Below are 256,643 nucleotides of genomic sequence, written 5' to 3' on the forward strand. Positions count from 1 at the left end.
AACCTCAGATCCAGCAGGATTTGGCTCTAAATGGGGTCACCCCATTTCTGGTGGGGGCTGATTCTCCCCTCATATCCACCTTCAGCCCTTCCTCCCACCCCACAGGAGGAAACAGCAAGTTTTGGGTACTAATATTAATGTGGAACTTCAAATAAATGAAATTTAATGGGTTTTTTTCAAATTTGGAAAATTAAATCATTGTGTGGGGCACTAGCAATAACTTTTAGGAGTTGTGTTTGTGACATATGTTGATTTTAAGACAAAATAATCTCCTTTTCCTGGATAATTTGAATGTAACAGAGTAAGGAAAATAGAAGGGTAAAAGGGGAGGGAGAGGCAACCAGGGGAGCTCAAATGATGACAAAGCTGCTGAAAACTTTTAAGCAAAAATAATTTTAGCCTCAGATCCAGCAGGATTTGGCCCTAAATGGGGTCACCCCATTTCAGGTGAGTGCTGGTCCTGCCCTCATATCCACCTTCAGCCCTTCCTCCCACCCCACAGGAGGAAACAGCAAGTTTTGGGTGCTCATCCTAATGTGGAACTTAAAATAAATTTAACATTTTTTTCAAAGCTGGAAAATTATATAATTGTGTGGGGCACTGGCAATAATTTTTAGGAGCTGTGGGTGTGACAAACGCTGGATTTAATACAAAATACTCTGATTTTCCTGAGGATTTTAAATGTAACGCAGCAAGGAAAATGGAAGGGTAAAAGAGGAGGGAAAGGCAACCAGGGGAGCTCAGGGGGTGACAAGGCTGCTGAAAACTTTTAAGCAAAAAGAATTTCAGCCTCAGATCCAGCAGGATTTGGCCCTACACTGACATAGTCCTGGCTGAAGGGTTGGATATTCAGGGAGCAGCTTGCAGGGTTTTCCATGTACCCTTTCATCCTTAAACCTTTCCTGGGGACCACACCCGGTCACCCCAATTCAGGTGAGTGCTGGTCCTCCCCTCGTATCCATCTTTAACCCTTTTTGCCATCCCATGAGAGAAAACACCAAGTTCTGGGTGTTTGTCCGAATGTGGAACTTCAAATAAATGAAATTTAATGGGTTTTTTCGAACCTGGAAAATTCTATAATTTTGTGTGGCACTGACAATAATTTTTAGGATCTGCGTGTGTGAAATAATTTGGTTTTAATACAAAATACTGTTATTTTTCTGAGGATTTTGACTGTAATACAGCAATGAAAATATAAGTGTAAAATACGTGGCAGGGAGAGGCACCCAGGAGAACTCAGGAAGTCACAAGGATGCTGAAGCTTTTTAATCAAATATTTTGACTATCACAAGAATTTTAATCACCCAGTTAGGAAAATGTGGGGTTTTTTTGCTGCCTGGAGCCTGTGGGGCTGGAGCAGGGCTGGCGAGCTCCTTGCCCCTCCCAGGCTCATCCAGCAGCAGAGGGTGCTCATGCACTGCTGTGCAAATCCTCCTTCTCCCTCAGCCATCTTAGGGAAATGTTTCCCTTCCCTGCAGTCTCCATTTTATGTTCCTGACGCAGAAAATAAAAAGGTCAGCACGGGGGGGAGGGAGGATGGGCTGGGGGGGATGCGGGATGTGCTGAGGCAGAGCTTGGCTGTGGTTTTTGGGGTGCCAGGGCGGGATGTGGGGCTGGAGAGGGGGGCACTGAGGGACTGGTACCCAGGGGGGTGCAGGGAGAGGGGCTGCAGGGGAGGGAGGGCAGGATCGGCCAGGGGGGAGGTGGAATTCCAGCTGGAATGCTGCTTGGAGCCCCCCTGGCAGCCCCCAGGGCTGGGTGGTGCCCCCTCCCTCCCTCCCTGCATCCCTCCCTGCCCCAGGATGCTGCAGCTGGATGCTTTTTTTAACCCCTGTCTCCACAGGAGGCTGAGCAGATCCCCCAGGCTGCCTGGAAGCAGGATGGAGCTCAGGATGGAGTTCAGGATGGAGCTCAGGATGGAGCTCAGGATGGAGCTCAGGATGGAGCTCAGGATGGAGTTCAGGATGGAGCTCAGGATGGAGTTCAGGATGGAGCTCAGGATGGAGCTCAGGATGGAGCTCGGCTTTCAGCCCTTGCCAGGCTCCCCAGCCCAGAGGGACTTTCCTGTTTTCATTGTTCGGGACACCGAGATCTGTCCTTGTTCTTTCTTTCCTTCCTGCCCGCACACGTTCATGAGGGGGAGGAGGTTGCCCCAGCTCCATGACCAACAAACCCTGGCAGCAGCACCTTTCCCAGCTGTGTGGAGAGTCCCAGCAGAGCTGCCAGCGCTTATGGAGCAATTGTTGTCATCATCCCGATTTGTGGGAGCTTTTTTTTTGTTCCTCATCGCTGCCTCCTCCGTGCTGAGCAGTGCTGAGGGGTGAGCAGGCACCCCCCAGTCCGGGATATGAAGCAGCCCAGGGGTCCAAGCTGCTCCAGTTTCACCCACCCCACCAGCCAGGGATGCTCAGGGATGGGCTCGGGGCTGTGGTCCCCTCCTGGCCCCCGCCTCTCTGCGCCCCGTGATGAGCACAGCGCATCTGTCCCTTCCAAAGGCCTCCTGGGGCTGTCTGTGTGGTTTCCAGGCTAAGGAGTGCAGTTTAGGGTTTGGGGAGGGTTTTTTTGTGGCACCTCACAGCTGAGAACCGAAGTGCTGTGCCCTCAGCTTCACAGGAGTGTGCTCAGAGATAATCGCTGGTGTCGGTGCATCCAACAAACTTCCAACCAGCCGGAGCCGCCAGCTCCAAAACCTGCCCGAGGTGGGGATTAAACACTTCCAAATTTGAGCCAAGTCCTTCAGAAACTTGAGCACAAAGCCCCTGGGAGAGCTGACTTGTCTCCGGTGTGTTCAGCTGAGTCTGCTCAGGCAGCTCATCCATCAGAGCCAGGGAGGGGGAGGAATCCCTGTGGGACCATTCCCAAATCTGCTCCTTCCACATCCTGCTTGTCCCTGTGCTTATCCTACACCCAGTTTATTCCAAACTCTTTTATTCCTTTCCTAAAACCCTGATTTCACAGCCAGATGGATCTTTTTGGTCAGTTTTCACCCAGCTCCTCCATCCCCTTCCCGCAGCCCCGCACGAGGATGCTCCTGGGCAAGAAAACAAACGCCACAAGAGCCGCTGTGCTTTCTGCGGACACTCAGATCGCTCAGAACGACTTTTCCTTTAAATATCCCGAGCTAAAGCTCCCTTTGTCTGGACGAAAATAGGTCAGTGATTCCGTGCGGGGCTGGCGGAGCGAGCGCTGCCCCAGGCGCCGGGCGGGCTCGGGAGGCTGGCGGAGGCAGCCCGGCCATAGGCCAGCGCCGGGGGAGGGATGCTCGCCCTCCCCGCCTTGTTACCGGGCAGGAGCGGCTCCGGGGCTGCGAGGGGGAGCAGCACCCCCTGCCCACGGCTCGCCCGGCATAGCTGGGCTTCCAGGATGCTTTTCCGCCTTTTCGTGATGTCTTTTTGGGACTACCCAAAAATAGAGAGCAGACGGAATGAAGGGAATAAACCCGGGTATATTTATTGAAGGGCCTTCAGGTACATTTAGGGCAGATGAAGCCCATGCAGGGGTGTTGGAACCCTGGATGCTGAGAATTTTGAACTTTCTGTGCTGAAAGGCACAGACCAGCAAGAGAGCACTGCATCTGACCTGAGGCTGTGGAGAGGGCTTCCAAAATTGATTAATAGCACAGATTATGAGACAGGGGCTTCCAAAAATGGCTTCCAAAATTGATTGATAGCAGATGATGAGACAGGGGCTGCACCCAAAAATGGTCACAGGCTTTCACACTTTTGTAAGTTGGGTCCATTTGCATATTGGGGGTTAATCTTCCAATTACAGCTTCGGGTAATGAAGTCATTGACCCCAAGTTTGCTCCCCACAAGTCACTGTTGTTCACATCTCTGGGGTCTGAGGCAGTGAGGTGTCCTTGATTGCCAGGCCTGGAGAGGAATTGTTTCCCAAAATGGGAAAGCAGCAGCTCACACTGTACATGGGGTTTAGAGTTCTACACTAAAGAACTGCAGGGTTACACATAGATGGAAGATACAAAAGCTGAAATCCTAAGGCAGATCCGTGCTCAGGGTGCAGGTTTTGGCGTTTGTGGCCATCCCAGGATGGGCACAGCCCCCGTTCCTGCTTGCTCCAGCCCGGGGTGAGGCACTGAGAGTTCAGGCACCGAGCAGGGAGTGCCCTGTGGGAAACACAGTGAAGGTAAGAAAAGTTTTAGGAAGGTGTGAAAGCAGGCCTCAGAAACAGAAAGGAAAAAAAAAAAAAAAAAGAAAAACCAAAAAACTTAAGAAAACTTAGAGCTAGCTGCAGCTGCAAATCTGGAAGTAGGAAAGTTACAATAGTACAGCAAGCAAGGACATGAAACAATAGCTTGAGTTTTAGGCTTGGCCAAGATAGACTTTAAGACTGCAGAAAAATATGCTTAGCAAGGTAGTAGAGGGTTTTAAGCTTAATAATAGAGTATTGTGTATTGTCAATAGACAGACAAGCAAGCATTGTGTGAAGCAGGTGTACGTGTGCTTTTAGTAGTTGGCTAGAACAATTACCTTTATTATTTATTTCTTTATTTTTTTTAATTATTAGCTTTAGCAATGTGTTATTGGCTAGAAAGTTTTTAAAACTGCTCTGTAACAAAGAAATCTTGGGCTGCTGCTGGCTGTGAGCTTTGCCACCTTTCATTTGAGGCTGATGCCACAATCAAGCTCCCGGAACGTGTCCCAGCAGTCCCTCCCGTTCGTGCAAACCCCCGGCACAACGCCCTGACCCCCCTCCTGGGCTGTGCAGCGAGGCCGCCGCAGGAAGGGTGGGAATCCTTTCCATGGAAAGCTGCTGGGACCATCCTGGCTCCCAGGGAACGGAGTCTGTGCCAGCCTGACCCTCTGCCACGCACGGGGGGCACTAACTGGGCTGGGGGGGTTGGGGCTGTGCTGCTGTGGGGCATCTCTGGGTCGCTCTTCCAGCACCAAACCTGCGAACGCTTTCCTGAATGTGAGAAACACACCTCACTATTTTTATCATTAAAAAAAAAAAAATATTATAAATTATATAATATAAAATTTATAATATATAATAGAATAGCGTATAGTATAATATACATTATATATAATATATAATATATAATATATATAATATATATAATATGTCATAGAACATAATATATATAATATATTATATATATTGTATATATGTATATATACTATGCATATATATATTGTATATATGGTGTATATTGTATATATTGTATATATTGTATATATTGTATATATGTATATATGTATTATACACTATATATTATACACTATATTCTATATTCTATATTCTATATTCTATATTCTATATTATATTATACACATATTATATAATATATAATGATATACATTTTTTTCTATTATAGATATAATACAATATATTATACCTATAATCTACATTATATGAATATATTATATATATTATATATCTTGTTATTATATATATTTATAAATTATTATATATAATTTCTATAAAAGTTTATTAAGGGATAAAATCCAGCGCTGGGCTGGATGCATACATGCATATTCATAGGAGTTTATACATATTCAAACATCCCTTTGAGTTTAGATGTTCTTTTGCTTGGTTTTAACCTTTGACTTGTCTTCATGATATCTTGTCGATTAAACCACTATATTTTATTTCTTCTTGTGCTTCCATCCTGTTTTATTTTCACTCTCTGGTAACGAGGCTTCATAAATTCTTCCTTTTTTGGGTGCTCTGGTTTCTGTTTCAGTTACCTTATCTTTCAGATAAGATAATTCCCGAATGTAGGAAATCACCTAATTATTTTACACCGTTTTCTGAATTAGTTATACGAAAGAGCATTTCAATATTTCACAGTTTATTACGCTATGGTCTAAAATAGTAAATATTTACACCATATAATAGCATTACACTATACAATAGTATATATTACACTATATTATAAAATATTTATAAAAGCTATAGGGTGCATACAGAAACTGACAGATTATATACATCAAAACCAGTAATTACAAATTGTACTGCATCAGGATTTTTGTGATCAATAATAACTTACAAAACAAAAGGTAATACACAACTATAAAACTAAATATAATAAACAACTATATTCGTTATTTATAACACCGAAGCTTTCCCCCCCGTGCCGTTCCATAAATCCCTGGGTTTGCAGTGTCTCATGCCGAGCTGGGACGTGCAGGTGGATTTTGTGGATGTGTCATGGTGTATGTGGTGGGTATCACCTGTGCATTGATTTAAGGAGATCTCTTTTTTCTAACCTATAAATTTTTACAATATTTTTGTGGCTCTGGCAATAATTTTTAGGAGGTGTGTGAGTGAAATATTTTGGTTTTAATACAAAATATTGCTCTTTTGGGGGGGATTTTGAATGTAACACAGCAAGGAAAATATAAGTGTAAAATAGGTGACAGGGGGAGGCAACCAGGAGAACCAGGAGAACTCAGAGGCTGAAGCTTTTTAATCAAATATTTTGGCTATGACGAGAATTTTAATCAGCCAGTTAGGAAAATTTGGGGTTTTTACTCTCTTTAACGAGGTTATCTCACTGAAGACATCGATGCATAGAGCACTTCTCCTGTGAGGGAAGGCTGAGACAATTGGGATTGTTCAGCCTGCAGAAGAGAAGGGTTTGGGGACACTTCAGAGCCTAAAGGGGCTCCGGGAGAGCTGGGGAGGGACCGGGGACAAGGGATGGAGGGACAGGACAAGGGCTCGTGATTTTAGCTAAAATTGGGGGATTCAGATTGGATACAGGGGGAAAATCCTTCTGGGAGGGTGGGCAGGCCCTGGCACAGGGTGCCCAGAGCAGCTGGGGCTGCCCCTGGATCCCTGGCAGTGCCCAAGGCCAGGCTGGACAACCTTGGAGCAGCCTGGGGTGGTGGAAGGGGTGGAACGGGCCGGTCCCTTAAGGCCCCTTCCAGCCCAAATATTCTGTGACTCCGTGTGACTTTTCACACAAGCAAGGTGCTCTCAGCAGCTTCTCCTAAGAAAAAAATTCCATTTATTCCTGCTTTTTCCCCCACTCCACCTGCCGCTCTGTGCTCCTTGCAGCATCTCTGCGTTTCCCCTGGTGTTCAAGGTGCCCAGCCAGCCTCACACGCACAAATTTATCCTCAGCGTCTGCTGCTTGTGCTAAACATCAGCTACAGCAGGAAAAGTTCCTTTTTCAGATGCGGGGAGGAGGAATAAATAGGAGAAAAGAGAAAAAAAGGAGAAGGGAATTTCCCCAGTGGCCACCTGGGATGAGAAGCAGCAGGAGCCCCTCACTAATCCCTTTCTCCAGAGTCCCCCAGGTACTTCTCCCAGTCTCTGAACTTCCCCATTGGCACTCCCGAGGCTGGAAGTGTTGATTGGAGCAGGCTTTGATTAGGAGCAGCGCTAATTACCCGTTCAGCCCAGCCTGCTGAGCCCTGGCTGATGATTAGCGCTGCGTTTAATGACCCTTGTCCTCTTTTGTTGTCGCCTGAGGGTCCTGGGGTGAGGTCGGAGCGCAAAGAAAGGGCAGGAAAAGGGAGAGGAGCATTCCCAGCCGCTGTAATTAACTCTTCTAATCGCTCCCCACTGCCACACACAGCACGGGGCCGGGCTGATTTTAAGATAAGGGTTAGAGATCTGCAGCTTAGGGCACTGTGTGGGCTCAGGGTTACTCTTAGGCCTGGATTTGGCAGCTTTCCCAAGGAAAAAGCCGCTGGAAAATCTCTTCTGCCTGGTCTGCCTGCCCCACACCCTGTCTGGCAGCAGGGCCTTTATTTTCATAGTCTCCTTTCCTTTCCCATCCTGCTTCCTGGGAATGGTTTTTAGTTACGACAAGCCAGAGATTAATTTAAATCCTGAAAAAAAAAAAAAAAAATAAAAGACTACCAGCGACTTTCACCTCCTTGGACATCAATTATTCCCCTTGGACAGATGAATTCCAGCTTTTTCCCCTAAATTTCCAGATAAACTGACTGTCCCTGTAGGGAAGGCAGCTTTAGCATCACATTTCGATGTGGGGAGCATCTAGATGAGGGAATTTTGGACTTGATGGATTTTAAAGATCCAAGCAATATTTTTCTTTATATATATGTTCTAGAAAATCTATGTTCCCTGCCCTTGTTCCCATTCAGAACTGTGGTTGCTTGGCTTCACACCCCCATCCTGCTTTTTTTAAAGGCAGGAAAAAGGAGAGTTAAGAGCTCCCTATTTATCTTCCCAAAATATCCCGAGAGGATCTCAGTTGTCCTGGATTTTTCACAGAAATCCTGGGTTGTCCACATTGGAGAAATCTGGTCTTTGAAATGGGAAAAGTTTAGTGGAAAAAGTCATTTTCTTTGGATACATTTAATTTCAAACAGAAATAAAAAAATTTTGGCTGCGCAATGTCAGTAGGAAAATCTCATTGTGATTTTTTTCCCCCTTTCTGCAATGCAAGAAGTCAAATCGAAGCTGTCAAAACTAAAAAAAAGTCTCCTACAGAAGAATTTAAGTTTCCCCAGTCCTGTTTAGCCCTGCTGGGGGATAATGGGGGAGAAGGAAGTGGGGTGGGAATGGAGAGAGCAGAGTCCTGACCCGGGGATGGGGCTCCCAAAAACCAGGACCTCGAAGGAGAAACAGGACAGTGGAAAATAAACCCACAAGGTTTGAGAAGCACAGGGAGGGTGGAACACCTTGGAAATGGCTGCTCCTGTAATTTTTTTCCTTTAATTGATCAGAGCACTATTTTTACCCGTTCAGATGCACTCAGGGCTTAGAGGCTGCTCTCTGGGGAGGATGATGATCCTGTCCGTGCTGATTCATTCAGCCCCGGCTCAGGATCTTTCTGGAAGCATCTCCTGTGCCCAGGTGTCAGAGTTGAGATGGAGACAACACAAAGCAACAACACACTCCATTCTCAGAAGGCTTCAGACCTGTTTTGATCATAGCATGCATGATTTTTATACATTCTTACAAAACTCATAGGTTTACACTTCACTCATTGGTCACGAGAGACAAACAAAGTGCTCATTGGAACAGGCAGCTGCAGGTTTCTCTTATTTCTCCTTTCTTTCTTGGTTTCTGTGTCAACGACCTTGGTAGAAAAGTCTTTCAGAGGTAAACATGGAACCTCTTATCAAACATGGATCCTCTTACCAAACATGGATCCTCTTATCAAACTTCTCTCTGGCCCACTGAAGTCGCTGTAAAACCTCTTCCACACCCAGCTGTGTGTAACCTGTCTGGAGTTGGCACCCTGAAATTCTCCTTCCTGCTCCTCAGCTCCTGGATATCTCTATAAATCCATTTCTGGCCCCAATAATGGACACTCAGGTGAGATCTTGTAAAGAGGGCAGGGTTAGATTCGATTTCAGAAAGATTAGGTTAGACTTTAGGAAGCTTAGATTAGGTTTTAGGAAGGTTAGATTAGATTTGAGGAAGAAATTCCTCCCTGGCAGGGTGGGCAGGCCCTGGCACAGGGTGCCCAGAGCAGCTGTGGCTGCCCCTGGATCCCTGGCAGTGCCCAAGGCCGGGTTGGATGGGGCTTGGAGCAGCCTGGGACAATGGGAGGTGTCCCTGCCGTGGCAGGGCTGGGATGGGATGAGCTTTAAGGTCCTTCCAACCCAAAAGCTGGGCCAGGGATGGGGTCTGAGTCAGAACTGCTCTGAAGACAGAATCTGCCCGTTCAGACAATGCTCCTGCTGCTGTAACAAGCTGGGAAGCAGCACAAGAGCAGCTGTTTCTCATTAAGTGCCTGTTTCCAGTCCTGTGGGGCTCCAAAAAGCAGCAGGTCTCTCCGTGAGCTGCGCAGGGCCTGGGGCACAGCCGTGCTCAGAGAGGCTCAACTCGGGAAGCATCTCTTGATCTCTGCTGAAACACGTCTTTGCCTCATCCTCCTGCTGGTTCCTGTGCTTGTCACCGTGCTGGGCCGTGCCTCGGGCCAGCAGGACACAAATGTCTGACAGGCTGAGGCCTGCGGGGCTGCAGGAGTCCTTTAATGCTCCCTGCAGCTGATCCTGCAGGCGGGAGCTCAGCATGGCAAGGCAAAGCTCCATCCCTGGCAGGGCTGCTGCCTGCACAGCCCCTGCACCTGCCAGGGGGCACAGATGGGTTTGGGCTGGAGGGGACCTTTGAAGGCCTCTGGTCCCCCCCCTGCCATGGCAGGGACACTTTCCAACACCCCAGGCTGCTCCAAGCCCCATCCAACCTGGCCTTGGGCACTGCCAGGGATCCAGGGGCAGCCACAGCTTCCCTGTGCCAGGGCCTGCCCACCCTGCCAGGGAGGAATTTCTTCCTAAAATCTACGCTAAGCTTCCTAAAGCCTAACCTAACCTTTCTGAAATCAAATCTATCGCTGCCCTCTTTACAAGATCTCACCAGTGTCCATTATCGGGGCCAGAAATGGATTTATAGAGATATCCAGGAGCTGAGGAGCAGGAAGGAAAATCTCATGGTGCCACTGCAGACAGGTTACACACAGCTGTGCCAGGGCCTGCCCACCCTCCCAGGGAATAATTCCTAATTCCCAAAATCCCATCCATCCCTGCCCTCTGGCAGTAGAAGCCATTCCCTGTGTCCTGTCCCTCCATCCCTTGTCCCAAGTCCCTCTCCAGCTCTCCTGGAGCTTCTTTAGGCCCTGGAAGGGGCTCTGAGCTCTCCCTGAAGCTCTCTGAGCTTCTCCTCTCCAGGTGAGCACCCCCAGCTCTGCCAGGCTGGCTCCAGATCAGAGGGGCTTCAGCCCTGGGAGCAGCTCCGTGGCCTCTCTGGACTCACCCAGCAGCTCCAGCTCCTTCCTGTGCTGCCTTGTGCAGGCTGCCCTAGAGCAGAGGCTGGACAGAGCTAAAGAATAAAGTAGGAATTTATTAAAAGGCCTCCATGGATCCACCTTGGGCAGCACAAGAGCCCAGCCAGGGCTGCACCCAAGATGAACCAAAATGGTCCCAAAAATGGATTCAAGGTCTCTCACTGTGATCAGCTCTGCTCCATTTGCACCTTGCAGTTCATTGTCCCATTCCAGCTTTAGCCCAGGCACTCCCATCCTGCTTGTTTTTCTCTCTCCAGCCCACGCTGTTTGTGCTCCTGGGCCTGAGGTTTGGATCATTTGTCCTTGGTGCCCAGCTGGAGAAGGAATTGTTTTGTCTCCCTGCTCTGTGCACAGAGCTCACCATCCCATAATAGAATGACAGCCCAGACCCACACACTAAAGCAGCACAGAATGTGAAAATAGAAAAGCTGAAACCTGAGGCATCACCTGTGCTGTGCCCCCAGGGCTGGATGCTCCAGGTGGGGCTCCAGGAAGAACACCAGAGGATTTCCAGCTCCTGCAAGCCCCTGCTGCTGGCAAGGCTCCCAGTACCTCCTGCACGATCCTGTTTTCCTGATCAGATGTTTTCCTGACCAGACTTCCTCACATCCATCTCCAAAAAACACAGTCCTGGGATCCGAGTGATCCCAGGGCAGGCGAGGTGATTACTGGGGGTGGGGAACAGGGAGCTGGATCTTGGCAGCTCCGAGCAAAGACAATTTTAGCTCCTTGCTGAGTCTGCAAAGCCCGAGGCTGCATCCCAAAGATGCTTTACTTGAGTGGCTGCAGTGGAAACCTTTTTATTCTGAAAGCTGTGGCTGTGCTGGGCTGTGCAGGGAGGGAATTATTGATGGAATAACGGGATGTGATGCCTGGCAGGAAGGATACTGATTGTTCTGTCCGGGATGAAAGGCTGCTGCTGCTGCTGCTGAGTCAGTGGCGGGAGGAAGGAAAGCAGGAGCAGGATGTGGAGAGCAGATGCATCCGTCCCCGAGGGGCTGAAAACTCTCCTGAGCCCCCAGTGCTCTGCTCTGCCTTACCTGCTCTAACATTGGCATTCAGCTCCAAATCTTCTCCTCACCCCCCAGTAAATCCCAGCCCCTCCCTCGTGCCAGGCTGCACTGGAGCTGGGCACTCCTCAGAATCTCTTTACTGTTCAAACTCTCAGTCTTGAAACAGCTTCAAGCAAATCCAAAGGAATCCCCCTTTTTTCTCTCCTTGGAGACTGGTAAAATATTCAGATCTTCCCTGGTGAGTGTGACCCAGACCAAAGGACTGTAAAAGAAGCATGGGGAGAGCTTCAGTGCTGCCTTGGGGAGCATTTATGCTGCAGAGAGCTCAGATCTGCCTGGGAAATGCAGGGGAGCATCAGTGTGATGAGCTTTGCCCGTGCTCTGAGCACACACCCCCCATCCAGGGGCAGGAAGGATGAAGGATCACATTTCCCAGGAGATCTGCTGCTCAGAAACTGCCTGAAGCAATTCATTATCTTTTGGGGGGCTTGTTTGCCTGGATCTAAAGAGGGGGGATGAGTCCCACTCCTGGCAGGGAGGTCAGAGGGGTTCTCAGAGGGTACAGCTGGAGTCCTGATGACTCCAGGATAGAAACTGCTCCTGCTTAGAGCAAATATTTTAGGAATGTCCTTCTCTATTTTTATGACTTTTTTTTTTTCAGTGTCTGCTGAGAACTTGAAGAAAAGCTTGAACAGGACAAGAGGATGGATTTTGAATATGTAGTGGAATATTCTGAACTCCCCAGCTAACACAGATAAGATAAGAGTGACAAATCTGTGGGGGAAAATGGACAATATCCTTTGCTTTTGAGGAGAAAAACGTTTCAAAGAGGATGCGAGCTATGACAAAAGGAGGCCATTTCCCCTCGTCCACCCTTCCCACAGGAGGTGCAAATGTCACCCCAGCACTGAGCAGATTAGGCTGGGTTCATCTTTGAGTGCCCTTGAGCTTCTCTGTGCCAGGGCCTCACCACCCTCCCAGGGAAGAATTCCTCCCCAGTATCCATTTCCAGCTGCCCTGCCATCACCAGGGACATCCTTAACTGGAGCAGATTTCTCAGAGCCCCACTGCTCAGCTCTGCCATGCTCCTCACTCCCCTTTTAAAGAGGATTTAACCCCTTTTGTGTGGTTTTCCCCGCTCCCACCCATCACAGCAGCTGTTCCTCCTGTCCTCCAGGAGCTGCCGTGGACAGTCAGGAAATTCAATCTGCAGAGCAAAGCTGGGGAGGGAGGAGGCAGAGGAGAAGCAGCGGCAGTGAGAGCAGCAGGGAACAGCTGCTGGACATGGCTGGGATGCAGCTGGGTGCTCGGGGCAGCAGGAGCTGTGGGCTGCATGCAAAGAGAGCTACAGACGAGAGAGGGATGCTCTGGAGCTGGGTTCCCAAGGATGGAGACTTGGGGCACCACAAGGGGCAACTTGCTGAGAGGAGAAGCCTTGAAAGCAGCAATTTCAGGTTTGCCTGCAGAGCTCCACCTCCATCTGAGGGACACCTCACAGCAGCCCCATGGCTGTGCAAAGCCTGCTGAGCTCCAGAGAGCCTTCTCCCCGCCCAGAGGCTTTTTGGCCATAAAAAATGCAGCGATTTGCATCCCAGCCCAAAGGCTGAGCACCCCTGCAGTGCTGCACTCCTGCACTCCATCTCCTCCTGGATTTCCTGGGAAGCTCAGTGGGTGTCAGCACCAGAACTCTTTTCCCTTTTCCCAAGCTGTGATGCTGTGCCAGAATCCTCTATTCCAACCACACACGTTTCACATTTATTTCAAATGTGGTTTAAAAGGGAGGAGGGGGACAGGCCATAAATATTCTTTCCCAGTGCTGTTGCCTGAGCCTGGGAATACCCAAAGGAGTGGAATGGCCCCCGTGGGTTGGCTCTGTGGGACAGACCTGTGCAGCCCCAGGTGGCTCTTTCATCACCCCAAGTGTGTCTGTACCCCTGGGTGTGTAAATCCTCCCCTGGCAGGCAAAGTTTTGGGGAGCAGAGAGGACCTGGCCCCACTCCTAGCACTGCCCATATTTTCATATTTCCTCTTTCCTCCCTGGCTCTGTGCATGCTCAGGAACATGGGTGCAGAACAAACCCTGTCATTTTGTGATGAAGCAGCCATTTCCTTCACATTTTTCCTACATGACACGAAATTTGGATGTTACTGAGTGTAAGTTTGGAAACCTCCTGAGCCTGCAGCCGCTCCAGGCACAGACCTGGAATGGTGACCCCTCTCAGCAGTTGTGGTTGAATTCAACCTTCTGCTTGGCCCAGGAGGTGTATGTGGCTCTGCATGTCCCCTGCTGTCCCCACGGCGTGGGCTTGCTCCCTGCTACCAGATGCATTCTTTGCTTCCAACATATGGCCTCAATTACTGTCCCTCTGCCTTGATTTCCTGCCTCTCCGGCTTTCCTGAAACTCATCCCCTCCTCCTGGCAGCTGGAACTCCTGCAGTGAGATGCTTTGCAAGCTCTCACATTCCTCCCTCCCTGCCTGCCTCCCTCCTGCTGCTCTGCTGCCTCTGACGAGGGGGTCCTGATGCAGAGCAGGCACAGATGAGGCTCAGACCCCCCCAGGTGCTGTCACCGAGCCCAGGAGCCCCAAGGGCCTGGCTGGCCACAGCCAAACTGCCCAGCCCAGGGTCCAGCAGGGCTTTGTCCCAGCTCCTCTGGATAGAGATCCCTCCTCCCTCTGCACCCATCCCACACCACCCTGCAGTTTTCAGCCTTGCTTGATTTGCAAGGCTCAGGCTTCTTTTTATTGCCATCCCCTCCCGAGGCCGGGGGCTTTCCAAGCCTCTGCCCTTTGAAAGGAGCATCAAACCACTCCGGGTTTCCCCTGGGCACTGCTTGGCCTCTTTCCCGGGCATTTACCCCTGCAGAAAAGCCATGTGCCCGTGGCTTCTGCCTCTCCAAGCTTTGGAGGAGGGGAGAGGGCTCTGTCAGCGGCTCCTGGTGGGAAATGGATTTGTAGAAAACTCAGAACTTGACAGAAAGCTCACACAGTGTGTATCTGTATGCAAACCTTGAGATAAGAAATGCTTATCTTAGAAACGCCATGGAATAGGACAGACATTGTTCAGAGCTAGAAAAAAGTTTCAAAGGATGGCCTTGCAAATAAGACTGGATACTTTAGAGAGATAGAACTATGAAAGTGCATTGTAGTAGGACCCACGAGGGGTCATTTTAGATGATTGGCTTTAAGGCATTTACAGCGTGGCGTGGCAAAAGCTGATAAGCCAAGAAACTCTTATAATGTGTTGTAATTAAGAAATAATTGGCTTCTGATTGTGATGGTGTGAATTGTAACATCTGTATTGTCTCACCCTTCACATGAGACTGAAATTGGAATAAAAGTTTTTAAAACGCCTCTCAGTTGCCCCATCTTTGGGTCAGACAAATCCAGCAGCTCCTCAGCCCCTTCCTGCTGCTGGGGGGAGCCCCAGGCCCTGCAAATCTGAGGAATCTGAGCTTGTTCAGGGCTCAGGGGGAGCTGGGAACAGTTAAATCCCACAAATGAAGCAGTTAATGATTCCCATCCCCTTGCTGGCACGGTTCAGGTTTTGGAAGGGGGTCTGGCCAGCAGCTGTGCCAGCAATTGTAGCTCCAAAAGAGCATTTTCTTTCTGTGTCAGCTTTCATCCCTGGCCCCTCTGCATTCCCCTGGTGCCTGCAGATGCCAGAGTTTCCAGGACTCCTGCTGCTCCAGGCCCCTGCGACTCTCCCCTCCCACCCCACGATGCAGTTGTGTGATGGGGAGGGGGTGAAGAAGGCACTGCTGGCTCCGTGTTTGCTTCCTCTTCCTGTCCCATCCCTCCCTAAGTGTGGGAGAGCCTTTTTCCCGGGATAAAACTGGCTCGGCAGCATTTGGGAATGGCAGGAAAAGCCAAGAAACTGCACCTCTGAGTGCAGCTGTGCAGGGGAGCAGTTTGGGGATAATAACATCTACAGCTGAGCAGCCACAGCCACGTTCAGCTGCAGCAGCCCCATTGAATAATAAGGTTTATATATCGTATATATTAATTTTACCCATATTAAATTTTGCAAACTAAGTATTTTTATAATATACAAATAATATATTTTTACAATATAGAAATATTGTAAATAGAATATATTTTACATATAATATACATTTTCTATAATACAATATATATATTTTTACAATCTAGAAATATTGTAAATAGAATATATTTAACACATACTATATATTTAATAAATAAAATAAAACAAATAATATAATAAATATATTTTTACAATATAAAAATATTGTAAATATTTAAAAACTGTATTATAATAAGCCTGGACACTGGTTTCTGATTTTCTGGTTGAGCAATGCCAGCAGGAGCATCATTGATGGAGTCACCATCTCTGGGAGTGTCCAAAAAGTGTGGATGTGGCACTTAAGGACGTGGTTTCGAGGTTAACGCAGTGGTGCTGTGAATTTGATGATATTAAAGTTGTCTTTTCCAACCTTAACGATTCTGTGATCCCCTGAAATGTGTGGCACCTCCCTCAATTCCTCCTCACCTTCTCCTGATGCCTCTTCCTGTTGCAAGCAGAGGTGGAAGCACGGAGAAGGAAAAGTCCAAATTTCTGAAATCAAATACAAAGCGTTTTTAGAAATCCTGGAGTGCACAAAAGCTGGAGGGGCGTGGATGGAGCACAGAGGCGAGGATCCAGGTCACAGCACCCTTCCACACCTCTCGAGTGGTTTGGATGAGTTCATTCCGGAGTTCCCACAGGGCCACCACGCTGTCTCACCCTGTCTCACCCTTCCCAGCTCCCCAAACCCACCCCAAGGCGTGTCAGACCCCCAAAAGCCCCAGCAGGTGCCAGTGGCTCAAACCTGCCCCCAGAACTCTGAGGGGTGAATTTGGGCAGGATTGTCCCTGCCAAACCCCGGCGCTGGGGCTGCCTCCTCCCCGGCACACCCCAAAGCTTCAGGGCTGTGAACAGGCACCCCAAAGCTTCATGGGGCTCGGGGCTGTGAACCGGCAGCCTCAGCCCCTCCGCCTCCCCTCACTAGCCCCAGAGGCGGCTCTGGTAGCCAGGTTTCACGGCCCCACGCTGGTGCTGTGCCCGCGCTGTGGTTTTGGGGTGCCGGCAGGTGGCAGCCTGGGCAGGCGGCACGGGCAGCCTCTCGCAGATGTTTAATGGGATTTCAGAGCTCTGGGATTCATCGGGAGCTGTTGTCACGGAAACGGGATCTGCGAGAGCCCGGCCGCTCGGCGTTAACCCCCTCGGTGCCGGGGAGGATGCGCCAGAGTGGAGCGGTCGGTGCCGGGAGTTCCCAACCCCCGCTTGGCTTTGTAGGGTCAGCTGTTTTATTTAGGATTGCCGTTCTAATTGCCTTTTAAAATCTGCCTTAGTGCTGCTGGAGCCCCGGTGCTCCAGGAGGGATGTCCTGTCCCCTGCCTGCGTGTCCTGCTCCTCTCCTCTTCAAGTTTGGGAGGTTCCTACACCAAAAAATGCTGGACCTGTAGGTGAGGTTGAGTGCCCGTCTCCCATCTTGGGGGGAAATATCCTACTAATGCCTGCTCCCAGCACATCCCACCCTGCTGGGCAACTCCTCTGGGGCTGGGGCTGGACAGGAGAGGGCACCAGAGCTGCGCTGCCACGGGGGTGGTGGCCACGCATGTGTCACCCCCGCACGTGGCTCCCCCCGGGGTGACAGCCCTGCCGGTGGGGAGGACGAGCAGCTGTGGCCGGGGCTAATCTCCTTAGGGCTGAGCAGCAGCACGGGAGTGAAAGGGAGATTAGAGGGCAGGGGGGCTCTGGCAGCCCGGGATGCTCAGTGGAGAGGCACGAGGAGACAACTGGGCCGAGCACAGAGGGAGAAGAACCTGGGGGAGACGAGAGGAGCAGCCAGAGAGGCCTCAGTGGGCAGCAATTACCAGCTGGGGGCTCAGAGGAAGGGAAAGGCTTTAGGAACATGCCCAAAAATCCTTGTGGAGCATCCCCCACCTCCTTCTCCCCAGGAGGAAGGTGTTGCCAGGCAGGCTGGGCTCCAATCCATTCCCTCCCATCCAGAGGGAGGAATTAGATGCGTTTCCACCCCCCCACACACCCCATCACACTCAAGGGCATGAAAACATTCCCTGAAGCATATTCAGAATGGAAACCCACTGGATTTACCCTCCCCCAGAAGGACATGGGATATTTGCTGTCCTTTCCTAGGATAGGGACAAGATGGCATTTCCTGGAGCAGAGCAGGGTGTGAGGCTGCTGCTCACAGGGGCTCCCTGAGGGGTTCCAGGCCTGGGCTCCATTCCCTGCTCCTGCACGCTGGTGGCTGGTGTTTCCCTTGCCCGTGGCTAACGGGGCACAGTGATGGATGTTCCACGGGAAGTCCTGCAGTCCTGCCCTGTGGAAGAGGTTTTACAGCGACTTCAGTGGGCCAGAGAGAAGTTTGATAAGAGGATCCATGTTTGATAAGAGGTTCCATGTTTACCCCTGAAAGTATTTCCTACCAACACAGAAACCAAGAAAGAAAGAAGGAGAAATAAGAGAAACCTGCAGCTGCCTGTTCCAATGAGCACTTTGTTTGTCTCTCGTGACCAATGAGTGAAGTGTAAACTTATGAGTTTTGTAAGAATGTATAAAAGGCATGCATGCTAGAATAAAAACAGGTCTGAAGCCTTCTGAAAATGGAGTGTGTTGCTTTGTGTTGTTTCCATTTCTACCACGACACTGCTGGGGCAGGGGAGCGTGCCAGGGCAGGAGGTGCTCACCGAGCTGTGTCTCTGCTGTGCTCCGTCCCACAGGGAGCTCCAGGGCTGGAAGGGATGGAAAAAAGCAGTACCTGCTCTTATTTGTAGTGTTTGTTCCTTCCTCTCAGCTGTCAAGGAAACCATGGCATGGGCCACATACCCAGCTGGGGTTGCTGTGGTTGCTGACGTGTTCTGGCCTTTTAATCCGGATCCAAAATAGCTTCTCCACCCTCCGTTTGTGCTGGCTGACAGAGCACCTTCCACGGTGCCATCGTCTGTTCTCCTGCCTGGGAATGAGGCCTGGAATGCCAAAGTGTTTCTTAGAATCATAAAATCACTGAGTAGTTTGGACTGAAAGGGACATTTAAAGGTCATCTGGTTCCAGCCCCAACCACCTTCCACCAGGGTAGAAAAGTGGGGAGGAAGATCTCTCAACCAGGCATTTGGAAAAAGAAAACCAGAGTAGAGAGGTAGAAGTGGTGATGCTACAACTTTTCTATTTCTCACACAGGAGGAGGAGAAAGGTCAGGAGAAGCATGAAGAGAAATCTCCGAAGTTTCCACAGCCTAGGCTGGCAGTGGGATTTTTGTTCATCTTTTACAGGCAGAAAAGAGCAGGGATTTACAGTAACACTGAGGGGCTGGAGCGTGTCCAGGGCAGGGAACGGAGCTGGGAAGGGGCTGGAGCCCCAGGAGAGGCTGAGGGAGCTGGGAAGGGACTCAGCCTGGAGAAAAGGAGGCTCGGGGGGACCTTGTGGCTCTGCACAGCTCCTGACAGGAGGGGACAGCCGGGGGGGTCGGGCTCTGCTCCCAGGGAACAGGGACAGGAGGAGAGGGAACGGCCTCAGGCTGGGCCAGGGCAGGCTCAGGGTGGATTTGGGGAAAATTTCTTTACTGAAAGGGTGGTCAGATCCTGGAACAGACTGCCCAGGGCAGGGGTGGAGTCACTATCCCTGGAAGTGTCCAAAGGCCACATGGATGTGGCACTGGGGACACGGCTCAGTGGTGACCACAGCAGTGGTTGGACTCGATGATCTCAGAGGCTTTTCCAACCTAAACAATTCTGTGATTGTAACGGGCTCTTCTGCCTTTTGGCCTCACTGGGGCCCAGGGTTAATCTGTGCTTAGCACGGCCTTGCTGACCCATCAGCCACAGCAGCTTGGGCCCTGCGTGGCTGACGTGTCCTGGTGCTGTGACACGCGGGGTGTCCCCGTCCCTCCTCCCTGGCGGGATCAGCTGTAGGCACATACGGCCCCAGCACCACATGTGTGCCCAAATGCCACCTCAGCTGGTGGTGCCAGTGTTCCCTGTGTCCCACTGACATCTCCCTGAGCTGGTTTCACCCCTCCAGCTCTTTCCCAGAGGATCACTGTGTGCTCGGACCACAGGAATCTCTCCCACTGTAATCAAAACCCTGAGGGGACACTGACCGCTGTCTCAGCCGTTCCAGACCCAACTTCCCTTGGAGGGGGAGGATTTCCCCTTCCACAGCTGCAACAACAAGGGGCCCTGCCCCACTGTCTGCAGGGTGCAGGGGACACAAGGGCTCCACTCATGGCAGTAGGAGCCAGAGCAGGGAGTCCCAGGCCCATGAGCCTGAGCTCTGCCTATCCCCATGGGATTTCCTCCTCCCAACCCTTGGGTTTTCCCTTTTCCTGCTCTTTTCAGAAGGTGATTTCAGGGCAGGGTGGCATCTGCGTGGTCCTGTCGTGGCTGAACCCTGGTGAGGTGCTAAACACCAGCAGCTGCTCAGTGACTGAACACCTGCCAAGGGGAAGTGATGAATGAATTCCTTAATTTGCTTTGTTCAGGCTCAGCTCTTCCTTTATCTATTAAACCACCTTTATATCAACCCTCAGCCATCCAGCTCTGCCCCCATCCTGCTGTGGGCACTGAGGGAGGGCTGTGTGGGGCAGAGCTGCCCACTGGGGTTAACCCAGCCCAGCTGCCAGGCCTGTGCTGGGTCTGGCATTGCTCTGCGTGGGATCCTGCTGGAGCCAGTGCTTCCCTGAGCCCTCCTCCCCGTGGACCTCCTGTCTGATGCTCTCTGCAGCCCTCCCAGTGGGGTTCTCCTTCAGCTGTCAGGGCATTTCTCCACTCCCCGTCACGGCTGTGAGGAAGGCAGGAGGAGCTCAGCGTGGGAGCCGTGGCAGCTCTGATCTCCATTCCCACCCTGCCCAGGCAGCTGCAGCTCCATCCCCAGAGTGGGGAGGAAGGGGAAAAGCTGTGGGGCTGCTGCTTGAAGGAGCTGTTGTGGGGGAGTGAGGTCAGGGGGAGGGAAAAGCTGCAGCATCATCCATGGAGACGTGAGGACCAGGGCAGGGTGTAGCGATGGATCTGAACAACTCAGACTGCAGTGTGCACCAGCCATTCCGCTTGTAGCTGCTCTTATCAGAATCTTCTCAGGGCCCTCTGGAATTCATCAAGGTTATTAAGACATAAACTGTGCTAAAATAAGAAAGAAGAAGCTTAGAAACAGAATTCCAAGACCACAAGAACTGGCTAACAGGGAGCAGTGAAGCACCTGGACTGTGACCGGTCAGAGACTGAAACAAGAGATGTGGGACTCCAGGCAGCTCCTCAAAATGTTTATTGTACAGGAGATTTTACAGCACTCTTGGGTCCTGGGTGACAGAGCCTACAGCTGACAGCCACAGCCACAGGCAAGCCTGAAGCCCCTTTAGTCGTGGCTACAAAGGATTATATATTTGTCTTTGCTGAGCATCTTAACCCATAACAACCCATCAGCATCACACACAGCACCTTTGCTGTCACCTGCAGCCTATCATAACTGCCCTCATTGCCATATTGTGCCCATTACTATCCAATCACCTGAGTTAGAGAGTTACAGCTTCAGCTTAAAGTTGTTTTTCAGTTTTCTTGCAGTGGAAAAATCTTAGATCTTTTTTCTGCTTGCCACATTGGCATGTCTGTTTCTTGTGCTATCTTCTGCTTTTCCTAAGATCTATTTCTGTTTGGTAAAAACATCTTTTTTTGTTTGTGGTCAACATATCCTTTGCTCTAAGTCATAAAACCTCCTTCCAGCTTGACTTGACCTTTGCTTTCTTAGTTGTCCAGTAAGACTGGCTCAGCAATTGTCAATTTACACATCTGTTGTTCTTCTGTATCAAAACTTGCTTCCATCTCTATTCTGTTCTCAGAGATCTTGCTGCCAAGCATACACGAGTGTGAAACTTTCTTGTCAAACTTTCATCTTTCCCAACAGTGACCAATCCCAGACTCTGAGAGGTGCACGCAGAACACGTGGACAAGACAAAGGCACCGATAAGAAATGTGTGACCAGCATGTGCAGGAGAGTTAGAATGTATAAATAAGTGCATAATGGAAATTATAAACAGCTTCTGTTTAATCATTCTGGTTAGTTGTCCAGGAGTGCTGAATTTCCCACAGCAGGGCCCTCACACAAGGGCTCAGTGTCCTGGGCTGGCTCAGTGCTTGTCCTGCCCCCAGAGCTGCACCTGCACAGTTCAGAGCTGCTCTGTGGTTTCAGTGACTCAGCCAGTGTCCTTCTCTGTCACCTCGATGTCACAGCTCTGCCATCTGCTCCCCAGCACACGGGGAAGTGAAGGCAGAAAATCGATCCCAAATCCATCACTGCCAGCTCAGGCAGCCCAGGGAGAGCAGGGGCTGAACCGGGCTGGATGTGGGGGGACTCTGATTTCTCAAAGCAGGCACTGGTGCAGAGATCAGACATGTTATCCCAGTGCCCAGACCCTTCCCTGCTTTGTGGGAGAGAAGCTGGTGATGTTCATCTCTAACCCCCAGTGGAGCCAGGGGAGCAGGGCAGGTTGCAGCTTTGCCAGTGACAAAACCATGCTGGGACAAAAATCCGTGTGTTGTAGGTAGAGGCAGAAATTTCTGAGTCCTCCTAAAATGTTTTGTCAGTCCTGTCCAAAGCCACTGCAATCTCAAAGCAGATCTGCTGGGGATGAAAAAACAGCATCTTTGGGCAGGAGGCTCCAGCCCAGCAGTCCCTTGGCCAGGCCATAAATACTCGTTGCCCAAAATGCTATAAATGTTCAGTAACTCTGGGGTTTTCCTGTCCTGCTGCTGATGGCATGTTGATAAAACCCACCTGAATTTCCAAAGGGGTCTCTTGAAGAAGCTGAGTTCCTGTGGGAGGAGAGGGGAGGTTCCTAGGTGGCTTCAGCCAGGGATTGAACTGGCTAAAAGGCAGGAAACAAATGACATCAGGCAGGCTGGGAGTAGTAGGACTATTTCTGACAATGTTTCAGTAGGGAAAAAAATAAAAGACTGATTGTGAAGGGATGCACAGGGACCTCACCTGGATGCTTGGTGGCTTAGATGCTGTGGGGGCTGGGAGTGCTGGGGAAGAGAAGGGTCCAGGGAGATTTTAGAGCCCCTTCCAGGGCCTAAAGGAGCTCCAGGAGAGTTGGAGAAGGTCTTGGGACAATGGATGGAGGGACAGGACACAGGAAATGGCTTCTACTGCCAGAGGGCAGGGATGGATGGGATTTTGGGAATTAGGAATTGTTCCTGGCAGGGTGGGCAGGCCCTGGCACAGGGTGCCCAGAGCAGCTGTGGCTGCCCCTGGATCCCTGGCAGTGCCCAAGGCCAGGCTGGACAGGGCTTGGAGCAGCCTGGGACAGTGGGAGGTGTCCCTGCCATGGCAGGGGTGCAATGGGATGGTCCTTTAAGGCCCCCTCCAGCCCAAACTATTCTGTGACTCCGTGTGACTTTTCATACAGACAGAGATTGTTAAGTTCCCTTTCCCCATTCTGTGATTTTATGATCTCAGAAGGATTTTCCTGCCCTGGCTGCTTTTCCCATTTAACTCCATGAACAGAGGGATGCTCCAAGCTAACAATTCCCACTTGGAGCAAAACACGGATGTGTGGGGTGTCCGTGTCATATCTGCAGTAGTTAAAACCTCAAAGGCCCCTCTGAGATCGAGAAATCCCTGGGAAAGGAAAGAGAGGAAGGAAAAGCAAGCACAGCAGTCTCTTTTCCCATTTTTTCCCTTTGTTTTAATTTAGCTGTGCTTCCTGCAGCTTTGCCTCTGCTGCCTGAGGAGGGACCTCATGAGCCAGATCAGGTGCAGAGGGAGGCAGAAAAGGGAGTGGGATAGCCCTGGAGCTGCTTCATTCAGGAAAGGGGCATGGAGGAGGCATATGAAATGATAAACTGGAGGTGTTTGTGTCCCCGTCGTAAGTAAGAGCTGAATGAAGCTGGGAGGGGCAGCTTTAAATGCCAAACTGTCACTTCCCAGCCCTCCCCTGCACAGGATGTCGCAGATCCTTACGGTTTGTCCGGGTTAAAAAAAGCAATGGGATACATTTATGGAACAAAAAGGTGGGAGGATGTGAGAAAATTCACTGCTTGAGAAAGATGAGAGCGTCCGTGGGGGCGTGAGGGAGTAATCGGGAGCTGCAGGGAGCGGAGGCAAGGGAGGAGGGAAGGAGGGAAGGAGGGATGAGCAGTCTGCCGGGTTCATGCTGTGGTGGGAAGGGGGTTAGCTGCGGGGAGAGACGGGCTGTGGGAGGAGGATGGCTCTGCCCGGAGGAGCAAGAAGCTGTCGCTGAAATTTCGGGCTCAGGACAGGGATTGGGAGCGTGGGAGAGCAAGGTCCGGGGGGAGAAGGGGCTGCTGGCTCAGAGCGGGGTTTGCAGGGCAGGAGGACAAGCGGTGCATTGAGAGCAGGCTCCGGCTTCCTTTCAGCCCCGTCCAGCTCTGCCCCAGCCCAGCTGGCAGCTGGGGGCCACCCCGCACCCCCTCCTTCCCGCAGCCCCAGGGGCTCAGCGCACAAAGCCTGGCAGCTCTGAATGCTCCCTGTGTTGTCTGCGCTCACCAAATGCTTCATCCCTGCTGCTGCCAGAGCCCAGGGGCTGTGACCCAGCAGCAGCACCCACACAGAGCCCAGCGCCAAAATAATACCCCCGGCGAGCAGGGGACAGCTTGGAAGGGGGAGGGAGCGGGAGATGTCCAGGTTTGGGGGCTGTGGGTCCCCTCCCAGGGGGGCTCCGTGTGTGACCTGCGTGTGACAGCCCCGCCGTGCGCAGGGCACGAGTCCTGCCTGAGCCACCTCTGTGCACGCCCCGCGGGTCTGCGTTTTAGGGCTGAGGACAGACCCAGAGGTGACATCTCCTGCCCACTGTGCCACAGTTCCACCTTCCCGCTTTTGCAGAGGAGGTAAATGCACCAGGGAGGGACGAGGGGGATTGTCAGGCATGCTCCAGCGATGCCTTGTGACGGCTGACCTAGAACAGAGGCTGGACAGAGCTAAAGAACAAAGCAGGGATTTATTAAAAGGATCTCCTCCATGGATCCACCTTGGGCAGCACAAGAGCCCAGCCAGGGCTGCACCCAAGATGAACCAAAATGGTCCCAAAATGTATGACTGCTCACAGGGTCTCACTGTGATCAGTTCTGCTCCATTTGCACCTTGCAGTTCATTGTCCCATTCCAGCTTTAGCCCAGGCACTCCCATCCTGCTTGTTCTTCTCTCTCCAGCCCATGCTGTTTGTGCTCTTGGGCCTGAGATTTGGATCACTTGTCCTTGGTCCCCAGCTGGAGAAGGAATTGCTTTGTCTCCCTGCTTTGTGCAGAGAACTCACCATCCCATAATATGAACCCCAGACCCACACACTAAAGCAGCACAGAATGTGAAAAATAGAAAAGCTGAACCCTGAGGCATCAGAGGGCATGGAGATGGTGAGAGAGGGGTGCTCGGTTTGTGGTTGTTATTTAGCTGTCTCCAAAAGGATTTTAAATCCTACAGCTTCCTCCTGCACAGTCTCACGTGCCTGCCTCTGGAGGAGGGGATGCCTCAGGAGCTGCGGAGGACAGCACGGAAAGATTTTCAGCCCTGGAAGAGTTAAATGCTCCCGGCTGCAGCGCCTGGGCAGTAACTCAGCTGCTGCTATCCCTGAGCAGGTCCCCTCCCTTCTGCCACCTCCTCCCGATGGGAAAAATGCCCCTCCCGAGGAACTGCGGGCAGGAGCGGCGGTGCCGGTGCCAGCCCCGTGGCCGGTGCCACACTCACCCCGTGCCCTCGGCCACCCGGTGCCCCCAGCCGGCTGGCACCCGGCAGCTGCTCTAATTCGGGGCTCCTGCCTCGGGCGTGGCGTCATGAGCTGGATGAGCTCGGCCTTTAAGCTACGAAGGCTTCTTAAGGGGAGAAAGCCCTGTCTGGTCTGGTTATTGGGACAGCAGCCGGCAGCGATGCTGGCCTTAACGGGATAAGGCCGAGCTGTGGAACGGGGGGCGGGGTGGCTGTAATCCTCTGCCGGCACAGCCTGCGAGAGCCCGGGGACAGCCCTGTGAGAGCCCGGGGACAGCCCTGCGAGAGCCCGGGGACAGCCCTGCCAGAGCCCGGGGACAGCCCTGCCAGAGCCCAGGGACAGCCCTGCGAGAGCCCGGGGACAGCCCTGCGAGAGCCCGGGGACAGCCCTGCCAGAGCCCGGGGACAGCCCTGCCAGAGCCCGGGGACAGCCCTGTGAGAGCCCGGGGACAGCCCTGCGAGAGCGCGGGGACAGCCCTGCCAGAGCCCGGGGACAGCCCTGCCAGAGCCCGGGGACAGCATCCTCCGTCACAGCGCTGGCCTCTCCCTGGGAGGCACAGGGAACGCACGGGAGGCACAGGGAACGCACGGCAGGCACAGGGGATGCACGGGAGGCACACGGAATGCAGTGGGAATGCACGGGAGGCACACGGAATGCAGTGGGAATGCACGGGAGGCACACGGAATGCAGTGGGAATGCACGGGAGGTACAGGGAATGCACAGGGAATGCATGGGGTGCACAGGGAATGCACAGGGAATGCACAGGAGGCACAGGAAATGCATGGGATGCACAGGGGATGCACGGGGTGCTCAGGGGATGAATAGGAGGCATAGGGAATGCACAGGGGATGCACAGGAGGCACAGGAAATGCATGGGATGCACAGGGAATGTACAGGTGATGCACAGGAGGCACAGGAAATGCATGGAATGCACAGGGGATGCACAGGGAATGCACAGGATGCACAGGGAATGCACGAGGGGCACAGGGAATGCACAGGGGATGCACAGGGAATGCACGGGATGCACAGCCTGCTAAAGAGGTTGTGTCTGGAGCTCCGCAGTCCCATTTGGGTCACAGTGCTGCCCATCGAGAGCTCTGGGGTTCTCTGGCATTGGGGTGTGTCCTGGTTTAGGGCAAATTTGGGAGACAACCTCCAAAGGGGTTCCACTGGAAAGCAGATTCAAGCGGCCCCTCCCCCAGCCGGTTCGGGAAAATATTTCCTTGGAGAAACGTGGAAAAAAACCCTGTTTATTTAACAGGCAAAGCATTCACCAGCACAAAAAAATGAACAAAATAAACAATAAAACCTCTTGCCACTCCAAAAGAGGTGACAAACTCAGAAAGTCCCCTCCGTGGGCTGTAGCTCCACTTACTCAGTCTCTTATCAGTCTCTTATCAATCTCTTATCAGTCCCTCAGGCGCTGGAAATGCCGGGGCCCAGGCCTGGCCCGGTGGGCCACAGATTCGAGCTGTCGCTGGTCTTCTGGGTGTTCAGTCCAGAGCAGGTTTGAGCAGGTCCAAAGAAAAAGCAAAACCCCAGTCCAGGGAGCTTCTCTGCCTCAGCGAGCTAAAACTAACTAACAGCAAAGGAGAGCTCTGTCCCGCTGTCCGTCTGTCCACAGACAACGCAGTCCAGGAGCAGGAATGTGGAGGAGTGAGTGCCGCTTTTTCTTCCACCCCTGTCCTCTCAGAACCAGCCTTGAAGGTGCAAAATTTATTTCTGGGCTAAACAGACGAATGGGGATTCGAGCATCATAAATTCAGGCCAGGACAGGGTGAAAACAGGGGATGCCTGAAGCCTGACCATGGGCACGTGGCAGCCCTGACCCCGTGGGGCCATGTCTGGACTCCCCCGTGTTCCCAGGTCTGGTGGCCCCTGGGGAATATCTGTGCCAGAGCTGCCCTGGACGAGCTTCTCCCCCTGTTTTTACCACCACCTTGTTTTCAGAGCCAGCAAAGCCAGCCAGGTGACAAGAATTGGAGCATCCCTGAGACCAGCAGCTGCTCCAGCTGGACATTGATCCTGGAAAAAGGCAGAAAGCTGCTGGACCCTAATGAGCTTTCAGTAAGTAAAACAAAGATTCACTCTGGGACCTGTGCATGGCTGTGAAGGGTAGTTAATTCTGGCTCTTGGGGCTGTTTGTGGCAGGGTTTGTGCTGTTTTAGCTCTCCTGTCCCATCCTGGGGCTGTCCTTTCCAACAGCTGAAGGGCCAAAGGCTTCAGCCAAGGGGAGGAACATCGACTGTGGTCCTGGTGGAGGAGCAGGCTGGGCACAAAGGCAGGCACAGAGTAAAGCCACAGCCATCCCTACACATCACTCCATGCTGGGGTGACAGCCAGGGACCCCAGGTCTGGTCCTGCAGGGTACTGGCTCCTGGTGGAGTTATCAGTGGGAACAGCTCTGCCCCAGCTTGTGCCTTACATATTTTGAGATCTTTTATTTGCTCTAATTTAACATATTTATAACATTGAGGTAATGGAGGGATCCATAACAGCCCAGCATCACCTGGGGCTGGCACGGAGCCTGGCTGCTGTCACAGCCCTGCAGGAGGGGGCAGGCTGATCCCAGTCCAGGTAAGAGCTGGGGTCTTGGGAAGGTGGAGAAGGAAGCAGGGTGACTGGAATGCTCGTGGAGAGAAGACATCAGCACCCTCTGATCTGGGAGAGCCCCTCAGGGGGCTGAGCCAGCACAGGTGTGGCAGCAGGGTCTGGGGACATGGCTGGGGTCACCATTTCCTGCAGGAACCTCTGCACACCAGAGCGCTGCTGGGAGCACTGGTCCCTCCTGGGGTCACACAAAACCCTTGAAGCTTTAATTTTAATGCACTTTTCATGGAATCACAGAAAGGTTTGGGCTGGGGGGGACCTTAAAACTCCCCTTGTCCCAACACCCCACCATGGGCAGGGACACCTTCCACTGGAGCAGATCGCTCCAAGCTTTTATGCTCAATAACAGTAAGAGCTCAACAGTGATAATAATTCCATTCTTCCATAGAATTTGGGGCATTCCTGGGGCTGGTTATCACACCGTGGGTTGGAAGCTCTAACAAAAAGCTGAGCGAGCCGAGGACAGCGTGTCCCCAGGGCCAGGTCAGCCCCGCGGCCCCTCCCGGCAGCGCCGCGCTCGGAGCGCTCTCTGTGCAGGGCACAGCCCTGCTGCCCGCCCCCAGCGCGCCCGGGCTTCGTCATCTCGCTGCATCCCAGCGTGAAAAACACAGCCACTCTCCCGTGAACATGTAAAAAGTTTAATAAAGGACAAGGGGAGACAAGGACCCCAGAGCAAAGGCTGTTACAGCCAGGTGCATCCCTGCACTCAGCCAAGAGCACCCTGTTACCTTTGGGTACCCCTTCAACACCTTTTCCCTTCCATCAGCCTGTTGCATATTCATAGACCCTTATGCACAGTAAACTTTCCCCCAAATAATTTACATGTTCCAAGAATTGTTTAGCCTGGCTCCTCCTTGGATCTGCCTTTTCAGAGGATGCACATTCCTTGGTTGTGGTTTTAGTCCATTCTCATCACCTCCAGTTTGGGCCCTGGCCCACACTGCCCTCAGACAGTGAGTGCTGATGGTTGGCAGATCCGTACAGGTGTCCTCATCCCGTGTCCATTGGGTGCTATCCCATCCTGTGTCCATTGGTGTTATCCCATCCCATGTCCATTGGGTGTTATCCCATCCTGTGTCCATTGGTGTTATCCCATCCCGTGTCCATTGGGTGTTATCCCATCCCATGTCCATTGGGTGTTATCCCATCCCGTGTCCATTGGGTGTTATCCCATCCCGTGTCCATTGGTGTTATCCCATCCCGTGTCTGTTGGTCCATTGGGTGTTATCCCATCCTGTGTCCATTGGGTGTTATCCCATGTCCATTGGGTGTTATCCCATTCCGTGTCCATTGGGTGTTATCCCATCCCGTGTCCATTGGGTGTTATCCCATCCTGTGTCCATTGGGTGTTATCCCATCCTGTGTCCATTGGGTGTTATCCCATCCCATGTCCATTGGGTGCTATCCCATCCTGTGTCCGTTGGGTGTTATCCCATCCCGTGTCCGTTGGGTGTTATCCCATCCTGTGTCCATTGGTGTTATCCCATCCCGTGTCCATTGGGTGTTATCCCATCCCGTGTCCATTGGGTGTTATCCCATCCTGTGTCCATTGGGTGTTATCCCATCCCATGTCCATTGGGTGTTATCCCATCCCATGTCCATTGGTCCATTGGGTGTTATCCCATCCTGTGTCCATTGGGTGTTATCCCATCCCGTGTCCGTTGGCTGTTATCCCATCCCATGTCCATTGGGTGTTATCCCATCCCGTGTCCATTGGGTGCTATCCCATCCTGTGTCCGTTGGGTGTTATCCCATCCCGTGTCCGTTGGGTGTTATCCCATCCTGTGTCCATTGGTGTTATCCCATCCCGTGTCCATTGGTCCATTGGGTGCTATCCCATCCTGTGTCCATTGGGTGTTATCCCATCCCATGTCCATTGGGTGTTATCCCATCCTGTGTCCATTGGGTGTTATCCCATCCCATGTCCATTGGGTGTTATCCCATCCTGTGTCCATTGGGTGTTATCCCATCCCGTGTCCATTGGTCCATTGGGTGTTATCCCATCCTGTGTCCATTGGGTGTTATCCCATCCCGTGTCCATTGGGTGTTATCCCATCCCAGCAGGAATTTTAACACAAGCACACCGATATCAGCTATTGCACTGAGCTTAATTGCCAACAGGAATAAAAACTTTATCTTTAGAACAAAGTCACTTTAACACCACACATATAAAATCCACTTTAATACCTGTGAAAAGCCAATATTTTAATAGGCATCTACAACACCAGGAGCTGCAGATCCAGCGCAGCCTGCACGAGGATGAGCCCTCAGGAGGAGGTGGGGATGTTCCTGCACAGGAGCTCTGCGCTGGAAAGGGGAAAACGAGGGAAATGTTGGGTTTAGAGGGCAGGATTTGCTCTGGTTCAGCCTCTGGCCACAGTCCAGGGAGTCCCACTCAAACTTGGGTGAAGCACAGCTCCCCTGGTGCTGCAGGGGTGTGGGATGGAGCACTGGACACACGGTTCGACCCCTGCCCATCCCTTCAGGAAAGGGGTGAGAGAGTCAAGAAGGACGGGTAAGGACAATTAAGGCACTGGTCCCATATTGGAAATTAATTTGGAGAAAATTCTCAAAGTTTGACAGAAAGTTTATATGCATTGATTGTTATAATAACAATGTTAGTGATAGTGCCTTGTGTACTTCACTGTACTCCACAGTCGAAGGAAAAAGCCATCAAAGAAGTTTTTTTTCTGTATAAGAGAGAGTGGGAAATGTGGGAAATGAATTTGTAGAAAATTCTCAAAGCTTGACAGAAAGCTCACACAGTGTGTATCTGTATGCAAACCTTGAGATAAGAAATGCTGACTTAGAAATGCCATGGAATAGGGCAGACATTGCTGAGAGAGAAATGGAGCTAGAAACAAGTTTCAAAGGATGGCCTTGCAAGTAAGACTGGATACTTTAGAGAAATAGAACTATGAAAGTGCATTGTAGCAGGACCCACGAGGGGTCATTTTAGATGATTGGCTTTAAGGCATTTACAGCATGGTGTAGCTAAAGCTGACAGGCCAAGAAATGCTTATAATATATTGTAATTAGGAAATAGTTAACTTCTGATTGTAATGGCGTAAATGATTACATCTGTATTGTTTCACCCTTCACATGAGACTGAAAATAGAATAAAAGTTTTTAAAATGCCTCTCATTTGGCCCATCTCTAAGTCAAAAAAGAGCTTAATCCAACAGTCCCGCTGCCTCCCCAGCACCTGGGTGTGAGAGGGCTCCTTGTGGGGCCAAGAGCTGTGCCACCCTCCTGTCAGGCTGCCAGTGCTGGTCAGGGCAGGCAGGAGCTGCCAAATGCCCTGGAAAGCTTCAAAATGAGAGAGAAACTGGGACATGTGAGTTGAATCCAGGCCAGCCTGGAGCCCTGCCTGGGAGTTTGTATTTCTTTGTACCAGCTCCCTTTTTTTCATGGCTTTGCAGCTGTGAGAAAGGGATGCTCTGAGAGCACGGTGTTATCATGACAGCTTTTATGTACAGAAAAATGGAGAAATAAACAAGATTTTTGGTACAAAAATATGATTTTTATCTCCATATCCTAACTGCTGGTGCAGAGCTGAAGCCAGGGCCTTGTGGCACTGAGCTGCAGGAAGCTCATCCAAGCTGGAGGGGGCAGCTGAGGAGCTGGAGCAGCATCACAGCTGTGGTGGGCTGGGCACTGCCACCACATCCCCGGAGAAGGTTGGAAATCCTTTTCCCTGCCCCAAAAATCCACCTTGTCACACCAGGTGTGGTGTCTCAGAGCCCAGACACAGGCTGTGGGGGATGGAGGTGTCCCCCTGCCCAAATGTCCCCAGGGCTGAAAGCCAGGTGAGTGGGGAGGACAGGAGCCACCCTCCCTGTCATGATGGATATCCCCAGGGACAAGCCAGCAGCAGAGCTCTGGTCATTCCACTCGAGCCTTTTCGTCCCCGAGTGTGTGCACACCGTGTGACAGCTCAGTGACAGCAGTGTCCCTCCTGGTGACCCCCAGAGGGTCCCTGTGCCCCTGCAGTCACACAAGGAGCACCAGCCCAGCCACCAGCCGAGTTTAGAGGTCAAACCAGCCAGAATTGGGCCAGGCTGCAGCTCCCTGCTGCCCTGCTGGGATGAAGGACACCTTCTCCCAGATGGCCACTTTGGCAGGACAAATGTCCATCCACGTGGCCCTGGCTTGGTGGCACGGGGGGTTTGTCCTTGGGACCGGCTCGGTGTCAGGGCAGCACAGGGACAGCACAGGGACAGCCCAGCCCGGGCTGTGCTCCTGCCCTGGGGCCGAGGGCTCCCTGCAGCAGCTGCTTTGCTGCCCAAGCCCTGCTGGCACCTCCTGCTGGGTGCTCCAAGGGGTGCCCCATCCCTCCTTGTGGCCAACCCTGTTGGAGCTCTAAATGCTGAGAATTTTAGACTTTCTGTGCTGACAGACTCTGACCCCCAAGAGAACACTGCGTTTGACCTGAGGCCGTGGACAAAAATTCCAAAGTTGATTAATGGCACCGGGATTACGGGTGTGTGTTTTGATTAGAAGTGTGTGATGTCACAAAGTAGAAAACCAACACAGCCCCAACCCCTCCCGCCCAGGCAGGGCTCCTTTACCCCCTGCCTGAGGTGGGGAGCAGCCCTGTCCCCCCTCCCTGCCACCAGCGTGGCCACCAGCCAGGTCTGTGTCCCAAAGTGTCCCTGCCTGTTCCCCAGCCCCCTTTGCCACCCGAGGTGTCCCCGCTGCTGCAGAGTGTGGGTGGAGCCCGCTGAACAGCAGCTCCATGAGGCTTTTGGGAACGGGTCCCCACAGGCATGGACACACAGGGACTGCTGGGATAATTTAAAATCCAGGGCAGAGACCTGATTATTGCCCTAGTTTGCATCAAATCTCAGTTTGGGTTTTTTTAGCAGCCTTTTGATGAGCTTGTCAATGACAAGTTGCTAATTGAGGAGTGGGAGGCCCACAGTGTCCTGTGAAAATGGGGGAGAAAAAAAAGCCGGGATAAAAAAAAATCTGTTTAAACCTGGCACTGGGCCTGACTGCAGGGATGGAGGGAAGCCAGGCTGGGGTGGCCTCAGAGAGACCACGGGGGTGCTGCTCAGCCAGGGGGTGGGGACACCCCAAATCTCTGCAGGGGCTGAGCTTCAGCAGGGACACGCCCCATCACCCCGAGGTGCTGCAGCAGGGGGAGGACTCTTGGTCTCTAACATCATCAGGCACCCCCAGCACCGAGTAGACCTCCAGGCTCCACATTTTTTTATTCCACGTCCCCCCTCAATATATTCATTGATTTATAAATTCCCTACACGTACTGCTGGGCTAACAAGCACACTTCAAAGCACAAGCTAAAACACAAGGTAAAAAAGGATGGGGGAGAAATGAAAAAAACACTTTTTAACTATTTTTGAAGTTATTAATGGTACAAACCACATTTTCTTCCTGCACCCCTGTGGATTATCTCTTGCACCCCACTGCAGGGTTGAAGGGAGCCTGCCTGGCCCCTTCCCTGGCACCCACGAGCCCCTTCCCCATTCCCCTTTTCCCTGCACAAAGCAGCTTTGTCTCCCTCTTCCTGCCCCTCTGCTCCCGCCTGGCCGCTGTCCCTCCCTGGCACCCGTCCCATCTCACCCTGCAGCACAAGGACCCTCCTCCTCCTCCATTCATCTGGGAGGAGCCCCAGCCCCCCAATGCCCCTGGCAGCTCACAGGGGTGATGGGGAGGATGGCAGGGTCCCCACCCCCAGCCCTGGCAGCACCCACATGCTGGGACTAGCAGTGCAGGTGGCACTGAGCGAGGGGTGGGCACTGCTCCCCAAAGCCCTCTGGAGCTGGGCTGTCCTGGGGGGCTCTTTTCCTCCTGCATCCCTCGGCTTAAGTGGCTGCTCTCCCATCCCTGTGGCAGCCAGGCTGGAAGCTCAGCCAGGAGGGCTCCTGGCAAATCCCAAATCCAACCCCACCTGTCTGAGCCCTGTGGGTGCCAGGACGTGTCTCTGCTTCCCAGCCCAAAACTGGCAGTGGCTCCCGAAGTTTGGCCAGCAGGATGTGCTGGGCTCTGTGTCACCCACATCCCTGTCCCCACGAGAGGGGACACCCCAGCACACCCCAGCACAGCCAGATCTGTTCCCTTTCCTGCTCCCAGAGGCCCCAGAAAAGCTTGGGGTGGTTTGGCTCAGCATTGCTGCCCGTTCAAGGGGAGAGGGGCCCAAAAACCCCCTCCCCAAACTGGGCCTAGCTGCTTTTGTCCTGTGCCAAAGGGAGAAGGGGCAGGCAGGCAGCACTGGGCACGGGCAGCCCCTGCACCTTGCCAGAGGAGCATTTTAGCTTTTCTTGGCCTTTTTTTGGGTGGGGGTTTTGCAAAGCTCTGCCTTTGCCCCAGCTCCCCGTGGTTAATGGGGGCTGCAGGTGTCCCTGAGGGAATTAACATGCCTGGTTTGATGCTTCCAGGGACTCCCCAGGGATGGTTTGCGGGGGCCAGCCCTGGGTTCTGGGGGAGCAGAGGGATGCTCCTGCCTGCAGAGGCAGCAGCAGACCCTGGGACCAGGCACAAGGGCTGGCTCTGCCGCCAGCAGCTCGATGACAGCGACCCTGGCAAGCCCCACACAGCCCTGCAGGGGCCACAGCGAGTTCCAGCAGGGTGTGGGGGGCTCGGGAGAGGGGACACACACAGGGGCGTCCCCTTGGAGCTCAGCCCCGCCAGCCACTCTGTGTCCTGACTGCAGTGCCCGGAGTTTTTGTTCTGCCCTCATCCCTCTTGGCTCCTGCTCTCCTCCCTGCCCTCCCTTCTCCCAGCCCCATGACCTCAGGTTCTGGCTGCTTCCCTGGGTCTGATCTCCTCGGGCACCCGGCCACCAGCACGGCTGGGACAAGGGCTCTGTCCTGCAGGGAGGACAGACAGACAGACAGACTGTTCTCCCAGCAGCTCATGGCAGAGGCCACCCCAAGATCACACAGGCTGCAAAAGGGCAAAATCCCACCACATCCTATTTTATCCGGAGAGTGCCTGAGGGCTGGTCTTGCTCCTCCACGTGACGGATGAGCTTTTGGCAGCCCCCGAGTCCCAAAGGGGGCGGCCAAGGGCCAGCAGGGCCCCCTCCCTCCGCCCTCTCCTTCCCCGCGGTCACAAGGTTTCAGTCAGCAAAAGGAAAATTTTATTCCATCTACGCACGCTTTATTGTTGTTATAAATAATAATAAATCACAGTGGCGGGAAGTGGATTTAGGGAGCGGGAAGGGATGTGGAGGATGGTGAAACACCTCTCGCTTCCCCCGGGGATGTGAGGTGTGAGAGGAGCCAGCTGTGCCGGGGGCAATAAAATCCCAGGGGATTTCATGGGGGGCTGGAGGGGAGCAGGGCAGGGGGGCTTTCTCACCACAGCCTCTGCTATGGCTATCCCCTCTCCTCACGTGGCCTTTTGCACCCACTGCCCCTGCAGATCCCCTTTGGACATTTTTCATCCCAAATATTTGGATTCCCAAGTGCTTTTGGATGGCATTGGCTGCCCTCCCTTCGGAGGCATTTATGGGAGGAGAAGCCCCTGCTGCCACCAGCTCCCAGGGGTGTCTCCAGCTCCCAGTGTCTGTGTCACACCCAGGGTGACCTCCCCAGTGCCTCTGGGGTCACCAAAGGAAGGGGTGAGAGAGAGCTGTATGAAAACTTGGCTTTTTTGGTGATTTCTACCCCCCTGGTTTGCTGGGTGAAGTAATGACTGGAGGAGCTGCTGATGGGACTCAGCCCATGACCACAGCCCGATGGAGACTCCAGCTCCCTGCCCAGCCCTCTCTGGGGCCGAGTGACAGGTCAGCTGAGCTCAGATCCAATGGAAAACTGGCTTGGCTCAATTATTTTCTTTTCTTTCTCTTTTTTTTTTTTTTTTTTTAATTTACTGTTGTGTTTCAGTTTCAAGGTCAGTTGGAAAAAAAAAAAAGCACAAAACAAAACTGCTGCAAACGAGAGCTCTACGAGTTGGTGACATGAGACCTGCACTACCTGTGGCATCTGGATGCTCCAGCTCTGCCAGGAGCTGGGGACAATCCCCAGAGGGGGAACAAAGGGGTCTCCACCACTGTGGGACCTGTTCCTGTACCACTGAGAGCTTCCAGCCCTGCTGCCTGTGGGGTTTGAAGGTTCCCTGGTCCTCGCCATGGTTGTACCTGGAACAACGACAGGGAGGGGAGGGAGAGTGCTGAGCTAATCCCAGAGGTGGGGAAAGGAGATGGAGAAGGGGGAGAAGCAGCAGCAGGAGGGCTGAGCTAATCCCAGAGGTGGGGAAAGGAGATGGAGAAGGGGGAGAAGCAGCAGCAGGAGGGTACCAGAGTGGAGGAAGAAGGATGGTGAAGGATGCTCAGAGCAGCCCAGCACGGATACCCTGGCCCAGGGCCCCGTCTGGAACTGGCTGGGCACCTCAGAGTTTGCTGGTGAACCCCCCCTGGTCTGGGGGGGACACAGCCACTCACCCCCCACAGCCAGCACCGGGCACAGAGGCTGTGACCCACAGCCCCATCCAGGCAGAGCCCCTCGGTGCTCACCATGGCTGCAGTGAAAGAATTCCCCCATGCAGGAGCTGCTTTCCAAGGCCAGGTCGCCCTTCCCGGGAGCAGTGCCATGATCCCCGCGATGTCACTCGTCCCGAGCGCCTGCCGGGGGCTCTGTCTTGCCTCGCTCTTTGTGTCCCTTTTGTCAGGACTGTGATTCCAGCTGTTTCTGTTGCCTCCCCCGTGTCACCGCCTGAGCTCGGGAATTCCCCCAGCTCTCCACGCTGCACTGAGCACGTTCCCGCTCCCGCCTGTCCCCGGTAATTAGCGCGGCTGACCGGGTTTCCTTCATCAGTGCTAATTGGCCAGGTCTGTGTTTGCGGCTTCCCCTTCCTGGCTCTCGCCGTGCCCTGCGGTAATTTCAGTGCGAGAGAGAAGAGAAATGAAATGAAATTAAACTCGATGTGCCCCCTCTCGCTGCCCACATCCTGACACCAACACCCGCAGCTGGGACACGGGGACACCGTGGGGCTCAGGGCACGGGGGAGGCTCCTCAAGCCAAACCCACCCCTGGAGCTCTGCAAAGCCTCTTTGCTCTTCGTGGGTGACTGTCACCCACCTGAGGACCCCCTCGTTTGACCATCCCCGGTTCCTTCACCAGCAGCCCTCAGCACTCAGCTCCAGGCAGGCGGTGCCATCACCAGCCAAGCGGGCAGCGATGCCCGGTGCCCTGGGATGAAGCCGCCCAGCTAGGACAGGTGCTGGGGACAGCCCGTGGGTGGCACCTGGAAGTGCTCAGCCCTGCTTCCCATTGGCTGCGGGTCGATGGGATTGATCCCCACCATCCCCTGGAGCTGTCCCTGATGCACCCCAGGTGATCCAGCATGGGAGGGACAGCAGCTTGGGGCTGGGGGCAGAGGGCACGGTGTCACAGGGGCCCCAGAGCAGCAAATCCCTGCCCTGGCACTGCCCTGACCCCCGTGGCCTCCCCTGGGGTCTGGGACCACCTGTCTCAAAGGAGGATGCCCCTGACGTGTGTGCGTGTGACCAGGGCTGTCCCCGTGGGCACAAGGGAGGGAGGAGAACTGGATCTGTAGGATGCAAGGGAATTTGGGGAGAGGGATGTCCCTCTGAGAGGTTCATGGGGATTTTCAGGGGTCTGTGTGCAGCTGGATGGGGGTTTGGTGTCTCTGTGGGGCACTGGGGATTTGGGGAGTGTCTGTCAATCTGCAAGGGGGGCTCAGGGGGTGCTCCCTGTGTGTAAGGGCAGAACCCAGGGGGTTTTGGGGGGCAGAGCATGGAGGCCACAGAGCTGCAGCTGGACAGAGACACTGGGTGGGGAGGGATGGGAATACAGACATGGGGACAGTGCCCTGCATACCTGGAGCCTCCTGTGCTCTGCTAATAAGGGGGACCAGCCCCAACCCCCAATCCCAGACTCTGTCTGTTTGTCTGTCTATCTGTCTCCTGGGACTGCTCTGCCCCCACCTCCTCCACCCTCCCGCTCACATCTGGCCAGCAGCATCTTATTTTTTCCTCCAGGGTTGCGACATCCTGAGCCACGGGATGTTTTTCCTGAGCCTGTGTTGGAACCCCCCGCAGAGGGAGGGTGGGAGGATTGTCTTGGCCAGGGAGCTCCGGTCACAGTGTCCTCCCACCCATTGTCCCCAAGTGCAGAGAGGGGAGACCACAGAAAGCAAATCAGACAGGGCTGGAGAAGGAAGAGTGGATTCCTGCTGGTGATGGGAAGGGTGATGGAATCCCAACTGGATCTGGTTCTCCAGATCCTCCAGGACTGGGCAACAGTGACCACATCCCTGCCGGTGATGCAGAGGGGCAGCTTGGGGCTGTAGCTACCGACCCCATCATGTCCTCAGTCATGATCCACAGGCAGGTCACCCTCCACTCAAAGCCCTGGGCCAGAGGATGGGGGTGCCACCAGAGCAGGCCTGGGGGCACAAGACTGGGGGTGCTCCTAGAGCATCCCCACTGCTGGAGCCAGGCAGGGGCTGAACCAGCCCCTGTCAGCAGCACCGGGATGGCCAAATCCCACCTGTGCCTCCCTTTTCCCACCAGAATAAATGCCATTCATTCAGAAGAAACCATTTTATTATTTTTTTTTCCCAAAGAAAAAAAGCAATATAAATATTAGAGTATAAAACTTGCGTGTAACACATCGACATTGGTCTATATGGGTATAAGAAGGATATAAGCATATATATAATATATAAGTATAATTCAATATTAGACACATTGAAAGGGCAAACGTGTTTCATTTCACGCACACTCGGAGCACAGACCACATGGAAAGAAGATACAGAGAAAATTGAAAATACTGATGTCCACAAGTTAGTTACTGCAATTAAAAATAACACGCCACTAAATACACGACACTCACTACGCTACCTCAGATTGCAGATTAAAAAGAAAATATAAAGACTACGATTCAGCTACAGCATTTCTAGAGGGGGGGCAGGTGGCAGCTGCAGGGGACAGGGTGGGAACCGCTCCCAGTGCAGCCAGCGCCAGAGGTGGCTGGATCTGGATGAAAAACGGAGGATGATCCTGCTGCCCTGGTTTGGGGAGGGGGCACGGGTGGGGAGAGCCTGGCTGAAAGGGCTGGATCTGCTCAGGTGAGTTACGTGTTAGTGATTAAAAAAGGAAAAAAACAACACACACCCCCCTGGGAAACTCGGTGTGGCCCCCTCCGGGCCACCCCACAGCTCCTCTCCTGGCTCTGGCTACACAAAGCCCCCATCTGCCTCTCCCGGGGGCTCAGAGCTGCTTTGCTATGGGAAGCTGGCCTGGTGCTTTGGTGATGGGCACATGGAGAAATTCTAATCCTCATCCTTCAGTTCTGCCCGCAGGGTACAAAGCCCAAAGCCAGCAGGAGCGTCACCTCCTCCTCCAGGCTGGCCCCACATGGTCCCATGTGACACTCCCCCAGCCACTGCCCCCCATTTTGCAGCGTCACCCCCTGCTCTTGGGTCCCTTGTCTGGATCTGGTCCCCAAACGCCACCAAGACAACCATCACTTACTCAGCCACCAAGTCTGCACCAAAGCCATGCACGGCAGCTCCGCAGATCCCGCCCTTTGGGCGAGACCCCAAGAACCGCCTCGTAGAACCGCCCCACCACCCCAGACACCCTTTGGGGCCCGAACTAGAAGCAATAATGAGTTTCCCCACCCCGCCTGAGCCATCCCACCCCCTCCCACCCCTTCCCCAGGGCAGCCCGGGCGGCTGCCGGCGCGTTCACACCACGTGGGCATGCGAGGACTTCTGCGGGTCCGTGGAGCTACTGCGCTAGTGCAGGTGTGAGGTGAGGGACGTGCATGCAGACACCGTGTGCAGACAGTGAAGCGTCGTCCCCGTGTCCCCTGCGCGGGGACCTGGCCAGGCCTGGCCGCGGGGGAGCGAGGCTCTCTTAGCCTTAATTCCATAAGAACATTGACTGTACATATAAATATTTACTGCAAAGAAGGTTTGAGATGTGTCTGCTCTTCGGAGACCCCTAGAACCGCCGGGGCAGCTGCCGCACACCTCGGCATGCTCCTCATGGAATTCCCTGCCTCTCACACAGCAGGAGGGCTTTTTCCTTATCATTTTTCAGGCCATTAGTGGTTACAATTTAAAGAAAAAAAAAATTAAAAATGCTTAGGATGCAGCTTTGCCATATTCCCTTTGACTCATGCAATATAAACTTTTTTTTTTTTTTCAGATGACAGGTAAGCAGGAACTGAAGCACTCCCTACCAACTTCCAAATTCCAAAATCCATCACTATCATTGACTGGGGGTGAATTTTACGAATGGAAAATTTAACAGCAAAGAACTGGAGCATGGGCTCTAAGCTAAGAACTTCCTTTTCCTTTCCAAAAAATAGCTGAAGGGCTATAAATTAAAAGATCCACATTAAAATTATTTACACTGGGCAAAGCCGAGCACAAGCCTTGTGCCTTTCTTGGACTACCTGGGAGCAAACTGGATCCAAAGACGTGGCAAAAGACCTTCGGCCCTTGCATATTCTAATACCCGAGGGATTGTATAAAACATTATTCACAGGGCACTTGTTTGCGTTCGGTTTAGACTCCGGATTGGTTTTCATCACGAGACCTGAGAGCAGCGAGCCCCTGCTCTCAGCTCTGATGATGACGAGATACATTCGCAGCATTTCCTACTTTTGCACCACAAAAAAATTCACATTCGTCCTCCGGCCTGGGCTGTGGTTTTTGGGGGAGTGCTGGAGCCGGCTGCCCTGTAGCTCTAAGGTCTCCTTTTTCTTCTTCACTACTTCTTCTCCTTCTTCCCGGATTTCTTTTTGTTGCCTCCGGCGGGGGCGGCGTTCTTGGCGTCGCGCTTGCCGGCGGCGTTGGTGAGGGTGGCGTTGCTGCCCGGGATGTAGACGTTCTGCCGGTAGTCGGGGACGTGCTGCAGGGTGAACTGCGGGCCGTAGCGGGCGCTCAGCCCCATCGTGCCATTGCCGCCGCCCAGGGTCGAGTTACCGTCAGCAGCTTCTGCGGGGAACGCCGGGGAAGGGGAGAAAGAGAAGGGCAGGCTGTTAAAGGCAGCTGGAGACCCCAAGCCCCAGCAGCCCCACAGGGTGTCAAACCCAAATCAACATCACCCTTCAGCCCCCAACAGGGCAGCCTGGCACAGACCCCCCCACCAAAACTGCCCATTACAAACATATTGTGCAGCCATGCCATTACTGATGCATTAAAGGAAATCCAATATTTATTTATTTTTCCACCACATTTAAAACCCTGCCCGCGGTATTTTTCTCCAGCCAGGTTTATTCAGGGAGCAGGACAGGGGAGATGAGAAACAAAACCCCTCCCTTGCAATACCACAAAATGGCTCTAGGAAGCCGAGCACGAAGGAAATCAATGCCAGAGCGTGTCTGATGGTCCAGATCTGAGAGCAGGGGGAGGGGAAGGCAAATTCATTCCTGTCGCTATGCAAAGCTCCAGCACGGAGTGAGGAGTGGGGAGGGGCACAGGGCCCCCCTGGGATGCTGGAGAGCAGATGGAGACGGGGGGATGCACGGAGGCAGGGGGAGAATGAGCACGGGGGGATGGCAGGGCTCGAGTGATGCTGTTGCCATGAGCTGCTGCACGATCTGCTCCGGTGCAGCTGCCTGTGCACGGCTCAGGGTGGGATCCCTGCACAGCCCTGCTCAGAAATGGTTTGCTGAAATTCAGCCTTTGTCTGAGAGACTGTGGCTCCCATCTCAGCCTTTATCTGCCTCATGCTCATGGCTGGGGCCAGGCCCTCCTGAAGGATAGGGACACCCAGCAAGGGCACGAAGAGGGCCCAAGGCAGAGCCCAGGAGTGCTGCTCCCTCCTTTCAGAGGCAGAGAGATTGTGGGAACAATGAAAAACAACGAGCAGAGGTGGTGGGGCTGGGTCCCCTCGCATTTCTCCTCACTCCAGACCAGCTCTGTGCACGCCTCTGTGCTGCCTTTGCTTTCCCCTAAGCAGATGGAGGTGGCGAAGCCAGCCAGAAAGCTGGACAAAAAGCTGGACCACATCCCACCATCCCCCTGAAATACGGCTGTGTACACATTCCCTTTGCAGGGGTCGGAATGATGAAGCAACTGCAGTTTGAAAAGTTGCAGCTGCTCTGTTGGAGCGGACAGGGAGGAAAACACAGTGAGGCTGAAAACAGGCGTGATACTGTACACTGGGGCAGGGCCATGGGGTGCAAACACAGCGACCCAGAGCAGGGAAATGCCTTTCACTTCCTGCTCTGGAAGCATTCCCCGCAGAATTCTTCCAAAGTCCCCATGAAATGGGTTCCAGACCTAGCAGGACCTTGTGTGTCTATAATTAGTGATGTTTGTTGCTAATCCTCACTCGCCTGAGCAGCAGCTTGTTTCATTAGCAACCAACTCAAGCCCACAGCCATGGAGGTGTTAGAAATGATCCCCATGGGAGGGGATGACTGGAGATGTGCAGGGACCATCTCACAGGTGGACTACTGTGGAAGAGGTTTTACAGCTACTTCTGTGGGCCAGAGAGAAGTTGGATAAGAGGATCCATGTTTGATAAGAGGATCCACATTTGATAAGAGGTTCCATGTTTACCCCTGAAAGAATTTTCTACCAAGGTCGTTGACACAGAAACCAAGAAAGAAAGAAGGTGAAATAAGAGAAACCTGCAGCTGCCTGTTCCAATGAGCACTTTGTCTCTCGTGACCAATGAGTGAAGTGTAAACCTATGAGTTTTGTAAGAATGTATAAAGAGCAAGCATGCTAGAATAAAAACAGGTTTGAAGCCTTCTGAAAATGGAGTGTGCTGCTTTATATTGTCTCTGTCTCAATTAGGACAGACTACAGCTTCCAGCCATTGGAGAATTGTTTTTTCTGGGCTGTCCCAGCTGGAGTCAGCCCAGTGAGAGGCTGGGTGGACTTGGGCACCTTCTCTTCCCTGGGTATTGCTGCCTGTGTCCCTCTGGGGCCATCCCAGGGCTCTGAGCAATGAAGGGCTGGGGGTGCCAGCACCACCCAAGTCCCCATGAATTAATTTGCAGTCTCAGCACAGCTTCCACCAGGGAGAAAAAGGCACTGGTGAAGTTCCCAGCCTGCCAGTCGGTCCTGGGTAAGGGCGACCGGCTGTTTCTAGGTAACACTGACATTAAGGCTGAACAGAAGAGAGAACAGGAACAATAGAGGGTTATAAATGGGCACCGAGGTGCTCTTGCCAAGCAAAGCACTTGAGCTCTTCTTGCTGGAAAGGTCATGCTCAGCCTCCTCCAGCAGCCTGTCATTATCCCAAACGGTCCTGAGGAGGAAAACAAGAATTTGGGCTCTGGCAAAAATAACCAGCGAGTGGCTCCATTGCCCCCATGGCCGGGGCAGCCCCAGAGCAGGTGTTGCTGCAGCTGCTGGCGGGGCTTTCAGGGGACCCAATATAGCGTGTCTGCCCCTGCCTGGGGGAAAAGGACCTCCCCGGGCTGCCTTTCTGTCTGCTCTCCCACCATCCCGTGGCACCTCTCTAAATTCTCACTGGAGCCAGAGTATTTTAAGGACAGGATGTCTGTCCTTGAGAGTCTGGTGTCCTGGAGCATCTGTGCTCCTTGGGCTGTCCCAGCAGCTGCCTCTGCCCATTCAGATGGCCCAAAACACTGGGTTTTCATCTTGTTCCCAGCTGTAAGGCAGGAGGATCCAGAGGAAGGATGGCTGGGAAGGGAGACAGAACCCTACAGCAAGGTCACAGCCCTGGGGGGAAAATCAGGTCCCCAGATACTCTGGCTTGTGATGGTAATTTAACCACTGGGGAAGGGATTTAATCCTCAAAGGACTGGATGGTGCAGGCTTGGCCTGGCACGGCCAGCGCTGCCTCCTGCTGAAACCAAGGAAAACCCCTGGCCCAGGGTAAGGATGCATCCAAGGCATCACTGTGAGCCACTTGTCACCTCGGAGCTCAAACACAGCTCAGTGGGTGACAGTGAAAGATAAGGATTATTTAAACGGCCAGGAAATCACACCCAGGGATGGGTAGCACAAAGCTTAATGGGCAATTAGCGCTGCCCCTAATCAAAGCCTGCTCCAATCAACACTATTGGCTTAAAGAGAGAGCAGAAACGGGGGACAGAGAGCAAGGGTGACACGAAAACACTGTGCTGGAGGAAAAACTGCTGCTGGGTCCCCATCCACACATCCAGCACAGAGAGAGCCCGAAGAGGATGGATAAGGGAAAGCCATTATCTGCAGGAGGGATTTGATTTACATCAACCCCCTGGGCGGGCTGGAGCCGTGGGAGAGGTTAGGACTGTGGACTGGGGAGATTTGCTGCAATAGGGCCCGGGGCTCCGTGAAAGTCGGTGCTTAACCTGGAAGGGACCCGCTTAGCTCTGATGCTGGGGATTGCTGGAGCAGCAGCCAGAAAAACAGCTTTATTTACCAGCAAGGAAACCGGATCTGGAGACACTGGGTGATGATAACCACATGCAACCCCAAGGGCTGTTTTTCCATGATCGTTTTTCAGAGCAAAGACACATTTTCACATTGTTTCTCTCTCTTGAGTGTAAACAACTCCCTTGCCCCAGACCTTGTCCCCCTCCCCAGCCACGGCAGCTGTCTTCTGGTGTCTGCAGAGCAGCAAAGTTCAGCTGCAGCAGCTTTCCAAGAAAGCAACAGCAAAGCCATTCCTCCTCCCTCAGATTCCTTCCCTCCCAACAGCTCAAAGGAAACATCCTAAGCATTTTGCACAGGGTTTTATGGCTGTGCTTCTATTTTTAAATCAAGGGGGGAAAGACTTGGAGGTATTTATAAGTAAAGGCTCTATGAAAACCAGGCTCTTTATCCATAGTGCTGCACAGAGTGATAATTGTCCTTGTTTTATACAAAGCCATGGAGACTGTGGGTGTGTGAGAACATCCCTCGCTGCCCAAGGCTTCTGCACAGCCACAAACCAGAACAAACCAACCCAAAACGACCCCAAACCACCCTCCTGCGAAAACAACTGCAAGGAGGCAGAGCAGCAGCCAGTGGGGGAAACCTTGGTGAATCCATGGCTCAGCAGAGGGGCTCGGGAAGCTCCTCTGCACACAAGGTTTGTTGGGAATACTGAGTCAGGCATTCGCTGGTTCCCTGGTCCAGCCTCTAGGCACACACAAACTTCCAGCCTTCCTTCCTCCTCACCTTACAGCAAGCGTAATTTACTGTGACTTTCTGGAACCAAGTAGTTCATAAAACATCATCTCCAGACTGGCTCTTTCACATAACACAACCACAGCACAGCCAGATGATGTTGTTTCAGTACACAGCAAACAGAGTTTGGGTGGAAGAAGTGTCCCTGTGTACAGGAACCACATATCTCCTCTGCCTGGATCCTTCCTGACCCTTCCCTCTGCAGGGACATCATTGCTTTTCCCCTGGATCCTTCCTGACCCTTCCCTCTGCAGGGACATCATTGCTTTTCCCCTGGATCCTTCCTGACCCTTCCCTCTGCAGGGACATCATTGCTTTTCCCCTGGATCCTTCCTCACCCCTCTCTCTGCAGGGACATCATTGCTTTTCCCTCTGGATCCTTCCTCACCCCTCTCTCTGCAGGGACATCATTGCTTTTCCCTCTGGATCCTTCCTCACCCCTCTCTCTGCAGGGACATCATTGCTTTTCCCTCTGGATCCTTCCTGACCCCTCTCTCTACAGGACATCAGTGCTTTTCCACCAACTTTGGGATCTGTTGAAGCAGAACCTTTGCAGCCAGCCCAGCTAACCCAGATAAATCAGTCCCACAGCATCTTATCTATCAGCATGACCCCGAGATGCCCCCCCAGAGCAGGAGTCAGGGTTTTCCCAGGAGTGATGGAGACCAACCATTGGCTGAAGCCAGGATCATGGCTTGGAGCATCTCCGTGTCAAACTGGTTGTTGGGCCAGGCTCCAGCTTCCTCTCCATTCTGGGAGCTATGGGAAAAGAAAACAAACAGCAAGTTACTCCAGTTCAGTCAGGAGGAGTGGGCTGGACCAGTGCCTGCTTTAAATCCTCCCATAAATAGCACTCAGGAGCCAAGACTCTTTCAGAGGTGTCCATCCCTCACCAGGCTCTTGAAGAGTAACCACCAAAAGCACTTGGGGACTCAGTGGTGCTTCCAGCAACACCTTCCTAACTCCTGCTGCCTTCAGAGGCTACAGCCAAGCATCTCATCTCCTCAAAACCCCACCAAAAAGCAATCACAGAATGGTTTGGGTCAGAAGAGAACTTTAAGATCATCTATCTGCACCCCCCCTGCCATGGGATAGAATGTAATCCATTGCCAAAATTACAGTGTAATAATAACAACTGCAGTCCTAAAGCCCCAGAGGTGCATATGCACCCTTGTATGACCAGGTCCTCTGTCCTTTTGCAGGCTGTGAGTGGATGCACCTTTCAAGCTCTTTCAGGTTACAACTCCATTCTGCAGCTTCATTCATGTGATGGAGGGTGAGAAAACCCCACGCTGCGGTGGGAATTTGGGTCATCACAGAGCAGCTGCCTGGCACCACAGAATTTGCTCTGAAAAGAGTCCAAGATCAGTCCTGGGGAGGCTGGAGCAGCAGGGAGAAGAGAGCAGGCAGCATCTGGGCATCTCCCTTGGTTCCCCTTGGCTGCTGGGGGTGCTGAGCACCACAGATCCGCCTGGGAGAACTCGGGGGATGCTGACAGACTTTGGCTGAGGAGGTTTTGTGGCCAGGCCTACAATCAGCACTCTGTGTGCAGGCTAACAAGCCCGGCTTTCATGTCTGCCAGGTGTCAGCTGTGCTCAGCCACCGCTCACTGCTCAGGGCTGTGCTCCCAGAGCCCCTCCAGAGCCTCCACACTTCCTAAACATCTCACCAGCTTCCTGGGGTCCCCTCTGCTCTGTCCCAAAATGACCCCTCCACTCAGATCACCACTGTCTCCTCTCCCAGTCACTGCTCTGACCACCCACAGCCCTTTCCATCCACTGGAATGCCAGGATTTACCCCTTGGGTCCCTTGGGATGAGGGCTGCCCTGCTCTTGCAGCTGGGAGCTCTCCTGAAGTGAGAGAGGGGAGGATGGGGGGTTGGAAAGCCCTTCCCATGAAGAGACCTTACCCCATTTCCCAGGAAAGTGGTCAAACCACAAAGCTACAAGGCATGGAGGTGGCCTCCTCCACCACTGTAGTCCCAGCCCTTATACCCAGGAGCTGCCAGACCCCAACAGCCTGCTCAGACCCCAAAACCTTGCTCAGACCCCAAAACCTTGCTCAGACCCCAAAACCCTGCTCAGACCCCAACAGCCTGCTCAGACCCAAAACCCTGCTCAGACCCCAAAACCCTGCTCAGATCCCAACAGCCTGCTCAGACCCCAAAACCCTGCTCAGACCCCAACAGCCTGCTCAGATCCCAAAACCCTGCTCAGATCCCAACAGCCTGCTCAGATCCCAAAACCCTGCTCAGACCCCAACAGCCTGCTCAGATCCCAACAGCCTGCTCAGACCCCAAAACCCTGCTCAGACCCCAAAACCCTGCTCAGACCCCAAAACCCTGCTCAGATCCCAACAGCCTGCTCAGACCCCAAAACCCTGCTCAGACCCCAAAACCCTGCTCAGACCCCAAAACCCTGCTCAGACTCCAACAGCCTGCTCAGACCCCAAAACCCTGCTCAGACCCCAACAGCCTGCTCAGATCCCAAAACCCTGCTCAGATCCCAACAGCCTGCTCAGACCCCAAAACCCTGCTCAGACCCCAACAGCCTGCTCAGATCCCAAAACCCTGCTCAGACCCCAAAACCCTGCTCAGACCCCAACAGCCTGCTGAGATCCTAAAGCCCTGCTGGGATCTCAGCATCCGGTTCAGACACCAGATTCCTGCCCAGCCCCTGAATTCCTGCCCAGCCCCTGAATTCCTGCCCAGCCGTGCTCTGGGGTGTCCTGCTGGCAGCCCCGTGCCTGAGCACTCAGCACCCTGCACGCTGCAAATGCCAGCGCGGGCACGGCCGGTGCCAGCTCAGTGCCACGTGCTGGGCACCAGATGGGCTCCTCACGCCCTGCTGAGCATCCCCCTGCCTGAGTGCCCCCTCCACCTGCGCCCTCACACACGGAACAGGCTCAATATGGGCATTTTGGAATTGGGATGGACCCACAGGCGCTGTTCTTGAAGGTTGTACCTGCCACAGTGACCTCGTAGCTGCATCAAAGCAGAAAGGAGAGAAGCCTTGAATGCACATGAGCTTTCAGCATCCCTGTGAAATCCCTCCCCATGCACAGGGTGCCCAGAGAAGCTGGGGCTGCTCCTGGATCCCTGGCAGTGTCCAAGGCCAGGCTGGATGGGGCTTGGAGCAGCCTGGGAGGCAGTGGGAGGCATCCCTGCCTATGGCAGGGGGTGGAATGGGATGGTCTGTGAGGTCCTTTCCAACCCAAACCATTCTGGAATTTTGAAAATATGTTCAAGCTGCCTTTGAAACACAATATATGTAAGGATGTAAGGATGTTGTAAGGATGCTGTGCAGACACTCCCAGGTGCTCTGCACAAAATCTGGTCTTAAGCAACTTGTCCAAAGATGTGCAGGACCTGAACCAGGACCACAGGACCATCCCTCCCCTTCTGTATCCCGTGCCTGATCCATCCCCAGCCGGGCACAGGGCGCAGCTCTCACACCAGTAAATCTTTAGAGGATGCAAATAACCACTAATGGAGCAGAGGCTGCCCCAGCACGACCCTGCCGGCAGCATCCTGAAATCCCTGCTGCCTGTGCATCCCGGGGCATCCCGGGCACTATTTACAGCCCTCCTGGTGGTGGCACGGTTTCAAAAGGGCCAGAAGTGAGGCGCGCTCCCCTCCCAAACTGATTCCTCCGTGATGGTTGCGCCGAGACTCCTCGGCCGCGGGTCCCCAGCCCCGCGCTCGGTGCCGCGCCAGGACAAGGTGGAGACAGCCCTGGGGCTGCAGTGACCTGTTAATGTCACAAACAGGGCTGGGAATAGAGCCTCGGGCTAGATCCAATAAAGGACTTAGGAACCTAAACTCCATTGCAAACCACAGCCCATTCAGCCACCCGTTAACCCCAGCGGCTCCTGCCCTACCCCCAGCTGGAGGATGAGGTTCCCAGGTTTTTCAGGGCTTCAGGAAAGCTGCTCAGAAATATCCCTGAGCCTCCCAGCCACTGATCCTGCCTCTGGGAACTGCCCTGACATGATGGTAGTACCCAGAGATGGGGGGAGAGAAAGCACAAGAAAGTATCAAATACATTTTGGGTTTTTTTTTAAGTGCAGTATTCCAGTGGTTCAAACGCTGCTGTGAAATCGGAGGCTCAGGTTCAACTCCCTCTTTGATGTGACAGTGCCAGTATCACATTTTCCAGCTCCCAAAAGACTCTTCCCTCCTCTTCCACCCCTCTTTCAGGCTTCCCTGTACAGATATTCCTCCCGTCTCCTGTCACAGCCTCCATGTCCTACAGCAGTGGGAATGCACGGAAGGAAAGGCTCACCCTGTGGTCAGGAAATTCACCTGCACCAGGACTCCTGACCCCACTGAGCTCCCCACCCCATAGCCCGTGGTTCCAGGGCTGCATGAAGGCACAGGCAGGAGAGCTGGCACCACTGGGCACCAGACTTGGCCAGGAATGGGTTGGAAAGGGAGGGATGAGGGGTCTGGATAGTCCCTGCAGCCTGGGGAGTGGCACAGTGCAACCCTCCCAGTGCACAGCCCAAGGAGGGTGGCTGTACCAAGAAACGTGGATCTTGCTCAGGCTGTTCTGAGCTCTTGGTTTAGAGCTGTGTGTTCCAGGGAGGAGGACTGTGCATCACCAGCCAGCTCAGGATGGGCAACACTTCTGACCCTTTTCCTTCCTTGTGGTCTTAGTGAGGAATGAACATGTGAACTCTTGGCATGAGCCTCACCAGCCCCTCAACTCTGAGGGACACCCAAAGCCCTACCTCCCCTTAATTCCCTGTGAGATCACAAAATCAGAGTGGAAAAGGGGCATGAATCATAGAATCCTACAATGGTTTGGGTTGGAAGGGTCCTGAAGGATGCTGCAGTGCTCCTAGGTGCCACACTTCCAAGCAGAAGGAGCTCTCCCAGCCTCTCCCACCCTGCCCTGGGCTCCAGTGCTCACATAATTTTGGTGGTATGGTCCTGCTTTTATTGCAGTGAGGAGTCCAAAATTGGGCACAGTGCTCCAGGTGTGGATCTGTGGGTGTCACAGGGGAATTGAGGGCAACTTCTTGTCCTGCTGGCTACAAGCTGACCAGTAAAACCAGTCAGTCTCCATCACAGCAAGGGTGCACTGGTGATTCATGTTCAACCTGACACCCCCTATGTCCTTTTTTTCACCCTTACTGCAGCCAGTGTTCCTGAATTTTGCACAAAGAGCCCCAAAGCTGTGTGCCTGCTCCTCATGACGCCACGTAGAAAAGCTATTTTAGAAATGCCTTAGCATTGCAAAAAAAAAAAAAGAAAAAAAAAAAAAAAGAAAAAAGGTATTGAACTCACTTCTCTAAGCAGGAAATTCAAGTGTCTCAATTACTTGCAGTGCAATCATCCAGAATTCAGAGGCACAGAAAAAAACCCAAGGGCTGTAATCTAAAAACATCCAAAAATAACTTCTCGCAGTGGAGAATGCACACAGCTGATGGCCAGACCTGGCTGCCTTCCACGGCTATAGGATGGGGCTGTGAGTCACAGCTGTGAAACACTGACTCAACAATGAGCAGCCCGCCCTGCCCTGCTGCCCCTGCCCGGGGTGGGCACACCCCAGAACCCCCCTGCCACTGCCACCCACCCCTCCACAGCTTTGGATGCTGCTGCAGGGAGCCTGCCCGGAATGGGAGGGCTGGTTCCTATGGAAATACTCCAAGGACTGGCTGGTTTTAATACAAATGCTGTTGATTCAATAGGGTGTTTTTCTAAAAACCCATCCCCCATAGGATAGATTTTTTTTTTCTCTGTTTAGTTCTACTCCACACTTCAAAGCTCAGAAAAGAGCTGGCTTTCATTTTCAGGAATGCTTCCAGCGTAGCTAGAACTGAGAGAAGGAATCAAAGCCACATTTGAGACAAACCCGGGGGTGCAGCATCTGCAGGGGCTCAGGGCATGGTGGACACGGAGCACAGGCCAGGTGCTGTGTCAGGAGAGGCAGGTACAGCCTCTGCACGACCTGGAGCTGCCTTCAATAAACCTGGCTACATGGAAATCATGGAATAACCAGACAAAAGGCTTTTTCTGGCAGCTCTGCCACAGCCCCACTGCATCCATCTGCATCCCAACACTGCTCCCCTACCCAGAGCTTCCACAAGCACCCTCACCAGGGGGGCACTTGGGTGCTTTGCTCATCAGCTAATTTGCAGCACCCTCAGCCATTAGGCCCCTTTTTATCTTCCACTTCCAGCACAAAATTATTCCACTTCGAGCACAGAATTATTCATTTCCTTGCGGGGTTGCCATGGAGCTCATCACTATGGCAGCCAAAGGCCTCGCAAACATTTATTTGCACAATCGCCCGATGGATTCCTGAAAAATTGTTTTCCTTGCTCTGCAGCTGGAAACACGAGTCACAGCAGCGCCACAACAAACTGGGAAAGTGTATTCATGCCAGAGCAGTGCTGTCAGAGCCCCAGGGGATGGAGAGGGCAGCTCAGTGCCCCGAGGGCACTCCGAGGTGCCTGGCAGGGCTGTGGGCAGTGCTTGGGCTGGGGATTTTCCCGGGACACCCTCAGCATCCTCTCTCCTTTCTTTCTGGGGCTTTCTGGCTCCTATGGCAGTGCCCTCTCCTAGCCAGGACCTCTCCCAGCCCGTGCTCCCGGCTGCTCCCAGGCAAGGGGTTGTGACTGGGATTTACTTCTCCTCCCGGCCTCTTCTCCTTTCACTCCCATTTACACGCCAGCCCCGGATGCTGCTCCCACTTTCCCTCGGGCAGCACCCATCCCTCCCCTCCCCAGCCAGCTCCCGGAGCCAGGGGTATCCCCAAGCCCTTTCCTCCAGCCCCATTCCCGAGCAGCCCCTGCTCGCTGTCCCCTGTCCCATCCCCCTGCACTTCTCCCTCCTCTCTCCCAGCTTCCTCCCCATCCCCCCGCCGCCTCCCACACACGGCTCCAGCGGAGGCAGCAGCGGCAGTAAAATCTCAGCCTGAACATTCCCCGGCTGGCAAAGTGACAAGTGAGAGGGAGCAGGTCTGTCCCCGCCGGAGCTGGGCCTCCGCTGTGCTCCCGGCGTGTGGGGACACTGACACAGGCCTGGGGACACTGACACAGGCCTGGGGACACTGACACAGGCCTGGGGACACAGCACCGGGCCTGGGGACACTGACACAGGCCTGGGGACACTGACACAGGCCTGGGGACACAGCACCGGGCCTGGGGACACTGACACAGGCCTGGGGACACTGTCCCGAGCCTGGGGACACTGACACAGGCCTGGGGACACAGCACCGGGCCTGGGGACACTGCCTGTGCCTGGGGACACTGACACAGGCCTGGGGACACTGACACAGGCCTGGGGACACAGCACCGGGCCTGGGGACACTGCCTGTGCTTGGGGACACTGCCTGTGCCTGGGGACACTGACACAGGCCTGGTGACACAGCACCGAGCCCAAGGACACTGACGCAGGCCTGGGGACACTGCCCCAAGCCTGGGGACACTGCCTGAGCCTGGGGACACTGCTGCAGGCCTGAGGACACAGTCCCATGCCTGGGGACATTGCCCCATGCCCAGGGACACTGCCCATCTCTGGGGACAATGACAAAGGCCTAGGGACACTGCACCATGCCTGGGGACACTGCCTGTGCCTGTGCCTCAGGACACTGCCTGTGCCTGGGGACACTGACACAGGCCTGGGGACACTGCCTGTGCCTGGGGACACAGCCTGTGCCTGGGGACACTCCCGAGGCTTGGGGACACTCCGCGTCCCTGGGGACACAGACCAGGGCGAGCATCCCTCTATCCTACTTCCCACGCCACCATCCTGCAGCCCCCACCCTCCCCCAGCCCCCGAAAAAAGCCGGGGTCAGTTCCAGAATTGCCACCATTTCCCGTCCCTGACAGAGACGCTGCCGGCCCTTCCCCCACGTCCCCGCACATTCCCGGCCACTTCTGTAATGCAATTCCAAGGCCTGGAGGGAGCCTGGATGAAGCCGAGCTTTAAGATCATGACTTTGCAAAGATCCGATTGAAAATGTCAGCAAGAAGTGTGAGTGGGGGGAGCATTTCCAGCCTCCCAAAGCACTGGAGAGCCTTTACTTCCAGCCTGTGGAGCTGCTGGGATGCTGCTCTGCTGGATGAAGGCAGAACAAAAGCCCACAATGTTCCTAAAATGGGGCCAGGGCAGTGTCCCCTCTCCATGGAAGTCTTCTGTCTCTGAAGGAGACAGAGCCCAGAACAGTAATTACTTCCCCCGGGCCATCCTGCCACCACCCGTGTCCCAGACATGTCAGGAAGGGTATTTTGGGAAATTCTTTGGAAAGGTTGTTGTGCCTATTTTTCAGATCCATCTCTGCAGCCAGCCATGGCACGTGCTCAGCTGCGCAGGAAGCAGATGGAGGGAGAAAAATTAAACTAATACACATAGCACCTGTTAAATTACCTAAAATAGCTTTTCTATAGATAAAACTGATGATGAAACCCCTGATATTCTGGGGGGTCTCCACAGTGAGAGAGCCCATCACCTGGGTATTTCCTTTTCTCTACAAAAGACTTCACTTTTGTCCCACTTGGCAGGATCTGGAGGGTTCAGACTTTCAAGAGCCATGACAAATGCAGATAAAGGGAATATTGGCCCAGAATGGCCCATAAGGGAAGGAAATACTCATTTTAAAAGGGCTATGTGATGTAGAAAGAAGCCCAGATATTGAATCTGCTGAGATTTGGGCTGTTGGTAGCCAAAAGGGTGGCCCCTGCAAGCAGGAGTGCTCCAGGTGCTCCAGTGCTCCACAGCTCTGTGGTCTCCTGACTGTGGAAGGGGAGGTGGGGTGGGACAGGACACATCTCTACAAAACCCTTCAGCTTCCAATCCCAAGATCAGATCAGCTCTGCAGGAAGAGAGGGAGGGAGAGGAGCCATCCAGAGAAAAGTCCTGTTCCCAGCATCAAAACAGCTCCTGCCTGCCCCAGCAACCCAAATCCACTCCAAAATTGCACCCCAGGGCTGCAGCCCATGCCCAAAGCAAAGCCAGGCTCTGAGCAGCCTCACAGTCCTTTAAAAGCAGTGTTTTGTCTGTAGGGTTGATAGGAAACCCCAGTAATTAAATCACAGAATTGTTAGGTTGGAAAAGTCCTCTGAGATCATCGGGTCCAACCATGAACCCAGCAGTGAAAATTCCAGCACTAACCCAAGCCCCAGGTGCCACATCTGCACAACTTTTAAATCCCCTCAGGGACAGAGACTCCACCACTGCCCTGGTATCTGTTCCTACACCTGACCACCCTTTCGGAGAAGAAATTTTCCCTAATATCCAATCTTAACCTCCCCTGGTGCAAATTGAGGCCTTTTCCTCCTCCTGTCCCTGTTCCCTGGGAGCAGAGCCCGACCCCCCCGGCTGTCCCCTCCTGTCAGGAGCTGTGCAGAGCCACAAAGTCCCCCCTGAGCCTCCTTTTCTCCAGGCTGAGCCCCTTCCCAGCTCCCTCAGCCTCTCCTGGGGCTCCAGCCCCTTCCCAGCTCCGTTCCCTGCCCTGGACATGCTCCAGCCCCTCCAATCCATGAGGCTTTAAATTGTCTCCAATCTTTTCTGTGCCACAACCCACCAGGTCAAACCTGACAGATGAAACAGTCTGGCCCTTCTTGGGCCTCTATGGTTCCCTCCAAGGTGTTTGCTGAGCAAAAGCCACACAAAGAGGCTGGGAACTGGTGTGGGCTTCATCACTGGACACAATCAACCACCCCAAATACTCCCCAAAAAGACAACTTCTCTCCCAGACTCCCCAGGACATGGCAGAAGTTGGTGATTTGAGCTGTTCAGCCCCAAGGATTTGGCAGGGGGAAAACCCCTTCAGAGCAAAGCTCCTTCAGTGGCACAACTCCTCCTGCACTCAGAGATTCACAGCCCACATTAAGCACAGCAGCTCTCACTCTTAGGAGAACACTGTCACTTAGATTATGGCTGTTCCTTCAAAGCCATGCCCTCCAGTAGAATTCCAGAGGCTGCTGTGATTTTTCAGGCTCCAGGGCTCCACTCACACCTTCGCCAGGCCTTGGGGAGGCAGCTGAGAGCAGCTCCACACTCCACATGCTGCAGGAGTTGTGGAGGAATCACTGCTCAACACTGAACAGGCAAACAAATACAACCCAGTCAGAAAAAGCTGGAATTTTAGCCCAGAGACTTACAACTTTATCATTCACCTGCAAAATGTGTGGAACCACACCTGGCAGAGCAAATACTACTGCTGGCTTAACCCTGGGGCGTGTTTGGGATGGCAATGTGAGGACTGTAATTATTTCCTAAACTGCCCACAGTGGCACTTCCCTCTGCTGCTCCTCTTGCTCCTGTCAGTGAGAAGCTGCAGCCTGTCCAGCAGCCCTGCCTGGCATGTGCCCATTTCCACGTTTTCCATGAATGAGCAGAAGGCAAATCCATCTGTGTTTATCTGCACAGCCCCACTGGTGCCCTGTGCTTTGTAGCACCTGCTGTTGGATGCACTACACCAGACACAAACTCGCAGCGTAAATTCCTCAGTGTTTACAACGCCCCCAGACACCCCTGGGGCCCCTGGGTCTGCCTTTATTTATTTTTAGGGAGGATGTGGGCAAAGCCTGCAGCTGTGGCCAGTTGTCCTTCTGCTGGGTGTCCACTCCCATGCTGTGTAAGCCCAGGAACGTCTGTGGTTCCTTCTCTGGCCCCAGCTGCTCTGGGATGTTCCCCCCAGACACACACGTGGGGTCAGTGTCCTGGTACACTGTCATGCACCCCAAAAACACACCACAAGCCCCCCCCCCCCCCAGCAACATCTGCATGCTTTGAGCCACAAGAACACCCCTGAGAGCTTAAAGGACCATTTTTTATTCTTCTCCCCAGCCCCCAGCACACACAGGACTGTTGATAGTCCTGCAAGCCCAACTCTTGAAGTTCTTGCATTAAAAAAAACAGAGAATGAAAAAAAAAAATCCCTCTTTTCCTTCCTGGCTCTCTCTTGCTGCAGCATCTCCACTGTGAGCCCCAAGCCCCTCATTTCTGGGTGGGGGATGATGGCTGGGGCCAGACAGGGCAGCTGTGATGCTGTTTGATAAACAAGTGAAGCGAAGTGAACATCACCATTGGCTGTGCTCAGCCAGGGAGGGGAAGCCTGGCTAGCAACAGCTTTGGGAAGCATTAACAAGGGGGGATTTAGGATTGGAGAAAACAAATGGAAGGGGGCTGTGAAATGGCAACTCTGCATCTTCTCTACACGCTCTGCTCCTCCCTCCCCTGGAGTTGCCATGGATTCTCACACTGCTTCCCACCTCCCTGTGAGTCCCCTGCCGCTGTCTCTGGGTGTCTCCTGCCTGCAATCTCCTCCCAGCCTGCCCACACAGCCTAGCATTGTCCTCAGCCCTGCCACAAGATGCCTCCCAGACCTGTCTCACCCTCTCATGTCCACCTGTGAGCAACACAGAGCCCTCCCCATCCTCCAGGAAGGAAATCCTGACTCCAGCCTGGTGTTTTCCTGAACAAATCATCACACCCCAAAACAAAGAGCAGCCAGGGTCAGGCAGCACCATGAACAGGCAGGACACAACAATGGAAACAAACCAAAACAACAAGATGGGTCCTTTGTAGCAGCCCCAGTCCCTGCACTCTCCTCCCAGACACCACCAGCCTCCTCCCACAGGGAAACCCCACAGTGATGATCCCACAGGGATACCCTGCGATGCTGCTGGACATTCATTTACTGCACTTTGGCCAATTCATCACTGTAATCTCTGCTAGAGCCACTGATCTGATTTACCCAGGAATGGCATCTGCTGCTCGGAATCAGTCTGGATTCATTTCCATTTGCCCAGCGACAGCATGGGTGTGTTTTTTTTTAAGAAAAACAAAACACAAGCATCATTAAATTAATCATCCTATCCTCCTATTTCTCCCAAACAAGATTAATTCTGTTTTGCTCAGGTCTGCCTCGCTACCACATTTTCAGAGCATATTGTCTGAGCTCCTCTCTCCTGAGCATGTGCACCAGAGCTCTCCCGTGTTTCAGAACAAAGAGCAGATTCCCTTTGTTGTCCTGGAGCAGCAGCGAGTAGGAGATCAAGAGCTGGTCCCTCCTCATTGAGCTTCCCCTGTTCTGCCTGGTTCCAGGTGCCCAGAGACATGTGGGATTTGTTGTGATGGGCAGGGCTATGTGGAGAAGAGATAGGATTGTTTCTTCCCCAGCTCCCATGGAGACAGCAAGGCAGAAATCCCAACACAGGTTTGAGCATGTTTCTGGCTTAGGGTCAGTGCCAGGCTCCCCCCACGACCCATTCAAACCCCTGGCCTAAGCTGCTGTGTCTTTATTGCTATTTAATTTGGGTCAAATAGAGTTGAGAGCACATCCCTTTTTTTGATTTTCAGCTGAAAGGCGGGCTGTGCTCCCCTAGCACCAAGCAGAGCCCTGCAGTTCAGAGAACTCGTGGTGCTACAGAGCTTCACCTGTCAGCAGGAGACACATTTGTACAGGGTTTAACAGCCGAGAGAGAACAGCAAGCCGGGCTCAGGCAGCTGCACTTGCCCCTCTTTAATGCCTGTACTACCAAGCAGTGCCTGGGGAATTCACACACCAGGCATCAAAACTCTGGGAAGAGCACGGGAACAGCACAATGGGGAGTGGGCTGCTTTCCAGGATCTGCCTGTTTGATCACCAGGGAGATGTCAGGGCTGGGCACTGAACATATGAGAGCACTTTCTATTTCCATCCTTTTATAGCGTCACACAGGTTTGGATTAAAAACATCCCCCTTCATTTAACTTAAAACAGGATGAAAGAAACGGGGGGGGGGGGGAAATCTGCAAGAGCAGTTTTGCTGCAAATGTGGACACAGGCAAGTGGGGAAAACCAGCAGGAATTAAAATCCACTGAGTTTTTCCAGTTATTTCAACAGCAGCCTGTGCTTCAGCAAAATCTCCTTCCAAAGTCAGGGTTCAGGTTCATGATGTGGGACCCCCCTGTCACACCATGGGCCTCAGAGCAACCTGCTCCTGCAGAAGGTGTCCCTACCCATGGTAGGGGGTCAAAAAAGATGAGCTTGAAGGTCTCTTCCAACCCAAAACATTCTGTGATTGAAGAGCAGCTGTTCCAGAGGCTGTCCTGGGCACACAGGTCACAGATCCTCAGCAGTGACATCGTGGCTCATGCACCAGAAGTAACATGTCACGCTCGTTCAGCTCCCCACACACACTCTGAGGCTGCCTTCCCTCTTGCCCTCTCTCTTCCCACGCCACAGTTGCTGCTGTCTCTTAGGCACTGGGAAGGGGATGGAGCTTGTGAAGAGATCCAGGCAGGGGCTGGGAGCTGGGCTGAGTGCCACTGTCCCATGACCTGAGGAAAGTCCCTGTCACTGAGCTGAGGGGCTCTGGGCTGCATCAGCTCTGTGCCCTGAAGAGCCCCAGCATGATGCTAGAAGAGGGAGCAGCAGAGCCTGCTCTGATGGGGCTCATTTACTGCCTTCTCACAGCCAAACAATTACAGCAGCTGTGGAGCACTTCTTCATTAACAGGGCTTTGTTAATTGTCATTTGAACTAGAGCGGAAATGCTTAGAAAGATTTTCCTTGATTAAAATGTTGTCAGTGATGGGGAGCTTAACAGACCTCTGAGAAAACTATTCCAGCTATAGCTTTGTTTTAAAGTCCAAGGCCAGCTTCTACTATGAACACTTTATCTAATTACATCAAACCCTCACTCCATTTTAGCTTTATCAGCTGGAATAGCAAAGTTTAATCACTTCAACAAGTTGGCTATAGCAATCTCTTCATTTTCTGATAAGATTAATTACTGAGCCAGACCCAGGGAAAGAGTCAGGCACAAACAACTGCTGCAGATGTTTAATTGCAAGTTCTGACACCAAAATCCAGCATCCACTACTCCCATTTCACCATTTTAAACTCCACAGGAGCTGCCCAAGTGGCCACCAGGAGTGACAAAGCACAGAGATACAGGGCCTGAGCCAGCCAGATGAGGAAGCACATCACCCAGATTTACTCCTGATTATTCAGAGAGTATAACCCTCAGGTATGCCCCAAAAGATATTATCTTTTCACATATAAATTATCCTGGAGCCAGTCTCCTCATACACAGTAACCTCTGGTTGGGGTATTCACAGAGAAAGGTGGAATTCACTTAAAGCTCTCTCTTTCACCGTCTGAAGGGGATCCCTGTCCATGAACCAGAAGAGAAGATGGGAGAGGCAAAGAACAACATTTTGTTGTCAGTGGTCTCTTGCTGTGGACCAAGACAAGCAAATTTTGGTGGGCGAGAGGCAAGAGAGCCCCAGTCAGGAGCAGGGTACTCACTTGGGAGGTCTCTGCTCTGCTGCTGGGGCTTCTCTTCTGACATCACACACACCCCACAGAGAGGTGGTGGAATCTCCCTCACTGGGGATATTCCAGAACTGGCTGGACACAATCCTGTGCTGTGAGCTCTGGGATGACCCTGCTGAGCAGGGAGGTGGGACAAGGTGAAGCTCTGTGGTTCCCTCCATCTGACCCATCCTGAAGTGAGCACAGAGCTCAAGGTTCCATGAGAAACTCCAAGGGAGTGATTTCCAGTGGCCTCCATGAAGGGAGAGGAATTAAGACTTTTGACTCAGGAAGGAATTTACATGCTCAGAATCTGCTTTAGCAAAGAGGCCTTTTTCTGTGAAACCCATTGTCCAGTCCTCTATCTCCCAACTTCACCTGGAATTCCTTTCAGTTCCTGAGGTGCAGGAACCAAACCCAGACACACCAGTGCCAAGAGCAGCTGTCACACCCCCACCAAACACAGCTGACACAGGAGCAGCCCTATTTCTGACTCCATCAATGACAGGGACACTCGCTCTCAGAGCTGCCACTCATGGACTTTGCAGCACTGAAAGTGGCACACCAAGAAAACTTCATCCCACAGATAAATGAAGGAAGAGCCACTTACCCACTTGTTCCAGGTCTCTGGGTCTGAGAGAAGCGCCAATCTGTGTTAGGCTGAGCTTGCTGCAAAGAAAAAGAAGAGTTTTAATACCTCCATTCTTGCCTTTGAAAGTGAAAGTGAACTGATCCTGGATTATTTCAGTCTCGAATATCAGCATGTTCTGTCCAAGTGAAGCAAATCAATTAGAACAAAGAGAAAGCTCCCCCTCCCCCTTTCTTGAGTATTTCTGAAGCAGCATGAATACCAAAAAGCATGACAAAAACTGTTCAGAGAATAATCTTCCAAAGCAGCTCAGGAAACCAGGCTGTGAAAGAAATGAAGCATGAAATAAACTGATAAGGGCATGAATTCAGCAGGAGCAGTGGTACCACAGTAATGAGCTTGGAGGAGGAAGGGGAGGTGTGAGGGGGTGGCAGAGTTAATTGATACTCAGAAAGATGCTCTTAATACTCTAAGGTAAATTGGTAACAGACCTTCCTAATCTCTCCTTCTTCTGTCCTTAAAAAGGCCTGCCTGAGATCTTGTTTTTATGCATGGTATTTGAATGACTTTTCCTAGCTGTTGTGGCCCTGGAGCACTACAATATTTTTCTGTCCACAGAAAAATGAATAAACTTCCGACAGCAAGAGGAAAAAGCATTATTTGTTTAGGAAACACAATAACCTTCAGACACAACAGCACACTTTGTAACCTCATTAATAAGCCCCCATATCACTCTCTGCTCGTGTTATTTTACAGCCAGACAATGAACATTTTGTAAATAAGGAAGGACATGGAGCAAGCTTGTATTTTCCTGTTTGAATCATGCCTTTGTGGAAAGCACTAAATAGCACAACTGTTTCTGTCGGGAAAACACACACACTTCCGAAAATCACGATCATCCTGATGAACTCCAGACTGATGACATACTACCTGGAAAGGACAACACTTCCCTCAGCTATTTTAGGAACGAGCAGTTCATAGTCCCTACATAGTGGAAATCAGTTTTATAGGATTATTCTGCTTGTACATGCAATTACTAAAGAAAAGTGAAGACGAGTAGAGCTGACCTAGATTTTTATTTAGTACATGTGCTCTCACTAATTTCTCTGCAGCTTTGATGATACTCATGAAAGAAGATATTAGAATAAATTACTCCCCTAAAATAGATGCCCCACTGGTCCCCATGTTGAATGCAAATGAAGCTGTTTAAAGACTTGCCCTCCAGATTTCAGATACACATTTTTGCACACGCTGACACACAATACTGCACTAGATAAGCCCTTCCCAATATTTTGAATAGCCCTTCCATATTTTGAATTCCTGTTGTAATTACCATTTTCAAATTTAGGGCAGTCATTTTGTGTCACAAAATTGCTTTACTTTTTATATCCCAAAGTTATAAAAGCTCCAGCTAAACACAGTCACCTACATCTATATTTAGGCATCTGAGTACAAACAGCTCAAGTTTTCAAAGCTTGCCACTCCTCAGCCTCTGCAAGCCCAAGGGCACATAAGGTCACCAGGATCTTTGTGAATAATGTCACTCCTGACATTTCAGTATTTTAGTGCTGAATACTGAATTTAGCTCCTCGCTCAATATGACCAAGCTGGAAAACGATCCCTTGCCGAGGCACAGTCAGTAATTAATAACACTTGGGGTTTGAGAAATGAGAAATTTCTACAACACACCTCTAAAACTGAGCAAAAGAAACACAGGCAGACTTTCCTTTCAGATAGCCTCCTCCGCACCACAGCTCATGTGCCAGGTAGGAAAAATGGGTTAAACAGAACCAAGAAGTTAAACCCCCAGAAAACCTGTTCCTGACCACGCTAAGAATCACTTTAAATAGAAACAAGCACAAGCGGGGCCAAGGGGAAACTCTCCACTGCTACAAACACAGAGTCTTTGATTCTATAATGCTGCTCAGCCCCTTCCCCCACCTCCACCAAACCGAGCCAAAACTTTCACCTGCCACCTCCCAGGAGGTGACAGTGACACATGTTCCCTGAGGCCACTGTCTTAGGAGGAAGGACAGACAGAGAACAGCCAAGTGGCCTGGATATGACAAACTGTTGCACCCAGCAGAGAGCACAGTAAGAAACAGCCATCTCTTACCCCATCGCAGGGACTCGCTAAGGTGCTGGTCACCTGCTCATAGGCAGCCACGGTCTCCGCAGTGCTAGAATGGCTGAAGGGCTTTACAAAGAGGAAATCGCTCTGCTCGGACATGGGCGAGAAACAAGAGGTGTAATTCTGTGCCTGGGAGGTCAAGCCCGCTCCTCCCACATCCAGGTACTTGATGAAGCCATCTGGCTTCATGTGCCCTCGGAAATGGGAGGAGGGCTTGCGGCCAGTCCCCCGGCAGCAACCCGCAAAGGTCCAGCTGGCACTGCCGGCCTTGAGACACCGGGCAGCCACCAGCCCAAACATCACACAGGACACGAGCGAGATGGACACCAAGGAGATGATGAGGTAAAGAGTTAGGTTGGTATCCTCAGAAGAAGGCTGGGGGAGGTCCAAGGACTTGGAGAAGTCCTGCATGCCGTTTTCCTCCGGAGAAATGACTATTACCACGGAGGCCGAGAGGGACGGCGTGCCATTGTCCCTCACTTCGACCACCAGCCTGTGGGAATCTTCTGACTCCCTGAGAGCCTGTGCAACCCTTATCTCTCCAGAGCGGCGTTCCACTTGGAAAGGCAAAGCCTCAGCAGACTCCTGCAGCTGGTAGGACAGCCAGGCATTATGGCCACTGTCAGCATCAACTGCTACAATTTTAGTTACCAGATAGCCAGGCTCTGCCAAGGCCGGGATGGCTTGGTGGAAGGCAGAGCCCTTGGGGACAGACGGGTAGACAATGTTGGGAGCATTGTCATTCTCATCCAGGACAAACACATGGACCACAGCAGTGCTACTCAGAGCAGGAGACCCAGCATCCTTCACCTCCACAGGCACCTGGAATACCTTGTCCTGCTCGTAATCCAGAGCTCGCACAGTGTAGATGGTGCCATTGTCCTGATCTATTCGGAAGTAGGTTGAGATAGGTGCATCCTGCATCCCACTGTCCAGGATGGAGTAAGACAGCTTGGCATTGCTACCCTCATCAGGATCTGATGCTGACACTGAAAAGACAGAAGTTCCAGGGAGGGAGTTTTCCTGAACGTGAGCTGTATCAAAAGGGCTGGAGAAATTCGGTGCGTTATCATTCACGTCAGCAATACGGAGATAAAAGGTTTTTTGTGTGGCCCTCTGAGGCGACCCTGAATCCACAGCCCTCACTGTGATGTTGTATCCACTGGCCTTCTCCCGATCAAGGGGACCACTGGTGACCAGCGAGAAATGCTCTTTAAAAGATGACACTAGTTTAAATGGGAGCTCTTTTGCTATCTGCAGACGGACCTGCCCGTTGTCACCGGAATCGCTGTCCTTCACACCAATGAGGGCGATCACCGTGCCTGGGGCTGCATCCTCCTGCACTGGGCTGGAGACAGAGGTCAGCACGATCTCAGGGCTGTTATCGTTGATATCAATTAATTCCACTCGCAGGTGACAGTGGCCTTCCATGGCTGGGGATCCCTTGTCCCTGGCTCGAACTGCAATCTCATAAGCACTGGATTCCTCATAATCCAGCGGGGCTTTGGTTCTGATCTCCCCTGTACGGGCATCTAAGGAGAACAGTTTGGTGAATTTACCGGGTGCATTATTGCTGGTTTTGAAAGAATATTCCACATCCCCGTTGGGACCTTCATCCAGGTCGGTGACATTCAGCTTGGTGACCAGAGTGCCCACTGGCACATTCTCCTCCAGAAGTACCTTGGATATGGGTGGGTCACAGACGGGAGGGTTGTCATTTGCATCCAAAACATGGATGGTAACCCTGGCAGTGCCAGATTTCACGGGATTCCCTCCATCCAGGGCTGTCAGAGTCAGATGATGAACAGGCACTTTCTCTCTATCCAGTGCTTTTTCAAGTACAATCTCGGGCATTTTAACACCATCTCCTCTCACGTTGATGCTCAGGGCAAAATGCTTGCTGGGGCTGAGCTCGTAGGTGGAGATGGAGTTGGAGCCCATATCCGGGTCTTCTGCTACCTCCAAGGGCAGCCGAGTCCCAGGGTTGGCTACCTCAGTGATCTCCAACACCACCTCTGGCTTGGGGAACTGGGGCGCGTTGTCGTTCACGTCGAGGACATCCACCTCAACACGGTGGAGCTGGAGGGGATTCTCCATGACGAGTTGGAGGTGCAGAGAGCACGTGGGGTTCTGCCCACACAGTGCCTCCCGGTCCAGCCTGCTGTCCAGGAGCAACACACCTGCCGCCAGGTCCACCTGGAAGTGCCGCTGCCCACCCTCGCTCACCAGGCGCAGGTTGCGGGCGGCCAGGCTCCGCACCTCCACCCCTAAGTCCTTGGCCAGGTCGCCCACAGAGAAGCCCGGCTCGCGATCCTCGGGCACGGAGTAGTGGAGCTGGGCGCAGCTGGGAGCCGGCAGGCAGGAGAGGGCTGCGAGCAGCAGCGGGAGCTGCCATGGCAAACTCTGTCCCGCGAGCATCCCGTGCCGGGTGTGCGAACGGAGCAGCGCGGAGAGGAGCGGCGGCGGCTCCGCGCAGCCTCCCCCTCCTCCCCGCCCCCGCAGCCGGCCCCGGCAGCCGGAACCCCTGCGCCCCGGGGGGGTCCGAGCGGGTTGTGCAGGGAGGAAGCCGCCGCCGGAGCCGCCGGAGCCGGACAGGGAGGGATGGAGGAGGCGGGGGAGGGGGTGAGCGCAGCCCCGCCGGCTGAACCGCTTCTCGATACGCAAAGACACACAAAGTCGGCGAGCGGAGGGGATGGACCGAGTGACAGTTTTACGTCTCCTCACAGCCCCCTCCTCCTCCGCCTCCTCCTTTTTCTCTCCCTCCTCCTCCCCTTCTCCATCTCACCGCCTTCCCCAAAATACGCACGGCGTAGCCCTCCCCTTCCCCCGCTGCCGCCACTCCGCCCCCGCAGCGCCGGGAGGGCGCCGGGGACTCCCGGCAGTGGGAAACCCGCTCCGCCCCGCCCCGCCCGGCTGCTGGCACCGGGCACCGGCGGACACCCCCTCCCCAAAGCCGGTCGGTTCGGTGCCGAGCCCCGCGAACACCGGGGTTGTGTTCAGGCTGGAGACCACACCCCCGAGCTCACCTCGCCGCACAGGGTGGGATCCGCGGAGGGTTTCACAAACATGAACTCGCTGATATCCGAGACAGGCGAAAAGCAGGAGCGGTAACGAGGGGCGGGAGGTGCCGTTGCTGTCACCTGCACGCCCATCACAGTGTCCCCTTTCTTAGGCTCATAGTGCAAGTGCCCAAAGATGTGGCTGGGAGGAGGCTGAAGCGTGTTCACGCTCTCCACGCAGCAGCCCTGGTTGGCAGGTGCAGAGCCCCGCCGGAGGCACCGAATGCCCAGCGCTGCCAGTGCCACCAGCGAGACGGTGGAGATGAGCACCAGGGACACAATCAGATAAAGCGTAATAGTGGGCAAGCCCCCACCATCAGCAGCCTGAGCCTCGGAGCCCTGCAGGGCCTCGGGACCCTTCTCCTCCACCAGCACCACCAGTGTGACAGCTGTGGAGAGCGGGGGCTCCCCGGCATCCCGCACCACCACCAGCAGTTCGTGCTCAGAGGCGTCCGTCTCCTGCAGAGCCCGCATGATCCGGACCTCCCCGGAACGCAGGGCCACGCTGAAAAGCCCCAGGTCTGTGGCTTCCACGAGGTGGTAGGATAGCCAGGCATTGCGCCCCGAGTCCGCATCTATCGCCACCACCTTGGTGATGAGGGCAGGAGGGACGATGGAGGGGGAAATTCGGAACTGAGTAGCAGAGTCCTCCCCAGCCCTGGGGAAATGCACCCGTGGGGCGTTGTCGTTCTGGTCCACTACAAAAACATGAACCAGTGTTCTGTTCCTCAGGGCCGGGGAGCCACCATCAGAGACCTCCACGTGGAACTGGAGATAGGTGGTTTGCTCATAGTCAAAAGGGAATTTGGCAGTGACCTGCCCATTCGTGGGATGTATCGAGAGGTAGCGAGTAGGATCCAGGCCTGGATCTGTCCCACCAGCTCGCAGGATGGAGTAGGACAGGCGGGAATTCTGCTCCGAGTCAGGGTCGGCAGCAGAGACTGTAACCAGCACACTGCCCACTGGATTGTTTTCTGCCACCAGCACTTCATAGGACGCTTGCTCAAACTGGGGAACGTTGTCATTGACATCTATCAGGGTGATTGGCAAGATGGTATGGCGGGAGAGAGGGGGATTGCCCAGGTCCGAGGCAGAGACGGTGACATTGTAGTAGGCAACATGCTCCCGGTCCAAACGGGTGCTGGTGAGCAGCGAGTACTGGTGCTCGTAATCCTTACGCAGCTGGAAGGGAAGATCTGGAGACACGTGACACAGGACCTTGCCCTGCTCGCCAGAGTCCCTGTCTCTGACGTGTATCACGGCCACCACTGTGCCCGGCAGTGCATCCTCGCTCAGGGTGCTCGAGAAGGAGGTAAGAATGACCTCAGGGGCGTTGTCATTGACATCAGTGATTTCCACCACCACGCTGCAGTGCTCCTCCATCGTGGGCGACCCCATGTCCTTGGCCTCCACTTCGATCTCATACACTGTCGCCTCCTCAAAGTCCAGGTTGCCCTGGACACGAATCTCCCCAGTTTGCTCATCAATGGCAAAGATCTGGCGTAAGGCAGCCGAGTTGTGGCTACTGAGGGAGTAGCGGATGTCTCCGTTGGGTCCTTCATCCACATCCGTGGCATTTAACTTCACCACGAGGGTGCCCAGCGGCGAGTTCTCCACCAAGCGTGCTCCGTATGATGGTCTGTCAAAGACCGGGTGGTTGTCATTGGCATCCAGGACCTGAATGGTGATGCGTATCTTGCTGGACTGTGGGGGAGAGCCCCCATCTTCAGCAGTCAGGACCAGGTAGTGGAAAGCTCTGAATTCCCGGTCCAGGGCCCGCTCCAGCACCAGCTCAGGGAACTTCCCACCATCAGTGCGAGCCTTCACATTGAGGTTGAAGTTGTCATTGGCACTCAGGTGATAGGTCTGCAAGGTGTTGGTGCCCACGTCGGGGTCCTGGGCTGGCTGGATGGGGAAGCGGGCACCCAGAGACGCCAGCTCGTAGATGCGCAAGGAAACCTCATCGCTGGGGAACTCCGGGGGGTTGTCATTGATGTCCAGGATCTCCACCTCAATACGGTAAAACTCCACCGGGTTCTCGATGGCAAGTTTCAAGTGGAGGAAGCAGCGTGGGTTCTGCCCGCAGAGCTGCTCCCGGTCTATCCTCTCGCTGACCATAATAACACCGGTGTTCACATTGACAGAGAAGTACTGGGAATCCGAATCCGACAGTACCTGCAGATTAGCTGCCGCCAGTTTAGCCACATCGGTGCCCAGGTCCTTGGCGATATTGCCCACAAAGGCACCCCGTGTGAGCTCCTCCGGGATGCTGTATCGGATCTGAGCAGATGAGCTGTGCAAGAACAAACAGAAGGAGAATACACGCGGCAGCCCCAGGGACCGGCGCGCCTGCCCTGCCCTCGGCATCCTTGCCGGGTGGCCGGCCGGGGAGCGATGCCCTCGGCGCCGGGGGCCGCGCTCAGCGCTCGCCGCTCCCATTCATTGTTTGGGGCGGACGCGGCTCGACGGGGCGGGGGGAGCGCGGCCGCGCAGCCGCGGCGCCATTGGCTGCGGGCGCGGCGGCGCCGCTCCAATCGCCGCGCTCCTTCCCCAGGACAGCAACACCGGCGCCAATCACGGCCCGCGCGCCGCCGCCGCGCGCCGCGAACCGGCGCGGCCGCTCCGCGCCCCCCGCGGGGCCCGCGCCGTCGGACCCCGCCCGGCATTGCCGCTCACCTGGCCGCGGTCCCGCAGCGTGCCGGCGGCGGGCAGGAAAGCCCCGCTTTCCCTCGGCAGGGTGGCGGGGGTTGGGCAGGGCCGCAGGAAGGTGAAGTCGCTCCGCTCGGAGCCGGGGGAGAAGCAGGTGCTGTAGCACTGGGACGGGGAGTCGGTGGGTCGCAGCGTGACCTCCATGTACTTAAGGGTGCCGTCGGAGCTGAGCTGGAGCTTGGGGCTGGAGTGCTTGCAGAAGTCCCGGGACGGTGACTCGCTGAGCCAGCAGCAGCAGTAGGGTGAGACGGCGGCACGGCCCCTGCGCCGGAGGCACCGGGCGGCCAGGAGGGTGACAGTGGCCAGTGCCACCGTGCTAATGGCTGCCAGAGCGATGATCAGGTAGAAGGTCAGGTCTGGCTTCTCCTTGGCACCAGCCAGGAAATCCTGAGGCTTGAAGTTCTCCTCCAGGGCTGCCTCCTCTAGGGCCACAGTGATGGTGGCAGTGGTGGAGAGCGGAGGGTCACCATTGTCCGTCACCAGGACAACGAGCTGCTGCACTGCCATGTCGCTGTCCTGGAAGGCACGCGCCGTCCTCACCTCCCCGGTGTACAGCGACACATGGAACAAGGAGGGGTCGGTGGACTGCGGCAACAGTCGGTACGAGAGCCAGGCATTGTGCCCAGCATCTGCATCCACTGCTGTCACCTTGGCCACCAGGTAGCCCGGTGGGGCAGACAGCGGGACCCTCTGGGGTGCGGGCACATCACTGTCACTGGCAGGGTGCAGGATGGTGGGGGCATGGTCATTCTGGTCCAGCACAAAGATGTAGACGGTAACATTGGCATAGAGAGGGGGGGACCCCGAGTCCCTCACGACCACAGACACTGGCAGAACCTGCAGCAGCTCGAAGTCAAAGGTGCTCTGAGCATAGAGATTCCCATTGTCAGGATTGATGTGGACAAAGGAAGAGATGGGGGCATCCTGCACTTGGCCACTCTCTATGGAGTAAACAAGCCGGGAATTATCCCCGTCGTCAGGATCTGAGGCAGAGACAGTGCACAGCAGTGAGCCAGGCGGGTTGTTCTCCTGGAGAAAGGCTTCGTAGGAGGGCTGCGAGAAGCGTGGGGGGTTGTCATTCACATCAGATATATTGAGGAGCAGCGTGAGTGTGGTGGTGAGGGCAGGAGAACCACCATCCTGGGCGATCAGCTCCACTGCATACTGTGAGGTAGACTCTCGGTCCAGGTTCTTTTGGGTGACCAGGGAGAAGTGGTTCTGAAGTGACCTGATGGCAAAAGGCACATCGGGGGAGATCTCCAGACTCACATCCCCGTTGGCCCCCGAGTCTCGGTCCCGTACATTGAAGAGCCCCACGACAGTCTCCGGTGGGGTGTCTTCTGGCACCGGATTCAACAGGGAGGTGAGCAGCACCTCAGGGGAGTTGTCATTGGCATCCTCCACTTGTACCTGCAGCACGCAATTGCCCTCCATCTCCGGGACCCCTCCGTCGTGGGCTCGCACATAGATCTCATAGAAACGTGATTCCTCAAAGTCCAGGGCCCCGCTCACCCGGACCTCGCCGGAGCGGGGATCGAGGGCAAAGAGCCTCCGCACTGAGTCAGAGGTGTGAACCCCGAAGGAGTACTGTGTCTCCCCATTGGGACCCTCATCAGGGTCAGACGCATTGACCCGGAGGAGCACAGCCCCCACAGGTGTGTTCTCCGGGACTTTCACCCTGTATGTGGTGTGGTCAAAGGTGGGTGCGTTGTCATTGACATCCAGGACCTGGACCGTTATCTGCGCCGTGCCTGAGCGCGCTGGGCTTCCCCCATCCACGGCCGTCAGCACCAGCTGCACCTCTGGCTGCTCTTCCCGGTCCAGGGCACGCTCCAGCACTAGCTCCGGGAAGAGTTTGCCATCCGGCTGCTCCTTTACATCCAGGGAGAAGTGGGAGTTGGGGCTCAGCCGGTAGGAGCTCACAGCATTGGTGCCCACGTCGGGGTCCTGCGCACTCTCCAGGGGGAAGCGCGCAGCCACCGTGGCAGACTCGGCGATGCGCAGGGTGCGGTGAGCAGTGGGGAAGCTGGGGGAGTTGTCATTCAGATCCAGGATCTCCACTTCCAGGCGGAAGAGCTGCAGGGGGTTCTCTGTCACCACCTGCACCGACAGCACGCAGCTGGCAGCTGCTCCGCACAGACGCTCGCGGTCCAGCCGCTGGCTCACCACCAGCGCGCCGCTGTCCAGGCGCACGGCAAAGTAGCGCAAGCTCTCCTCTGAGCCCAGGCGCAGCCTGCGTCCCGGCAGCTCCTCCACCTTCAAGCCCAGGTCCCGGGCCACGTTCCCCACCACGGTTCCCAACTCTGACTCCTCAACCACCGAGTAGTGGATCTGCCCGGAGACCCAGCCCCAGCCGCAGAGCAAAAACAAACTCAGTACTTGCCATTTCCAGGCGGGTCGCTGGAGGCTGGCACGCTCCATGTCCGTGCGCATCCGGCCCGGGACACAGCAGGCACTGAGGAACTGCAAATAAATCCCTGGGTCTGTCTTGCAAGGCTTAGAAAACAGCTCCGGGGCTCCGGCAGGCTGCGGCTCCAACTGTCAGCCTCCAAGCAGAGGGGGTGGGCTGGGGGAGGGGAACTGAATCACAGCCCCAGCGCGGAGGTGGGAGGGGGGGTGGGGGAGAAGCAGATTTCCCCCCCTCGCTTCAGATCAGCGCCCAATTGGCCGAGAGCTCCATCCCCTCTCGGCCAGCAGTGGCTCCGGAGGTGCGGGAAGCAGGGGCCTGAGCCGGCAACAGCGGGGCTGCCACCCCCGGCCTCCCCTCTGCCAGCCTGACTCACTTGCTCCGACAGCTCGCTTTGCGTTCACAGGGAAACTGCACGTCCTGGCAGCCTGGAAGCAAGGTACAAGCCCTCCCTGTGTGCTCCCCCTCCACAATGGTGGCTTCACATCATGCCCACAGACAAAGGGCAGCTGTCATGAACGCAGGCCAAAGGACTTTTCATGCCCAATGAAAAGGTGCTTGTTAGAGCCCCGAGGTGCCAGGGGCTCTTCTCTCACCCCTCTTCTCCCCCTCAGCTACTGCTTTGGCTGCTGCCTGCACCCCATGATTGCCTCTCTGAGTGAGGCATCACTGCCACCGGTACCACCACCAGCCAGCAGACCTTGCACTTGGAGGGGGACACCCACCCCTGCCAGCCCACCGTGGGAGTGGCTGGCTGAAGGTGCAAAAGCAAAGGCAGGTGAGCCATTTAAAGCCAAAATACAATTGGTCCCAATGCACACCTGACTGCAAGCCACTTCCTCACCCTGGGGCACGGAAGGGCTCAGTCTTCACAGTACCCAAATCACTGCAAACACACAGAGCCAGACAATAAGGCCACCAATAAGGCCACTAGATCACCACAGGATCACAACACCAGGTCAGGATCTCAGACTGGGAAGGAAGCCCAAGCCTCCCACCTGGCAGACACACACACTGATACTCTGTGGCAGGTACAGCTTTGCAGTCAGTCTCCTGAGGGCAGAAGCAGGGGTCTTAGCCTCCCCAGGGGGGAGCACAGTAATTTCCTGCTCTTCCTGTCACAGGTGATATTGGCAAGCTGCAGACTTTTAGTTCCATTCACATCCCTGCAGAAGCCTTGTGCAGAGTCACAGAATGGCCTGGGTCGGAAAGGACCTTAAAGATCATCTCATTCTGACCTCCTGTCATGGACAGGGACACCTTCCACTAGACCAGGCTGCTCAGAGCTCAATCCAGCCCAGCCCTGAACACTTCAAGGGATGCGGCAGCCACAGCTTCTCTGGGCAGCCTGTACCAGTGCCTCAGCACCCTCACAAGGAAGAATTTTTATACCTGTTATCTAATCTAAACCTTCTGTCAGTTTAAAATCATTCCCTCTTGTCCTGTCACTATGTGATTTTGTAAGAAGTCCCTCTCTGTATTCTGTCCTTGGTGCACTGAAGGCCACCCTGACCCTCCCTTGTATGCACACAGACCCTGGGGGCTGGGGTCCGCAGCGGCGTGGCAAACAGGGGACCCAGCACCTGCCTGGGATCCTGCCTGTCCCCACCACCTGGGCACCAGAAGGACCTGAGGAATAGGTGAGAGAGGCTGAGGGAGGCACGGGAGGCAGTGACGGGGACAGCATCCTTCTGCCGAGAACAGAGACGGTGAAGGTGCTGCAGTCCAGGGTCCTCCCTCCCGTCTGCAGCACTTCCCTGCCTATTCTAAGAGCCGCGAGGCGGGACCACCCTGCTGCCAGTCAGGGAGAGACACAGGGAGGAACCTTATGAATGGTGAGAACACTGCCCGTGTCCCACCTACTGCCGGCTCCGGAGGAGGGGGGAAGGCGTCCTTAAAGAGACAATGCAGAAAAACACTGGACAAGGGATTCCCCAGCACACAGAGACCAATTCCTTCTCGTACATATTCATTCCCCCAGGGCTCTTGACGGTGCCACCAGCAGGAAGCTGTCACAGTAACCTTGGCTCTGGAATGTACCCTGTCCCTGGTCAGGCTGAGCCCCGGACAGTACAGCTGGGTGACAGACAGAGCTTTCCACTGGCAATACAGGGTGCTGCACCCCTAGGAATGGGTTTGGTGCTGCTGCAGTGCCTCAGCAGAAGAAGCCCCCTGCAAAGCCCACACAACCTGGGAGAAACCTCTCAGTGCCCTGACATGGCTCAGGCACCAAGGACTTGGAGCAAGGGCTTTACACGGGGGATCCTGCTGCTGTTTGGGCCTGTCAAAGCTTGGGATGGGGACAGTGGGACAAGGCAGGAAGGGTATGGGGTGTCTAGGATGGAGAAGGAGATGTTCCTTAAAGGCACCAAGCCAGACAACCCAGGGATCACTGGAGATCCTGCAGGGTAGGCTCCCTCATGGCAGGACACGCCACCTGCTAGAGACAGGGCCAGCACCCTTCCCCCTGCATCACTTTTGGGGGTGGGCTGTGCCCTGCAAAGCAAGGAGGTGTAAAGCCTTTGCAGGCTTGACACAGTTCGTTGTCACCACAAAGACTGAAAATCCAGGGCCCAGAGCCAACCCAGCTGATTTCTCATTGCCAGTGCCTTTCCAGTGCAGTACTGGGGAGTAGGAGGGAGTCATGGCTGGGGATCAGGCTTGCTGCCCTCCTTCCACCCCCACCCTCAAATCATTTATTGCCCTCATCCCCAAAGGCATCTTGCCAGGATGCTTTGGTGGAGAGGACATCCTTGTCCCCAGCCATAGCACAGCCCTCACAATGCAGAGGAACACTTGCTCCTGCAGCTGCTGCAGCCATTCTCACCTGCCACAAATCAGAAGTGCTGAGTCTGAGCAATGACGCAAGCAGGGGAAAAAATAAAAAGGCATAAAATAATTCTGACAGGTTTCTGCCTCCTTCTGTGATTTGGCCACACTGAGCAGGCAGCACACGCAGCCTCACACCCATGAGCAGCTTCCGCTGCACCTCACTTCCTTCTGCTCTAAGGAACCAGTCGCTCCTGCCCACTGCTCCCAGGAAGGACTAATTACCAGCACCAACGACCTTGGAAATCCACCAGATCCACACTCTACCTCCACTGGATCCACTACCTGGCCTCACCTCTGAGGACTGAAGCATTCCTGTAATTGAAAGCTTTCAAAATAAGCACAGTTCTCATCGGGGGAGAAGCACAGAAGCTGCTGCCATGCGCAAACGCCTTCCAGCCTGCAGTCAGGACATCAGACATCACCCAGAGACAGCATATTACAAATCATGCAGAGCTTGTAATAGGGTTTTTGAACAACATCTGAGTGGGGGACTCACCACCCTGCTCAGAGCCAAAATCCAGCTCAGCAGAACCCTGCAAGCAACTGGGGCAGTCTGCAATCCCACCCCCTCCCCCAAAGCAAACATCAGCACAGAACTTCCATGGAAATAAAACCGGAACCATTCAGGAGTCAAACATGAGGAATGGCACAGATGGAAGGGACTGCTCTATGACCACAGTCTGTCAGAGGAACCAGCATCATCCTTCAGCTCTGCGTGCTGCACTGTGAGAGGCGACACACCGATCCCCAGCTCCCAGCCCCATCTGCACCCCCAGCTCTCCAGCCCCCACCAAGTCACGACGCACAGAGATTACGTTCCCCCGCAGTGCAAGTGCTCCCCTTGGCTCTCCTTTTGCAAAGGGAAGGAAATACCAGTAACAACAAACTTCTGCCAAGGATTAACAAGTGGTTTCAAGCTGACCTCAGCCTCCACCGGTTACTCATGCAAGGCGTACCCAAAACAGCATCCAAAAGACGTATGACTGCCAAAATGAGCAAACTGACTCACTTGATCCTGCTCATCACAGTGCAAAAGTCATCAGCCCTCAGGATGGCTCATCTGACACCAAAGAACACCTGATCAGCTGTATGGGCATGACACAACTGGATGTCCCTCCCAACCCCAACACGCAACCACACGCGTATGGCACAAACGAACCGTGGCTCTGCCCAGCACTGGGACATGCCAAGGAAGGAGCTACATTACCTCGGCAGGTGTGGGGAGCCGGCTGGCAGTGCCCACAATCTGGTGGTACAGCCCTGGCTCACCATTCCTTATGGTGCCCTGGCGGCTCCCCAAGGGGCTGGAAGTGAAGGGCTTTTTACACAGGAGATCACTCTGGCGAGAGTCTGTGGTGAGATAGACCTGGTGGTAGAAGCTGGGTGGTGTGAAGCCACCCCTCACGGCATCAATGTGGTGGAAGGGCCCTGGTGTCCTGTACGTGGTGCTCCTGGAGCTGTTGTACAGCTCCCTTGACTGCCTCCACTTGTAGCACTTGAAGATGCCCACAGACAACATGGTGATGAAGAAGGCTGCTGACACCAAAATCACAGCCAGGATGAGATAGAAAGTCACATGTCTCCTGGGATCATTGGCAGGTGCCACATCAGTGAGGTCAGTGAGCACCTCCTTGACCATCTCAGCCACAGAGATGGAGATGGTGGCACTGGTGGACAGCACAGGCTCCCCATGGTCTTTCAGCAGGATGACTAAGGTGTGCTCAGGAGCGTCATCCTCGCGGAGCTGGCGGGCCGTGAAGATCTCCCCATTGTGCAGCCCAACCGAGAAGAGGCTGGGGTCAGTGGCCTGCAACAGGGTATAGGAGATCCAGGCATTGTACCCTGCATCCGCATCCACCGCCACCACCTTGGTGACCATGTGCCCGGCAGGAGTGCCTGGTGCCACCACATCGGTGTAGGTGGCGGTGGTGTTGGGGTGAGGGTACAGCACCGTTGGGGCATTGTCATTGAGGTCAGTGACAAACACACTGACTGAGACATTGGTGGCCAGAGGCGGAAAGCCACCATCCTGGACCTGCACCATCATGTTGAATTCCACCTGGTCCTCATGGTCCAGGGAGGTGAGCACATACAGGGTGCCATTCTCCCGGTTGATGGAGAAGAGGTGGCCAAAAGTGGTATCACCCTGCAAAAGGGTATAGGAGAGGTGGGCATTGCGCCCGAGGTCCGGATCCGTGGCGCTCACATTAAGGATGGGGATGCCAGGCATGTTGTTCTCCAGAACATAGACATCATAGGAGTCCTGGGACGACCTGGGAGCGTTGTCATTGACATCTGACACCTGCACCAGGATGTGTTTTACTGCAGACAAGGGTGGTGAGCCCGAGTCCTTGGCTGTGATAGTGATGTTATACTCTGCTGCCTTTTCCCGGTCCAGAGCTCCTTCTGTTTTCAATGTGTAGTAATTTTTGAGGGAGGAGCTGAGCATGAACGGGATCCCAGGGGAAATAAAACAGTTCACCAGGCCGTTGTCATGGGAGTCCAAGTCTGTTACACTCAGCAGAGCTACGACCGTCCCTGGGGCTGCATCTTCAGGCACAGGGCTGTAGACAGAAGTCACTGTCACCTCTGGAGCATTGTCATTCACATCCACGACTTCCACCAGCACTTTGCAATGAGCCACACCAGGAACGGCTCCCTTGTCTTTAGCCTGTAAGTAAATCTCGTACAACTTTGTTTCCTCATAGTCCAGCTGTCCCTTGACCCTCAACTCCCCTGTGGCTGAGTCCAGAGCAAAGAGTTCTCGTACCTTGGCAGGGGTGTGGCTGCTGAAGGAGTAGACGATGTCTCCATTGGGCCCATCATCCAGGTCGTATGCACTGATCTTGGCGACCAGGGTACCGCTGGGCGTGTTCTCCCTCACACTCGCCTTATAGGTGGACTGGTTGAAGACTGGGGCATTATCGTTGGCATCTACAACGTCAATGTGGATCTGCACGTGGGCCGACCGTGGCGGGCTGCCTCCATCCAGCGCCGTCAAGACCAAATTCAGCTCCCTTTGCTCCTCCCTGTCCAGCTCCTTCTCTAACACCAGTTCCGCATACTTGCTGCCATCCACCCTTGTCTGCACGTCGAGCGCAAAGTTCGGGTTGGCGCTGAGCTGGTAGGTCTGCAAAGAGTTAATTCCCACATCGGGGTCTTGCGCGCTCTCTAGCGGGAAGCGCGCTCCGGCAGCTACCGACTCACTGATTTCCAGCCTCGCCTGGCTGCTGGGAAAAACCGGATCGTTGTCATTGATGTCCTGGATCTCTACAGTGCCGCTGTACAGCTCGAGCGGGTTTTCCACCACGATCTCAAAGCTGAGGGAGCAGGGAGAGAGCACGCCGCAAAGCTCCTCCCGGTCTATCCTCTCGTTCACCAGCAGCGCCCCGCTCGTCAGATCTACCCCGAAGTACTTCTTGTTGCCGCCGGACACCACCCGCAATCGGCGCCCCGGCAGCCGCCCGAGGTCCAGCGCCAGGTCGGCTACCACGTTCCCCACCGCGGAGCCTCTCCGCGCCTCCTCGGGGATCGCATAGCGAATCGCGGCGGAAACCCAGTCGGAAACGCCGAACAAAAGCAAGAGGCTCAGTACCTGCCCCGTCGTCACCCCGCGGCTCCTCACAGCAACGCCGTTCATCGCACAGGACGGCCGCGCTCTCAGCTTCTCCCCCCCGCCCCGGCTAGAAACTCTCAGCTCGCCCCGTCATGCCGCTGCCCAGCGGCCCCGGGAAGCGGCGGCGGCGGCGGGGAGCCGGGCATTGCTCGGCGGGCTCGGCAGTGACTCACTCGCAGAGTCTCTCTGAGCCTGTCTGCGCCTCATCCCGGCTCCGAGCGGGGCCGGGCCGCCAGTTCCCCCCCGCTCCATCATTGGCCGACAGCGGCACACAGAGTCCCGTCCAATAACTGCACAGAGCGCAGGGCGCCGGAGCCGCGCCGCCGCCGAGCCCCGCCGGAGGGAGCGCGGCGACCGCGGCCCGAGGACAGCGGGGCTCAGGCGGGTAGAACCTGAAGGGAGAGCATAGCCCTGCAAGAAACCCCGCTATAGAAACAACCAGGCGGGGGGAGCGCTGGCAGAGGCAGGGTAGATGGGGCATAGGGACTGTTTGTGTGGGCAAGAAGCTGTAAAAGTCGGCAGAGTGACGCCAGAAGGTGCGACACGGAGACGCGGGGTGATTGGGGTATGTGTGTCCCAGGAACACCTCGCTGGAATGAGGCAGCGGGAGTAAGAAAGGGAAGTGGAGAGGGCGGGAGGATGAGTGGGGAGGATCCTCCGGGGTACGCAGGGTGCCAGGGAGAGCCAGCACAGGCACAACGCGCCAGCGCCCAGTGTTTCTCGGAACCTTCAGGATGCCGGTTCTCCCACCCAAATGCTTGGCCAGCCCCTTCCTGGGAGGAAGCCCCTTTCAAGGTGTCGGGACGTCGCAGCTCAGGATGCCACCAAAGCAGCTCAGCCGGCAAAGCGACATAGATTTTGTGCTGCCGTGTTATGAGCAGCTCCTCCGGCTGCAACACAGTCTCGCCGCGGGGCGGCTCCCGCCGCTGGATTTTCAGGAGCATCGCCCCTCCTGCGTGATCATCACTGCCACCACCATCCCAGCAGGCGTCTTCCCCGACAAACCGCAGAAATCTCGGTTTAATACGCCCTCCTACTCTCGCCATCTCCCGGGTTGCTCCCCGGTACTTTTTTTCCACCAGCCAGACTTAGGGAGATCACGCTCTGCGACCTGCGGTGCAGGTTCACCGGGGTGGGAATGGATCCCGTTCCCGCGTAGCAACAGCCTGGCAGGTCACAGCACCGGCAGTGCCTGGTGGAAAACCTGCCTTTGGGTTGTTGTTGCTATCATCAACAACTCGTGCTACGTCGGTTTTTCCGACTTTTCCGAATTTTTAAGCACACATAAGGATAAAATTACTGAAATTCCAGCATTCGTCGTCTATCACCCGCAGAACCGCTCGGCTCTCATGGGGTAATGAAAAGGGGACGAGGATGCTTGAAAAGGGAGGGTCAGGAACCCTGTGAAAACCCAGCTGTGACACAGCGCCCAGGTGTCATCCCACAGCCGACACTGATAAGGAAGGCAAAAACCGGACTGGAAATCAGCGCCCACGCGTTCATTCGCTTATGGAGGCTCTCAAAGCCTTGCAGAACTGGCTCGGAAATTTGCGGCGGGTTATTTGTTACCCCGCTAATTGTGGGGGCTAGGCTCGTAGGGGCTGCAAGCCACCCCACCAGCGCTGGACAGCGACATTCGCCAGAGCGAGAGGGATCTCGACTCTGCGTGTCCTCGCCCCGCACAATCCTAAAAGCTGCCGTGAGCACAGGGGATCCACCCAGAGACGCAGTAGTTTGGCCCTTACATGAAGAGTCGGCAATATCGAAAGAGTCGGCGCAATCTGTCCTATCTACATGCTCGGCTATTTCCTTTTCTCCTGATTAATCGTTGCCAAAAGATAAAGTTTATCAGCGTTATTTATCATTCTTATCACCTGTCCACAGAATGTGATAAAAGTTCACATAGCGTTCACATGTGATAGAGTTTCACACAAATAAAATCCAATATGAGTCATCTAACGTTCCCAAGCACTTCTTTTCTCACAGAAAACCAAATCTCAATTTCCTTTCTTTCTTACATATAATCTAAAACCAAAAAAATCCACAGCTCTCTTCGACCCAATCTTGAAATAGTCTTCAGTGACTTATTTCTCTGAAATAAACTCTGAATCCTTTTCCCAACCACTGTAAGTTCTAAATCCTTTTTCCAGTCACTGCCCATTTAGGTTTTTCCTACACGTGATTTCTCAACGTGGGGACCACAGTTCTCAAGTAATTTCCTTCCCTATGTATGAGTGCACACACCACCCGTACAACAGTACCTTCTCCGTTTAATGCCAGCAGTAGTGGGATGGCCAAGCAGCGGAGAGATGAGTAGAAAAGAGATTTTAGGAAAGGCATGAAAGACAGAACATTTCCATCTACCGTATTTCGATTAATCTGGAGACATTACATCTCCTCCACCTTGATGGGAAGCCTGAACATTGCAGACGACGCTTCAGAGCGCCTGAAAGCGCCGTTTTGAGGGAGAGGAGTGCAAAAGTACAACAGCTAAGGGGAAGACGCCTTCCTCTGCACCAGTCCTCCGGGGACTGCTTCAAGCCAAATCCCAGCCTGAGCCACTCACTTCGGCATTTTCCCCGACTCCACTGCAGGGAAGCCGGTGGCAGCGGGGAACAAAAAGCTCCTTCTGCTCGATGCCAGGCTTGGAGCTACACTGAAGCACCAGCTCCGACTCTACAGAAGGAGGGGAAAAGCTGAGTTACGGGTGTACACAACACCTTCTGTTAAAGGGGTTCGGAGCGCTAAAGAACCGAGCTTGCCAGAAAAGGAGAACCACAGCGTAGTTCCCCACTGAGTAAACAGGCCGGGACAGATCACACATCATTATCACATGAAAGAGCCCAAACGTGGCTGAGACAATTAGTGGTCACTAGACACAGACGAAAAAGTTGTCTCAGCTTCAGGCTCCACGACACTTTTGTTCCCGCTCCACCCCGAGTCCACCTCACCACTCCAGTTCGCTGAAACTCGCAGCTGTCTGTCCTTCTCCAGGACAGAAAGAAGTACTGACAACATTTGCGTCGCTCCTCGGAGAAAATCAGCAATTTGCAGATAAGATTTGGCAGGTCAAAAGGATGAGTCAAGATCTCAAGTACACCCCCAGTCACGCACATCCCCACGCCCTGAGCTATTGAGCAGTGCGCCGGCACGTTCAGATCTGTCGGTTCCCTACTGATCACCAACAGCAGAATAGAGGAAAAAAGATTCAGAAAAACTCACAGAGGGGGACCGTAGGACAGAAGCTCACCTGTGTCGAGCTCTCGGGGCAAGGAGGGTCCTTCCCAGAACGAGTGCCTGAGCCAGGATCAGCGGACAAGAGATTGGCAGATAAGGCTGCCGCCCCTGGTCTCAGGAACGTGAAGTCCTTCTGCCCCGACTCGGAGGCTAAACACACCTCGTAGGAATAGGGCAATGGCAGCGTGCTGCTGCAGTAGTTGTACGGTGCTTTTGAGCCCAAGGTGGAATACAGTTCCTTATCAGAAGTTATAAAAATGGGAGGGCTCCTCGACTGTCGACATTTAAAGAAAAAAACAAAAATTACCGTGGAAACGAATAATAAGGACACGAGGGAGAGCGACACAACAAGAATGAGGTTCAAATCAGACGACAGGTGGGACACAGAGTCTCTGTCGCTCAGCTCCGGCAGCGCCTCCTGCAAGCTCTCGGCCAGCACCACGTGCAGCGTGGCCGTGGCCGACAGCGCCGGCTGCCCGTGGTCCTTCACCACGGCCACCACCCGCTGCTTGGCCGCGTCCCGCTCGGACACGGCGCGCGCCGTGCGCACCTCGCCGCTGTGCAGCCCCACGCGGAACAGCGCCGGCTCCGACGCCTGCACCAGCTCGTACGACAGCCACGCGTTGCGCCCCGCGTCCGCGTCCACCGCCACCACCTTGGCCACCAGGTAGCCGGCCTCGGCAGAACGCGGCACCACCTCGAAAGGAGCCGCCGCCCCTCCCGCAGCCTCTCCCGCCGCCGCCGCCGCCGCCGCCGGCCACAGCACCCGCGGCGCGTTGTCGTTGCGGTCCAGCACGAAGACGCGCACCGTGGCCGTGGAGCTGCGCGCCGGCGAGCCGCCGTCCTGCGCCCGCACCGCCACCGTGAACTCGCGGCACTGCTCGTAGTCCAAGGAGCGCTGCGCGTACAGCGCGCCGCTCCGCGCCTCCACCGACACGAGCGGCGCCGCGCCCGCCGCGCCCGCGCTGCCGCCCGCCAGCCAGTAGCTCACGCGCCCGTTGGCGCCCGCGTCCGCGTCCCGCGCCTGCACGCGCAGCACCAGCGCGCCCGCCGCGTTGTTCTCCGCCACGTACGCGCTGTACGCCGCCTCCTCGAACACCGGCGCGTTGTCGTTCACGTCCGACACCTCCAGCACCAGCTCCCTGCTGCTCCACAGCGCCGGCCTGCCCCGGTCCCGGGCCACCACCGTCACGCGCTGCTCGGACGCCTGCTCTCGGTCCAGCGCGCCCGCCGTCACCACCTTGTACGAGCCGCCCGAGGACGCCACGATCGACAGCGGCGCCTCTCCCGACAGCTCGCACGACACCTGACCGTTCTCCCCAGAGTCCGGATCGTTCACGTACAGGAGAGCCACTACCGCTCCTACTGGCGCGTCCTCGGGCAGCGGGTTCGACACCGACACAACCGTGATCTCAGGAGCATTGTCATTCACGTCCAGCACCTCCACCTCCACCTTGCAGTGCGCTACCAAACCGCCACCGTCCCTCGCCTCCACAAGGAGCGTGTAGCCTCGCATGTCCTCGAAGTCTATTTCCTCCTGCAGTGTGATCGTCCCGCTCTCGGCATCCACCACGAACTTCTGAAGCATCTTGGTCGGCATTTTCCCGAAACCGTAGATGATGTGGGCGTTGTTGCCGGCGTCAGCATCGGAGGCAGAAACATTCAACACAATCAATCCCGGAGGCGTGTCCTCGCGCAGGCTGACGCGGTACCGGTCCTGCGCGAACACGGGTGGGTTGTCATTGGCGTCGGTGACGTTGATCCAGAGCTGGGCGGTGCCAGTCCGGGGCGGGTCCCCGCCATCCAGCGCAGTCAGCAGCAGGCGCAGGCTCGGCTCGCTCTCCCGGTCCAGTGCACGGCGCAGCACCAGCTCCGCGAACTTGCTGCCGTCTTGGCTCTCCTTCACCTCCACTGAGAAATACCCATTGGCCTCCAGCTCGTAGCCTTGGAGCGAGTTACTGGCCACGTCCGCATCCTCGGCTACTCCCACGGCAAATCGGGCTCCAGGAGGTGTAGATTCAATGATTTCGAAGTGGATGTTATCCTTAAGAAAGCGCGGCGCGTTGTCATTCACGTCCTGGATGTCCACTTGGGTGTGGAAGACATTGAACGGGTTCTGCACCAGCGCCTCGAAGCTGACAGAGCAGGTCGGCGACGCGCCGCACATCTGCTCCCGGTCCAGCCTCTCGTTCACGTACAGGTTCCCGTTCTCCTCATTCACCGTGAAGTATTTCAGCTGCTTCTTGCCGGCAGACGCCACCCGCAGCTTGCGCGCCGGCAGCTCGTCCGCGCTGAGCCCCAGGTCCCGCGCCAGCGGCCCCACGAGCGAGCCTCTGCCCAGCTCCTCGGGGATGGCGTAGCGGACCCGCTCGGCCGCCGCCCGGCACCACACGCACAGCAGCAGCGCGGCCAGCAGCGCTCGCCCGCCGCCCGGCCCGCGCCTCTGCCGCCGCCTCACCGCCATTCTCTGCCGCCTGCGCTCGCCGCGCTCCTGCCTCCCGCCGCTGCCCTGCCTCCCTTCCAGCCGCTCTCGCCGGAGAGAACAGAGACTGCTGAAAGGCAGCGCGCCGCCTGTCCCTCTGTTGGCGGTGCCGCTGCCGCTGTGGCCGGCGCCGGGCGAGCGAGCAGCCTGCGGGGGCAGGACGCTGCGGCGGCGGCGGCGGCGGCTCCAGCGCCGCTCGGCGGCGGCCAACAGCGGCACCCGGAGGCGCCGCCGCGCCACTGCAGCCGCCGGATGGCCGCGCTCAAGGGGTCTCGCCCCGGGCCGCACCGCTGGCTGCTCACTCCCATCAGCTACCGAAAACCGCGAGTAAGAGTTCAGTTTGGCGAGTTTTTCATACCCGCGGAAAGGGGAATGGAGACGCTCTGTTCAGAAGCAAAAATGCAGACCCTGGCTGTGGAACGTGTAGTGGAGCAGTGGAGGATCACGCAGACTTCGTTTAAGGGGGCACCGGTGAGTACAGGTAAGTACAAGCAGGTACACTGTGCATCAAATGCCTTGCGGATTTGCAGATTCCTATTCCTTCTATTACTGCTGTGGGCTCTCTTTACCCGGCTCTTTTATTTCATTTCTACCATCTCTGTGAACGAACACCTACAAAATACTTGGGAAGAGAAGCCTCTGTAGAAAAGAAGCACCAGAAGCAACATCTTCTTTCTGGAGATTCTTGTTTATATTCCTTTTATTTTATATCCCTCTCACAATAACTGTGACTGGGGGGAAATGGCAAGTCTTATTCTCTAGAACAGCATTATCCTTACATGTTCCCAGTTTTACAAATCATGGATATTACCACAACTTCTTGTCCTAGAACTGGGAAGAATGACCTGTTAAAGCACTTCTTCAAAAAGCTTTTTTAGTGAACACCTTAAGTAAGTAGATCTAAGAATGGGGACAGACTGAAAAAGGTATCCATGCTCCCAGGATACTTCAGTTAGCAGCGTGCTGAATTTTTTACTCTGAGAATTGTAAAAATGAGAGTTAATACTCCTCTGTGGTGATGCCTGAGGCATACATAACATGTGAGCTACCTTTCCCAGGACAGAGACTTCGAGACAAAAAGACAACAACAACAACAACAACAACAACAACAACAACAACAACAAAACTCAGAAAAAGGAGTCTCAGAAGGACACAACTAGAGAAGGTAGGTTGGTTTGCCCATGGCTCAAACACACTGATGTGTCCTTTGCCACAGTAAAACACTGAATGTTCCGGGAGTGGGATGGTCTCAAAACAGAAATTATAAAACACTGGATCCACCTCGGTGCCTGTTTGTGCTGACACCACCTCCCTGCAACAACCAAAGAAAATCATGAAATACAAGACTCTCCACAAATCAACAGCTCTTGTACCTTGTAGAGAGCAGGGCACATTATGATCAGCTGAACCATTCCAAATGCTACCCAAACCAAGTTTTGGGAAACTGTGGGTACAGCAGGTTTTCCCAACACTCCTGTTGCTCAAGAAATACGTCCATGAATTCTTACTGTGCCCATTCACAGAGTCCTGGTGATAACTTGGTTCCCACTTACACCACTCTTGCCACTGTCTAGAAAAAAAAACAAAGAATCTACAAGACACAGTTTTTATCTCTTCTGCCGTAACAGTTATTAGGAAATGATCAATCATCCTCAACATTGCTGTGAGAACAGGCTCTTCTTCCGCAACAAGAAGCAGTCACACTCTGGCTTCAGAGAGAGAATACTGAGAAAGTACTTAAGTAGAATCTTGCCCTTCCTCACCCTTTGTTGTATTACGTAAATTAGACACTGCTTTCAAGCTTTCAAATAATTAATGTTAATTGAAAACTCTGTGTTGTATGACAACTGTGATAAATACAAAAACAGACAACTGACTTTTGGAAAAACCTTCAATCAATAAACAGTTCACAATGAAAATACCAGTGTATGTCTAAGAGTCCAAACCTGTGAGCAACGCTGTGATCAAGAAATGAACATTGGCAAATGAACTTTGGCACATCAGGACCTACTGTCGCTACACTCTCAGCTACAGCACCATCTCTCTGAAAAAGGGACAATGGTGAAGAGTAAAAGAGGCAAAAATTGGCAATAGAACAGCAACAATCCTTTGGAAATCAACTTTTGTTTGGCACAAGAAGCTTCTCGTGGACAATCAGGTCATTCTCACAAAATCACTCCAGGTGCAGTAACTCTGGATTGTGCTCACCGGCTGGTAAGCAGCGCAGAAAGAAAAAAAACAAGATTTCTAACCAGTGATGCATTAACAATGTACATAACACTCTTCCTTCTACATTGCATCGATTTTAAACACTTGGCATGGAAAGATCGAGCGCTGCTACACAACAGAGAACAATACAAAACAAGATATAAGGCGTCGTAAAAAGCACAAACAAACAACTCTTTACACAAGCGTATCTCGACTTTCCTTGCAGTGCCGTGCTGCCTGTAACGCATCTCTGCAGAAATCTCGTCACCACGCTCTAATTTCTAGATGTTCACCCATAGTTTGAAGGCATAAAAAGAGGCATATGGTCTCTAATCTGAACCTTCTCTCTGACAACAACCTTCAACTCCATCTTTGCAGGAGCACAGTGCTGATGCACCACCAAGGTGACAAACCAGTGTTAACATATATAATTTAGAATTAACAACATTAGCAATAAGCAATTGTGCTGCTCTTCCACCATCTCTACTCACTCCCGAGTGTGAAGCTCACTTTTTACTCAACCAAAGAAATTCCCACAAGCAAACTTAAGAATGCCTAGGAATGGTCTCCTGGAAAAAACAGAATGCTACACGAAGTTGCCACTGCGGCAACTACTGGATGAGGACCTTTCAAAAGTGACAAATGTAACAAACCGAAAACAAAGCAGGCAAACACGGGTCCACGTTCAGTTTCAAACAATGGCTTACATTTATCCTAAATACTATTTAAAGAAAAGGAACACGGGGAGAGTGATAATTAAGTATATCAAAGACAGACTTGAGAAAAGTGCCGTGGTTAAAAAGCCAGACTACAGTGTAGTTCATACTGCTTTAAATGATACTAAATAATTTTAAAAATACAATGAGCAAATAATGATGCGGGGGGGCGGAGGCGAAAGAAAAACAAAAGCCATAAGATTGCGTACAAAACTAAAAATACTATCGCGAATTTAAAATTTCTAGACGGGAACACAAATGTTCTGTCACACTATTCAAGAACGTGTGCTGTCAAGAACACAGCTGATACTGACAACAATGCAAACTGCCACTTCTTTTCCATACAATACAATACAATAGCAGACCGAATACTGGCGAGATCACTGCAATTAAACAACCTGCACTCACAAAAACAAAAGGTCTGAACCACAGAATCTCCGGAAGAAGAGCTCGAATTCTCCTGAAAGGTACATCAACCGTAACACTGAGATCCGACTCCTACGTCCACCTCCCCGCAGCAAGAGGCGCCAGCACATCGCTCACCGGCGCTACGCCTTACTTGTCAGAATACTTCCCTACTCAGGAAAGAGACCAGAGGAGAAAAGGACAGGGAAGCAGAAGGAGGAAGAGTCACGGACAGAATTCGACCCGAAAACTCACCGGTGGAGGGGCGGGATCCGCGGGGAGGGCGCCGGCAAGATCGTCGTCCCCGAGCAGCGGCGCGGGCTCGTCGGGCGGCGGCCGGGCCGGGAGGGTGTCGCAGCAGCTGCCGGCCGAGAAGCGCAGCTGGCTCTTGCGCGAGTCGGCCGTGAGCGACACCTCGTGCGAGTAGGACTGCAGGAAGGCGCGCACGCCGTCGATGCCCACGAAGTGCGACACGGGCACGCCGCGCAGGGCGCCGCTGTCCGCCGGCAGCAGCTGCTGGCGGCGCCAGCGGCGCAGGCGCAGCGCCAGCAGCAGCAGCAGGAAGGCCACGAAGAGGCACGACACGGCGGCCACGGCCAGCACCAGCCAGCGCGTCAGGCCGGCGGCCGGCTCGCCCGGCGCCGCCGCCTCGTCGGCCGCGCTGCCCAGCTCGGCCAGCAGCTCGGCCACGCTCTCGGCCAGCACCACGCTCAGCGTGGCCGTGGCCGACAGCGCCGGCCGCCCGTGGTCCTTCACCAGCACCACCAGGCTCTGGCGCGCCGCGTCGCGGGCCAGCGGCGAGCGCGCCGTGCGCACCTCGCCGCTGTGCAGCCCCACGCGGAACAGCCCCGGCTCCGTGGCCTTGGCCAGCTCGTACGACAGCCACGCGTTCTGCCCCGCGTCCGCGTCCACCGCCACCACCTTGGCCACCAGCGCGCCGGCCTCCGACCAGCGCGGCGCCAGCTCCACGCCCGACCACACGGCGCCCGAGCCCGCCGCTGCCGCCGCCGCCGCCTGTGGCGGGTACAGCACCTGCGGCGCGTTGTCGTTCTCGTCCACGATCAGCAGCCGCACCGACACGTTGCTGCTCAGCGCCGGCGCGCCGCCGTCCTCCGCACGCACCCACAGCTGCAGCTCGCGCAGCTGCTCGTAGTCGAAGGAGCGCAGCGCGTACAGCGCGCCCGTCTCCGCCTGCACCGACACGTACGACGACAGCGGCGCGCCCCGCACCCGCCCCTCCGCCAGCCGGTAGCGCACGCGCGCGTTCTGCCCCCAGTCCGCGTCCGTGGCGCGCACCGTCAGCACCAGCGCGCCCGCCGCGTTGTTCTCCGCCAGCCGCGCGCTGTAGCGCTCCTCCGCGAACACCGGCGCGTTGTCGTTCACGTCCAGCACCCGCAGCGCCAGCACCGCGCTGCTCTGCAGCGGCGGCGACCCGCCGTCGGCCGCCCGCACCGTCACGTTGTACTCCGACACCTGCTCCCGGTCCAGCTCTCTCGCTGTCACCACACTGTAGTAGTTGCCCTGCGAGCTTTGAAGTCGGAACGGGACACTCTCGTCGAGCGTGCAGCGCACCTCTCCATTCATCCCCGAGTCTCGATCATATACGTGCAGTAGGGCGACCACCGTCCCCGGCGAGGCGTCCTCTGAGATCTCAGTCAATGCCGATGATACTGTCAGTTCTGGGGCATTGTCGTTGACATCTGTCACGGAGATCGTGACTTTGGCCGAATCGAATAGTGCTCCGTCGTCCCGTGCCTGCACCTCCATTTCAAATGAGGAAATGTCCTCGAAGTCTAAGTTCTTCTTAAGGGTTATTTTTCCTGTCTTAGATTCAAGGTGAAAAAGTTCGGATGCCCTTTCTGAAATTCTATGAAAACTGTATTTCAAGTGTCCGTTTGGCCCCTCATCCGCGTCCGTGGCCGTGACGGTTACGAGGACGGAGCCCACGGGCACGTCCTCGGGCACACGCACCGTGTACTCCGCCTGGCTGAACACGGGCGCGTTGTCGTTCGCGTCCAGCACCGTCACGCGGATCCGAGCCGTGCCCGTCCGTGCCGGATCGCCGCCGTCCATCGCCCTCAGCACCAGCTCGTGAAACGCCGCCTCCTCCCGGTCCAGCGCCTTCGCCAGCACCAGCTCGGGACGCTGATCGCCGCCGGGGCCCGCCTGCACGGCCAGCGAGAAGTGCTCGTCACCGCTCAGCTCGTAGCTCTGCAGGGAATTCCGGCCGAAGTCAGGATCATGAGCGTCTGGGAGGGGAAACCTCGACCCCGGGGCTGTCGTTTCGCTCATACTCTGTTCCAGTTCGATTTCTTTGAAGCTGGGTGAGTTGTCGTTAATGTCCATGATTTCCACTTCTATTTCATAGAATTTCATTTCCCCCTCCACTATCAGCTCACAGCGCAGCACGCATTGCTGCACACTCTCGCACAGCTGCTCTCTGTCGATCCTCTCTGCTGTCACTAAATGTCCCGTCTTCCCGTGCAAAGAGAAATACTGTGTCCGACCTCTTTCTATAATGCGAATGCCGCGGTCCCTGATCTCCGGTAGCTGCAGCCCCAGGTCCCTGGCCACGTCGCCCACGAACGAGCCCTTGGGCATCTCCTCGGGCACGGAGTAGCGCAGCTGCCCCCACGCCGCCTCCCACGCCGCCAGCAGGACGGCCCAGAGCAGAGCTCGCTGCCGCCGGCCCCAGCGCCTCCCCGGCGCGCACATCTCGGCCGCAGGGGTCCCCTCTGCCGCCTGCTGCTGTTGTATCCGCGCTTGCTGAGGTTTCCTACCGGGCTCTCCGCTCACCGGCCCCTTTCGTAGCCTCCTCCGCCTCTCCGCTGTACGGATCCGCACTGTCGCCGATCGCCGGGCTACCGAGCGAGGAATCCGGCGAGCGAGTGACCGAGCCGGTCCGCAGCGGGCGGGGCTGCAGCGCTCCGAGCTCCCTCTCGCTCCTCTCGGTCAACAGCGGCGCCCGCAGCCTCCTCCCGGCACTGCAGGCACCGAGCGCTGCCGAGCGCTGTGGTTCTTTGCTCACGGGCAGCTCGCGGGGAAGGGACGGTCGCCTCGGAGTCGTGGGGTCCCGTCCTGCCCCGGCTTTTCTACAGCCGATCTCTTATTCGATCACCTAGGTCATCTCTAGACACATTTAATACATCTTCTGGGGTTGTGTATTTCTGCCGCACCGAGAAACTTTTAATAAATGTGATCAAATTTATTCTCCGAATATGGCATTCAGAGTATTGCTAATATTATTTCCGTAGACCCCGAAGCTCAATATCCTTCCTGTAACTGCACAGCTTTTTAGACCAGTCCGTCTTCCAGGACTTTCTCCTCACCCACTCGGCAGGTTAAAACAGCACCATGTACCATCAGAAATAATTATGAACAGTCAAAATATTCTTTCCCCGCATTCAACAGTATTAGGACTACACTAAAATTTTGGACCGAGCTGAACATCCCAGGCGGCTCTGAAGCACCCCGACTTCACTCAATTCTCCAGACACCACTTTGGAATTGATCCTCACACCTTTACACACTACAGGCTGCAGTTACGCCTGGTTCTCCTTTGCAGAGTACCTCAGAAGAGAGCAGTGAGCCATAAAGCAATAGAATCATTAATGTCAAAAAAGTCCTCCCATGTGATCAAAGTCCATGCATTCTGGCTTGGGGGAAAAATTCAGAACAGTAAAAAAAACCCAAACCAAAACGAAATACTAAAACACACCTAAAATAAAATCTTCAGGTTATATGATAAGGAGAATAAAAACAAAAAACTACTTTGAAACATAGTAAACAAGGGTATGGAGTTGCTTTGAGTGATTTTGGGATTTTTTTGGTACTCTGTTTCCTTGTTTAAGTTTTTTGGTTCCTTTTCCTTTTTTTGTTAGTTTGCTTTATTTTCTCAAAACCTAAGTTACCCAGTCCGGCTGGTGTATCCTTCTCTGTGGCATTATTTTGTCAAAAGATATAAGGACACACGACAGATGCGTAAATTCTCTATTCCAGGAGCCACATGCAAACTTCCTTTGGCACTACAATATCAAAACTACATTTAGCAACGGCTTTTTGTTCCTAGCTTTTCTATCAGGCTCAAGTATACTGTGCAGAGAAACAACAATCAAAAAAGGAAAAGTAAAGATGTTTCTTAAATTTTAAAACATTGAAGACAACAGCAGAAAGCTAGGCAGAATTTGCCACAGAAACTAAACAGAAGCTACAAATGAAGAGAAATAAGAATTTCACCACATCTTAAGAGGCAGGAAGCGCCATATCACTTGGGCTGCAGCGAAAATAGACACGAGACATAATCATTTCACGCGTCATGAAAATACGAAACGGCAATAACCGCAGCAACAAAGAAGTAAACTAAAGAGCCTGCTGCCACCACGACGCTCATTCAAAAAAGGCTCACAGAAAAAGAGCGTGGGAAATTACACACCTGAGGTACATCGGGATTAGCGAGCGGCTCTCCCGCCGGGGCGCTGCTGCTGGGACTCGGCTTCTCGCAGCAATCCCCGCCCAGAAGCTCCTCCGCCGACAGGATGGGCACCGGCGGCGGCGGCCAAGCGGCCTCGGGCACGGCGCGGGCCGGCGCCGCCACGCACAGGTTGTAGGAGTAGGGCAAGGTGCCCTCGCAGAAGTCGGCCGGGAAGGCGGCGCCGGCCAGCGAGAAGCGCTGCGCGCCCAGGCAGCGCAGCACGGCGGGCGGCCCGGCCCGCCGCAGCCGCGCCAGCACGGCCAGCGCCACGCTCAGCACCAAGAGCGCCGACAGCAGCGCCAGCGCCAGCACCAGGTAGAACTGCAGCTCGGCCGCCGCCGCCGCCGCCTCGGCGCCCGCCGCCCGCTCGCTCAGCTCCGGCAGCGCCTCCTGCAAGCTCTCGGCCAGCACCACGTGCAGCGTGGCCGTGGCCGACAGCGCCGGCTGCCCGTGGTCCTTCACCACGGCCACCACCCGCTGCTTGGCCGCGTCCCGCTCGGACACGGCGCGCGCCGTGCGCACCTCGCCGCTGTGCAGCCCCACGCGGAACAGCGCCGGCTCCGACGCCTGCACCAGCTCGTACGACAGCCACGCGTTGCGCCCCGCGTCCGCGTCCACCGCCACCACCTTGGCCACCAGGTAGCCGGCCTCGGCAGAACGCGGCACCACCTCGAAAGGAGCCGCCGCCCCTCCCGCAGCCTCTCCCGCCGCCGCCGCCGCCGGCCACAGCACCCGCGGCGCGTTGTCGTTGCGGTCCAGCACGAAGACGCGCACCGTGGCCGTGGAGCTGCGCGCCGGCGAGCCGCCGTCCTGCGCCCGCACCGCCACCGTGAACTCGCGGCACTGCTCGTAGTCCAAGGAGCGCTGCGCGTACAGCGCGCCGCTCCGCGCCTCCACCGACACGAGCGGCGCCGCGCCCGCCGCGCCCGCGCTGCCGCCCGCCAGCCAGTAGCTCACGCGCCCGTTGGCGCCCGCGTCCGCGTCCCGCGCCTGCACGCGCAGCACCAGCGCGCCCGCCGCGTTGTTCTCCGCCACGTACGCGCTGTACGCCGCCTCCTCGAACACCGGCGCGTTGTCGTTCACGTCCGACACCTCCAGCACCAGCTCCCTGCTGCTCCACAGCGCCGGCCTGCCCCGGTCCCGGGCCACCACCGTCACGCGCTGCTCGGACGCCTGCTCTCGGTCCAGCGCGCCCGCCGTCACCACCTTGTACGAGCCGCCCGAGGACGCCACGATCGACAGCGGCGCCTCTCCCGACAGCTCGCACGACACCTGACCGTTCTCGCCGGAGTCTCTGTCCCGCACTTTCAGCACGGCCACCACGGTGCCAGTCGGGGCATCCTCGGGCACGGGATTCGACAGGGATAGAATCGTAATCTCGGGCGCGTTGTCATTCTCGTCGATGATGTCGATCTGCACTTCGCAGTGATCAGTGAGACCGCCGCCGTCCGTCGCCTCCAGACCAAAGATGTATTTATTCTTCTCCTCGAAATCGAGAGGACCCGATGTTCTAACTTCCCCGCTCTCGCTCTCGATAGTGAACAACGCCCTGACAACGTCCGGGACGCTGCCAAAGGAGTAGGACACTCGCCCGTTAGAGCCCGTGTCCGCATCCGTCGCCCGTACCCGCAGCACCAACGACGCCACTGGTAGATTCTCCGCCACCTTCGCCTCGTAGAGACTTCTGCTGAACACGGGCGGGTTGTCATTGGCATCTGTTACATTGATGCGAACCTGAACAGTCCCAGACCTCGCGGGATCCCCACCGTCTATCGCCATCAACACCAAATCAAAGGAGCTCTGGTTCTCCCGGTCCAACACTCTCTCCAGCACTAATTCTGGCTGCTTCTTTCCACCCGGCTTTTCCTTCATAGACAGTAGAAATGAGGGATTACTGGTTAACTGATAAGTCAGCAGTGAGTTGCTACCTAAATCTGCATCTCGCGCCATCTCCAGTGGAAACCGAGCACCGGGAGGGATTAATTCACCGATCTCGAGGTCCAGAACAGCCTTGCTGAAGGTTGGGGAATTGTCATTCACGTCCTCGATCGCCACCTCAATGTGGAAAACGTTCAGGGGGTTGTGCAAGAGCACCTCGAAGCTGACAGAGCAGGTCGCCGACTCGCCGCACATCTGCTCCCGGTCCAGCCTCTCATTCACGTACAGGTTCCCGTTCTCCTCATTCACCGTGAAGAATTGCTTCTCCTCGCTCAGCCGCAGCTTGCGCGCCGGCAGCTCGTCCGCGCTGAGCCCCAGGTCCCGCGCCAGCGGCCCCACGAGCGAGCCTCTGCCCAGCTCCTCGGGGATGGCGTAGCGGACCCGCTCGGCCGCCGCCCGCCACCACACGCACAGCAGCAGCGCGGCCAGCAGCGCTCGCCCGCCGCCCGGCCCGCGCCTCTGCCGCCGCCTCACCGCCATTCTCTGCCGCCTGCGCTCGCCGCGCTCCTGCCTCCCGCCGCTGCCCTGCCTCCCTTCCAGCCGCTCTCGCCACACAGCGCAGGGGCCGCCGCAGCGCAGCCAGCCCGCTCGGGACGCCTCTCGCCGCCGCTGCTGCTGCTGGTGGCGGAGCCGCTGCCGCTGCGGCCGGCGCCGGGCGAGCGAGCAGCCTGCGGGGGCAGGACGCTGCGGCGGCGGCGGCGGCGGCTCCAGCGCCGCTCGGCGGCGGCCAACAGCGGCACCCGGAGGCGCCGCCGCGCCACTGCAGCCGCCGGATGGCCGCGCTCAAGGGGGCCCGGCTTTGGGCGGGGCTCGGCGCCTGCACCGGCCCCGGGGGCTCTCCCCGATTGCAAACAGCAAGAGCAGAAACTCTTGCTTAATTCGTCTCCAAGGCCTTTCTATCTGAGATGCGATGTCGGATGCTTTTAGGGCATTCTTTTGAGTCACATTCAACAGTCAGAAGCAAATATTCATGGCAGGGCAGTAAAGAAGGGAATTCAGCTGCTCTTAATAATATCATGGCCCATTTATACCAGCAGTAAATTATAATACAGGGGAAAATTCAAAAGCTTTTTCGCACTGGTCTTGAATTGTGCTTTCATTACCTGGATTGAATTCGTTTGAGATATAGATCTGCCTAAAGCAATGTAAGCATCCCCTATGCCAAGATAGCAGAATAACCTTTACACTTTTGTCTCTGACTCCTCAAAGTTGCTTCATCTGAGTTGTTTCATTCATCCATATCTGAGCACCTGACTGTGGAAAATGCAAAGCAATACTCAGTCCTTCATAGAGCCAAACAATGTTCTCTGTTTCCAACATAAACTCATATTAACGGTAATTTAATCCACACATCTGCCATGACCAGGAACACTTTCTGCCAGACTTCAACTTTGGAGGCATGTCCAAAACTTCTCTGGGCAAACCTAACATTTTCTCACAACCCACACTGAAAAGCTTTCTCCTAATCACAACCTCCCTTCTTTTAGTGGAAAACAATGGCTGGCTGTCCTATGACTGTTGGCCCTCATAAAAAAACTCTGCACATCATTCCTATAAGTTTATTCATATATAGAAAGAGGAAAATATTTTCACAAGTCCACACAGAGCTATCATTTCCCCAGGCTTGAAGACCTCAACTCCTCCAGTCCTTCTGCATGACAGAGATGTTTCAATGCTCAGGCCACTTCCATGATCCTTCTGGGAACTCTAGCATGTCCATTTGGGATATTGCAAGATCTGCATGCAGTCTACGCTCCCATAAAAAGAGTTTAGAGGGGCCAAGGACCTCCCTCCACGTGCCGGGCAGAGTGCTTGTCATGCAGTGCAGGACACAATTTGAGCAGCAGGTGCCCATTGGCAGCTCATGTCCCATCTCATCACCCACCAATGACCCAAAGTACTTCTCTGCAAAGCTCTTCCCTATCCCTGACCCTCAATTTAAACTGGGGATTGCCCCACCCCAGCTGCAGGACCTTGCACTTTCTTCCACTTCATGATGGTTGCAAGGGGCCACTTCTCCAGCCTATCCCTCACTGGCATCTCTGCCCTCCCCTGGATCAACTCCAGTTGGAGTCAGCTGCACGGGGGCTGAAGGTGCACTCAATCCCATTGTCCATGAAGGCACTGAACAGAACTGGGCCCAGTCAGGGCCCTTGAGGGACAGCACAAGTCACTGCTTTCCACCGGGACATGGAGCCACTGTCTCTAACTCTTTGGAGGTGACTCTCCAGCCTGTTCCTCAGCCATTTCACAGCCTCCAGATGATTGCCCAGCAGGTTCCTCTGGGTGATGGCCTGGGGGACACTGCACACGTTCTCCCACTGGCCCCTGGTGTGATCATGGCAGTCTTGGCTGGGCTGGGTGGCTGCTCTGCACTTTGACAACTGCAGCCGAGATGCTTCTGCATTTTACAACACAGAGAAAATGTTCCTGAGTGAGCACAGCAGGAGTGCTTATGAAACCCTTCCTCTGGACAGCTGTAAAACTCACAGGTGTCTGTGGGCACTGCAGCTGCACTCGGGCACTTGGGACAGAGCAGACCTTCCACATAAGGTCAGACATGCTGAGGTTGAGCTCATGACAACAAACGCTGCAAGAGTTAGAAACACATGGAAATGTACAGATGCAATAACATTTTGTAGGTCTCCCTTGTTCTACAGATGCCACTCAAATCACACTGGACTCCATCAGGCACAGGCTGGTGTTTTCTGTGACTTGTGACAAGCAAGGGAATGACCGAGTTCTTCTCTAGCCTCACACACAGAGCTCCCCTGTCTGCTTTTTCCTCCACGCCATGCCACTGGAAGGTTTTGCTTGTGCCCATCTCCTCACTGCTCACATCTAGCATCAGATGATAATGCACTACAGCCACACCCAGAAGGGAGGTACAACTGTCTGCTCACCACCATTAGGATAAGGAACTGAAGGATTCTAGAGCACACAAATGATAAACCACCACACTAAAAGATCAGCAGTCAGCCAACAAAGAATGGCTCATCAAACCATTGGCTTCAAGGCAATCTCCTCCCCATCTTTATCACATGCTCTGCTCCACAGAGATGCAACATCTAATAATGTCATATTTACATCTATTTCTCCCAACAGGAACACAACACAAAGTCTCTCTCATATCTCCTGCCTTCCACTCCCACTGGAACAAGAGCAAGGGACATACACCACATGCTGCTCAAAAAGATAGCTTGTTGATAATTCAGTATATACCCACATACTGAGTAAATCAAGGAAAAACAAAACAAAACAACAAAAATCACAGAAAAACCCAAATCATGAATCAGATAAGGTAAGGAAGCATTAGAAGAGAACAAGTAGTCAGAGATGCTCACAGTGAAGTCTTCTAGGCCTTCATTGCAGGCCTTAAAATTCACCCCTGAGGGCACCTGGAAGCCACTCAGGTCTCAAGCTGCAAGCGTGGCCCTAAAGACTTACACAGAAGAGCAGGATAGGGGGGGTTCAGTCGAAGCATTAGTCCTCAGCTCAGCAACTTTTTCTACTGCATGGCCTGCTCACCTTGCACAGTAATGAAACCATCATTTTAAACAGCTTCTCATTGGCCTCTTTCTCAAGGTAAATCTTCTGACAAATTACAACAGATTCTCTTATTGCTTCCGGTTCCTATTCATTCATCACAGAGAAACCAGGAGCAGAACAGCAATGGCACTGCCTTTGGCACCAAGCATGAAACCAAACCATTTCTCTGCCAAACCCACACTGAGCCATTGATTTTCCTGGCACAGAACTGAGATCTCCCCCTCCTCACTCTGCATTCACAGCCTTTAGTTTCACCATCCACACAGACCAAAATGTTGGTTCCGTGTTGGCCACAGAGAAAAACAGCGCCTTGGGGAAACATCCATTTATGAAGTTGTGTTTCTTGAATGAAATATTCAAGGTCAGGCTGGGTGGGGCTCTGAGCACCCTGCCCTGGTGGAAGATGTCCCTGCCCACTGCAGAGGAGGGTGAACAAGAGGATCTTTAAGGTCCTTTGCACCACAAACCATTCTCTGGCTCTGTGTTTCTAGGATTCTATGAATCCATGTACAGCTGCAAGGGATGGATGACAGATACTCTCCATACTGGACAATTATGTTTTGGAGTTCACAGGACTGACAGGAACAACGAGGATCAGCTTTATACCTTGACAAAAATACAAGCAAGCAAACAAACAAACAACCCAAACCAAATCAAACCTATTAAAAATCTTAATCAACCCAGCCAAGAATGGGAAAACACCAGAAGATTATCAGTCATGGCCTCACACTGCAGATTGGGTCATTTGCAGTATATACAAAGCACAGCAAACTGGACAGTAACTAATCCACCAGAGGCCTCACACAGGAGGTCATGACATAGGCCCCAGACTGTCATTTCCTTGGACAGTAAGGGAAAGGAAAAGCTTGGAACCACAACTGTGGGCCTCAGCTGACTCCTAGGACAAGCAGAGCTGGACACAATTCATTCATTCATTTTGAACTTGATCACAGTGAACTCCAGCACCGGCCCTGTCTCTGGACAGACAGACTTCTCTCTGTCCAAACTAAACATGGAAGCAAATTTTGCATACAGACTTCATTAGAAGAGAAGTTGTGTGCACAGCTTCTCAGATCCCAGGCATCACAACTAAGATTATTGGGTACCTCCCAACTGTTTGAACAAGTGGAAAATGTTATATAGGCCATAAATTATTACCAGCTCTGTCCACACATCCAAGTATCCCCCCAAAGGCAACATCACCATTCTTCAGCACATGGACTCCTCACAAGATGCAAAGGATTATGGAACCCAAACTGGGCCATTTCAGTCCAAACCACACAGTTGAACAGCATAAGACTCCTCCTGACTCATTTCAGAAGGCCAGCAATAGCCCTGGAGATCTACAAAACACATGCCATGTCTCCACCAGGACCTCCTCACACACCACACCCCCAACACTCCTTCCTAACTCTTCACGGCTCCCATGGTTAGCACAGATCTGCGGAATTCAGAGAGACTCCACCAAGAGGAAAGTTGTTCAGGCAGTATCTCCTTACTATGGATAATATTTGACTTCTCACCCTAGGCATGGGACAAGAAAAAGCAGTTATTACAGAGATATTTCCAAGAAACATGTCTATGGAAATCCCTCTCCTTTCACCTAAAGACATGAAAGAATCATCTTCAGATCATCAGAAGAAGGAGACTGAAAATTTACACCTGCAGAATTGAAGAGCTCACAACACTGGTCTGTGTTATATAACTCAGAGTAACTTATTAACGGCATTGTTTGTAGCCACTGAGTACACAGCTTGCACTTCCCATGCAGCATCTGTCACAAGTACAAAATTAAATTTTGAAGTCACAAAATTATGATGCCAGACAAACATGGCAAGAAGCTCCCAGGGTTCTCCATTCAGCTGGAATACATATCTCCTAGACAAGTACTTTGGGAAGAAGAACCCCACATGGCTTCATCCCAGAGACAGGAACTGGACAGGGAATGGAGGAAAACATTCCCTTCAGTCTTTCAGCAGACATTCACGCACGGCTCACAGCACTCACATTTCCAACCCTTCACACCATCCATGGTGTCCTTTCAGCCATATATCTTTAAAACATGTGACAGCAGAGGCCCAGTTCCCCAGACCAGTCTTCTCCCCACCACCAATTCCACACAGCTATCTGTACATCCCTGTGCTGTGGAAGCTGCATTTGCCTGCTGACTGAAGTTCTGTGAAGAGACTTCATAGGTCTCAAAGGAAAAGCCGAGCAGTCTTCCAAGAGACACTGAGCCAGTGAATATCAGCTCACAGGGAATTATGCCCACCTTGTATCCCCCACTGCACCTTGAATTTCTCTCTTCCCATCCAGGCAATTCTCTTGCCATGCTAAATCTTTGCTAGCCAAGGCTCACCCAGCTGCATCTGACATCGCTCTACCTTAGAAAACAAGTACAAAGCAAGAAGTTCTGCCATTCCCTCCTGCATTTTCTCCTCCACATGCAGCCCCCCACAGGCTTCTCAAAGAATCACAATTTCAAGAGGATCCTTCATCTTCGTGACAAGCAGACATACATGATCAAGAACTACTTGTGGCCCAGTCCAATCCTTTGCTGAGGACAAAGATCAAAGCATGGATCACACAAACAACTTTCTGCTGACCTCTACTATCTATCATGGAGAGCAATAAAGGCTGAAAACAATGTGCACAGAGGTTCCATTAAAGCCATCACCATCTTCTTCAAGACACATTCAACCTATTCAAGCACACGTGCTCTTGGGAAGACACATGAGCCTCCTAAAAAGTTGTATTTCGTAATAACATGATCCATCCCTCCAGAAGATCTAATGCTAACGGGAACACAGATTCTACAGAGAACAGCTGATATAGGGGAACAACACCTGCAACCCGATCAACACCCAAACCTCCGACCTAACCAACAGCCTGCCAGCAGCAGCCTTCTCCCTCCTTCCTTCTTCACTTAATAGAAGGCTGAGGACCCACCCCATGTTCACATAACGACAGCAACGGGATCCTGCATTCAGAACGTCACTGAAGGAAACTTTACCGTGCTTTTAACCAAAATCTCCGATGCAAGACAGAGAAGAAGACGGGGCAAGGGCAGGGAGCATCAGGAGAAAGAGTCGTGGACAAAACCGGGACACAGAAACTCACCGAGGGAGGGGCGGAATCCACGGGACGAGCGCCGGCAGGATCCTCGTCCCCGAGCAGCGGCGCGGGCTCGTCGGGCGGCGGCCGGGCCGGGAGGGTGTCGCAGCAGCTGCCGGCCGAGAAGCGCAGCTGGCTCTTGCGCGAGTCGGCCGTGAGCGACACCTCGTGCGAGTAGGACTGCAGGAAGGCGCGCACGCCGTCGATGCCCACGAAGTGCGACACGGGCACGCCGCGCAGGGCGCCGCTGTCCGCCGGCAGCAGCTGCTGGCGGCGCCAGCGGCGCAGGCGCAGCGCCAGCAGCAGCAGCAGGAAGGCCACGAAGAGGCACGACACGGCGGCCACGGCCAGCACCAGCCAGCGCGTCAGGCCGGCGGCCGGCTCGCCCGGCGCCGCCGCCTCGTCGGCCGCGCTGCCCAGCTCGGCCAGCAGCTCGGCCACGCTCTCGGCCAGCACCACGCTCAGCGTGGCCGTGGCCGACAGCGCCGGCTGCCCGTGGTCCTTCACCAGCACCACCAGGCTCTGGCGCGCCGCGTCGCGGGCCAGCGGCGAGCGCGCCGTGCGCACCTCGCCGCTGTGCAGCCCCACGCGGAACAGCCCCGGCTCCGTGGCCTTGGCCAGCTCGTACGACAGCCACGCGTTCTGCCCCGCGTCCGCGTCCACCGCCACCACCTTGGCCACCAGCGCGCCGGCCTCCGACCAGCGCGGCGCCAGCTCCACGCCCGACCACACGGCGCCCGAGCCCGCCGCTGCCGCCGCCGCCGCCGCCTGTGGCGGGTACAGCACCTGCGGCGCGTTGTCGTTCTCGTCCACGATCAGCAGCCGCACCGACACGTTGCTGCTCAGCGCCGGCGCGCCGCCGTCCTCCGCACGCACCCACAGCTGCAGCTCGCGCAGCTGCTCGTAGTCGAAGGAGCGCAGCGCGTACAGCGCGCCCGTCTCCGCCTGCACCGACACGTACGACGACAGCGGCGCGCCCCGCACCCGCCCCTCCGCCAGCCGGTAGCGCACGCGCGCGTTCTGCCCCCAGTCCGCGTCCGTGGCGCGCACCGTCAGCACCAGCGCGCCCGCCGCGTTGTTCTCCGCCAGCCGCGCGCTGTAGCGCTCCTCCGCGAACACCGGCGCGTTGTCGTTCACGTCCAGCACCCGCAGCGCCAGCACCGCGCGGCTCTGCAGCGGCGGCGACCCGCCGTCGGCCGCCCGCACCGTCACGTTGTACTCCGACACCTGCTCCCGGTCCAGCTCTCTCGCGGTCACCACACGGTAGTAGTCCTCGAAGGATTTCTCCAATCGGAACGGAACGTCCTTGTCGAGCGAGCAGCGCACCTCACCATTCTCCCCCGAGTCCCGGTCCTGCACATGGATCAGGGCTATCACGGTCCCGGGCGGGGCTTCCTCAGAGATCTCATTTAGCCTCGATGAAACTGTGAGTTCGGGGGCGTTGTCGTTTACATCTGTCACGGTAATCACAACATTCGTCGAGTCAAAAAAGCCCCCACCATCATGCGCCTGCACCTCCAGTTTGTAGGAATTGCCTTCTTCGAAGTTCAGCCTCCGCAACAGAGTGATCGTTCCCGTGTCGCCGTCCAGCTGGAAAATCTGCGAGGCTTTCTCGGTGACTTTCTTGAACAGGAATTTCACGTGTCCATTCGGCCCCTCGTCGGCGTCCGTGGCCGTTACGGTGACGAGGACAGAGCCCACGGGCACGTCCTCGGGCACACGCACCGTGTACTCCGCCTGGCTGAACACGGGCGCGTTGTCGTTCGCATCCAGCACCGTCACGCGGATCCGAGCCGTGCCCGTCCGTGCCGGATCGCCGCCGTCCATCGCCCTCAGCACCAGCTCGTGAAACGCCGCCTCCTCTCGGTCCAGCGCCTTCGCCAGCACCAGCTCGGGACGCTGATCGCCGCCGGGGCCCGCCTGCACGGCCAGCGAGAAGTGCTCGTCACCGCTCAGCTCGTAGCTCTGCAGGGAATTCCGGCCCGAATCCGGATCATGAGCGTCTGGCAGGCGAAACCGCGACCCCAGGGCTGTCGTTTCGAGCATTTTCAGCGCTGTCTCTGCCTCTCCAAAGCTCGGCGCGTTGTCATTAATATCCGTGATTTCCACTTCGATTCCGTAGACCTCCATCTGTCCCTCCACTATGAGTTCACAGCGCAGCACGCATTGCTGCACACTCTCGCACAGATGCTCTCTGTCGATCCTCTCCGCCGTCACTAAATGTCCCATATTCCCGTGCAAAGCGAAATACTGCGTCCTACCTCTGTCCAAGATATGAACGCTTCGGTCCCTGATCGCCGGCAGCTGCAGCCCCAAGTCCTTGGCCACGTCGCCCACGAACGAGCCCTTGGGCATCTCCTCGGGCACGGAGTAGCGCAGCTGCCCCCACGCCGCCTCCCACGCTGCCAGCAGGACGGCCCAGAGCAGAGCTCGCTGCCGCCGGCCCCAGCGCCTCCCCACCGCGCACATCTCCACCGCGGCAGCGCCGGCACCGCAACACCGCCGATCCAATCCCGCTGCCACTCAGTGCTCTCAGCTTCTGCACCGTGCACCGCTGCCGGTCCCTCCGCCTGGCTGCAGAATGGACCTGCACCGCGGGGATGATCGCGGACCGCAGGATCGGACAGGGAGCGAGCAGCCCAACGAGCCGATCCGCAGCGGGCGGGGCTGCAGCGCTCCGAGCTCCCTCTCGCTCCTCTCGGTCAACAGCGGCGCCCGCAGCCTCCTCCCGGCACTGCAGGCACCGAGCGCTGCGGCTCTGCCTTGCTACACACAGGGGACAGTCGCCACCGAGATGTCACTTTCCCTCCACCGCCGATCTCCTGCCTCCGCATTTCTCCAGCCCATCTCTGCTTTCATCCACCAGGGTATCACCATCGGGAGGAAGGCAGAGGCATTCCGTGGGCGTGGTTCTTTAACCGCACGGGAAACGAATCACTTACTAATGTCATTAGATGTAAATTAAAACACAGGTTTCGAATTTTACTCAGCAGTTCATTGACACTCTTATCCTTTGTGTTCAAAACCATCTTGAACAACAGGCTTTCAGCAGGAAAACGGGAAACTAACAAATCTCGAAAAAACAGCTCTCAGGTTCATTAACACAGGTGGGACGAGAGGAAGTGCATGCTTCTTTAATTCAAAGACCTAATTGTTACAGGATTGAATTACGGCTACAAATAAAGATGCAGCTAAAACCCTCAAAGGAAGGATTCAGGACTTCAAATATTTGACATCCCTTCCTAAGATAAACCTAGAGTTTCTTTAGTTTATACAGATTTACCTGTAATGAAGTCATTCTAGGATTCCTTTTTTCTGAAATCAATGCGTAAAGCACTGCAGTTCGTTAGTAAACTGTTCACCTAAGTATTTCTTAATGACGTTGGTACGATATGTGTTCAAGAAAAGAATTATGGAACCCTAGAACACAAGTATAACTGTGCTCTCGAAACAGTGCTCACCACTAAGAATTTGCAAATGGGCTTGATTCAAGCGCCTAAACCTGCCTCTGCCCGATCCCCCTGATGTGTGATCCCTTCCTATCTCACATGTCTATCCTGCTAAACAGAACTGCAAAGATTTACCGTCCACCATATATGCGGGTTCTACTAAAACGCCTAATATTTTTGTGAAATGAGGATAGGAAAAAAAAAATTTCTGAAACAGAAATCTTTCAGCACTCTCATCACCAGTGTACGAAATAAAATCTTGAACAGTAAAACAGAGATAGCCAGCACATATAACTGAAATCAACGAAGTCCCATACTGCATTACCTCCCGGCCCAAAATGGGCGACAGTCTCTTTTTTCACTCAGGATGGAGAAAGGAATTTCCACGTTCCTTTCCTTTTTAAATATAATAGGGACAAACCAAAGCTTAACGAACGGGTTTGTGTAAAGTTCAAAGCACAGCCTTTCTGAACAAATCAGTCAGGAAGGAAAAAGCTCCAACACCAGATGTCAGTGCTTTCTTTTTATTTTTTCCTCGACTCCGTCATGCAGAATCGGCCGTTCTCCTCTCACAGAATACGAATCTGCTTTCAATGTTGCTAACACGAGTTTAAATTCATAGACCTCGTGTGTGGAAGACAAAAACTCGATTCTGAAGCTGAACCTGTGACCAAGGAAGAGCCAAGTGCTTCCTACCCTGCATGAACGGGGGAGAGCCCGTTCCTTAATTCAGTCCATCACGGACACAAGACTGCAACTCACATCAGCAGAACTCCGGGAACCATGGAGAAACACTGAGAAGCGCTGCTACTAGTCAAAAGGAGAGCTATAGTCAAAGCCTGTCAGCTGAGGCTGTTACCGAGAAAAATTTTAAAACTTCCGCCGCTACGTGGAAACACAAATGAAGAATTCCCACTAATACCACGCAGAGAACAGCCGGGGAAAAATGACGACGATTAGGAAACTTTTTAAAAAGGAAGAAGCTCACGCTTTACAGACCTGCGGTGCATCGGGATCGGAGGGCGGCTCTCCCAAGACGAGGTTACTGCTCGGGCTCGGCTTCTCGCAGGAATCCCCGCCCAGAAGCTCCTCCGCAGACAGGATGGGCACCGGCGGCGGCGGCCAAGCGGCCTCGGGCACGGCGCGGGCCGGCGCCGCCACGCACAGGTTGTAGGAGTAGGGCAAGGTGCCCTCGCAGAAGTCGGCCGGGAAGGCGGCGCCGGCCAGCGAGAAGCGCTGCGCGCCCAGGCAGCGCAGCACGGCGGGCGGCCCGGCCCGCCGCAGCCGCGCCAGCACGGCCAGCGCCACGCTCAGCACCAAGAGCGCCGACAGCAGCGCCAGCGCCAGCACCAGGTAGAACTGCAGCTCGGCCGCCGCCGCCTCGGCGCCCGCCGCCCGCTCGCTCAGCTCCGGCAGCGCCTCCTGCAAGCTCTCGGCCAGCACCACGTGCAGCGTGGCCGTGGCCGACAGCGCCGGCTGCCCGTGGTCCTTCACCACGGCCACCACCCGCTGCTTGGCCGCGTCCCGCTCGGACACGGCGCGCGCCGTGCGCACCTCGCCGCTGTGCAGCCCCACGCGGAACAGCGCCGGCTCCGACGCCTGCACCAGCTCGTACGACAGCCACGCGTTGCGCCCCGCGTCCGCGTCCACCGCCACCACCTTGGCCACCAGGTAGCCGGCCTCGGCAGAACGCGGCACCACCTCGAAAGGAGCCGCCGCCCCTCCCGCAGCCTCTCCCGCCGCCGCCGCCGCCGCCGCCGGCCACAGCACCCGCGGCGCGTTGTCGTTGCGGTCCAGCACGAAGACGCGCACCGTGGCCGTGGAGCTGCGCGCCGGCGAGCCGCCGTCCTGCGCCCGCACCGCCACCGTGAACTCGCGGCACTGCTCGTAGTCCAAGGAGCGCTGCGCGTACAGCGCGCCGCTCCGCGCCTCCACCGACACGAGCGGCGCCGCGCCCGCCGCGCCCGCGCTGCCGCCCGCCAGCCAGTAGCTCACGCGCCCGTTGGCGCCCGCGTCCGCGTCCCGCGCCTGCACGCGCAGCACCAGCGCGCCCGCCGCGTTGTTCTCCGCCACGTACGCGCTGTACGCCGCCTCCTCGAACACCGGCGCGTTGTCGTTCACGTCCGACACCTCCAGCACCAGCTCCCTGCTGCTCCACAGCGCCGGCCTGCCCCGGTCCCGGGCCACCACCGTCACGCGCTGCTCGGACGCCTGCTCTCGGTCCAGCGCGCCCGCCGTCACCACCTTGTACGAGCCGCCCGAGGACGCCACGATCGACAGCGGCGCCTCTCCCGACAGCTCGCACGACACCTGACCGTTCTCCCCAGAGTCCAGGTCCCGCACTTTCAGCAGGGCCACCACGGTGCCGGCAGGCGCGTCCTCGGGCACGGAGCTCGAGAGGGACAGAATCGTGATCTCCGGGGTGTTGTCATTCTCGTCGATGATGTCGATCTGCACTTCGCAGTGACTGGTAAGCCCGCCGCCGTCTCTTGCCTCCAGGGCGAAGATGTATTTACTTTTGTCCTCAAAATCGAGGGGACCCGACGTCCTGACCTCCCCGCTGTCGCTGTTGACAGTGAACAGCAAAGGGACGTCATCAGGGACATTTCCGAATGCGTAGGAGACTCGCCCGTTGGTGCCCGCGTCCGCATCCGTAGCCGCTACTTTCAGCACCACAGACCCCACTGGCAAATTCTCTGCCACTCGCGCCTCGTAGAGGCTTTTGCTGAACACGGGCGGGTTGTCATTTGCGTCTGTCACGTTGATGCGAACCTGGACAGTCCCAGACCTCGCAGGTTCCCCGCCATCCACAGCTATGAGCACCAATTCAAAGGAGCTCTGCTTCTCCCGGTCCAGTGCTCCCTCCAGTACTAATTCCGGCTGCTTTTTACCACCGGGGTTCTCTTTTAATGACAAACTGAATGACGGGTTGCTGGTGAGCTGATAAGTCAGCAGCGAGTTGCTTCCTAAGTCTGCATCTCGTGCCATTTCCAAGGGAAAACGAGCACCGGGAAGCGTCCATTCACCAATCTCGAGGTCCAGAACAGCCTTGCTGAAAACTGGGGAGTTGTCATTCACGTCCTCGATCGCAACCTCCACTTGGAAAATGTTCAGTGGGTTGTGCACCAGCGCCTCAAAGCTGACAGAGCAGGTCGGCGACTTGCCGCACATCTGCTCCCGGTCCAGCCTCTCGTTCACGTACAGGTTCCCGTTCTCCTCATTCACCGTGAAGAATTGCTTCTCCTCGCTCAGCCGCAGCTTCCGCGCCGGCAGCTCGTCCGCGCTGAGCCCCAGGTCCCGCGCCAGCGGCCCCACGAGCGAGCCTCTGCCCAGCTCCTCGGGGATGGCGTAGCGGACCCGCTCGGCCGCCGCCCGGCACCACACGCACAGCAGCAGCGCGGCCAGCAGCGCTCGCCCGCCGCCCGGCCCGCGCCTCTGCCGCCGCCTCACCGCCATTCTCTGCCGCCTGCGCTCGCCGCGCTCCTGCCTCCCGCCGCTGCCCTGCCTCCCTTCCAGCCGCTCTCGCCACACAGCGCAGGGGCCGCCGCAGCGCAGCCAGCCCGCTCGGGACGCCTCTCGCCGCCGCCGCCGCTGCTGCTGCTGCTGGTGGCGGAGCCGCTGCCGCTGTGGCCGGCGCCGGGCGAGCGAGCAGCCTGCGGGGGCAGGACGCTGCGGCGGCGGCGGCGGCGGCTCCAGCGCCGCTCGGCGGCGGCCAACAGCGGCACCCGGAGGCGCCGCCGCGCCACTGCAGCCGCCGGATGGCCGCGCTCAAGGGGGCCCGGCTTTGGGCGGGGCTCGGCGCCTGCACCGGCCCCGGGGGCTCTCCCCGATTGCAAACAGCCGGCGCAGAAACTCTTGCTTCATTCCAACGCAAGGCGTTTCTACCTGAGATGTAATGCCGGAGGATTTAAGGATATTCTTTTGAGTCACATTCAACAGTCAGAAGCAAATATTCATGGAAGGGCAGTAAAAAGTGAATTCAGCTCGTCTTAATAAAATCATGGCCCATTAACACCAGCAATAAATGATAATATAGGGAAGACTTCAAGAGAATTTTCGCACTTCTCTATAACTGTCCTTTCATTACCTGGGTTGAATTAATTGGGAATATAATTTAGCTTATAGTAATGTAAGCAGTCCCTATAACAAGACAGCAGAATAACCTTTACACTTTTGTCTCTGACTCATCAAAGTTGCTTCATCTCAGTTCTTTGATTCATCCATATCTGAGCACCAGACAATGGAAAATGTAAAGCAATATTCAGTTCTTCATACAGCCAAACAATGTTCTCTGTTTCCAATTCAAACATTTATTAACGGTAATTTAATACACGCCTCTGCCAAAAGCAGGAACACTTTCTGCTAGACTTCAACGTTGGAGGCATATGCAAAACTTCTCTGGGCAATATCTTCCATTTTCGCACAACCCACACTGAAAAGATTTCTCCTAATCAAAATCACCCTTTTAGTGGAAAACAATAGACTACTGTCCTATGACCACCAACCCTCATTAGAAAAAACACACCCCATCATTCCTATAAGTTTATTCATAAACTGAAAGAGCAAAATATTTTCACAAGTCTACACAGAGCTATCATTTCTCTATGCTTGAAAACCTCAACTCTTTCAGTCCTTCAGCATAACAGATGTTCCAACACTCAGGCCACTTCCAACATCCTTCTGGGAACTCTAGCATGTCCATTTGGGATATTGGCCCAAGATCTGCATGCAGTCTACCCTCTCATAAAAAGAGTTTAGAGGGGCCAAGGACCTCCCTCGACGTGCCGGGCAGAGTGCTTGTCATGCTGTGCAGGACACATTTTGAGCAGCAGGTGCCCATTGGCAGCTCATGTCCCATCTCATCACCCACCAATGACCCAAAGTACTTCCCAGCAAAGCTCTTCCCTATCCCTGACCCTCAATTTAAACTGGGGATTGCCCCACCCCAGCTGCAGGACCTTGCACTTTCTTCCACTTCATGATGGTTGCAAGGGGCCACTTCTCCAGCCTATCCCTCACTGGCATCTCTGCCCTCCCCTGGATCAACTCCAGTTGGAGTCAGCTGCACGGGGGCTGAAGGTGCACTCAATCCCATTGTCCATGAAGGCACTGAACAGAACTGGGCCCAGTCAGGGCCCTTGAGGGACAGCACAAGTCACTGCTTTCCACCTGGACATGGAGCCGCTGTCTGTAACTCTTTGGAGGTGACTCTCCAGCCTGTTCCTCAGCCATTTCACAGCCTCCAGATGATTGCCCAGCAGGTTCCTCTGGGTGATGGCCTGGGGGACACTGCACACGTTCTCCCACTGGCCCCTGGTGTGATCATGGCAGTCTTGGCTGGGCTGGGTGGCCGCTCTGCCCTTTGACAACTGCAGCCGAGATGCTTCTGCATTTTACAACACAGAGAAAATGTTCCTGGGTGAGCACAGCAGGAGTGCTTATGAAACCCTTCCTCTGGACAGCTGTAAAACTCACAGGTGTCTGTGGGCACTGCAGCTGCACTCGGGCACTTGGGACAGAGCAGACCTTCCACATGAGGTCAGACACGCTGAGGTTGAGCTCATGACAACAAACGCTGCAAGAGTTAGAAACACATGGAAATGTACAGATGCAATAACATTTTGTAGGTCTCCCTTGTTCTACAGATGCCACTCAAATCACACTGGACTCCATCAGGCACAGGCTGGTGTTTTCTGTGACTTGTGACAAGCAAGGGAATGACCGAGTTCTTCTCTAGCCTCACACACAGAGCTCCCCTGTCTGCTTTTTCCTCCACGCCATGCCACTGGAAGGTTTTGCTTGTGCCCATCTCCTCACTGCTCACATCCAGCATCAGATGATAATGCACTACAGCCACACCCAGAAGGGAGGTACAATTGTCTGCTCACCACCATTATGATAAGGAACTGAAGGATTCTAGAGCACACAAATGATAAACAACCACACTAAAAGATCAGCAGTCACCCAACAGAGAATGGCTCATCAAACCATTGGCTTCAAGGCAATCTCCTCCCCATCTTTATCACATGCTCTGCTCCACAGAGATGCAACATCTAATAATGTCATATTTACATCTATTTCTCCCAACAGGAACACAACACAAAGTCTCTCTCATATCTCCTGCCTTCCACTCCCACTGGAACAAGAGCAAGGGACACTAACACACCATATGTTGCTCATAAAAGACAGTTTGTTCATAATTCAAAATATACCCCCATACTGAGGAAATCAAGGAAAAACAAAACAAAATTAAAAACCCACAGAAAAACCCAAAACATGAATCAGATAAGGTAAGGAAGCATTAGAAGAGAACAAGTAGTCAGAGATGCTCACAGTGAAGTCTTCTAGGCCTTCATTGCAGCCCTTAAAATTCACCCCTGAGGGCACCTGGAAGCCACTCAGGTCTCAAGCTGCAAGTGTGGCCCTAAAGGCTTACACAGAAGAGCAGGATAGGGGGGTTCAGTCGAAGCATTAGTCCTCAGCTCAGCAACTTTTTCTACTGCATGGCCTGCTCACCTTGCACAGTAATGAAACCATCATTTTAAACAGCTTCTCATTGGCCTCTTTCTCAAGGTAAATCTTCTGACAAATTACAACAGATTCTCTTATTGCTTCTGCTTTCTATTCCCCACACACCGTTCAGTTCTGAGTGGCTGAAGTAAGGACGTGCTGAAAACATCAGTCACTGTTTCATATTTAAAAGTACTGATCAGAATTGTGACAAGGAGCTGCAACCTTCCTAGAAACAAAGGCTTGAATCAAAGGGTAATTACAACTCTGAGAAAACTCTATATGACATTGTGGCACAGAGATACAGATGGATAATGGAGGTTTCACCCAGGATTCATTAGCAGCTCTAGCCAAGAATTAAGGTTCTACATGAACAGTTACTGTGGAAAGTGTTATTGTTGGTGGACTCTCATTGTCTTTCATCACAGAGAAACCAGGCGCAGAACAGCAATGGCACTGCCTTTGGCACCAAGCATGAAACCAAAGCATTTCTCAACCAAACCCACACTGAGCCATTGATTTTCCTGGCACAGAACTGAGCTCTCCTCACTCTGCATTCACAGCCTTTAGTGTCACCATCCACACAGACCAAAATTTTGGTTCCATGCTGGCCACAGAGGAAAACAGCGCCTTGGGGAAACATCCATTTATGAAGTTGTGTTTCTTGAATGAAATATTCAAGGTCAGGCTGGGTGGGGCTCTGAGCAACCTGCCCTGGTGGAAGATGTCCCTGCCCACTGCAGAGGAGGGTGAACAAGAGGATCTTTAAGGTCCTTTGCACCACAAACCATTCTCTGGCTCTGTGTTTCTAGGATTCTATGAATCCATGTACAGCTGCAAGGGATGTATCAGAGATACTCTCCATACTGGACAATTATGTTTTGGAGTTCACAGGACTGACAGGAACAACGAGGATCAGCTTTATTCCTTGACAAAAATACAAGCAAACAAACAAACAAACAACCCAAACCAAATCAAACCTATTAAAAATCTTAATCAACCCAGCCAAGAATGGGAAAACACCAGAAGAGTATCAGTCATGGCCTCACACTGCAGATTGGGTCATTTGCAGTATATACAAAGCACAGCAAACTGGACAGTAACTAATCCACAGGAGGCCTCACACAGGAGCTCATGACATAGGCCCCAGACTGTCAATTCCTTGGACAGTAAGGGAAAGAAAAGGCTTGGAACCACAACTGTGGGCCTCAGCTGACTCCTAGGACAAGTAGAGCTGGACACAATTCATTCATTCATTTTGAACTAGATCACAGTGAACTCCAGCACTGGCCCTGTCTCTGGACAGACAGACTTCTTCTCTCTGTCCAAACTAAACATGGAAGCAAATTTTGCATACAGACATCATTAGAAGAGAAGTTGTGTGCACAGCTCCTCAGATCCCAGGCATCACAACTAAGATTATTGGGTTCCTCCCAATTATTTGAACAAGTGCAAAATGTTATATGTAACCATAAATTATTACCAGCTCTGTCAAAGACCCACACATCCAAGTATCCCCCCAAAGGCAACATCACCATTGTTCAGCACATGGACTCCTCACAAGATGCAAAGGATTATGGAACCCAAACTAGGCCATTTCAGTCCAAACCACACAGTTGAACAGCATAAGACTCCTCCTGACTCATTTCAGAAGGCCAGCAATAGCCCTGGAGATCTACAAAACACATGCCATGTCTCCACCAGGACCTCCTCACACACCACACCCCCAACACTCCCTCCTAACTCTTCACGGCTCCCATGGTTAGCACAGATCTGCAGAATTTAGAGAGACTCCACCAAGAGGAAAGTTGTTCAGGCAGTATCTCCTTACTATGGGTAATATTTGACTTCTCACCCTAGGCATGGGACAAGAAAAAGCAGTTATTACAGAGATATTTCCAAGAAACATGTCTATGGAAATCCCTCTCCTTTCACCTATAAACATGAAAGAACCATCTTCAGATCATCAGAAGAATGAGACAGAAAATTTACACCTGCAGTAAGAAGAGCTCACAACACTCTCCTGGGTTATCTAAGTCAGAGTAGATAATTAATGGTGTTGTATATAAGCACTGAGTACACAGCTTGCACTTCCCATGCAGCATCTGTCACAAGTACAAAATTAAACTTTCAAGTCACAAAATTATGATGCCAGACAATCAACATGGCAAGAAGCTCCCAGGGTTCTCCATTCAGCTGGAATACATATCTCCTAGACAAGTACTTTGGGAAGAAGAACCCCACATGGCTTCATCCCAGAGACAGGAACTGGACAGGGAATGGAGGAAAACATTCTCTTCAGTCTTTCAGCAGACATTCACGCGCGGCTCACAGCACTCACATTTCCAACCCTTCACACCATCCATGGTGTCCTTTCACCCATATATCTTTAAAACATGTGACAGCAGAGGCCCAGTTCCCCAGACCAGTCTTCTCCCCACCACCAATTCCACACAGCTATCTGTACATCCCTGTGCTGTGGAAGCTGCATTTGCCTGCTGACTGAAGTTCTGTGAAGAGACTTCATAGGTCTCAAAGGAAAAGCCGAACAGTCTTCCAAGAGACACTGAGTCAGTGAATATCCGCTCACAGGGAATTATGCCCACCTTGTATCCCCCACTGCACCTTGAATTTCTCTCTTCCCATCCAGGCAATTCTCTTGCCATGCTAAATCTTTGCTAGCCAAGGCTCACCCAGCTGCATCTGACATCGCTCTACCTTAGAAAACAAGTACAAAGCAAGCAGTTCTGCCATTCCCTCCTGCATTTCCTCCTCCACATGCAGCCCCCACAGGCTTCTCAAAGAATCACAATTTCAAGAGCATCCTTCATCTATGTGACAAGTACACATATGTGATCAAAAACTACTTGTGGCCCAGTCCAATCCTTTGCTGAGGACAAAGATCAAAGCATGGATCACACAAACACTTCCTGCTGACCTCTACTATGTATCATGGAGAGCAATAAAGGCTGAAAACAATGTGCACAGAGGTTCGACATAAAGCCATCAGCATCTTCTTCAAGACACATTCAACCTGTTCAAGCACACGTGCTCTTGGGAAGACACATTAACCTGCTATAAAGTTGTATTTCGTAATAACATGATCCATCCCTCCAGACACACTAATGCCAGCAGGAACACAGATTTTACAGAGCACAGCTGATATAGGGGAACAACATCTGGAACCTGATCAACACCGAAACCTCCGACCTAACCAACAGCCTGCCAGCAGCAGCCTTCTCCCTCCTTCCTTCTCCAGTAACGGGAAGGCGGAGGACTGACCTCATGTTCACATAACGACAGCAACTGGCTCCAGCATTCAGAACGTCACTGAAGGAAACTTTACCGTGATTTTAAGCAAAAACTCCGATGCAAGACAGAGAACAAGGCGGGGAAAGGCAGGGGGCATCAGGAGAAAGAGTCGTGGACAAAACCGGGACACAGAAACTCACCGAGGGAGGGGCGGGATCCGCGGGGAGGGCGCCAGCAAGATCCTCGTCCCCGAGCAGCGGCGCGGGCTCGTCGGGCGGCGGCCGGGCCGGGAGGGTGTCGCAGCAGCTGCCGGCCGAGAAGCGCAGCTGGCTCTTGCGCGAGTCGGCCGTGAGCGACACCTCGTGCGAGTAGGACTGCAGGAAGGCGCGCACGCCGTCGATGCCCACGAAGTGCGACACGGGCACGCCGCGCAGGGCGCCGCTGTCCGCCGGCAGCAGCTGCTGGCGGCGCCAGCGGCGCAGGCGCAGCGCCAGCAGCAGCAGCAGGAAGGCCACGAAGAGGCACGACACGGCGGCCACGGCCAGCACCAGCCAGCGCGTCAGGCCGGCGGCCGGCTCGCCCGGCGCCGCCGCCTCGTCGGCCGCGCTGCCCAGCTCGGCCAGCAGCTCGGCCACGCTCTCGGCCAGCACCACGCTCAGCGTGGCCGTGGCCGACAGCGCCGGCCGCCCGTGGTCCTTCACCAGCACCACCAGGCTCTGGCGCGCCGCGTCGCGGGCCAGCGGCGAGCGCGCCGTGCGCACCTCGCCGCTGTGCAGCCCCACGCGGAACAGCCCCGGCTCCGTGGCCTTGGCCAGCTCGTACGACAGCCACGCGTTCTGCCCCGCGTCCGCGTCCACCGCCACCACCTTGGCCACCAGCGCGCCGGCCTCCGACCAGCGCGGCGCCAGCTCCACGCCCGACCACACGGCGCCCGAGCCCGCCGCTGCCGCCGCCGCCGCCTGTGGCGGGTACAGCACCTGCGGCGCGTTGTCGTTCTCGTCCACGATCAGCAGCCGCACCGACACGTTGCTGCTCAGCGCCGGCGCGCCGCCGTCCTCCGCACGCACCCACAGCTGCAGCTCGCGCAGCTGCTCGTAGTCGAAGGAGCGCAGCGCGTACAGCGCGCCCGTCTCCGCCTGCACCGACACGTACGACGACAGCGGCGCGCCCCGCACCCGCCCCTCCGCCAGCCGGTAGCGCACGCGCGCGTTCTGCCCCCAGTCCGCGTCCGTGGCGCGCACCGTCAGCACCAGCGCGCCCGCCGCGTTGTTCTCCGCCAGCCGCGCGCTGTAGCGCTCCTCCGCGAACACCGGCGCGTTGTCGTTCACGTCCAGCACCCGCAGCGCCAGCACCGCGCTGCTCTGCAGCGGCGGCGACCCGCCGTCGGCCGCCCGCACCGTCACGTTGTACTCCGACACCTGCTCCCGGTCCAGCTCTCTCGCTGTCACCACACTGTAGTAGTTGCCCTGCGAGCTTTGAAGTCGGAACGGGACACTCTCGTCGAGCGTGCAGCGCACCTCTCCATTCATCCCCGAGTCTCGATCATATACGTGCAGTAGGGCGACCACCGTCCCCGGCGAGGCGTCCTCTGAGATCTCAGTCAATGCCGATGATACTGTCAGTTCTGGGGCATTGTCGTTGACATCTGTCACGGAGATCGTGACTTTGGCCGAATCGAATAGTGCTCCGTCGTCCCGTGCCTGCACCTCCATTTCAAATGAGGAAATGTCCTCGAAGTCTAAGTTCTTCTTAAGGGTTATTTTTCCTGTCTTAGATTCAAGGTGAAAAAGTTCGGATGCCCTTTCTGAAATTCTATGAAAACTGTATTTCAAGTGTCCGTTTGGCCCCTCATCCGCGTCCGTGGCCGTGACGGTTACGAGGACGGAGCCCACGGGCACGTCCTCGGGCACACGCACCGTGTACTCCGCCTGGCTGAACACGGGCGCGTTGTCGTTCGCGTCCAGCACCGTCACGCGGATCCGAGCCGTGCCCGTCCGTGCCGGATCGCCGCCGTCCATCGCCCTCAGCACCAGCTCGTGAAACGCCGCCTCCTCCCGGTCCAGCGCCTTCGCCAGCACCAGCTCGGGACGCTGATCGCCGCCGGGGCCCGCCTGCACGGCCAGCGAGAAGTGCTCGTCACCGCTCAGCTCGTAGCTCTGCAGGGAATTCCGGCCGAAGTCAGGATCATGAGCGTCTGGGAGGGGAAACCTCGACCCCGGGGCTGTCGTTTCGCTCATACTCTGTTCCAGTTCGATTTCTTTGAAGCTGGGTGAGTTGTCGTTAATGTCCATGATTTCCACTTCTATTTCATAGAATTTCATTTCCCCCTCCACTATCAGCTCACAGCGCAGCACGCATTGCTGCACACTCTCGCACAGCTGCTCTCTGTCGATCCTCTCTGCTGTCACTAAATGTCCCGTCTTCCCGTGCAAAGAGAAATACTGTGTCCGACCTCTTTCTATAATGCGAATGCCGCGGTCCCTGATCTCCGGTAGCTGCAGCCCCAGGTCCCTGGCCACGTCGCCCACGAACGAGCCCTTGGGCATCTCCTCGGGCACGGAGTAGCGCAGCTGCCCCCACGCCGCCTCCCACGCCGCCAGCAGGACGGCCCAGAGCAGAGCTCGCTGCCGCCGGCCCCAGCGCCTCCCCGGCGCGCACATCTCGGCCGCAGGGGTCCCCTCTGCCGCCTGCTGCTGTTGTATCCGCGCTTGCTGAGGTTTCCTACCGGGCTCTCCGCTCACCGGCCCCTTTCGTAGCCTCCTCCGCCTCTCCGCTGTACGGATCCGCACTGTCGCCGATCGCCGGGCTACCGAGCGAGGAATCCGGCGAGCGAGTGACCGAGCCGGTCCGCAGCGGGCGGGGCTGCAGCGCTCCGAGCTCCCTCTCGCTCCTCTCGGTCAACAGCGGCGCCCGCAGCCTCCTCCCGGCACTGCAAGCACCGAGCGCTGCCGAGCGCTGTGGTTCTTTGCTCACGGGCAGCTCGCGGGGAAGGGACGGTCGCCTCGGAGTCGTGGGGTCCCGTCCTGCCCCGGCTTTTCTACAGCCGATCTCTTATTCGATCACCTAGGTCATCTCTAGACACATTTAATACATCTTCTGGGGTTGTGTATTTCTGCCGCACCGAGAAACTTTTAATAAATGTGATCAAATTTATTCTCCGAATATGGCATTCAGAGTATTGCTAATATTATTTCCGTAGACCCCGAAGCTCAATATCCTTCCTGTAACTGCACAGCTTTTTAGACCAGTCCGTCTTCCAGGACTTTCTCCTCACCCACTCGGCAGGTTAAAACAGCACCATGTACCATCAGAAATAATTATGAACAGTCAAAATATTCTTTCCCCGCATTCAACAGTATTAGGACTACACTAAAATTTTGGACCGAGCTGAACATCCCAGGCGGCTCTGAAGCACCCCGACTTCACTCAATTCTCCAGACACCACTTTGGAATTGATCCTCACACCTTTACACACTACAGGCTGCAGTTACGCCTGGTTCTCCTTTGCAGAGTACCTCAGAAGAGAGCAGTGAGCCATAAAGCAATAGAATCATTAATGTCAAAAAAGTCCTCCCATGTGATCAAAGTCCATGCATTCTGGCTTGGGGGAAAAATTCAGAACAGTAAAAAAAACCCAAACCAAAACGAAATACTAAAACACGCCTAAAATAAAATCTTCAGGTTATATGATAAGGAGAATAAAAACAAAAAACTACTTTGAAACATAGTAAACAAGGGTATGGAGTTGCTTTGAGTGATTTTGGGATTTTTTTGGTACTCTGTTTCCTTGTTTAAGTTTTTTGGTTCCTTTTCCTTTTTTTGTTAGTTTGCTTTATTTTCTCAAAACCTAAGTTACCCAGTCCGGCTGGTGTATCCTTCTCTGTGGCATTATTTTGTCAAAAGATATAAGGACACACGACAGATGCGTAAATTCTCTATTCCAGGAGCCACATGCAAACTTCCTTTGGCACTACAATATCAAAACTACATTTAGCAACGGCTTTTTGTTCCTAGCTTTTCTATCAGGCTCAAGTATACTGTGCAGAGAAACAACAATCAAAAAAGGAAAAGTAAAGATGTTTCTTAAATTTTAAAACATTGAAGACAACAGCAGAAAGCTAGGCAGAATTTGCCACAGAAACTAAACAGAAGCTACAAATGAAGAGAAATAAGAATTTCACCACATCTTAAGAGGCAGGAAGCGCCATATCACTTGGGCTGCAGCGAAAATAGACACGAGACATAATCATTTCACGCGTCATGAAAATACGAAACGGCAATAACCGCAGCAACAAAGAAGTAAACTAAAGAGCCTGCTGCCACCACGACGCTCATTCAAAAAAGGCTCACAGAAAAAGAGCGTGGGAAATTACACACCTGAGGTACATCGGGATTAGCGAGCGGCTCTCCCGCCGGGGCGCTGCTGCTGGGACTCGGCTTCTCGCAGGAATCCCCGCCCAGAAGCTCCTCCGCAGACAGGATGGGCACCGGCGGCGGCGGCCAAGCGGCCTCGGGCACGGCGCGGGCCGGCGCCGCCACGCACAGGTTGTAGGAGTAGGGCAAGGTGCCCTCGCAGAAGTCGGCCGGGAAGGCGGCGCCGGCCAGCGAGAAGCGCTGCGCGCCCAGGCAGCGCAGCACGGCGGGCGGCCCGGCCCGCCGCAGCCGCGCCAGCACGGCCAGCGCCACGCTCAGCACCAAGAGCGCCGACAGCAGCGCCAGCGCCAGCACCAGGTAGAACTGCAGCTCGGCCGCCGCCGCCGCCTCGGCGCCCGCCGCCCGCTCGCTCAGCTCCGGCAGCGCCTCCTGCAAGCTCTCGGCCAGCACCACGTGCAGCGTGGCCGTGGCCGACAGCGCCGGCTGCCCGTGGTCCTTCACCACGGCCACCACCCGCTGCTTGGCCGCGTCCCGCTCGGACACGGCGCGCGCCGTGCGCACCTCGCCGCTGTGCAGCCCCACGCGGAACAGCGCCGGCTCCGACGCCTGCACCAGCTCGTACGACAGCCACGCGTTGCGCCCCGCGTCCGCGTCCACCGCCACCACCTTGGCCACCAGGTAGCCGGCCTCGGCAGAACGCGGCACCACCTCGAAAGGAGCCGCCGCCCCTCCCGCAGCCTCTCCCGCCGCCGCTGCCGCCGCCGCCGGCCACAGCACCCGCGGCGCGTTGTCGTTGCGGTCCAGCACGAAGACGCGCACCGTGGCCGTGGAGCTGCGCGCCGGCGAGCCGCCGTCCTGCGCCCGCACCGCCACCGTGAACTCGCGGCACTGCTCGTAGTCCAAGGAGCGCTGCGCGTACAGCGCGCCGCTCCGCGCCTCCACCGACACGAGCGGCGCCGCGCCCGCCGCGCCCGCGCTGCCGCCCGCCAGCCAGTAGCTCACGCGCCCGTTGGCGCCCGCGTCCGCGTCCCGCGCCTGCACGCGCAGCACCAGCGCGCCCGCCGCGTTGTTCTCCGCCACGTACGCGCTGTACGCCGCCTCCTCGAACACCGGCGCGTTGTCGTTCACGTCCGACACCTCCAGCACCAGCTCCCTGCTGCTCCACAGCGCCGGCCTGCCCCGGTCCCGGGCCACCACCGTCACGCGATGCTCGGACGCCTGCTCTCGGTCCAGCGCGCCCGCTGTCACCACCTTGTACGAGCCGCCCGAGGACGCCACGATCGACAGCGGCGCCTCTCCCGACAGCTCGCACGACACCTGACCGTTCTCCCCAGAGTCCCGGTCCCGCACTTTCAGCAGGGAAACCACGGTGCCACTCGGGGCATCCTCGGGCACGGGATTCGACAGGGACAGAATCGTGATCTCCGGGGTGTTGTCATTCTCGTCGGTGACGTCGATCTGCACTTCGCAGTGATCAGTGAGACCGCCGCCGTCAGTCGCCTCTATGCCAAAGATGTATTTATTCTTCTCCTCGAAATCGAGAGGACCCGCTGTTCTAACTTCCCCGCTCTCACTCTCGATAGTGAACAACGCTCTGACAACGTCCGGGACGCTTCCAAAAGAGTAAGAGACCTGCCCGTTAGAGCCCGTGTCCGCATCCGTCGCCCGTACCCGCAGCACCAACGACCCCACCGGCAAATTCTCTGCCACTTTCGCCTCGTAGAGACTTTTGCTGAACACGGGCGAGTTGTCATTGGCATCTGTCACATTGATGCGAACCTGAACAGTCCCAGACCTCGCGGGATCCCCGCCGTCTACCGCCATCAACAGCAAATCAAAGGAGCTCTGCTTCTCCCGGTCCAGTACTCTCTCCAGTATTAATTCTGGCTGCTTCTTTCCACCCGGCTTTTCCTTCATAGACAGTAGAAATGAGGGATTGCTGGTTAACTGATAAGTCAGCAGTGAGTTGCTACCTAAGTCTGCATCTCGCGCCATCTCCAGGGGAAACCGAGCACCGGGAGGGATTAATTCACCGATCTCGAGGTCCAGAACAGCCTTGCTGAAGGCCGGGGAATTGTCATTCACGTCCTCGATCGCCACCTCCACGTGGAAAATGTTCAGCGGGTTGTGCAAGAGCACCTCGAAGCTGACAGAGCAGGTCGCCGACTCGCCGCACATCTGCTCCCGGTCCAGCCTCTCGTTCACGTACAGGTTCCCGTTCTCCTCATTCACCGTGAAGAATTGCTTCTCCTCGCTCAGCCGCAGCTTGCGCGCCGGCAGCTCGTCCGCGCTGAGCCCCAGGTCCCGCGCCAGCGGCCCCACGAGCGAGCCTCTGCCCAGCTCCTCGGGGATGGCGTAGCGGACCCGCTCGGCCGCCGCCCGGCACCACACGCACAGCAGCAGCGCGGCCAGCAGCGCTCGCCCGCCGCCCGGCCCGCGCCTCTGCCGCCGCCTCACCGCCATTCTCTGCCGCCTGCGCTCGCCGCGCTCCTGCCTCCCGCCGCTGCCCTGCCTCCCTTCCAGCCGCTCTCGCCACACAGCGCAGGGGCCGCCGCAGCGCAGCCAGCCCGCTCGGGACGCCTCTCGCCGCCGCCGCGGCTGCTGCTGCTGCTGGTGGCGGAGCCGCTGCCGCTGTGGCCGGCGCCGGGCGAGCGAGCAGCCTGCGGGGGCAGGACGCTGCGGCGGCGGCGGCGGCGGCTCCAGCGCCGCTCGGCGGCGGCCAACAGCGGCACCCGGAGGCGCCGCCGCGCCACTGCAGCCGCCGGATGGCCGCGCTCAAGGGGGCCCGGCTTTGGGCGGGGCTCGGCGCCTGCACCGGCCCCGGGGGCTCTCCCCGATTGCAAACAGCAAGAGCAGAAACTCTTGCTTAATTCGGCTCCAAGGCCTTTCTATCTGAGATGCGATGTCGGGTGATTTTAGGGCATTCTTTTGAGTCACATTCAACAGTCAGAAGGAAATATTCATGGAAGGGCAGTAAAGAAGGGAATTCGGCTGCTCTTAATAATATAATGGCCCACTTATACCGGCAGTAAATTATAATACAGGGGAAAATTCAAAACCTTTTTCGCACTGGTCTTGAATTGTGCTTTCATTACCTGGATTGAATTTGTTTGATATATAGATCTGCCTAAAGCAATGTAAGCATCCCCTATGCCAAGATAGCAGAATCATATTTCCTCTTTTGTTTCTGACTCATCAAAGTTGCTTCATCTGAGTTGTTTCATTCATCCATATCTGAGCACCTGACAATGGAAAATGCAAAGCAATACTCAGTCCTTCATAGAGCCAAACAATGTTCTCTGTTTTCAACATAAACTCTTATTAATGGTAATTTAATCCACACATCTGCCATGAGCAGGAACACTTTCTGCTAGACTTCAACGTTGGAGGCATGTCCAAAACATCTCTGGGCAAACCTAACATTTTCTCACAACCCACACTGAAAAGCTTTCTCCTAATCACAACCTCCCTTCTTTTAGTGGAAAACAATGGCTGGCTGTCCTATGACTGCTGGCCCTCATAAAAATAACTCTCCACATCATTCCTATAAGTTTATTCATATATAGAAAGAGCAAAATATTTTCAAAAGTCCACACAGAGCTATCATTTCTCCAGGCTTGAAGACTTCAACTCCTCCAGTCATTCTGCTCAACAGAGATGTTCCAACACTCAGGCCACTTCCATGATCCTTCTGGGAACTCTAGCATGTCCATTTGGGATATTGGCCCAAGATCTGCATGCAGTCTACGCTCCCATAAAAAGAGTTTAGAGGGGCCAAGGACCTCCCTCGACGTGCCGGGCAGAGTGCTTGTCATGCAGTGCAGGACACAATTTGAGCAGCAGGTGCCCATTGGCAGCTCCTGTCCCATCTCATCACCCACCAATGACCCAAAGTACTTCCCAGCAAAGCTCTTCCCTATCCCTGACCCTCGGTTTAAACTGGGGATTGCCCCACCCCAGCTGCAGGACCTTGCACTTTCTTCCACTTCATGATGGTTGCAAGGGGCCACTTCTCCAGCCTATCCCTCACTGGCATCTCTGCCCTCCCCTGGATCAACTCCAGTTGGAGTCAGCTGCACGGGGGCTGAAGGTGCACTCAATCCCATTGTCCATGAAGGCACTGAACAGAACTGGGCCCAGTCAGGGCCCTTGAGGGACAGCACAAGTCACTGCTTTCCACCTGGACATGGAGCCACTGTCTCTAACTCTTTGGAGGTGACTCTCCAGCCTGTTCCTCAGCCATTTCACAGCCTCCAGATGATTGCCCAGCAGGTTCCTCTGGGTGATGGCCTGGGGGACACTGCACACGTTCTCCCACTGGCCCCTGGTGTGATCATGGCAGTCTTGGCTGGGCTGGGTGGCCACTCTGCACTTTGACAACTGCAGCCAAGATGCTTCTGCATTTTACAACACAGAGAAAATGTTCCTGGGTGAGCACAGCAGGAGTGCTTATGAAACCCTTCCTCTGGACAGCTGTAAAACTCACAGGTGTCTGTGGGCACTGCAGCTGCACTCGGGCACTTGGGACAGAGGAGACCTTCCACATAAGGTCAGACACGCTGAGGTTGAGCTCATGACAACAAACGCTGCAAGAGTTAGAAACACATGGAAATGTACAGATGCAATAACATTTTGTAGGTCTCCCTTGTTCTACAGATGCCACTCAAATCACACTGGACTCCATCAGGCACAGGCTGGTGTTTTCTGTGACATGTGACAAGCAAGGGAATGACCGAGTTCTTCTCTAGCCTCACACACAGAGCTCCCCTGTCTGCTTTTTCCTCCACGCCATGCCACTGGAAGGTTTTGCTTGTGCCCATCTCCTCACTGCTCACATCTAGCATCAGATGATAATGCACTACAGCCACACCCAGAAGGGAGGTACAATTGTCTGCTCACCACCATTAGGATAAGGAACTGAAGGATTCTAGAGCACACAAATGATAAACAACCACACTAAAAGATCAGCAGTCACCCAACAAAGAATGGCTCATCAAACCATTGGCTTCAAGGCAATCTCCTCCCCATCTTTATCACATGCTCTGCTCCACAGAGATGCAACATCTAATAATGTCATATTTACATCTGTTTCTCCCAACAGGAACACAACACAAAGTCTCTCTCATATCTCCTGCCTTCCACTCCCACTGGAACAAGAGCAAGGGACACTAACACACCATATGTTGCTCATAAAAGACAGTTGGTTCATAATTCAAAATATACCCCCATACTGAGGAAATCAAGGAAAAACAAAACAAAATTTAAAAACCCACAGAAAAACCCAAATCATGAATCAGATAAGGTAAGGAAGCATTAGAAGAGAACAATTAGTCAGAGATGCTCACAGTGAAGTCTTCTAGGCCTTCAATTGCAGGCCTTAAAATTCACCCCTGAGGCCACCTGGAAGCCACTCAGGTCTCAAGCTGCAAGTGAGGCCCTAAAGGCTTACACAGAAGAGCAGGATAGGGGGGTTCAGTCAAAGCATTAGTCCTCAGCTCAGCAACTTTTTCTACTGCATGGCCTGCTCACCTTGCACAGTAATGAAACCATCATTTTAAACAGCTTCTCATTGGCCTCTTTCTCAAGGTAAATCTTCTGACAAATTACAACAGATTCTCTTATTGCTTCTGCTTCCTATTCCCCACACACCGTTCAATTCTGAGTGGCTGAAGTAAGGATGTGCTGAAAACATCAGTCACTGTTTCATATTTAAAAGTACTGATCAGAATTGTGACAAGGAGCTGCAACCTTCCTGGAAACAAAGGCTTGAATCAAAGGGTAATTACAACTCTGAGAAAACTCTATATGACATTGTGGCACAGAGATACAGATGGATAATGGAGGTTTCACCCAGGATTCATTAGCAGTTCTAGCCAAGAATTAAGGTTCTACATGAACAGTTACTGTGGAAAGTGTTATTGTTGGAGGACTCTCATTGTCTTTCATCACAGAGAAACCAGGAGCAGAACAGCAATGGCACTGCCTTTGGCACCAAGCATGAAACCAAAGCATTTCTCTGCCAAACCCACACTGAGCCATTGATATTCCTGGCACAGAACTGAGCTCTCCTCACTCTGCATTCACAGCCTTTAGTTTCACCATCCACACAGACCAAAATTTTGGTTCCATGCTGGCCACAGAGGAAAACAGCGCCTTGGGGAAACATCCATTTATGAAGTTGTGTTTCTTGAATGAAATATTCAAGGTCGGGCTGAGTGGGGCTCTGAGCACCCTGCCCTGGTGAAAGATGTCCCTGCCCACTGCAGAGGAGGGTGAACAAGAGGATCTTTAAGGTCCTGTGCACCACAAACCATTCTCTGGCTCTGTGAATTCTGTGAATCCATGTACAGCTGCAAGGGATGGATAAGAGACACTCTCCATACTGGACAATTATGTTTTGGAGTTCACAGGACTGACAGGAACAACGAGGATCAGCTTTATTCATTGACAAAAATACAAGCAAACAAACATACAGACAACCCAAAACTAATCCAACATAGTAAAAATCTTAATCAACTCAGCCAAGAATGGGAAAACACCAGAAGATTATCAGTCATGGCCTCACACTGCAGATTGGGTCATTTGCAGTATATACAAAGCACAGCAAACTGGACAGTAACTAATCCACAGGAGGCCTCACACAGGAGCTAATGACATAGGCCCCAGACTGTCAATTCCTTGGACAGTAAGGGAAAGAAAAAGCTTGGAACCACAACTGTGGGCCTCAGCTGACTCCTAGGACAAGCAGAGCTGGACACAATTCATTCATTCATTTTGAACTAGATCACAGTGAACTCCAGCACTGGCCCTGTCTCTGGACAGACAGACTTCTTCTCTCTGTCCAAACTAAACATGGAAGCAAATTTTGCAGACAGGCTTCATTAGAAGAGAAGTTGTGTGCACAGCTTCTCAGATCCCAGGCATCACATTTAGGATTATCGGGTTCCTCCCAATTACTTGAACAAGTGCAAAATGTTATATAGGCCATAAATTATTACCAGCTCTGTCAAAGACCCACACATCCAAGTATGCCCTCCAAGGCAACATCACCATTGTTCAGCACATGGACTCCTCACAAGATGCAAAGGAATATGGAACCCAAACTAGGCCATTTCAGTCCAAACCACACAGTTGAACAGCATAAGACTCCTCCTGACTCATTTCAGAAGGCCAGCAATAGCCCTGGAGATCTACAAAACACATGCCATGTCTCCACCAGGACCTCCTCACACACCACACCCCCAACACTCCCTCCTAACCCTTCACGGCTCCCATGGTTAGCACAGATCTGCGGAATTCAGAGAGACTCCACCAAGAGGAAAGTTGTTCAGGCAGTATCTCCTTACTATGGGTAATATTTGACTTCTCACCCTAGGCATGGGACAAGAAAAAGCAGTTATTACAGAGATATTTCCAAGAAACATGTCTATGGAAATCCCTCTCCTTTCACCTATAAACATGAAAGAACCATCTTCAGATGATCAGAAGAAGGAGACAGAAACTTTACACCTGCAGTAAGAAGAGCTCACAACACTGGTCTGCATTATATAACTCAGAGTAGATAATTAATGGTGTTGTTTATAAGCACTGAGTACACAGCTTGCACTTCCCATGCAGCATCTGTCACAAGTACAAAATTAAACTTTGAAGTCACAAAATTATGATGCCAGACAAACAACATGGCAAGAAGCTCCCAGGGTTCTCAATTCAGCTGGAATTCTTACCTTGTAGACAAGTACATTGGGAAGAAGAACCCCACATGGCTTCATCCCAGAGACAGGAACTGGACAGGGAATGGAGGAAAACATTCCCTTCAGTCTTTCAGCAGACATTCACGCGCGGCTCACAGCACTCACATTTCCAACCCTTCACACCATCCATGGTGTCCTTTCATCCATATATCTTTAAAACATGTGACAGCAGAGGCCCAGTTCCCCAGACCAGTCTTCTCCCCACCACCAATTCCACACAGCTATCTGTACATCCCTGTGCTGTGGAAGCTGCATTTGCCTGCTGACTGAAGTTCTGTGAAGAGACTTCATAAGTCTCAAAGGAAAAGCTGAGCAGTCTTCCAAGAGACACTGAGTCAATGAATATCTGCATAGGGGCAGTTATGCCCACCTTGTCTGTCCCACTGCACCTTGAGTCTCTCCTTCCCATCCAGGCAATTCTCTTGCCATGATAAATAAAATTTATAGCCAAGGCTCATCCAGCTCCATCTGATATAGCTCTATCTTGAAAAATAAGAAAAAACCAAAGCAGTTCTGCCTTTTCTTCCTCCACATGGAGCCCCCCAAAGGCTTTTCAAAGAATCACAATTTCAAGAGGATCCTTCATCTTTGTAACAAAGAAAGACACAACATCAAGGACCATTTGTTGCCTGACCCAATCCTTTGCTGAAGAGAAAGAACAAAGCATGGATGACACAAACAATCCCTGCTGACCTCTACTATGTATCATGGACAGCAATAATGCTGAGAACAATGTGTAGAGAGGATCCACGCAAAGCCATCAGCATCTTGTTCAAGACACATTCAACCTATTCAAGCACATGTGCTCTGGGGAAAACACATCGGCCTGCCATAAAGTTGTACTTCGTAATAACATGATCCATCCCTTCAGAAGATCTAATGATAACAGGAACACAGATTCTACAGAGCACAGCTGATATAGGGGAACAACAGCTGGGACCTGATCGACACCCAAACCTCCGACCTAACCAACAGCCTGCCAGCAGCAGCCTTCTCCCTCCTTCCTTCTTCACTTAATAGAAGGCTGAGGACCCACCCCATGTTCACATAACGACAGCAACTGGCTCCAGCATTCAGAACGTCACTGAAGGAAACTTTACCGTGCTTTTAAGCAAAATCTCCGATGCAAGACAGAGAAGAAGGCGGGGCAAGGGCAGGGAGCATCAGGAGAAAGAGTCGTGGACAAAACCGGGACACAGAAACTCACCGGAGGAGGGGCGGGATCCGCGGGGAGGGCGCCGGCAAGATCCTCGTCCCCGAGCAGCGGCGCGGGCTCGTCGGGCGGCGGCCGGGCCGGGAGGGTGTCGCAGCAGCTGCCGGCCGAGAAGCGCAGCTGGCTCTTGCGCGAGTCGGCCGTGAGCGACACCTCGTGCGAGTAGGACTGCAGGAAGGCGCGCACGCCGTCGATGCCCACGAAGTGCGACACGGGCACGCCGCGCAGGGCGCCGCTGTCCGCCGGCAGCAGCTGCTGGCGGCGCCAGCGGCGCAGGCGCAGCGCCAGCAGCAGCAGCAGGAAGGCCACGAAGAGGCACGACACGGCGGCCACGGCCAGCACCAGCCAGCGCGTCAGGCCGGCGGCCGGCTCGCCCGGCGCCGCCGCCTCGTCGGCCGCGCTGCCCAGCTCGGCCAGCAGCTCGGCCACGCTCTCGGCCAGCACCACGCTCAGCGTGGCCGTGGCCGACAGCGCCGGCCGCCCGTGGTCCTTCACCAGCACCACCAGGCTCTGGCGCGCCGCGTCGCGGGCCAGCGGCGAGCGCGCCGTGCGCACCTCGCCGCTGTGCAGCCCCACGCGGAACAGCCCCGGCTCCGTGGCCTTGGCCAGCTCGTACGACAGCCACGCGTTCTGCCCCGCGTCCGCGTCCACCGCCACCACCTTGGCCACCAGCGCGCCGGCCTCCGACCAGCGCGGCGCCAGCTCCACGCCCGACCACACGGCGCCCGAGCCCGCCGCTGCCGCCGCCGCCGCCTGTGGCGGGTACAGCACCTGCGGCGCGTTGTCGTTCTCGTCCACGATCAGCAGCCGCACCGACACGTTGCTGCTCAGCGCCGGCGCGCCGCCGTCCTCCGCACGCACCCACAGCTGCAGCTCGCGCAGCTGCTCGTAGTCGAAGGAGCGCAGCGCGTACAGCGCGCCCGTCTCCGCCTGCACCGACACGTACGACGACAGCGGCGCGCCCCGCACCCGCCCCTCCGCCAGCCGGTAGCGCACGCGCGCGTTCTGCCCCCAGTCCGCGTCCGTGGCGCGCACCGTCAGCACCAGCGCGCCCGCCGCGTTGTTCTCCGCCAGCCGCGCGCTGTAGCGCTCCTCCGCGAACACCGGCGCGTTGTCGTTCACGTCCAGCACCCGCAGCGCCAGCACCGCGCTGCTCTGCAGCGGCGGCGACCCGCCGTCGGCCGCCCGCACCGTCACGTTGTACTCCGACACCTGCTCCCGGTCCAGCTCTCTCGCGGTCACCACACGGTAGTAGTCCTCGAAGGATTTCTCCAATCGGAACGGGATGTCCTTGTCGAGCGAGCAGCGCACCTCACCATTCTCCCCCGAGTCCCGGTCCTGCACATGGATCAGGGCTACCACGGTCCCCGGCGGGGCATCCTCAGAGATCTCATTTAGCCTCGATGAAACTGTGAGTTCAGGGGCGTTGTCGTTTACATCTGTCACGGTAATCACAACATTCGTCGAGTCAAAAAAGCCCCCAGCATCATGCGCCTGCACTTCCATTTTGTAGGAATTGCCTTCTTCGAAGTCCAGCCTCCGCAACATAGTGATCGCTCCCGTGTCGCCGTCCAGCTGGAAAATCTGCGAGGCTTTCTCGGTGACTTTCTTGAACAGGAATTTCACATGTCCATTCGGCCCCTCGTCGGCGTCCGTGGCCGTGACAGTGACGAGGACAGAGCCCACGGGCACGTCCTCGGGCACACGCACCGTGTACTCCGCCTGGCTGAACACGGGCGCGTTGTCGTTCGCGTCCACCACGGTCACGCGGATCCGAGCCGTGCCCGTCCGTGCCGGATCGCCGCCGTCCATCGCCCTCAGCACCAGCTCGTGAAACGCCGCCTCCTCCCGGTCCAGCGCCTTCGCCAGCACCAGCTCGGGACGCTGATCGCCGCCGGGGCCCGCCTGCACGGCCAGCGAGAAGTGCTCGTCACCGCTCAGCTCGTAGCTCTGCAGGGAATTCCGGCCCGAATCCGGATCATGAGCGTCTGGGAGGGGAAACCGCGACCCCGCGGCTGTCGTTTCGAGCATTTTCAGCGCTGTCTCTGCCTCTCGAAAGCTCGGCGCGTTGTCATTAATATCTGTGATTTCCACTTCGATTCCGTAAACCTGCATCTGTCCCTCCACTATCAGCTCACAGCGCAGCACGCATTGCTGCACACTCTCGCACAGCTGCTCTCTGTCGATCCTCTCCGCCGTCACTAAATGTCCCGTTTTCCCGTGCAGACCGAAATACTGCGTCCTACCTTTGTCCAAGATATAAACGCCACGATCTCGGATCGCCTGCAGCTGCAGCCCCAGGTCCTTGGCCACGTCGCCCACGAACGAGCCCTTGGGCATCTCCTCGGGCACGGAGTAGCGCAGCTGCCCCCACGCCGCCTCCCACGCCGCCAGCAGGACGGCCCAGAGCAGAGCTCGCTGCCGCCGGCCCCAGCGCCTCCCCGCCGCGCACATCTCCACCGCGGCAGCGCCGGCACTGCAACACCGCCGATCCAATCCCGCTGCCACTCAGTGCTCTCAGCTTCTGCACCGTGCACCGCTGCCGGTCCCTCCGCCTGGCTGCAGAATGGACCTGCACCGCGGGGATGATCGCGGACCGCAGGATCGGACAGGGAGCGAGCAGCCGAACGAGCCGATCCGCAGCGGGCGGGGCTGCAGCGCTCCGAGCTCCCTCTCGCTCCTCTCGGTCAACAGCGGCGCCCGCAGCCTCCTCCCGGCACTGCAGGCACCGAGCGCTGCCGAGCGCTGCGGCTCTGCCTTGCTACACACAGGGGACAGTCGCCACCGAGATGTCACTTTCCCTCCACCGCCGATCTCCTGCCTCCGCATTTCTCCAGCCCATCTCTGCTTTCATCCACCAGGGTATCACCATCGGGAGGAAGGCTGAGGCATTCCGTGGGCGTGGTTCTTTAACCGCACGGGAAACGAATCACTTACTAATCTCATTAGATGTAAATTAAAACACAGGTTTCGAATTTTACTCAGCAGCTTATTGACACTCTTATCCTTTGTGTTCAAAACCATCTTGAACAACAGGCTTTCAGCAGGAAAACGGGAAACTAACAAATCTCGAAAAAACAGCTCTCAGGTTCATTAACACAGGTGGGACGAGAGGAAGTGCATGCTTCTTTAATTCAAAGACCTAATTGTTACAGGATTGAATTACGGCTACAAATAAAGATGCAGCTAAAACCCTCAAAGGAAGGATTCAGGACTTCAAATATTTGACATCCCTTCCTAAGATAACCCTAGAGTTTCTTTAGTTTATACAGATTTACCTGTAATGAAGTTATTCTAGGATTCCTTTTTTCTGAAATCAACGCATAAAGCACTGCAGTTCGTTAGTAAACTGTTCACCTAAGTATTTCTTAATGACGTTGGTACGATATGTGTTCAAGAAAAGAATTATGGAACCCTAGAACACAAGTATAACTGTGCTCTCGAAACAGTGCTCACCACTAAGAATTTGCAAATGGGCTTGATTCAAGCGCCTAAACCTGCCTCTGCCCGATCCCCCTGATGGGTGATCCCTTCCTATCTCACATGTCTATCCTGCTAAACAGAACTGCAAAGATTTACCGTCCACCATATATGCGGGTCCTACTAAAACGCCTAATATTTTTGTGAAATGAGGATAGGAAAAAAAAAAATTCTGAAACAGAAATCTTTCAGCACTCTCATCACCAGTGTACGAAATAAAATCTTGAACAGTAAAATAGAGATAGCCAGCACATATAACTGAAACCAACGAAGTCCCATACTGCATTACCTCCCGGCCCAAAATGGGCGACAGTCTCTTTTTTCACTCAGGATGGAGAAAGGAATTTCCACGTTCCTTTCCTTTTTAAATATAATAGGGACAAACCAAAGCTTAACGAACGGGTTTGTGTAAAGTTCAAAGCACAGCCTTTCTGAACAAATCAGTCAGGAAGGAAAAAGCTCCAACAGCAGATGTCAGTGCTTTCTTTTTATTTTTTCCTCGACTCCGTCATGCAGAATCGGCCGTTCTCCTTTCACAGAATACGAATCTGCTTTCAATGTTGCTAACACGAGTTTAAATTCATAGAACTCGTGTGTGGAAGACAAAAACTCGATTCTGAAGCTGAACCTGTGACCAAGGAAGAGCCAAGTGCTTCCTACCCTGCATGAACGGGGGAGAGCCCGTTCCTTAATTCAGTCCATCACGGACACAAGACTGCAACTCACATCAGCAGAACTCGGGGAACCATGGAGAAACACTGAGAAGCGCTGCTACTAGTCAAAAGGAGAGCTATAGTCAAAGCCTGTCAGCTGAGGCTGTTACCGAGAAAAATTTTAAAACTTCCGCCGCTACGTGGAAACACAAATGACGAATTCCCACTAATACCACGCAGAGAACAACCGGGGAAAAATGACGACGATTAGGAAACTTTTTAAAAAGGAAGAAGCTCACGCTTTACAGACCTGCGGTGCATACGGATCGGAGGGTGGCTCTCCCAAGACGAGGTTACTGCTCGGGCTCGGCTTCTCGCAGGAATCCCCGCCCAGAAGCTCCTCCGCAGACAGGATGGGCACCGGCGGCGGCGGCCAAGCGGCCTCGGGCACGGCGCGGGCCGGCGCCGCCACGCACAGGTTGTAGGAGTAGGGCAAGGTGCCCTCGCAGAAGTCGGCCGGGAAGGCGGCGCCGGCCACCGAGAAGCGCTGCGCGCCCAGGCAGCGCAGCACGGCGGGCGGCCCGGCCCGCCGCAGCCGCGCCAGCACGGCCAGCGCCACGCTCAGCACCAAGAGCGCCGACAGCAGCGCCAGCGCCAGCACCAGGTAGAACTGCAGCTCGGCCGCCGCCGCCGCCGCCTCGGCGCCCGCCGCCCGCTCGCTCAGCTCCGGCAGCGCCTCCTGCAAGCTCTCGGCCAGCACCACGTGCAGCGTGGCCGTGGCCGACAGCGCCGGCTGCCCGTGGTCCTTCACCACGGCCACCACCCGCTGCTTGGCCGCGTCCCGCTCGGACACGGCGCGCGCCGTGCGCACCTCGCCGCTGTGCAGCCCCACGCGGAACAGCGCCGGCTCCGACGCCTGCACCAGCTCGTACGACAGCCACGCGTTGCGCCCCGCGTCCGCGTCCACCGCCACCACCTTGGCCACCAGGTAGCCGGCCTCGGCAGAACGCGGCACCACCTCGAAAGGAGCCGCCGCCCCTCCCGCAGCCTCTCCCGCCGCCGCCGCCGCCGCCGCCGGCCACAGCACCCGCGGCGCGTTGTCGTTGCGGTCCAGCACGAAGACGCGCACCGTGGCCGTGGAGCTGCGCGCCGGCGAGCCGCCGTCCTGCGCCCGCACCGCCACCGTGAACTCGCGGCACTGCTCGTAGTCCAAGGAGCGCTGCGCGTACAGCGCGCCGCTCCGCGCCTCCACCGACACGAGCGGCGCCGCGCCCGCCGCGCCCGCGCTGCCGCCCGCCAGCCAGTAGCTCACGCGCCCGTTGGCGCCCGCGTCCGCGTCCCGCGCCTGCACGCGCAGCACCAGCGCGCCCGCCGCGTTGTTCTCCGCCACGTACGCGCTGTACGCCGCCTCCTCGAACACCGGCGCGTTGTCGTTCACGTCCGACACCTCCAGCACCAGCTCCCTGCTGCTCCACAGCGCCGGCCTGCCCCGGTCCCGGGCCACCACCGTCACGCGATGCTCGGACGCCTGCTCTCGGTCCAGCGCGCCCGCCGTCACCACCTTGTACGAGCCGCCCGAGGACGCCACGATCGACAGCGGCGCCTCTCCCGACAGCTCGCACGACACCTGACCGTTCTCCCCAGAGTCCAGGTCCCGGACTTTCAGCAGGGCCACCACGGTGCCGGCAGGCGCGTCCTCGGGCACGGAGCTCGAGAGGGACAGAATCGTGATCTCCGGGGTGTTGTCATTCTCGTCGATGATGTCGATCTGCACTTCGCAGTGACTGGTAAGCCCGCCGCCGTCTCTTGCCTCCAGGGCGAAGATGTATTTACTTTTGTCCTCAAAATCGAGGGGACCCGACGTCCTGACCTCCCCGCTGTCGCTGTTGACAGTGAACAACAAAGGGACGTCATCAGGGACATTGCCGAATGCGTAGGAGACTCGCCCGTTGGTGCCCGCGTCCGCATCCGTAGCCGCTACTTTCAGCACCACAGACCCCACTGGCAAATTCTCTGCCACTCGCGCCTCGTAGAGGCTTTTGCTGAACACGGGCGGGTTGTCATTTGCGTCTGTCACGTTGATGCGAACCTGGACAGTCCCAGACCTCGCAGGTTCCCCGCCATCCACAGCTATGAGCACCAATTCAAAGGAGCTCTGCTTCTCCCGATCCAGTGCTCCCTCCAGTACTAATTCCGGCTGCTTTTTACCACCGGGGTTCTCTTTTAATGACAAACTGAATGACGGGTTGCTGGTGAGCTGATAAGTCAGCAGCGAGTTGCTTCCTAAGTCTGCATCTCGTGCCATTTCCAAGGGAAAACGAGCACCGGGAAGCGTCCATTCACCGATCTCGAGGTCCAGAGCAGCCTTGCTGAAAACTGGGGAGTTGTCATTCACGTCCTCGATCGCAACCTCCACTTGGAAAATATTCAGCGGGTTGTGCACCAGCGCCTCGAAGCTGACAGAGCAGGTCGCCGACTCGCCGCACATCTGCTCCCGGTCCAGCCTCTCGTTCACGTACAGGTTCCCGTTCTCCTCATTCACCGTGAAGAATTGCTTCTCCTCGCTCAGCCGCAGCTTGCGCGCCGGCAGCTCGTCCGCGCTGAGCCCCAGGTCCCGCGCCAGCGGCCCCACGAGCGAGCCTCTGCCCAGCTCCTCGGGGATGGCGTAGCGGACCCGCTCGGCCGCCGCCCGGCACCACACGCACAGCAGCAGCGCGGCCAGCAGCGCTCGCCCGCCGCCCGGCCCGCGCCTCTGCCGCCGCCTCACCGCCATTCTCCGCCGCCTGCGCTCGCCGCGCTCCTGCCTCCCGCCGCTGCCCTGCCTCCCTTCCAGCCGCTCTCGCCACACAGCGCAGGGGCCGCCGCAGCGCAGCCAGCCCGCTCGGGACGCCTCTCGCCGCCTCCGCTGCTGCTGCTGGTGGCGGAGCCGCTGCCGCTGTGGCCGGCGCCGGGCGAGCGAGCAGCCTGCGGGGGCAGGACGCTGCGGCGGCGGCGGCGGCGGCTCCAGCGCCGCTCGGCGGCGGCCAACAGCGGCACCCGGAGGCGCCGCCGCGCCACTGCAGCCGCCGGATGGCCGCGCTCAAGGGGGCCCGGCTTTGGGCGGGGCTCGGCGCCTGCACCGGCCCCGGGGGCTCTCCCCGATTGCAAACACCGGCGCAGAAACTCTTGCTTCATTCCAACGCAAGGCGTTTCTACCTGAGATGTAATGCCGGAGGATTTAAGGATATTCTTTTGAGTCACATTCAACAGTCAGAAGCAAATATTCATGGAAGGGCAGTAAAAAGTGAATTCAGCTCGTCTTAATAAAATCATGGCCCATTAACACCAGCAATAAATGATAATATAGGGAAGACTTCAAGAGAATTTTCGCACTTCTCTATAACTGTCCTTTCATTACCTGGGTTGTATTAATTGGGAATATAATTTAGCTTGTAGTAATGTAAGCAGTCCCTATAACAAGACAGCAGAATAACCTTTACACTTTTGTCTCTGACTCATCAAAGTTGCTTCATCTCAGTTCTTTGATTCATCCATATCTGAGCACCAGACAATGGAAAATGTAAAGCAATATTCAGTTCTTCATACAGCCAAACAATGTTCTCTGTTTCCAATTCAAACATTTATTAACGGTAATTTAATACACGCCTCTGCCAAAAGCAGGAACACTTTCTGCTAGACTTCAACGTTGGAGGCATATGCAAAACTTCTCTGGGCAATATCTTCCATTTTCGCACAACCCACACTGAAAAGCTTTCTCCTAATCAAAACCACCCTTCTTTTAGTGGAAAACAGTGGCTGGCTGTCCTATGACCACCAACCCTCATTAGAAAAAACACACCCCATCATTCCTATAAGTTTATTCATAAACTGAAAGAGCAAAATATTTTCACAAGTCTACACAGAGCTATCATTTCTCTATGCTTGAAAACCTCAACTCTTTCAGTCCTTCAGCATAACAGATGTTCCAACACTCAGGCCACTTCCAACATCCTTCTGGGAACTCTAGCATGTCCATTTGGGATATTGGCCCAAGATCTGCATGCAGTCTACACTCCCATAAAAAGAGCTTAGAGGGAGCAAGGACCTCCCTCGACGTGCCGGGCAGAGTGCTTGTCATGCAGTGCAGGACACAATTTGAGCAGCAGGTGCCCATTGGCAGCTCATGTCCCATCTCATCACCCACCAATGACCCAAAGTACTTCCCAGCAAAGCTCTTCCCTATCCCTGACCCTCGGTTTAAACTGGGGATTGCCCCACCCCAGCTGCAGGACCTCGCACTTTCTTCCACTTCATGATGGTTACAAGGGGCCACTTCTCCAGCCTATCCCTCACTGGCATCTCTGCCCTCCCCTGGATCAACTCCAGTTGGAGTCAGCTGCACGGGGGCTGAAGGTGCACTCAATCCCATTGTCCATGAAGGCACTGAACAGAACTGGGCCCAGGCAGGGCCCTTGAGGGACAGCACAAGTCACTGCTTTCCACCGGGACATGGAGCCACTGTCTGTAACTCTTTGGAGGTGACTCTCCAGCCTGTTCCTCAGCCATTTCACAGCCTCCAGATGATTGCCCAGCAGGTTCCTCTGGGTGATGGCCTGGGGGACACTGCACACGTTCTCCCACTGGCCCCTGGTGTGATCATGGCAGTCTTGGCTGGGCTGGGTGGCCACTCTGCACTTTGACAACTGCAGCCAAGATGCTTCTGCATTTTACAACACAGAGAAAATGTTCCTGGGTGAGCACAGCAGGAGTGCTTATGAAACCCTTCCTCTGGACAGCTGTAAAACTCACAGGTGTCTGTGGGCACTGCAGCTGCACTCGGGCACTTGGGACAGAGGAGACCTTCCACATAAGGTCAGACACGCTGAGGTTGAGCTCATGACAAGAAATGCTGCAAGAGTTAGAAACACATGGAAATGTACAGATGCAATAACATTTTGTAGGTCTCCCTTGTTCTACAGAAGCCACTCAAATCACACTGGACTCCATCAGGCACAGGCTGGTGTTTTCTGTGACTTGTGACAAGCAAGGGAATGACCGAGTTCTTCTCTAGCCTCACACACAGAGCTCCCCTGTCTGCTTTTTCCTCCACGCCATGCCACTGGAAGGTTTTGCTTGTGCCCATCTCCTCACTGCTCACATCCAGCATCAGATGATAATGCACTACAGCCACACCCAGAAGGGAGGTACAATTGTCTGCTCACCACCATTAGGATAAGGAACTGAAGGATTCTAGAGCACACAAATGATAAACAACCACACTAAAAGATCAGCAGTCAGCCAACAAAGAATGGCTCATCAAACCATTGGCTTCAAGGCAATCTCCTCCCCATCTTTATCACATGCTCTGCTCCACAGAGATGCAACATCTAATAATGTCATATTTACATCTATTTCTCCCAACAGGAACACAACACAAAGTCTCTCTCATATCTCCTGCCTTCCACTCCCACTGGAACAAGAGCAAGGGACACTAACACACCATATGTTGCTCATAAAAGACAGTTTGTTCATAATTCAAAATATACCCCCATACTGAGGAAATCAAGGAAAAACAAAACAAAACAACAAAAATCACAGAAAAACCCAAAACATGAATCAGATAAGGCAAGGAAGCATTAGAAGAGAACAAGTAGTCAGAGATGCTCACAGTGAAGTCTTCTAGGCTTTCATTGCAGGCCTTAAAATTCACCCCTGAGGGCACCTGGAAGCTACTCAGGTCTCAAGCTGCAAGTGTGGCCCTAAAGACTTACACAGAAGAGCAGGATAGGGGGGTTCAGTTGAAGCATTAGTCCTCAGCTCAGCATCTTTTTCTACTGCATGGCCTGCTCACCTTGCACAGTAATGAAACCATCATTTTAAACAGCTTCTCATTGGCCTCTTTCTCAAGGTAAATCTTCTGACAAATTACAACAGATTCTCTTATTGCTTCTGGTTCCTATTCATTCATCACAGAGAAACCAGGAGCAGAACAGCAATGGCACTGCCTTTGGCACCAAGTATGAAACCAAACCATTTCTCTGCCAAACCCACACTGAGCCGTTGATTTTCCTGGCACAGAACTGAGCTCTCCCCCTCCTCACTCTGCATTCACAGCCTTTAGTTTCACCATCCACACAGACCAAAATTTTGGTTTCATGTTGGCCACAGAGAAAAACAGCACCTTGGGGAAACATCCATTTATGAAGTTGTGTTTCTTGAATGAAATATTCAAGGTCAGGCTGGGTGGGGCTCTGAGCACCCTGCCCTGGTGGAAGATGTCCCTGCCCACTGCAGAGGAGGGTGAACAAGAGGATCTTTAAGGTCCTTTGCACCACAAACCATTCTCTGTCTCTGTGTTTCTAGGATTCTATGAATCCATGTACAGCTGCAAGGGATGGATGAGAGATACTCTCCATACTGGACAATTATGTTTTGGGGTTTGCAGGACTGACAGGAACAATGAGGATCAGCTTTATTCCTGTAAGAGCCCATCTGAAGCCCCTCGTTCTCCATTCTGCCTTCTGATTGCCACGAGAAAGGATCTCTTCCCCCACTCCAGTTCCGGCTTAGAACAGGACACAGCACAGGTGGAACCACTGAACCGTCATGCTGGCTGTTCCGAACAAGGCCTGCAAAGAAATTGGCAAGGAGTTGGCAAGGACTTGGCAAAGACCTGACATGGACCCAGCACGGGACAGCCTGATGCGCGGCCTGCTTCTCTTCTAATCTCCGTTCTTAAGCCGAATGAACTTTTGGGGTGACTCTCGCGGTCCTTCATTGAAGACCCCTCATCTGCCTCGTTACCACTGTGACAAAAAAAGAATGAGAACCCTCCTCCCAAGGACTGAGACTGAGACCCCTACTATAGGGAGGAGGGGAAATTGGTGGTCTGACCACTAATGACATGACCTGTTTCCCTTCAGTAATTTCAATGGACTTATTCTTCATTGTATTCGTCTTGCTTTGGTGGTTTCTGTGGACTCACCTGTTCCTGCGTGGCGATTACAATGGACTTTCATTGTTACACTTGTTCCCCCCTCTTTCCTCTGTGGACTATAATTGGACCCCCGAGTTGACCAGAACTTCGAAGACTCCCCCGACACGACAGACGGATCCCCATCGTCCGGACCACTGAGGATCTCGCCTGTGTTGGTAGCTATTCCCATACCCCTCTTCTCTCTCTCTCTCTATCCTTTTATCTCCTTTCTGATCCCCACTATCGCATTTACTGTTTTGGACCCTAATAAAGGTGCATTTGTTGTGATTAACTGATAGTTCCTTGTTGTTTGCCTTTTTTGCACTTTTGGGATCAGTGAAAAGAACCATCACGACACCCCGCAAGAAACGGATCGTGACAATTCCTTGACAAAAATACAAGCAAACAAACAAACAGACAACCCAAACCAAATCCAACATAGTAAAAATCTTAATCAACCCAGCCAAGAATGGGAAAACACCAGAAGAGTATCAATCATGGCCTCACACTGCAGATTGGGTCATTTGCAGTATATACAAAGCACAGCAAACTGGACAGTAACTAATCCACAGGAGGCCTCACACAGGAGCTCATGACATAGGCCCCAGACTGTCATTTCCTTGGACAGTAAGGGAAAGGAAAAGCTTGGAACCACAACTGTGGGCCTCAGCTGACTCCTAGGACAAGCAGAGCTGGACACAATTCATTCATTCATTTTGAACTAGATCACAGTGAACTCCAGCACTGGCCCCGTCTCTGGACAAACAGATTTCTTCTCTCTGTCCAAAATAAACATGGAAGCAAATTTTGCATACAGACATCATTAGAAGAGAAGTTGTGTGCACAGCTTCTCAGATCCCAGGCATCACAACTAAGATTATTGGGTTCCTCCCAATTACTTGAACAAGTGCAAAATGTTATATGGACCATAAATTATTACCAGCTCTGTCAAAGACCCACACATCCAAGTATCCCCCCAAAGGCAACATCACCATTGTTCAGCACATGGACTCCTCACAAGATGCAAAGGAATATGGAACCCAAACTAGGCCATTTCAGTCCAAACCACACAGTTGAACAGCATAAGACTCCTCCTGACTCATTTCAGAAGGCCAGCAATAGCCCTGGAGATCTACAAAACACATGCCATGTCTCCACCAGGACCTCCTCATACACCACACCCCCAACACTCCCTCCTAACCCTTCACGGCTCCCATGGTTAGCACAGATCTGCGGAATTCAGAGAGACTCCACCAAGAGGAAAGTTGTTCAGGCAGTATCTCCTTACTATGGGTAATATTTGACTTCTCACCCTAGGCATGGGACAAGAAAAAGCAGTTATTACAGAGATATTTCCAAGAAACATGTCTATGGAAATCCCTCTCCTTTCACCTATAAACATGAAAGAACCATCTTCAGATCATCAGAAGAATGAGACAGAAAATTTACACCTGCAGAATTGAAGAGCTCACAACACTGGTCTGCATTATATAACTCAGATTAGATAATTAATGGTGTTGTTTGTAGCCACTGAGTACACAGCTTGCACTTCCTATACGGCATCTGTCACAAGTACAAAATTAAACTTTGAAGTGACAAAATTATGATGCCAGACAAACAACATGGCAAGAAGCTCCCAGGGTTCTCAATTCAGCTGGAATACATATCTCCTAGACAAGTACTTTGGGAAGAAGAACCCCACATGGCTTCATCCCAGAGACAGGAACTGGACAGGGAATGGAGGAAAACATTCTCTTCAGTCTTTCAGCAGACATTCACGCGCGGCTCACAGCACTCACATTTCCAACCCTTCACACCATCCATGGTGTCCTTTCACCCATATATCTTTAAAACATGTGACAGCAGAGGCCCAGTTCCCCAGACCAGTCTTCTCCCCACCACCAATTCCACACAGCTATCTGTACATCCCTGTGCTGTGGAAGCTGCATTTGCCTGCTGACTGAAGTTCTGTGAAGAGACTTCATAGGTCTCAAAGGAAAAGCCGAGCAGTCTTCCAAGAGACACTGAGCCAGTGAATATCCGCTCACAGGGAATTATGCCCACCTTGTATCCCCCACTGCACCTTGAATTTCTCTCTTCCCATCCAGGCAATTCTCTTGCCATGCTAAATCTTTGCTAGCCAAGGCTCATCCAGCTGCATCTGACATCGCTCTACCTTAGAAAACAAGTACAAAGCAAGCAGTTCTGCCATTCCCTCCTGCATTTCCTCCTCCACATGCAGCCCCCACAGGCTTCTCAAAGAATCACAATTTCAAGAGGATCCTTCATCTCCGTGACAAGCAGACATACATGATCAAGAACTACTTGTGGCCCTGTCCAATCCTTTGCTGAGGACAAAGATCAAAGCATGGATCACACAAACAACTTTCTGCTGATCTCCACAATGTATCATGGAGAGTGATAAAGGCTGAAAACAATGTGCACGAAGGTTCGAGGTTAGGCCATCACCATCTTCTTCAAGACACATTCAACCTATTCAAGCACACGTGCTCTTGGGAAGACACATGAGCCTCCTAAAAAGTTGTATTTCGTAATAACATGACCCATCCCTCCAGAAGATCTAATGCTAACGGGAACACAGATTCTACAGAGCACAGCTGATATAGGGGAACAACATCTGGAACCTGATCAACACCCAAACCTCCGACCTAACCAACAGCCTGCCAGCAGCAGCCTTCTCCCTCCTTCCTTCTTCACTTAATAGAAGGCTGAGGACCCACCCCATGTTCACATAACTACAGCAACTGGCTCCAGCATTCAGAACGTCACTGAAGGAAACTTTACCGTGCTTTTAAGCAAAATGTACTATGCAAGACAGAGAACAAGGCGGGGCAAGGGCAGGGAGCATCAGGAGAAAGAGTCGTGGACAAAACCGGGACACAGAAACTCACCGAGGGAGGGGCGGGATCCGCGGGGAGGGCGCCGGCAAGATCCTCGTCCCCGATCAGCGGCGCGGGCTCGTCGGGCGGCGGCCGGGCCGGGAGGGTGTCGCAGCAGCTGCCGGCCGAGAAGCGCAGCTGGCTCTTGCGCGAGTCGGCCGTGAGCGACACCTCGTGCGAGTAGGACTGCAGGAAGGCGCGCACGCCGTCGATGCCCACGAAGTGCGACACGGGCACGCCGCGCAGGGCGCCGCTGTCCGCCGGCAGCAGCTGCTGGCGGCGCCAGCGGCGCAGGCGCAGCGCCAGCAGCAGCAGCAGGAAGGCCACGAAGAGGCACGACACGGCGGCCACGGCCAGCACCAGCCAGCGCGTCAGGCCGGCGGCCGGCTCGCCCGGCGCCGCCGCCTCGTCGGCCGCGCTGCCCAGCTCGGCCAGCAGCTCGGCCACGCTCTCGGCCAGCACCACGCTCAGCGTGGCCGTGGCCGACAGCGCCGGCCGCCCGTGGTCCTTCACCAGCACCACCAGGCTCTGGCGCGCCGCGTCGCGGGCCAGCGGCGAGCGCGCCGTGCGCACCTCGCCGCTGTGCAGCCCCACGCGGAACAGCCCCGGCTCCGTGGCCTTGGCCAGCTCGTACGACAGCCACGCGTTCTGCCCCGCGTCCGCGTCCACCGCCACCACCTTGGCCACCAGCGCGCCGGCCTCCGACCAGCGCGGCGCCAGCTCCACGCCCGACCACACGGCGCCCGAGCCCGCCGCTGCCGCCGCCGCCGCCTGTGGCGGGTACAGCACCTGCGGCGCGTTGTCGTTCTCGTCCACGATCAGCAGCCGCACCGACACGTTGCTGCTCAGCGCCGGCGCGCCGCCGTCCTCCGCACGCACCCACAGCTGCAGCTCGCGCAGCTGCTCGTAGTCGAAGGAGCGCAGCGCGTACAGCGCGCCCGTCTCCGCCTGCACCGACACGTACGACGACAGCGGCGCGCCCCGCACCCGCCCCTCCGCCAGCCGGTAGCGCACGCGCGCGTTCTGCCCCCAGTCCGCGTCCGTGGCGCGCACCGTCAGCACCAGCGCGCCCGCCGCGTTGTTCTCCGCCAGCCGCGCGCTGTAGCGCTCCTCCGCGAACACCGGCGCGTTGTCGTTCACGTCCAGCACCCGCAGCGCCAGCACCGCGCTGCTCTGCAGCGGCGGCGACCCGCCGTCGGCCGCCCGCGCCGTCACGTTGTACTCCGACACCTGCTCCCGGTCCAGCTCTCTCGCTGTCACCACGCGGTAGTAGCTGCCGTGAGAGCTCTGCAGCCGGAACGGGACATCCCTGTCCAGCCAGCACCGCACTTCTCCGTTGGCCCCCGAGTCGCGATCATGCACATGCAGCAGGGCGACCACGGTCCCAGACGGGGAATCCTCAGAAATCTCACTTAGCGCTGACCGTACAGAAATCACTGGTGCGTTATCGTTTATGTCTGTGACGGTGATCACGACTTTGGCAGTGTCGAAAAGCTGTCCTCCGTCCCGTGCCTGCACCTCCAGGTCGTACGAATCGCCTTCCTCGAAGTCCAGGCTTCTCAGCAGAGTGATCGCACCAGTCTCAGAGTCCAGATTGAATATCTTTGAAGCTCTTTCTGTTATTTTCTTTAACGAGTATTTCAGGTGTCCATTCAGACCCTCATCCGCGTCCGTGGCCGTTACAGTGAGAAGTGTGGAGCCCACGGGCACGTCCTCGGGCACACGCACCGTGTACTCCGCCTGGCTGAACACGGGCGCGTTGTCGTTCGCGTCCAGCACCGTCACGCGGATCCGAGCCGTGCCCGTCCGTGCCGGATCGCCGCCGTCCATCGCCCTCAGCACCAGCTCGTGAAACGCCGCCTCCTCCCGGTCCAGCGCCTTCGCCAGCACCAGCTCGGGACGCTGATCGCCGCCGGGGCCCGCCTGCACGGCCAGCGAGAAGTGCTCGTCACCGCTCAGCTCGTAGCTCTGCAGGGAATTCCGGCCCGCATCAGGGTCGTGAGCCTCGGCCAGGGGAAACCGCGACCCCGGGGCTGTCATCTCGCTTATTCTCTCTTCCTGTTCAGCCTCCTTGAAGCTAGGCGCATTATCGTTAATGTCTGTGATTTCCACTTCAATTTCATAAAACTTCATTTCCCCCTCCACTATCAGCTCACAGCGCAGCACGCATTGCTGCACACGCTCGCACAGCTGCTCTCTGTCAATCCTCTCTGCTGTCACTAAATGTCCCGTCTTTCCCTTCGCAGTGAAATACTGCATATTACCTTCAGAGACAACACGGATGCCCCGGTCTCGAAACTCCGGCAGCTGCAGCCCCAGGTCTTTGGCCACGTCGCCCACGAACGAGCCCTTGGGCATCTCCTCGGGCACGGAGTAGCGCAGCTGCCCCCACGCCGCCTCCCACGCCGCCAGCAGGACGGCCCAGAGCAGAGCTCGCTGCCGCCGGCCCCAGCGCCTCCCCGCCGCGCACATCTCCACCGCGGCAGCGCCGGCACCGCAACACCGCCGATCCAATCCCGCTGCCACTCAGTGCTCTCAGCTTCTGCACCGTGCACCGCTGCCGGTCCCTCCGCCTGGCTGCAGAATGGACCTGCACCGCGGGGATGATCGCGGACCGCAGGATCGGACAGGGAGCGAGCAGCCGAGCCGATCCGCAGCGGGCGGGGCTGCAGCGCTCCGAGCTCCCTCTCGCTCCTCTCGGTCAACAGCGGCGCCCGCAGCCTCCTCCCGGCACTGCAGGCGCCGAGCGCTGCCCGCCCTGCCTTGCACACGGGCAGCTAGCGGGGAGGGGACAGTCGGCACCGAAAAGTTGTGGCCATATGAGCGATACTAAAGCTCTTATTTCTGCAGCTGCCTTCCAGGAAAGTATGGAATGGAACTGATTGAACTTCCTTTAGAGAGACACACGTATGTTCATTTTGGAATATAACACAAAACGCCAATAAACCTACGGGATAGCGCCCAGCAGCCATAAAAGTTTCCGTACTTCGCTTCAGGAAATAAAGATAACGAAGGAGAAAACATCCACTCTAATTTCCTAATCCCGTCATGTAGAATTAGCAGTTCTTATTGTATGGTGTAAGATCCGCCTGGAACTTTGGTAACTCCTAACGTTTCAGACAAACCTAGCTTTTTAGACAAAATTTTCCAAGTGAACCTGAACCTATGATAAACCAAAACAAGAACTACAGTGGATCCAGATCATTTTGGAAAACACAAGTTGAACGGCGAAAATCTCCCCTACACGTGTGAACACTGATAAGCAGGAATTGATACGGAACATGCTTATTATAGGTGTGCATTAAAACCTGGCATTTATGCAGATGCCTTCCCTCAAAAGATGTAAGGGGGAGGGGGGATGGAAAAGGGGAGAAGCATTCATTATGAAGGAATGACCCATCTCTTCCACGCTCCGTAAAGAATATTCACCATTTGTAAGTGGCATACCAAAAGAGCAGTAAATAAAGAGGGTTATTTCTACAGTTGTTACTCAGGGTCGGACCAAGAAAGAGAGCTGAGAAAAATAAATCTGAAATATCAGGCGTCAATAAACGAATCTCGTTCTACACGCTAAAAATTTGCCTTCATCATCAGTAACTTTCAGCATTTCAGGCAACAAATTTCGACAACGAACCCTGGTAAGTGGATGAAAGAAAAGCTGTCGTATCTGCCTGCGTGTTCTAAGTAGAAAATGAAGGAAAGAAAAACGTAAAGCACAGCATCAACAATCCTGAAAGATTTACTCAGTATAAGCTGAAAGGTAAGAGCCATCAATTGAGCCTAAATCTCACCATCAGCTGATGAGACAAAAAGAGCCCGCTCGTCAACCTGCCTGCTGAGAAATTCGGTATAGAATGCCTATAGTAATGGATTGAAACACAGTACAAGTAATCTCAAAAGCGAAACGAAGACCAAGAATAGACGACCTCACTCTCTTAGGAGGAAGAGATTCGGAGAGAATGGGCATACGAGGTTACAAACCTGCGGTAGAGCAGATTCGGCGGGCGGCTCCCCCAAAAAGCTGTTCTTCATCGGGCTCGGCTTCTCGCAGGAATCCCCGCCCAGAAGCTCCTCCGCCGACAGGATGGGCACCGGCGGTGGCGGCCAAGCGGCCTCGGGCACGGCGCGGGCCGGCGCCGCCACGCACAGGTTGTAGGAGTAGGGCAAGGTGCCCTCGCAGAAGTCGGCCGGGAAGGCGGCGCCGGCCAGCGAGAAGCGCTGCGCGCCCAGGCAGCGCAGCACGGCGGGCGGCCCGGCCCGCCGCAGCCGCGCCAGCACGGCCAGCGCCACGCTCAGCACCAAGAGCGCCGACAGCAGCGCCAGCGCCAGCACCAGGTAGAACTGCAGCTCGGCCGCCGCCGCCGCCGCCTCGGCGCCCGCCGCCCGCTCGCTCAGCTCCGGCAGCGCCTCCTGCAAGCTCTCGGCCAGCACCACGTGCAGCGTGGCCGTGGCCGACAGCGCCGGCTGCCCGTGGTCCTTCACCACGGCCACCACCCGCTGCTTGGCCGCGTCCCGCTCGGACACGGCGCGCGCCGTGCGCACCTCGCCGCTGTGCAGCCCCACGCGGAACAGCGCCGGCTCCGACGCCTGCACCAGCTCGTACGACAGCCACGCGTTGCGCCCCGCGTCCGCGTCCACCGCCACCACCTTGGCCACCAGGTAGCCGGCCTCGGCAGAACGCGGCACCACCTCGAAAGGAGCCGCCGCCCCTCCCGCAGCCTCTCCCGCCGCCGCCGCCGCCGCCGCCGGCCACAGCACCCGCGGCGCGTTGTCGTTGCGGTCCAGCACGAAGACGCGCACCGTGGCCGTGGAGCTGCGCGCCGGCGAGCCGCCGTCCTGCGCCCGCACCGCCACCGTGAACTCGCGGCACTGCTCGTAGTCCAAGGAGCGCTGCGCGTACAGCGCGCCGCTCCGCGCCTCCACCGACACGAGCGGCGCCGCGCCCGCCGCGCCCGCGCTGCCGCCCGCCAGCCAGTAGCTCACGCGCCCGTTGGCGCCCGCGTCCGCGTCCCGCGCCTGCACGCGCAGCACCAGCGCGCCCGCCGCGTTGTTCTCCGCCACGTACGCGCTGTACGCCGCCTCCTCGAACACCGGCGCGTTGTCGTTCACGTCCGACACCTCCAGCACCAGCTCCCTGCTGCTCCACAGCGCCGGCCTGCCCCGGTCCCGGGCCACCACCGTCACGCGATGCTCGGACGCCTGCTCTCGGTCCAGCGCGCCCGCCGTCACCACCTTGTACGAGCCGCCCGAGGACGCCACGATCGACAGCGGCGCCTCTCCCGACAGCTCGCACGACACCTGACCGTTCTCACCGGAGTCTCTGTCCCGCACTTTCAGCACGGCCACCACGGTGCCACTCGGGGCATCCTCGGGCACGGGACTCGACAGGGATAGAATCGTAATCTCGGGCGCGTTGTCATTCTCGTCGGTGATGTCAATCTGCACTTCGCAGTGACTGGTAAGCCCGCCGCCGTCTCTTGCCTCTACGCCAAAGATGTATTTATTCTTCTCCTCGAAATCGAGAGGACCCGCTGTTCTAACTTCCCCGCTCTCACTGTCGATAGTGAACAACACCCGGACGGCGTCTGGGACGCTGCCAAAGGAGTAGGATACCTGCCCGTTAGAGCCTGCGTCAGCATCCGTCGCCCGTACCCGCAGCACTACTGACTCCACTGGCAAATTCTCTTCCACTCTCGCCTCGTAGAGGCTTTTGCTGAACACGGGCGAGTTGTCATTGGCATCTGTCACGTTGATAAGAACCTGGACAGTTCCGGACCTAGCGGGATCCCCACCATCCACTGCCGTCAGTACCAAGTCAAAGGAGCTCTGCTTCTCCCGGTCCAACACTCTCTCCAGCACTAATTCTGGCTGCTTCTTTCCACCTGGCTTTTCGTGCAAAGATAGCGAGAACGACGGGTTGCTGGTGAGCTGATAAGTCAGCAGCGAGTTGCTTCCTAAGTCTGCATCTCGCGCCATCTCCAGGGGAAACCGAGCACCGGGAGGGATTAATTCACCGATCTCGAGGTCCAGAACAGCCTTGCTAAAGACTGGGGAGTTGTCATTCACATCCTCGATCGCCACCTCGACATGGAAAACATTCAGCGGGTTGTGCACCAGCGCCTCGAAGCTGACGGAGCAGGTCGCCGACTCGCCGCACATCTCCTCCCGGTCCAGCCTCTCGTTCACGTACAGGTTCCCGTTCTCCTCATTCACCGTGAAGAATTGCTTCTCCTCGCTCAGCCGCAGCTTGCGCGCCGGCAGCTCGTCCGCGCTGAGCCCCAGGTCCCGCGCCAGCGGCCCCACGAGCGAGCCTCTGCCCAGCTCCTCGGGGATGGCGTAGCGGACCCGCTCGGCCGCCGCCCGGCACCACACGCACAGCAGCAGCGCGGCCAGCAGCGCTCGCCCGCCGCCCGGCCCGCGCCTCTGCCGCCGCCTCACCGCCATTCTCCGCCGCCTGCGCTCGCCGCGCTCCTGCCTCCCGCCGCTGCCCTGCCTCCCTTCCAGCCGCTCTCGCCACACAGCGCAGGGGCCGCCGCAGCGCAGCCAGCCCGCTCGGGACGCCTCTCGCCGCCGCCGCTGCTGCTGCTGCTGCTGGTGGCGGAGCCGCTGCCGCTGTGGCCGGCGCCGGGCGAGCGAGCAGCCTGCGGGGGCAGGACGCTGCGGCGGCGGCGGCGGCGGCTCCAGCGCCGCTCGGCGGCGGCCAACAGCGGCACCCGGAGGCGCCGCCGCGCCACTGCAGCCGCCGGATGGCCGCGCTCAAGGGGGCCCGGCTTTGGGCGGGGCTCGGCGCCTTAACGTGATTTCAAATACGTTTAAAACTTAGATGAGCTCTTTAATGCTTTTAAGTAATCTTTTTGAGTCGCAGTGAATTAGAGAAACATATGTTTATGGCAAAGCAATAAATAAAGGAACTCAGTTTGTCTTAACAATATCAATGTGCAACCAAGGAAACAGGAAACTGTATATATGTCTATAGCCAGGGAAATCTATAAGTACCCTATCGTCTGTCTTCAGTTCTGCTTTCCTGTCTTGGGTCGAATTAAGTTGAGATATTGTTTAGCCTAAAGCAATGTTTTTATCTTTTTGCTAAGCATAAAATTTCTCCTTTCTTTCTGAGATTCAGAAAATTACTTTCTTTGCATCTCCCTATTTTGAGGACCTGATTACAAAAATGCAAAGCCACCATGAGTCTTTTATAGACCCGAAGAATTCTCTGGGTTGAACAGATAATTTAAAATAATTTAATCCAATCATTAGTCACAGGCAGGGTCATCCTTCACTCAACCAGGTTACTGAAAGGCCCATCCAATCTGTCCTTGAAGCCTTCCAATGGTAGCACAACTACAATATTTGTGGGCGACTCATTCCAGTGTCTCACTATCCTCATCATAAAACATTTGGTGTAATCTAAACCTAAAATATCTCTTTCAAACCTTCCTTTAAGTGTTTTTTATAAATTGAAAAGACACAATGAATTCTACTCAAAGCTTTATTTTCTCAGGCTTAAGGACCTGTGTTTTGTCAGAGCTTCTTCATGGCAAAGATGTTGCAGTTCTTTGACAATCTGTGTGGTCAAAGAAGTGTAGAGGGAGAGGACCAACTTCCTCTTCTTGCTGGTCATCCTGCTTGTTATGCAACCCTAGATACAATCTGGGCAGCAAGTGGACATCACCAGCCCATGTCCCATTCATCAACCAGCAGTGACCAAATGCACTTCTCTGCAAGGCTGCTTTCAATCCCCTACTCTCTGTTTAAACTGGGGATGGCCCTGACCCACGTGCAGGACCTTGCACTTGGCCTTCTTGAAGTTCATGACGTTTGCACAGGTCTGCTCCACCAGCTCATCCATAAACATCATCCCTGACCTCTCACTAATGATCTCAGCTTGATGTCAGCTGCAAATTTGCTGAGGGTGTGCCTGATCCCATTGTCTCTGAAGATACCGAATAGCATTGATTCCAGTACGGACATCACACACTACTGATTTCCACTTGGATTTCTACTGTCTGTAACTCTTTGGAGGTGACTCTCCAGCCTGCTCCTCAGCCATTTCACAGTCTCCAGGTGTGTGCCCAGCATGGTCTGGGTGATTGGGTGGGAGACACTCTGTCCACATTCTCCCACTGGCTCCTGATCTGTTCATGGAAGTCTTGGCTGGGCTGGGTGGCCACTCTGCACTTCGACAACTTGCAGCTGAGACGCTTCTGCATTTTTATTACATTACAGGCAAAGTGTTCCTGGGTGAGCACAGCAGGAGTGTTTATGAAACCCTTCCTCTGTACAGCTGTAAACATCACAGGTGTGTGTGGGAACTGCAGCTGCGCTCGGGCATTTGGGACAGAGGAGACTTTCCACATAAGGTCAGACACCCTGAGGATGAGCTCATGACATCTTACAAGAGTTACAAACATATGGAAATGTACAGACCAGGTGCAACAACATTTTGCTGGCCACATTTACTGAGCAGCAGCAATTCCTATTACATGGCACTCCATCAGGCACAAGCATGTGTTATGTATGACATACAACAGCAAGGGGAATTATCATCTGTTCTTCTATACTCTCACGTACAGAGGTCTCCTGTCTTCTTTCCAATGCTGCACAGCTGTTGGTTTGCTACTGCTCTTTAACATCACTTGGAAAATTTATTATGAGGGAATAAAGCACCATGATCACATCAGGAAGGGAGGTAAATTTATCTGCTCGCCAGCATTCTGAGAGGAAATGGAAGGATTCTAAACTACATGAATAATAAACAACCAAACTAAAAGATTAGCAGTCATCCAACAGAGAATGGCTTACCTAACTAATGGCTCAGAGGAAATCTTCTGCCCTCTTTTATCACACACAGTGTTCCACAGAGATACTGCCAAGGTGATGTTTACCTCCCTTCCCCCTGTCAGTAACAGAACTCAAAGGTACCCTCACCTCTCCTGCCTTTCATACCTGCTGTAGCATGAACAAGAGGCACTAATACAGGATTCATTGCTGAATGAAGCAAGGCTGATAATTGCAAGGAAACCTTCACAGAAAGAAAGCCAAGAACGAAAAAAAAAAAAAAAAAAAAAAAAAAAAAAAAAAAAAAAAAAAATCATCAAACAAGCAAGGCAAGGAAACATTAGAAGACAAAGGCCAGTTAGAGAAATTCATCTGGAAATCTCCTTGGTCTTCACTGTGGGCATTGGAATTCATCTCTGTGAACACCTGGAAGTCACTGAGGCCTAAAGGTGCAAGTGCAGCCCTAAAGTCTTACACTGGACTCTGTAGTAGTGAGGTTCATTACAAAAAACAGTCATCAGCTCTCAGCAATTCTGTTACGTGACCTCCCAAAGATATGAAATATCTGAGGCCTCTTTCTCAATTTCACCCTTCTAAGAAATTCCAAGAGTCACTTTTTCTTTTTCCTTCACATTCCTCACACACAAAAATCTGTCCTTGGTGGTTGAAATAGGTATTTGATGCCAAGCCAGAGTCATAATTCCAAAAGAAGAAGCACTGACCAGAAATGGGTAAAAAGACCAAGACCTTACAGGAACCTGATAGTCTAATTCCAACTGTGAAGACATCTCTATGTTCCTGTGAGTTACAAATGAAAGATGAAATTTTCATGCAGATATTATAAGCCATTCTACACAAGCATCACCTGGACAGTATTTCAGGAAATACTTTACTGCTGGAGGAGTGGCATTGCCTTTCAGGACAAGGATACTAGGATCAAAGTAAACAGCACAGACCTCAGCAAGGACCTTAGCACGGGGCCTGAAATCAAACCATTTTCCAGCCAAAGCCGCACTGACCCATCAATTTTCCACATTCAAATCCAATTTCTTGGTCTCTTGGCTCTGCATTCACAGTCTTTTTTGCATCATGGTCAATACCCAGATTCTAACCATGTATCAACCACAGGGAAAAGAGCATTTAATTCAGTCCCATTTGAAGGAAACATAAATTTAGCTATATCCACCTTCAAGGTATGGATGAGAACTGGTCTCCCACCCTGATAATTATAAGATAGCTTTTGGTGTTTCACACAATCACAAAATCATCAAAGCTGGAAGAGACCTTCAAAATCATCTAGTCCAGACCAGCACCACCATAATCAGCCTTGAACAATATCTCCAAGCGTCACATCCAGAGGCCTCTCAAATACCTTCAGAGATTGTGACTCCACCACCTCCTCCGGGTAAATTATTCCAGTGGTTGACCATTCTTTCAGAGAAGAATATTCAAATAGCTGATCTGAACCTCCCCTGGCACAAATTAAGGTCATTTCCTCTCGGCCTTTCACTTGAACACAAGAGATCAACCCCCACCTCACTACTACCTCATTTCAAGTGATTAGAGAGAGCAATAAGTTCCTCCCTGAGTTTCCTCTTTTTCAAGAGTAAACAACTCCTGTTCTCCTCATAAGCTTCACCAGATTTTATTTGTTTGCAGGATTGCCAGGCACAATGAGGTCCAGCTTTACTCCTTAACAAGAAACAAACAAACAAATATGACACAAAAAGACTGAGAAACCATCAGAAGTCCATGAACCATAGATTCACATTTCAGAATGTGTCAGCTGTCATAGATACACAAAGGGAATTAGTTTGTGAGAAGTATTCTGGATGCTCACACAGGAGCTCACACCATAAACCCCAGATACAGTCACATCTTAGACCTTGAAAACAAAACACTTACAACCACAGCTGTGGGCCTTGTCTAAAATCCAGGTCAAACTGGAGCTTTACACCTTCCTTTTAGCCACTTCACTCTCCTGCACAGGCCCTGGCTCTGGACAGATGAAACTCTTTCCCCATTTCAAACACCACACAAATGGAAAGTTAAATCTGCAGACAAATTCTGTTGAAAGAAAAGCTGCACACACAAATTCTCAGATCCCAAGCACCACAAAAAAAGATAATTCTGTTCCTCCCAGTACCTTGAAGAAATACAAAATGCTTTAAAGACCCTATGTTATTACCAGTTCTATTAAAGACTCAGTCATCAGAGTATCAGCTCAAAGGAAACATCACACATGACCTCTCTGAAGGCTGGGTGACTTCATCACTCTTAAAGCAAAAGAATGCTGAACCAAAAACTATGCCATTTGAGTCCAAAACACTCAATGTTAAAAAAAAAAAAATCTCTTTCAGAGTTATTTTCAGAAAGCCAGGCTTAAATCCTAGGAATCAACAGAACACATGCCATGTTTCCACCAGTATCTCCTCATACAGTGCACACCCAACAATCCCCTCAAACTCTGCATGACTCACATGGTTACCACGATCTTCAAAACTGGCAGAGAGACTCCACCAAGAGAAAAGCTGCTCAGATGTCTCCTTACCATGGCTAATATTTGACTTTTCAGTATGTGCATGCATAAGCAAGAGTATTTATTGCAGAGACATGTTAAAGAAACATCTAAGAAAGTCTTTTTATAGCTGTAAACATGAAAGGCATGTAGAGAACAGCCAGGCAAATACAACAGAACCCATCTTCCACACACTTGCAGAGAGAAAGAACCATCTTCAGATCATCAAAGAGCAAGGAATCGAACAAACAGCTACAGAAAGGAGATCACGACACACCCTTCTTGATCATGTAACTAAGAGTAGGTAATTACTACAGGCCTTTACCAAGCAGTGAATGCACCAACTGCACTTCCTAAAACTCCCACATAACCTTTTATGATTTATATACGAGTACATAATTAAGCTGTTAAGTTACACAATTATGACCACCTGCAAACACACACAGGGCATCCCATGCAGCCAGAATTACATGTCTTCTTGCCAAATATTTAGGGAAGGAGGACATCACATGGAGTGATACTACGGGTGGGTAATGAAAAGATACATGAGAAAAGCATACCCTTCTGTCCTTCAACAAATCCTCATGTAGAACTACAGGACTCAAATCTCCAATCCTTCACAATCCCCAGGCTGGTCTTTAACCCATCTAACTTACATGCAAATGACATATAAGGCCCAGTTTCCCAGACCACTTCTTTTCACACCACCAACGTCACACAGATACCTTCACATCTCTGGATAAAGGAGGCTGATTTTCTCTGCTCACTGCTCTGCTGTGAAGAAACTTCAGACTCCTAAAACGAAAAGAGGAACAGTGCTCCAGGAAAGAAAGGGTCAGTGCACGTCTCTATAGGGGCAGTCACCCTCTCCTTCTGCCTAACTCTGCACCTTGAATCCTTCCCCTCTCACCCTTGCCAAGGCTCCTGCCATGACCTGTATTTTACAGCCAAGGCACACCCAGGTCAACCTGACAGAGGTCAGCCTGTAAAGACACCAAATCAACAAAGCACCTCTGCCATTTCTTCCAGTAGCCCTCCTCTACATTCAGCCACTCACAGGTGGGTGGCTTTCAAGAGGATCTTTCATCTCCATAACAGTCACACAGATATCATCAAGGGAGCATCGGTACCGGGCCCAATCTCCTAGAGGATTAGACAAATGCAAAGACATTTCCTACTGACCTCCATTTATACATAAAGGCGGAGAAGAGTACAAACCATGAGCACCGAAGTTACACTCAGAGCTGTTATGGTTACAATATAGAGACTCTCACCCCAGTCAAGCACGTGAAAGCTTGGGTAGACACCTGAATCAGCAAAGAACGAAAACTAAGATTTCCTACTAATGCAACCCATCTATTCACAACAGTAAATACCGAAAGAATCATGGGTATTACACATTTCAGGGCACAGAAACCACTGGGTGCCTGATGAAACCATAAAGACTCACACGAATTCCTAGCCACCATCAACCTCACTACATCTGCCTCCCGATCGACTCAGAAAGCAGAGCACAGAGCCTGCCTCCATCTCTCCGCAGCAAGAGGCACCACCGCATCCCTCACCGGCACTATGCCTTACTTGTCAGAATATTTCCCTACTCACGACAGAGACCAGAGGAGAAAAAGAACAGGGAAGCAGAAGGATGAAGAGTCACGGACAGAATTCGACCCGAAAACTCACCGAGGAAGGGGCGGGATCCGCGGGGAGGGCGCCGGCAAGATCGTCGTCCCCGAGCAGCGGCGCGGGCTCGTCGGGCGGCGGCCGGGCCGGGAGGGTGTCGCAGCAGCTGCCGGCCGAGAAGCGCAGCTGGCTCTTGCGCGAGTCGGCCGTGAGCGACACCTCGTGCGAGTAGGACTGCAGGAAGGCGCGCACGCCGTCGATGCCCACGAAGTGCGACACGGGCACGCCGCGCAGGGCGCCGCTGTCCGCCGGCAGCAGCTGCTGGCGGCGCCAGCGGCGCAGGCGCAGCGCCAGCAGCAGCAGCAGGAAGGCCACGAAGAGGCACGACACGGCGGCCACGGCCAGCACCAGCCAGCGCGTCAGGCCGGCGGCCGGCTCGCCCGGCGCCGCCGCCTCGTCGGCCGCGCTGCCCAGCTCGGCCAGCAGCTCGGCCACGCTCTCGGCCAGCACCACGCTCAGCGTGGCCGTGGCCGACAGCGCCGGCCGCCCGTGGTCCTTCACCAGCACCACCAGGCTCTGGCGCGCCGCGTCGCGGGCCAGCGGCGAGCGCGCCGTGCGCACCTCGCCGCTGTGCAGCCCCACGCGGAACAGCCCCGGCTCCGTGGCCTTGGCCAGCTCGTACGACAGCCACGCGTTCTGCCCCGCGTCCGCGTCCACCGCCACCACCTTGGCCACCAGCGCGCCGGCCTCCGACCAGCGCGGCGCCAGCTCCACGCCCGACCACACGGCGCCCGAGCCCGCCGCTGCCGCCGCCGCCGCCTGTGGCGGGTACAGCACCTGCGGCGCGTTGTCGTTCTCGTCCACGATCAGCAGCCGCACCGACACGTTGCTGCTCAGCGCCGGCGCGCCGCCGTCCTCCGCACGCACCCACAGCTGCAGCTCGCGCAGCTGCTCGTAGTCGAAGGAGCGCAGCGCGTACAGCGCGCCCGTCTCCGCCTGCACCGACACGTACGACGACAGCGGCGCGCCCCGCACCCGCCCCTCCGCCAGCCGGTAGCGCACGCGCGCGTTCTGCCCCCAGTCCGCGTCCGTGGCGCGCACCGTCAGCACCAGCGCGCCCGCCGCGTTGTTCTCCGCCAGCCGCGCGCTGTAGCGCTCCTCCGCGAACACCGGCGCGTTGTCGTTCACGTCCAGCACCCGCAGCGCCAGCACCGCGCTGCTCTGCAGCGGCGGCGACCCGCCGTCGGCCGCCCGCACCGTCACGTTGTACTCCGACACCTGCTCCCGGTCCAGCTCTCTCGCGGTCACGATACGATAGTATTCATCAAAGGACTTCTCCAGGCGGAACGGGACATTCCCATCGAGCGAGCAGCGCACCTCTCCGTTGGCCCCTGAGTCCTGGTCCCGCATATGCAGCAGAGCTACCACGGTTCCGGGCGGAACATCCTCAGAGATCTCAACCAGGGCCGACGATACTGTGAGTTCAGGTGCGTTGTCGTTGACGTCTGTCACAGTGACCACGACTTTTGCTATGTCGGAAAGGTCCCCGCCGTCTCGAACCTGTACGTCCAGCTCATAGCATTTGACGTCTTCGAAGTCTAAGTTACGTGTCAACGCGATCGCTCCCGTGTCGAGGTCCAGCTGAAAAATCTGCGAGGCTTTCTCTGTGATTTTCTTAAAGGAATATTGCCTGTGGCCGTTTAACCCTTCGTCGGCGTCATTTGCAGTAACGGTGACGAGGACAGAGCCCACGGGCACGTCCTCGGGCACACGCACCGTGTACTCCGCCTGGCTGAACACGGGCGCGTTGTCGTTCGCGTCCAGCACCGTCACGCGGATCCGAGCCGTGCCCGTCCGTGCTGGATCGCCGCCGTCCATCGCCCTCAGCACCAGCTCGTGAAACGCCGCCTCCTCCCGGTCCAGCGCCTTCGCCAGCACCAGCTCGGGACGCTGATCGCCGCCGGGGCCCGCCTGCACGGCCAGCGAGAAGTGCTCGTCACCGCTCAGCTCGTAGCTCTGCAGGGAATTCCGGCCCGAGTCCGGATCATGAGCGTCTGGAAGGTGAAAGCTCGAACCCGGGGCTGTCGTTTCGATTATTTTCAGCGCTGTTTCTGCCTCTCGAAAGCTCGGAGAGTTGTCATTAATGTCCGTGATTTCCACTTGGATCCCATAAACCTGCATCTGTCCCTCCACTATCACCTCACAGCGCAGCACGCATTGCTGCACACTGTCGCACAGCTGCTCTCTGTCGATCCTCTCCGCCGTCACTAAATGTCCCGTATTCCCGTGCAAAGCGAAATACTGCGTCCTACCTTTGTCCAAGATATGAACGCTCCGGTCCCTGATCTCCGGCAGCTGCAGCCCCAGGTCCTTGGCCACATCGCCCACGAACGAGCCCTTGGGCATCTCCTCGGGCACGGAGTAGCGCAGCTGCCCCCACGCCGCCTCCCACGCCGCCAGCAGGACGGCCCAGAGCAGAGCTCGCTGCCGCCGGCCCCAGCGCCTCCCCGCCGCGCACATCTCCACCGCGGCAGCGCCGGCACCGCAACACCGCCGATCCAATCCCGCTGCCACTCAGTGCTTTCAGCTTCTGCACCGTGCACCGCTGCCGGTCCCTCCGCCTGGCTGCAGAATGGACCTGCACCGCGGGGATGATCGCGGACCGCAGGATCGGACAGGGAGCGAGCAGCCGAGCGAGCCGATCCGCAGCGGGCGGGGCTGCAGCGCTCCGAGCTCCCTCTCGCTCCTCTCGGTCAACAGCGGCGCCCGCAGCCTCCTCCCGGCACTGCAGGCACCGAGCGCTGCCGAGCGCTGCGGCTCTGCCTTGCTACACACAGGGGACAGTCGCCACCGAGATGTCACTTTCCGTCCACCGCCGATCTCCTGCCTCCGCATTTCTCCAGCCCATCTCTGCTTTCATCCACCAGGGTATCACCATCGGGAGGAAGGCTGAGGGATTCCGTGGGCGTGGTTCTTTAACGGCACGGGAAACGAATCACTTACTAATGTCATTAGATGTAAATTAAAACACAGGTTTCGTATTTTACACAGCAGCTTATTTTCACTCTTATCTTTTGTGTTCAAAAGCATCTAAACAACAGGCTTTCAGCAGGAAAACGGGAAGATACCATATCCCGAAAATACAGAGCTATCAAGTTCACTAACACAAGCTGGACGAGAGCAATTGCATGCTTCTTGAGGTCAGGGAGCTAATTGTTACAGGATTGAATTACGGCTACAAATAAAGATGCAGCTAAAACCCTCAAAGGAAAGTTTCAGGACTTCAAATATTTGACATCCCTTCCTAAGATATACCTAGTGTTTCTTTAGTTTATACAGATTTGCATTTAATCAAATCATTCTATGATTCCTTTTTTTTTCTGAAATCAATGTGTAAAGCAATGAATCTCATTAGTAAACTATTCATCTAAGTATTTCTTAATGACGTTGGTACGATATGTGTTCAAGAAAAGAATTATGGAACCCTAGAATACACGTATAACTGTGCTCTCGAAACAGTGCTGACCACTAATCAATGTGCAAATAGGCTTTATTCAAGTACCTAAATCCTCCTCTGGCCGATCCCCCTGATGTGTGATGCCTTCCTACCTCAGATGTCTATCCTAGTAAACAGAATTGCAAAAATTTGCCCTTCTCGATATATGCGAGTTCTACTAAAACGCCCAACATTTTTGTGAAAAGAGGATAGAAAAATAAAAATCTCGGAAACGGAAATCATTAAAGAATCTCACCAGTGTACGACATAAAAATCATGAAGAGCTACAGAGAGCGAACTGCCAGCCAGGATGCATAAACGAAGCCAGCTTGTCCCACAACCGCATTCCCTGCCGAAACAGGCGACAATCTCTTTTCTCACTCAGGATGGAGAATGGAACTTTGAACGTTCGTTTCCTTTCTAAATCTATTAGGGACAAAACAAAATTTAACGATCGGGTTTGTGTAAAGCAATACACGAGTTCCGAGCATACCCTTTCTGAACAAATCAGTCAGGAAGGATAAATATCCAACACCAGATGTCAGTGCTTTCTTTTATTTTTTCCGCGACTCCATCAGGCGTTCTCCTTCCACAGAATACGAATCTGCTTTCAATCTGGCTAACACATTCTAATTTATAGATCTCAAGTGCTGAAGACAAAACCTCGAGGCTGAAGCTGAAGCTGTGACCGAGGAATTACCAATTGCTTCCTGCCCTGCATGAACGGGGGAGAGCCCGTTCCTTAATTCAGTCCATCACGGACACAAGACTGAAACTCACATCAGCAGAACTCCGGGAACCATGGAGAAACACTGAGAAATGCTCCTACTAGCCGAAAGGCGAGCTATAGTCCAAGCCTATCAGCTGAGACTATTACCGAAAGAAATTTTAAAACTTCGCCGCTACGTGGAGACACAGCTGAGGAGTCCCCGCTGCAACCGCGCAGAGAATACCCGGGGGGAAATGACAATTATTCGGAAACTTCTAAAAAAGGAAGAAGCTCACGCTTTACAGACCTGCGGTGCATCCGGATCGGAGGGCGGCTCTCCCAAGACGAGGTTACTGCTCGGGGACGGCTTCTCGCAGGAATCCCCGCCCAGAAGCTCCTCCGCCGACAGGATGGGCACCGGCGGCGGTGGCCAAGCGGCCTCGGGCACGGCGCGGGCCGGCGCCGCCACGCACAGGTTGTAGGAGTAGGGCAAGGTGCCCTCGCAGAAGTCGGCCGGGAAGGCGGCGCCGGCCAGCGAGAAGCGCTGCGCGCCCAGGCAGCGCAGCACGGCGGGCGGCCCGGCCCGCCGCAGCCGCGCCAGCACGGCCAGCGCCACGCTCAGCACCAAGAGCGCCGACAGCAGCGCCAGCGCCAGCACCAGGTAGAACTGCAGCTCGGCCGCCGCCGCCGCCGCCTCGGCGCCCGCCGCCCGCTCGCTCAGCTCCGGCAGCGCCTCCTGCAAGCTCTCGGCCAGCACCACGTGCAGCGTGGCCGTGGCCGACAGCGCCGGCTGCCCGTGGTCCTTCACCACGGCCACCACCCGCTGCTTGGCCGCGTCCCGCTCGGACACGGCGCGCGCCGTGCGCACCTCGCCGCTGTGCAGCCCCACGCGGAACAGCGCCGGCTCCGACGCCTGCACCAGCTCGTACGACAGCCACGCGTTGCGCCCCGCGTCCGCGTCCACCGCCACCACCTTGGCCACCAGGTAGCCGGCCTCGGCAGAACGCGGCACCACCTCGAAAGGAGCCGCCGCCCCTCCCGCAGCCTCTCCCGCCGCCGCCGCCGCCGCCGCCGGCCACAGCACCCGCGGCGCGTTGTCGTTGCGGTCCAGCACGAAGACGCGCACCGTGGCCGTGGAGCTGCGCGCCGGCGAGCCGCCGTCCTGCGCCCGCACCGCCACCGTGAACTCGCGGCACTGCTCGTAGTCCAAGGAGCGCTGCGCGTACAGCGCGCCGCTCCGCGCCTCCACCGACACGAGCGGCGCCGCGCCCGCCGCGCCCGCGCTGCCGCCCGCCAGCCAGTAGCTCACGCGCCCGTTGGCGCCCGCGTCCGCGTCCCGCGCCTGCACGCGCAGCACCAGCGCGCCCGCCGCGTTGTTCTCCGCCACGTACGCGCTGTACGCCGCCTCCTCGAACACCGGCGCGTTGTCGTTCACGTCCGACACCTCCAGCACCAGCTCCCTGCTGCTCCACAGCGCCGGCCTGCCCCGGTCCCGGGCCACCACCGTCACGCGATGCTCGGACGCCTGCTCTCGGTCCAGCGCGCCCGCCGTCACCACCTTGTACGAGCCGCCCGAGGACGCCACGATCGACAGCGGCGCCTCTCCCGACAGCTCGCACGACACCTGACCGTTCTCCCCAGAGTCCAGGTCCTTTATGTTCAGCACGGCCACCACGGAACCGGCTGGCGCGTCCTCAGGCACCGGGCTCGAGAGTGACAGAACTGTGATCTCAGGAGCATTGTCATTCACGTCCAGCACCTCCACCTCCACCTTGCAGTGCGCCACCAAACCACCGCCATCCGTCGCCTCCACAGCCAGGCTGAATGCGCGCGTGTCCTCGAAGTCCAGCGCATTTTGCAGCGTGATCATCCCACTCTGGCCATCCACCACGAACTTCTGAAGCACCTTGGCCGGCACCTCACCGAAGCCGTAGTTGATGTGTGCGTTGGTGCCGATATCGGCGTCTGAGGCTGACACATTCAGCACCGTTGATCCCGGAGGCGTGTCCTCGCGCAGGCTGACGCGGTACCGGTCCTGCGCGAACACGGGTGGGTTGTCATTGGCGTCGGTGACGTTGATCCAGAGCTGGGCGGTGCCAGTCCGGGGCGGGTCTCCGCCATCCAGAGCCGTCAGCAGCAGACGCAGGCTCGGCTCGCTCTCCCGGTCCAGCGAGTGGCGCAGCACCAGCTCCGCGGATTTGCTGCCGTCTTGGCTCTCTTTCACCTCCACCGTGAAATACCCGTTGGCCTCCAGCTCGTAGCCTTGGAGTGAGTTACTGCCCACGTCAGGATCCTCCGCCATGCCCAAGTAAAATCGGGCGCCGGGTGAAGTAAATTCGTTTATCTCCAACTGAAATTTGTTTCGCAGAAAGCGCGGTGTGTTGTCATTCACGTCCTGGATGTCCACTTCGACGTGGAAAATATTCAGCGGGTTGTGCACCAGCGCCTCGAAGCTGACAGAGCAGGTCGCCGACTCGCCGCACATCTCCTCCCGGTCCAGCCTCTCGTTCACGTACAGGTTCCCGTTCTCCTCATTCACCGTGAAGTATTTCAGCTGCTTCTTGCCGGCAGACGCCACCTGCAGCTTGCGCGCCGGCAGCTCGTCCGCGCTGAGCCCCAGGTCCCGCGCCAGCGGCCCCACGAGCGAGCCTCTGCCCAGCTCCTCGGGGATGGCGTAGCGGACCCGCTCGGCCGCCGCCCGGCACCACACGCACAGCAGCAGCGCGGCCAGCAGCGCTCGCCCGCCGCCCGGCCCGCGCCTCTGCCGCCGCCTCACCGCCATTCTCTGCCGCCTGCGCTCGCCGCGCTCCTGCCTCCCGCCGCTGCCCTGCCTCCCTTCCAGCCGCTCTCGCCACACAGCGCAGGGGCCGCCGCAGCGCAGCCAGCCCGCTCGGGACGCCTCTCGCCGCCGCCGCCGCTGCTGCTGCTGCTGGTGGCGGAGCCGCTGCCGCTGTGGCCGGCGCCGGGCGAGCGAGCAGCCTGCGGGGGCAGGACGCTGCGGCGGCGGCGGCGGCGGCTCCAGCGCCGCTCGGCGGCGGCCAACAGCGGCACCCGGAGGCGCCGCCGCGCCACTGCAGCCGCCGGATGGCCGCGCTCAAGGGGGCCCGGCTTTGGGCGGGGCTCGGCGCCTGCACCGGCCCCGGGGGCTCTCCCCGATTGCAAACAGCAAGAGCAGAAACTCTTGCTTAACGACAAGTAGGAACCCTTATGATTACAGCAGCAATATCCATGTCATAACGATTTAATTGTTTGTAGCTGCAATAGACATGGAAACAAGTATTACATCTTATCAAAGATTTTGCACACTCTGGTTTGAGATGGCACAAAAATCAGAAAGGAAATATGTGCTCCAAAAATACAATTTGCTTGTCTCGTGCACAGTCAAAGAATTGAAGCCAAAATCTGAAAAGAAGATTGCTGAGATAATTTACAATTTAATTGTTCCAGTGGTACCCGAGATATTGTTTGCCCATCACCTGTGTAGAACTGGTGTAAATCAAATGGACATTTTTACAGTGATTAACACTTGTAGAGAAGCCCAGAAGCAGTGGATCTGCTCTCAGATAAATGGCAGTGTGCGTACAAATGGCAGAGAATAAGAAAGTGCAAAGCAGTGCAGATTCTGCCCTGTCTCCACCCTTACACTGACTCTCCTTCCGTACAGAAAACCTTCTGTGATTTTGGTGGAAACTCAAAAATAAGGCCTGCTGCAATTATTGATTTAATATTTCAATTGTTTTGATTGTTTTGATTTTTCTAACCTCTAGGCAAAAGTCCCAACATCTCCCCAGTCCGTTTTGGGACTGCAAAATCAGCTGAATGGTTTTCAATGCATTCTGAAGATTCGTATAGAAACCCCAAACTTCCATCTGACCTCATCAGAGTGGGGGAGATATTTCAGTGCTGCGATTTTCTGGTGCTTTAGCACAAAACAGCCTTAAAAATTCTTTCCCAGAGCACGTGGAAACTCACTGAGGCCTCAAGGTGCAAGCTAGGCAAGCTGCAGGAATAGTAAAGGACTATGAGGTCTCTCTGACTGGACTAAATGACTTTACTGAGCAGCAGAACAACAGAAATCCTTGGCACTTCTTATATCAAAGAAGCCAAACAAAATACCTCCCACTGCCATACATGGGGCCAATCATTGGCTACTGTGACACATCAGGGCCTGAGCAGTGCAGGAAATCGCAGAGAGCAGCACGTAGCTGTGTAGTCCTCAGAGACACAAGAAGAATCCCCAGGTAGGTGGAATTGGACAGCAGCACTTTACAGCTACCCGCTTGAGTTAAGCAATTTTTCATTTTCCTCACACACAACATTCTGTCTTCATTTGGTTCTCAGTGGAAGTTACTATTTCCTGCAAAGCAGCACTCACAAGTGGGAAGGAAACAGGAACCATGGCCTTCCAGGAAACAGAGCCTGAATTGAGATCCAAGGTGGAAAATGTAATTTCCACATTCCTGAACTCTTTATCAAGCTATGCACTTCCCCTCTTTTATCACATGCACTGCTCCACAAAGAAGTGACTTCTCCTAAGGTCATTTTTACATCTCTTAACATATGACAAAATTGGAACACAGATGTAACCCCCCTCACATGTCCTCATTCCACATCAGATGTAATAACATGTCAAGAAAAAAACAAAAACAAAACAAAAAAAAAAACATACACAAGCAATGCAGGGATGCATTAGGAGGTCTTTCAGAGAAACTCACCAGGAGGAAATCTCAGCCTTCTCTGTGGGCAAGGAAATTCATCCCTGAGAGCACCTGGAACCCACTGAGGTCTCAGGCTGGAAGTGTGACCTTGAAATCTTCTTCTGGCCTACAGGTGTGACTTCACTGCATTAAACACTCAAGAGCTCTCATCAGCTTTTCTGGCCTGGTCATACCCCACAGATTTGAAGGCCTAAGTTTGAAGGCCTAACTTTAAAGGCCTAACTAAGTTTGAAGGCCTAACTAAGTTTGAAGGCCTAACTTTGAAGACCAAACTAAATTTGAAGGCCTAACTTTGAAGGCCTAACTTGTGTCAGCTGTAAGAAGTATATGAGAAACACATATAATATACAGAGGTAAGGCCCTCCAAGTAATTTCTTTGGAGAAAAGGCAAAGAAAAATGCACAGAACCATAACTATGGGATCCATATAACAGCTAGGGAAAACTGAATATCTACATCAACCCTTTAGATATTTCAGCAACTCTTTCACACCTGCCCTGTCTCTGTGCAGGCAGAATGCTCAGACATCACCCAACAGGGACCCCTTTGCAGACAGACACCACTGGAAGAAGTTTTCCACACAACTTCTCCTTATGGAGAACAGGGATCGCAACACAGGTCCACACATGTGGACTCTGCTCATCACTGATACTTGAAGAAATGTAAAATGTTCTAACAGTCATAAGCAATATGCAACTCAGTTAAAGACTCAGATCACAGTCAACTCAAAGACGTCATCATTCTTCCTAAGCACACGGACATTTCTGAATGTATGTCACTCTGCAACCATTAATGTGACATTTATGTCCACATCCAAGAGCTACCACTCACAGGGAAGAGGTGTATCAGACATGACAGAGGATAAAATGAGTGACCTTCTGGCACGTGTTTCAAATAAAAAGCCCCAAAACCAGACTTTGCTGGTAAATTAGACTCTCCCATCCCTACAATCCTACCAATTTCAATACCAACAAAACTTCAGCAGTAACATCATACAAGCAAGGGCCATTAATAACATCTGAAGGTCTGCTCAAGGCTTGGGAAAGCTTAGTACAACCGCAATGAAACTCTACATCACAACTGTAACAAGGACATATAGCTGGGGAAATGACATTTCCCACAGCATTTCTTAGACACAGAACCCCTGAAGCAAGCACTTCCCTGGGCATTGATTGCAGACAAATTCATTGGAGGATTGCCATCGGTTTCTGGACCCAGGAAAAGGGCGCTTGGTATAAGTGGCACAGGCCTTGGCACTAGGCATGACATGAAGGCACACCCTGGATCACAGAACCCCCCACCTTTGCCTGCTTAGGGGCCAGTCTCTCCCTGGGGCCAATCTCTCCCTGACAAGTAAGATCAGTGATTCTAGAGACATTTTCAGATAAAGTTTCAGACGCACACAGGCCCACCTTTCCACCTGGTCATGACAAACAAGTCAACAGTTTAACTATCATTCACAGAGAGCAGCCCATTACAGGAAAGCAAATGTATGAATCCACAGCTTGGTAATTTATAATCTGAGCATATTCATTTTATGTAGTCCAGCAATGGACCATGGAGGTTAAAGAAACACCTGCTTTCTCTCCAACAGTACTTCCTCACACACTGCACCTGCAAGAGTCTCCTCACACTCGTTACAGATTGCATGGTTCTCTCTGATCGTTACCATTAGCAGATGTACTCCACTGCAAGAAAAGCTGCAGAGACAACTTACCATGGCTGATATTTGACTTCTCACATGACGTGTGCATGTGAGAAATGAGACCTTTTCGCCCATTAAAAATTTAAGGAAACACATCTATGAATGTCTTTCCCAGTCGAGTTGTAAAAATGAAAGGCATGTATGGGACAGCCAAGCAAATGTAAGTGGTGTGATCAGATACTACCAGATACAAAGGCCTGGCTTGAGATCAGTACAAAGAACAAGACAATCATGTAACATCTGCAGAAATGAAGGGATCACACTCATCTACATTACGGCTCTTGGAGAAAATACATAATCTAAACATTAAAAGTAGGGATGTAATGAATTTGCTTTGTGACATTGTGACATTTGTCCACTGTGACATTTCAGATTAGAATATATAAGATTTGTAATTGCATACATTACATTAACCTGTAAATACCCCCTGGCTCTCAATAGAACTGCAGTAATATCTGTTAAGCCACACACATTTGGGAAGGAGCAAATTGCATTACATTATACTACAGATGGAAACTGAAACCTTGTATCCCTTAGCAGTCTTTCACACACAGAGCCCAGTATTTGCATCTCCTGCCTCTACAATCTTGCATATTGTTTCTTGACCTTGATACTTTGAAAGCAGTTTCCATCAAAATGCAAGTTCTGCAGACGGTTTCCCTTCAACATGCACCAGGATAACCCATGGCCTTCAAAGAGTTATCTTTATGACTCTGTACTAAGAGGAAAGAAATATTTCTCTGCCAAATATATCTCAGAGAAGAAGCAGGAAGGAGGTGAAACACTACCTTCAAGAGATACTGAGGAAGTGAGGATGATATTATACAGAAACAACTTCATTAAAAAAACCCTCCAGCCAAGAGCAGTCGCCCTTATCACGCATCCCTCACAATCCGGAAAGCTCAGACGCGACCCCATGCCCACCAAGGCGCAGCAAGAAGCCCCGCAATCAGCACATCCCTAAGATATACTTTGCCATCCTTGTCAGCAAACATCGATCAGAAGGACACGGAAAACGCCGGAAAAGAGTAGAGAAGGAACAGAATAAAGAATAGTGGAGAAAAAATTGGTACGGGGAACTCACCGAGACTGAGGCAGAATCCACGGGACGAACGCCGGCAAGATCGTCGTCCCCGAGGAGCGGCGCGGGCTCGTCGGGCGGCGGCCGGGCCGGGAGGGTGTCGCAGCAGCTGCCGGCCGAGAAGCGCAGCTGGCTCTTGCGCGAGTCGGCCGTGAGCGACACCTCGTGCGAGTAGGACTGCAGGAAGGCGCGCACGCCGTCGATGCCCACGAAGTGCGACACGGGCACGCCGCGCAGGGCGCCGCTGTCCGCCGGCAGCAGCTGCTGGCGGCGCCAGCGGCGCAGGCGCAGCGCCAGCAGCAGCAGCAGGAAGGCCACGAAGAGGCACGACACGGCGGCCACGGCCAGCACCAGCCAGCGCGTCAGGCCGGCGGCCGGCTCGCCCGGCGCCGCCGCCTCGTCGGCCGCGCTGCCCAGCTCGGCCAGCAGCTCGGCCACGCTCTCGGCCAGCACCACGCTCAGCGTGGCCGTGGCCGACAGCGCCGGCCGCCCGTGGTCCTTCACCAGCACCACCAGGCTCTGGCGCGCCGCGTCGCGGGCCAGCGGCGAGCGCGCCGTGCGCACCTCGCCGCTGTGCAGCCCCACGCGGAACAGCCCCGGCTCCGTGGCCTTGGCCAGCTCGTACGACAGCCACGCGTTCTGCCCCGCGTCCACGTCCACCGCCACCACCTTGGCCACCAGCGCGCCGGCCTCCGACCAGCGCGGCGCCAGCTCCACGCCCGACCACACGGCGCCCGAGCCCGCCGCTGCCGCCGCCGCCGCCGCCTGTGGCGGGTACAGCACCTGCGGCGCGTTGTCGTTCTCGTCCACGATCAGCAGCCGCACCGACACGTTGCTGCTCAGCGCCGGCGCGCCGCCGTCCTCCGCACGCACCCACAGCTGCAGCTCGCGCAGCTGCTCGTAGTCGAAGGAGCGCAGCGCGTACAGCGCGCCCGTCTCCGCCTGCACCGACACGTACGACGACAGCGGCGCGCCCCGCACCCGCCCCTCCGCCAGCCGGTAGCGCACGCGCGCGTTCTGCCCCCAGTCCGCGTCCGTGGCGCGCACCGTCAGCACCAGCGCGCCCGCCGCGTTGTTCTCCGCCAGCCGCGCGCTGTAGCGCTCCTCCGCGAACACCGGCGCGTTGTCGTTCACGTCCAGCACCCGCAGCGCCAGCACCGCGCTGCTCTGCAGCGGCGGCGACCCGCCGTCGGCCGCCCGCACCGTCACGTTGTACTCCGACACCTGCTCCCGGTCCAGCTCTCTCGCTGTCACCACGCTGTAGTAGCTTCCCTTCGAGTTCTGCAGCCGGAATGGGACGTCCTTGTCGATCGAGCAGTGCACCTCGCCGTTGGCTCCCGAGTCACGGTCCTCCACGTGCAGCAGGGCTACCACAGTTCCCGAAGGAGAGTCCTCAGAGATCGCTCTCATTTGAGAAGTTACTGTCAGTTCGGGGGCGTTGTCGTTGACATCTGTCACAGTGATCCCGACTTTGGCAGTGTCAAAAAGGCCGCCGCCATCCCGCGACTGAATCTCCAGCTCATAGGCATCCCCTTCTTCGAAGTCCAGGCTTCGCAGAAGGGTGATCTCTCCAGACTCAGAATTCAGATCGAAAATACCCAATACCATGTCAGTCTGTTTCTTCAACGAGTATTTCACATGTCCATTCGGCCCCTCGTCGGCGTCCGTGGCCGTGACGGTGACAAGAACGGAGCCCACGGGCACGTCCTCGGGCACACGCACCGTGTACTCCGCCTGGCTGAACACGGGCGCGTTGTCGTTCGCGTCCAGCACCGTCACGCGGATCCGAGCCGTGCCCGTCCGTGCCGGATCGCCGCCGTCCATCGCCCTCAGCACCAGCTCGTGAAACGCCGCCTCCTCCCGGTCCAGCGCCTTCGCCAGCACCAGCTCGGGACGCTGATCGCCGCCGGGGCCCGCCTGCACGGCCAGCGAGAAGTGCTCGTCACCGCTCAGCTCGTAGCTCTGCAGGGAATTCCGGCCCGCATCAGGGTCGTGAGCGTCTGGGAGGGGAAACCGCGACCCCAGGGCTGTCATCTCGCTTATTTTCTCTTCAAGTTCAATGTCGTTGAAGTTAGGGGAGTTATCATTGATGTCCGTGATTTCCACTTCAATTTCATAAATCGCCATTTCCCCCTCCACTATCAGCTCACAGCGCAGCACGCATTTCTCCACCAGCCGGCACAGCTGCTCTCTGTCAATCCTCTCTGCCGTCACTAAATGTCCCGTTTTCCCTTGCAAAGCGAAATACTGCATCCTACCTCTATCTATGATGTGGACACCACGGTCGCGGATCGCCGGCAGCTGCAGCCCCAAGTCCTTGGCCACGTCGCCCACGAACGAGCCCTTGGGCATCTCCTCGGGCACGGAGTAGCGCAGCTGCCCCCACGCCGCCTCCCACGCCGCCAGCAGGACGGCCCAGAGCAGAGCTCGCTGCCGCCGGCGCCAGCGCCTCCCCGCCGCGCACATCTCCACCGCGGCAGCGCCGGCACTGCAACACCGCCGATCCAATCCCGCTGCCACTCAATGCTCTCAGCTTCTGCACCGTGCACCGCTGCCGGTCCCTCCGCCTGGCTGCACAATGGACCTGCACCGCGGGGATGATCGCGGACCGCAGGATCGGACAGGGAGCGAGCAGCCGAGCGAGCCGATCCGCAGCGGGCGGGGCTGCAGCGCTCCGAGCTCCCTCTCGCTCCTCTCGGTCAACAGCGGCGCCCGCAGCCTCCTCCCGGCACTGCAGGCACCGAGCGCTGCCGAGCGCTGCGGCTCTGCCTTGCTACACACAGGGGACAGTCGCCACCGAGATGTCACTTTCCCTCCACCGCCGATCTCCTGCCTCCGCATTTCTCCAGCCCATCTCTACTTTCATCCACCAGGGTATCACCATCGGGAGGAAGGCAGAGGCATTCCGCGGGCGTGGTTCTTTAACCGCACGGGAAACGAATCACTTACTAATCTCATTAGATGTAAATTAAAACACAGGTTTCGAATTTTATCCTGTAGTTTGTTGTTAATCTTATCCCTTTTGTTCAAAAGCATCTTCAACAACAGGCTCTCAGAGTGAAAACGGGAAGATACCATATCCCAAAAATACAGAGTTGTCAGATTCATTAACACAAGCGGGACAAGACCAATTGCATGCTTCTTGAAGTCAGGGAGATAGTTGTTACAGGATTGAATTACGGCTACAAATAAACATGCAGCTAAAACTCTCAAAGGAATCTTTTAGGACTTCAAATATTTCAAATCCTTTCCTAAGATATGCCTATATGTTTTCTTAGTTTATAGAGATTTACATTTAATCAAGACATTCTAGTTTCCAGTTTTCTGAAATCAATATGTAAAGCACTGTAGTTCGTTAGTAAACTGTTCATATAAGTATTTCTTAATGATGTTGGTACGATATGTGTTCAAGAAAATAATTAGAGAACCGTAGAACAAAAGTACAACTCCTGAAACTGTGATGATCATTAATAATGTGCAAATGGGCTTGATTCTAGTGCCTAAACCCGCCTCTGGCCGATCTCCCTGATGTGTGATCCCTTCCTATCTCAGATGTCTAATCCGAGTAAAGAGAATTGAAAAAAATGCTGTTTTCGATATATACCCGATTTCTACTAAAACCTCCAACATCTTTGTGAGAAGAGAATAGAAAAATAAAAGTCTTTGAAACAGAAATCTTTCAGCACTCTCACCAGTGTACGAAATAAAGGAATTGAAGAGAAAAACAGAGAGAACTACCAGTCAGGACGCATAAACGAAGCCATTTAGTCCCACTACTTCATTCTCCCCCAAAACGGGCTACCATATCTTTTTTCACTCAGGATGGAGAAATGAACTTTGCACGTTCGTTTCCTTTCTAAATCTAATAGGGACAACACAGAATTTAATTAACGGGTTTGTGTAAAGCTATGCACGAGTACCAAGCACACCCTTTCTGAACAAATCAGTCAGGAAGGAAAAACCTCCAACACCAGAGGTCAGCGCTTTCTTTTTTTTTTTTTTTTTTTTTTTTTTCCTCGACTCCGTCATGCAGAATCAGCCGTTCTCCTTCCACAGAATACGAATCTGGTTTCAATGTCGCTAACACATTCTAATTTATAGAGTTCTAGTGCTGAAAACAAAACGTCAAGACTGAAGCTGAACCTGTGACCAAGGAAGAAACAAGTGCTTCCTGCTCTTCATGAACGGGGAAGAGCGCGTTCCTTAATTCAATCCAACACGGAGACAAGACAAGATTGCAACTCACATCAACAGAACTCCGGGAACCATGGAGAAACACTGAGAAATGCTCCTACTAGCCGAAAGGGAGCTATAGTCCAAGCCTGTCAGCTGAGGCTGTTACCGAGAAAAGATTCCAAACATCCGCCACTAGGCGGAGATACAGATGACGGCTCCCCATTAACACCACGCAAAGAATACCCGGGGGAAAATGACAACGATTCGGAAACTTTCAAAAACAGAAGAAGCTGACGCTTTACAGACCTGCGGTGCATCCGGATCGGCTGGTGGCTCTCCCGTCAGGGCGCTGCAGTTCGGGCTCGGCTTCTCGCAGGAATCCCCGCCCAGAAGCTCCTCCGCCGACAGGACAGGCACCGGCGGCGGCGGCGGCCAAGCGGCCTCGGGCACGGCGCGGGCCGGCGCCGCCACGCACAGGTTGTAGGAGTAGGGCAAGGTGCCCTCGCAGAAGTCGGCCGGGAAGGCGGCGCCGGCCAGCGAGAAGCGCTGCGCGCCCAGGCAGCGCAGCACGGCGGGCGGCCCGGCCCGCCGCAGCCGCGCCAGCACGGCCAGCGCCACGCTCAGCACCAAGAGCGCCGACAGCAGCGCCAGCGCCAGCACCAGGTAGAACTGCAGCTCGGCCGCCGCCGCCTCGGCGCCCGCCGCCCGCTCGCTCAGCTCCGGCAGCGCCTCCTGCAAGCTCTCGGCCAGCACCACGTGCAGCGTGGCCGTGGCCGACAGCGCCGGCTGCCCGTGGTCCTTCACCACGGCCACCACCCGCTGCTTGGCCGCGTCCCGCTCGGACACGGCGCGCGCCGTGCGCACCTCGCCGCTGTGCAGCCCCACGCGGAACAGCGCCGGCTCCGACGCCTGCACCAGCTCGTACGACAGCCACGCGTTGCGCCCCGCGTCCGCGTCCACCGCCACCACCTTGGCCACCAGGTAGCCGGCCTCGGCAGAACGCGGCACCACCTCGAAAGGAGCCGCCGCCCCTCCCGCAGCCTCTCCCGCCGCCGCCGCCGCCGGCCACAGCACCCGCGGCGCGTTGTCGTTGCGGTCCAGCACGAAGACGCGCACCGTGGCCGTGGAGCTGCGCGCCGGCGAGCCGCCGTCCTGCGCCCGCACCGCCACCGTGAACTCGCGGCACTGCTCGTAGTCCAAGGAGCGCTGCGCGTACAGCGCGCCGCTCCGCGCCTCCACCGACACGAGCGGCGCCGCGCCCGCCGCGCCCGCGCTGCCGCCCGCCAGCCAGTAGCTCACGCGCCCGTTGGCGCCCGCGTCCGCGTCCCGCGCCTGCACGCGCAGCACCAGCGCGCCCGCCGCGTTGTTCTCCGCCACGTACGCGCTGTACGCCGCCTCCTCGAACACCGGCGCGTTGTCGTTCACGTCCGACACCTCCAGCACCAGCTCCCTGCTGCTCCACAGCGCCGGCCTGCCCCGGTCCCGGGCCACCACCGTCACGCGCTGCTCGGACGCCTGCTCTCGGTCCAGCGCGCCCGCCGTCACCACCTTGTACGAGCCGCCCGAGGACGCCACGATCGACAGCGGCGCCTCTCCCGACAGCTCGCACGACACCTGACCGTTCTCCCCAGAGTCCAGGTCCTTTATGTTCAGCACGGCCACCACGGTGCCGGCAGGCACGTCCTCAGGCACCGGGCTCGAGAGTGACAGAACTGTGATCTCAGGTGGGTTGTCATTCACATCCAGCACATCCACCTCCACCTTGCAGTGCGCCACCAAACCACCGCCATCCGTCGCCTCCAAAGCCAGGCTGAATGCGCGCGTGTCCTCGAAGTCCAGCGCTTCCTGCAGCGAGATCGTTCCTCTCTGGGCATCTACTGTGAACTTCTGAAGCACCTTGGCCGGCATCTTGCCGAAGCCGTAGGTGATGTGTGCGTTGGTGCCGATATCGGCGTCTGAGGCTGACACATTCAGCACCGTTGATCCCGGAGGCGTGTCCTCACGCAGGCTGACGCGGTAGCGGTCCTGCGCGAACACGGGTGGGTTGTCATTGGCGTCGGTGACGTTGATCCAGAGCTGGGCGGTGCCAGTCCGGGGCGGGTCTCCACCATCCAGAGCCGTCAGCAGCAGACGCAGGCTCGGCTCGCTCTCCCGGTCCAGCGAGTGGCGCAGCACCAGCTCCGCGGATTTGCTGCCGTCTTGGCTCTCTTTCACCTCCACCGTGAAATACCCGTTGGCCTCCAGCTCGTAGCCTTGCAGTGAGTTACTGCCCACGTCAGGATCCTCTGCCATGCCCAAGTAAAATCGGGCGCCGGGAGAGGTTAACTCGTTGACCTCCAGTTGGAAAATATCTTGCAGGAAGCGCGGTGTGTTGTCATTCACGTCCTGGATGTCCACTTCGACGTGGAAAATGTTCAGCGGGTTGTGCACCAGTGCCTCGAAGCTGACGGAGCAGGTCGCCGACTTGCCGCACATCTGCTCCCGGTCCAGCCTCTCGTTCACGTACAGGTTCCCGTTCTCCTCATTCACCGTGAAGTATTTCAGCTGCTTCTTGCCGGCAGACGCCACCTGCAGCTTGCGCACCGGCAGCTCGTCCGCGCTGAGCCCCAGGTCCCGCGCCAGCGGCCCCACGAGCGAGCCTCTGCCCAGCTCCTCGGGGATGGCGTAGCGGACCCGCTCGGCCGCCGCCCGGCACCACACGCACAGCAGCAGCGCGGCCAGCAGCGCTCGCCCGCCGCCCGGCCCGCGCCTCTGCCGCCGCCTCACCGCCATTCCCTGCCGCCTGCGCTCGCCGCGCTCCTGCCTCCCGCCGCTGCCCTGCCTCCCTTCCAGCCGCTCTCGCCACACAGCGCAGGGGCCGCCGCAGCGCAGCCAGCCCGCTCGGGACGCCTCTCGCCGCCGCCGCTGCTGCTGCTGCTGGTGGCGGAGCCGCTGCCGCTGCGGCCGGCGCCGGGCGAGCGAGCAGCCTGCGGGGGCAGGACGCTGCGGCGGCGGCGGCGGCGGCTCCAGCGCCGCTCGGCGGCGGCCAACAGCGGCACCCGGAGGCGCCGCCGCGCCACTGCAGCCGCCGGATGGCCGCGCTCAAGGGGGCCCGGCTTTGGGCGGGGCTCGGCGCCTGCACCGGCCCCGGGGGCTCTCCCCGATTGCAAACAGCAAGAGCAGAAACTCTTGCTTAACGACAAGTAGGAACCCTTATGATTACAGCAGCAATATCCATGTCATAACGATTTAATTGTTTGTAGCTGCAATAGACATGGAAACAAGTATTACACCTTATTAAAGATTTTTGCACACAATGGTTTGAGATGGCACAAAAATCAGAAAGGAAATATGTGCTCCAAAAATACAATTTGCTTGTCTCGTGCACCGTCAAAGAATTGAAGCCAAAATCTGAAAAGAAGATTGCTGAGATAATTTACAATTTAATTGTTCCAGTGGTACCCGAGATATTGTTTGCCCATCACCTGTGCAGAACTGGTGTAAATCAAATGGACATTTTTACAGTGATTAACACTTGTAGAGAAGCCCAGAAGCAGTGGATCTGCTCTCATATAAATGGCAGTGTGCGTACAAATTGCAGAGAATAAGAAAGTGCAAAGCAGTGCAGATTCTGCCCTGTGTCCACCCTTACACTGACTCTCCTTCCGTACAGAAAACCTTCTGTGATTTTGGTGGAAACTCAAAAATAAGGCCTGCTACAATTATTGATTTAATATTTCAATTGTTTTGATTGTTTTGATTTTTCTAACCTCTAGGCAAAAGTCCCAACATCTCCCCAGTCCGTTTTGGGACTGCAAATTCAGCTGAATGGTTTTCAATGAATTCTGAAGATTCGTATAGAAACCCCAAACTTCCATCTGACCTCATCAGAGTGGGGGAGATATTTCAGTGCTGCGATTTTCTGGTGCTTTAGCACAAAACAGCCTTAAAAATTCTTTCCCAGAGCACGTGGAAACTCACTGAGGCCTCAAGGTGCAAGCTAGGCAAGCTGCAGGAATAGTAAAGGACTATGAGGTCTCTCTGACTGGACTAAATGACTTTACTGAGCAGCAGAACAACAGAAATCCTTGGCACTTCATATATCAAAGAAGCCAAACAAAATACCTCCCACTGCCATACATGGGGCCAATCATTGGCTACTGTGACACATCAGGGCCTGAGCAGTGCAGGAAATCGCAGAGAGCAGCACGTAGCTGTGTAGTCCTCAGAGACACAAGAAGAATCCCCAGGTAGGTGGAATTGGACAGCAGCACTTTACAGCTACCCGCTTGAGTTAAGCAATTTTTCATTTTCCTCACACACAACATTCTGTCTTCATTTGGTTCTCAGTGGAAGTTACTATTTCCTGCAAAGCAGCACTCACAAGTGGGAAGGAAACAGGAACCATGGCCTTCCAGGAAACAGAGCCTGAATTGAGATCCAAGGTGGAAAATGTAATTTCCACATTCCTGAACTCTTTATCAAGCTATGCACTTCCCCTCTTTTATCACATGCACTGCTCCACAAAGAAGTGACTTCTCCTAAGGTCATTTTTACATCTCTTAACATATGACAAAATTGGAACACAGATGTAACCCCCCTCACATGTCCTCATTCCACATCAGATGTAATAACATGTCAAGAAAAAAACAAAAACAAAACAAAAAAAAAAACATACACAAGCAATGCAGGGATGCATTAGGAGGTCTTTCAGAGAAACTCACCAGGAGGAAATCTCAGCCTTCTCTGTGGGCAAGGAAATTCATCCCTGAGAGCACCTGGAACCCACTGAGGTCTCAGGCTGGAAGTGTGACCTTGAAATCTTCTTCTGGCCTACAGGTGTGACTTCACTGCATTAAACACTCAAGAGCTCTCATCAGCTTTTCTGGCCTGGTCATACCCCACAGATTTGAAGGCCTAAGTTTGAAGGCCTAACTTTAAAGGCCTAACTAAGTTTGAAGGCCTAACTAAGTTTGAAGGCCTAACTTTGAAGACCAAACTAAATTTGAAGGCCTAACTTTGAAGGCCTAACTTGTGTCAGCTGTAAGAAGTATATGAGAAACACATATAATATACAGAGGTAAGGCCCTCCAAGTAATTTCTTTGGAGAAAAGGCAAAGAAAAATGCACAGAACCATAACTATGGGATCCATATAACAGCTAGGGAAAACTGAATATCTACATCAACCCTTTAGATATTTCAGCAACTCTTTCACACCTGCCCTGTCTCTGTGCAGGCAGAATGCTCAGACATCACCCAACAGGGACCCCTTTGCAGACAGACACCACTGGAAGAAGTTTTCCACACAACTTCTCCTTATGGAGAACAGGGATCGCAACACAGGTCCACACATGTGGACTCTGCTCATCACTGATACTTGAAGAAATGTAAAATGTTCTAACAGTCATAAGCAATATGCAACTCAGTTAAAGACTCAGATCACAGTCAACTCAAAGACGTCATCATTCTTCCTAAGCACACGGACATTTCTGAATGTATGTCACTCTGCAACCATTAATGTGACATTTATGTCCACATCCAAGAGCTACCACTCACAGGGAAGAGGTGTATCAGACATGACAGAGGATAAAATGAGTGACCTTCTGGCACGTGTTTCAAATAAAAAGCCCCAAAACCAGACTTTGCTGGTAAATTAGACTCTCCCATCCCTACAATCCTACCAATTTCAATACCAACAAAACTCCAGCAGTAACGTCATACAAGCAAGGGCCATTAATAACATATGAAGGTCTGCTCAAGGCTTGGGAAAGCTTAGTACAACCGCAATGAAACTCTACATCACAACTGTAATAAGGACATATAGCTGGGGAAATGACATTTCCCACAGCATTTCTTAGACACAGAACCCCTGAAGCAAGCACTTCCCTGGGCATTGATTGCAGACAAATTCATTGGAGGATTGCCATCGGTTTCTGGACCCAGGAAAAGGGCGCTTGGTATAAGTGGCACAGGCCTTGGCACTAGGCATGACATGAAGGCACACCCTGGATCACAGAACCCCCCACCTTTGCCTGCTTAGGGGCCAGTCTCTCCCTGGGGCCAATCTCTCCCTGACAAGTAAGATCAGTGATTCTAGAGACATTTTCAGATAAAGTTTCAGACGCACACAGGCCCACCTTTCCACCTGGTCATGACAAACAAGTCAACAGTTTAACTATCATTCACAGAGAGCAGCCCATTACAGGAAAGCAAATGTATGAATCCACAGCTTGGTAATTTATAATCTGAGCATATTCATTTTATGTAGTCCAGCAATGGACCATGGAGGTTAAAGAAACACCTGCTTTCTCTCCAACAGTACTTCCTCACACACTGCACCTGCAAGAGTCTCCTCACACTCGTTACAGATTGCATGGTTCTCTCTGATCGTTACCATTAGCAGATGTACTCCACTGCAAGAAAAGCTGCAGAGACAACTTACCATGGCTGATATTTGACTTCTCACATGACGTGTGCATGTGAGAAATGAGACCTTTTCGCCCATTAAAAATTTAAGGAAACACATCTATGAATGTCTTTCCCAGTCGAGTTGTAAAAATGAAAGGCATGTATGGGACAGCCAAGCAAATGTAAGTGGTGTGATCAGATACTACCAGATACAAAGGCCTGGCTTGAGATCAGTACAAAGAACAAGACAATCATGTAACATCTGCAGAAATGAAGGGATCACACTCATCTACATTACGGCTCTTGGAGAAAATACATAATCTAAACATTAAAAGTAGGGATGTAATGAATTTGCTTTGTGACATTGTGACATTTGTCCACTGTGACATTTCAGATTAGAATATATAAGATTATTAATTACATACATTACATTAACCTGTAAATACCCCCTGGCTCTCAATAGAACTGCAGTAATATCTGTTAAGCCACACACATTTGGGAAGGAGCAAATTGCATTACATTATACTACAGATGGAAACTGAAACCTTGTATCCCTTAGCAGTCTTTCACACATAGAGCCCAGTATTTGCATCTCCTGCCTCTACAATCTTGCATATTGTTTCTTGACCTTGATACTTTGAAAGCAGTTTCCATTAAAATGCAAGTTCTGCAGACGGTTTCCCTTCAACATGCACCAGGATAACCCATGGCCTTCAAAGAGGTATCCTTATAACTCTGTACTAAGAGGAAAGAAATATTTCTCTGCCAAATATATCTCAGAGAAGAAGCAGGAAGGAGGTGAAACACTACCTTCAAGAGATACTGAGGAAGTGAGGATGATATGATACAGAAACAACTTCATTAAAAAAACCCTCCAGCCAAGAGCAGTCGCCCTTATCACGCATCCCTCACAATCCGGAAAGCTCAGACGCGACCCCATGCCCACCAAGGCGCAGCAAGAAGCCCCGCAATCAGCACATCCCTAAGAGATACTTTGCCATCCTTGTCAGCAAACATCGATCAGAAGGACACGGAAAACGCCGGAAAAGAGTAGAGAAGGAACAGAATAAAGAATAGTGGAGAAAAAATTGGTACGGGGAACTCACCGAGACTGAGGCAGAATCCACGGGACGAACGCCGGCAAGATCGTCGTCCCCGAGGAGCGGCGCGGGCTCGTCGGGCGGCGGCCGGGCCGGGAGGGTGTCGCAGCAGCTGCCGGCCGAGAAGCGCAGCTGGCTCTTGCGCGAGTCGGCCGTGAGCGACACCTCGTGCGAGTAGGACTGCAGGAAGGCGCGCACGCCGTCGATGCCCACGAAGTGCGACACGGGCACGCCGCGCAGGGCGCCGCTGTCCGCCGGCAGCAGCTGCTGGCGGCGCCAGCGGCGCAGGCGCAGCGCCAGCAGCAGCAGCAGGAAGGCCACGAAGAGGCACGACACGGCGGCCACGGCCAGCACCAGCCAGCGCGTCAGGCCGGCGGCCGGCTCGCCCGGCGCCGCCGCCTCGTCGGCCGCGCTGCCCAGCTCGGCCAGCAGCTCGGCCACGCTCTCGGCCAGCACCACGCTCAGCGTGGCCGTGGCCGACAGCGCCGGCCGCCCGTGGTCCTTCACCAGCACCACCAGGCTCTGGCGCGCCGCGTCGCGGGCCAGCGGCGAGCGCGCCGTGCGCACCTCGCCGCTGTGCAGCCCCACGCGGAACAGCCCCGGCTCCGTGGCCTTGGCCAGCTCGTACGACAGCCACGCGTTCTGCCCCGCGTCCGCGTCCACCGCCACCACCTTGGCCACCAGCGCGCCGGCCTCCGACCAGCGCGGCGCCAGCTCCACGCCCGACCACACGGCGCCCGAGCCCGCCGCTGCCGCCGCCGCCGCCTGTGGCGGGTACAGCACCTGCGGCGCGTTGTCGTTCTCGTCCACGATCAGCAGCCGCACCGACACGTTGCTGCTCAGCGCCGGCGCGCCGCCGTCCTCCGCACGCACCCACAGCTGCAGCTCGCGCAGCTGCTCGTAGTCGAAGGAGCGCAGCGCGTACAGCGCGCCCGTCTCCGCCTGCACCGACACGTACGACGACAGCGGCGCGCCCCGCACCCGCCCCTCCGCCAGCCGGTAGCGCACGCGCGCGTTCTGCCCCCAGTCCGCGTCCGTGGCGCGCACCGTCAGCACCAGCGCGCCCGCCGCGTTGTTCTCCGCCAGCCGCGCGCTGTAGCGCTCCTCCGCGAACACCGGCGCGTTGTCGTTCACGTCCAGCACCCGCAGCGCCAGCACCGCGCGGCTCTGCAGCGGCGGCGACCCGCCGTCGGCCGCCCGCACCGTCACGTTGTACTCCGACACCTGCTCCCGGTCCAGTTCTCCCGCTGTCACCACGCTGTAGTAGCTGCCGTGAGAGCTCTGCAGCCGGAACGGGACATCCCCATCCAACGAGCAGCGCATCTCGCCGTTGGACCCTGAGTCCAGATCCTGGACGTGCAACAGGGCCACCACCGTCCCCAACGGGGAGTCTTCGGAAATCGCGCTCAGTGCTGATTGCACTGAAATCTCGGGTGCATTGTCGTTGACATCTGTCACTGTGATAATAACTTTCACTGTGTCAAAAAGCTCTCCTCCGTCATGTGCCTGAATCTCAAGTTCGTGGGAGGAGATTTCCTCGAAGTCCAAAGCATTTTTAACAGTTATTTTTCCCGACTCAGAGTCCAGGTGAAAAAGTTCGGACGCCCGGTCTGAAATTTTATGGAAGCTGTATTTCACCTGCCCGTTCAGACCTTCGTCATCGTCGGTGGCTGTGACAGTGAGGAGGACGGAGCCCACGGGCACGTCCTCGGGCACACGCACCGTGTACTCCGCCTGGCTGAACACGGGCGCGTTGTCGTTCGCGTCCAGCACCGTCACGCGGATCCGAGCCGTGCCCGTCCGTGCCGGATCGCCGCCGTCCATCGCCCTCAGCACCAGCTCGTGAAACGCCGCCTCCTCCCGGTCCAGCGCCTTCGCCAGCACCAGCTCGGGACGCTGATCGCCGCCGGGGCCCGCCTGCACGGCCAGCGAGAAGTGCTCGTCACCGCTCAGCTCGTAGCTCTGCAGGGAATTCCGGCCCGAATCCGGGTCGTGGGCCTCGGCCAGGGGAAACCGCGACCCCGGGGCTGTCATCTCGTTCACTCTTAATTCTTTTTCCGTCTCTCTGAAGCTGGGCTCGTTGTCATTAATGTCTGTGATTTCCACTTCTATTTCATAAAACCTCATTTCCCCCTCCACTATCAGCTCACAGCGCAGCACGCATTGCTGCACACGCTCGCACAGCTGCTCTCTGTCAATCCTCTCCGCTGTCACTAAATGTCCCGTATTCCCGTGCACAGCAAAATACTGCGTCCTACCCTTGGAGACAACACGAACGGCATTATCACGGATCGTCGGCAGCTGCAGCCCCAGGTCCTTGGCCACGTCGCCCACGAACGAGCCCTTGGGCATCTCCTCGGGCACGGAGTAGCGCAGCTGCCCCCACGCCGCCTCCCACGCTGCCAGCAGGACGGCCCAGAGCAGAGCTCGCTGCCGCCGGCCCCAGCGCCTCCCCGCCGCGCCCATCTCGGCAGCGGCACCACAACACTGCCGGGAGCTCTCCGCCGCCGCTCACGGATCTGGCTCACGGTATAGCTCCGGCGCTTTGCTCCCGACCGCTCCTGCCAGGCTCTTCTGACTCCCTTCAGCACGTCTCCGCACCGCGGGGATGATCGCAGAGTGCTCCGCCGCCGACTCACCCACCGGGAGAGCGAGAGAGCCGGGCCGCAGCGGGCGGGGCTGCAGCGCTCCGAGCTCCCTCTCGCTCCTCTCGGTCAACAGCGGCGCCCGCAGCCTCCTCCCGGCACTGCACGCAGTGAAATGGAATGGAGTCTTTTTAATACGACGTACGGAGTATTACGAGTCCTAACACAGTAGTATAAAAGCAGAACTTTCCTCACAAATAGTTGTAGAAGACATGATGGAATGACCGGCGCAAGGGTAGAGAAAGAAAACCGACTCTGATATACTGCTGTAGGTCACTTCATCACTCTGTACCCACTGTATCTACAACAACCCAGGAAACAACTACAGGAAAGCTCCTGTAATGAACCTGTCCAGTTTATACATAATTATATTCAATCAAGTCATTCTATAATCCCAGGAAGAAGTTTTTATTTTCTCAGAAATTAAGATGTAAAGTGTTGACGCTTGTTAGCAAAACCTGATTCTCATTATTGTGTATTCATGTAGCTATGGCACATTTTCAACGAAATACTTTCAGGCAGCGGGAAAAGAGAACTACAGCTGCACACCTTAGACTCTGATGGCCTTTGATAAATTTTCAAGTACACCTGATTCAAGTGCCTGAAGTGACAGTTGGCGAATCTCCTACACATTTGATATCGATATTTGAATCTTAGGGCCTTATTATATTTTTATATAGACATTCATAAGAAATACTGGGGAGGGAAGGGTGGAAGGGGAACCAATCAAAAAACAAAACAAAAAACAAACCTAAAAGAACAAATTCTCTATACAGGGACCAAATACCTCCCTTTTTATAAAAAAAGATAAGAAAATAGGTTCTGGAACAACAACAACAACAAAAAATTACAATGTTTCCCCCCTCTTTGAGACCTCAGTCTTCATCTACACCTGTGTATGAAGGAAATATTAGGAATGGTAAAAGAAAAAGAGGGAACTACCAGCCAGAATGGAAAAGGAAAACTAGCAAAATTAACTCGTCCCGTTAATGGTACCAGTCCTATCATTTCTGTAACAGTGTTCACGCAAAGGATGAGTGACAATCTCTTCTTTTACTCCGGATGGAGAACCTGCCACTGTTCTATCCATGAGAAACGAGTCTTTGGGGAGTCCAAGACTGAAAAAGCGTTAAACAAGGGGTATGCGGTCAGCTTTTAAGCAAGTCCCAGAACACGGATTCAGGATAAACAGATCATTAAGGAAAAATCTGCAACAGCGAGTATCTGCGTTATTTCCCCAGTGCCTTCATGAAGAACCACGAATCTCCTGCACAGTTATGATTCCCCATCACAGTTACTAATTCATACGATTTCAGTCAGATCAAGAGATGCAGACAAAACCTCCTAGATGAATCTGAAGCGGTGGCCACAGCAGAATCAAGTGCTATGGCTAATTGCCTGTTCTTAGAAAAAGAAATCACCTCGTTCTTTATTCCTTCTCGGAGACATGGACCAGCCATTCCAACTACACCACCCGGGGAAACCCAAGGAAAAGAGGGCAACGGTTGGGAAAGACTCAAGGAGAACAGCAGGAACTCGCAGCTCTGCAGAAAGAACTGCAGAGAAAAATGATGACTGGAATAAGCAACCAAACCTGCCTTCCACTCCTGAAGAAAACTCAACCCCAAATTCACTTGACACTCTTCCAGCAGGGAGGAACAACCTGTAATTTCTCCTTTCATCTTGAAAATGCACACATCTCAGGTTAAAAAAAAAAACAAACAAACCTAAATAACAAGCAAACACGAGCCCCGACCTCCTAGCAAACCAAAAGTGTTAATTCCCTTTTTGGAATTCTGTTACATAGAATCAGTGGATCTCTTTCTGCAGAGTAAGAATCCCTGTTCTCGGTTGAACTGCCAAATAATTGTTTAAAAAGCCTTTGAAAAATCATGACTGAATAATATATATCTGTCCCATTAATGCTGCCTTTTCTGCAGCAGCATTCCCTCGAAACATGGGGCATTATTGCAAGGCAATTTTGGACACAGGATTAAAATCCGAGTGGCATCAGACAAATAACATCGGGAGGAAAAATAATCAGCCTCATTAGACCTAGCATATGTGTAGCAGCCTTCTCTCAAAACATGGGAGGGCAAACAGGAGAGGGTTAGAAGAACCCTCTGTAACTTCTCAATCAACAGAGCCAGGTGCATGTTCTTTTTCGGAGTAAATACCGAAATAGCATTGACCGACAGACAATGTCCAGATCACGACAAGTATATCAGTCTGGGGAAAACGAGAAAGCCTGTTAAGAAAGGCTGAAGGAGAACAGCAGGAGCTTAAGGTTTTACAGACCTGCGGTGCGTCGGGATTGGCAGGCAGCTCTCCCTCGGCGGCGTTACTACTCGAGATCTGCTTCTCCAAGGGCTCCCCGCCCAGAAGCTCCTCCGCCGACAGGACGGGCACCGGCGGCGGCGGCCAAGCGGCCTCGGGCACGGCGCGGGCCGGCGCCGCCACGCACAGGTTGTAGGAGTAGGGCAAGGTGCCCTCGCAGAAGTCGGCCGGGAAGGCGGCGCCGGCCAGCGAGAAGCGCTGCGCGCCCAGGCAGCGCAGCACGGCGGGCGGCCCGGCCCGCCGCAGCCGCGCCAGCACGGCCAGCGCCACGCTCAGCACCAAGAGCGCCGACAGCAGCGCCAGCGCCAGCACCAGGTAGAACTGCAGCTCGGCCGCCGCCGCCGCCTCGGCGCCCGCCGCCCGCTCGCTCAGCTCCGGCAGCGCCTCCTGCAAGCTCTCGGCCAGCACCACGTGCAGCGTGGCCGTGGCCGACAGCGCCGGCTGCCCGTGGTCCTTCACCACGGCCACCACCCGCTGCTTGGCCGCGTCCCGCTCGGACACGGCGCGCGCCGTGCGCACCTCGCCGCTGTGCAGCCCCACGCGGAACAGCGCCGGCTCCGACGCCTGCACCAGCTCGTACGACAGCCACGCGTTGCGCCCCGCGTCCGCGTCCACCGCCACCACCTTGGCCACCAGGTAGCCGGCCTCGGCAGAACGCGGCACCACCTCGAAAGGAGCCGCCGCCCCTCCCGCAGCCTCTCCCGCCGCCGCCGCCGCCGCCGCCGGCCACAGCACCCGCGGCGCGTTGTCGTTGCGGTCCAGCACGAAGACGCGCACCGTGGCCGTGGAGCTGCGCGCCGGCGAGCCGCCGTCCTGCGCCCGCACCGCCACCGTGAACTCGCGGCACTGCTCGTAGTCCAAGGAGCGCTGCGCGTACAGCGCGCCGCTCCGCGCCTCCACCGACACGAGCGGCGCCGCGCCCGCCGCGCCCGCGCTGCCGCCCGCCAGCCAGTAGCTCACGCGCCCGTTGGCGCCCGCGTCCGCGTCCCGCGCCTGCACGCGCAGCACCAGCGCGCCCGCCGCGTTGTTCTCCGCCACGTACGCGCTGTACGCCGCCTCCTCGAACACCGGCGCGTTGTCGTTCACGTCCGACACCTCCAGCACCAGCTCCCTGCTGCTCCACAGCGCCGGCCTGCCCCGGTCCCGGGCCACCACCGTCACGCGATGCTCGGACGCCTGCTCTCGGTCCAGCGCGCCCGCCGTCACCACCTTGTACGAGCCGCCCGAGGACGCCACGATCGACAGCGGCGCCTCTCCCGACAGCTCGCACGACACCTGACCGTTCTCCCCAGAGTCAGGGTCCTGCATGTTTAGGAGAGCCACCACGGTGCCAGCCGGCGAATCCTCGGGCACTGGGCTCGACACGGACAGCAGCGTGATCTCTGGTGGGTTGTCGTTCACGTCCAGCACCTCCACCTCCACCTTGCAATGCGACACCAGACCGCCACCGTCCCTTGCCTCCACCAACAGTGTGTAAGCTCGCGTCTCCTCGAAATCCAGTGGTTCTTTGAGCATGATCGACCCAGTCTCCGCTTCTATAATGAATTTCTTAAGTACCTTGGCCGGCGTTTCCCCGAAGCCGTAGGTGATGTGGGCGTTGGTGCCAATATCGGCGTCGGAGGCAGAGACATTCAACACAATCAATCCCGGAGGCGTGTCCTCGCGCAGGCTGACGCGGTACCGGTCGTGCGCGAACACGGGTGGGTTGTCATTGGCGTCGGTGACGTTGATCCAGAGCTGGGCGGTGCCAGTCCGGGGCGGGTCTCCACCATCCAGGGCAGTCAGCACCAGCTGGAGGCTCGGCTCGCTCTCTCGGTCGAGCGCATGGCGAAGCACCAGCTCCGCGAACTTGCTGCCGTCCTGGCTCTCCTTCACCTCCACCGCAAAATACTTGTTGGTCTCCAGCTTGTAGCCCAGCAGCGAGTTACTGCCAACGTCCGCGTCGTCAGCCATGCCCACGGCAAAACGGGCACCTGGCGAAGTCAACTCGTTGACCTCCAGCTGAAATCTATCTCGCCGAAAACGCGGCCCATTGTCATTCACGTCTTGAATGTCCACCTCGACGTGGAAAACGTTCAGCGGGTTATGCACCAGCACCTCGAAGATTACAGAGCAAGACACCGACTCGCCGCACATCTGCTCCCGGTCCAGCCTCTCGTTCACGTACAGGTTCCCGTTCTCCTCATTCACCGTGAAGTATTTCAGCTGCTTCTTGCCTGCAGACGCCACCTGCAGCTTCCGCGCCGGCAGCTCGTCCGCGCTGAGCCCCAGGTCCCGCGCCAGCGGCCCCACGAGCGAGCCTCTGCCCAGCTCCTCGGGGATGGCGTAGCGGACCCGCTCGGCCGCCGCCCGGCACCACACGCACAGCAGCAGCGCGGCCAGCAGCGCGACCCGCCCAGCGCCTGTCCAGCCCTGCGCTGCCGATCTGACCTCCATTCCCTGCTTTCCTGAAGGGTATCCTGTGGACGGGTAAAAATCAGCCTTTCCGGGTAGCTGAACCAGTATTCGAGAGAAATAAATATAAGAAATCCCTGCTGCAGATTGGAGGACGGGCTGAGTCGAGCGGTTCCTGCTTTTCTCTCTGCTCTGAGCAGTGCGGGGCAGCGCTAGGCGGGCGCCGGGGAGGAGCCGACGGCTGAGCAGCTTCACCGCCTTGGCCAACAGTGACACCCTGAGTCCGTGCCCGAGAACCGCAGCGTCCAAGGTAAAGAACAACGCAAATGTCCTGCCCTGCATTCCCTTGCCTCGGGAAGGATTGGAAAATACAGATATTGTCAGAAGCGAGAAACAGAAAGTCTATCAGTCCTGAAACCGTGCATCTAGAAATTCCTGTTGTCTAAATTGCTTACACTTGTAAGTCTTCTGTCGGACAGATCCTCTCCCTTTTCTTGAGGGATGTGGGGCAGGACCTCGGTCTCTGTGGCACTGTCAGCTTACTGATCTCTTGGGTGGAGCGCTCGGCGTCCCCGCTGCCATCGTGCTGCCCCCGTGAGGGAAAAGGCAAGGCGGATCGAACACTGAAACACTGCTTTGGGTTTATTTATGATAGCTGAGATCCCCAGCTAACACTAAGCTTTCCAGCTTTGAACAGTGGTCGTTGATGGACAAGCAAAGCCGGGAATCCCAGACTCTGAGAAAACCACAGTGGTCACATCAGACCTGATCCCATCTCTTTCGACATTCAAAGCTTAGCATCATCTTATCAGTTCCCATACAATCCAACCCCGAGTTATTCGTGTGTGTGTATCCCACAAACCACTCCCTGATATCCTGAACAGGCAGATACTGTAGCTGTTCTCAGGCGTTAAAGAACATTTCCTGGGAAATGTCGGCGGCAGCTATGGTTGTTTGAACAACCAAGAGTAAATAGATTCCTTGCGAAAAGCCGTTTTATCTTACCTGTAATCTAGATCCTCGTCTCTTTTACAGTAAAGAAAAAATCGCCAACCCCCTCCCCCCCCCAAAAAAAAAAAATATCCTGAAGGAGGGTTGTGTATCATCACAGCCCCTTATGCAGAAGACAAGGAGAGGTTAGAAAACTCTCCACACTATCTACTCGATGGAATTGCTCTGGCACATTCTCCAGTCCTGGGTGTCTGAGATGCCAGTGCCAAGCTATCCCCCCGGATCAGTAATGTCTCGTTAGAAAATGTGTTTTCCTACTAACTGTGGTAGTTCATCTAGTCAAGGATAATTCCTTTCCATCCAGCTGCACCTGTACACAACTTCTGGTAACAAATTAACATTCTGTCAGAACAAGACGTGGATTTGAATTTCTAATGTTTCAGAAGCCATGCAAAACTGTGGAGCATCTCCAGAAGAAATTGAGAGATGGATGTGGTTGTTTCCATGGGGGCAGGGGAATTCTGTTGAAATATGTCACAGACAATTCACTGCCTCCTATATGACAAGAATTGCCTGTAACAACCCAGACACACATTTTCACGCATCACTGAAACACTGTCCAAATCCGTGTTTTCAATATTAACTCGCATTCCAAAATTAGCTACATTATAAATAGATAATGATGAATCATAGTTTGCATTTAACTATTTTTTTCATCGATATTCTAGTAAATATACTTTATTTTGATGACTATGCCTGCACAGTAATTGACAATTTGTATCGAATCCAAAGGTTAAGTCACGAAACCCAGCTGTGGGGAAAAAACGGGATCAGAGGAATTCTTCACCAAGCAATACGAGTCTCTTAAAATACCCTGAAGAAGGATTGAATAATTCGTTTGTTAAAGGCGGATATGGAATAAATCTGAGCGTTCAAAGTGTCGGCTTTCAAGCTACAAAATCCCCGAATTCAACTGGAATTTGAGAGCTCATACAGGTGATTACACTGAAATGCCGGGAACCGGGTACTAGCAAGTATTTAAACAATTACAAGGAACGGTCAGCAGAACACTTAGAGAAAGATATTTCCTTGTGAAATTACACACGCAACAGAACCTTCCAGCCTTGGGGAAAGCTAGGTAAAAAGAGCTGTTGAAAGCAGTAAAAAACATGGCACGTAAAATACATAAGGCAGAATCAGTACGCATTCAGGAGATGACATTCATGAGCGGGTGACTATCTTGAAACACGGTTTCTAAGACTGTGAACCATCTGAGGCTACTCTAAGAATCCTAAACATCGCGTCCACTAAATACAGTTAAAAAATTAACGTACCTGAAAGGCAGCTTGCCCACCGGTTTCGGTAACTTGATCTCCTGAAGGGACGAGATCACCCGAAGCCTCATCTGGTAGTCGGGCCGGGAGGGTGTCGCAGCAGCTGCCGGCCGAGAAGCGCAGCTGGCTCTTGCGCGAGTCGGCCGTGAGCGACACCTCGTGCGAGTAGGACTGCAGGAAGGCGCGCACGCCGTCGATGCCCACGAAGTGCGACACGGGCACGCCGCGCAGGGCGCCGCTGTCCGCCGGCAGCAGCTGCTGGCGGCGCCAGCGGCGCAGGCGCAGCGCCAGCAGCAGCAGCAGGAAGGCCACGAAGAGGCACGACACGGCGGCCACGGCCAGCACCAGCCAGCGCGTCAGGCCGGCGGCCGGCTCGCCCGGCGCCGCCGCCCCGTCGGCCGCGCTGCCCAGTTCGGCCAGCAGCTCGGCCACGCTCTCGGCCAGCACCACGCTCAGCGTGGCCGTGGCCGACAGCGCCGGCCGCCCGTGGTCCTTCACCAGCACCACCAGGCTCTGGCGCGCCGCGTCGCGGGCCAGCGGCGAGCGCGCCGTGCGCACCTCGCCGCTGTGCAGCCCCACGCGGAACAGCCCCGGCTCCGTGGCCTTGGCCAGCTCGTACGACAGCCACGCGTTCTGCCCCGCGTCCGCGTCCACCGCCACCACCTTGGCCACCAGCGCGCCGGCCTCCGACCAGCGCGGCGCCAGCTCCACGCCCGACCACACGGCGCCCGAGCCCGCCGCTGCCGCCGCCGCCGCCTGTGGCGGGTACAGCACCTGCGGCGCGTTGTCGTTCTCGTCCACGATCAGCAGCCGCACCGACACGTTGCTGCTCAGCGCCGGCGCGCCGCCGTCCTCCGCACGCACCCACAGCTGCAGCTCGCGCAGCTGCTCGTAGTCGAAGGAGCGCAGCGCGTACAGCGCGCCCGTCTCCGCCTGCACCGACACGTACGACGACAGCGGCGCGCCCCGCACCCGCCCCTCCGCCAGCCGGTAGCGCACGCGCGCGTTCTGCCCCCAGTCCGCGTCCGTGGCGCGCACCGTCAGCACCAGCGCGCCCGCCGCGTTGTTCTCCGCCAGCCGCACGCTGTAGCGCTCCTCCGCGAACACCGGCGCGTTGTCGTTCACGTCCAGCACCCGCAGCGCCAGCACCGCGCTGCTCTGCAGCGGCGGCGACCCGCCGTCGGCCGCCCGCACCGTCACGTTGTACTCCGACACCTGCTCCCGGTCCAGTAGTTCTGCAGTCACCACGCGGTAGTAATTATCGAATGACTTCTCAAGTCGGAACGGGTGGCTGTCGCTGATGCTGCACTGCACCTCTCCGTTTGCTCCAGAATCCCTGTCTTGGACGCTGAAAATTGCTATTACTGTCCCCAGAGGTGTATCTTCTGGAACCGGAGTGAACACGGACATAATGACAATCTCGGGAACGTAGTTGTTTACATCAACGACCTTGATGAGTACCTTGCTGTGGGAAGAGAGTCCACCCGCATCCCGAGCTTGCACAACCAATTCGTAAAACTCGTGTTCTTCGAAATTCAAGTTCTCGATTATTACAATTTCTCCACTTTCCGGATCCATCTTAAAAGTCTTGTTGAACTTCTCTGGGATCTGAAAGAACGAGTATTTTACCTCGGCATTTGGCCCCTCGTCTCTGTCACTCGCTGTCACCTGTAACACACGACTTCCTACAGCCACGTCTTCTCTCACAGTCACCTTATACACTGACTGAGTAAATTCTGGAGCATTGTCATTTCCATCTAACACGATGATTTCGACTGTTGTCGATCCTGATTTCACCGGACTCCCGTTGTCTGTGGCTGTCAGGATCAAATGATGAGCAGCCTGCTGTTCCCGATCCAAAGATTTCACCAATAATAATTCCGGATATTTCACACCATCACCTCCTGTTTTCACATCCAGAGTGAAATAGCTGCTCTCGCTACATTCGTAATTCTGTAAAGAGTTCACTCCTATGTCGGGATCATGAGCTCTCTCTAATGGGAAGCGTGTGCCTGGTGCAGTATTCTCGCTGATTTCTAAGACATTTCTTCTTTCTGGAAAACTGGGAGGATTATCATTAATATCCAGTATTTCTACCTCCCCTTTGTAAATGTTCATTGGACGCTTTACAAGAATTTCAAAGTTTAGAACACATTTAGCAACAGCTGCGCATATGTCCTCTCTGTCCACCTGCTCCATCATAGATAAGTGGCCATTCTGCAAGTCTAAAAAAAAGTACCGTGTCCTACCTGTGTCAAAAACGTGGGCGTCGCGGTCTTTGAGTGCCGGGAGCTGCAGCCCCAAGTCCTTGGCCACGTCTCCCACGAACGAGCCCTTGGGCATCTCCTCGGGCACGGAGTAGCGCAGCTGCCCCCACGCCGCCTCCCACGCTGCCAGCAGGACGGCCCAGAGCAGAGCTCGCTGCCGCCGGCCCCAGCGCCTCCCCGCCGCGCACATCTCGGCAGCAGCACCGCAACACCGAGAGCAGTTCGTCCCGCCGATCGCTGATCTGCACCCCGCTCCGGCTCCGGCTTCTGCTCTAATTTCTTCTCCGGCTCACCGCTCCCGGCCGCTGCCGCTGGCCCCTCCGCCTCGGTGCTGCACCGATCCGTACTGCGGGGACGATCCCAATCCGGCGTCTGCCGAGTCAGGGAGGCAATTTGCAAGGGATCCTGTCCGCAGCGGGCGGGGCTGCAGCGCTCCGAGCTCCCTCTCGCTCCTCTCGGTCAACAGCGGCGCCCGCAGCCTCCTCCCGGCACTGCAGGCACCGAGCGCTGCCCGCCCTGCCTCGCCCACGGACAGCTCGCGGGGACAGCACAGCGCCACGGAGATATCGGGCCCCGTCCAGAGGGGACCTTCTGCCTCTGCTTTTCCCCATCCCATCTCTTTGAGAAGCTGATCAAGACCGGTAAGAAGGCAGAGGCGTCCTTGTGTTGTTTCTACCGCACAGGAAAATGTTTTTGTAATGGTGATACAATATTGATATAAAGTTCTCTTAACAAGTAGAAGGATTACTAGTCATAGTCCATTCGTTCAAAACCACAATTTCCCCCACTAATGGCCCAACTTTTTTAGCAGCTATGGTTGGGTGATCTTTTTATTCCCCTCACGTTTTCTGCGAATATATCTTAATATTGGAATGCCATTAGCAACCTCAGATTTTCAAGCAACATGTGATAGCACAAGCCAGCAGCCGACTTTTCTGTGTTCTAGTTCCTCAGGCGGTCTCGAACCCGATCTTCTCTTACAGTGGGAGGGACTTTTTTCCCCCCAGTCCCTGCCTTGAGCTCCATCCACTTGACAGGTATGGGTGGAGACCTTGTCAGTGATGACTGAGACAAAGATATGGTTGAGTACCTCAGCCTTTTCGTGGTCTGTTTTTATCTGATTGTCAGTTGTATTCATCAGGAGACATACAGGGTTTTTTTTTTGTTGTTGTTGTTGTTTTTGGGTTTGTTTTTTTTTTTTTTTTTTTTACATTTTTCTTCAGTCTGAGTTACCTGTAGAAACCCTTCTTGCTATTGTTTGCATTCTTTGTAGAGTTCAGCTCCAGCCATGCCTTGGCCAGCCTGACCCTATCCCAGCACAACAGCCAGCATCCCTATACTCTCCCCAGGACACCTGTCCCTGGTCCCACTGATGCTCATTTCTTTCTTGCCCCTTAGTTTGACCAGCAAGTCTTCCCTCATCTATGCTGGTCTGTTCTCTTCTTTTCCTGTTTTCCTACACATGGGTTCTAGAGGGCATGCAGTGTATGGAAAGCATCCCTAAAGGTCTGCCAGGTCTGTTATGCTCCCTTGTCCTTCAGGGCACTTTCCCCTGAGGGGCCCCACTGACTAAATCCTGTAAGAACTGGAAGTTTGCTTTCCTAAAATTCATGGTCCTGGCTTTGTTCTTTGCCTGATCCATATCCCTCAGGACTATGAACTTGACCAGTGAATGATCATGGCAGCCCAGGCTGCTTCCAGTCTTCATATCTCTGATTAGCTCATCTGTGTTGATGACCAACAAGTCCAGAAAAACATTTCTTCTGGTAAGGAGGGTTGGACTAAGGTCTCAATCCTTCCTAAAGGGCACCTCCAGTGAGGTTCCTGGGAGAACTCAGCAGTGTGTTCAGGCCTTTCAAGACAGGACACTGCCTCCCCCTCTCACAGGGTAAAAGCCATAATAAACCATCTGTTTATGAACTGCCTCAGACACTTGATGTCGCCCTGATTTTTAAGAGTTTTCTAAAGCCTTCTGAGTTTACATTCTTGTAGAGAACTTTCCCACACAACTTTCTATAAACAACCTATTGTTTTGCATTCTTTCATAGAGGTGGAGAAATTTAATGTACAAGTAGTTTGTCCAGTGTCGTTGGAGAGGTGGCACGTTCACCCTCCAATCCACTGGCACCTTTTGAGAACTATAAACGATTGGAGTCAGAGAAAATAAATTAGTCTCTTCATCGTAACCAAAGCTGTGGTGCGTCATTTTTCCTTGTGTCATCTGGTGACAACTTGAAGCCTCAAACTGGAATGACCCAAACCCCAGAAATTTAATAATGAAAGGTGGTGGTTCCTCATGATCTCAGTAAGAGACACACACCAACTCTTTTTTATAACACACACTAATGGAAGAGATTTGCACAGGTAATCTTACATTCCTTTAGATGTGGAGAACATTGAGTAAAAGTAGCTTCCCACAGGAATTCAGCCACACACAGGATGCCAAGCAGATCCTGGTCCCAGGAAAGGAAGTGTGCCCCTGTTCCACTCAAGACACTACAGGACTTTCACACAGTAAACCAGTTTTATTCATAATTTTTAGAGTTCCAATAAAAGAAGTTTTCATGCAGACTTCTTGCTTGCAGGCAGTTTTCTCACCAGTGGGAAGGGGGACCTGCCTGCAGGTTCCTTGGTTAAAATGAGATTAATCTAACCCTCCACCAATGTATTTGTAGAGCAGAACACAGCAGATCAGAAGCCTATGTCTTCCCAAATTAATTGCACTGTGGATTACTTCAACCTTGATGTTTATCAGTCTTCTGGTCAGCATCATTACACCATTTTCTCCCCAGGACTTACCTTTTCATCTGGGCCTTGTGGAAGTAGTCCTGCTGTAGTCCTCTGCATTTCATGATACCAAAGCTTCTCCCTGGTAGCAATTTTTACTCATCAAATTTCCACCTTCAGGCACTCCCTAAATATACTTCCCTAGGTTTTGTGCCATTCTTTTCTAAAATTCCTACATCTGAAGTGCTACAAACACCTCGTAATTGGCATCTGTGGATGCAGCTGTCAGGAGATTTGAGAAGGTCACTCCCCTACATCACAGCTTTACAGGGACAGAGCACACCTAGGGCCTGTGGGGAGGTGGGGCCCAGTTTTCCCTGACCTGCCTATTACTGGGCTCCATCTCAGCCTAAAGGTCACTGCTCAAAAGAACCATAGAGGCCTGATAGCAATTCCATTGTCCTCCCAATTTTCCTGAATGCTTTATCAGCTGCATCTTGAAACTGGAGAGATGTGCCCACTCACCCACTATCTAGGCCAAAGGAAAATACAAAGACTATCTCCACACAAAGCATTCAGCTGTTCTCTTTATTTCAGTTTTACACTCAGGGGTATCCAAGTTTACAATGTTAAACTTTATAACTTCAACAATACACAGCGTGAGGCTTTCTGAATATTCCATGCAGCACAGACATCATTCAAGTAATCAGTTATTATACATGGGGTGGCAATCTTTAAGCAGAAAAAGAAAGACAATGCTCAAACTCAGTTCAGAAAGTAGCAGGAGAAAGGGTAAAAAGGAGAATGCAAATGCTCTAACACAAATGGAGAAAATCACATGGGGACAGCTTTCTACTCCCAACGAGAAACCACTGTATACAGGAAAAATAAGAAGGCCAACATCAATCTCCTTTTTACCATTTCTTGTTGATTCTACCCTTAGAAAATGCTCTCTGAAGGACTTATGGATTTTTCATGAAATATAACCAAAGGAACATTTTTTCAAAACTTTGTACAGTTATAGTAAACCAAACACCATTTGTGCTGTTACATTTCTGTATTTCAAGGAGACAGAACACCGAGCACTGCTTTATGGGGCAAAAAGAATATTTTGTCATACCTTTTACTGCTCTTATCTGCCCTGGAGAAAATGAGACTCCTGTACTCAGAGGATCAGAATAGCCTTCCTGCCAGGTGAGCTGCAATTGCCTGCATTGCAAAGGTTGGATGGGAGCAACTCCACCAGGCCACACTAGTGAATTATATGCAGACACACAGTGGCTATATTGACTGACAGGAAACCAAAGCACACAGAGCCCACACATCCCAGAGAAAGGTATCCAGAATCCAGGGAAGAAAGAGCCCAGTCCTCACACAACATTGTGACATTATACTCTCAACATATTTGTTTCCTGAGTTGCAAAAGGGGTTTTATACATTTTTTGAAGGAGGAGATCTGGCATAGTCTGCAAAACTAGGACACAAGGAGTGTCCTTGTGTCACAGGACAGAAGAAAAGCTCCACCATCTTGTTGGAGAGCAAGAGAGACAAGAGCATAGCTGGAGTGTTAACCTCTTCCTTAAACCCTGTCAGAAATGACCATGACAGCTGAAACATACTATTGCCTCAGTGAGAGAACCTGAGTTGCTTTTGTTTGCTTGTTTGCTTGTTTGTGTTTTGGAGAGGAAGATAATTTTTTTTTTTTTAGTATAAATTAGAATTCACAGTAAGTTGATTACATTAATTGAAAATAAAAATTTAGACTACAGGCACCACTGCATCATGCTGTGGCCTGAATATCCACCTCCCATTAGCCATGAAGCCTCTGTCTCTGCAGATCTCAGCTAGTTAAAGGAAAGAGCGCTGAACTGTCCTGCAGAGAGAGTCCCAGCATTGTCTGGGGCCATGTCCTCTGTGCTGACAGGGACACAGGGGAAATCCTGTTCCTCATCCGGGCCCTGGCCCACGGCGCAGTGCTGTGGGGGCAGGCTGGGCAGGATGGGCTTGAGGAATTTGAACTCGCTGTTGCCCGAGCCCGTAGTGAGGCTGATCTCGTAGCAATAGGCGCGGGGCAGGCTCCCTGCAGCGGCTGCATCGGCCAGGCCGCTCTGCAAGTTGTCGGCACCATAAAGCACATGGCCAGCCTTCAGCTGCTTTCTCCTGCAGACCTTGCGAGCGACAAAGACTGCGGTGGAGATGAGGAAGAGGAGTGAGACAAAGACCAAGGAAATGATTAAATAGGTGGTCAGGGAGCCGTCCTGATCCTCTGTGGCCGGGCTGCTGTGCGGGAGGCGCACGTCGGAGAAGTCCTTGAGCAGGAGAGCGCTCAGAGCTGCCGTGGCTGAGAGCGGGGGCTTGCCGTTGTCTCTGACCAGGACAAGGAGCTTCTGCTTGACGCTGTCTCTCTCTGTCACCGGCCTCCTCAGACGCACCTCCCCGCTTTGGAGGGCCACGGAAAACAGCCCTGGGTCGGTGGCCCTCAGCAGGTGGTAGGAGAGCCAGGAGTTCTGTCCCGAGTCGGCATCGACGGCCACCACTTTGCTGATGAGGTAGCCCGCCTCAGCCGACACGGGCACCAGCTCACTGGACGCTGGGCTGCTGTCCTGGGCTGGGTAGAGCACCAGCGGTGCGTTGTCATTCTCGTCCAGCACGACCAGGCGGACGGTGACGTTGGCTCTGAGGGGAGGAGAGCCCGCGTCAGAGGCACTGACCGTCACCTCGGTCTGCCTCAAGTGCTCGTAGTCCAGGGGCCGCAGCACAAACACGTGTCCGTTCTCAGAGTTCACAGAGATGCAGGAGCACGAGGGCCGCTCTGCCCCTTGCTCTGGGGCCAGGGAATAGGTCACCTTGGCATTGAGCCCCACGTCAGCATCTGCAGCACTGACGGCCCCAACAAACACCGTGGGGACGTTGTTCTCACGCACGTACATGGTGTAGGAGCTCTGGTTGAAGACGGGGGCGTTGTCATTGACATCGGAGATGTCCACGCTGAAGGTCTGGGTGGTTGTGAGAGGAGGCGACCCCGCATCTGCTGCCCTCACACTGAGGATGTAGCGAGGCGTCTCCTCGCGGTCCAGCACGCTCACTGTCACCAGCTCATAGTAATTCTTATAGGCTGGCCGCAGGGAGAAGAAGAGCTGATCCTCGAGGGCACAGGAGATCTTCCCGTTGGCACCAGAATCCCGGTCCCTGACCGCAAACAGGGCAACCACCGTGCCGGGCACTGTGTTCTCGGGGAGGGGACTGCTGAAGGAACTGACCACCAGCTCTGGGGCATTGTCATTCACATCCACCACCTCCACCAGCACTTTGCAGATTGCTGAGAGACCCCCACCATCTGTGGCTCTCACACGGAGTTCATAATGCTCTGAAACCTCAAAGTCCAGAGGTTTTGTGATTTTAATTTCACCAGTTGTGGGATCAATCACAAATGCAGAGTCACTCTGTCCCACTGCCTGGCTGAGTTGATAGGTGATGTCCCCATTAACTCCTGTATCCCGATCAGTTGCCAGTACAGTCAGAACTACAGAGCCTGCTGGCATGTTCTCCAGAATCTTTCCAATGTACTCCTCCTGTGTGAATATGGGAGCATTGTCATTTACATCTAGAACAACAACATCAATTTCGGTGGAGCCACTCCTGGGAGGAGAGCCACCATCTACGGCGATGAGACTGAAACCCATCTCTGCCTGACTCTCCCTGTCTAGAGGTTTTTCCAGAACAAGTTCAAGAGACTTCTTGCCTGCAAGGCGAGTCCCATAAAAGACACGAAAGTACTCGTTCTTGGGAACAATGCTGTATGCCTGGATGCTGTTGATGCCAATATCAAGGTCCTGAGCCTCCTCCAGTGGGAAACGTGTACCCGAGTCACTTGTTTCCAGGATCTTGTAAGTGATTCTTTCCTCGGGGAAGACGGGTGAGTGGTCATTGATATCGTCCAGAGCCACCTCGACCCGAAAGAACTGCAGGGGGTTGGAGAGCAGCAGCTCGAAGGGGAGCATGCAGGTGGCGGACTGGCCGCAGAGCTCCTCCCGGTCCAGCCTCGCCGCCACGACGAGGCGGCCGGAGGCGCGGTCTAAGCGAAAATGCTGCCGGCCGTCCTCCGAGACCAGGCGGGCGCGGCGAGCCGAGAGCTGCGCCGGCGTCAGCCCCGCATCCTCCGCCAGCTGGCCCACCAGGGAGCCGCTTTCCGCCTCCTCGGCTACGGAGTAGCGGATGGGCTCGGCGCGAGCGTGCGGCAGCGAGAGGAAAGCAGAGAGACAAAGCACTTGCCTTGCGAGCGCCATGGCGCAGCGGCGGCGGCGGCGGCGGCGGCCGGTGTCGGTCTCGCGGATGTGCCGGCGGATTCCCCGCGGAGAGCGGCGAAGTGGAAGGCGCACGTCTTCTCTCGCTGCTTCAGATTCTGCTAGCGCTCCGTAACGCAGCCGGGGTGTCCCGGCAGCGGCTGCAATCCCTTCCGCAGCCTCTGCCACCTCCGCCCGGCTGCGCTGGGCTCCTCTAAGCTGCTCTAAGCTGAGCTGAGCTGAACTGAGCTGATCTGAGCTGAGCTGAGCTGAGCTGGGCTGGGCTGGGCTGGGCTGGGCTGGGCTGGGCTGGGCCGGTCCGGGCTCGGCCGCCTCCGCTGCCGCAGCCGCTCGGCGCCGCCTTGGCCGAGGGCACCACCCAGCGGTGCGCGCTGGGACTGCAGCCGCCGCCGCCCGCAGCCCGCGCTGCCGCTCGCCCCGGCCCGCGATTCCGAACCCACCGAGACAGCCGGGCCGAGAACGGAACGCGGCCTTAACCACGACAGCCTAAAGACCACACTGAGTCCACAAGGACAGAGCATCACCCAGCAGCAGGAGACCCCGCACAAGAATAGGGCGATGATGACAGCACAGGCATGCCAATGAACACTCTCCCGGCTGCATCTGCACACTCAGGAACTGTACCCACCCAACATTGCTTCAGACAAGGGACACAGTGAGAAAGTTAGTCGCAGAATTTTAAAAAGTCTTGACAGGGATTTCAAAGAGAAAACGTCTCTACGAAGAATTCTCTCTCCACTAAAGGAGGTACGATGCTCTCTTCATTTAAGCCTAACATATTTTTTCAGGTTCTAAACCCAGAGTCATACCAATTTACATTGTTAAACTGTGTAACTTCAGCACAACAGAGCATGTGTGAAGCTTTCCGTGTATTTCATGCATCACAGACATCATCCATACAACCAGCAATTCCAGATGGGGTGGCACTTCTCTAGAGGAACAGGCTCAGTAAAATGCTCAGTACATTTCAGAGGAGAAATGGAAATATGGGAATGCAAATGTACTAAAACAAACACCAAAAATCATGCAGGGACAGATTTCTATTCCCATCAAGAAGTCTTGGGATTCAGGAATAACAATGAAAAGACCAATCTCAATGTCTCTTTTCAAGTTCTTCGTTACTCTTCCTTCCAATAATTGTCTTTTAGTATTTATGGGGTTTCCTTTCAATGCATTCAACAATAATGAACCTATTTCTGCAGCCCTTTTCAGTTACAGTCTACTGTCGCAGTGCGCTGTCGTATCGTGCTGGGCAGCGACACCAGGAGCGTGACCTTCCCCCCGTGAGCTCTGCTATTCCCAGTTATCGCTTGGTCCGGTGCAGGAACAGATAATGACAACACGGGACTTGGGGTAAAGCTGGATGGATTTATTAGGTCCACAACCTGGGACCCCAAGGCAAAACCCAGGGCGGCTCTGCAGAGGTTTTTATAGGGGGAGTGGTACAGGGCGACTAACCAATGAGGGCATGGCAGGGGAGGAATCTAGGGCAGGAATAACATTCTATAAACCTATCAGGGAGAGCAGGGCAGGGGGATAATACAAAGCAACAAATGGGGTATCCAATACTACAAGATAGACAAGGAACACTCTGGAAAAAGGCGTCGGGATAGGTAGGATTGACAGCCTGGGAAAGAGGAAGTTAGGCAAGGGCTTGGGGAGATTGGTAACTCAGGAGGGGAGAAGATTAGGGAGGAGAATAGTGGGCAAACACAAACGTAAAGCAAAAACCACACCACAGCAGTCTACCCTAACACTGTTTGTGCTCCTGTATTTCCAAGGCAGTCCTGAAGTGACAGATCCCCCAAGCCGACTTGTGAGGCAAAGGAAGACTTTGTGGTGCATTTTGCTGCCCTGCTCTGAGCTAGATAAGGAACAGGAGACTACTGCACTGAAAGGATCCTAAGCACCTCCTTCCCTGCGGGGCTGGCATTGCCTGTGTTGCAATGGCTGGGTGGGAGCAACTCCCTGCTTCACCAGGTAGCACTACTGAGGCATCTGCAGATATTCAGTGTCTGCATGGACAAACATAGCGACAAGAAAGCAAAGCACACAGATCTCACATTCCAGAAAGAGGCATCCAGAACCCAGGGAAGAAAGGGCCTAGTGCCCACGTGACATTGTGACACAGTACTCGCAACTTCCATGCTTTCCTGAAGCCCAGAAAAAGCTTTTTGCATTTCCATGATGATACGATTAGTGAGGCCTACAGCGACCTTGTCCTAAAGCTCAGAATAAAAACATCCTCTGTCTTGTCAGAGAGGAAGAGAAACAAGAGCATAGGTGTAAAAGCTAACCACACAGTTAAAGCCTGATAGAAATGGCAGTAAAAAACCAGAAATCCATAAGTGACTAAGCAAGAGAAGTGAGGCTTCCTTTACTTTCGCCAGGGGTTCTTGGAGTGGAAGATATTTATTCTTAATTGATTTTCAGGAAATTCACTGCACCAACTGCAAACACAGATATACTCTGGAGGAACACTGGCCAGGTGCTGCAGCCTGGATCCCTTCCTCCCATGGGCCATGAAGCCTCCAGCTGTGCAGAACCCTAGTCAGTTAAAGGACAGAGCATTGAACTGTCCTGCAGAGAGAGTCCCAGCATTGTCTGGGGCCATGTCCTCTGTGCTGACAGGGACACAGGGGAAATCCTGTTCCTCATCCGGGCCCTGGCCCACGGCGCAGTGCTGTGGGGGCAGGCTGGGCAGGATGGGCTTGAGGAATTTGAACTCGCTGTTGCCCGAGCCCGTAGTGAGGCTGATCTCGTAGCAATAGGCGCGGGGCAGGCTCCCTGCAGCGGCTGCATCGGCCAGGCCGCTCTGCAAGTTGTCGGCACCATAAAGCACATGGCCAGCCTTCAGCTGCTTTCTCCTGCAGACCTTGCGAGCGACAAAGACTGCGGTGGAGATGAGGAAGAGGAGTGAGACAAAGACCAAGGAAATGATTAAATAGGTGGTCAGGGAGCCGTCCTGATCCTCTGTGGCCGGGCTGCTGTGCGGGAGGCGCACGTCGGAGAAGTCCTTGAGCAGGAGAGCGCTCAGAGCTGCCGTGGCTGAGAGCGGGGGCTTGCCGTTGTCTCTGACCAGGACAAGGAGCTTCTGCTTGACGCTGTCTCTCTCTGTCACCGGCCTCCTCAGACGCACCTCCCCGCTTTGGAGGGCCACGGAAAACAGCCCTGGGTCGGTGGCCCTCAGCAGGTGGTAGGAGAGCCAGGAGTTCTGTCCCGAGTCGGCGTCGACGGCCACCACTTTGCTGATGAGGTAGCCCGCCTCAGCCGACACGGGCACCAGCTCACTGGACGCTGGGCTGCTGTCCTGGGCTGGGTAGAGCACCAGCGGTGCGTTGTCATTCTCGTCCAGCACGACCAGGCGGACGGTGACGTTGGCTCTGAGGGGAGGAGAGCCCGCGTCAGAGGCACTGACCGTCACCTCGGTCTGCCTCAAGTGCTCGTAGTCCAGGGGCCGCAGCACAAACACGTGTCCGTTCTCAGAGTTCACAGAGATGCAGGAGCACGAGGGCCGCTCTGCCCCTTGCTCTGGGGCCAGGGAATAGGTCACCTTGGCATTGAGCCCCACGTCAGCATCTGCAGCACTGACGGCCCCAACAAACACCGTGGGGACGTTGTTCTCACGCACGTACATGGTGTAGGAGCTCTGGTTGAAGACGGGGGCGTTGTCATTGACATCGGAGATGTCCACGCTGAAGGTCTGGGTGGTTGTGAGAGGAGGCGACCCCGCATCTGCTGCCCTCACACTGAGGATGTAGCGAGGCGTCTCCTCGCGGTCCAGCGCGCTCACTGTCACCAGCTCATAGTAATTCTTATAGGCTGGCCGCAGGGAGAAGAAGAGCTGATCCTCGAGGGCACAGGAGATCTTCCCGTTGGCACCAGAATCCCGGTCCCTGACCGCAAACAGGGCAACCACCGTGCCGGGCACTGTGTTCTCGGGGAGGGGACTGCTGAAGGAACTGACCACCAGCTCTGGGGCATTGTCATTCACATCCACCACTTCCACCAGCACTTTGCAGATTGCTGAGAGACCCCCACCATCTGTGGCCCTCACACTGAGCTCATGAATGTCTGCCGCCTCGAAGTCCAGAGGTTTTGTGATTTTAATTTCACCAGTTATTGAATCAATCACAAATGCTGAGTCATTCTGTCCCACTGCCTGGCTGAATTGATAGGAAATGTTCCCATTAATTCCTGCATCCTGATCAGTTGCCAGCACAGTCAGAACCACAGAGCCTTCGGGCATGTTCTCCAGGACCTTTCCAATGTACACCTCCTTTGTGAAGCTGGGAGCATTGTCATTTGCATCCAGAATTACAATGTTTACTTGGGTGGCCCCACTTCTGGAAGGAGAGCCCCCATCCACGGCAGTAACACTGAGACACATCTCTGCCTGCTCCTCTCTGTCTAGTGGCTTATCCAAAACAAGTTCAAGATACTTCTTGCCTGAAATCCCAGTCCCATAGGAGACACTGAAATACTCGTTCGCGGGAGAGATGCTGTACTCCTGGACTGTGTTGCTACCAATATCGAGGTCCCGAGCCACCTCCAGCGGGAAACGAGAGCCGGGATCGCTCGTCTCTGGAATCTTAAAAGTGACTCGTTCCTCGGGGAAGACGGGTGAGTGGTCATTGATATCGTCCAGAGCCACCTCGACCCGAAAGAACTGCAGGGGGTTGGAGAGCAGCAGCTCGAAGGGGAGCATGCAGGTGGCGGACTGGCCGCAGAGCTCCTCCCGGTCCAGCCTCGCCGCCACGACGAGGCGGCCGGAGGCGCGGTCTAAGCGAAAATGCTGCCGGCCGTCCTCCGAGACCAGGCGGGCGCGGCGAGCCGAGAGCTGCGCCGGCGTCAGCCCCGCATCCTCCGCCAGCTGGCCCACCAGGGAGCCGCTTTCCGCCTCCTCGGCTACGGAGTAGCGGATGGGCTCGGCGCGAGCGTGCGGCAGCGAGAGGAAAGCAGAGAGACAAAGCACTTGCCTTGCGAGCGCCATGGCGCAGCGGCGGCGGCGGCGGCGGCCGGTGTCGGTCTCGCGGATGCGCCGGCGGATTCCCCGCGGGGAGCGGCGAAGTGGAAGGCGCACGTCTTCTCTCGCTGCTTCAGATTCTGCCGGCGCTCCGTAACGCAGCCGGGCTGTCCCGGCAGCGGCTGCAATCCCTTCCGCAGCCTCTGCCACCTCCGCCCGGCTGCGCTGGGCTGCTCTAAGCTGCTCTAAGCTGAGCTGAGCTGATCTGAACTGAGCTGATCTGAACTGAACTGAACTGAGCTGGGCTGGGCTGGGCTGGGCTGGGCCGGTCCGGGCTCGGCCGCCTCCGCTGCCGCAGCCGCTCGGCGCCGCCTTGGCCGAGGGCACCACCCAGCGGTGCGCGCTGGGACTGCAGCCGCCGCCGCCCGCAGCCCGCGCTGCCGCTCGCCCCGGCCCGCGATTCCGAACCCACCGAGACAGCCGGGCCGAGAACGGAACGCGGCCTTAACCACGGCAGCCTAAAGACCACACTGAGTCCACAAGGACAGAGCATCACCCAGCAGCACGAGAAACCGAGCAGAGATAGCGCGATGGTGGCAGCACGGACATGCCAATGAACACTCTCCCGGCTGCATCTGCACACTCAGGAACTGTGCCCACCCAACATTGCTTCAGACAAGGGACACAGTGAAAAAGTCGCAGGATTTCAAAAAGTCTTGACAGGGATTTCAAAAAGTGAACGTCTCTAGGAAGGATTCTGTCTCTACTAAAGGAGGTACGATGCTCTGTTTATTTCAGTCTAACACTTTTTTTCAGTTTCTAAACCCAGAGTCATACCAATTTACATTGTTAAACTGTATAACTTCAGCCCAACACAGTGTGTGGGAAGCTTTCCGAGAATTACATGCAGCACAGATATCATTCAAACAACCAGCAATTCCAGATGGGGTGGCATTCGTCTAGAGGAACAGGCAAGGTAATGCTCAAACACAGTTCAGAGAGCAGGAGAAAGGGCAGAATGGAGAATGCAAATGCTCTAACACATATGGGAAAGTCATCTATGTTTAGCCCCAACAACAAAGCACTGAATTCTCTAACAAGAATGAGGAAACAAAACTCAAATTCCTATTTCCAATCTTTTTCAAACGTTCAAGTACTTGATTTTACCCTCAGGAAATTCTTTGATTTTCATGCCCCCAGAGATGATGCATAAGTTTTCATGACTCTGTACAGTTATACACTCTCCAAACACAGGTTGACCTGACACTGCTATATTTCCAAGGCAATTCCAAGGAGACAGAACAACAAATGCTCACTTATAGGCCAAAGGAAGATTTTTGTTATGCGTTTTGCTGCTCTGCTGTGTTTTGGTATGCTCTGCTGTGCCCTGGAAGGATCAAAACTCCAGTCTACTTTCATGCAGAGCTGGAATTGCCTGCATTGTAATGGCTGGATGGGAGAAACTCACCCTTTCAGTGGGCAGCGCTAGTGAAGCACCTGCACATGAACCATGGCCATACAGACAGATATACTGAGAAGAAAGTGTAACACACTGAGCCCACCCATCTCAGACAGAGACATCCAGAACCCGGAAAGAAAAAGCCCGATGCTAATAGAACATAATGACACAGTATTCAGAACCACCTTGCTTCTCTGGGAAAAGGGCTTGGTTTAATTTCCGCCAGTGTTGAGATTTGTCTATGCAACTGTGCCACTGAGCTATAAAAAGAATAGGAAGTCCAAGGTCTGGTCTGAGACCAAGAGACAGAAGCCAAAGCTGGGAGTGCATTACTAAAGCCTATCAGAAAAGGCTGTGACAGAGGAGCAACAGACTATTGTCTGAGGGAGAGAATCACAATACCTTTTTTTCTGCAATTTTGTCTTTGGAGAGGAAGACAAATTTTACACTGACTTGGAATTTGCAGGAACTAGGCTATGACAATTGAGAACATATTTTCTCTGGAGGAACAATTGCCACATGCTGCAGCCTGGATCCCCTCCTCCCATGGGCCATGAAGCCTCCAGCTGTGCAGAACCCATGTCAGTTAAAGGACAGAGCATTGAACTGTCCTGCAGAGAGAGTCCCAGCATTGTCTGGGGCCATGTCCTCTGTGCTGACAGGGACACAGGGGAAATCCTGTTCCTCATCCGGGCCCTGGCCCACGGCGCAGTGCTGTGGGGGCAGGCTGGGCAGGATGGGCTTGAGGAATTTGAACTCGCTGTTGCCCGAGCCCGTAGTGAGGCTGATCTCGTAGCAATAGGCGCGGGGCAGGCTCCCTGCAGCGGCTGCCTCGGCCAGGCCGCTCTGCAAGTTGTCGGCACCATAAAGCACATGGCCAGCCTTCAGCTGCTTTCTCCTGCAGACCTTGCGAGCGACAAAGACTGCGGTGGAGATGAGGAAGAGGAGTGAGACAAAGACCAAGGAAATGATTAAATAGGTGGTCAGGGAGCCGTCCTGATCCTCTGTGGCCGGGCTGCTGTGCGGGAGGCGCACGTCGGAGAAGTCCTTGAGCAGGAGAGCGCTCAGAGCTGCCGTGGCTGAGAGCGGGGGCTTGCCGTTGTCTCTGACCAGGACAAGGAGCTTCTGCTTGACGCTGTCTCTCTCTGTCACCGGCCTCCTCAGACGCACCTCCCCGCTTTGGAGGGCCACGGAAAACAGCCCTGGGTCGGTGGCCCTCAGCAGGTGGTAGGAGAGCCAGGAGTTCTGTCCCGAGTCGGCGTCGACGGCCACCACTTTGCTGATGAGGTAGCCCGCCTCAGCCGACACGGGCACCAGCTCACTGGACGCTGGGCTGCTGTCCTGGGCTGGGTAGAGCACCAGCGGTGCGTTGTCATTCTCGTCCAGCACGACCAGGCGGACGGTGACGTTGGCTCTGAGGGGAGGAGAGCCCGCGTCAGAGGCACTGACCGTCACCTCGGTCTGCCTCAAGTGCTCGTAGTCCAGGGGCCGCAGCACAAACACGTGTCCGTTCTCAGAGTTCACAGAGATGCAGGAGCACGAGGGCCGCTCTGCCCCTTGCTCTGGGGCCAGGGAATAGGTCACCTTGGCATTGAGCCCCACGTCAGCATCTGCAGCACTGACGGCCCCAACAAACACCATGGGGACGTTGTTCTCACGCACGTACATGGTGTAGGAGCTCTGGTTGAAGACGGGGGCGTTGTCATTGACATCGGAGATGTCCACGCTGAAGGTCTGGGTGGTTGTGAGAGGAGGCGACCCCGCATCTGCTGCCCTCACACTGAGGATGTAGCGAGGCGTCTCCTCGCGGTCCAGCGCGCTCACTGTCACCAGCTCATAGTAATTCTTATAGGCTGGCCGCAGGGAGAAGAAGAGCTGATCCTCGAGGGCACAGGAGATCTTCCCGTTGGCACCAGAATCCCGGTCCCTGACCGCAAACAGGGCAACCACCGTGCCGGGCACTGTGTTCTCGGGGAGGGGACTGCTGAAGGAACTGACCACCAGCTCTGGGGCATTGTCATTCACATCCACCACCTCCACCAGCACTTTGCAGATTGCTGAGAGACCCCCACCATCTGTGGCCCTCACACTGAGCTCGTGAGATTCTTCTGCCTCGAAGTCCAGAGGCTTTGTGTTTTTAATTTGACCTGTTATGGAATCAATCACAAATGCTGAGTCACTCTGTCCAACGGCTTCACCGAAATCATAGGAAATTTCACCATTAACTCCTGCATCTGGATCTGTTGCCAGTACAGTCAGAACCACAGAGCCTTCGGGCATGTTCTCCAGAACCTTTGCAATATAACGTTCTTGGGTGAATATGGGAGCATTGTCATTTGCATCTAGAATGATAATAGAGATCTCAGTGGTCCCACTTCGAGGAGGAGAGCCCCCAGCCACAGCAATGACAGTGAAACCCATCTCTGCATGCTCCTCTCTATCTAGTGGCTTATCCAAGACCAGTTCAAGATATTTGTCAGTATTACTCCGACTTCCATAGGAGACACTGAAATACTCGTTCGCGGGAGAGATGCTGTACTCCTGGACTGTGTTGCTACCAATATCGAGGTCCCGAGCCACCTCCAGCGGGAAACGAGAGCCGGGATCGCTCGTCTCTGGAATCTTAAAAGTGACTCGATCTTGTCGGAAAACAGGTGAATGGTCATTGATATCGTCCAGAGCCACCTCGACCCGAAAGAACTGCAGGGGGTTGGAGAGCAGCAGCTCGAAGGGGAGCATGCAGGTGGCGGACTGGCCGCAGAGCTCCTCCCGGTCCAGCCTCGCCGCCACGACGAGGCGGCCGGAGGCGCGGTCTAAGCGAAAATGCTGCCGGCCGTCCTCCGAGACCAGGCGGGCGCGGCGAGCCGAGAGCTGCGCCGGCGTCAGCCCCGCATCCTCCGCCAGCTGGCCCACCAGGGAGCCGCTTTCCGCCTCCTCGGCTACGGAGTAGCGGATGGGCTCGGCGCGAGCGTGCGGCAGCGAGAGGAAAGCAGAGAGACAAAGCACTTGCCTTGCGAGCGCCATGGCGCAGCGGCGGCGGCGGCGGCGGCGGCGGCGGCGGCGGCCGGTGTCGGTCTCGCGGATGTGCCGGCGGATTCCCCGCGGGGAGCGGCGAAGTGGAAGGCGCACGTCTTCTCTCGCTGCTTCAGATTCTGCTAGCGCTCCGTAACGCAGCCGGGCTGTCCCGGCAGCGGCTGCAATCCCTTCCGCAGCCTCTGCCACCTCCGCCCGGCTGCGCTGGGCTGCTCTAAGCTGCTCTAAGCTGAGCTGAGCTGAGCTGAGCTGAGCTGAGCTGGGCTGAGCTGGGCTGGGCTGGGCTGGGCTGGGCTGGGCCGGTCCGGGCTCGGCCGCCTCCGCTGCCGCAGCCGCTCGGCGCCGCCTTGGCCGAGGGCACCACCCAGCGGTGCGCGCTGGGACTGCAGCCGCCGCCGCCCGCAGCCCGCGCTGCCGCTCGCCCCGGCCCGCGATTCCGAACCCACCGAGACAGCCGGGCCGAGAACGGAACGCGGCCTTAACCACGGCAGCCTAAAGACGACACTGAGTCCACAAGGACAGAAAATCACCCCGCAGCAGGAGACACCGCACAAGAATAGGGCGATGATGACAGCACAGGCATGCCAATGAACACTCTCCCGGCTGCATCTGCACACTCAGTAACTGCACCCACCCAACATTGCTTTAGACAAGGGACACAGTGAGACAGTAACTCGCATAATTTTGAAAAGTCTTGACAGGGCTTCCCGACACGGAACGTCTCTACAAAGACTTCTGCCACCACAAAAGGAGTCAGTGTATTGTCTGTATTTCAAGCTAACATATTTTTTCAGTTTCTAATCTCAGACTTATGCCAATTTACAACGTTAAACTGTCTAACTTCAGCACACCACAGCGTGAGGGAGACGTTCTGAGTATTTCATGCATCACAGTCATCATTCAAACAACCAGTAATTCTAGATGGGGTGGCACTACTTCTCTAGAGGAACGGGTTCAGTACAGTGCTCAGTACATTTCAGGGGAGAAAGGGAAACATGGGACTGCAAATGCTCTTACAGAAACACTGAAAACTATGCAGGGACAGCTTTCTATTCCCATCAAGGAATCTTGGGATGCAGAAACAGCAATGAAAACACCAATCTGAATGTCTTCTTTTATAAAGATCTTCTTGCCTCTACCTTACAATATTTGAGGTTTAGTGTTTTTGGACCTTTCCTTCAAATGCATTCAAAAACAATGAACATGATTCTACAGCTCTATTCAGTTACAGTCTACCCTAACACTGTTTGTGCTCCTGTATTTCCAAGCTAATCCTGAGGTGAGAGAACACCCAAGGCCTTCTTGTACACCAAAGGAAGACTTTGTTGTGCATTTTGCTGCCCTGCTCTGAGCTAGATAAGGAAGGCGAGACTGCTGTTGTTAAAGGGTCCAAAGACCTGCCTAGCCTGCTGAGCTGGCACTGCCTGTTTTGTAATGGCTGGGTGGGAGCAATTCCTGGCTTCACCATGCAGCACTACTGAAGCATCTGCAGATATTCAATGTCTGCACACAGAGATCCCTTCTCAGAAAGATACATCCAGAATCCAGGAAAGAAAGGGCCAAGTGCACACCTGACATTGCCGCTTAGTACTCTCAACTTCCTTGCTTTCCAGAGCTGGGAAAAAGCCTTTTCGCATTTCAGTGAGGATAGGATTTGTTTGGCCAACAGTGACATTGTCTTGAAGACCAGAATAAAAAGATCCTCTGTCTTGTCAGACAGAAAGAGAAGGCAGAACACACATGGAGGGCTAACCACAAACATGAAATCTGTTCGAAAGGGCAGTAGCAAAGGTGAATCCCATTAGAGAATGAGAGGACGTTGGCTTCTTTTATTTCCTTCATTGCTTTCAGGAGGAGCAGACATTTATTTTGAACAGAATTTGCAGAAAGTTGGTTGAATCAATTGCAACACAGATATACTCTGGAGGAACCATGGCTACCTGCTGCGGCCTGGATCCCTTCCTCCCATGGGCCATGAAGCCTCCAGCTGTGCAGAACCCATGTCAGTTAAAGGACAGAGCATTGAACTGTCCTGCAGAGAGAGTCCCAGCATTGTCTGGGACCATGTCCTCTGTGCTGACAGGGACACAGGGGAAATCCTGTTCCTCATCCGGGCCCTGGCCCACGGCGCAGTGCTGTGGGGGCAGGCTGGGCAGGATGGGCTTGAGGAATTTGAACTCGCTGTTGCCCGAGCCCGTAGTGAGGCTGATCTCGTAGCAATAGGCGCGGGGCAGGCTCCCTGCAGCGGCTGCATCGGCCAGGCCGCTCTGCAAGTTGTCGGCACCATAAAGCACATGGCCAGCCTTCAGCTGCTTTCTCCTGCAGACCTTGCGAGCGACAAAGACTGCGGTGGAGATGAGGAAGAGGAGTGAGACAAAGACCAAGGAAATGATTAAATAGGTGGTCAGGGAGCCGTCCTGATCCTCTGTGGCCGGGCTGCTGTGCGGGAGGCGCACGTCGGAGAAGTCCTTGAGCAGGAGAGCGCTCAGAGCTGCCGTGGCTGAGAGCGGGGGCTTGCCGTTGTCTCTGACCAGGACAAGGAGCTTCTGCTTGACGCTGTCTCTCTCTGTCACCGGCCTCCTCAGACGCACCTCCCCGCTTTGGAGGGCCACGGAAAACAGCCCTGGGTCGGTGGCCCTCAGCAGGTGGTAGGAGAGCCAGGAGTTCTGTCCCGAGTCGGCGTCGACGGCCACCACTTTGCTGATGAGGTAGCCCGCCTCAGCCGACACGGGCACCAGCTCACTGGACGCTGGGCTGCTGTCCTGGGCTGGGTAGAGCACCAGCGGTGCGTTGTCATTCTCGTCCAGCACGACCAGGCGGACGGTGACGTTGGCTCTGAGGGGAGGAGAGCCCGCGTCAGAGGCACTGACCGTCACCTCGGTCTGCCTCAAGTGCTCGTAGTCCAGGGGCCGCAGCACAAACACGTGTCCGTTCTCAGAGTTCACAGAGATGCAGGAGCACGAGGGCCGCTCTGCCCCTTGCTCTGGGGCCAGGGAATAGGTCACCTTGGCATTGAGCCCCACGTCAGCATCTGCAGCACTGACGGCCCCAACAAACACCGTGGGGACGTTGTTCTCACGCACGTACATGGTGTAGGAGCTCTGGTTGAAGACGGGGGCGTTGTCATTGACATCGGAGATGTCCACGCTGAAGGTCTGGGTGGTTGTGAGAGGAGGCGACCCCGCATCTGCTGCCCTCACACTGAGGATGTAGCGAGGCGTCTCCTCGCGGTCCAGCGCGCTCACTGTCACCAGCTCATAGTAATTCTTATAGGCTGGCCGCAGGGAGAAAAAGAGCTGATCCTCGAGGGCACAGGAGATCTTCCCGTTGGCACCAGAATCCCGGTCCCTGACCGCAAACAGGGCAACCACCGTGCCGGGCACTGTGTTCTCGGGGAGGGGACTGCTGAAGGAACTGACCACCAGCTCTGGGGCATTGTCATTCACATCCACCACTTCCACCAGCACTTTGCAGATTGCTGAGAGACCCCCACCATCTGTGGCTTGGACACGCAGTTCATAATGCTCTGCTTCCTCGAAGTCCAGAGATTTTGTGAGCTTTATTTCACCAGTGATGGGATCAATCACAAATGCAGAGTCTTTCTGTCCCACTGCATCGCTTAGTTGATAGGTGATGTCTCCATTAACTCCTGCATCCTGATCTGTTGCCATCACTGTCAGAACCACAGAGCCTTCGGGCATGTTCTCCAGAACCCTTCCAATATAACGATCTTGTTTGAATATCGGAGCATTGTCATTTACATCTAGAATGATAATAGAGATCTCGGTGGTCCCACTTCGAGGAGGAGAGCCACCATCCACAGCAATAACACGGAAACCCATCTCTGCATGCTCCTCTCTATCTAGTGGCTTATCCAAAACAAGTTCAAGATATTTGTCAGTATTACTCCGACTCCCATAGGAGACACTGAAATACTCGTTCGGAGGAGAGATGCTGTACTCCTGGACTGCGTTACTGCCAATATCGAGGTCCCGAGCCATCTCCAGTGGGAAACGTGAACCAGGTTCACTTGTTTCCAGGATCCTAAAATTGACTCGATCTTGTCGGAAAACAGGTGAATGGTCATTGATATCGTCCAGAGCCACCTCGACCCGAAAGAACTGCAGGGGGTTGGAGAGCAGCAGCTCGAAGGGGAGCATGCAGGTGGCGGACTGGCCGCAGAGCTCCTCCCGGTCCAGCCTCGCCGCCACGACGAGGCGGCCGGAGGCGCGGTCTAAGCGAAAATGCTGCCGGCCGTCCTCCGAGACCAGGCGGGCGCGGCGAGCCGAGAGCTGCGCCGGCGTCAGCCCCGCATCCTCCGCCAGCTGGCCCACCAGGGAGCCGCTTTCCGCCTCCTCGGCTACGGAGTAGCGGATGGGCTCGGCGCGAGCGTGCGGCAGCGAGAGGAAAGCAGAGAGACAAAGCACTTGCCTTGCGAGCGCCATGGCGCAGCGGCGGCGGCGGCGGCGGCGGCGGCGGCCGGTGTCGGTCTCGCGGATGTGCCGGCGGATTCCCCGCGGGGAGCGGCGAAGTGGAAGGCGCACGTCTTCTCTCGCTGCTTCAGATTCTGCTAGCGCTCCGTAACGCAGCCGGGGTGTCCCGGCAGCGGCTGCAATCCCTTCCGCAGCCTCTGCCACCTCCGCCCGGCTGCGCTGGGCTGCTCTAATCTGAATTTAGCTGAGCTGAGCAGGGCTGGGCTGGGCTGGGCTGGGCTGGGCTGGGCTGGGCCGGTCCGGGCTCGGCCGCCTCCGCTGCCGCAGCCGCTCGGCGCCGCCTTGGCCGAGGGCACCACCCAGCGGTGCGCGCTGGGACTGCAGCCGCCGCCGCCCGCAGCCCGCGCTGCCGCTCGCCCCGGCCCGCGATTCCGAACCCACCGAGACAGCCGGGCCGAGAACGGAACGCGGCCTTAACCACGACAGCCTAAAGACCACACTGAGTCCACAAAGACAGAGCCTCACCTCGCAGCACGAGAAACCGAGCAGAGATAGCGCGATGGTGGCAGCACGGACATGCCAATGAACACTCTCCCGGCTGCATCTGCACACTCAGGAACTGTGCCCACCCAACATTGCTTCAGACAAGGGACACAGTGAAAAAGTCGCAGGATTTCAAAAAGTCTTGACAGGGATTTCAAAGAGTGAACGTCTCTAGGAAGGATTCTGTCTCTACTAAAGGAGGTACGATGCTCTGTTTATTTCAGTCTAACACTTTTTTTCAGTTTCTAAACCCAGAGTCATACCAATTTACATTGTTAAACTGTATAACTTCAGCCCAACACAGTGTGTGGGAAGCTTTCCGAGAATTACATGCAGCACAGATATCATTCAAACAACCAGCAATTCCAGATGGGGTGGCATTCGTCTAGAGGAACAGGCAAGGTAATGCTCAAACACAGTTCAGAGAGCAGGAGAAAGGGCAGAATGGAGAATGCAAATGCTCTAACACATATGGGAAAGTCATCTATGTTTAGCCCCAACAACAAAGCACTGAATTCTCTAACAAGAATGAGGAAACAAAACTCAAATTCCTATTTCCAATCTTTTTCAAACGTTCAAGTACTTGATTTTACCCTCAGGAAATTATTTGATTTTCATGCCCCCAGAGATGATGCATAAGTTTCCATGACTCTGTACAGTTATACACTCTCCAAACACAGGTTGACCTGACACTGCTATATTTCCAAGGCAATTCCAAGGAGACAGAACAACAAATGCTCACTTATAGGCCAAAGGAAGATTTTTGTTACGCGTTTTGCTGCTCTGCTGTGTTTTGGTATGCTCTGCTGTGCCCTGGAAGGATCAAAACTCCAGTCTACTTTCATGCAGAGCTGGAATTGCCTGCATTGTAATGGCTGGATGGGAGAAACTCACCCTTTCAGTGGGCAGCGCTAGTGAAGCACCTGCACATGAACCATGGCCGTACAGACAGATATACTGAGAAGAAAGTGTAACACACTGAGCCCACCCATCTCAGACAGAGACATCCAGAACCCGGAAAGAAAAAGCCCGATGCTAATAGAACATAATGACACAGTATTCATTATGTCATGAACTACCTTGCTTCTCTGGGAAAAGGGCTTGGTTTAATTTCCGCCAGTGTTGAGATTTGTCTATGCAACTGTGCCACTGAGCTATAAAAAGAATAGGAAGTCCAAGGTCTGGTCTGAGACCAAGAGACAAAGAACAAAGCAGGGAGTGCATTATTAAAGCCTATCAGAAAAGGCTGTGACAGAGGAGCAACAGACTATTGTCTGAGGGAGAGAATCACAATACCTTTTTTTCTGCAATTTTGTCTTTGGAGAGGAAGACAAATTTTACACTGACTTGGAATTTGCAGGAACTAGGCTATGACAATTGAGAACATATTTTCTCTGGAGGAACAATTGCCACATGCTGCAGCCTGGATCCCCTCCTCCCATGGGCCATGAAGCCTCCAGCTGTGCAGAACCCATGTCAGTTAAAGGACAGAGCATTGAACTGTCCTGCAGAGAGAGTCCCAGCATTGTCTGGGGCCATGTCCTCTGTGCTGACAGGGACACAGGGGAAATCGTGTTCCTCATCCGGGCCCTGGCCCACGGCGCAGTGCTGTGGGGGCAGGCTGGGCAGGATGGGCTTGAGGAATTTGAACTCGCTGTTGCCCGAGCCCGTAGTGAGGCTGATCTCGTAGCAATAGGCGCGGGGCAGGCTCCCTGCAGCGGCTGCATCGGCCAGGCCGCTCTGCAAGTTGTCGGCACCATAAAGCACATGGCCAGCCTTCAGCTGCTTTCTCCTGCAGACCTTGCGAGCGACAAAGACTGCGGTGGAGATGAGGAAGAGGAGTGAGACAAAGACCAAGGAAATGATTAAATAGGTGGTCAGGGAGCCGTCCTGATCCTCTGTGGCCGGGCTGCTGTGCGGGAGGCGCACGTCGGAGAAGTCCTTGAGCAGGAGAGCGCTCAGAGCTGCCGTGGCTGAGAGCGGGGGCTTGCCGTTGTCTCTGACCAGGACAAGGAGCTTCTGCTTGACGCTGTCTCTCTCTGTCACCGGCCTCCTCAGACGCACCTCCCCACTTTGGAGGGCCACGGAAAACAGCCCTGGGTCGGTGGCCCTCAGCAGGTGGTAGGAGAGCCAGGAGTTCTGTCCCGAGTCGGCATCGACGGCCACCACTTTGCTGATGAGGTAGCCCGCCTCAGCCGACACGGGCACCAGCTCACTGGACGCTGGGCTGCTGTCCTGGGCTGGGTAGAGCACCAGCGGTGCGTTGTCATTCTCGTCCAGCACGACCAGGCGGACGGTGACGTTGGCTCTGAGGGGAGGAGAGCCCGCGTCAGAGGCACTGACCGTCACCTCGGTCTGCCTCAAGTGCTCGTAGTCCAGGGGCCGCAGCACAAACACGTGTCCGTTCTCAGAGTTCACAGAGATGCAGGAGCACGAGGGCCGCTCTGCCCCTTGCTCTGGGGCCAGGGAATAGGTCACCTTGGCATTGAGCCCCACGTCAGCATCTGCAGCACTGACGGCCCCAACAAACACCGTGGGGACGTTGTTCTCACGCACGTACATGGTGTAGGAGCTCTGGTTGAAGACGGGGGCGTTGTCATTGACATCGGAGATGTCCACGCTGAAGGTCTGGGTGGTTGTGAGAGGAGGCGACCCCGCATCTGCTGCCCTCACACTGAGGATGTAGCGAGGCGTCTCCTCGCGGTCCAGCGCGCTCACTGTCACCAGCTCATAGTAATTCTTATAGGCTGGCCGCAGGGAGAAGAAGAGCTGATCCTCGAGGGCACAGGAGATCTTCCCGTTGGCACCAGAATCCCGGTCCCTGACCGCAAACAGGGCAACCACCGTGCCGGGCACTGTGTTCTCGGGGAGGGGACTGCTGAAGGAACTGACCACCAGCTCTGGGGCATTGTCATTCACATCCACCACTTCCACCAGCACTTTGCAGATTGCTGAGAGACCCCCACCATCTGTGGCTCTCACACTGAGCTCATGACTGTCTGCTGCTTCGAAGTCCAGAGGCTTTGTGATTTTAATTTCACCAGTTATTGAATCAATCACAAATGCTGTGTCGCTCAGACCCAGTGCTTCATTGAGTTGATAGGTGATGTCTCCATTAACTCCTGCATCCTGGTCAGTTGCCATCACTGTCAGAACCACAGAGCCTTCTGGCATGTTCTCCAGGACCTGTCCAATGTACTCGTCCTGTGTGAATATCGGAGCATTGTCATTTACATCCAGAATGACAATTTTCACATGGGTGGTGCCGCTCCTGGGAGGAGAGCCACCATCAACAGCAATAACACTGAAACCCATCTCTGCATGCTCCTCCCTGTCTAGTGGCTTTTCCAAAACAAGTTCAAGGGACTTCTTGCCTGTAATGCGACTCCCATAGGAGACACTGAAATACTCGTTCTCAGGAGAGACGCTGTATGCCTGGATGTTGTTGCTGCCAATATCGAGGTCCCGAGCCACTTCTAGTGGGAAACGAGAGCCGGGTTCGCTCGTTTCGGGGATCCTAAAACTGACTCGATCTTCTCGGAAGACGGGTGAGTGGTCATTGATATCGTCCAGAGCCACCTCGACCCGAAAGAACTGCAGGGGGTTGGAGAGCAGCAGCTCGAAGGGGAGCATGCAGGTGGCGGACTGGCCGCAGAGCTCCTCCCGGTCCAGCCTCGCCGCCACGACGAGGCGGCCGGAGGCGCGGTCTAAGCGAAAATGCTGCCGGCCGTCCTCCGAGACCAGGCGGGCGCGGCGAGCCGAGAGCTGCGCCGGCGTCAGCCCCGCATCCTCCGCCAGCTGGCCCACCAGGGAGCCGCTTTCCGCCTCCTCGGCTACGGAGTAGCGGATGGGCTCGGCGCGAGCGTGCGGCAGCGAGAGGAAAGCAGAGAGACAAAGCACTTGCCTTGCGAGCGCCATGGCGCAGCGGCGGCGGCGGCGGCGGCGGCGGCGGCCGGTGTCGGTCTCGCGGATGTGCCGGCGGATTCCCCGCGGGGAGCGGCGAAGTGGAAGGCGCACGTCTTCTCTCGCTGCTTCAGATTCCGCCGGCGCTCCGTAACGCAGCCGGGCTGTCCCGGCAGCGGCTGCAATCCCTTCCGCAGCCTCTGCCACCTCCGCCCGGCTGCGCTGGGCTCCTCTAAGCTGCTCTAAGCTGAGCTGAGCTGAGCTGAGCTGAGCTGAGCAGGTCTGGGCTGGGCTGGGCTGGGCTGGGCTGGGCCGGTCCGGGCTCGGCCGCCTCCGCTGCCGCAGCCGCTCGGCGCCGCCTTGGCCGAGGGCACCACCCAGCGGTGCGCGCTGGGACTGCAGCCGCCGCCGCCCGCAGCCCGCGCTGCCGCTCGCCCCGGCCCGCGATTCCGAACCCACCGAGACAGCCGGGCCGAGAACGGAACGCGGCCTTAACCACGGCAGCCTAAAGACGACACTGAGTCCACAAGGACAGAGCATCACCCAGCAGCACGAGAAACCGAGCAGAGATAGGGCGATGATGACAGCACAGGCATGCCAATGAACACTCTCCCGGCTGCATCTGCACACTCAGGAACTGCACCCACCCAACATTGCTTCAGACAAGGGACACAGTGAGACAGTAACTCGCATAATTTTGAAAAGTCTTAACAGGGCTTCCCGACACGGAACGCCTCTACAAAGACTTCTGCCACCACAAAAGGAGTCAGTGTATTCTCTTTATTTCAAGCTAACATATTTTTTCAGTTTCTAATCTCAGACTTATGCCAATTTACAACGTTAAACTGTCTAACTTCAGCACATCACAGCGTGAGGGAGACGTTCTGAGTATTTCATGCATCACAGTCATCATTCAAACAACCAGTAATTCTAGATGGGGTGGCACTACTTCTCTAGAGGAACGGGTTCAGTGCAGTGCTCAGTACATTTCAGGGGAGAAAGGGAAACATGGGACTGCAAATGCTCTTACAGAAACACTGAAAATTATGCAGGGACAGCTTTCTATTCCCATCAAGAAATCTTGGGATGCAGATACAGTAATGAAAAGACCAATCTGAATGTCTTCTTTTATAAAGATCTTCTTGCCTCTACCTTCCAATATTTGAGGTTTAGTGTTTTTGGACCTTTCCTTTAAATAAATTCAAAAACAATGGACATGATTCCACAGCTCTATTCAGTTACAGTCTACCCTAACACTGTTTGTGCTCCTGTATTTCCAAGCTAATCCTGAGGTGAGAGAACACCCAAGGCCTTCTTGTACACCAAAGGAAGACTTTGTTGTGCATTTTGCTGCCCTGCTCTGAGCTAGATAAGGAAGGCGAGACTGCTGTTGTTAAAGGGTCCAAAGACCTGCCTAGCCTGCTGAGCTGGCACTGCCTGTTTTGTAATGGCTGGGTGGGAGCAATTCCCGGCTTCACCATGCAGCACTACTGAAGCATCTGCAGATATTCAATGTCTGCACACAGAGCTCCCTTCTCAGAAAGATACATCCAGAATCCAGGAAAGAAAGGGCCAAGTGCACACCTGACATTGCCGCTTAGTACTCTCAACTTCCTTGCTTTCCAGAGCTGGGAAAAAGCCTTTTCGCATTTCAGTGAGGATAGGATTTGTTTGGCCAACAGTGACATTGTCTTGAAGACCAGAATAAAAAGATCCTCTGTCTTGTCAGACAGAAAGAGAAGGCAGAACACACATGGAGGGCTAACCACAAACATGAAATCTGTTCGAAAGGGCAGTAGCAAAGGTGAATCCCATTAGAGAATGAGAGGACGTTGGCTTCTTTTATTTCCTTCATTGCTTTCAGGAGGAGCAGACATTTATTTTGAACAGAATTTGCAGAAAGTTGGTTGAATCAATTGCAAACACAGATATACTCTGGAGGAACCATGGCTACCTGCTGCGGCCTGGATCCCCTCCTCCCATGGGCCATGAAGCCTCCAGCTGTGCAGAACCCATGTCAGTTAAAGGACAGAGCATTGAACTGTCCTGCAGAGAGAGTCCCAGCATTGTCTGGGGCCATGTCCTCTGTGCTGACAGGGACACAGGGGAAATCCTGTTCCTCATCCGGGCCCTGGCCCACGGCGCAGTGCTGTGGGGGCAGGCTGGGCAGGATGGGCTTGAGGAATTTGAACTCGCTGTTGCCCGAGCCCGTAGTGAGGCTGATCTCGTAGCAATAGGCGCGGGGCAGGCTCCCTGCAGCGGCTGCCTCGGCCAGGCCGCTCTGCAAGTTGTCGGCACCATAAAGCACATGGCCAGCCTTCAGCTGCTTTCTCCTGCAGACCTTGCGAGCGACAAAGACTGCGGTGGAGATGAGGAAGAGGAGTGAGACAAAGACCAAGGAAATGATTAAATAGGTGGTCAGGGAGCCGTCCTGATCCTCTGTGGCCGGGCTGCTGTGCGGGAGGCGCACGTCGGAGAAGTCCTTGAGCAGGAGAGCGCTCAGAGCTGCCGTGGCTGAGAGCGGGGGCTTGCCGTTGTCTCTGACCAGGACAAGGAGCTTCTGCTTGACGCTGTCTCTCTCTGTCACCGGCCTCCTCAGACGCACCTCCCCGCTTTGGAGGGCCACGGAAAACAGCCCTGGGTCGGTGGCCCTCAGCAGGTGGTAGGAGAGCCAGGAGTTCTGTCCCGAGTCGGCGTCGACGGCCACCACTTTGCTGATGAGGTAGCCCGCCTCAGCCGACACGGGCACCAGCTCACTGGACGCTGGGCTGCTGTCCTGGGCTGGGTAGAGCACCAGCGGTGCGTTGTCATTCTCGTCCAGCACGACCAGGCGGACGGTGACGTTGGCTCTGAGGGGAGGAGAGCCCGCGTCAGAGGCACTGACCGTCACCTCGGTCTGCCTCAAGTGCTCGTAGTCCAGGGGCCGCAGCACAAACACGTGCCCGTTCTCAGAGTTCACAGAGATGCAGGAGCACGAGGGCCGCTCTGCCCCTTGCTCTGGGGCCAGGGAATAGGTCACCTTGGCATTGAGCCCCACGTCAGCATCTGCAGCACTGACGGCCCCAACAAACACCGTGGGGACGTTGTTCTCACGCACGTACATGGTGTAGGAGCTCTGGTTGAAGACGGGGGCGTTGTCATTGACATCGGAGATGTCCACGCTGAAGGTCTGGGTGGTTGTGAGAGGAGGCGACCCCGCATCTGCTGCCCTCACACTGAGGATGTAGCGAGGCGTCTCCTCGCGGTCCAGCGCGCTCACTGTCACCAGCTCATAGTAATTCTTATAGGCTGGCCGCAGGGAGAAGAAGAGCTGATCCTCGAGGGCACAGGAGATCTTCCCGTTGGCACCAGAATCCCGGTCCCTGACCGCAAACAGGGCAACCACCGTGCCGGGCACTGTGTTCTCGGGGAGGGGACTGCTGAAGGAACTGACCACCAGCTCTGGGGCATTGTCATTCACATCCACCACCTCCACCAGCACTTTGCAGATTGCTGAGAGACCCCCACCATCTCTGGCCTTTATAGTCAGCTCATGACTGTCTGCTGCTTCGAAGTCCAGAGGTTTTGTGAGTTGAATTTCACCAGTTATGGGATCAATCACAAATGCAGAGTCACTCTGTCCCACTGCCTGGCTGAGTTGATAGGTGATGTCCCCATTAACTCCTGTATCTTGATCTGTTGCCAGCACAGTCAGAACTACAGAGCCTTCTGGCATGTTCTCCAGAACCTTTGCAATATAACGTTCTTGGGTGAATTTGGGAGCATTGTCATTTACATCTAGAATGATAATAGAGATCTCAATGGTCCCACTTCTGGGAGGAGAGCCTCCATCCACAGCAATAACATGGAAACCCATCTCTGCATGCTCCTCTCTGTCTAGTGGTTTTTCCAGAACAAGTTCAAGATATTTGTCAGTAGTACTCCGACTTCCATAGGAGATACTAAAATACTCGTTCTCAGGAAAGATGCTGTATGCCTGGATGTTGTTGCGGCCAATATCGAGGTCCCGAGCCATCTCCAGCGGGAAACGAGAGCCCGGGTCACTACTTTCCAGGATGTCAAAAGTGACTCGTTCCTCGGGGAAGATGGGCGAATGGTCATTGATATCGTCCAGAGCCACCTCGACCCGAAAGAACTGCAGGGGGTTGGAGAGCAGCAGCTCGAAGGGGAGCATGCAGGTGGCGGACTGGCCGCAGAGCTCCTCCCGGTCCAGCCTCGCCGCCACGACGAGGCGGCCGGAGGCGCGGTCTAAGCGAAAATGCTGCCGGCCGTCCTCCGAGACCAGGCGGGCGCGGCGAGCCGAGAGCTGCGCCGGCGTCAGCCCCGCATCCTCCGCCAGCTGGCCCACCAGGGAGCCGCTTTCCGCCTCCTCGGCTACGGAGTAGCGGATGGGCTCGGCGCGAGCGTGCGGCAGCGAGAGGAAAGCAGAGAGACAAAGCACTTGCCTTGCGAGCGCCATGGCGCAGCGGCGGCGGCGGCGGCGGCCGGTGTCGGTCTCGCGGATGTGCCGGCGGATTCCCCGCGGGGAGCGGCGAAGTGGAAGGCGCACGTCTTCTCTCGCTGCTTCAGATTCCGCCGGCGCTCCGTAACGCAGCCGGGCTGTCCCGGCAGCGGCTGCAATCCCTTCCGCAGCCTCTGCCACCTCCGCCCGGCTGCGCTGGGCTCCTCTAAGCTGCTCTAAGCTGAGCTGAGCTGAGCTGAGCTGAGCTGAGCTGGGCTGGGCTGGGCTGGGCTGGGCTGGGCTGGGCCGGTCCGGGCTCGGCCGCCTCCGCTGCCGCAGCCGCTCGGCGCCGCCTTGGCCGAGGGCACCACCCAGCGGTGCGCGCTGGGACTGCAGCCGCCGCCGCCCGCAGCCCGCGCTGCCGCTCGCCCCGGCCCGCGATTCCGAACCCACCGAGACAGCCGGGCCGAGAACGGAACGCGGCCTTAACCACGGCAGCCTAAAGACCACACTGAGTCCACAAGGACAGAGCATCACCCCGCAGCAGGAGACACCGCACAAGAATAGGGCGATGATGACAGCACAGGCATGCCAATGAACACTCTCCCGGCTGCATCTGCACACTCAGGAACTGTGCCCACCCAACATTGCTTCAGACAAGGGACACAGTGAGAAAGTTAGTCGCAGAATTTTAAAAAGTCTTGACAGGGATTTCAAAGAGAGAACGTCTCTACGAAGAATTCTCTCTCCACTAAAGGAGGTACGATGCTCTCTTCATTTAAGCCTAACATATTTTTTCAGTTTCTAAACCCAGAGTCATACCAATTTACATTGTTAAACTGTGTAACTTCAGCACAACAGAGCGTGTGTGAAGCTTTCCGTGTATTTCATGCATCACAGACATCATCCATACAACCAGCAATTCCAGATGGGGTGGCACTTCTCTAGAGGAACAGGCTCAGTAAAATGCTCAGTACATTTCAGAGGAGAAACGGAAATATGGGAATGCAAATGTACTAAAACAAACACCAAAAATCATGCAGGGACAGATTTCTATTCCCATCAAGAAGTCTTGGGATTCAGGAATAACAATGAAAAGACCAATCTCAATGTCTCTTTTCAAGTTCTTCGTTACTCTTCCTTCCAATAATTGTCTTTTAGTATTTATGGGGTTTCCTTTCAATGCATTCAACAATAATGAACCTATTTCTGCAGCCCTTTTCAGTTACAGTCTACTGTCGCAGTGCGCTGTCGTATCGTGCTGGGCAGCGACACCAGGAGCGTGACCTTCCCCCCGTGAGCTCTGCTATTCCCAGTTATCGCTTGGTCCGGCGCAGGAACAGATAATGACAACACGGGACTTGGGGTAAAGCTGGATGGATTTATTAGGTCCACAACCTGGGACCCCAAGGCAAAACCCAGGGCGGCTCTGCAGAAGTTTTTATAGGGGGAGTGGTACAGGGCGACTAACCAATGAGGGCATGGCAGGGGAGGAATCTAGGGCAGGAATAACATTCTATAAACCTATCAGGGAGAGCAGGGCAGGGGGATAATACAAAGCAACAAATGGGATATCCAATACTACAAGATAGACAAGGAACACTCTGGAAAAAGGGATAGGGAGGATTGACAACTTGGGAGGGAGGAAGTTAGGCAAGGGCTTGGGGAGATTGGTAACTCAGGAGGGGAGAAGATTAGGGAGGAGAATAGTGGGCAAACACAAACTTAAAGCAAAAACCACACCACAGCAGTCTACCCTAACACTGTTTGTGCTCCTGTATTTCCAAGTGAGTCGTGAAGTGACACATCCCCCAAGCCAACTTGCGAGGCAAAGGAAGACTTTGTGGTGCATTTTGCTGCCCTGCTCTGAGCTAGATAAGGAAGGGGAGACTACTGTACTGAAAGAGTCTGAACCACCTCCTTCCCTGCTGGGCTGGCATTGCCTGTGTTGCAATGGCTGGGTGGGAGCAACTCGCTGCTTCACCAGGTAGCACTACTGAGGCATCTGCAGATATTCAGTGTCTGCATGGACAAACATAGCGACAAGAAAGCAAAGCACACAGATCTCACATTCCAGAAAGAGGCATCCAGAACCCAGGGAAGAAAGGGCCTAGTGCCCACGTGACATTGTGACACAGTACTCGCAACTTCCATGCTTTCCTGAAGCCCAGAAAAAGCTTTTTGCATTTCCATGATGATGCGATTAGTGAGGCCTACAGTGACCTAGTCCTAAAGCTCAGAATAAAAACATCCTCTGTCTTGTCAGACAGAAAGAGAAACAAGAGCATAGCTGTAAATGCTAACCACACAGTTAAAGCCTGATAGAAATAGCAGTAAAAAACCAGAAATCCGTAAGTGACTAAGCAAGAGAAGTGAGGCTTCCTTTACTTTTGCCATGGGTTCTTGGAGAGGAAAATCTTTATTTTAATTGATTTTCAGGAAATTCACTGCACCAAATGCAAACACAGATATACTCTGGAGGAACAATTGCCACATGCTGCAGCCTGGATCCCCTCCTCCCATGGGCCGTGAAGCCTCCAGCTGTGCAGAACCCATGTCAGTTAAAGGACAGAGCATTGAACTGTCCTGCAGAGAGAGTCCCAGCATTGTCTGGGGCCATGTCCTCTGTGCTGACAGGGACACAGGGGAAATCCTGTTCCTCATCCGGGCCCTGGCCCACGGCGCAGTGCTGTGGGGGCAGGCTGGGCAGGATGGGCTTGAGGAATTTGAACTCGCTGTTGCCCGAGCCCGTAGTGAGGCTGATCTCGTAGCAATAGGCGCGGGGCAGGCTCCCTGCAGCGGCTGCATCGGCCAGGCCGCTCTGCAAGTTGTCGGCACCATAAAGCACATGGCCAGCCTTCAGCTGCTTTCTCCTGCAGACCTTGCGAGCGACAAAGACTGCGGTGGAGATGAGGAAGAGGAGTGAGACAAAGACCAAGGAAATGATTAAATAGGTGGTCAGGGAGCCGTCCTGATCCTCTGTGGCCGGGCTGCTGTGCGGGAGGCGCACGTCGGAGAAGTCCTTGAGCAGGAGAGCGCTCAGAGCTGCCGTGGCTGAGAGCGGGGGCTTGCCGTTGTCTCTGACCAGGACAAGGAGCTTCTGCTTGACGCTGTCTCTCTCTGTCACCGGCCTCCTCAGACGCACCTCCCCGCTTTGGAGGGCCACGGAAAACAGCCCTGGGTCGGTGGCCCTCAGCAGGTGGTAGGAGAGCCAGGAGTTCTGTCCCGAGTCGGCATCGACGGCCACCACTTTGCTGATGAGGTAGCCCGCCTCAGCCGACACGGGCACCAGCTCACTGGACGCTGGGCTGCTGTCCTGGGCTGGGTAGAGCACCAGCGGTGCGTTGTCATTCTCGTCCAGCACGACCAGGCGGACGGTGACGTTGGCTCTGAGGGGAGGAGAGCCCGCGTCAGAGGCACTGACCGTCACCTCGGTCTGCCTCAAGTGCTCGTAGTCCAGGGGCCGCAGCACAAACACGTGCCCGTTCTCAGAGTTCACAGAGATGCAGGAGCACGAGGGCCGCTCTGCCCCTTGCTCTGGGGCCAGGGAATAGGTCACCTTGGCATTGAGCCCCACGTCAGCATCTGCAGCACTGACGGCCCCAACAAACACCGTGGGGACGTTGTTCTCACGCACGTACATGGTGTAGGAGCTCTGGTTGAAGACGGGGGCGTTGTCATTGACATCGGAGATGTCCACGCTGAAGGTCTGGGTGGTTGTGAGAGGAGGCGACCCCGCATCTGCTGCCCTCACACTGAGGATGTAGCGAGGCGTCTCCTCGCGGTCCAGCGCGCTCACTGTCACCAGCTCATAGTAATTCTTATAGGCTGGCCGCAGGGAGAAGAAGAGCTGATCCTCGAGGGCACAGGAGATCTTCCCGTTGGCACCAGAATCCCGGTCCCTGACCGCAAACAGGGCAACCACCGTGCCGGGCACTGTGTTCTCGGGGAGGGGACTGCTGAAGGAACTGACCACCAGCTCTGGGGCATTGTCATTCACATCCACCACCTCCACCAGCACTTTGCAGATTGCTGAGAGACCCCCACCATCTGTGGCCCTCACACTGAGCTCGTGAGATTCTTCTACCTCGAAGTCCAGAGGCTTTGTGTTTTTAATTTGACCTGTTATGGAATCAATCACAAATGCTGAGTCACTCTGTCCAACGGCTTCACCGAAATCATAGGAAATTTCACCATTAACTCCTGCATCTGGATCTGTTGCCAGTACAGTCAGAACTACAGAGCCTTCGGGCATGTTCTCCAGAACCTTTGCAATATAACGTTCTTGGGTGAATATCGGAGCATTATCATTTACATCTAGAATGATAATAGAGATCTCAGTGGTCCCACTTCGAGGAGGAGAGCCCCCATCCACAGCAATAACACGGAAACCCATCTCTGCATGCTCCTCTCTATCTAGTGGCTTTTCCAAGACCAGTTCAAGATATTTGTCAGTATTACTCCGACTTCCATAGGAGACACTGAAATACACGTTCGCGGGAGAGATGCTGTACTCCTGGACTGTGTTGCTACCAATATCGAGGTCCCGAGCCACCTCCAGCGGGAAACGAGAGCCGGGATCGCTCGTCTCTGGAATCTTAAAAGTGACTCGATCTTGTCGGAAAACAGGTGAGTGGTCATTGATATCGTCCAGAGCCACCTCGACCCGAAAGAACTGCAGGGGGTTGGAGAGCAGCAGCTCGAAGGGGAGCATGCAGGTGGCGGACTGGCCGCAGAGCTCCTCCCGGTCCAGCCTCGCCGCCACGACGAGGCGGCCGGAGGCGCGGTCTAAGCGAAAATGCTGCCGGCCGTCCTCCGAGACCAGGCGAGCGCGGCGAGCCGAGAGCTGCGCCGGCGTCAGCCCCGCATCCTCCGCCAGCTGGCCCACCAGGGAGCCGCTTTCCGCCTCCTCGGCTACGGAGTAGCGGATGAGCTCGGCGCGAGCGTGCGGCAGCGAGAGGAAAGCAGAGAGACAAAGCACTTGCCTTGCGAGCGCCATGGCGCAGCGGCGGCGGCGGCGGCGGCGGCGGCGGCCGGTGTCGGTCTCGCGGATGTGCCGGCGGATTCCCCGCGGGGAGCGGCGAAGTGGAAGGCGCACGTCTTCTCTCGCTGCTTCAGATTCTGCTAGCGCTCCGTAACGCAGCCGGGCTGTCCCGGCAGCGGCTGCAATCCCTTCCGCAGCCTCTGCCACCTCCGCCCGGCTGCGCTGGGCTCCTCTAAGCTGCTCTAAGCTCAACTGAGCTGAGCTGAACTGAACTGAACTGAGCTGAGCTGGGCTGGGCTGGGCTGGGCTGGGCCGGTCCGGGCTCGGCCGCCTCCGCTGCCGCAGCCGCTCGGCGCCGCCTTGGCCGAGGGCACCACCCAGCGGTGCGCGCTGGGACTGCAGCCGCCGCCGCCCGCAGCCCGCGCTGCCGCTCGCCCCGGCCCGCGATTCCGAACCCACCGAGACAGCCGGGCCGAGAACGGAACGCGGCCTTAACCACGGCAGCCTAAAGACGACACTGAGTCCACAAGGACAGAGCATCACCCCGCAGCAGGAGACACCGCACAAGAATAGGGCGATGATGACAGCACAGGCATGCCAATGAACACTCTCCCGGCTGCATCTGCACACTCAGGAACTGCACCCACCCAACATTGCTTTAGACAAGGGACACAGTGAGACAGTAACTCGCATAATTTTGAAAAGTCTTGACAGGGCTTCCCGACACGGAACGTCTCTACAAAGACTTCTGCCACCACAAAAGGAGTCAGTGTATTGTCTTTATTTCAAGCTAACATATTTTTTCAGTTTCTAATCTCAGACTTATGCCAATTTACAACGTTAAACTGTCTAACTTCAGCACACCACAGCGTGATGGAGACGTTCTGAGTATTTCATGCATCACAGTCATCATTCAAACAACCAGTAATTCTAGATGGGGTGGCACTACTTCTCTAGAGGAACGGGTTCAGTGCAGTGCTCAGTACATTTCAGGGGAGAAAGGGAAACATGGGACTGCAAATGCTCTTACAGAAACACTGAAAACTATGCAGGGACAGCTTTCTATTCCCATCAAGGAATCTTGGGATGCAGAAACAGCAATGAAAACACCAATCTGAATGTCTTCTTTTATAAAGATCTTCTTGCCTCTACCTTCCAATATTTGAGGTTTAGTGTTTTTGGACCTTTCCTTCAAATGCATTCAAAAACAATGAACATGATTCTACAGCTCTATTCAGTTTCAGTCTACCCTAACACTGTTTGTGCTCCTGTATTTCCAAGCTAATCCTGAGGTGAGAGAACACCCAAGGCCTTCTTGTACACCAAAGGAAGACTTTGTTGTGCATTTTGCTGCCCTGCTCTGAGCTAGATAAGGAAGGCGAGACTGCTGTTGTTAAAGGGTCCAAAGACCTGCCTAGCCTGCTGAGCTGGCACTGCCTGTTTTGTAATGGCTGGGTGGGAGCAATTCCCGGCTTCACCATGCAGCACTACTGAAGCATCTGCAGATATTCAATGTCTGCACACAGAGCTCCCTTCTCAGAAAGATACATCCAGAATCCAGGAAAGAAAGGGCCAAGTGCACACCTGACATTGCCGCTTAGTACTCTCAACTTCCTTGCTTTCCAGAGCTGGGAAAAAGCCTTTTCGCATTTCAGTGAGGATAGGATTTGTTTGGCCAACAGTGACATTGTCTTGAAGACCAGAATAAAAAGATCCTCTGTCTTGTCAGACAGAAAGAGAAGGCAGAACACACATGGAGGGCTAACCACAAACATGAAATCTGTTCGAAAGGGCAGTAGCAAAGGTGAATCCCATTAGAGAATGAGAGGACGTTGGCTTCTTTTATTTCCTTCATTGCTTTCAGGAGGAGCAGACATTTATTTTGAACAGAATTTGCAGAAAGTTGGTTGAATCAATTGCAAACACAGATATACTCTGGAGGAACCATGGCTACCTGCTGCGGCCTGGATCCCTTCCTCCCATGGGCCATGAAGCCTCCAGCTGTGCAGAACCCATGTCAGTTAAAGGACAGAGCATTGAACTGTCCTGCAGAGAGAGTCCCAGCATTGTCTGGGACCATGTCCTCTGTGCTGACAGGGACACAGGGGAAATCCTGTTCCTCATCCGGGCCCTGGCCCACGGCGCAGTGCTGTGGGGGCAGGCTGGGCAGGATGGGCTTGAGGAATTTGAACTCGCTGTTGCCCGAGCCCGTAGTGAGGCTGATCTCGTAGCAATAGGCGCGGGGCAGGCTCCCTGCAGCGGCTGCCTCGGCCAGGCCGCTCTGCAAGTTGTCGGCACCATAAAGCACATGGCCAGCCTTCAGCTGCTTTCTCCTGCAGACCTTGCGAGCGACAAAGACTGCGGTGGAGATGAGGAAGAGGAGTGAGACAAAGACCAAGGAAATTATTAAATAGGTGGTCAGGGAGCCGTCCTGATCCTCTGTGGCCGGGCTGCTGTGCGGGAGGCGCACGTCGGAGAAGTCCTTGAGCAGGAGAGCGCTCAGAGCTGCCGTGGCTGAGAGCGGGGGCTTGCCGTTGTCTCTGACCAGGACAAGGAGCTTCTGCTTGACGCTGTCTCTCTCTGTCACCGGCCTCCTCAGACGCACCTCCCCGCTTTGGAGGGCCACGGAAAACAGCCCTGGGTCGGTGGCCCTCAGCAGGTGGTAGGAGAGCCAGGAGTTCTGTCCCGAGTCGGCATCGACGGCCACCACTTTGCTGATGAGGTAGCCCGCCTCAGCCGACACGGGCACCAGCTCACTGGACGCTGGGCTGCTGTCCTGGGCTGGGTAGAGCACCAGCGGTGCGTTGTCATTCTCGTCCAGCACGACCAGGCGGACGGTGACGTTGGCTCTGAGGGGAGGAGAGCCCGCGTCAGAGGCACTGACCGTCACCTCGGTCTGCCTCAAGTGCTCGTAGTCCAGGGGCCGCAGCACAAACACGTGCCCGTTCTCAGAGTTCACAGAGATGCAGGAGCACGAGGGCCGCTCTGCCCCTTGCTCTGGGGCCAGGGAATAGGTCACCTTGGCATTGAGCCCCACGTCAGCATCTGCAGCACTGACGGCCCCAACAAACACCGTGGGGACGTTGTTCTCACGCACGTACATGGTGTAGGAGCTCTGGTTGAAGACGGGGGCGTTGTCATTGACATCGGAGATGTCCACGCTGAAGGTCTGGGTGGTTGTGAGAGGAGGCGACCCCGCATCTGCTGCCCTCACACTGAGGATGTAGCGAGGCGTCTCCTCGCGGTCCAGCGCGCTCACTGTCACCAGCTCATAGTAATTCTTATAGGCTGGCCGCAGGGAGAAGAAGAGCTGATCCTCGAGGGCACAGGAGATCTTCCCGTTGGCACCAGAATCCCGGTCCCTGACCGCAAACAGGGCAACCACCGTGCCGGGCACTGTGTTCTCGGGGAGGGGACTGCTGAAGGAACTGACCACCAGCTCTGGGGCATTGTCATTCACATCCACCACTTCCACCAGCACTTTGCAGATTGCTGAGAGACCCCCACCATCTGTGGCCCTCACACTGAGCTCGTGAGATTCTTCTGCTTCAAAGTCCAGAGGTTTTGTGATTTTAATTTCACCAGTTATGGGATCAATCACAAATGCAGAGTCACTCTGTCCTACTGCCCGACTGAACTGGTAGGAAATTTGTCCATTAATTCCTGCATCCTGATCAGTTGCCAGCACAGTCAGAACTACAGAGCCTTCAGGCATGTTTTCTAAAACCCGTCCTATGTACACCTCCTGTGTGAAGATGGGAGTATTGTCATTTACATCTAGAATGACAATTTTCACTTCTGTAGTGCCACTTCTGGGAGGAGAGCCCCCATCTACAGCAATAACACTGAAACCCATCTCTGCATGCTCCTCTCTATCTAGTGGCTTTTCCAAGACCAGTTCAAGATAATTCTTGCCTGAAATCCCAGTCCCATAGGAGACACTGAAATACTCGTTCACTGGAGAGATGCTGTACTCCTGGACTGTGTTGCTACCAATATCGAGGTCCCGAGCCACCTCCAGCGGGAAACGAGAGCCGGGATCGCTCATCTCTGGAATCTTAAAAGTGACTCGTTCCTCGGGGAAGACGGGTGAGTGGTCATTGATATCGTCCAGAGCCACCTCGACCCGAAAGAACTGCAGGGGGTTGGAGAGCAGCAGCTCGAAGGGGAGCATGCAGGTGGCGGACTGGCCGCAGAGCTCCTCCCGGTCCAGCCTCGCCGCCACGACGAGGCGGCCGGAGGCGCGGTCTAAGCGAAAATGCTGCCGGCCGTCCTCCGAGACCAGGCGGGCGCGGCGAGCCGAGAGCTGCGCCGGCGTCAGCCCCGCATCCTCCGCCAGCTGGCCCACCAGGGAGCCGCTTTCCGCCTCCTCGGCTACGGAGTAGCGGATGGGCTCGGCGCGAGCGTGCGGCAGCGAGAGGAAAGCAGAGAGACAAAGCACTTGCCTTGCGAGCGCCATGGCGCAGCGGCGGCGGCGGCGGCGGCGGCCGGTGTCGGTCTCGCGGATGTGCCGGCGGATTCCCCGCGGGGAGCGGCGAAGTGGAAGGCGCACGTCTTCTCTCGCTGCTTCAGATTCTGCCGGCGCTCCGTAACGCAGCCGGGCTGTCCCGGCAGCGGCTGCAATCCCTTCCGCAGCCTCTGCCACCTCCGCCCGGCTGCGCTGGGCTCCTCTAAGCTGCTCTAAGCTGAGCTGAGCTGAACTGAGCTGAACTGAGCTGAGCTGGGCTGGGCTGAGCTGGGCTGGGCTGGGCTGGGCCGGTCCGGGCTCGGCCGCCTCCGCTGCCGCAGCCGCTCGCAGCCGCCTTGGCCGAGGGCACCACCCAGCGGTGCGCGCTGGGACTGCAGCCGCCGCCGCCCGCAGCCCGCGCTGCCGCTCGCCCCGGCCCGTGGAGCCGCGCACAGCCGGGGCTCCTGCGGCGGGATGCGCTCCCATCCTCCGGGGAGAGAAGCGCTAGGGAGGATAAGCTGTAGCCCTGGTAGAGTTCTGGCGCCGGAGCATCGCCGGCAGCTCTTCCGCTTCCAGTCTTCTCCCCTCGCTGGCCGGAGCTCCCGGTCTGGTGTGCTCTTGTCTAGCGATAGGCGCCTCCCTGACTTTCGAGAAACGAGGCGGCAAGAGGGGCAGAACGGTTTTCCAGGGCAGTACGAGGCAGAGGCTGAACCCGGAGCGACTGAGCTGCCTTCCCCGGCAGGAGAAACCGGCCTGGAGCCTAAGCAGGGAGAGTACGCCTACAACAGCAGGGAACAGGACTACAACTACTGGGGAATCTCAGGCTGAGGAGGGGGAAGGGAGGTGCGTCCCAGCACAGCTCAGGCATGGACGCGCACGCCTACTGGCCAGTCTTGCAGCTAAAAAGAAGGAGTGGCTCTGCTCCTCGCCTGGGTTTCCCTGTCGCAGGCAGGCTGCGAGTGGCGTAGCGGCTCCTCGTCCTTGTTCAGTCCCGCCTCAGCATTGCTATGAAGGCTGGGCAGGATGGGCCTCAGGAACTGGAATTCGCTCCTCCCCGAGCCGCTGGTCAGACACATTTCGTAGCGGTAAGCCGGCGACAGAGTACCCGTGCTGCCCACGCCCACGCCGTCGCTGGCGAAATCTCCATCCGCGTAGCAGCTGGGAGGAGGAAGTTCTGCACGGACGCGAGCTTTGCAGAGCGTGTTCGCCGTCAAGACGAGGACGGACAAGAGGAAAAGGGACGAGACGCAGCACAGGGAAGCGATGAGGTAAGTGGTGAGCATTTCTTCCTCGGCTATCTGCGGCTGCTGTCCGCTCGCAGGATCGTGGCCAAGCTGGTGGAAGGCATCGGAGAAATCGTCCACCAGTGCCACGGCAAGGTTGGCAGTGGCAGAACGTGGCGGCTGCCCGCGGTCCCGCACCAGCACGATGAGTCTCTGCCGAGCCGCGTCCCTCTCTGTCACGGCCCGCGCCGTGCGCACCTCGCCGCTGTGCAGCCCCACGCGGAACAGCCCCGGCTCCGTGGCCTTGGCCAGCTCGTACGACAGCCACGCGTTCTGCCCCGCGTCCGCGTCCACCGCCACCACCTTGGCCACCAGGTAGCCGGAGGGTGCCCAGCGCGGCACCAGCTCTCCGGCCGCGCTGCTGTCGGCGGGCGGGTGCAGCAGCACGGGCGCGTTATCGTTCTCGTCCCGCACGATGACGCGTAGCACGGCCTGGGCGCTGAGCGGCGGGGAGCCGCCGTCGGCTGCGCGCACTGTCACCTCGAAGGCAGGGACCTTCTCATAGTCCAGTGGGCGCAAACTCCGGACGATTCCACTCTCCGCGTCCACTGACACGAATGATGCCGCGGCGAGGGTGCCTGTCGGCGGCGACACTAGCGAGTATCTCACGCGGGCATTCTCTCCCGCATCCGGGTCCGCGGCACTGAGGTGGCCCAGGCTCCTCCCCGCGGGCTCGTTTTCGCTCATCACCATGGTGTAAATGGCCTGGGTGAAGGTGGGTGCATTGTCGTTCACATCCAAGAGCCGCACGAGCAGAGTCTTGGATGCCGAGAGGGCGGGGGAGCCCTCGTCTCGAGCTCTCACCGTCACGTTGTATTCCCCCACCTGCTCCCGGTCCAGCGTCTCTGATGTCACCAGCGCGTACGCGTCGGCTGCCAGCAGCGTGATCCTGAAGGGTTGCTCTCCTGTCAGCTCGCAGGTCGTCCTGCCATTGTCCCCCGAGTCCCGGTCCCGCACGTTGAAGAGGGCCACCACTGTGTTGGGAGGGGCGGCTTCGGAGAGAGTGCTGGTGAGCGAGGTGATGATCACCTCGGGGGCATTATCGTTCACGTCCTTCACCTGCACCTCCACCTTGCAATGCGTGGACAGGCCCCCTCCATCTGTGGCTTGGACGTCTATCTCGTATGTCTTTTTTTCTTCATAATCCAAGGGCTTTTTGAGAAGAATCTGGCCTGTCTCTGGGTTTATTTTAAACGTTTGGAGATTTTCTTCTGAATTTTGAAATATGGAATACACTATTTCCCCATTCATTCCTGCGTCTAAATCGCTAGCAGACACTACCACCACTATGGTGTCCTGTGAGCTATTTTCCATTACAGAGACTTTATACAGACTCTGAGTAAATACCGGGATGTTGTCGTTTATATCCAGGACTACCACGCGGATTAAAGCTGTGCCAGACCGCGGTGGATTCCCACCATCCACAGCCGTGATGATGAAAGCAACTTCTGCCTGCTGCTCCCGGTCCAGGGCTCGATCCAGCAGCAGCTCGGCGTACCTCCCGCCGTCACTCCGCCGCCGGGTGTTGACAAGGAAATAGTCGTTCGAGCTGATACTGTAATGCTGAAGGCTATTGTTCCCCACGTCTGGATCGTGAGCGCTTTCCAACAAAAACCGAGTCCCTGGCATTGCAGATTCCGGGATCTTTAAAACAATCTCTTTATTTGGGAACACAGGAGCATGATCGTTTATATCGGTGACTCTTACTTCAGCTCGGAAGGACTGCAGTGGGCTCTCCAGCAGCACCTCAAAACGCACCAAGCAGGGCTCGCTCTGTCCGCACAGCTCTTCCCGGTCCATCTGCTCTCTCACCACCAAATCCCCGGTGTGCTGGTTCAGCTGTAAATACTGCTTTTCTCCTTCAGGAACGACTCGAGCGTGACGAGCCAATAATTCCTCACCGGTTAGCCCCAAATCCTTAGCGATATTCGCCACAAAAGAGCCTCTCCCCGCCTCTTCGGGCACAGAGTACCGAACGGTTTCTGCTCTCATCCCCGAGACGCAGAGGACAAGGATCAGAGCCGCCGCTCGACCCGGGAGCGGTTCCTCACTCTTCCTCGGCTTCATTCCCTTCCAGAGACCCGATCTCCTCTCCTGTAAGCTGGATGGAGCTGCCAACCCCCAAGCGGAGCGGCCCGAGATGGTGCAACCCCGCCCGCCCGAATCGCGGGGGCGGTGGAACTGGGAGCTGCGCGGAGCTTCCGCGGTCAGCAGCGGCACCAGGCGGCCGATCAGTAGAAGGATTCGAAGATTTCCCAGCGCAAAGCCTGGAAAGCAGAGATTAACGGCTCATTTTCTCTCTTCCTAGGTCAAAGCATAAAGATTTAAATGTCCATACAACCGTATTCAAAATATGGCCACTGGCTCAATGAGCAATGCCTCTGTTTGCCGTCTACTTCAAAATGGAGTTTATTTAAAGCTGGGTTGTTCCTTTTGTTTTGGTTCCCCCTCCCTTCCCCCCAGTGTGAACGCTTTGAATAAATTACTTTCCGGCTATTCAGCTAGAACAGCTGTGTATTGTTACAGGGGTCCAGCCACCAGGTGAGGTGGTCTTTTAACCACGGCTAAATATGGTCTTTTAACCAGCTATCGCCAGAGTCATTCTCGGAATGGACAGATTGTTCCCGCAGTTCACCACCTCTTCTGCTGGGAGCCTTTGGGAATGGGCTGGAGGCAGCATCTCAGACCTCAGCTCCACTCAGAAAAAAACTCCTCCGCCCTGCTCCGACTTCTGAGACCATCCTGTTTCCCAGGTCGTTCTGATTTCCTCTGCATAAATTCCACTTCAGATGCACGGATTTATTCCTAAAATCCTGCTCTTGAGTTGGTTATTTCCTCGGCCATGACTGTGGCAATTGATCTCGAGACAGCACACTCACCCGAGGGAGTTCCAAGCAGATTTTATTGTTTTCTGTCATCACTCATATGACTCTTTAAAATGGTTCAACGGCAGGAATTATCACATTACTTTATAGTTTAATACCGACTGATGAAAGAAAAACAGAAAGTTCTTGACACCCTATATTCTACAGTGTCCTAAGCTAATTGTAAATGGTTTAATCTATTTTACTGAAAAACCACAAACAATATTTTTAATTATCTTGGTTTTTAAAAACCGCGAAATGGTATTTTCAACTTTATGGAAAAAAAGAAAGGAAGAAAGAATACATTGCTCAAAGCCCACTCTTTACAATTAGGAGAGCCTGTAAGCTCCTGATCAAATATGCCATGTGTGCCAGTGCCAGTAGTTCAAAATGTAAACAGCTTCTGCTTCTTTTGTAAGAAATACCTTTGCAAGGACCACTTAATTTTACATAATATCTATTTCGCCTGGTGTTGAATACGCGGCAGAAAATCAAGATATTATTACAAAGCTCTCTCCATAAAAAGAAAGAAATAAACAAAACACGAAAGAAAACCCCCCAGAGAAGGTGGTGTAACAAGAAGTTAAAGATCTGCTGCCAGTTTTCAGCATTTCTCAAGGTATGTAGAAGCAGTAGTGTTCTCACAATCATACATTATTACATAATCAACATGCAGCACGGTTCTCTTCCTCCCTCGATATCACAATTACAAAATACCTAAGTGAATAAAGTACTCCTCAAGGGGAAAGTACTCTCACAGAGAAAGCTTCATCTCCCTGCTACTTTTTAGAGAGGTGTTTGGTCTCTTTGTTCCCTTTTCCCTGTGAGGATAGACAAACTTGTCTTTCTTTTCATTTATTGATGGGTGAGCCAAGGGTTTTGCTCAGAACTGACATTTAGCTCCAGCTCCCTGTTTGCAGGGCAAACTGCATCTGCAGCTCTGGGCCTTGTATCTTCAGAGAGGGGAGCACTGCCCTGCAAAGAACAAAGAGAGCTGCGGTCATTTGGTGTTGAAGGAAAGCAGGTGCCACCGAGAAGCTGAGAGGATGTGTCTTACACCGCTGCCTGCATCACACCACTCCTCTCTACCCAGAGCCAAAGAGAAGGCAAGATTTAGTGGATCTCTGACCTGAATGGAGAACACCTGAAGTCAGAAAGCATCCTCCAAAAAGGTACTATTGTGAAACCTTAATGAGTCTCTATAAAACTTTTATGAGTTTTCAGTAATTCGAAATGGTGAGAGCCCCAAACAGAAACCACTTTCTCACAAACAGAAAATGTGGTTTAATGCTGCTATATCAAAAAGGGTCCTTGTCTTCCCCGAGGCTACTGTGATTCTGACACCCTGCAGTAAAGTGAGTCCTGAGAGGCCTCTCCAGCAGTTCTGAGATGCCTTCTATCATTTCCTCCCACCCCAAGGACTCCTTCACTAGCAGTTCTGCAGCTTCAATAGTCCTTGCTCCCAGGGCTTGTCACACCTCCCTCCCGCCTGCCCGATCGCCCTGTCAGTCTCTCACCTGTGCAGTCCAGTCGCCCTCGCCCCCGAGGTTGGCTGCATCCTGCGAGCACACCGAGCTCCGCTGCTCGCCCGGGCCGGGAGGCAGCCCGGCGGGGAAGCAGGGGAAGAGCGGCCTGAGGAAACGGAACTCGCTGTTGACGGTCCCGGCGGCGAAGCAGACGTCGTACACGTAGCTGCGGGGCAGGGAGCCCACGCTGCTCTCCGTGGCAGTCGTCGGGAACGTGGGCAAATTCTCCATCTCGCTCCGCCTGGCCCGCCGCACCTTCACCACCACGGCGGCCACCGCGGTGGCGAGGAACAGCGCCGACACGCACACGAGGGAGGCGATGAGGTAAAAAGTGAGCGGCCCGTCAGGCTCGGCGGCCGGTGCCTCCTCGCTCACCCGTAAATGGGCTTCGGAGAAGCCGTCCACCAGTGCCACGGCGAGAGTGGCAGTGGCAGAGCGTGGCGGCTGCCCGCGGTCCCGCACCAGCACGATGAGTCTCTGCCGAGCCGCGTCCCTCTCTGTCACGGCCCGCGCCGTGCGCACCTCGCCGCTGTGCAGCCCCACGCGGAACAGCCCCGGCTCCGTGGCCTTGGCCAGCTCGTACGACAGCCACGCGTTCTGCCCCGCGTCCGCGTCCACCGCCACCACCTTGGCCACCAGGTAGCCGGAGGGTGCCCAGCGCGGCACCAGCTCTCCGGCCGCGCTGCTGTCGGCGGGCGGGTGCAGCAGCACGGGCGCGTTATCGTTCTCGTCCCGCACGACGATGTGCAGCACGGCCTGGGCGCTGAGCGGCGGGGAGCCGCCGTCGGCTGCGCGCACTGTCACCTCGAAGGCGCGCACCTTCTCATAGTCCAGCGGGCGGAGGATATAAACATCCCCGTTTTCAGCATTGACTGACACTTCGGGCTGCTCTTTGCCCTCCTGCTGCACCAGTGCGTAGTTCACACGGGCATTTATTCCTGCGTCGGCGTCCGTGGCCTTCATGCTGCCGATCCGGAGCATGGGGCTGTTGTTCTCCGTGACAGACATGGTGTAAACCTCCTGGGTGAACTCTGGCGGGTTGTCGTTCACATCCGATATCTGCACGAAGATGCTTTCCTGAGAGCTCAGCCGCTTCCTGCCCCAGTCCGTGGCTGTGATGGTAATGTTATACTCTGCCGTACTCTCCCTGTCCAGAGCCGCGTTTGTTCTCAGTTCGTAGTAATTATCAAAAGTGGGAGTGAGACTAAATGGCAAGTCCCCGTCGATGGAACACTCCGTCCTGCCGTTGTCCCCGGAGTCCCGATCCCGCACACTGAACAGAGCCACCACGGTGCGTGGCGGGGCGTCCTCGGCAATGGAGGCGCTGAGGGAGGTGAGCGCTATCTCCGGGGCGTTGTCATTCACGTCCAGGACCTCCACCTGCACTTTGCAATGCGCAGATAGCCCCGCACCGTCCGTGGCTTTAACCACCATAGTGTGGGATTTTGCTTCCTCAAAATCCAGCTTGCCCGTGACTCGTATTTCACCTGTGGTCGGGTTCAGCTGGAAGAGCTGCCGGGATCGCTCTGATGTCTGGGTAAAGGCATAGCGCACTTCTCCGTTGGACCCCTCGTCGGGATCCACGGCAGCGACTCTGACCACCAGCTGTTCCAGGGGGCTGTTCTCAGCCAGGCGCACCTCGTAGGTCTCCCTTTCGAAGACAGGAATATTGTCATTGGCATCCACAACCACGATCCGGACCTGAGCCGTGCCCGACCTGGGTGGTGACCCCCCGTCGGTGGCGGTCAGAAGTAAATTCAGTTCTCCCTGCTCTTCACGATCGAGCTGGCGTTGTAGGACAAGTTCCAGGTATTTTACTCCATCTTTCGCTGTTCCAATAGCGAGGGAGAAATGAGGATTGGGTCCGAGGCTGTAGTTCTGCAAACCGTTAATGCCCACGTCCTTGTCCTGGGCGCTTTCCAGGGGGAAACGGGAGCCAGGAGCTGCTGTTTCCAGAATCTCTAAAACCATCTCCTTCTCCGGGAACACGGGCGAGTTGTCATTTACGTCACGAACTTCCACCTCCCCTCGGATAAGCTGCAACGGATTTTCAAAGAATATCTTAAAGACGAGCGTGCAGATGTCGCTCTGAGGACAGATCTCCTCTCGGTCCAGCGATTCCTTTGCCGTCAGGACTCCGGTGTTTTGATTGAGTCGGAAAAGCTGCTCGTTCCCTTCGGACACAACGCGGGCTTTGCGAGCCGCGAGCTGGCTCAGAGGAACCCCCAGGTCCTTGGCGATATTGGCGACAAAGGAGTCCCTCTCCATTTCCTCCGGCAGAGAGTAGCGGAGGGTTTCAGCCCCGCTCTGAGACAGGCAAACACACAGAATAAATAAGATCACTTGCCTCTTTCTGTCTCCGCTCCGTCTCCCACACGTCATCACCCTCCAAAAAAGCCATCCACCGTCTTCGGTGGCTCCCAGCATTTTTTAGTAGCGTCCGAAAAAGAGCGGTGTGGGCCAGCAATGCTGTGGTGAAGGAATCTGGAAGCCCCGGAGTGCCCCGACTCCTTTGCGAGCAGCTCAGCTCACACGGTTTTTTTGTCTCCCTGTGTCTGCAAACCCGGGGCGGACCGAGGAACGCTCCGGTCCGCGGCCAACATCCCCACCCAGCGTCGGAAGGGGGAATATTTCTTCTCAGTCGGGGCAGCGCTGCTGGTTCGGGGTTTGCTGCTTGAACCCGCACTCTTTGTGCCAAAGAGAAGAAAAAAGGTGCGGTGTAAAAGCTCTCCTCTCTCGGAAGTGGGATCCTGCCCGCGTACAGAACACTGCTCCGGGTATCACATCCCAGCTCGCAACCACGAACTCTTCATACACAGCTTTTGGTTTGCATTGTGTAGACACGGCAAGTTCCACTGCCACAGAGAAGAGATTTTCCTTCTCTTCTCCACCTGTTAATCAGCACAGGGCGATTAGCAAGTGGGGCGAGTCAGAGAAGCTATTGAAAATGAGAGCTGTTGCCAGAGAGCTCATAAGGAATTGTCCCTAAGTAAACGTTTCATTATCACCCCAGCTCGCCTTCACAGCAGGATGATAAAGTTGTCCGAGGACACATCATCTTAAATCTATTCTTTTCTTACTGGGTATCACACCTCGCCCGACTTTTACACTTTTCTACGTGGAAAAGATGCTAAACCTGAAGTCCTGTATCTGCCTTAGGATGTATGGCCAGCAGGCGGTTAATACGAAAGGCAAGGAAACAAACAGGGAGCTTCTGAGCTAAACTCCTCCATACACAAATGCTAACGAGGAACCAACGGAGACAATAGCAAAGATAAGGCTCTCATCACGCTAATTGAGGGCCATTAAAAGAATAATTGAAACGTAGACTTCAGAGGTTCAACATAAAACTCTGTAAAAGGTAAAGGAAAAGAAAAAAGTTCTAAAGATTCTCACGGATTATCAGAAAAAAAAATGTAATGGAAAAGAGCTAATTGATTACGAAGTTTTTGAGGGGGGCTCCAGGAATTTGCAAGGCTTATTATGAGATGATTAGAGGCAGAATCAAACTCGCTAAGAGTTAGATGTCTAGAGCAGACCTGCTAGGAACAACCGTGGGAAAACGGAGGTGGCAGGAGATATGAGGGGTACTGTGAGGCAGAATTCGTGCCGGGAACCAGATAAAAACCGCAGGGTCAGGCAGCACGGCTGTCCTCGAAGACAGATTTACACCTCGACTGCTTCTGCGACGAATGCACTGAAGATGTGCACAGCTGCCTGCGAGCCCAGTCCAACCTTTTTCTTAGAGAATTAAAAACTGAAGGAGGGAACAAAATAGTGCTTGCATTATTTACCTGTGTCTCAAGCATTTTTAGTTCGGATTTTACTATAAAAGAAACGACGCTATTAAAAATATTATTATAAAGTATCATAACCGCCTTGGGTTTGGTACATTTTCTTTAATTTCCTAGATGTTTTCCCCTTATTTTTGTTTGCTAAAAGGAGTGACGTTGTTAAACAATACTCAAGAGGTCAAGTCCTAGAAATTCTCTGATGTCTTAATTAGTTTTAAAATAAAAAAACTTCGTGCCTCTATCCGTGGGAGAAAGCAACAACTAGGGTTGGCTTCAGGATTCCCAGAAACTTTAACTACGAAAAGATCTTGCGCGAACGAAGTGATTTTCGGCGATTTCCTCTTATCGCCCCTTGGCTTGGACTCGTGATAAGATCTAAACCACTAACATACATCAAAGGGCAGCTCCTCCTTTCTTCCCTTCCATGCCGCCAGCTGCGATCATTATCACCGACAGAGAAGTCAAACCGTAGGCCAAGCACAGCAGCAGATGTGCTGGGAAAGTGGCTACTTTATCTTGCCACGCAAAAATAACTGTGACACCTGCAATCCACATGCTTTGTGCCCGTTTTTTCACCTCCGAGGGGGAAATGTGTATTTCCTTCCACTTATCCTAATCTTTGGCATCACTGCGCAGCACGGGGAAAGACACAGGCCGAGAAGAGCTTCCACAGACATTTCCTACCCTGAGCGCAGGAGCCCAGTTATTGTTTTTGCCATCATTTCAGAGAGGAAATCGTGTCTTTTAGCTTCAGGTGTAGAAGGGCGTAAGAAGAACAGTGATCCCTAACGGAGCTCTTGGCTGTAACAATATCTTTGCTTATCATCTTTGCTGCTCTTCAACAGACGTTTATAGTTTTTCAGATTTTAGAGAAATTATAAAGAGGGTCATTTACCGTGCAGCACTAGAGAGCTAATGCTGGTGTTTTCCTTTGGGTCACAACAGTGAAATGGATGGGTATTCATTAAAAAAAAAAGAAGTTTGAACACTGCCAGACGGAGACACTCTGTATTTTAGGACAAACGAAGGAACTATATCCATAATAAGGAAGATTTGCATAAATGTGCCAGAGAATTCACTTATCTCCTCGGGCATATCGTGATACTGCAGGCTTCCTCATCTTTTGTTTTAGTGATGACATCTTTAGCCTAAGAAGAACCAAAAAAAAAAACAGTTCTCTTCACTCTGTCATTTAAAACTTTATGCTAGAAAAGCGTTACAGCAGCATTCCTGCTCAGTTCCTGGTATGGCTCCGTGTTTCAGAACACAGAAGTGCTAAAAGAAAATTCTGCCTGCGTGAGCAACTTCAATTTCCAAAATCCTTCTTGGTCTTACATATGGGAATTCAGATCTGCTGAATGAAACCGTGCCCGGTTTTGTGGTCCCCTCAGATAAAGGCTTCTTCTCCATCCCTGGAGCCACTGTCCGCTCCCCTCCAGAACACCCTGAGGACAGGATGGCGTGGGAGGAGCCTGCGGAGCAGAAGAACAGATACTTCCCAGAGTCACAGCGTTTTCCATGCCTGAGTGCAAGGACGGACCAACACTCCCGACCTCTCCTTCCCAGAGAGCTCCCAGGATGGATTTCTTCTTTTGTCTCTGTAACAATCAGGCTGCATCCCGAATTCCCAGCTATCCTGCGGAACTGGGGCCGGAGCTCTCAGCTGGATGCAAAGGTGAGGAAAGCTGGGAGAATAATTCTTAATCTTCTGGCTCTCGGTTATGTTGTAAATACCACGGGTACCTGTTCTGAAGCTCATTTCCCGAGACATACACCAGCCTCCTCCCTCTGTCTGCACTCAGTACAGCGAGTGCTTTCCCCACCAGTCTGTTCTGATCAAATGTTTATTTCTCTCGCTAGAAACTCTGTGCTTACCAACCAACCGACGCTGAGCTACCCCAGAGCTCCGGTGAAATCCTCCCAAATCCCGCACGGATGCCCCTGAGAGGCTGTCTCCGTCCTTCACACTCCCTGTTTCACCTTGTGCTCTTGGCTTTTCCAGGCACGTCTCGATGCGGCGATTCCCAGCACATCCTTTGGAAAGGCTTTAAACCAGGGCGTATTCCGGGGCGTTTCTGCGGGGCTCTCAGCCGGAGCCAGCCCCGCAGCATCTCACGGCTGCTGGCTGGGCTCCCCCTGCCCCGCCCAGCAGCAGCAACGCGCGCCCAGCGCTGGCCAAGAGCGCCACTGGGCGGCCAGCGCAGGAACTGCACGGGGACGTCTGCCCCGAGCCTCGGCTGGAATCGCCTCTCTCGCCTTCCGGCTATTGCAAGGACGAATTCTGAAATATATTTGCCACCTGGACTCTTCAGCACATAAATGTGCTCCCTGAGTATTTTTTGAGACGTTTGGTTTGGCATTAATAATCCAGGCAAACGTGAAACGTCCTTCACAAACCTTCCATCAAATGCTGAACAAAGCACGGGCAAACCTAGCAAGCATTGCTCAGTGCTGGGCACTGCTTTTTCCAGAAGCTAGGAATAAAGGCGTCTTCAAGCACAGGCTGTTTGGAGGAGGCTGAGTTTTGAAGATGTTCTATTTCAGAAGGCGATCTCCGACTGTTGGATGAGCTCTCCTAAAATATTCCACAGTTAAGAACAAATTCAGTGCTAACAGCAGCACCAACCCCTGCTGCCCCTTGGATCAGCTGCAAGAGATTTCCAAAGAATATCTTAAAGATGAGCCTGCAGGTACTGCTGTGTGGCCAGATCTCCCCTTGGTCCAGTGACTGCTTTAAAGTCAGGATTTCAGTGTTTTGATTGAGGCAGTAATGCTGCTGCTGCTCCTCAGACACAACGGAGAACATATTTCTCCCTAGGTAGCAGCATTTCCTTTCTAATGTCACCAGTTTATGAATCTATCTGCTCTAAAACCTCCCTGGGTACCTTCCAGCTTCAAAGAATAACAGAAATTCTCCTGCTTCCAAAGTCTAAGTTCATGTATTTCCTCAGAGACATTCTGCATTCTCCAGTCTCCAAAGACAATTCTGGACAGAAGATACCTGCCAGACTGACTGGGAGCAGGTTTAGATGAGGTATTAACAAGAAATTCTTTACTGTGAGGATGGTGAGGCCCTGAGTTGCCCAGAGAAGCTGTGGCTGCCCCATCCCTGGAACTGTCCAGGTTAGACAGGGCCTGGAGCTACCTGGGATAGTGGAAGGTGTCCCTGCCCATGGTAAGAGGTTGAAACAAGATGATCTTTCCAATCCAAACCTTTCTGTCATGGTATGTGTGCTTAGATCTTTGCCATCCTTCAAAGGCAATAAATTCTCTCCCCTATATCCATGACAATCTCATTTGGAAATAAATCCTCTCCGCTGCAACACTTTATTATCTTGAATGCCTTTTAAAGGCAAGTAAGTATTTTCATCTTTGTAAACTTTGTGCTTAGTGGGATCCAATTTTTCCACCTTCAATCTCACTCCTAGGTCAAATACGCAGAAATTTTCTTCACAAATCCCTAAACCCACGTGGGTTTTTTATGTCCTGAGGTCTCAAATGGCCAACAAATAATATTTCAATTTCTAGAAGTTGTGGGGCAAGTGTCCTCTACTGAGATTGTTTTCCCCATGTTCTTCTGTTCAATTCTTTATGACTCCTTCCACAGTTTCCTGCAGTGGCTGTTTCAGTTGACTCAGAGGAGATATTCAAATGGAAACTCACGTGTTCAACAGTCAAGCAGCACAAGGTTTTCAGGTATTTCAAGTTCACTGGGTAAATAGTCTTGGCTTTCTCTGTGCTTTTCATGAAGCAAAAGAGAACAGGATGATTTTCTCAGTCACATTTGGAAAGCCTTGAAAAAGACATTTCAGGGATGGAAGTGCCACACAGGCATTCATGAACAGAGGCAAGAATCCTCAGGCTTGTGAAGAAATCTATGATTGACTACCCAAAGATAGGAATTAGAAGTGTTTGAAGTCAAACAACTGAACATTATAATAAGAATGTAAGAACCAGGCAGACTGTATGGTGTCCAGGGCAGAGAAACAGCACATTTTATCTTAAAAGGACATGTCAGGAAGGAATGGATATGGGAAGAGGCTGGCTTTGGACAGGCTAATTTTGGAAATCTGACTGGTCATCTGAGCAAGGCTATTGCAAGGAGTAATTCTGAAATCCTTGCTTTGTGTCCATTTTTTAACTTCCAAGGGGGACATTTGTGTGTATATCTATATCTATATCTATATCTATATCTATATATATAAATATAAAATTTACTTCAGCTGAGAAGTAAACTTGAAAGTGAAGGAGAGAGGGGGAGAGCAGAAGGAGGGGCAGCAGTGGTTAGAGGAGGGAAAGATGCTATGCAAGAGGGACCAAGAGAGGAGAAGCATGAAGCTCTTTGGTTGACAAGGCTGACCAAGCAGGGGAAGGACAAAGAAACACGGGTAGGATCCATCCTGAGAACAGCTTAGGAAGGGCTGGTTGATGTGACACCTGTAAGAAAGGAACCACAATAGGCATTAAAGGGAGAGTGGGGTCCAATCAACCACAGTAAAAAGGACATTGGGAATTCTGTGGAGAAGCAGAAAGGGCAATAAATCCAGCTTGAAGTCAAAGTAGGTGCATGGATCAGAAAGGAGCCAAAATAGACACAAAGGAGGAAGAAATAAATGAGTTAGGTAGGAGGAAGAAAGTGTGTATATGATCCTTTAAGCTTGCACTGGTCTTTCTCCAATTCTCAGTGTCTGGCTTAAGACTTAGATTGCCTCACTTCCACCTTTCTTCCTCCGAATGCCTTTCTTTCTGATGGGAGAGTAAAAAAATTATCAGAAGGTAGCAACAAACCAAAAGGAACTCTTCTACCTCAGCCAGTGTAATGGGAGGCCTCCAGTACCCAACTTTCTGTCTCCTGATGCCAGGCTTGGCCCTTTGCAAGCCAGGTTCTGAATCCTGTACCCTTGGGTGGCACAAACATACTGAGATCAGCTCTGGAAACCAGGGCCAGTGGTACCTAAAGGGAAGATCAGTAGAGAAGGGATTCAAGCACAGCTTCATGGACAGCCTGGTAGGAAAGCAGAAGTTCTGAACTGAGATTTTCAAAGGAGATATCTTGGCATGATTTTTTTTTTTCCTTTTCACAAACGGGCTGGGATCCATTCCTTGAACCTTATTTGCAGCATCAGCCTCGTTACATGGTTGAGACAGTAGGAAGATGGCAAAGCTCACGTACAGCCCGCAGCAGCCAAAGATTTCTTTGTTACAGAGCATCTTAAAAACTTTTTAGCCAATAGCACATTGCTACAGCTCACAGACCTCACATTGGTTTAGCCAATTATTAAAAGCACATGTACACCTGCTTCACACAATGCTTGCTTGACTTCTTTCTATTAACAATACACAACACTCCAGTATTAAGCTTAAAACCTTCTACTACCCTCCTAAGCATATTTTTCTGGAGTCTTAAGGTCTATCTTAGCCAAGCCTAAGACTCAAGCTATTGCTCAATGTCCTTGCTTGCTATACCATTGTAACTTTTTCTGCTTTCAGATTTTGCAGCTGCAGCTAGCTCTCAATTTTATCTACTTTCTGTTTCTAAGGCCTGCTCTCCCAGCTTTCTGAAAATCTTCTTACCTTTACTAATTTCCACAAGACAGAGATCAAGGGAGTTGTGGTGTTTGCTCATGGCACAGGTGAACAGAGATGCACCAGCACAAGGGGCTCACCCCTCAATTCTGGTGCTTCTGAAGACACAGTTCAGCAGTGAAATAAGTGGCCAACACTATTTCTAAACCACACCCAGCTGAGTGGTAAGAGCTGTGCAACCCCAGAATAAGGGAAATCTGGCTTCTGTTTTACTGAAACAGCAGAGATGTCCTTTTTTTGGAGGATACTTGGGAAAGTAAAGGGGTTTGGGGCCCTCTATTTAACTTCCTTTGTCCTCAGGTGCAGGTCACTTTCTCCCACATGATTCCAGTAGCAACTGCAAAGCAGGCACTGTCTGGGATGACAGGATGGCCCTTGGACCTCTGACACAACTAAACCACCCCCAGAATACAGAGTGACCAGTGAATTACCTGGGTTGCCTTTTACACAAAGCAGTGAAGTTTAGACTCTTGCTACCCCACTTGTATCTTGTCTTTTATTTTATTTTAAAATACTTCTGTATTTTGACAAAGTTGGGCAGTGAAAAGCTGTCCTTTTCTTGGATGATCCTTCGACATGCTCAGTGTTTTTGACCAACAACATGTAGATACACTGAAAGAAAAGAGACTTCCAGAAAAAAAGAGACTCACAGAAAAGAAAACATCCATTCTGTAGGCAGAAATCCAGAAAGAGTTTCTCAACTGTTCAGGCAGCACACAGGTACTCATACCTGCAACACATTTTCTAAAGGAGGGGACACACTGGCAAAGACAAACCGAAAACCAATTTCAAGACAGATGCACAAACACTGTTCCTCATGAAAAATTATAAAGTAAACAGATACAAACCCAACACATTTAGCAAGTACCATTGAAAGTGTATGACACTTTATTTTCCAAATAATTAATATCTCCATAGGTGAAACACAGTCCTGATGTCATGATACTCCTACTCCCAGGTTCATACATTTGGGAGAGGGGAAAAAAAGTATTTTTATATTAAAACCCCTGGATTGCATCAATGATGGGGAGGGCTAAGAGAAAACAGCTGGTAGTGCCTGTATATCTGTCATATATAAAACGATTACCACTTTTTTTGGTCAGACTAGACCAGGTGAGACTTGTAAGCTCCTTGGAATAACTTAAATGCAGTTTATTGACCAGCTGCAAGTTGGTCCTTGCCCTGAGCTCTGCCCTGGGAGCGACAGAGGCAGCGGGGTCCAACCCGGCCGCTGCAATTCCCACATTTTCCCACCAGATAGCAGCCGCCACAAAGGAAAAAGCCAGCGGAGAATCTGCAAGTCACGGGAAGGAGCGGCGGGGCTGGACCGGGAACAGCCGGGCTCGGCAGCATCGCGGGGCCGGCTAGGGAAGGGACAGTCCCGGAGAGAGGCAGGTCTCTTTATTATCTATTATCTATCTATCTATCTATCTATCTATCTATCTATCTATCTATCTATCTATCTATCTTCATTTATAGATCTACCTATCAATTTATCCATCCATTCCTCCATTTATTTATCTACCTACCCATCCATTCATCTGTTACCCACCCACCCATCCATCCAGCAGCATCCTTGTCCACAGGATCTGGGTTCCGTTGTGCTGCTCGCTGCCCTGGGGAAAGGAGCATCCAGGGAAACTCAGACCCAAGGAAACCATTTCAGATCACACTCAGACTCAAAGCAAGGGGCTGGGGAGATGTGAGGTCGTGAGGGAAGCAGTGAGATTGAGAGGGGGATCCAGAACGCTGGACTGAGCGGGGTGTGGGAGGGGATGTAGGTCATGGAGCAGCCACGGGGATCTGTTTATCCCCTGGGGTCCCCAGCGCTGGCTTTTTGTCCTTGCCACTGAACAAAAACCAAATTGCAGCAGTATTGAGCAGTGTGCTGGTTTCTCCCAGCACTGGGGCTGCAGGGCACGTGAGGACAGCAGCCAGCTTAAACCCTGGGAATCTGGGATTGGTGTAGGAGACACCAGCAGCTAAATAATCTCCTAACTTGCTTCCCTGTCAAGCCAGTCTCTAATGCAGAAAGTACTTGTACCATTTAAAACATGCTTAAAGAATTGTGTCCACTACATGCTTGTCTTCTGTTTAATCTTTACAGAAGACAAAGAAAGGGGTCAGAGGCACCTCTTCAGAGAGGCAGTTGTCAGGAATACGTGTATATAAAATATTTCTCATCACACTTAGTTTCAAGTAAAATTCCCAGGTTTGTCCATGACTGATTTTGTGATTTAAAATACATTTTGAGAAGCAAGCATATCCTGGACTACTGTACCTCTCCCATTTACACCTTAGGGATTTAACAAAATAACTTGTCTCCTTTTTTCTTCTTCTAAAATGATACCTAAAGAAGGTGTCACCTCTGGATATCTGATGACAGGAGCTTTAGCACAGGACTGGAGTGATTTTTAACCTTCTACTCCAAACAAGCATTACACTCATTAGCCAGTGGCAGTTAACAACTGAATAAGTGTCTCTTTTCTTCCTCATTATTTTCTTTCATCTACCTCATTCTATTTCTTAATGTATTAATCAAGGTAGCTAAAGAAAGAAATACTCAAAAAAGCACCCCCAAGTCCAAAACAAAGTCATAGGTGATTCTGAGAGTGGTTAAGAATTACTATGGGCTGCCTGGGTGAATAAATCCTTTAAATTGAACTTTTAAATCCCAAACTCAAGTGAATATTCTTTGGAACATATGGGGGGAAAAAAAGCTCTGTGCCCAATACACAAACATCTGCCATTCTGAGGGGAGAACTGGGGTAGTGAATACAGGGACAGGAACAGACAAATGTTCACTACAGTGTTGCTCAGTAGATGGAGTATGAGTTATTTACATTCAAATGCTAAACCAAGTGACTCCCACTTCCTACTAAATGCACATAAAAACATCACAGAATCTATTTGGCAAAACTTTTAAGACAGAATAAACTGTGTTCTTGCCTTGTACATAATCTTTACTTAGTTATGCACGTGGCTCACAAGTAAAACATCAGAAAAATCAAGACAGATGTTGAACTGCACAGATAATTGAGGTCCAGCATCACCAGACACAACAAAAATTTTCTTAGAAGCAATCTTGCCTAAAGGTGAACTGCAACAGCAACAACAACAAAAGCAAATATGATAATACTGTTTTCATTTCTGTAGCATTCAGAATGATGGCTCAGATGCTCAGCAGCTTTGGAACAGTGAGACACCTCTGGCTGGAAACACAGCTTCCACAAGGAAATACCCAAACTGGTCCAAGGTGTTGCAAGGGAGAAAAGCAGTGAGGCCTGGTACCAGCAGTAAGAGGTGGATTAAAGCAACAGCTCTAATGTGGTAAGACTGAGAATCTTATTTAATTTCAAATCACCACCAACAAAAAAATAGGCTTGTTTGTAGCTGATGAGAGAAGAAATTCTGAGAGATCATCACACAAATCTAGTAATACTACCAGCCATTGTTCAGCAGCTTCTGATTTACACTGCCTTTAAGAATAGATAAATATTTTAGGAAAGAGATACCATCTTCTGAAACATACTCCTGCTTGCTGCTCTTACATAGAGGCCACCCATCTGTTGTCAGCTCAGTAATTTGAAATCTAGCTGTAACATTACCACAGTGCACATGCTGTGTAGGGCACTCGATGCTGGACATAAATTGTTGTCAGAGATCCATGACCCCATCACAGAGGTCAATAGCAGTAAGTACAATCCACTTAAAGAATTCCTGAATGGAAGATGCATCACATAATGCAGTCTCCTGCATGTGTTGCAGGGTATTTAAAAAGCTTCTAAAGCTTTGCAGAGAGCTTTGGTTTGGATTAAGATAACAATTAAGAGATATAATAAAGTTCTGTCCAGCAGAGAGAGCACGTTATCAATGCCAATGGGTCCTCAAGACAAATAAGGAAATGCAAGTTATCAGCAGAACTGTTTTTTCAAAGGTGAATCAACCAAACCCCTAAAGCTTCCCCTGGGAATAAACAATTCTGAGCTGACAGCAAATGGTAAAATCAGAAAAGCTCCCCCTGACTGCCCAAGAATAGCACCTAAAAAAAGCAACCCCCAAGCTGGTGTAGCTACCAACCCACCTGAATACCCAAACAAAGAAGACTCAATAAGAAAGGTCAAATGCATTTCTTTCAGAAGCCAAAGCAGTGCTCTAACAAAAGGTCTTCATGCATCATTTGAAGTTTCACATCAAATTAGAGGGAGGGAGAGATGAGAAGAAATCCTTCCTATTGGACAGACACTTGCACTTTCCTCTGAAATAAAAATGTGTGAGATCATACCTAGTAAAATCTCTTGGAAAGGGATTCTCCTGTCAGTTAATGAAATGGTGAGAGACACTGAGGACATTTCAGGGGGCTGCAGGTGCTGGTTTCTTGGCCCATGGGAACAAATTTCTACATCTATTCTGAAGCTTTATTAATTAACATTGCAAATTTCCCTATATATACTCTAATTACATATTCTAAAATCATAGCAGAATATATACAAATAAATATGCATAAGATTTTTCTAACATAATTGTTCGGAGAAACTGGAAATAGCTGGGTTTTTTTAACGAGGTGTAAATTTCCTAAATTCTTAGAACCCTTTTGTTTCTTAGGACTTAAAAAGAAACAGAAAGTAGATAAACTTTCTTGTTACTCGTGTTATCTGAATGAGTAGAAAAGTTAAGACAGTAATCAATTATTTAAAAATATGTTACAGAAGTATGTCAGTTTAAACATGATATTTTGGTGGTTGGGCCCAAAATGATCATCATACTTTGGAAAAATATGCATGAGAATACTACGAAAGCTGTGCTGGCAAAGACTGCATACTTCAGAGGAAAAACACCTCATATTGTGGGTTCTTTTCCCTTCTGCTCCATGAAATGTTTATCTATAATTTTTAATTATCCAGGAGGTGGCTGTGTCACTGCTGAGATCACCCTGACTTTGTCTCTACAGCTTTTGTCCTGGCAGTGCCTTAGAGATTTCCTGGCTCTTGTCATGGATCCCTACTCAGAGATCCACAAGAAATTTACCATTGCTCTGCTCCTGCCTTTCTACCAGTGCTGGAAGGTCCTCTGTTTGAGCATTATGGAATTGCATCATTAAAATCAGATTTCTGAAGCAGTTTCTGCATAGAAAACTTCCAGTCCTCTGTGGGTGTTCCAGTTACTGTTGTGTGTGGTGCAGACTGTCAGCCAGTAGACAACTAATAATAAGAATTAAAGAGATCAGGTTCATTTATCTGTTTATTTGCTTATTATTTAGCTGTTTTTTTAGTTATTACCTGGATGCCCCATCCCTGGAAGTGTTTAAGGCCAGGTTGGATGGAACTCTGAGCAGCCTGGCCTGGTGGGAGTTGTCCCTGTCCATGGCAGGGGGTTGGAACACGATGATCTTTAAGGTCCCTTCAAACCCAGGCCATTCTGTGATTTCCAAAACACAACTGTGGCACTTGGACACAAAGGCAAATGTCACAAGCAAGTGTCACAAGCAAGGGGAAGGAAGAGCTTCAGCCATCAGGAAGCAGAAGTGAACAGGCCAACCCCCAATTCCTACTGTATCCTATCTTATTTATTACTTTGTTTTAGATATTCCTCTCATTGTGTGGCAACAGCTTAAACTCATCACAAGCCTAACGAGGAGAGTGCAGCTTAATGGAAAGCAGATTGTGTCAAAGAGATTTGATATCTTTCTCTGACAAGATTAAAAATAGGAATCATAATGGAGACTATATTGTTGATATAACATAATCAGACTTTTTTAGACTTCTGGCTTTGTGCCTCTAAAATCAGACAAAAAAAACCTAAAAACAAGAGCATCATGAAACATCAGAATGGCACATACTAAACCAAATTGAATGTGTCAGACTGATAGTCTCACTGCAATTAATGTGAATGTATCAAATAATTGCAATGAGACTTGTAATGTCCTATAAATGCTGTTCTATTATAAACATACAATCTTATTTTACAATGATACGGATACGTAATGGTAGTGTAAACATACATTTGTTCCTGGAAAGCTTTCAGATAACATAAACATTGAGATGTGGTAATCAAGACAGCCCATGAGCAGATCACAGAGCTGTGAAATATTTGGCATGGCATACCAAGGCATTTTTAATACAATAAATCCCAGAGTTATTCCTACAGGACCAAAGAATCACATGCAGAGACCTGGCTCTGGACAGACTGGAAATTTCTGTAGGCAACCTCTTGAACACCACCGGGATGGATGACAAAATACACGATAACAGAAGAGCACTGAGGAGAAAAAGAGCATTTCTTTGTAGTTGTTGGGACTCAGCTTCCACGTGTGCCCTTCAAAACTGACTCTGGTTCACAGAGGAACAGTCAGGGCAATAACTGGTCTGGAGAACAGGACAGAGACCCAAGGAACTACAGTCTCCAGCTTACCATTGGGAACTTACAGGTGGTTTGGTCAGAATCTGATGAACAGAAATCTCTCAGATGGCTCTTTAACCCAGCAAGGGCATTTGACACATCCCTGTTATTATCCAGCAGTTTAAAGAAATGGGAACAAGGAATAAATCACAATTTAGAACACCTAAAGGACATGGCCAAGGCACATGCTGTGTTACCTCTCATCTGAAACCTTTAAATCAATAGGTGGGGTCTTTCTAAAGGTGGTTCACATTCTGTCATGAGTCAGTGGTCTTGTGGCAGGGAGAGGTGCATGTGAATATGCACAGAGCAGGTTAGATGATCACATGTGAATATGCACAGAGCAGGTTAGATGATCACAAAATACATCCTGTATCTGTGAAATATAAACATTGGATCTAACATCCTCCAGGTCAAACATGGCTTCTGTATTTGCCTCTCCACAATTGAATCCCAAATTCCAGCTAACTGCCAGCTTCCAAAAATCATCTAATCTGCTAATTAACGTTCAGAGTGCCCAGAAAATACATTTTAAAGCAATAGAAAGAATCAAATCCAGAATTCAGCTTTTACTCTGCTTTGTGTCTCTAGTAGTGATAGACAGCTGAAGATTTTCTCCCAAGTTATTGGAAGAGCAAAGTTTTCATACCTTTGGAAACACACAGAAGTCCCTTTCCTTCTGCTCAAGACATATGTGAGCATCAGATGCTGCTTCCTGGGAGTTCATTTCCCACAGGATTCTCTCAAATGTCAGAATCTCTGTGTTACCTCTCAGGGACTGCACACTTAATATTCTATTAAGTAGAATAAGGTGGTGTGGTGTTCTTTATATTCTGTCATATTTGAAATATAACTTAACAATTCCAATTATCTTCTAAACATAGATATAAATAGAGCTGATTCTTCAGCTACTGCTTCTGCTATTTATTTTCTTCTTTGAGATGTGTAGAGCCAACTCTGCTCTGCCTTTTCAGTATCACCAAGATGAACTGAAGTGTTAATGAAGATGCATCTGCAGTGCCAGATGTTGGCCTCAGCCATGGCTGCAGCCAGCTCCCTGCCTCTCTGCCATTGTATATTCTGAAATTATGATTTTTAAGAAGATGAAAATTGATGGGATGTGTTACATAATATCTTCCTCAGGCACCTGCCCATTAGACAGGGCTAAGAGTCTGACTTTAACCAGAAATGGTGTTTCCTGATGAGAGAAAACATACTTCTTGCTTATATTAGAAACATGCTTGATCTGTGTTTAGATAGTAAGCATTTGCATAATTTCTGCATTTACAGCCTGGAAGAATCCATCTGCTAAACCCTCTGTTGTAAAAGTTCCTGTGTTTCTGAAAAGGCAAAAGTACAACACAGAGATTACTTCACTGTTCCAGCATGGCCTGATAGAATCTAATAACTTAAATTAATTATATTTGCAGCTGAAATGGTCCAGAAGGTGTGAAAGAGCAGGCACTGAAGGTAGCAGATCTTTGGATGTGAAGCTGGAAAAGAGTCTGAGGCAGAAACCCTGCTTGAGAAATCCCCAGAGTGGCTCACAAGGAGAATGTGAGGCAAAACCATGGGAAATACTTCCTTGCATGAAGCTTTTGATGTCACATTTATTGAGCTAAAAGGCACTCTGAGATATGATAACTCAGAATGGGGGAAATATCTCACTAAAGATAGGCACACTTCAAATGTTGTTAGTTACTACTTGGAATTTCAACTGTTTGTCCAAATTCTGTGTTTGTACCTACCTAAGTCTATAAGGCATGAGCTCCAGGATGTGATTTTTGGGTGAGTTTTTCTACCATAACATGCCTACCTCTGCAAATAATTATTGTCTTTTCTAGTCCAAAGAAAATGCAGGTTATTAAGCCATTTTTCAGTGTAATATAAAATTCATATAATTGTTATTTTTAGTTAAGGCAACACAATTACTTATTGAGCCAGCTTTGTAATGTTAATACATTAACATTACATAATATAATCATATAATATAATTATATGATCTGCTTATCTCTGAAATATCCTGAAAAGCATCAGCTCCTCTGGGCTGTCAGCATGGTTTTAGCTGGTGTAATCTGAGGTAAAAGGCAATGTATTCTGCGAGTCACTTGTGCACTTTGGCAATTTTTTACATCACTGCTTGCTGCTTTGTCTGGGTGTTTCTTTAAGCCATCTACTCTAAATTAAAAATACAAGGAGTTCAAATACACCCCTGCATCTCTGTACTCTGGTACAATGATTTTCCAGAAAACTTCCTATTTTCTAAACTGCACTCATGAAGCTTTTGTTATACTTTTAATTAACTCCAGTTCCCAGGTCCATGTGTAATTCCAGCTGATTTTTTTATTCTCTCAGTTTCTCTAATATCCGGATGGCCACAGCACACAGGAGAACTCAAATGCAACATGTTCATAAACTAAGCCAGACCAAAGAAATATTATCACCTGATGAAAGTCTTGAAGGAAATTAAATGTGAGGCAAGAGAGTTTAAAATGTTTAGCTCAGGGAGAAAGAGATGAGAAAGTGAGATATAAGTCTACAAAAATCAAAAGTGTGCCAAGACTGAAGCAAGAAGCAGCAGAGGCACAGGAGCACACAACTAAGCATGTGCACAGAGTGACTTAGAGGAAAATGTAAACTGAATGCTAAGGAGCTGTTGGGGTTTATTTACATATAGATCCCTGCAAGTCCAAACACAATCTCCATATAAAAGCTCATTCTAAAATCGATTATAGCTTTTTTTGTGAATATTCTGGAGTAAAATAGAGACAATGAAAGAAAACAATCAATCTTCTTGATCTACTTGATCATTTGCTTTCTAGTACCTTTTCTCCAGCTACATGTTATATTAGAAAAATTTTAAACGTAGAGGGAAGCACCTAAAATTTAAGAGGAATTACTGCAATTACTGAAACAAATAAGCACACTTAATATTAAAATTCTAGGCTTAAGTTTATCTAGCTGTACAAAGAAAAGGAGAGCATGAATAAAAATTATGAAATTTTATCTCTGCCTTATAGTTGTGCCTTGTATATGTGTCTTTAGTGATATGATCATCATCATGCAAAGGTAGTTTATGTGCTCACCTTGTTTTTATCACCAGCAAGCCCATAATATTACTGAACAAGCTTGGTTTTGACCAGGTTGCATAAGGTTTGGACAAAGAGCACATGGCCTGTGAGTACTCAGAAGTAATCAAGATATCAGCAAAACTGGCAACAGCATTTCAGCCATATGAGAAACAAGAACACCCATGGGAATTACTGAAAAAATGGAAGCATTAAAGCAAGCCACTTTTCCCAGGAACAGCTGTTATTATTTTAGAAAACAAAACATGCTGAAGGGAACTGGAATCTTGCCAGATCTGGTACTTAAAAGAAAAGCAAAAAGAAGATAATAAAAGAAAAAAATTAGAGCATTTGAAGATTAAGCAACTGTGCAAAACGAGAAAACCTCCTTTGCAGCATCCTGAGGCAAGTACCAAAAAATGGGCCAATATTAGCATATGTATTCAGCACACTTCTGGAAGCAAGGACGTGTTGAGAAAGATTCATGTGTAATACCTGTCTTTTGTACTAAGGAAAATACAAGACTAAAAAAACGCAGAAAGGGTAACAGAGGACACCATTAAGGCGAGATGGAGCAGGCCAGCTGGACTGTTATGATTTAATTAAGAAGAGTTTGACTCAGTGGGATTCACACATGGGAGATTATTCCTATCAAATCTGACGGAGTTTTTCACAGTGGTAACATATCACAGAGGGAAGCTGTAGACATAAAACCAATTTGACACTGTACTGCACACTGTTAAATTAGAAAGTTAATGATTAGCGTATATACAACATGAAAAGCTTGCAAAAGGAAAGAGCTGACTTTGAAATCTAATACATGAACTAAAAAGATACAGTGTAGACCACATTTTAATTCATTCAGCTTCATCAAATTACATGTATCAGCCTACTCCTAATATCTTTTGGTCAACTAACCATAGAGGCATAATACACCACTTCCAGCAAAACATGAATTCCCATCTTCTACCTAGAAATGCATAAATTGCATATTATCTAAATGTGATGAATTCTTTCTGGGATTCCAGACTTGTCTTTTTGTCCTAGCAGCTCACTGTCAAGCACCTTTGTTAAGAACTGTTTTTCCTATAATTCACAGAGCCAAAGAATTATTGAGGTGAGGATGGACCCTGTGGAGATTGTCACCACATGACACCAACTCCCTCAACCCCCCAAATCCTGGGTAAGTTAAAACAGGTTGCTGAAGTTCTCAACCAATTGAATTTTGAATTCATCCAGGAATGGAGACCTGTGGTCAACTACCATCAGAGCAGGAAAGCTTTTTCCTTAATTTACCCGAATTTAGTATATTTCCATTCTGGCCTATTGTCCTGTTGGACAACCTGTCTGCATGCTTTACTCCCACTTTACTCCCACTTCCAGCTATTTGACTGATTTTTAATTCCCCCTGATTTCTCTCCTCTCCTCTCCTCTCCTCTCCTCTCCTCTCCTCTCCTCTCCTCTCCTCTCCTCTCCTCTCCTCTCCTCTCCTCTCCTCTCCTCTCCTCTCCTCTCCTCTCCTCTCCTCTCCTCTCCTCTCCTCTCCTCTCCTCTCCTCTCCTCTCCTCTCCTCTCCTCTCCTCTCCTCTCCTCTCCTCTCCTCTCCTCTCCTCTCCTCTCCTCTCCTCTCCTCTCCTCTCCTCTCCTCTCCTCTCCTCTCCTCTCCTCTCCTCTCCTCTCCTCTCCTCTCCTCTCCTCTCCTCTCCTCTCCTCTCCTCTCCATCCATTAGTCTGTAGGAGGAAGCTCTGAAAGCCATAATCAGGTCAGGGTAAACAAATTCCACCATTCCTCCCTCATCCAGTGAACTAGTCATGATTGTGGAAAGACATCAGGTTGATCAAACATGATTTCCCCTTCATAAAATCGTGAGTACTACTCACAATCACTTTCTTGTGCTTCATACAAAAGGGCTTACAGGGTTATTTGCTCTGCATCCTCCCAGGGACTGAGGAGAATCTAATGAGCTCTGGTTCTGTAGATCCTCCTTCTTACCACCTTGCTCTTTGTCACCACCTCCCTCACATCATTCAGCAGTGGGCCCTCACTTTATTCATCTCCCTCTTGCTGCCAGCTCACATTGCTTTTCCCACCTTTCATTACATTCAACTCCAGTTGAGCTTTGGCTTCCTTATCCTACACTTGCCTGAACATTTAACAGCTTCTCTATATTCCTGTGGGGTCACTCGTCCCTTCTTTCACCTTCTGTACACTTATTTTTGATATTAGAGTTGAGCCAGGAGCTCTTTGATCATCTGTGCAGGCTTTCTGCCACGCTCATCTGATTTTATGTACATTCTGGAGCTTGGAGAAGGTAAAACTTTTAAATCTCCAGAGCTCCTCTCCAGAACCATCTTCTACATGGTTCTAATTTTACCAGTTCCTGAGCAGGCCAAAGCCCACTCTGTTGAAACCTGGGAGGCCACTCTGGGGTTCAGAGGCTGCTTTCTGCCCAGTTCCCTCCTCCCAAAATCCTTCCCTCCATTACATGATCCCTAAATCCAAGGCTGACTCAGCCTTCACACTCCAGACCAGTTTTTCTTGTCTATAAGCATCAGGTCCAGCAAAGAACTTCCTCTCCTTGATTCCTCAGTCCCCTGTATCAGGGAGTTACCATTGGGGCACTCCAGAGATTCCCTGGCTTGCTTGTGTCCCTCACTGTCACTTTTTTCAGCAAATATCAGAGAATGGTTTGGTTTGGGAGGGACCATGGGACACCTTCCACTAGACCAGGTAACTCAGAGTCCCATCAATCTGGTCTTCAACATCCCAGGGATGAGGAACCCACAGCCTCTCTGGACCCAGAAAGTAATTTTAGAGGAACTCCAAGACATTGCTTGTTGAAAAACTTTAGAGAGTGCTCCTAAGCTCCCTGCTTGGCTAAGAATGAAAAGTTTGGTGATTTTGGCCCTGAAATTGTACTTAGCTAAGGCTGAAGTTGTTTGTGCAAGTCCACAATGTTTCTGGATAAAAGTTTAGGGTTGAAGGCAGTCACTCTAGATATTATCACAAAAATAACAAAGAATGGTAAAGTTAAAGAATGACTCATTTATTTTACCCAGTAATGTTTACAGCAATGTAATCTGTTACAAAGATCACTCTAAAATAGCCTAATATTTGGAAGGAAATTAAAAGCAGGCTTTGACAGTTATCTGTTCTGAAGATCAGAACTGGGGCCACACATATTGATTCTCTGTAATAACATTCAGTTTGCAGACTCTCAGAACTCTCAGTTTGGCAGCAAGACAGCGACGCGTTTATCACTGTCAGGCTGATATTGTGGTTATTTCATAGACAAAAAAAAAAAAAAAAGAAGATAGTAAGCTTCTTAGCAAGAAAATGTAATAACATATCTAAGTTAAGTAATGTCTGGAAAGTTGAGTCCTGTGTTTTCATATACATTGCAATACTTTTTATAAGGCACACTCTGGTGTGGCATTTAGTGGCAGATCTCACACATGGCTACAAGTGTGAAAGCTGCATCAGCCCTGAGCTGGAAGAGATCAGTGAAGTGCAGCTCCTGGCTCTGTGCCTGAGAGCATTGTCCAAACCCTCCTGGAGCTCTGGCAGCCCTGGGGCCGTGCCCCTTCCCTGGGGAGCCTGGGCAGTGCCTGACCACTCTGTGGGGAAAGAATCTTTCCCTGGTATCCAGTCTAACCCTCCCCTGACACAGCTCCAGCCATTCCCTTGGGTCCTGCCCTGCTCACGAAGAGCAGAGATGGGAGCTGCGCTCATGAGAAAGCTGCAGAACCTGGTGAGGTCTGACCTCAGCCTCCTCTCCTCCAGCTGAACAAGCCAAGTGTCCTGAGCTGCAGCTCCTGTGGCTTCCCCTTCAGGCCCTTCACCAACTTTGCACCCCATCTAACAGTTTTATAGGTTTAGATCTATAACTTTAGATCTCTCCTCTACTGTGGCATCCAAAACTGCCCCCAGGACTCAAGGTAGAACCTGCACAAAGAGGAAGTGCAGCCCTGAAACCCTGTGTCAGTATTATTCCTCAGGGCAGAAAATGCATAAATTATCTTTTTTGGAGTGATTTGCAAATGGAGGGAGAAAGTCAGAGGAGGAATTCTTGCATGCCACCACATTGTGAGGCACTTCTATACCACAAATAGAAGGGGATACATTGCACAGAGGCTGTGAGTATAAGGCAACAAGATTTTAAAATTACTTTTCTTATTATTATTCTTATTTTTCTGCAGGCTTAACCTCTAAGGAAAGTTTTATCTTGTATGTGGATATTTTAGTACCTCTCTGTTCTGCTGGTACATCACCATCTATGTGAAAACTCTACAAATCTGCTCCTCACAGTATCTCACTGCAGCATTTGTTGTTCTCACAACTTTCTGGAGCATGGACTCTGCAATAGTTTTGTCAAGCCAGGCCAAGTCTCACCTGGGGACCCACCTCAGGCTTGTTGTTAGGAATGCCAAGAGTCAGCACTGCCCCATCCCACAGCTGTGCCACTTGTTCTCTACTCAGAATTACACAGCTCCTTCAAACCTTGCTGTTTCTGGGTCCTCCCCATTACTGCTCTTCACACATCATTGTGACAAAAGGCTGCAAAAACCTGCATTTTGGACTCTGGCCACACCATCTCTCCTCGAATTAACTCCTTTTTTCCTCAAATCTCATTTACTTGATGTCCCCCATAGTGGTCTCTATCATAGCCAGTGCCTAGAATAATATCAGGGAAAACTTCCAAGTTGTCCAAAATGCCTTGACGTCTCAGCTGGCCCCTTGTAACTTTTGTATAACCAATTATTTATTTCCCTCTACTTACAGAACCTTGTGTGCCCTTGTGTGGTGTCTGCACTTACCTTTCTTACAGCTACTTATTTATGCACAGAGACCGAGTTTGTGCTGACTAGTGCCCCAGAAAGCAGACAAGGACATCCTAAAGGTAGGCTTCAGTGAGTTAAAATTCAGATTCAACTCTTTCAGCTCTTAAACACAGCTGAACTACAGCAAAGCATCAAAAGGAAGGAGGATGTAGATTTCTTTAAGTAAGAACAAAACGCCCTTGAGCAACAAAGGGATGCAGAGTGAAGGAAGCATGAGCAGAACAGAATGATTCACACATGAGAGACGCTGGGAACTGTGCAGCAAAAGGTGCTTATTGTGCACAGGAGCATCCAATTCCACGGGCACCAGTGGGCTTGGCTCACCCCACTGTGCTGTCAGCCCGGGTTACACAGAATTTTAGTGACAGGAAATGTATAGGGAAATCCCAGACTGCTG

The 256,643-nt window shown here is 53.9% G+C and overlaps 18 protein-coding genes across 30 annotated transcripts; 1 reads left to right on the forward strand and 17 right to left on the reverse strand.

Moving 5' to 3' along the window:
- Positions 1–1,430: 1,430 nt before the first annotated feature.
- Positions 1,431–15,380, forward strand: LOC128814871 (uncharacterized). Of its 2 annotated transcripts, none has more exons than XM_053991163.1 (2): positions 1,431–1,514; positions 12,404–15,380. In XM_053991163.1, the coding sequence occupies exon 2, from the start codon at positions 13,076–13,078 to the stop codon at positions 14,114–14,116; it is 1,041 nt and encodes a 346-aa protein (XP_053847138.1). In that variant the 5' UTR covers positions 1,431–1,514; positions 12,404–13,075; the 3' UTR covers positions 14,117–15,380. The 2 variants fall into 2 exon arrangements, with proteins under 2 accessions (XP_053847138.1, XP_053847139.1); XM_053991164.1 differs by lacking the exon at positions 1,431–1,514 and adding an exon at positions 2,658–3,151.
- A 23,225-nt stretch (positions 15,381–38,605) lies between these two features.
- On the reverse strand, positions 38,606–166,518 carry LOC128814991 (protocadherin gamma-A4-like). Of its 12 annotated transcripts, none has more exons than XM_053991346.1 (4): positions 164,056–166,518; positions 60,036–60,094; positions 45,839–45,927; positions 38,606–41,025 (listed from the first exon to the last, which is right to left on the reverse strand). In XM_053991346.1, exons 1-4 carry the CDS (start codon positions 166,516–166,518, stop codon positions 40,802–40,804), a joined length of 2,835 nt encoding a protein of 944 aa, XP_053847321.1. In that variant the 3' UTR covers positions 38,606–40,801. The 12 variants fall into 12 exon arrangements, with proteins under 12 accessions (XP_053847321.1, XP_053847318.1, XP_053847320.1 ...); XM_053991343.1 differs by having other exon boundaries at positions 38,606–41,028; XM_053991345.1 differs by lacking the exon at positions 164,056–166,518 and adding an exon at positions 112,300–114,813 and having other exon boundaries at positions 38,606–41,028.
- On the reverse strand, positions 116,054–121,265 carry LOC128814810 (protocadherin gamma-B5-like). Its single transcript, XM_053991054.1, has 2 exons — positions 121,228–121,265; positions 116,054–119,225 (listed from the first exon to the last, which is right to left on the reverse strand). Exons 1-2 carry the CDS (start codon positions 121,263–121,265, stop codon positions 116,435–116,437), a joined length of 2,829 nt encoding a protein of 942 aa, XP_053847029.1. The 3' UTR covers positions 116,054–116,434.
- LOC128815064 (protocadherin gamma-A5-like) lies at positions 125,092–128,025 on the reverse strand. Its single transcript, XM_053991460.1, has 2 exons — positions 125,432–128,025; positions 125,092–125,100 (listed from the first exon to the last, which is right to left on the reverse strand). The coding sequence occupies exons 1-2, from the start codon at positions 127,889–127,891 to the stop codon at positions 125,092–125,094; spliced, it is 2,469 nt and encodes an 822-aa protein (XP_053847435.1). The 5' UTR covers positions 127,892–128,025.
- LOC128815065 (uncharacterized) lies at positions 129,866–154,870 on the reverse strand. Its single transcript, XM_053991461.1, has 7 exons — positions 152,405–154,870; positions 151,138–151,151; positions 143,407–146,158; positions 142,041–142,202; positions 139,438–141,897; positions 134,053–134,162; positions 129,866–132,626 (listed from the first exon to the last, which is right to left on the reverse strand). The coding sequence occupies exons 1-7, from the start codon at positions 154,862–154,864 to the stop codon at positions 129,866–129,868; spliced, it is 10,719 nt and encodes a 3,572-aa protein (XP_053847436.1). The 5' UTR covers positions 154,865–154,870.
- LOC128815066 (protocadherin gamma-B5-like) lies at positions 156,842–160,682 on the reverse strand. Its single transcript, XM_053991462.1, has 2 exons — positions 160,666–160,682; positions 156,842–159,620 (listed from the first exon to the last, which is right to left on the reverse strand). Exons 1-2 carry the CDS (start codon positions 160,680–160,682, stop codon positions 156,842–156,844), a joined length of 2,796 nt encoding a protein of 931 aa, XP_053847437.1.
- An 11,709-nt stretch (positions 166,519–178,227) lies between the features above and the next one.
- On the reverse strand, positions 178,228–184,378 carry LOC128815070 (protocadherin gamma-B5-like). Its single transcript, XM_053991466.1, has 4 exons — positions 184,366–184,378; positions 180,812–183,157; positions 179,419–179,473; positions 178,228–178,462 (listed from the first exon to the last, which is right to left on the reverse strand). Exons 1-4 carry the CDS (start codon positions 184,376–184,378, stop codon positions 178,228–178,230), a joined length of 2,649 nt encoding a protein of 882 aa, XP_053847441.1.
- Positions 184,379–184,836: 458 nt separating this feature from the next.
- LOC128815071 (protocadherin gamma-A10-like) lies at positions 184,837–187,854 on the reverse strand. The gene is made up of 2 exons (XM_053991467.1): positions 185,378–187,854; positions 184,837–184,854 (listed from the first exon to the last, which is right to left on the reverse strand). Exons 1-2 carry the CDS (start codon positions 187,832–187,834, stop codon positions 184,837–184,839), a joined length of 2,475 nt encoding a protein of 824 aa, XP_053847442.1. The 5' UTR covers positions 187,835–187,854.
- A 3,091-nt stretch (positions 187,855–190,945) lies between these two features.
- On the reverse strand, positions 190,946–194,680 carry LOC128815030 (protocadherin beta-15-like). The gene has a single exon (XM_053991413.1). It carries the CDS (start codon positions 194,655–194,657, stop codon positions 192,216–192,218), a length of 2,442 nt encoding a protein of 813 aa, XP_053847388.1. The 5' UTR covers positions 194,658–194,680; the 3' UTR covers positions 190,946–192,215.
- A 713-nt stretch (positions 194,681–195,393) lies between these two features.
- Positions 195,394–199,672, reverse strand: LOC128815027 (protocadherin beta-15-like). Its single transcript, XM_053991410.1, has one exon. The coding sequence runs from the start codon at positions 199,666–199,668 to the stop codon at positions 197,227–197,229; it is 2,442 nt and encodes an 813-aa protein (XP_053847385.1). The 5' UTR covers positions 199,669–199,672; the 3' UTR covers positions 195,394–197,226.
- A 1,506-nt stretch (positions 199,673–201,178) lies between these two features.
- Positions 201,179–204,177, reverse strand: LOC128815046 (protocadherin beta-15-like). Its single transcript, XM_053991438.1, has one exon. It carries the CDS (start codon positions 204,122–204,124, stop codon positions 201,683–201,685), a length of 2,442 nt encoding a protein of 813 aa, XP_053847413.1. The 5' UTR covers positions 204,125–204,177; the 3' UTR covers positions 201,179–201,682.
- A 1,918-nt stretch (positions 204,178–206,095) lies between these two features.
- On the reverse strand, positions 206,096–208,664 carry LOC128815060 (protocadherin beta-4-like). The gene has a single exon (XM_053991457.1). It carries the CDS (start codon positions 208,576–208,578, stop codon positions 206,137–206,139), a length of 2,442 nt encoding a protein of 813 aa, XP_053847432.1. The 5' UTR covers positions 208,579–208,664; the 3' UTR covers positions 206,096–206,136.
- A 1,097-nt stretch (positions 208,665–209,761) lies between these two features.
- LOC128815050 (protocadherin beta-15-like) lies at positions 209,762–213,183 on the reverse strand. Its single transcript, XM_053991444.1, has one exon. It carries the CDS (start codon positions 213,025–213,027, stop codon positions 210,586–210,588), a length of 2,442 nt encoding a protein of 813 aa, XP_053847419.1. The 5' UTR covers positions 213,028–213,183; the 3' UTR covers positions 209,762–210,585.
- A 534-nt stretch (positions 213,184–213,717) lies between these two features.
- On the reverse strand, positions 213,718–217,659 carry LOC128815044 (protocadherin beta-15-like). The gene has a single exon (XM_053991436.1). The coding sequence runs from the start codon at positions 217,469–217,471 to the stop codon at positions 215,030–215,032; it is 2,442 nt and encodes an 813-aa protein (XP_053847411.1). The 5' UTR covers positions 217,472–217,659; the 3' UTR covers positions 213,718–215,029.
- Positions 217,660–219,376: 1,717 nt separating this feature from the next.
- Positions 219,377–222,538, reverse strand: LOC128814900 (protocadherin beta-15-like). Its single transcript, XM_053991203.1, has one exon. It carries the CDS (start codon positions 222,450–222,452, stop codon positions 220,011–220,013), a length of 2,442 nt encoding a protein of 813 aa, XP_053847178.1. The 5' UTR covers positions 222,453–222,538; the 3' UTR covers positions 219,377–220,010.
- A 1,146-nt stretch (positions 222,539–223,684) lies between these two features.
- Positions 223,685–226,900, reverse strand: LOC128814899 (protocadherin beta-15-like). The gene has a single exon (XM_053991201.1). The coding sequence runs from the start codon at positions 226,894–226,896 to the stop codon at positions 224,455–224,457; it is 2,442 nt and encodes an 813-aa protein (XP_053847176.1). The 5' UTR covers positions 226,897–226,900; the 3' UTR covers positions 223,685–224,454.
- An 883-nt stretch (positions 226,901–227,783) lies between these two features.
- Positions 227,784–230,234, reverse strand: LOC128814706 (protocadherin beta-16-like). Its single transcript, XM_053990826.1, has one exon. The coding sequence runs from the start codon at positions 230,232–230,234 to the stop codon at positions 227,784–227,786; it is 2,451 nt and encodes an 816-aa protein (XP_053846801.1).
- Positions 230,235–231,887: 1,653 nt separating this feature from the next.
- LOC128814707 (protocadherin beta-16-like) lies at positions 231,888–234,964 on the reverse strand. Its single transcript, XM_053990827.1, is given in 3 exon segments — positions 231,888–232,006; positions 232,549–232,641; positions 232,644–234,964. Coding segments are annotated over 3 exon segments (2,409 nt in total). The 5' UTR covers positions 234,940–234,964; the 3' UTR covers positions 231,888–231,986.
- Between the last annotated feature and the right edge of the window lie 21,679 nt (positions 234,965–256,643).

Source organism: Vidua macroura, chromosome 15 (genome assembly GCF_024509145.1).
Source record: "Vidua macroura isolate BioBank_ID:100142 chromosome 15, ASM2450914v1, whole genome shotgun sequence".
NCBI classification, from domain to species: domain Eukaryota; kingdom Metazoa; phylum Chordata; class Aves; order Passeriformes; family Viduidae; genus Vidua; species Vidua macroura.

Excerpts from the sequence above, each read along its gene's own strand:
- LOC128814871 (XM_053991163.1), top strand. The coding sequence starts at position 13,076 with ATGCAAAGAGAGCTACAGACGAGAGAGGGATGCTCTGGAGCTGGGTTC.
- LOC128814810 (XM_053991054.1), bottom strand. The coding sequence starts at position 121,265 with ATGGCGTGGAGGAAAAAGCAGACAGGGGAGCTCTGTGT. Across the intron at positions 119,226-121,227 it reads CAGACAGGGGAGCTCTGTGT|TGGCGCGGCGGCGCCTCCGG; the intron begins GTGAGGCTAGAG and ends CGGCGGCTGCAG.
- LOC128815064 (XM_053991460.1), bottom strand. The coding sequence starts at position 127,891 with ATGTGCGCGGCGGGGAGGCGCTGGGGCCGGCGGCAGCGAGCTCTGCTC.
- LOC128815065 (XM_053991461.1), bottom strand. The coding sequence starts at position 154,864 with ATGTGCGCGGCGGGGAGGCGCTGGGGCCGGCGGCAGCGAGCTCTGCTC. Across the intron at positions 142,203-143,406 it reads CCGAATCTGCTCTACCGCAG|CTGCCCGTGTGCAAGGCAGG; the intron begins GTTTGTAACCTC and ends CCTCCCCGCTAG. Across the intron at positions 134,163-139,437 it reads CGGATCCCGCCCCTCCCTCG|GCCATCACCCAGAGGAACCT; the intron begins GTGAGTTTCTGT and ends AGTGTCCCCCAG.
- LOC128814991 (XM_053991343.1), bottom strand. The coding sequence starts at position 166,518 with ATGTGCGCGGCGGGGAGGCGCTGGCGCCGGCGGCAGCGAGCTCTGCTC. Across the intron at positions 60,095-164,055 it reads TGGATTCTGCCTCAGTCTCG|CAAGCTCAGCCTAACACAGA; the intron begins GTGAGTTCCCCG and ends TTTTCTTTGCAG. Across the intron at positions 45,928-60,035 it reads CAGAGACCTGGAACAAGTGG|CTCCCAGAATGGAGAGGAAG; the intron begins GTAAGTGGCTCT and ends CTTTTCCCATAG.
- LOC128815070 (XM_053991466.1), bottom strand. Across the intron at positions 179,474-180,811 it reads CAACCTGTGCGTGGCGGCGC|ACTCCCCAAAGACTCGTTTC; the intron begins CGGCCCGCGCCG and ends TTTCAGTCTTGG. Across the intron at positions 178,463-179,418 it reads TGGCAGGTTCTCCATCCGGA|TGCCGGGAGGAGGCTGCGGG; the intron begins GTAAAAGAAGAG and ends CACTGCGTGCAG.
- LOC128815071 (XM_053991467.1), bottom strand. The coding sequence starts at position 187,834 with ATGTGCGCGGCGGGGAGGCGCTGGGGCCGGCGGCAGCGAGCTCTGCTC.
- LOC128815030 (XM_053991413.1), bottom strand. The coding sequence starts at position 194,657 with ATGGCGCTCGCAAGGCAAGTGCTTTGTCTCTCTGCTTTCCTCTCGCTG.
- LOC128815027 (XM_053991410.1), bottom strand. The coding sequence starts at position 199,668 with ATGGCGCTCGCAAGGCAAGTGCTTTGTCTCTCTGCTTTCCTCTCGCTG.
- LOC128815046 (XM_053991438.1), bottom strand. The coding sequence starts at position 204,124 with ATGGCGCTCGCAAGGCAAGTGCTTTGTCTCTCTGCTTTCCTCTCGCTG.
- LOC128815060 (XM_053991457.1), bottom strand. The coding sequence starts at position 208,578 with ATGGCGCTCGCAAGGCAAGTGCTTTGTCTCTCTGCTTTCCTCTCGCTG.
- LOC128815050 (XM_053991444.1), bottom strand. The coding sequence starts at position 213,027 with ATGGCGCTCGCAAGGCAAGTGCTTTGTCTCTCTGCTTTCCTCTCGCTG.
- LOC128815044 (XM_053991436.1), bottom strand. The coding sequence starts at position 217,471 with ATGGCGCTCGCAAGGCAAGTGCTTTGTCTCTCTGCTTTCCTCTCGCTG.
- LOC128814900 (XM_053991203.1), bottom strand. The coding sequence starts at position 222,452 with ATGGCGCTCGCAAGGCAAGTGCTTTGTCTCTCTGCTTTCCTCTCGCTG.
- LOC128814899 (XM_053991201.1), bottom strand. The coding sequence starts at position 226,896 with ATGGCGCTCGCAAGGCAAGTGCTTTGTCTCTCTGCTTTCCTCTCGCTG.
- LOC128814706 (XM_053990826.1), bottom strand. The coding sequence starts at position 230,234 with ATGAAGCCGAGGAAGAGTGAGGAACCGCTCCCGGGTCGAGCGGCGGCT.